Source organism: Anguilla anguilla, chromosome 16, assembly GCF_013347855.1.
Source record: "Anguilla anguilla isolate fAngAng1 chromosome 16, fAngAng1.pri, whole genome shotgun sequence".
NCBI lineage: Eukaryota > Metazoa > Chordata > Actinopteri > Anguilliformes > Anguillidae > Anguilla > Anguilla anguilla.
The window spans coordinates 8,014,645-8,260,303 of NC_049216.1; the positions used below are offsets into that span (position 1 = coordinate 8,014,645).

The 245,659-nt window shown below is 44.5% G+C and overlaps 4 protein-coding genes across 7 annotated transcripts; 1 reads left to right on the top strand and 3 right to left on the bottom strand.

The window, feature by feature from the left end:
* Positions 1-17,468: 17,468 nt before the first annotated feature.
* On the bottom strand, positions 17,469-190,216 carry LOC118215240 (synaptotagmin-7-like). Of its 2 annotated transcripts, none has more exons than XM_035395808.1 (9): positions 189,921-190,216; positions 119,328-119,431; positions 90,538-90,617; positions 30,807-30,915; positions 25,680-25,947; positions 24,327-24,496; positions 23,904-24,018; positions 21,358-21,557; positions 17,469-18,872 (listed from the first exon to the last, which is right to left on the bottom strand). In XM_035395808.1, the coding sequence occupies exons 1-9, from the start codon at positions 189,952-189,954 to the stop codon at positions 18,768-18,770; spliced, it is 1,185 nt and encodes a 394-aa protein (XP_035251699.1). In that variant the 5' UTR covers positions 189,955-190,216; the 3' UTR covers positions 17,469-18,767. The 2 variants fall into 2 exon arrangements, with proteins under 2 accessions (XP_035251699.1, XP_035251700.1); XM_035395809.1 differs by lacking the exons at positions 90,538-90,617; positions 119,328-119,431; positions 189,921-190,216 and adding exons at positions 66,821-66,937; positions 78,248-78,550; positions 83,764-86,712.
* Positions 190,217-197,930: 7,714 nt separating this feature from the next.
* plgrkt (plasminogen receptor, C-terminal lysine transmembrane protein) lies at positions 197,931-208,026 on the bottom strand. Its single transcript, XM_035396782.1, has 5 exons — positions 207,840-208,026; positions 206,086-206,170; positions 205,311-205,441; positions 203,693-203,802; positions 197,931-199,211 (listed from the first exon to the last, which is right to left on the bottom strand). Exons 2-5 carry the CDS (start codon positions 206,164-206,166, stop codon positions 199,090-199,092), a joined length of 444 nt encoding a protein of 147 aa, XP_035252673.1. The 5' UTR covers positions 206,167-206,170; positions 207,840-208,026; the 3' UTR covers positions 197,931-199,089.
* An 8,013-nt stretch (positions 208,027-216,039) lies between these two features.
* Positions 216,040-228,457, bottom strand: LOC118215203 (acyl-CoA (8-3)-desaturase-like). Of its 2 annotated transcripts, none has more exons than XM_035395709.1 (13): positions 227,859-228,457; positions 226,960-227,264; positions 226,472-226,582; positions 225,390-225,587; positions 224,718-224,819; positions 224,120-224,248; positions 222,618-222,678; positions 222,329-222,405; positions 220,623-220,720; positions 219,595-219,691; positions 218,605-218,684; positions 217,855-217,980; positions 216,040-217,584 (listed from the first exon to the last, which is right to left on the bottom strand). In XM_035395709.1, exons 2-13 carry the CDS (start codon positions 227,140-227,142, stop codon positions 217,533-217,535), a joined length of 1,314 nt encoding a protein of 437 aa, XP_035251600.1. In that variant the 5' UTR covers positions 227,143-227,264; positions 227,859-228,457; the 3' UTR covers positions 216,040-217,532. The 2 variants fall into 2 exon arrangements, with proteins under 2 accessions (XP_035251600.1, XP_035251599.1); XM_035395708.1 differs by having other exon boundaries at positions 226,960-227,182; positions 227,859-228,456.
* Positions 228,458-228,629: 172 nt separating this feature from the next.
* fads2 (fatty acid desaturase 2) lies at positions 228,630-240,231 on the top strand. 2 transcript variants are annotated; one of them, XM_035395707.1, is made up of 13 exons: positions 228,630-228,772; positions 229,762-230,024; positions 232,048-232,158; positions 232,369-232,566; positions 233,568-233,669; positions 234,212-234,337; positions 235,182-235,242; positions 235,461-235,537; positions 235,993-236,090; positions 236,505-236,601; positions 237,540-237,619; positions 238,711-238,836; positions 239,099-240,231. In XM_035395707.1, the coding sequence occupies exons 2-13, from the start codon at positions 229,818-229,820 to the stop codon at positions 239,148-239,150; spliced, it is 1,335 nt and encodes a 444-aa protein (XP_035251598.1). In that variant the 5' UTR covers positions 228,630-228,772; positions 229,762-229,817; the 3' UTR covers positions 239,151-240,231. The 2 variants fall into 2 exon arrangements, with proteins under 2 accessions (XP_035251598.1, XP_035251597.1); XM_035395706.1 differs by having other exon boundaries at positions 228,640-228,794.
* Positions 240,232-245,659: the final 5,428 nt, after the last annotated feature.

Consider the following 245,659-nt stretch of genomic DNA (forward strand, 5'->3'; position numbering starts at 1 on the left):
GTGAATCTTCCGACAGTTAACATTATTATTGATCTACCTTGATGTTTTGCTCACAAAATGGAAAGTAAACAAACTGATCCTTAGAGTTAAGCATATAATTTTGTGCAACTTGTTAATATATACCATCAATGCAAATGTACTTTTGGCATTTGTGTATTTATACACATGGAAACTGTGCAAACTAGACATTCAAAGTTCCAACAATGAGCACCCGTTATCAAAATGTAGATTAACATACACTGAACTATCTATTATCTAACCCGCTTATTCCTGGTCGGGGTCGCAGTGGGGCTGGAGCCTATCCCAGCATGCATTGGGCGAAAGCATCACAGGACACACACACTACTCCCTTACATGCTCATACCAATGGGCAATTTAGCCTCTCAACACAGTAAAATGTCCAGTGCTAATTCAGCACTAACACAGTACATACAGTTTGAGTTTAATTAGGGCCATATGCGCTCTGTAACAGTTAATTTAGCTCTGCATATTTTACTGTGCAATTAATTAATTAATGAATTAGGCTAAACTGCATGTCTTTGGACTGCGGGAGGAAGCCTGAGTACCTGGAGGAAACCTACGCGGACATGAAGAAAGCATGTAAAGTCCACACAGAAAGGTCCCGACTGGGGTCACGGTGCCACCCCAATCAAATCAGCATTTAAATAAATGTTAGAACAGCTGTGCTGTACACTGTAATCAGTGCAGTGCACGTTCCAGGTGCTGCGTTTCATTTGACTGGTGTGAACGCCAATGGGAAATGTATCGTACACAGCGAGATTAATCTGCCACATCATAACTCTCCTCAGACCCTCCCACTAACACCTCTCTGAGTGTTACAATGGTGTATGTCACTGTGTGTGTGTGTGTGTGTGTGCGTGTGTCTGTGTGCATATGTGTGTGTGTATGTGCGTGTGTGTGCACACGCGTGCGTTTATGTGTGTCTGTGTGCGTGTGAGTGTGAGTGTGCATGCATGTGTGTGTGTATTTGTGTGTGCGTGCGTGTGTGTATTCGTGCACGTGTGTGTGTGTTTGTGTGTGTCTGCATGTGTGTGTGTGTGTGTGTGTGTGCGTGGGTGGGTGTATGCCTGCATGTGTGTGTGTTTGGACCTTCTTGAACGTGCCCTCACTTTCCCCAAAGGGAGCTGTGTACGGTCGATGAGGTTCGCCGCTCTGTGCCAGCTTGTGCCAAACTGTACTTCCCTTTTACAAACGAGGCTTTGCGTACCTCTGAACCTCCGGAGCCTTCCGCCTAGGCCCCGGTTCTGCTGTGCCCGACGCAGAGGCTTACTGACGCACTCAGAGGCCCCCTCCCCTGCCTTCGCTCCCTCCTTCTTCTGGGCCTGCCCGTGTCAATCCTCAAACCGCCTGCCACACTTCACCCTCCCCACTGTCACTCGCCCTGAGGAGCTGTGAGCCCTCGCAGGCTGTCTCTCTCTAGCGGGCCCTGACTCACACTCAGCTCTTCCATCCCTCTCTTCCTCCCTGACATATTGTATACATATATGCAGCTACGTGGATGCTCTTTTTCCCTCCAAAAAAAACAACCCAATGGAAATGGCTTTGGGCAGAAAGATGCACTAATGAGGACAGAGATGGCTTCCCCCTTATTAAAAAGATAAACAGGATGTTGTTTAACGAACACGAGCTTTACCACGGGCCTTGCCCTCCTGTGTGTGCGCATCTTTTTGTTTGTGTGTCTTATTGTGCATCTTGCAAATTAGTGAAACCCAGTCAAAAACTGCAGCCAGTTTCAAATTCTCTAAAATGCTAATGGTTTGACTTCGGCCGTAGTACCAGAGCACAGGGAATTAAAATGGCCAGCTAAATGTACACAAGTACATAGAAAATATTAATATTTTTAAAATGTGCATATAGAAATACATTTACATTTTTAAATTAAGAAATGGCATCACCAGCTAAAGAATGGCAGAAATGATCAACAGTCTTAGGGCTAAACTGCACCCCAACAAAAACCGAAATGTAGACCAAATAATCACTAAATAAGACAACTACCCCAGAGAAAATCATGCATTCCCCTCATCTCTCTCTCTCTCATTTGCACACACACACATAGACACACAGTAGCCCAGTTTGCAGCTGGCATCAGTGGGAAGAGAGGAGAAGTTAGAAGTGTGGTGGCTTTCTTTCAGTAGCTGCATTGCTGTGACTGACTGTGAAATCTGTCACAGACAATTCTTTTAATAGCTATGTGAGATGAGACGTGCACCCTGCTGCACAATCTACACAGAGCTGGTATTGTCAGTGAAGGACAGTGTCCTGGTCTATACTGAGGTCAGTGAAGGACAGTGTCCTTGTCTATACTGAGGTCAGTGAAGGACAGTGTCCTGGTCTATACTGAGGTCAGTGAAGGACAGTGTCCTGGTCTATACTAAGGTCAGTGAAGGACAGTGCTCCGGTCTATACTGAGGTCAGTGAAGGACAGTGCCCCGGTCTATACTGAGGTCAGTGAAGGACAGTGCCCTGGTCTATACTGAGGTCAGTGAAGGACACTGCGCTGGTCTATACTGAGGTTAGTGAAGGACAGTGTCCTGGTCTATACTGAGGTCAGTGAAGGACAGTGTCCTGGTCTATACTGAGGTCAGTGAAGGACAGTGTCCTGGTCTATACTGAGGTCAGTGAAGGACAGTGTCCTGGTCTATACTGAGGTCAGTGAAGGACAGTGCCCCGGTCTATACTGAGGTCAGTGAAGGACAGTGCCCTGGTCTATACTGAGGTCAGTGAAGGACACTGCGCTGGTCTATACCGAGGTCAGTGAAGGACAGTGCCCTGGTCTATACTGAGGTTAGTGAAGGACAGTGCCCCAGCCCAAATTAGAATCCAGCTGTCCTCCTTTCGCCCCACTGTCCACCCCGGGCCCCAGGCAATACAGCTAGCGCGGGGCAGTCGACAGGTGCAGAGTTTAATTTGACAGAAATGAATACCCTCCATGAACCGGATTGTATCTCCTCAACCCCTCGTCACCCCGTGGCACTGCAAGGCCCCAGCCCCAGCTCTGCGGAACGGTCGTGTTCTCCTCCTTCATGGACGCCCAGTGTTCCCACTCCTCCCTTTCCCACCTTCCTTTAAAGCAGACAGAGGGGAGCTCTTTCCTCCGCTCTTAAAACGGCATCTTTTCTTCTTCTGTGTGAACCCTCAATCCGACCCGGCGTGCCACAAGGGCTCAGGGCTAATCGATTTCGGAAAGGAGCAGTTAGGAGCTACAAGGGGGAATTATTTGCGACAGATTCCTCGTTCGGCCACGCCGCCGAGATGCCTTTCCGAGAGCAAAGAGGGAGGGAGGAGGAAATGAAAGGAGGGAAAGGGAGAACAAGGACAAATCAATGAAGAATGCAGTTTGAGAAGAAGAGGACACGGGCGAGGTGAGATAAAATGGCTGACAGTAATAGCCGAGGGTGTTGCGTTCAGGTTGCCAGACGTCTGAGCTCCCGTCTGATCGCCAAGGCGACTGACGAACGTCAACACAGCAACAGAACTTCCTTTCCCAAAACAAAGGTTTTCTTCAATAAGAATAACGCACCACCTGTAACTAGTGAAAGAGAGGGAAAGTGCGTGTGTGTGTGTGTATGTGTGTGTGCGCACACAAGAGTGAGTGAGTGTGAGTGCCTGTGTGTTATTTTTTGTGTTTTTATGTATTTGTTCCATGTGGTTTCTTATGGGAACACACACCTGTAAAATACAGGATGCACGGATTGTTGCAATGAAGAAATTCAGCCATGTTGTAATATAATAATTCTTATTTTGATGTGCATTCAACCACCATGAAAAACCATAAATAAAAACAGTCAGGAAATGTATTGTATTTCAACAAAATGCCATGTACTTAACACTTTTTGGATTATTTGATTTTTATTTTCTTTCTGCTTCATGCCTCCAAAATGAAGTGGAAAATCTAATTCGCTTTCACCTAACAATCCCCCCCCAAAAAATGCAGCCTTCAAACCTGCGATTTTCTCATTATGATTTCATGCTTACAGATTTTTACAATCATAACTTGCTGAAGGTGGTTGAAAATATCCTTTGGTGGAATAACTGTGAAAATGACTTTTCAAAATTCTCAGATGTAAAAAAGGCTACAGGGTCAGTGGGCTTCAGCGATGAAGCGCTGAGCAATCATCTTAAAATAAATATTCTCTGTGATACAGAACCCATCTGACGTCTGTGTATTTCAACACATTATTCTACATGTGTCCATGTAAAATCTTAATGTAAAGACAAATGATTTGTTATAGGTTTATGATTCATAATTTGTCTGATCGCAAGTTTGGCTTTTAACAATGTCATTGTAGTCTATAAAACTGGTTTACACAACTTCTGGTTTAAGTGCCACATCCGCTTATGTTTTATATCTGACCACAAATACAAACACCCCCTCTGACATCAATCCACTCTTGAATCAACAAGTTGGGAAAAAAGGGAGCGAAATACTCTCTTGATTTTGCAGCAGATACACACAGACTAATAAAAAAAAAAACTGCAGACAGTGTACACAGGTGTGTACACTCATGCATCGTCCACACAGGTGTCCCAAAGTTAACTGAGTGGATGTGAATGCTTGAGAAATGCATGGTTTTCTCACTAGGCTGAAAAAGCAAACTGTGACTATTATTCTGTCGCCCCTGTGTTTAAAGATGCCAGATCCCTGATCTGACTCATCTACTCGTCTGACGCACGCCTTTTGATGAGAGAAAATAGGGAGAGGAGACTGGGATGGGATCGAAAACACACTAAAATGTCTTTCGTTTCAAAATGAAAAATGCCTCTCCGAAATATATATATTTGCAATAAAAGCAAGATAGATCCAAAATGGTGGAGGTGCAGGCTGCTTTGCTGGTGGTAATGGGATGCACACCAGACAATAAAGAAGGGAGCAACTGATATCACATGAAAAATGCAAGGCTCTGCATGGGCAGGGCCTACCACTAGTGATAGTGGAGTTTGAGGATCTGTGGGAGGAATGTGAAGCACGTGAATCAGTAGGAGGAGCCTACTCATCTTTGACCTGCATGGACCAAGATGAGTAGCTCATTGAAAGAGTTTGGGCTGGCTTTACAAATACACACAAAGCGAGGACTGCTTCAGCCATAGCATGTCCACATCCCTGGTCTTTCAATCAGCCAGAAAAACAAATTACCATAACCGAGAGGATGAATGGATAACTGATAGAGCGAATGGATAGCACAAGGTGCTTTTGAGTTACTTGAAGTGTATTTTTTTTTAATTATTTCTGTTTATTTTTTCATTGGATCACAAAGCCCTCATACCAGCCATTGTAAATCTGGGAGGTCATCAGAAACTTCGAAGAAAGTTCTGGCAATATCCTATCCAATCTAGAACACACACTAATACCAAAAAAAAAAATTTTAAAAATCCAGAGAGTGAACTATGCCTCGAAAGAAAAAACTTCTGGAAGCACGTAAGCGCATGTTTTAAATAGAGACGGCTGCCACAGTAACCGGCCTACGCAGGTGGGCCCCGGGGCCGAGTTTAAAGGGCCCCGTCATACCGCACGTTACCGGCGCACAGCTGGCGTGAGGGAGAGGGAGAGGCAGTGTGTGGGAGGAGAGGAAAAAACGTACGGGAGAGACGGAACGAGCGATGAAAGGACGCGCTGAGAGGCGGAAAAGCAGAAGGAGAGTTCACCTGATGAGTCTCCGTCTCCTGTGCCTTACGCACTCAGCCAGGGTCCTCGTTTAACCGCAGATCGTTTTCTAGAAAAATCTATCGCCGGGTGGAAGAAGCGGGGCAAGGGGGAAAGGAGACACACAAAGGCGGAGGACGCGTTTCCCACCCACCTGTTTTGTGAGTCACGCGCCGAGCGCCAATAACAGCTCAAAAGAGCGGCAGAAGCGGCTCACGCGCGAAAACCGGTCGGTCGAGCGAGGGAGGGAGGGAGGGAGGGAGGGAGGGATGGATGGATGGATGGATGGAAGGAAGGAAGGAAGGAAGGAAGGAAGGACGGACGGACGGACAGACGGACGGACGGACAAACAGACACCACATTGCACCAGGCTCCTGTGTTCCGGTTCAGAACTGTTCTGCATCTCTCAGAGACAACAGAAACGAGAGAAGAAAAACTAAAAGGACAAAAAGCAGAACAAACAAAAAGAGAGAGAAATGATTGATAAATTGATATAGAGAGATAATATTGTTGTTGCTGTTATTATTATTATTATAGTGTTGTGCATCATGCTTGCTGAATGTTGTACATGTGGGTTCAATGTTTCTGTTTATTACAATATATGTGTTGCTTTGGCAACCTGACTGTAGTCGTCCTGCCAAAAATCCAACTTGAAATTGAAATTGAGAATCAAAGAGAGAATGAGAGGGAGAGAGAAAGAGAGAAAATTTTAAACCACCTGAAATGCTTCTTCAGGTCTGGTTTTGGTCAACGCCCCCCCCCCCCCCCCCACGCCCCCCGCCCCCCGCCCCCGCCCCCGCCCCCGCCCCCGCCCCCAACTCCCCCCACTTTGAGTCCGTCATAAAGACATATTCCTCTTAAACGTGGTATAATGATGCAGTCTAAGCCCAAAATTAGTGCTTTTACTAAATATTAACTTGAATATTTCTTAAAGGAATACATTTAGGGGGGATGTACTACATTTAACAATATATTATATTTATATTTCTTTTTTGGTATGGTTAAGCTAGTCAGATGAATGTACACTACTGTTTATCTACGTGCTCAATCTGATTCCACATGGCTTCACAGATGTCTCGTGGAATCTGATTTAATACAGATGCAAACAGTCAGTTGATTTTCTGGTGCAAATAATTAACCTTTGCCTCCTATTTGACAGATTGTATATTGCCAAGATCTGCCACTTGAAGTGAAGCAACCTTTCATTAATAAGGATAATGAATTAAAGCGAGCAGAGATCGTGATGCTGGGTACGGAATACTGAGGGTTCATACCGCCAATAATGAAAAGTCCCTTTTACATGGAGGTCACTGAGCAGCAGTGCTAATGCTAACAGCCTCGCTGAGTCACCATGTAATGCAATCTGCAGTCACTTCAGCGGGAATATACACCATATGACCAGAAGTATCTGAACAGAGCTAGGCTCCTTAGTTCCAGTGAAGGCAAATTTCAATGCTACAGCATGCAATCACATTCTAGATGATTCCGCCGTTCCCCAACAGTTTGGGGAAGGCCCTTTTGTGTTTCAGCATGACAATGCCCCTTGGCACATAGGGAGGTCCATATAGAACTGGTTTTGTCAAGAACGGTCTGGCAGAACTTGACTGGTCCGCACAGAGCCGTGACCTCAACCCCATCCAACACCTTTGGGGTCAATTGGAAAGCCAACTGCGAGCCATTACCCAATCAGTGCCCGACCTCAGTGCTGTTCTTCTGGCTGAATGGAAGCAAATCCCTGCATCAAAGTTTCAAACTCTAGTATAAAACTGTCTCAGAAGAGTGCAGATTGTTTATAGCAGCAAAGGGTGGACCAGCCTCATATTAATGTTCATAATTTTGGATGAGATTTTGGATGTTAGGTGTCCACATACTTTTGGCCATGTAGTATATTTCCATAAATAGGAAAATATACTGTATATGGACACCTTCCAAATATATTTTAAAATATATTTTCACACACACACACACACACTCATCACACAGCACACGCACTAAAGGGCATCTTTTATATATTTTTTCACCAAGAAATAACTTTTTATAAATAGTCCCCACATTTCAGGGCATCATAATACTTGAGATGAATGGTTTCACATGCGTTACCAGGGCCAGCCCGTGGCATAAACGGTCTATGCGGTTGTTTAGGGCCACAACCGCTGGGGGGGGGCACACGACTAGGAGGGGGGGCCACACGATCAAATTTTTATCTAAGGTAAATAACCTTATTTTCGCGATTACGTTATTCATCCCCTATCGCGGAACTAGCGGTATTAATTTTAAATGGAATGGCAGCCAAACATTTCATAACCATGTAATGTAAGAAGAATTTTACCAAGCGAACCACCCCCCTGCTCGACGAAATCCAATAACACTCCCCTACCCCCCGGAACCAAAATCCTAGGGCCAGCCCTGTGCGTTACTGAATAGTCAGGTGAGTTTATTTTCTTCTTCTCAGCGTAGAACCTACCATGCACTTCATCACGCCAGTCTTGATTAGCATTGGTCAGTCTAGCAGCAAGGGCTGTAGTACACAGGCAAACACTGAGAAGACTGAGCAGAGATGGATTGAGTCACTGACCCCTGTCCTTTCATATTTAACAGTCCCAAGCATGGTGGCTACTATGAATACACAATACCTCACACAGCAATCCGCTTGCCTACTTTGCCACCTTCAATTTACTCAGACTTGGCCTGAAGGAACTGCACACGGAAAGACTGACTGCACCTTGACAAAATTGTGATTGGAAAAAATAACACCCAAGCTCAATCTTCAAAACAGAAGGAATCCCAACTGATATTCAGTCGGGCCATGTGTTCCAGGGTTTATTTTATAAGTTAATAACGCTGGTTCATGCATGGGCGCCTATGCATTTTATGAATTTTAATGCTTGAACTCCAGCAAAAGTCAAGCTCGATTCTCAAACAGAATTACAAACGACAAAACTTTACTGAATTACTGACGCTGTGTCCAGCTCACGGACGGCTTTGCACATATCTGATTATCCCACGGGCTAGCTGCTTTTAGTTTTGCTTTGCGTGGCTATACATTTTAATTTCAATTTCATTTTTTAATTCTCCGAGATAAAAAGCTTTTTTTTGACTTTGAGGAACAGCCTTTCTCTTTACGGTCTCACAATAATGGTGGAATTTTAAAAACCTTGTGAAAGATTTCAGTGTAAAATGAGCTTCTTTCAACCACAGGAGCTTGGTTCCAGCTAATTCACAGGAACGTAGGTTAATACCATTTAAGGATGTAATTTACACCCTCAGAAATAAAGGTACAATGGAGGTACGTCTTTGTTCTTTAAAGAACAAATTTCCCAAAATGTACCATGAAAGTACAATAATGTTCTATTTGGGTACTAAGAAGTGCCTTTTACAAGCAAAAAAAGGTACAAACCAAATGTGTATCACTGGCTAGGGGTACGATTATATGTACCTATAAGGTACCACCACAGTGACAAGCGTTTGTACCTTTTTAGGCAATCTTTTGAGGAAAGGTAAGGTAGAGGGCATCGTCCAGGTGGCCGCGTGTGAAAATGTTGCTCCTCGGGCGACTTGGCTAGGTGTCCGGTGTGTGGATGGCGCCCGGCCCCGCTCGGGTTCGACTGCTGTGAGAGCAGAAGGCCGCGGTCGGCCGGGATCCCTGCCAGATACGCCCTCTCAGAGCATATGGAGAACTGGGAGGAGCCGCGGCGCATGCAGGCAAAAGCAAGAGGCGCCGCGGTGTAGCCAGTGCTGGGTCCCTTCAGCACGGCTGCTTTCGCTGTCACACTGAACCAGTGAGCTCACACTGCTCTAACATTAAACTGGTCAGGCCCACAGTACTGTAAGGTTAACCTGGTCATGCTTATAGTACTGCAACATTAAACTGGTCAGGCCCACAGTACTGTAAGGTTAACCTGGTCATGCTTATAGTACTGCAACATTAACCTGGTCAGACTCATAGTACTGTAAGGTTAACCTGGTCAGGCTCATAGTACTGTAAGGATAACCTGTTCACTCATAGTACTGTAAGGTTAAGGTCAGGCCCACAGTACTGTAAGGTTAAGCTGGTCAGGCTCATAGTACTGCAACATTAACCTGGTCAGACTCATAGTACTGTAAGGTTAACCTGGTCAGGCTCATAGTACTGTAAGGATAACCTGTTCACTCATAGTACTGTAGGGTTAAGCTGGTCAGACTCATAGTACTGCAACATTAACCTGGTCAGACCCATAGTACTGTAAGGGTAACCTGGTCAGACTCATAGTACTGTAAGGGTAACCTGGTCAGACTCACAGTACTGTAAGGTTATTAGTGTTACAGGGGTGGCTGATAAAGGGTCTAACCTGGAGAATTTCCCACCCCACAGCCAGAAGCTCTCAGCTCTCAGCTTCTCAGTGGCCCATAGCTTATTAGCACAACCGTGTCAAAAGCCGCTTTTCCACCACATGGTACCGGCTCAACTCGACTCAACTCTACTCTACTCGCTTTTGGTACCAGGTACTTTGTTTTCCACTGCAGATAGTACCCCCGTAAATGTAACTGGTCGTCATAGCGACGCCACATGAAACTGCCGTGACGTCATCTTCAACGCGACACAGACAGGAACAATGGAGGATATCGAAGAGATGGTGTTCTTGATTCTCGGTATGTGGCTATTTGTCACAGCAAGGAGACAAATTTTGTTTCAGAAGAGGGTGAAGGCAGCAAGACAAAAGATTGCTGAAAAAAACAGGAGAGTTTGGGAAATCCTACATCAGAGCTCAGACGACGAGACGACTCTGATTCTATTTACGATTCTCTCTGACCAACCAGTGGTCTGCAGTGTTTTCACGTCACCTTTTGGTATCGCCTCAGCTCGCTTGGAACCTTGACGGAGGTGATACCAAAAAAAAAAGTACCAGGTACCAGGTACTATCCACAACTTTTGCCCAATGGAAAACCAAAAAAGTTGAGTAGAGTCGAGTCGAGTTGAGCCGGTACCATGCGGTGGAAAAACGACTAATGTCATTTGAGCTAGCACTTTCAGTGCTTAACATCTTTCATACATTATGGGTGCCTTTGGTTCTTCTGACCTCCCTGCTCATCATCAGGCCAGTTGGGGTAAGGGATATACAAGTCCAGGAACCAAAGGTCCTCTCTCTACCGAAGGATCTCCCAGGGGCGTAGGGATTGGGAAAGGGCGAACAGAAAAAGGAAATGGCGAAACAAAAATCAATCAGTCAGTCAGATATCTGAGAAAAGGCTTCAGTTTATTGTGTCAGTTAAGGGCCAGACCCTTTGCGTGGGATGGTATCGGAGTCCTCTCAGCCAGCATGCCGTGGGCACTTGCGCCCAGAGATCGGGACTGAGTGCCCAGCCCTCAGAGACAGGTTATGGCAGGGGAGACCAGGAGACAACCCCACCCACTCAACCCTGCAGCACTGGAGCCCCGCCTACGTAACCGGAGCCAGCGCCACCCGTTGCCGGGCGATCCCGTAGAATTCCGTACGGGTTTATCTCTATTTAGCGCTAATGCTGTCTCATAGTTACTGATTTGTTAATCCCATCTGTTGGTTTCTCAAAGATGCCATGTTGTTTGTACAGGGTCAAAGTTCAATCTAAGTTAGCTCCGCCTTGAATTTCATTATAGTTGGACCCACCCCTTACAGAAATAGGACATACTGCAATACATTGTACAATAATAAACTATATGGTGGCAATATGCAGACCTTTTGCAAAATATCATGACAAATATATATCCACAGCAATGTATTGTATATCTGTATTCAAATATATAAAGGCAGATATATTTTGTATACTTGCCCATATATTGTGAAATTTTGCAATATGTTTTCTAATCTAATATATTTCATTTAAAATATATATTGCAGTATCTTCTGTTTCTGTGTGGGACAGTGCTGAACGAGTGGGTGCAGGCAAATCCCCGCTTCTCCCAAAACTGTCCCCTCTTCCAAACTCCCGTACCATCACCAACAAAAATACATTTAACAAAGACCCTCTTTCAGGTAGGGCACGTTACCATGGGCACCACCAGCGTCCTCAGCATCCTTGTTATTGTCTTTGTCATTTAAAGCGACAAATCAAAACTCAGTATGTACAATAAATATTAATTCCCCAACCCCCCTCCCACACCCCCCAATAATATGTACAGAATAAAGTTTCAGTTGGAACAGAACAAGGTCCATCTGTGCTGCAGAGAAACAAACACCAAGCACACACATTCACATAAACCAACATTCACATGTAAACTTAAAATTATTATTACTCTTATACTCTAATAATAATGCAATTATCATTATTATTATTATTATTATTATTATTATTATTATTATTATTATTATTATACAATAAATAAATCTTTCTTGAACCCCAATTGGGAGGAGTCAGGTTAGTTAGACACAAAGCGTTTGAAACAAGGAAAGGGTCAATTTAGGGGAGGCAGAATCTAGTTGGGTGGGTGGGTCCACACTCCCACATGAACACACACACACACACACACGCACACACACCACACCCACACACATCATACAAACACATGCACACATGCACACACACACATACCACACACTCGCACACACGTACACATCACACACACAGACCCACACAGACACATGCACACATACACATCGCACACTCGCACACAAACACACACACATCACGCACAAACACATATCACGTGCACACACCACACACACAGACACAGACACACACACACACGGTCTCTCTCTCACGTTTTCTCTCACCCTCTCGTTCCCCTCTCTCTCACCAGACTCCTGAGTGTTGTTTTACAATGGATTAATCCAAAACTAGGCCTATACCCTAACCCTAAACCCATATACCCTAGCTCCAAACCCTAAACACAAGCACTAATCCGACCCTAAGCTTACGGCCTAAATTCTGAAAGGTAAAGCTCTGAGCAAGAAAAGGACGGCAACAATTTCCCCAAACGTCGCGCCTACACCTCGCGCTTCCTGAAACTGACAGGCGGCCTCTGGAATACAGGGAAAGAGACAGATGGGGAAAAAGAAAGAGTGATGCTAAAAGAGGAAGAGAGAGAGTGATGTGGGATGGAAAGCGTCAGACTAAGAAGGGTGGAGGAAAAGGCATGGAGCAGCAAAGCAGATGGGGTGGGCAGTGTTCAGTATTATGACACATTTGAAATATGTATTTGCAGGATATGTATCTCATGTGTACAATGGGTTGCTTGCCCTTTTTTGTTTGGTTTTACCAAGTCCACAAGCACAGACTAAAGACAGATAAAAGACGAAAGATTCTGAATGGAGCAAAGGTCAAAGATTGCCCCCAGTATATTCACAAATCTCATGAAACGCAATGGAAGATGACTCAGTAGGGTGCTCCTTGTGATGAAAGGGCACACAAGGTACTGACAACAGGAAAAACATTCCTATTTTCACAGGAGAAAAAAAAATCACTTTTTAAACATGCACTGTACCAATGTAAACAGTGAATTGCTACATTTAATGAAATGGCAGCTCATTTTACAAAATGAGAAAGAAACAGAGGGAAAAAAAAACAGAGGAGGGACAAAATAAAAATGGAGACGAGAGCAAGGTCTATTCTGGGGAACGTTTTTTTTTAAAAGCGACGTGCCCTTTTCGTAATAAAGAAGCTTTTTAGTCACGGGTAACGACGGCGTGACTGCGTGACGACAGGACCGCAGAAAAACCCGCGAGCAGAATTTGGCTCGTAGTGGGCGGTGAGCATGTACCCACAGCGACACCTTCACAGAGATTTCACAGCGACGTCATTAGCCACCGCGTGACTCTGCTGGGTGCGCGAAGCTGAAAAATAACTCACAGCGCACTGAAGCCGAGTAGCAATGTTCCATTGACCTCTCTTTAAAAAAATACACATATTCTGGATTAAAATGCCTGCGTTACAATGGCATTGTGGATGCAACTCAACACTCAATTCGTTAAAAGCTTCATCCGGGCTTATACTTGATACATCGTACATAAAGTTAAATACAATACTTCTCTAAATGAAAAGGTTTTCAGAATAACCTGAGATATGGGGGTCACGAATGAGAAGAAAGAAATCAACAAGCCCCAAAGGCATAGACTGCAGAATAGGCCATCTTGGGCAGGAAGCAGTTTACAGCCATTTTTATGTAAATCCTAGAAACTGGAGCACCACCAGATGATGAAAAAATGTAGAAGTACTATATCAATACACAAGAAAGTTGGTCAAACTAATACAGGACACTGCAAGTCTCTTAGCTAATCTTTCATTTTGATGGATCATTTTGGAATCTGTCATTAGAAACAGGGTTTTTGCAGAGGGGATCTTGCCTGACAAATGATCCGTCTCCAGAACTTTGCTGAAGGCGTCATGAGATTTATGGTATATATCACATTTATGGTATATATTTTCTTTTTAAGAATTCTGCTGAACAGAAATAGTAGTAATAAAAGGGATCATATCTTAGCAGAGTGGTCTCAGAGGTGTCCCCCAGGGATTAATGCTAGGACCTCTTCTCTTTCTTATCTTCATATATGACCTTGAGAAAAATATTCACAGAAAAATATTTAAATTTGTCAAGTAAACAAAATACCCTTCATCAAGGCTGTGTAACACCTTGGAGGAAAGGCGATAAGATTTAAATGTAAATCTGACTTAGCCCACAGAAAATAACATTTAATGCAGTTAAATGTAATCTAGAATATGCTTAGTTTTAAAAAGGACACCAGCCTAAATCTAAATCTACATAGTGTACTAAAGTAGATATACAGCTGATACTTAATGAATATATTATGCAATACAGTACAATGCCATTGTCAGACCACAATTAGAGTGCTGCATCTAGTTCTCAGCAGCAAACTATTAGACAGATACAGAAGCTCTTGAAAAAGTAACCGAAGGGCAACAAGACATGCTATCTACGGGCTACGGGAGGGATCAGCTAGTCATGGACTCGCGTTTCATCGCTCACTAGCAGCCCCTGCTGGTTAAACGGGCACCTGTGCCCTGCATGCCAAAGCCGCATATGGAAGGTCTTCGTCGGACTCCACTCTGTGTGAGCTTAGCTGTGGTCTGTGGTGTGGAAAGTGAGGAGAACGACGGGTGTCTTCCCTCTCTCGATGGGGCAGTAGGGATGCCTGAATGACTCTGGTTGCAAATGGCGAACTGGACATCCCAAATTAGGACTGGAACCAGACATGTACAACCCCATGTTGGGCACCTATATTAAAAGAAGAGCTACATAACTCCTTTATAAGCAGAACATGGCACTTTCAAAGTACTTCATAGGAATTACTACGGGCTGCAGTGTAGTATAATGGGTAAGGAAAAGCGCTTGTAATCTAAAGGTTGCTGGTTCGATTCCTGGATAGGACACTGCCATTGTATCCTTGAACAAGGTACTTAACCCGCATTGCTTCAGTATCTATCCGCTGTATAAATGAATGCAATGTAAATGCTATGTGTTAATGTTGAGTAAGTCGCTCTGGATAAGAGCATCTTCTAAATGCCTGTAATGAAATGTGTAATAATGTAATGCAATATGAAGATGTTGTACTTATGAAGGTGATATATAGCTCTTATGAAGGACTATTCGTAGAAAAGTATTACTAAAAATAGTATAACAGCAGACTGAAGTAACAAATGTCAGTCTGGTACAATAACACCCTTTTCTAGCATAAACAGCCGACAACTTTTTCACCGCAGTTAACCTGATCAACACACTTGATATACTGTTGGTAAATATTCAGGTAACATCATCACAACGCAATCAAGTAACCTGAATGAGGGAAACAATAAAAACATTGATCATAAGTCATTAATGCTTTGGCCAGTCCAGATGGCGTCAACTTCCAGAATAAATTAGGGACAAACAACTCCAGGCTCAGTCAGTACGGGTGCATCACCCTGATTACTTGTCGAGTTCGGAGTCCCCCTCTGCAGCAGCCAAGAGCCTTGTGGCTGTCTCCCTTTCTATATTCAGCGAGAGCTGCTTCCCCCAAAATGACATATTTTGGGTACGATAAGAGCGCTCTGACGGTTTAATGGGATGGCGGCACGCGGCGGCGCCACAAGGTCCCTCACAAATTCCCCAGTCACGCTACCCTCATCAACTGCGGGCGGTACAGTCATAACGGCCCTTCGACACAGCGCAATTACACATCCTAACCGCGATTCCCACTATTAATGCAATGTTGCGCAGCCAAGATTTCCCCTGTTGCATCCGCGGTGATGGAGCAGTAATTGCGCTCAGCAGTTCCACGGTATCCGGACAGCAGCAGTCGAACGGCACGGATGCAAATCCATCTCGACAGCTGCACATTGGAGATGCCACCATTACGGCAGCACAGCTCACAGGGCTCTGCGGATAAGGACACCTCCAGCCATTACTGTCATCCTTCTGGAACATCTGCACTGCAGATTCCAGTGTCCTCATTATGACATCACCGTTACACGTGCGCCTGATGGGCTTTCTGTTGACCTTCAGCGCAGGCATGCTGGCCACTGTGGGGGAGGACAGAAACAGTGCAGCCTGCACAAAAGAGTCAGACTACACCCCCCAAGACCACGCCATCTCATCCAGATCCCGCCCCCTGCCAGACCACGCCATCTCATCCAGATCCCGCCCCCTGCCAGACCACACCTTCTCATCCAGATCCCGCCCCCTGCCAGACCACACCTTCTCATCCAGATCCCGCCCCCTGCCAGACCACACCTTCTCATCCAGATCCCGCCCCCTGCCAGACCACCCCATCTCATCTAGATCCCACCTCTAGACTCCTCCTTTGAAAATCTGCCATGAATTTCCTAAAAACTGTTTCTTTCTGTTTTTCTCTCATCAGAACAGACAGATCAGGAGAGAACTGCAGATTGGTGGTGTGCCGAGTTAGTTTGCCTGAGTCCGAGGTGAGATTTGAACCCAGGCCTCTCACTCATCCTGAAGATTTCATAGGCAAACGCGGTACCAGTCAGCAAAAGGTGAACTCGCCCCCAGCCAAGTGCAACGTTGTTATTTTTTTATTAATTTGAGGGTTGCGTCGCCAGACTACGAAACCATCACTTTACAGGACCTTTACTGTGCTTCACTAGTTAACTAGCCAAGCTATACCCACTACAGTGACAAGAGGAGTCCATCAGGTCTATACACGTGAGCATGAATACACACACATATACACACGCACCCACTTGCACTCATTCACACACACATTCACTCAAACAATCACACACACCCACACACATACACACTCACTCACTCGCTCATGCACTCACACACACGGACACACGACCATGCACGCACGCATGCACATACACGCACACAAAATACACACACATACTTGCGCACACAAGCACACATACTATGCACAAATATGCTATAACCACACACACATGTATGCACATACACAGTACACACACATGCATATACACACACACACACACTCTCTCTCTCTTTCTCTTACACACACACACATACAGACACACATATTTACTATACATACACATGCACACACACACACACATTCTGTACACACGCACATGCACACACACACATACTATACACATATACAAGCATTCACTCACGCAAACACACACACACCCATGACATCACTCAGAAAACAGGCATTTTTTCACTTATATGGAAGAACTTTTTGATTGGTTTCTTCAGTTTCTTTTCAAATAAGAAAGAAATGACATCAATTAATCTTTTCCCATTTATCACTCTTTTTCCCACTTTTCCTCCATCGCAGAGCCTTCATTTCCATCGCTGGTGAGGAGCCGTCCATCTAAGACAAAGTCTGTCCTTTCCTTGTGTTCCAGATCCTTCCATTTGGTTGCTTTTTTGTTTTTTCTTATTTTTTCTTTTTAAAACACTACTTGGTTGGAGTTACAGCACAGCACCCACAGAACACACACAAACAACAAGAGAGGGATACTGACCAGGGGGAGAATTCACTACTGTTGTGCCAGACACAGAGGGACAACCAAAAAAAGAGGGGTGAAAGCGTCAGATCTTAGTCCAGAAAATGAGTCCCAGTTTACGATTGTTTTCATCTCCAGGTCGGTCACCACTGGCGCTGGGCGTTTCCAGAACATTCTGTCTGAATGTGGAGCCAGAGAGAAAGAGAGCGCAGGGTGGAGAGGGAGAAAAGCCATGAGGTGGGCCTAGCAGGCAGGGGGACTCCAAAAATAAAGGAGGGGAGGAGGAGAGATGATGTCGGGTGGGGGGAGGGGGTTCAGGGAAGAAACCCCAGATTGAGACACAACACACCTGACCAGGGCGCGCATAAACACACCCGAAGCTGAGGGTAACCAAGGCCTTAGCACTCGTACCCCCTTTAAAAAAGCATCCTATGGGACATGCCTGTTTATTTTAAGATTAAGTAGGACTAGGTCAATGTGCTGTGGGGTTCTCTCTGGCCTGACGGGATGTCTGGGTGAGGGAAGGGAGTGACTGTCAATACTGCATGGCCCGTGGCAGAACCGACTGTGGCAGGGCCCCCCAGGACCAGGGGAAGGCTGCGAGGGAGAACATGGCAGGTCCCAACAATGAGAGGCCATGGCAGGTCCCCACTAGGAGAGACTGTGGCAGGTCTGCACAAGGAGAGACCGTGGAAGGTCCCAACAAGGAGAGGACATGGCAGGTCCCCACTAGGAGAGACCGTGGCAGGTCCCCACAAGGAGAGACTGTGGCAGGTCCCCACAAGGAGAGGCCATGTCAGGTCCCCACAAGGAGAGGCCATGTCAGGTCCCCACAAGGAGAGACTGTGGCAGGTCCCCAGAAGGAGAAAACATGGCCGGTTCCCACAGGGTGAGACTGTGGCAGGTCCCCAGAAGGAGAAAACATGGCAGGCAGGAGCAGGCAGACAAGAACAGGGGAAGTGGTGGTGACCCAGAAAGCAGAAGCAGACAGAAAGAGGGGCAAAATAAGGAAGGAGGACTGAGAGACAGAGAACCCTGTGAATGGCTAATTGTACCCGTGTTTCACAGCCTGGCAGCAGGGCAGTCTTGTGCATAAGGGGGGTGCCGGGAGGTGGGGGGGGGGGTGGATCAGTGTCGAGGGGATGGGGAGTGCCAGGAGGTGGGGGAGAGGCGGTGTAGAGGGATGGGGGGAGGGGCCGTTGGGGGCAGGTTGGTGGGGCTATTAGGCTTTCAGGGCGTGCCACTGGGCCACTGCGGTGCGAGGGCGGCCTATCATATCCTTCCAGTGCTTCACTTCTGCTGGACCACTCTTCCAGGAAAGATATATCTGAGAGAGAAAGAGAGAGAGAGACAGAGAAGGAGAGAGAGGGAGTGGGGGAGAGAGAGAAGGAGAGACAGAGAATGGGAGAGAGGGAGAGAAGGAGGAAATGTTACCTTCACATAGCTATCTGTGGACAGGCATACAACAGTAGCCATGACAATAACACATGATAAGAGATATAAATACTAACCACCCCTGCAAAAAAATATAAGTCCAAATTACAAATTGCAAATACAAATTAATAAATGGCTTGCACTGAATTAGTGAAATACACACAGGGAGAGAGATGATGATATTGTGCTGGCTGCTGTATACTTACAGATGCAGATGACAAAAAATGTATATGAGCATTTTTGGGAGAAATATGGTGTGGATGTCTCTCTACTGCTTTGAAGTCCTCAGAAAAGGGAGATCCCTCAATCACAACAATTAAGCGCAGTCTTAAGGTAACACATAATGACAAGGGAGTAATGGCAGTGGACAGCAAAAACAGTGGCAAATACTAATCAATGACAACTATTCCAAATTTACCACCCAACATTCAGGTAGCTGCAATTAACAAGCTGGTCCACAAGAAGGCACCAGTGTGCATTGAAGGTAACTTGAGGTCAACCCAAAAACAGACTTTTGAAGAACGTGCACATGACGAGTGCATCATGTTTTTAAACTGGTCCAAATGGTGTCCACCATGTTATCCTCCTTCTTGGCAAGTGTGTTTTCACCACAACTATAAGCCCTGAATTGTAACAACCTGTTAATTGTTCATAATTAGACACCTAATGTACATTGAGGAATTAAAACAATTAAAAGCAATGCAAAAACGAAATTGTGTAAGTAAGGAAAAATACGGAAGAACGTTTAGTCATCCTGAATTGATCCAGCAATGGGCTGCAACAAAAACTAATGTACACAGGAGGGCCCCAAAACCACCTTTGGGAACCGCAGAGTTAAGAGATGAAAAAAAACTGAACACCAACGGTGTTGGCAGATTTGTTCATATTTGGTGCACTGTTGGTTTATCAAGGAAGAAAACCAGCTAAATGTTGACACAGACAGAATAAGACAGGCTTTCACCGATGTGAAAACCTATCACAAAGCAGTGAGTTTCCTCTATCTCCTTGTGGCTTTTGATAAATTTAAATTAAATAAAAAATTCCACCAGGATACCATTTATCTTGTAAAGCAAATTTTTCCAAACATTTCAAAGTTAGTACAAGTCAAGTCAGATTGTGAATCAGGCTCTCTTAGACAGAAATAGAGCAAACCGCAGTCTATTGTAAGAAATATAGTAACAACATCAGTAGAAAAATAGCATAACACTTCATATTTACACAACATATTTGCAAATACATCAATGACTGCTGCTTCCAGATATTTCCATTTATTTTTGTCAGAATGTCAGTCAGAGAAACCAGATGATCGTTCATAGCCGCAGCCAGGGATGCTGGGTATTTCCTGGCATCATTGGGCCAGAGTTAATTTAGCTATCAACTGCCTCGCCCCCTTTTCTTGGTGTCGTGTTTCTCTCTTTCTTCTTGCTTTTCACTAATTATCAGATGGCTGTATTGTGCAGCCAAATAAATAATATTGTAGTTTTAATCACTGTTTTCCTTTTTTTCTGCTTTGACTCTCACAGATTTTGCTTTGGCCCATGCCAAAGATTCAAATAAATAAGATGCAGTAAAAAACCTTAGAGAGATTATCAATCTGCTGTAGTTGCTGTCGGAGAGAGGTGGTTAGTCTCTGATAGTTGCAGTTAGAGTCAGGTGATCAGTCTGTCATAGCTGCAGTCAGAGTCAGGTGATCAGTCAGTCATAGTTGCAGTCAGAGTCAGGTGATCAGTCTGTCATAGTTGCAGTCAGAGTCAGGTGATCAGTCAGTCATAGTTGCAGTCAGAGTCAGGCGATCAGTCTGTCATAGTTGCACTCAGAGTCAGGCGATCAGTCTGTCATAGCTGCACTCAGAGTCAGGTGATCAGTCAGTCATAGTTGCAGTCAGAGTCAGGTGATCAGTCAGTCATAGTTGCAGTCAGAGTCAGGTGGTCAGTCTGTCATAGCTGCACTCAGAGTCAGGTGATCAGTCTGTCATAGCTGCACTCAGAGTCAGGCGATCAGTCTGTCATAGCTGCAGTCAGAGTCAGGTGATCAGTCTGTCATAGTTGCAGCCAGAGACATGTGACCAGTCTGTCATAGTCACAGCCAGAGACATGTGACCAGTCTGTCATAGCTGCAACCAGAGTCAGGTGATCAGTCAGTCATAGTTGCAGTCAGAGTCAGGTGATCAGTCTGTCATAGTTGCACTCAGAGTCAGGTGATCAGTCAGTCATAGTTGCAGTCAGAGTCAGGTGATCAGTCTGTCATAGTTGCACTCAGAGTCAGGTGATCAGTCTGTCATAGTTGCTCTCATAGTCAGGTGATCAGTCTGTCATAGCTGCAGTCAGTGTCAGTCAACAGTTTCCAGCCCGGCTGGGGGGCGGGCCGGTGGGCGGTACCTTGCCGATGACGTCGTTGCGGCTCAGCCTGTCCTTGTCCATGACGGTGATGATGATGGTGGTCTCCCGCAGCACGTGGGCGGGGACGTCGAAGGGGAAGGACTCGTTGAAGACGGGGTTGAGGCAGCGCTTCATCGTCACCGTCTTCTTCTTCTCTATCCGCTTGTCTTTGTGCATCAGCCACAGCTTCACGTACGGGTCTGAGGGAGAGGGGAGAGACGCTCAGCCCGCCTGCAGGGGGCAGTGTGGCACCGGGCAGGGTCATCACAGTGGTGTAGCGGGCAACCCGAGAGCAAAGCCTTGGAGAGCTGCAGGATCTGCTGTTTGTTGTTTGGATTTTTTTTTTTTTTACTTTCAACTCTAAAATTTGTGACCGGACCAGAGAAACCAGGTGAGGTGAGAAAGCTGTATTCAAAAGATATAATTGACCCTGCAGCTCTCTAAGACTAGGGTAAAGGAATGAAATCCAGCAGGTGCACAACTGATAATATGATTTTTCTGATTTCAGTTCTTTAACAATTATATGGACCAGTCGTGGGTCACTTGTGAGAAAGGAATTTAGTTTGGCCAGTTTAGAAAAGTGTATGGAATGTTATAATTACTGTACCTTCTTTTTTTCACTGGTGCTGCAAATTGGGCTACTGTGTGTGTGTGTGTGTGTGTGTGTGTGTTTGTTTGTGTGTTCATGTGTCTATGTGTATGTGTGCATGTGTCTGTGGTGTAGGTGTGTGTATATTAGGGGTGGAGGGAGGTGGCACCATTTGTACTTGTATTTGGTCAACCAACACAATAATTTGTATTAGTATTTGTATTCGGATAAAAACTGAAAGTGGGTGAGATTTCACTCGGAAGCTTTATTTAACAAACAATGACCTGTATGTTATATAGCCACAACAGGCTTGCTGAGGTAAACAAACAGTCAAATCAAGTTCCAAACAGAAGCTAAATGTTTTCATAAATCAAAACATAGTCTCTTATTCTTATTCTGAAGTGCATAGAATGAACTGCATGAACCTCACCACCACCCCTACCTGAGGGACACAGATGTCAATTATAAACGGAAAAAAATGCTTTTATAATTCAAAAGCCAGTTCCTCAGCTTCATTGTGAACTACTGTGTGCTATGAACTCCTAATGAAATTTTTTTTAAACTGCAGATTGTAGGGCTAAAGTGTTTTGTTGTTCTTCGTTTCTTAATACTTTTTCTCCCCTCTTTGTTGAAGCCCCACTTTGCCTGTACGCTTGATTTGCATAAGCTTGTATAAATGAAAGAAAAAATATAAAATCTTCCCAGGATGGAATACATCTTCAGCCATTATGCTCTTACTCAAACTTCCCCAAGTTGTATTTTGTAAAAACAAGCTCCTGCAGATGAGCTGGGAACAGTCTACAGCGATGGGGAGACACAACATCCCCTGCTATCCGGAAAAGTTGCTTGGAGTAAACACATGTTGGGTTACGAGAACCATATATTGCGAACCTATTTTCATGAAATAAAGGATGCAACTGAATCAACTGCAGCGTTTGTATTTCTAAATTATAGTGGTTCTGTTATATAGGTTAAGGGAAAGATGGTGGACCTCAGTCGATTTCTGGGTCAGTCAAAGACCGAAGAGACAAGAATGGATAAAATAAGCGATTGGATAGAACCCTTTGTAGCACACGCAAAACAAGTAACATGACAAATCATCGGTTACGGTATTTGTTTTGTACCAATCGTTAAATTTGTTATTATTTTTCTGTGTGCCAATAGGTTTTGCATGTGCTGAAGGTCATGTGTGTGTGGACAGGAGACACGCAAGCAGACCTGAAGACAGAACATGGTCTTTGGCAAAGACTTGGCAGGGCACAGAGCTCGTAAACTTCCATTGCTGCTTCCATGTGCAGTCCACTGCTGAACGTGCAGTCCATTTTGTGAACATGCAGTCCACTAGTGAACATACAGTCTACTGTGAACATACAGTCCACTGGTGAACATGCAGTCCACAAGTGAACATACAGTCTACTGTGAACATACAGTCCACTGGTGAACATGCAGTCCACAAGTGAACATACAGTCTACTGTGAACATACAGTCCACTGGTGAATGTGCAGTCCACTGGTGAACATACAGTCCACTGGTGAACATGCAGTCCACAAGTGATCATACAGTCTACTGTGAACATACAGTCCACTGGTGAATGTGCAGTCCACTGGTGAACATGCAGTCTACAGCTGAACATACAGTCCACTGGTGAACATACAGTCCATTGGTGAACACACAGTCTACTGGTGAACGTGCAGTCCATTGGTGAACACACAGTCTACTGGTGAACGTGCAGTCCATTGGTGAACACACAGTCTACTGGTGAACGTGCAGTCCATTGGTGAACACACAGTCTACTGGTGAACGTGCAGTCCATTGGTGAACACACAGTCTACTGGTGAACGTGCAGTCCATTGGTGAACACACAGTCTACTGGTGAACGTGCAGTCCATTGGTGAACATGCAGTCCGTTGAATGGGCGAAGGACCCTTAGAACATGGCAGATCAGCAGACACAGTACCTGACGTTCCGCCGATGTCCATGGCTTTAAGGTTGCGTGCTTTGATGATGTTCACAGTGATGGTGTTGGCTGAAGGGTTGTAGCAGAGGGACACCAGCAGGTCCCCACGCCGCCCCTGTGGTGAAAATAGGAAAGACCCTCAGCGTGCGCACCTTCCCCGCCCACCCCTGCCTGGCCCCGCCTTTCTGCCGAAGAGCCCAGCCCAGTCTAACTCTGCCCCTTTACATTACACTTATTTGGCAGACGCTTTTATCTGAAGCGACGTACAATAAGTGCATACTGAAGGTCACTGGAACAACTACAAAACACAGGTCCGATGAGGTACAATACTAACTTTGTAACAGTTATTCATAGCCATGGCCACGCCACCCCCCCCCCCCGCCCAGGCCCCGCCCAGGCCCCGCCCGGCCCCGCCCTCCTTACACTGCCATCGCTGCAGGGCTTGAGATCCTTCCAGAAGGGCTGCATGTGCGCCAGGTCCACCTTATTGAGCGGGATGGAGACCTCCCCGATGGGGTCGTTACGGCTGAAGCGGTCGTAATCCAGAACCTGCAGGTACAGCGTGCGCTGAACCACCTTCTCATATGGGAATCCTGCCAGAGAGAGAGAGAGACATAGAGAGAGAGAGAGAGAGAGAGAGAGAGAGAGAGAGAGAGAGAGAGAGAGAGAGAGAGAGAGAGAGAGAGAGAGAGAGAGAGAGAGAGAGAGAGAGAGAGAGAGAGAGAGAGAGAGAGAGAAGCAGAGGGACAGAGAGACACACAGATACACAAACAGACAGCCTTTTAAGTAACACACAAATATGCACCAAATATAGTTTCCCAAATACATTTGTTCGTTAAAATTGAACAAAACAAGTTCCTGAAAAAGTGAAACTGCAGGAAGAGCGAGAGGCAAAAAGAAAGAGTGAGAGGGACAGATGGCAGGGACGCGAATGTCAGTACCGGACCACGAACGTGGTCACCTCGCAGAAACCATCTGTGAATTTAAAACAGGACGTCGTGGCCACCCTGTCCATTGTGCACGCACTGGCAGACTACAGTGCAATGTGGCGCACATTTCTATCAGCAGGTGTGGAAATAAGATGAATTCACGCAGGCTGCTGTATCTGCCAGGAAGGAAAAGAGGAACAAAAAAAAAATAGAAGAAGAGACAGAAGAAAAAAAAGTGGAAAACAGAAATACAGTTTAACAGAGCTAAAATTCAATTTTGGGCTCCATCTGCAACATCCATCAAAATCAATGGCAGCCTAAAAAGGCCGGATAAGCGTAATGTTTTATAAATGAGGAGTCCATTCCCTGTGACTCCCCTTCAGAACTGGCAACAACAGGCTTACACAACACAAAGTATACACAGCACAGAGCTTACACTGCATACAGCTTACATTGCACAGAATTTACACTGCACAGAGTTTACACTGCACAGAATTTATACTGCACAGAGCTTACACAGCACAGAGCTTACATTGTACAGAGCTTACACTTTATAAAGTTTACACTGCACAGAGCTTACACTGCACAGTTTACACAGCACCGAGCTTACACTACACAGAGCTTATACTGCACAGAAATAAAATAATTATTGGTATGTTAGCCTATCCATGTTTGTATTTGCATAAATATGTCACATATACACATTAAATATTAATACTTCACATGCTTTGTGTATCCTTCTTAGAATACTGCTCTGCTTGTACACTTGACCATCCCCAATGATTTGAAGAGAGAGAAAGAGAGGAAGAGGAGAGGGAGAGGAAGCTGATGTCATCAACACACTGACCTTCGAACAGGAACGTCTCGTTCCAGTGCGGGTTGAGGTTCTTCCTCTTTACTTTAGTCTCCAACTTGTGCTTCTTGTCTGGCAGCAGGTAGATCTTGACAAAGGGGTCGGAGGTTCCAGAGAAGTCTTTGGCGGGGAGGTCCTGGCCCTTCAGGATCTTCACGGTGAGGGTGGACTCATGGAAGTTGTAGCCCACGCTAAACTGGATGCGGCCCAACTTCTCACTGATGGGGCCTTCCTGGTCGTCGTCATCAGAGCCTGGAGACAGCTGAGGTGTGAGATGATGAGGCATTAGGTCGAACTCAAATGCTATTGGCTGCACAGACGCTGAGATAGTGACACTGGCTGCAGCAGAGAGTGGGAGACCAGGATGAGAGATGCAAGCTCTAGGACTTTCCGTCCATGTCACCTACAGGATGTGTGTGCTGTTGAATATTTAAGAAGAAGGTTTAACAGTTGTTTGGCGTGTTTCCTCGTAGGATTAAAAAAACTTCACCAGTTTGTTCACGCTGTCACAGTTTCTTACACAACTGGCAAATAAACTTAGGCAGCTCGATTGGCTGTTTGCTTTTGAGCTAGCTCTCAAGATAATTTCACTTAATGCCTTTGCTGTGCTTGAATACTCATGTAAATATTCATATATCAAGACTGTTTAGTCTCAACGCACATCCATTAATTTCCTTCTCACACTCCACTCTGGGAAATACGACACTGTTTTCCATTCACTGCCGTTGTAATGGGCATCTTGTTATTTTCTCCATCATCTTTGGCCGCATTGACGCTGTACTGCATTACAATGAAGGGCTACATCTCTCCTGTGCTGGGACTAAGTTCCTGTGCTCTCAAGGCCATCATAAAGAACACTCAGAAAGCTTTGATCTGAAACCTTCTGGACAAAGTGTCAGTGTTAGTCATCAAATGGTAAATATGAATGCTTTTTTGAAATAAAAGGTTGTCATTGTCACTAAATTTTAAACTTTTTACAACTATTGATCAGGCCAATTATTTTGGCCTGATCAAAGTATATAATATATATACTTTTTTAAAACTATTATGTGCATGGAGCAGTAAATGTATCCTCAGCAAACATGGTCATTATGTAAAAACCAGCCAGATGAATATGAGTTCCTTGTGGATCTCCAATTATTCTGTTCTCCATGAGTCAGAGGCACCTGAAAGCATAGAAGTTGTAACACTGGGATGAAAATCTCGTAAGAACCAGTTTCAGAGGAGTACAGAAATTCAGCATAATGCTGAAGGATAATAACTTTGCTCTACTGCCACCAGGATCTACATCTGTTGGACTGACGCAAAGGACTACAACACAAATGCAGGCTGTAGAGAACAGCCCTGATTTGGCAAATGTGAGGGAGGAGAGAGGAGAAACTAAATTAACTAAGCGTGGAGGAGTTTAAGTGCAGATGCTATAAACAAACCAAGATACTCCACAGTCTTAGCGTTGGAAGTTCCGTCTCCCCAAGGTTGAGGGTGAAACATTCCAGTTCAGTGCCTCTTCTGAGCAACACAAAAGCACCAGAAACTCGTGATTAACCAGAACCTCCTGTAGCTAAACAGGAGCTGACCATCTGGTTTGTGTATACTAATCTCCGTGGTTCAGTCAGTCCACTGCATTGGACCATGGCTGGGAGCTCTGGACACTACTATATTGAAAGCCATATATTTTTATAAGTAAATATCCATAGACCAGTAGGCCTATTTCACTTCAGTCCTGAAGTGTTCGACATTAGTATTCCCTTTAAAGAAGGAGCATATTCGTGTTCATGGCACCATTTTTGCAAGTAAAGTCATCTCAGACCAGAAGAGCTGATATACAGCATTTGTTTACTTCCGTTCTGAGAACGTTCAACGTGAAATAGGCCCATTAGCTGGGGAAAACATACAAACTTCCCTCATAAAATGAGGCAGTGATAGATATGAATTTGCATAAAACCTATGGACGCGAACATCAGAAACAGGAAGTATATACAGAGCACGATGGTAAGCACATTCCTTTGCAATGCAGAGGAGCTATCTGAGCCAGGAGCCATCTTGAATGGCGAAATCTAGGCCAGTTTGAACACTGACAACCAGACACATTAGATTTCTCTTCTGGGGCCAATTAGAATGCCCGTATCACCTACCCTGTTACGGGGTCATTATGCAATATCTGGGCTCAAATCCTTACCAGCATGATCCTTTCACATACCCAGAAGCTTTTTTTAAACTTCGGATTCTGCTGAGTGAAGGGGAAGGGGAGGGGGGTGGCAGACAGGAATTTCACAATGTTTTTATCGAAAGTGGAGCAGTTTAATTATCAGGCTAATTCTTTAAAAGGCACAAGATCACAGATAAAGTGCATCTCCTTTGCCTCCCAGCAGCTTTATCACTGCCTAACCGTACAGAGAGAGAGAGAGAGAGGGAGGGAGAGAAGGAGAAAGAGAAAGAGAGAGAGAGAGGAAGACAGAGCCTCAAGTACCTCTTCATCAGAGATTTTTTTTTTACAAATTCCTCAGATTCGCCGCACAAATTAATCAGCTTCAAAACTTTTCAGAATGTAAAAATTCTTCGAGGCGAGTAGGCTTCCTAAACAGAGGTGGCGGCTCAAAACGCCTCTGCCTGCCAGAATAGAAGACATGGTGTGGGCTGAGCAATGCGTTATGATGCCTGATATCCGTCATTTTTACATGGGTTCTGTGAGTGTGTGTGTGTGTGTATTGAAATTGAGAGAGTGAGGGAGAGACCGAGAGAGCGGCATAGAGATGGAGTGAGCGAGAGACAGAGAGAGCGACAGAGATGGAGAGAGGGAACGGCAGAGAAAGGGAAAGAGAGAGGGCATGGCCCAAGGTTGGCTCCCTAGACCTTTGGTGCTTATTATCCCCGACCTGTGTTGTCCGCGTAGACCCTCTCCCTCTCTCTCATCCTCTTTCAGGCCTGATTGGGTTAGAAGGGGGCTGGGAAGGAGGGATGGGGGATGAAAATAAGAGTTCCGCACACACCAGCAGCTCTTTCTGGCCCACATCTTCCTCCAGGCCTCAACCTAATGAGGGGATCTTATCTACCGTCTCTAATGGAGAGGGACACACACCCTCACGTGTGAGTGTGTATGAGAGTGGGTGTGCATGTGTGCGTGCGTGTGTGCATGTGTGTGTGTTTTATCATTTCACAAAAGATGAAACATTTGAGCAGAGATTTTTGAGATGTGATTGCTTTCTCCAGCTATTTTTGGAGTGCTTGACATAGAAATCCCTAACGCAAACCATGAGCGGTTGCCGCAGTCGTCCTCCTTGCCCCAGCCTCGTTTGGGTTTTGTATCAAACCTTTTGTGTTGGTGCACAGCATTGTGGCCGACCTATAGGTGGGCAGGCCACAGGAGCCAAAGATTTAAGGGGCAAGGGGTGGAGCAAGATCCTGTATTTGTATCTGTATTTGTATTACGATATAACCTAAAGTGGGTGTGGCATAAACCAGAAGTGGGTGGAGTTTCACAAGGAAGCTGTATAAAATGCTGCAAAAAATCAATAGAGCTCAGAAAAGTTTTTTGAATCCAAAACAAAAATGTATTTGACCCAGGTCTGATATCCAATTCATATTTCTTAGCCAATCCCTTATAACAGAAATATACAGTATATCAAGATCAGGATAAGACATTGCAACACTTCACATTATATGGGAAAATACAAATGTTTCAGCGTATTTTGTTTCTGTAAGGAATGGTTTGTGGTGGACTGCATTCAGACTGAAGTTAATTTTGGCCTACACTGGACAATGTTTTTGCAGTTCTAGAAGATGTTTGGCTCTGTTGGCTAAATCCACGCGTATGTTTAAGTGAATCTACCAGGAAGAAAATTACCTTCTCAAACTTAGCAACAATTAAAAGAGTTAATTGTAGGCTGGCTAATTACTGCTTGCTTACACTTGGCTACACAGCTTCTTGTCAGTATTATTTATGTCACGGTGTAATTATGCTAATGATTGGGTTTTGGAGAGAGAGCTGTTCGTGAACTTAAAAGACCTTTCGGACACTTTGGCATAGTTTCTTGGAGCATCAGCAGACAATAAAAAAATGTGTTTTCTTAACTGTCATTTAAAATTAAGTAAAAACAGCCTACAGCTTCAGCTTAAAATGCAATTAGGCAGGTTCATGCTAACACTCACTGAGCTAGAGTAATAAGGAAAACTTGCTTTCTTTCATTTGTTTGTTAAAGTTAGGGATGACTTTTGATTGAATCCAAGCCCTGTTTATGTGGTTTCTGTCAAGGGTTATTTGAAATACTGGAACCCTTTAAAATCAGAAAAGAAAATCAGTTTTCAGCAGAGTGCTAGAATTTTTCACATTTTACCACCATCTGAAGAGTTACAGGATTTTGAATAAGAATTTGACCCTGGTCAGATAACTTGATACCTGACAGGTCAGAAATATGGATCAACAGATACAAGAATAACTGACAGGGAGAGTGGATAACTGACAAGAAAAATGTGAATGAAGTGATACAAAGAGGATGAATGGATAACAGACCGCGAGAATTGAAAACGGGGGATGAATAACTGACAGGGGAATTGATAACTGACACAGGGATGGATAACTCACAGGTGGAACTGATTACTGACAGGGGGAATTGAAACTGACAGGGGAATTAATAACTGACAGGGGAATGATAACTCACAGGTGGAATTGATAACTGACAGGGGAATGAATAACTGACAGGGGAATGATAACTCACCGGTGGAATTGATAACTGACAGGTGGACAATAACCCACAGGTGGAATTGATAACTGACAGGTGGACAATAACCCACAGGTGGAATTGATAACTGACAGGTGGGTGAATAACTGACAGGGGAATTGATAACTGACACGGGGATGATAACTGACAGGTGGAACTGATAACTGACAGGGGGAATTGAAAACTGACAGGGGGATGAATAGGATGGATAACTAACAGAGGATGGATAACTGAGGGGATGAATAGATGGTAACTGAGATGATGAATGATGATGAATGATAACTGAGAGGATAGATGGATGGATAACTGAGATGATGAATGGATAGCTGAGATGATGAATGGATAACTGAGATGATGAATGGATACCTGATGGGTAAATTAATTGACGAGCAGGAATGCTTACCATAACCATCTCACTGGTGAGCGAGTTCGCCAGGTCGGATACGGAGGAGTGCCCGTCAGCATCAGGCGGATGGCCCTTGGGACTGTTCCCCGGTTTATTACCCCCGGCCCTGCGAGGACAGAGCACAGGGTCACTCAGCGCAGCCAACCGGCCGAAAGGAGACGGTGCGACTCGACCTCAGCCAATGGGGTTACAGGGGCGGGGCAGAGAACGCCAGGCTTCTCCCGCCCTGTGAGCTTGAGACCCTGTAGAATGCAGGCAAGGTGCACCTGGACCCGCCCAGGTATCGTGCCTGAGACCAGCACACAGGCACTCAACCTGAAAACCTGGGCTTGGGCTTTTGACCTGAAAACCACGAACGGGAACTGAAAGACAACACCTGGAATCCGGGAGATTCATTTTTTACGCCAGCTCTGACTCATTGCGCGTCCAGTTCCGAAGAAGGATCTTTCCACAAAGTTTGGAGTGGGAGAAATCCTTCCCCGCTCGCACACAGAACCGCAATCCACTCAGACCACTGAATACATTCTGAACAGGATGCATGATGGGAATTACTAGTGTATTTCGGCCACACCGACAGTATTTTGATTGGCTGCCTTGACTGAGCACTGACGCTAAGAACGTGCTGTCATCAAGAGGCTGTCAATCAGAAACCCCGTGAGAAGATGCTGGGAAAAAGCATAATTTCAGCCTCATGGATCCGTGTATGTTAGCTTTCAGCACGGTGATACAGTGTCAGTTTATGGGCAACAGAGGCGCTGAACTTAAAATGGCATCTTCTGAAATAAAATCCTGCTCAGAAAAAAAAAAAACTGCTCTGAAACAGAACACTGCTCACCCGTTCAGAAATGGACGACTGTTCCGAAAAGCTGCAGCGTTGCCAGATTGACTGAAAACAAGGAAGACTAAACTAAAGGAGGAGGGGAGTTATGCATACATCCATCCGTTATCTATACCCGCTCATCCTGGTCAGGGTCGCGGGGGGTGCTGGAGCCTATCCCAGCATACATTGGGCGAGAAGCAAGAATACGCCCTGGACAGGGCACCAATCTATTGCAGGTCACACGCACCATTCACTCACACACATACCTATGGGCAATTCAGAGTCCCCAGTTAGCCTACCTGCATGTTTTGGACTGTGGGAGGAAACTGGAGTACCCAGAGGAAACCCACGTGGACATGGGGAGCACACACAGAAAGGCCCAGGCAGGGGATCGAACCCAGGACCCTCTTGCTGTGAGGCGACAGTGCTACCCACTGCATTTTTTCTTCATTTTCACTACCACCATTTAAATTTATGCAGCTAGCGACCTCAGAATAGCTCAGCAATAGTAATAAGTGTACCAGCAGCAACTGACGTTTTTTCTGGAACTTAGCTCGCTGCTACAGTACATACATGCGGAAATGTTTTATAACATCTCCTCCAGCTAAGGCTTCCTGGTAATCTTTCGGCTGGGTGAGTATTGTGTAATCTGGCAACGCAGAGCCGAACTCTCCAAAAAGCCAGCGCTCTGAGCAACCGATATTCCATTTCTATTTCTGAACAGGATTCTTTTTTTGGGTAGTGTTTGCTATTCAGAGTCCGTGTGTGTAAGCTCGTACGTTTCCAAAGCGCGTCCACAGTAGCAGACAACCGCCCACTATCTGATAACAACGCACTTTAGATCAGCGCCTGGCTGTGCAGCTCCCCTGATAATCTAATCACGCACTTAGTCATTTCTCAACTGCACTTCTGTGTTTAATGCCCGGCTGCAGCAAAGGAGTCAAATTAGGCAATACAGTCGTACACAATTTAGGCAATACACTCGACAATAATCAAGCAAATGGTTTGAAGATTTTCATTTTCTCTGCTAATACACCAGTGCACACACACACACACAAGCGCGCACACATACACACACACACACACGCACATACACACACATACAGACACCACCGTACTGGTTCTGCAGTGAATCTATGATTAGCATTATGCTTCTAGGTTTGCATATTAGCATACATTTAGCACTTTACTCATGGTGCACATACTCTCTGGTCAGGGGGAGTTGTTGCACTTACATTAACTCAAAGACCCTCAGGGTAAGAGCCTTTGTTAATGAATGTAATATAGCTAGCCAACATTACTGAAGCGGTCAAGGGGCTCCACCGTATAGGAGAGGTCGGTGACCCTGATTCTAGTGCGCCAGAGACGTTTCTGGTATTTAATCCATGCTGAACCCCTAACTGCGTTTAATCAAAGTAATTGTGGGGACTCAGTGTTTCACCCATCAGGCTCTCAGTGAGCTTAGCCGTCCTGATGGCACAGCGGCATTAGGCCGGCATAGGCGCTCCGTCGCCCCCCGCCTGTGGGAGGTCGACATTGCGCTCAGGCAGTTCGCCCACTGAGAAGATGTCGCGGCTACGTGGCTAAGATTTGTGTCAAAACGATCAAAGAAAACATCATGCTTTTCATACAGGTTTGTGTCCAAATTGTCAAGCAAAAAAAAATTCTGATTGAGAGCAAAGAAATACATATAGCAAATAACAATATTGATTTCAAGTGAAAAACGTAAGACCTTATGTGCAAACTACTATCTGTTTTGTTTGATACTTGATACAATGTTTCATTTGGTACTCTCGACATAAGTCTGATTCTATAGCAGAGCAGAGGTAACCAACTTAACCATGTCATCTTTCCAATGGGCAAACTACCTACCCACTACGCCGCGACTGCCTCCCACAGATGGAAAATGACAGAGTGCCTGGGTTGGCCCAATGTGTGCTGCCTCGGTGGGGTTAAAACTTTTACACCAGCGAACTGCATTACAACTGAAACAGCTAATACATATTTTGCCGTTTTGGATAGCAGTTCCAGTTGCAATGCGGCTCTGAGATCTATAGGGTTAAACTTGAGGTTTGAACTCCAGCTAAACAAGTTACAATTGCAAGTGCCCTGGAATGTCCAGATTGCTGATAATCAAGAAACCTGCACAAGCCTGCTCGGATGGAATGAAAACCAGAAACGGCTCTGACTGAATCGGGACTGCCCTCCCACAGGTCTGGAGGAGTCTTTGAGATTGTCTTGAAAAGGGGGATGCAATGGTGGGGGCAATGATGACAGGATAGCAGAAAACAGGGAAGCTGAGCATGTGTGTATGTGTGAAAGAGTTCATGTGCAGGGCCATATCTTAGGGCAGCCTATGCATGTATGTGTGAAAGAGAGTGTGTGGGGGGCTCTAGTTTAGGACAGCCTATGTGCGAAAGAGTTTATGTTCAGGGCCCTAGTTTAGGGCAGCTTTCTCCAGTGGAAAGGATGACTGTTGAACGCACCAGGAATAGCTACAGACCTATTGGTAGGGGTAGATTCTCATAGGGATGGATATTAGTTGGTTAACGTAAACATAAAGTGGTAAAGCTAAAATAAATAAAAAATAAGTCAATGACATTTTGTTTGTAATGTGGCACATTGCAGCAAGAGCAACAACAAAAACAACATCAATAACACACTGTGAACAGAAAGAACCAGAGGGTCAAAACTGTGAGAAAGAGAGAAAGACAAAGGCCTCGACTTAATCAACATTTGCCCTTAGCTTTAACTGACAATACAAGCACAGTTTGGCAAGTAGAAAAAACGCTAAAATGAACTTGGCAAACTAAGTTGGTCATGACACAATGCATGCGTGTAATTGTATGTCAAAGTCACAGACATTTCATTGAATACAGGCTGAAGTGCGTCAATGAGAGAAAGAGAGAGAGAGAGAGAGAGAGAGAGAGAGAGAGAGAGAGAGAGAGAGAGCAGAGCCCTCCCCAGCAGATGGGTACATTTTAATGGTTTCAACAATAATGCATATTACACTCCATTGTCAATACAACAGTCAGGGCACACTGAAAGGCGAGACACTAATGAGACATTAGGGCAGAGACACAGCAATAAAAGAGAGAACGGGCAAAATATGCAGGCACACAATGAAGGAGGCACAGAGAGAGAATGAAAGAAAGAGAGTGAGAGAGAGAGAGAGAGCGAGAGAGAGATTTATCTGCGTTAAGAGGAAAGTCAGTTGATTATTAGCACAGACAAAGTGAGGCCGCACAGTTTAACAAAAATGGACGACAAGTACGACATGGACGGACACCAGAGAGTAAAACGTTTTTAAAACCGAGCTGCAAGAAAGAAGGAGAAAGGAGGTAAAGAGAAGCCTGGAAACGCAAGAAAGACTTTCAGAAAAAAAACATTCTGTCCAAAAAATACAATCAAAAAAACAGAGGCAAAAAAAAAAGAAAAATAAGACCGGCAAAGATGCGTACACAGAGGCTGTTGGAGGAGCAGCGGAGAGAATGGGAAGAGTCTCGACGTTTACTCAAGCGAGGAGCCAGACGAACGAAGACACTATATATAAAAGACGCTGGAGAAGAATCACGACAAAAACAGACACACATTTATAAATCAGACGCAAAGACCGTCAGACGCAAAGACAAGGACGTCACAGCTAAAATCGGGGGCAAGGGAGAGACAACAAGACAACAGATTAAAAATGTGAAGAAAACAGTGAGTTAGGAGTTATGTAGTATGGACACAAACGACGATGTCGGAGATCACAGACCATGCGGGACTATAGGGGGTTCGCTGCAGCACCATAAACTAAGGAAACACAAGACCATTGCATTCTACATCCTTCAATTTTCCATACCTTAAAACACCAAAAAGAAGTTCACATAAATATAATAGGGAGAGATATACACTTTTTCCAAAGAAGGATTTTAGAAACCTGGCGTTGTAGATTCACAATCCGTAATGGAAATGGATTGTCATGCCAATAAAGACTGTGATGCCAATAAAGACATTAAACTTGTATTCCGAAAGGCAGAGCAACTGCAGATTTGGCAGTTAGGTCCTATGCCTCCTCACCAGGGGAGGTGAGCCGCTTTCATTGGACAGGCAAAAGCTGGACTCCAACTCGACTATGGACATGTGGTCGAATCCCAAGGGGGCCGCAATGTCTGCAGGTTTTTCATGGCGTCCTTTCAATCGGCTGCCGATGAAGGCCCTGAGAACAAGGTTCTCAGGGCCTTCAGAGAGAGAGTGAGAGAGGATCCCTTAGCCAATCGATGACTTGAATGAAACACATGTGCCGAGAACGTCCCGAAAACCAGCAGGCACTGCGGCCCTCCAGGTCTGGAGTTTGACTCCTGTGGTTTAAGCACACGAATCCTGGGACTGTGGCGCAGAGCACCCTTGTGTTCAGGGTGCAGTGTTTAAGGACATGAATGTTGGGACTGTGGGGTAGAGTATCCTTCTGTGAAGGGTAGACTGTTTAAAGACATGAATGTTGGCACTATGTGGGACAGAGCACCCTTGTATGAGGGGCTGTGTACATTTGAGCACTTTTTAGGAACAGACTTCAGGAGGAAAAAGCAGAACTTTTCTTTGCGGCAATGGTGAAAGCTGGGCCTTGGACAGACAGTTGTCAAGGACATGACAGTTTGTCTAGTATCCTGTTTGTGGGTGTGTCGTTCTGTCTGCCAGACGCTTTTTAGATTTCATAGGTGGAGGTGAGTTGGGGCGTACAGAGATGTGAAGTCAATACTGTCGGCACAGAGAAAATCCACACAACCGAATGAGCAACAAACAAACAATGGGCCTTGACTTGCAGGGAAAATGCAGACAAACACAGAGACAGACAAACATCTAAAAGCAAGCGTGGTAAGACATCAACTAAGGCACACAGACAGTCAGATATATAGACAGACAGACAGACAGACACTCCAATAAGTTCATCTTACAGCAAGAGGGGGAAATGACACAAATACAGAAGACTCATCTGTCAGTTGTTTGGCTGTTATCATGATAATGATTGCAGGATTAAAGCAAAGGAAACAGCCAAAGAACGAGTCCAAACTGAAACAAACAAGAAAAGATATGAAAGACATCCTCAGAGAATGATATTTTTTAAGTGGGAGGAGGTGATGATTTTTGTGGGGGGGGGGCTAAATGCAAAGGGGAGGTAGGGGCTGCCACTGAGGTTGGAGGTGTTAAATATGAAGCAGTAGGGGACTGAGGATGAGGCAGGAGGGACTATATATGAAGTGGGGAAGGACGGGGAAGGGGCAAATGGAAAGCCAGGGGCAACAAGGGCAGGTTGCTGGCAGGAATCTGAAGGCAGACGGCATACGCTATCAAAGGAGAGGGGGAGAATTCTGCTCATTTTAACCCACCCCCCAAATAATTTAAATCTCATCAGGCCCTGTTGAAGAGATCTAGTCCCCGCCCCAATGAATAGCACAGCGCCCAATGGCTGGCCTTCACTTCCTGCTTCCTGCTGCGACAGGATGCCACTCGCGGGCGGCGTGTCGGGACAGAACCTGAAGGAGGACCCGCACGCACAGGAGCAACGCCGGGAACCGACCGACAAAGATCCCCACAGACCTCCCCCACCCTATTAAAAACAGGCCAGCACCGGGACTCGCCCTGTTTAAAATTGCACACTGTCCTGCACCGCCCTCTCTCATGACTGTTATCGAGCGTAACGAGGAACACCAGTTTATCTCGGGAAGTTCTCTCGCCTGCAATCTGGCCATCCCTCGGCAAGGGGCTTTTTGTCAGTAAATGATCACGTAGTCCCTGTAATTTACGTAGATTGCGACTGCTTCGGCTGAAATGATGATAGACAGCCATTTTCGCACGCTGCCACAGGCTGCTTTCAGTTCAGAGAGCCTCAGATATGCGTCAGACACGTTGGCCGACGAGTCGTTTGTTTTTCTTCCGAAGCGATCGAAACTAGACATAAAAATTCAATTACGTTTCTGACGCAAAACTGGTTAAATAAGCAGTGGTGCAGGCTTATAAAAATGAAAGGCTAAAATATATGAACTCAGATTAAATACAAAACGCAAGATTTAAACTTTGCAATTAAATTTGGTCAGTTGTTTAACAGTTCTATGGGAGTGTTTAGGGTAAACTTGTTCATAGAAGTGACGTATCTTTTTGCATCAACAGAGTTGGTTGGATTGGACGTATCGTAATACCGTCTGGGCAATATTTGAAAGGACATTTTCACCTCTGTTCCACAACTAACTGGAGTGCTAGTGCAGTGCCTTGTCCGTGTGGCAATAATTTAGTAACCAATTAGTCCAGAAGTACAGTAGGTTACTCGTCAAATCCTCAGGTCCAGCGGCAGTGTTGTCTAGTTTTGGTCAAGCCTGAAAACCTTGCTCTATCGCTCTCTTTAGAAGCACGACGTAGCGCAAATTTCTGCTTGGACGGTGCTTGAACATCATTTTGACTGCCCCAACGAATCTGTTGACTTTCGGGACTTTTTGCGAGCCAAAATGCCACACACAGGTGTCACAATGTGAGATTTACATCTGAAATGAGACACCTTTATCATTGAGCCTCTGAAGGTTTCATGGTATGCTTTCATCGTGTAACTTGCATTTTCTGAGACAAATGCAGCTACTTTTTAAAAATCAACCCAAAAATTCAATAGCCACTTTTTAATACCACCCGCGACTAAGCTGTAACTTTGTCAAGTACACAGTGTCAGCAAGAACAACTTTTAAATAAATGTACTAACTGATTTTCCTTGCACAATAAATGCATTGTGTAAAATGTAATTGTCTGTGCCATCTGTTGTCTTGTCTGTGCCTATCTGTTCTTTACGTGAGCCAGCAGCCTCCAATACTTACTGATAAATGCAAAAGTATTGGGACAGTGACACACACACACATTGGATTTGAAATGAGAACGATGAACATGAGGTTAAAGTGCAGACTGTCATATTTAATGTGAGGGCATTTACATTACACATCACATACACATTAGGAGATCCATGTAGGAATTACAGCCCTTTTCATACGTCGCCATCCTATTTCAGGAGAGCAAAGGTAATCGGACAATCGGCTGCTCAGCTGTTTCTTGGCCAGCCGTGTGTCTTTGCATCATTTGCTCATGCACAAGAAAGCTGACAAGAGTGTCGAGAGGTGATTCTAGGAGTGGAGTTTGCATTTGGAGTCTGTTGTCTGTTGCTGTTGCCTCTCAGCCAAACCATTTGTGTGTGAAAATCAACTGTCTGGTACATTGTTAAGAAGCAGGAACACACCGGTGAGTTCAGCAATAACAAACAACCTGGTAGGCAACGGAAGGCCACTGTAGTGGATGACTGAATATATTCAATTTGTGAAGAAGAGCCCCTTTTGAATTGTCAAACAGATCAAGAACGTTCTCAAGGATGTAGGTATAAAATAAAGAGAAGACTACATCAGCATAACCTCAGAGGTTTCACCGCAAGATGCAAACCACAGGTAAGCCTCAAGATCATAAGCTAGCAGGATCGTAGGCACAGACATATCTGATCTCTCCCAGCTGTATCAGATACGAGCCATAAGGAAGGCCCAGTCCATTCTGAGGGATTCCCAGCATCCCCTGTTTAATCAAATTGTATTACTTCCTTCAGTCCGCAGATATAGACTCCTTATATTAAAAACAAACAGGACTAAACACTCTTTAATCCAAACTGTCATTGGCTTTCATTTATTATTATCATTATTCATTTATTTACTTATTTATTATGTTTATCTGTCGTTGTGGGTATTTATTTATTGTTCTTTATTGTAATTTACTGCATACTATGCTGCAGAACAAATTACCCCATGGGGGTAAACACGACTCAACAGACTAAATATGAAAAAAAAAAAAAAAAAAAACAGAATGACCAGGTTAGGGTTTGCTGAAAAGTACATTAAAAAACTGTAGAGTTCTGGAACAAAGTCTTATGGACAGGTGAGATTCAGTGGGCAAGAAGATTATGTTAATTTATCCAGTTCGTTTTGGACCCCTAAAATGGATGCACTGTATAAAAAGGACTCTAATTCTCCCTGCCAGTTTTTTGTTCTTATATGTACAGCTTTGTTCAGTGATTAGGTCAAGTAAAATTGCTATATGTGCTAAGATTGTACTTTGTGTCATTATCTTGATGTTGTAGCTTGTCATGCCTCCTAGTTTGACTTAGCATAGGTTGGGTCCTAGAGTAATGTTTACTGTGTGGCCTGGACTTACTGTGTTCATGGCTATGAATAACTGTTACAAAATGAGTGTTGCACCTTATCGGACCAGCGTTTTGTAGTTGTTCCAATGACCCTCGGTATGCACTCGCTGTACGTCGCTTTGGATAAAAGTGTCTGCCAAATAAATGTAACATAATGTGAGATACTGGAACATCCAATAATTGAATGGCTCTGACCCGCTAGGCCTGGTGTTGTCCTCATACATCAGATTCAATGTGTTCTTCTCGAACTGCTCGGTCCCTGACCATTTGCCACCGTGGTCTGAGGACGCATCTTTTCAGACTCTACCTGGATTAACTCTTATCACTACTCTACGGGGTACACCCAATCTAGTAGTGCTCTTATCACATGAATCCTTCCATCTTGACCTTCTAGTGCTTTCACGTACAGTAACACTTGTATCTTCACCCAGAACTCACTATATCGCACTTGTATTGTTATCTTGATTTTGTGGGTCTATCATATCTTGTTTCTAGTTTGACTTGACATAACTTTCTGCCCTAGCCGCTTACTGTGTGAACTGGACTTTATGTTCAGTGCTACATAATGAGTATTGTAACTTATCGGACCTCTGTCTCGTAGCTGTCCAATGACCTTCGGTGTGCACTTATTGTACGTCGCTTTGGATAAAAGCGCCTTCCAAATAAATGTAATGTAATGCAGGAATCAAACCGTGACCACTATATGGCACAAATAACCTTCAATTTCATGAAGAGTACGACTGGAGAAGGGTTTGGGATAACGCTTCCTTTTCTTCTAGAAATACGGCACATAACTTGATTCACTTTATACTGATACACAAAATGGACTGCTAATTAAGAATCACATGCATAGATTGCCTGACCCCTTGCGTGTGCAGTGTAGGGAAGACGTAGGCACTACAGCAAGTTTCACATGTTTTTGGGAGCGTGCTAAAAAATGCAGTGCTTATGGAATGAGGTGGCAAGGACATTTTTCAACATCACAAGCATGAAAAATGAAATTGTCACCTTCTCTTCTTCTCTTTAATGATGACAGTAACCTGTCGTTGTCTGTATTCGGCCATAAATTTATGTTAGCCAGCCTTACTGCAAAGAGACACCCTCCTATACTCAGGGTACGCTTGCAAGTGCTTGGTTATCTCCATACACACTCTATTATTTGTTGTACTATATTCTTAGAGGCTGTAAGAGATAAAAATGTATTACTTATTTTGTGCGTATTCTTCTTTTTACAACCTGTTCGATGCTATCGTGTGAAGTTTACAATATGGAATGTTGCATAGTTTATTGTAGAAGTCCAATAAACAATAGTTCACAAAAAAGGGCTGTGTTCCTACAAGGATCAGCTAATAAGGATGCAAAATACCCTCCAATTAAAGCTGACGGTCTGCACTTTGACCTCATATTCATTGTTTAATTTCAAATCCAATATGTCGGATTACAGAGCCAAAACAACAAAAAGTGTCCCAATACTTTTGCATTTAAATGTAGTTCAAAGCATTTCGTCAAATCGTGGCTGACATCGGTGCACAGCTCAATAGTTTTTTTTTTTCCCACTGACATGGGACGAAACCTAATACTGTGACTGTAAACACCATTCTATTGTTTTTGAGGCTATGTGGATTAATCGAAAATTGTGCAATGAATTGACTCCAGTGGTGTGTCGTGTACCAGGAAGGTACTGTTGTCCCCGGCTGCTTTTTTTCGTTTAATATTCCGTCCATGTTACGCTCCTTTCTCACATCTGGTGTGGCCTATTACTTCAACAGATTGGTTTTTATGACGGTTGCAATTGATCGTTAATTGAATAATGAGTCAGGTGATAGTGACAATCTAATGCAAACAGTGATCCCATAAGGATTTAGATGGTAATGCAAGTGAAAAAAAAAAACATTTTGGGTCAAGTGCTCTAGACTAAGAGGTGTCCAATTTTATCCCGAAGCGGCTGATGTAGGGACAAGATTTTTGCTTTAGCCCAGCCCTACAACACCTAATTCAACTAATTACCTAATCTGATTGAAGACCATCAATCAAGACCTTGATAAGTGGAATCAGGTGTCTCGGAGCTGGGCTAAAGCAAAAAACCTGCACCCACATTGGCCCTTTTTGGATAAGATCGGACACCCCTGCACTAGATAAACTGGTGTCCTCGTGCATGATCTTAAAAAAAAACTTCAATCAGAAAATCAACCCAGTAAGCAGGTGCCCGTCACCCTCCCAAAAATTACATCTGACAGCCAACCAGTCCTTTGCAAAACTGGCAGTACAATGGTCTTCAAGTATCATTCATAAAAGTTTTTACTGATAGTTCACATTCTGAGGTTCTTGAAATATTATTTCAGTTTAAAGTGCATTGTAAACCTGGTCAGCAACATATCACAGTGAAATTTATTTGACAGCGCAGTGACAATGTATGACTATACATTGTAACACCTGTGTAACTGCCAAACAAACAGGTAGAGATAGGAGTGGTATAAGATTCTACAGTCTCACCAGATGACCGGCTCCAAACTCTTAACATTGGAAGCTCTGTCTCCCTACCATAAAGCCAAAGCATTTAAATTTGATTCGTCTTTTGGAAATTCTTTAATTGGCGTGACCGTGTACGATGTATTGATGGACGTAACTGAGCAGTAATGCAGCATCATAAGCTCAGTTTAGGAGCGTGACCCTGCTGTAGTAAAGAAGCAGAGAAGACAGAGGGAGTAGAGCATCTGGTGAACCTTTAGAATCTGCCTTCAGAACAGGGGTGTCAAACTGAATCCCAAGAAGGGGTCACAGTGTCCGCGGGTTTTTGTGGTTTCCCTTCAACCAGCTGCCAATTAAGGCCTTGAGAACACGGTGTGTGGATTCCTTAGCCAATCAATGACATAAATAAACACTTGCGTCGGGAACACCCCAAAGACCAGCGGACGCCGCGGCCCTCCCGGGACTGGAGTTTGATGCCTGTGCTTCAGTGGTGGTATATGATACCATTACGGATGGGAGTGGGGAATGAACTATGACGTCTAAGGCCTGAATGTCAGCCCGCAGTGCTGGGCAGCAACCAGCAGGGGGCAGCGGAGAAATGGTGCTCGCATGAAGGCCTTCCCAGGAAAGGGCCGGAGGAAGGCGGGGAGCGGGCGGCGGGCGGGGCGTTCAGCAGGCAGGCACACAGAGAGCGAGGCAGAGCAGGATACATGACAGGTACAGGTGAGAGCCGCGAGCTAAGGTGGGCGGGGCCACCCCCCGGGGTTCACCGTCACCTATGATACTATCCTGTGTGCGTATTACCTGACCGAGGGCGGGGCACTCGCTGTAGGGGAGGGGGAAAGGGGGGCGCGTACTCCACTTCCGGGCTGGAGAGAAATGTGAGAAAGAGAGAGGCCCATCTCCCCAAAAACCCACCAGCCACCATACAAACTATACCCACCCGTTTACGCATCTGAACATACGCACCCACATACACACCTGTACATACAAACCCACATACACACCTGTACGTACATACCCACATACACACCTGTACATACACACCCACATACGCACACACATACACACCTGTACATACACACCCACATACGCACCTGTGCATACACACTCACATACACGCCTGTACATACACACCCACATACACACACACATACACACCTGTACATACACACCCACATACGCACACACACACCTGTACATACACACCCACATATGCACCCGCATACACACCTGTAGATACACACACACGTACACACCTGTACATGCACACCCACATACGCACACATACATACACACCCATAAACACACACGTACATGCATACCCACATACACACGTATATATACCCACATACAGACCTATACATACATACAAACATACCACCATACACACATATACAAATATACCCACATACACATGTATAAATATATATACCCACATACATGAAAATACATACAAAACCATAAACACGCCTATACATATACTCACATATATGCACCTACATATACATATACACCCATTTATACACCTATACATATATATACCCATATGCACACACCCATATATGCACTTATACATATACAACCATGCACAGTGCCATGAAGAAGTATTTTCCACCTTCCTGATTTCCCCTATTATTGCATATTTGTCACACTGAATGGTTTCAGAATGATTATCACTTCATTCATTTAATAAAATGTCACCCATGTGAAAAAATGTCCCCTTAATTACTCAATCAACCAATTAACCAAAGTTAATTGATAATTAGATTCAGCTGATTGAACACAGCTCGCCTTGATTGCAAACAGCCCTGTTGAATCTAAACCTCACTCATATTGAACCTTACCATCAGAGTGAAGTAGTCACCACAAAGTTTCCATAAATACAACATTCTACAATCAAAGGAAATTCCAGCAGAGATGAGAAAAAAATGTATTGAAATATACCAATCTAGAAAGGCCTACAAAACCAATTCTAAGGCTCTGGGACTCACAAATCACAAAGATAGCCATTATCTCCAAATGGAAAACACTTGCAACAGGAGTGAATCTTCCCAGGAGTGGCCAGCCTGCCAAAAATTCTCCAAGGGTACAGTGACAATTCATCCAGGAATTCACAAAAGATCCCAGAAGAGCATCCAAAGAACTGCAGGCCTCAGCTAAGGTCAGTGTTCATGACTCCACATTAAGACAAATGGGATTCATGGGAGAGTAGCAAGGAAGAAACCACTGCTAACCAAGAGAAACATCAACGTTCATCATCTCACATTTGCAAAAGAAAAAGTACCTGGATGATGCCCATGCTTTTGATAACCTTATTCAGTAAATAATAATAATAATAATAATAATAAGTGTTTTGTGTTAACTCAGGTTCCCTTTGTTTAATATTAAATTTTTTCTAAAGATCTCGAAACCATTCAGTGTGACAAATAGCCAATCACAGAGTAAATTAGGGGAAAACACTCTTTCACAGCACTGTGCATACATACATAGTACGTACACACACATACATACATACATACATTAACAACAACTAGTTCAGAAATACCAGTACGTACACAGTAGTAATCATACAGGATAACAGACGTGGGCACACAAACTCACACTCACGCACACACACACACACACACACACACACACACGCTCACACACACACACACACGCACACACGCACAGCAGTCTGAAGTCGCATACGCCGTACAGTATTGCCTGTCACACATGAAACAGCAGGTGGTACATGGCACCAGGCCTCCAGCGGGCCCAGGAGCATGCAGAAACCGCATTGGGCAGGACGCGACAGGATCTCTCCGTAGCTGGCTGCGCTTCTCTGCACTAGTGCAGCAGGTCGCGCAGCAGACTGGGAGACAACTTTCCGACGGCGTCGCAGCGACTGTCTCCTAGACGCATTTAACAAGCCGAGAGGCAGACTGAGCCGTACTGGGAAGCCACCGCAAAACTGGGAGCAGTACATTTCATTCCTAGAGCTTTACCGCATGTTAAAGAAAACAAAAAAAAAACACTCATTCTCCTACATAACAATATGCTAATCATACAACCCATTTCCCTATAAGCCTTCAAAGTAGTATCACCCAGACAAACTCATCTATCACCAAAACTCAGTAAAGTCCTGCTAAAATTAAAATCACATGGCCGTTGATGTGCAAAATAAAGCAAAAAGCTAACAGCGTTAGCTCATGAGTCACGACAAGAAAGTCCTACATGGAGCACTACCCACATTTTAAATACCCTCAAGTCTGTGAAAGATATTCCAATATCTCATTATTATGTTTCATATTTCACCGTTTCAGGTCATAAGGGAATACTCTATCTAAATGAAAAAAAAAAAAAAAAACTTATTTACAGTGAAATCCTGTAAGATTTCCTGAAGCTCATTATTTCTAAGACTGTTTTTTGAATTTTACCTCCAAAGAGGGTCCAGAGGCGCACTCAGATGGAGGGGTCTTATGAAGGGCAATGCAGGCGGAGAACGTGTTCTCCTGGGTTCTTATCACCAAGCTTTGTGTATGAGTTTTAGCACTTCATAACTATTGGGAAGTGCACTTTCAGCTTTTCAGAGTCATAACGAGCTTGTGCAGCATGGAATCAGACAGCACTAGTTGTCTGCTCAATATGAAGTATTATACTTCTTTATTGCAACATTCTAGAGAGCAGAACATGATTCTGCAACAGTGTTTTACAAAAATTGTAACATGGTTAACAGCAACATTCTACCTACATTTTTACATTTCTGTTTAAATGTATTTAAAAGCCAGTGTTCCCCACTGTATGTGTACAAGGGCATTTAACCCTATCCACTGTGGCCCCCTAGTGTTGGGTTGTTGATGTCCAATTTTTTTCATTGCAGCGGTACTCAACTCCTGGTCCTGGTGTCTAAAGTATTTGCTCCAACCATACACTACACCACCTGATTTGACTGATTATTTTACAACCACGGTACAGGAGGCAGTAACAATTTGGGAAAACTTCCCCTGAAACGGATTATTAAACCGATTATTTCAATCATTTCCCTTGATCAACAATACAACGATAAATTCACAAAATACTCAATACCATCAAATATAGCCAGCTCCCCTGAATTAGCTATTAGGTGAGTAATAAAACTGTATTTACTTGCATCGCAAAATTGTGCAAATTTTATAGACGTTCATTAAAATGGTGGATTGTAATTCTACCATTATCGGCTGTCAAGGAGGAGGACTGTTCTCCAACACCACCACCGGGAGCACAGTACCACGTCCTCTGTGGTGGAACCAGCAATGTACCATCTGTGGGATGGCTAGTCTGATAGTTAGTATGGCTGCATTTTTAGCATGACGTTCCAGTATGAACTTGAACTATGATTAAGTGTTTGGAAATAGCCAAAGTTTAATTACAGCAGGTACAATAAGCACCTGTAGTAATTATCTTATTGTTGGACTGAAACGATATTCTAATAAGCTAGTCGTTCGCTGTCTTGCTCTCAATCTCACGGTAAGTAAGACCTAGCCTGCTATAGATAAAGTTCTATTGACTTGCTATTCTCAAGCTGTGATTACAGTAGCCCTGTAGTTAGTGTGTAAAACAAATTTAGCTAGTGACATTTTTTTATTTCATAACGTAGAGATGATTAAGTTAACCTTTAAAAGCAATGGGTGATTTTTTTAATTTTAGCTAGGCTGACTAGACATTCTTTTTCCCAGATATTTCTCATTTTTTGGGACTGTAAAACATCAGTCCAGGCGAGATTTCTAAATTCCTAAACATTTCTGGATGGATTTGCTCATTCTATAGACTGTGTTTATACAAACAAATAGCCAGTTAGGCTATTATTTTCATATCGCAGCTGTCACACAAGCATATGGCATGGTACATCTTCGGAATGCAGGACATTTCAAAATATGCATTTTACACCAATTCACTTGTGTTCTGAAAAACTATCTTTGCCACAATATTCCAACTCACAATAATAGCACAATTAATGTATATCATTCATAGTTTCATTATTACTCTTGTAACAGAAGCAGGATGAAATAGCAGGATGAAATAATGAGGTTAGTGTGATGAAATAACTACAAATAATGTCTCACCATTCTATAAAAACACACGCACACAGGTGTACTCGAAGGTTGATGATAACATTTGCGCCATAGTGGAAGCGGAGCTGGAGGTATGGGGTGGAGTGTCAGTGCTGGTACTGCTGATGCCACTTCATATGGCTGTGAAGGCCAATGCAAGAGCCACACACTCTGCTGCAGGTCGGGGGAACTGAGCTGTGGACGGGTGGATTCCTGTGGCACTTCAGTGTCATTCGGTGCATCTCCCATCTCTCAGCTCCATTTCAGCAAATGGTGTTAGCAGGCCTTCCCTAGAGGTCAGGGCCTGCCAGGTGGGCCTGTCGAAGGCTCCACACTCAAGTTCAGAGGGCTCGAGTTCACACCTCTTCAGCTGACTCTTACTGCAGTACTTGCTGTCTCCGAGTCCATGCAGGACTCTGCGTGGCAGCCGACGGTCTGACATCCTGCTTACATGACCAAGCCAGTGCAGACGCTTCCTGGCGAGGAGAGCGTTGGAGCAGTGCTTTGGTGGTAAGTGAGGATTTCATTATGGGAAACACAGTTCTCCCATGCCAATCCCAGGATGCGCTGTAGGCATCGGATATTGAAGATGGAAGGCTTCCAGGATCTGGATCTGGTGCCAGTATGGAGTCCATGTTTCAGAGTTGCATAGGAGTGTGGAGATGCTGACTGCAATGTAAAATGTTGACTGCAAATGGCTGAATATACAGCGGGTAAGGAGGTATCCACCTTGTTTAACTACGGTGGGAATTTCATCAGGCCCAGTGCTTTCGCTGTTGTTTAGCCCTTTGATTGCCTGGAGAACCTCTGAGAACTTGTGTTGCGAGTCAAGAAGGAGAGCAGGAGGAAGCTCAGGGGATGCGTCAAAAAGATTTGGGGTGGAAATGTTCTGCCCATCTGTCAAGGATTTTGTGCTGATCCTTGATGAGGAAGGTACCACCTGCAGATTTTCAGTGGGCCGAGGACGGTTTTGACAGCTTCACAGAACCTCTGCGAGTTTCCACAGTCAGCAAGGCTCTGTATTTCATGAGCCTGTTGGACCCACCAGCTGTCCTCCATGGTTTTCAGGGCCCGATAGGTCTCAGCTCTGGTCTGGGACAAGCGGACTTTTAGGGTGGGTGAGTTTGGGTTGTCCAGGAAGGTTTTATGGGCTGTGTGCTTTTCCTATAAAAGAGTGTGAATACTGGGAGGGCAGTCATCCAACCAGTCCAGATGCTGTTTACGTAAGAAGCCAACTGTCTCCCAGACTACATCACATCTGACTAGGTAAAGATTGGATCAGGGTCCTGGGGGACTATAGAGAGGTTTGAAGTAAGGGGACATCAGAAGCTTTTTATGATGTCAGCATATGTGAAGGTGCTGAGGTTGGGTTTTTATTTCTGGAAGGGACTGCTCTGTTGTGGTGAAGGGGGATTTCAATGCGGAGTTGGGTTCTAGTCATTCTACAGTCAGTTTTATAGTCAGCTCCACAAATGGTTCTGGTGACAAGGACTTGATGTTTGCCATGGGGGTCCTGTACCTTCTGTTGAAAGAGGGTGTTTGTTACAATGTTCTGAGCAGTGTGAACATAGGCAAAGCCCATTGTGGTTCAGCTTACCTACACCATGCCTGCCCAGTACCTGGATCCAGAGAAGATGCTCTGAACCAGCCCTTGCATTGAAGTCTCCCATGAGAAGGATGAGCTTGTCTGTTGTGGGTGTGTTGTGGATGAGCAGATCCAAGGGTCTTTAGAAGGACTCCTTGCTCTCGTTAGCTGACTCCAGGGTGGGGGCATATGCACTGAGGGTTGCAGAGCACCTCTCACCAAGCGGGATGCACCAGGTCATCACCTTCTCATTGATGCTAATGTGGCATTCTGGGATGCGACTGAGTAGTGAGGTTTTGACAGCAACCCTACCCTTCTTGTATGACGACCACAAGGGGGACTCTCCAACAGACTGGCCAGAAAGGGTAAAACAGGCAATGTTTAGACCACCTTTTCTAGGTCTTTCCTCATCTGGATCGAGCAGTGTGGGTTACTTAGAAAGCTGACAGGTCGACACACTGTTCCAATACTGTGTCTCAATGACCACCACTCTATCGCCTCCTATGTGCAGGGTCTGGCTAGGAGCTTTTAGTCACTGCATTGACCTGCATCCACTGCCATTCTCCATCGCTGATGGACTTTTTGTTTTGGGGGGTGCAGGTGCCTATGCAAAGAGGGGATTAAGGTGAGGGTACGAACATGCAAACCTTACACCCCCCATCTTCACCAGGGGTAATTTATTTCCAGACTCGCTTATGGCTTTCAATAGCCGGGTTTGGAGGAGAATGCTGAGAATTCGGTCTTTTGAATGTCAGCAATGAATCAAGAGTTTACTCCCCTAGCCTTTTTTTCCCTCCCGGAGATGACCCACAAGCCAGTGGGGTGGCGGTTGGCGTGATTGATGAGACCCCTGGGGACTACTGCAGCTCAGAGATCTCCCACTGATTTAGCCCGGCTTCTGAAGAAAGGAGTTACCGTGGGCTGCCAACATGGCGGCACAGCAGGAGTCTAGGTGACAGAGAGGCTCTGTACTGGCATGGAAGACTTACACAGTCGGCTTCCAGTCTCCCCCAGACTAGGCCAGCCGGAGGCAGCGTGGGAGCAAAAAGCAAGAGGAGCTAAGCAGCGAACAAGCAAGAAAGGAGTTAGTAAGCAAGCAGGCGTGCAGGCAGTTACTGATGCATTTGGTGAAGGATTAGCCGCACTAGACACTTCGTGACACACTGTGGCTTCACAAACCATCAGCGTCACACACACGTTCTCCCTCACACACACACACACACACACAAACACACACACAAAGACAAAACTCGTTTTTTTTATTTACAGGGAAGAGTCCGTGGAGATTTAAGGGCTGACCAAAGAGTTATTGCCGTATAAACTTTTGGCCAATTACCTATTTCATCATTCACTATCTAGCAAGTGCAAGAAAGTCAGGAACATTCACTCTAGTTTAATGAGGTGCTGACCAGCAGGGCATACAAAGTCAAACACTAGTCTGCTCTATACTGCACTTTATATTTTGCAGATGATTACATCATGCTCAGTATGAACAGCCAACACGAACACACCAGCGCACACAGCGATTGTATAACATCATAAGATTTGGCACATGGCACAAATACAAATGAAACAATCACATATTGTGTGTTTGTGTGAGACACACACAATCATTTGCGATCATTTGTTTAAATTTACCTGTTTTTACTGACACATGGAATAAATATGTTATGTGGCCTGTTAAACAGCACGTACTAGGTGAATTAAAAGACCAGGACAAACTGATTCAGAAGAACACAAATCACATTAATTTCAAAAGATTGGCACAAACTTCAAAATCTAAGAATCTTGTGCTGTTCTGTACTTTACTAAAGACTTATATTATGGCATGAAAAATTAAATATTGAATATTAAAAGAAATAAGACTGCTAACATTCATCCATTATCTATACCCACTTATCATGGGTAGGGTCACAGGGGGTGCTGGAGCCTATCCCAGCATGCATTGGGCAAGAGGCAGGAATACACCCTGGACAGTCTGCCAATTTATCGCAGGGCACACACACCATTCACTCACACAGTCATACCTATGGGCAATTTAGAGTCTTCAATTAACCTAGCCTGCATGTCTTTGGACAGTGGGAGGAAACCCACACACAGAACTCCACAGAGTGGCACAAGCCCAGTTTCGAACCCACAGCCTTTTTTGCTGTGAGGCGACAGTGCTACCAACTGCACAGCATTCAAATGTCCAATTCTTTTCCTGGAGCCCAGAGATGAAACGTACAGACAGATCATGAGAAGCATCTCGGCGCTTTTTTGTGATTTTAGAGATAGTCCTTCAGAGGTCTTATCCTTTCTCTTTCATTGGACGAATCCAGTACATCCTTGCACTCAAGTTACAGACACCTTCTCCCTCTCACACACTTTCTCCCTCAGATAAACACTTTCTCCCTCTCACACACACACGCTTTCTCCCTCTCTCACTCACACACACACACACACACACACTTTCTCCCTTTCCCACACACATTTTCTCCCTCTCTCACACTTTCTCCGTCTCACACAAACTTTCAACCTCTCACACACTCGCACACACACTTTCTCCCTCTCAAACACATTCTCACACACGCTTTCTCCCTTGTGCACACACAAATGTGCACGTACACGCACAGACACACACATACAAACACACACACACACATGAAAACACACACTCAACACACGTGTGCGCATGTACAGTTCAGTTCAATTGTATTTGCCTAGTGCATTCTACAGAAATACTGTGATACAGTAAATATACTGTTCATAAACAAAAAATATGGAAGAAAGCTATATTATTCTCCTCTCTACCTGGTGACCTCTGGGGCTGTCTTTAATGGTATCAATAGCTTTTTGTGCACAACCTAGCTTAGTTTCAGCTTTTAGTCTGGCCTTTTACTGACAAAATACAGTGAACCCAGCTTACTAAATATTCTTAAAATGTTGCGCAGGTACAATTCCAGCAGATTGCAAATATATCCTTAAAACCTTTTCCAGAGGAAATAAAGCCAAAGTGTAATTTATAGGAGGGAACTTCTGGTTTGTGGCTGCAGTGAAAGTAATGCTATAGAATTGTTATTAGCTGCAATCAAAATTTGTCGCAAAATTTTGCAATGATATTTTCTGCGAGCTTGGAACAAATAGCAGGTCAAACCATAACACAGACACCTTTGAATGTGTGCTGCATTTTCCCTCCTTTCCCCCATCCCTCCTTCAATGGTGCTGCACTTCCAGCCCTCTTCCTCCTCTCCCCATCTCTCCATTTCTCCTTAAATTTACATTTTAGGTATTTGGGAGATGCTCTAACCCAGAGCAACACAGCCTACATTCTTTACATGCAATTCGTTTGTACAGATGGATATTTTACTGATGTACCTCGAGCACCTCGCTCCAGGGTACAATGGCAGTGCCCCGCTAAGGAACTGAACCTGCAGCCCCGAGCCTGGTTCCCGATCCGCTACGCCACACCACACTGCCGTGCACTTCGATCACGTCCTCACGGACGCCCGACCTGGACGTGATCGAAAGCAGGAAAAGGCATCGCGCTGCTGCATCGCCGATCTTTACTCGGCCCCGCCAGCCCAGCAGTCATTCTCCGTCTGGGGGTGTATTATTACTGGGGGGCAGCGTAGTGTAATGGGTAAGGAGCTGGCCTTGTAACCTAAAGGTCACAGGTTCGATTCCCGGGTAGGACACTGCCGTTGTACCCCTGAGCAAGATACAATGCCTACATTGCTCCAGGATATATCCAGCTGTATAAATGGATGCAATGTAAATGCTGTGTAAAGGTTGTGTAAGTTGTGTAAGTTGCTCTTGCTAAGAGGCTAAATGCCTGTGATGTCATTCGGGCAGACATGAAGCTTGCCGAGGAGGTACAGTGCGTGTACCATAGAAGAAAAAAAAAGGCTCCGGCTGGACTTCCTCTAGCTTGCCGCGTGTCACGCTGCCATGGCAACCCCCGCAACCCCCTTCCCTACGGAAGAGCCAATTACGGGGTTTCGCCAATTTGCCGATGCCCCCGGGGAAGGCGCGCTGGCCCGAGGGGACGCCTGGAAGATAAAGGGAGGGGAACGAGCCGCTGTTCTGCACTGAGGGGAAAACGCGAAAAAAACAGGAGAGTACACAACAGGAGAGGAGGGCAGGCCATTCAGCCCATTTAGGCCTCTCGTTTTGTCTAGAGACCAGAGAGAATCCAGTACCGCACGAAGCCTGGGTTTCGACATCCCGAGGGCTTCTGCCCGCGCGAAACTGCAAGCCGGGGAGCGATTCCACGCCTTCACAACCCTCCGTCTAAAAATAAAAACACTTTCCTAATTTACTGCCGAATTTGTAATGAAAGATGAAAAAAAGGAAAAGAAACTCTCGCACACTGCATAACCTCGCAGAAGAAATATATCAATTTTTTAAAAGGCTGAGCTTTCAGTACTTCTGAGCTTAGTCAGGGTATTTCTGTTTTTTTTTCCCCGTCATGACATTTGTTACTTTTCGCCACTGCGACAAAATATCGGGGTGTGGGTCGGCTTCACCGTGATTAGTGCGGACGTCTAACTCGAACGCCTCTCCCCTTTATGTGACCCTTTGTTCCGCTGTTCTGAACTCAACCTGAAATGGCTTTCGCGGTTCGTTTTCGTTCATCCCTAAAACACATCGCCCTGATGAACTGCATGCCCGAGCGGGAACACTCAAATTAATACACCCGTGTACCTGTGCAGATTTATGAAATTTGATACATTAGTCGAGCAATACTAAAATAGTTCTGCGAAACGGTACATTTCTGGCAACAGAATAAAAGGCAGTAAGCTACTCTTTATTTCACTTATAGCACCAAATAAATGACTATTATACTTTTATATATTCTATTTTTTCTTGAATTTGGTACACACTCTCCTGCTATGTCTCCAACTGTATTTTTCCACCTTCTACATCAAATACCCAATTCGTACAGTACATGCATGTATTTTATGATGGTACATGCACAACACAGTGTGTCCACAGGGAAATTTAACACTGACGTTGAAAAACGTTGCGGGTCAGACTTATGGAGCTTGACTCGTCACGCCTGTCAATCACCAGCTGTCTGCGCCGGGCTGGCTCAGGAGGGTGACAGGGGGAGTGCTTTGTAATTCGACTGATCTGGATGTTTCTGCCACGATCCAGTGGTCCAGCACATGGGAGCGTCGGGACTGCAAAGCTCCTGTCAGCCACAGCCAAGCATCCTAGACTCTTCAGACATGTACCTTCAGACATGCAGCTTTACATTTTCAGCACTGACAGCCCAAATATCCTACAGACTCTCCAGATATGCAGCTCTATATGTTTAGCTTTGACAGCCCAAAGATCCTACAGACTCTCCAGATATGCAGCTCTATATGTTTAGCTTTGACAGCCCAAAGATCCTATAGACTCTCCAGATATGCAGCTCTATATGTTTAGCTTTGACAGCCCAAAGATTCTACAGACACTCCAGATATGCAGCTCTATATGTTTAGCTTTGACAGCCCAAAGATCCTACAGACCCTCCAGATATGCAACTCTACATGTTTAGCTTTGACAGCCCAAAGATTTTACAGACTCTCCAGATATGCAGCTCCACATTTGCAGCATTGATAGCCAAAAGATCCTACAGACTCTCCAGATATGCATCTCTATATATTTAGCTTTGACAGCCGAAAGATCCTACATATTCTCCAGATATGCAACTCTACATTTTCAGCATTGATAGCCAAAAGATTCTGTAGACTCTCCAGATATGCAGCTCTACATTTTCAGCATTGGCAGCCCAAAGATCCTAAAGACTCTCCAGATATGCAGCTCTACATGTTTAGCTTTGACAGCCCAAAGATTCCAGCCAGATGAATGGCACCATCCGTAGGAAAGCCTGTAGCATCTGAGCACTGAGAACCTTTTTTTCCACCTGCACCTTTAACAGTGGTAGGAAGGGCAAGACCAGGCATACTTTGGCCCACTCTGGGTTCCATTTTGAAAGGGTCAAGCCTTGTAAAAAAGTATGATGGGAAATGGCTGTTTTAGTAGGTGTCGTGTCAGGCCTCATTTCTCAGCTTTTTGTTGGATTCTTGAAAATGAGTCGTTTTGAGGAATTGACTCCTTACGGAATTGAACTTGATTTTATGAATTTCTAAAGACACACAGTAACCCTGTTTTTTTATTATTTACCTAATGCAATTTGAGCATGCTCTGTTACAGGCATAAAGTATGCTCTTTCCGTGATGGACAAAAGCAATTAAATGCACCAGCCGATCAATGCATTTACTCATATTTTTTTTAGTAGTGGCAACTATCCACTGATTTCTAGAAATTTCCATACACTTGCTACCATTGCTACAATTGTACATTCTATTTAAATAGACTGTTGTGCATGAGCTCTATCGGCTAATTAAATAAATTAGTTTTTTTTAAAACACTCCATGATTTCTGCCTCTTTTTTCAGTTTTCCGTGATTTTTAACAGCTTTGCCATGACCGCTCTGTGACTTTAGCGAATATTTTCCCAGCCTTAATTGCATGGCTGCTTAATCTGCACCCTTTGATGATTTCTCTCTTGGGAAGTTGAAATAGTGTGATACTTGATTCTTCTCTCAGTGCACCTTCAATGTCTATACCTGCATCTCTGTCTTGCTCGTGCCTTGATTTATGCCCCCTCTTTAAAGGCAGGCTATTAATTCATGCAAAAATCGACCCTCATTAATTGCTTGAACTTTAGTAAATTCAAAGGAATACATAATCAGCCACACTTGTAAAATCTCTGGCTGTTATTTGCATGATCCTCTCTTAAATGCATATGCATTAAGGAGAGAAGCACACCTTGCGATGACTCACGTAGATGACACATGTACTGCACTTCCAGGCCCGTGAAAACAGTCTTCAGAAATTATTGCGGGTAAACGGTTTCATTTGCTCCTACTCAGATGAATTCTACACTGTGTACTTTTACCAAGACATTTACTGTCATTAAGAAAGAAACTGAAGTTCAGCACCTTTGTTAAAAAACTCTGCAGAAACCTACGAGGGAAGTGAACCAGCAATCATCTGGTCACCTTCAATTTACTTCCTCTAAAGACCCACTGCCATTTCCTCACTTCCTTTTACTTCATAACACAAGGCATGGCCGAAACAACCATGCAGCTCCCTGAAGCATTCAGATTTTTCGTTTAGATTTTTATTTTCTTCTAAAGTTCTCACTAAACCTTTGTTTGTTTCCCCCCAATTTGTAATTGTTTTTCCAATAGCCAATCGTTGAATAGCTATGTTCATTTGTTAAGCCTTGCTAGTTTCCCAATAAGTATTCAATGCAGGCATTTAAAGTCTATCTACTCTATTGAGCCTCTATTGTTGTACTTTTTGCCAGTGGTAAATCCAGCTAGTTAATTGTTCGGCATAAAGAGGACGAGCTCTGAAATATGTACTTGAAATTATTTCAAGTCTAAAATGTACTTAATTACAGTATCCAATTGCATTTCATGAGTTAAACTGTAGCGCAAGTAATTAAATAAAATAATTGCTTGAAATTACACTAACATCAAATAATTAAAATACAGAAAGTGGTTCAAGTGTGTTTGCTAATACAGATTAAGAAAATAGTAATACCAGCATTTCCAGAATTTTAACAAAAGCTGTTATCAAGGCAGAAAACCAACTCTAAATCTAGTTAGTTTACCAGATACACATACCAGACAGGTCGCAGTTTAATCTTGAGTTTTATGCATTTCCAAGACTGCTGAAAATGAATAATGCACAAGACTGCTGAGAGATTGGAACTGAGAAGGCAGAAGTCTCTTTTCTGTGATGAAAAGAAATGGTAAACAAAAGATGAAAAATGCCAACCGCCATGTTATTCAAAATTTAAAAGGCTACTTCACATGAAATACATACCTACTGACTGAAAGATAAAATATTATTTTCAAAGATAAAATACTGTGCCCGTACATTTCAGGACACACTGCCTATTTAAAAACAGAGTTCTTTCATATTCACTTGTTAAAACAGCTAATGCAAAAAAAGGGGGGAATTTAAAATATTCAAATATGCTGAAGATGAACTCAAAATAAATCTCTGCTGTTGAAATCCTTTAGTTTGGGCTAAAATAACTGCTTTCGTATATTTCTATACATTTCTACTGAGTTACTTTTCTACCAAAATTAGGCTATTTATACTTGTGAATCCATGATATATATTGTAATTATTAATATCCTTCTGTGACCTGGCAATTCATTCATTCATGTCTGTGGTCTTCATCTTAAGAACCATATATTCTACGATGCTGAAACCTACACTACAAGGAACATTCAACAAAAATATAATAAATAACAATTTTGAAAGTATTTTCACAGCAACATGAAATGATTGATGAATGATTTTTTCATCTAAGAGTAATATTATGTTTAAAAAAAAAAAAGTAATACTATTTTCTTCCACGTCACATTTTAAACTGTTTTTTTTTTCATCTCTAGTCTGGAATGTCTTATTAAACCTTCCCAGTTTACAAATGACAAATTCTATTTAACTTCAGCTATTTACCTTCATTTCAAAGTAAAAAAAAAACATAAATGCCACCTTTACTTTTTAAACATCATTGAAAAAAATCTCTGTTCTGCTTTTGCAAAAATAAAAACCTAGTCAGAGAACTGAATAATAGTTGGATTGCACTGCATTTTGAAGTGACACAAGCACATAAAACAACATTCGTGTCAAAGTTTTAATTTTTATCCATTTTATTTAGGGTGGATGGATTTAGGAAAAACCTGGGTATGCTAATGATTGGCTAGTCATCAAACTGTGAACTTTTTTACTCAAATTCACACATTTTGATTGGATCAATTTTTGCCTGTTTCTGGCATTTGTGGCCACCTGTGCTTTAAATAATTTAATTAAGCCCAATAAGTTACTTATTGACAATTTAGCTGTCAGTCATGACAATAAATTTATTGACATTTCTTGTCATGACTGACAGTTGAGGACAGCTTTTGTGTCCCCATAGGAAATGTTTTACTGTGGCTAAATCCACAAGTGAACCAGCATTGGTACAAGCTGTGCCATGGCTGGTAACTGGTGCAAACATGTCGGTTTTTGAGTCGTGGAATAGCTCAGACCGGTTGGGCACTGTCCTCGTTGGACACCCAAAGACTGAGGGGAAAATAATCAATAGTACGGAGACACTCACAGGCGCAGGAACTTAACTTAGATGTGGTAGGTGTGACTTAAAAGGTAGATTCTGTTTATTCCCTGGAATACAAAAACATCTCTGTGTGTGTAGAAAAGACAAAAAATCCTTTTTTTTTTTTTAAATAACAGTTAAAACTGTAAATAACACTTAAACTGTTAAAACTCGATTCTGTCATTATTTCTGGAGGAAATTTCAAGTCCAAGTACTGACAGGCTGGCCAAGGAAAAAAAACTTTTGTTTGACCAATCTAAGCACTACGGAGTTCTTGCTGTGTTTCGAATATTTCGATTCAAAACGCAACCGCTCTTCGCCTTGTCTGGAGAACCTTGGCTCTCGAAGGCGTTCTCGCGAAACGCAGCCGCTTGCCCGTGGAGTTTCCGCGTGCGGCTGGCATCGCCTTTATTCAGAACACTCACACAACAGGTGCCACTTTAATTTTTATCCCTCAAGAATAGCATTCGGCCTGGTCTTGGTTCCATCTGTGAAGGTCATTTTTCAACTTCTGCGGGAGTGTTTGAGACGGAATTGTCTGTGCGGGGCTCTGTAATTAAAATGGATATCCTCCCACGCACGTAGATTTTATGTCCTCTATTATACTGCTCTCAAAGGCTTTAAGTGAAATTAATGCGGTTTGTCGCAAGTTTACAGGGAGCGGAAAGTAATAGGGGATTAATTTACGCACGGTGGGATTCTAGTATAATGGGTAAGAAACTGGTCTTGGAACCTGAAGGTCACAGGTTCGATTCCTGGGTAGGACACTGCCGTTGTACCCTTGAGCAAGGTACTTAACCTGCATTGCTTCAGTACATATCCAGCTGTATAAATGGATGCAATATAAATGCTATGCAAAATGTTGTGTAATCCGCTCTGGATAAGAGCCTCTGCTAAATGCCTGTAATGTTATGTAATGTAATGTAACGAAAGAAGGTGATGGGGGGAGGGGCTGGTGATGGCAGAGGAGGGGTTTGGTGATTGAGCCCCTAGCCCCTCCCTCAGCCCCTCCCCCATCACCAAGCCCCCTTGGTGATGGGAGAGGGGCTGAGGGAGGGGCTAGATGATATGGGGGTGGCCATAGAGGTTCCTGGGTTTGTGAGTAAATATGAGACATCTGGACAATGTATCATTTATATTTATATTTACATTTATATATCAGTAAAACACCCCTTTCTGTACAATATATTTTGTGTGATAAGGAAGACCCACTGCCATTTCCTCACTTCCTTTTACTTCATAACACAAGGCATGGCCTGGATTGGGATGCGATTTGGTCTTTTTTTTCATCACGGGTTTGTTACACATGATTCAATGACCTGTCAGGCAAAATTATACCCTGAGACTACCAGGGGCTGTTAGAACTTAATAATATTTGACACAGCACCTGTGAAAGGAATTATATGATCTAGCAACAGAGGTCATTTGTTGGCAGAATCTATTATTTGAGGAACTACCCGCGCCCCCCTGAAACAGTCAGATACAGCCTCTCAAGATTCAGGGCCGTACAGCGCTGGACTAGCCTGCAAGGCCGTGAAATATCCTGTCCCTATTGGGATGGGGGGGGGGAACGAGGGGCGGGGGCGCGAAGGGGGGTAAGAGACAGAAGAGGTTTGATCATTGCCCCAACCCCTCCTCCTCCTCCTCCTCCGTTTCGGCTGCGATACGAGCCCCTTCTCCTGCCTCCCCTGGCACGCCCCTCTTATGTAACCGTGACGCGCGGGATCATCAAAAAAGAAAAAAAAAGAAAAGCAGCCGTGGCCTACTTACTGGAAAAGAGAGAACGATAACAGAGGCAGGGAATCAATCCACCGTACCGGCTTCTTCTCAACTGTTCAAAAAACCTGTCAGGTTGTGACGCCCCTCCCACCCCCCAACCCCACCCCCCCCCCCCCCCCCCCCCCCCCCCCCCAACAAATCACCCTCCCCCACCTTGGAAATTAATGAAACGGGGAAGAAGCAACCCTGAGAAAGAGAGCAGCTCAGCCAGGCAAAGGCCTAAATCACATAATCTTGTTTTGCTTCTAAGAATATACTTTTTTCTTTTCTTTTTTTTTTTTTAAATAGCTAAGCGGTTATTTTTAGCGCATTCTATGCAGTTATAATCCTTTGGGCAGGATTTACCACAATACTAAACAGAAAGAATACCTGGCAACCACACAGAGGCTGTGTCAGGCAAAAAAAAAAAAGCCTGCGGCCCTTTTGTTCTCCGACGCTAATATTCATCTAACATTACGCTGGGAATTCAATTACGTTGGCCGAGTGTTCGGCCCCTTCGCTGCGGCCGTCCTAAATTAGTTCAGGTGTGGAGGATTACCATTAGTCACACAATTAGTTTAACGGCCTCTGTCTGCGTGCGCTGATAGCGGTCCGCCTGATTTCTGAAGAAGCGGAGGAAATCAAATTCGCCGGGCGCTGCGAGGTCCCTCCGTCAGGTAAGTGAAATCTGAGCAAATATTCAACCATGAAGACTAAGGGCCTGAGCTGAAGACTGTATCAAATGAATAGCCCCCCTTGAGTTCAGTCAATCAGTACCCTGCTGAAAATCCCTGCTTAAAACCAAGCTGGGAGTCTATGCTGGGATTCTCTGCTGGGATTCTATGGGATTTTATGCTGGGATTCTAGAGCATCTATGGGATTCTATGCTGGGATTCTATGCTGGGATTCTAGGGCATCTATGGGATTCTATGCTGGGATTCGATGCTAGGATTTTATGGGAATCTATAGGATGCTATGCTGGGATTCTATGGGATTCTATGCTGGGATTCTATGGGATTCTATGCTGGGATTCGATGCTAGGATTTTATGGGATTCTAGGCTGGGATTCTATGGGATACTATAGTATGCTATGCTGGGATTCTATGAGATTCTATGCTGGAATTCGATGGGATGCTATGCTGGGATTCTATGAGATTCTATGCTGGAATTCGATGGGATGCTATGCTCGGATTCTATGAGATTCTATGCTGGGATTCTAAAGGATGCTATGTTGGGATTCTAAGGGATGCTATGCTGGGATTCTAAGGGATGCTATGCTGGGATTCTAAGGGATGCTATGTTGGGATTCTATGGGATTCTGTGCTGGTTTAGGATGGCTTAAACTGTGCCTTTGACATTTCTAGCTGGTCATAGCTTGTTTTTCTGCAGGCAAACAAAGATGGTCAAAGCTGGTTAAGCTGGTAGAATAAGCTGGTAGTCATCCTGGTAGGACTAGCCGACTACATAGGCCGGTCAGCCCATGAACAGATGATCGACAAGCCAAAAGTGTCAAACGCAGCTGAAACCGGTTTGACCAGCTCGGGCCGGTTTAAGCTGGAATTTTCAGCAGGGTAGGAAATAGGGAAGGCACGTCGTACCACCCGGACACCGCTCAGATCAGACTGCCTGAGCCTCGCAGGAAAAGCACCGCGAGGTCGACTGCGACCGGGCATCACCGAGTTCAGCGCCTGTGATGGGGAAACCAGACCCACGAGCCCACAGCGTCCCAAAAACCGGCCCGACGTTCCCGCGCCTTCGGACCAATCTGGGTCATCCTGAGATAAGAACCTCACTCGGATGCTTTCCTGCAAAACCCATATGGGATTTGTGAAGGGAGTTAGAAACTTGCCACCATCTCACAAACTGCGGCAATACATTAACTTTAAATATGCGCTTCGAATGGAGATTTAAACTTCATCCAATCAACCCTGTTCACAAACAAACACAAAAAGGCTTCAACAAAATTATTACCAAGCCATCTTCCCTATTTTAAATATGAATGAATCACAATGTCCAAAATGAAAATTAATTACACACATGGCGCTCTAACCGTTCAACTATTCACTTGAGCGGTTAGTATTGTGCTTGCCTGGACGTTCCTTTTAAATGCATATCAGTCTATCAGCTCAAACCAGCGAAGGCTAAATCTGTTGTTCCCCCCACTATTTGGGGAGGGTTAGTCCGCCCCTGTCATTTTCATTTTTCTGGCATGCCGTTAAAAAGGCCGGGGGGGGGGGGGCGAACCAGAGCGGCTGAAACCGCCGGTTTCCTTTTTTCGGCTGTCGTTGTTACCCTGGCGGCGGGAAAGGTCACCGCTGTTCGCCGAAGGGTGAAGCTGGAGCGAGCCGACTCGCGCGGCCCACCCGAATCCCCTCCGATTACACCTCAGACTTATGACGGATGTCTCGGGGCGAGAGGGAGAGAGAGACGACGGGGCGTCATTTTATTGTCTTAATAAAACAATGAGCGGTTTAAGGCAGAATGAGCAGCATCACAACGACTGCCCAACACAGAGCCGCAGTGAGCAGCAGCCATCTGTCCGTGGCGCAGCTTGCCAGGACTACTGCAGAATGAAATTTAAAAATGATAATGATACTAATAATTAATAATAATAAATAATAAAGCAAAGCAGTTTTATCTCCTGCATTTCAGTCATCCCTCAGCAAGGGGGCAGTAGAGCTTTCTTTATTTGCATGTGACAGACATTTGTGACATCACACCTTTCCAATAATCAATTGGCCCTTAACAATAATTAACAGTAACGTTTCTTATATGTTGCATTCATTGTGGGAATTAGAACCACAGATGTGGCAGCAGCATATTCTATAATGTTGTACTACTGTTCATCCACCCATCCATTATCTACACTCGCTTATCCAGGGCAGGGTCACAGGGGGTGCCGGAGCCTATCCCAGCATGCATTGGGCGAGAGTCATGATTACACCCTGGACAGGCCGCCAATCTATCGCCAAGCACACACACCATTCACTCGCACACCCATACCTATGGGCAATTTAGAGTCTCTGAAGTACTTCTTGCTGTGAGGCGACAGTGCTACCCACAGCACCACCATGCCATTGTGCTATTGTTATTTTTAAATTTGTGGGAATTAGGCCACATACATAAAAGTGCAGTTATATCACTGGCACAGAAAATAAAGATAAAAATGAAAAGAGGCATCGTTCTGCATGGACAAAGGAAAGGACAACTATTGTTCTTCTTTCTGCAGCAAATTTGGAAAGATTTTCTTGCCTCTGTCCCAGAACTTCTTGGTGCCATTGCAATGCTGTTTTCATAAGTAAATAATCAGTCATAGATGTGTACAGAAGAACAGCTGAAAATCCTAGAATTGAGTCCAGAGGGAGTTTAGTCACATCAGGTGTGTAGACTTGGGGTCAAAAACCCAAAAAACCTGAGGCTGTCGCCTCACAGCAAGGAGGTCCTGGGTTCGAATTCCTGGGCCTTTCTGGAGTCTGCATGTCCTGCCTGTGTCTGTGTGGGCTTCCTCTGGGTACTCCGGTATCCTCCCACAGTCCAAAGACATGCAGGTTAGGCTAATTGGAGACTCTAAATTGCCAATGAGTGTGCCCTGTGATAGATTGGAATCCAGGGTGTGTTCCTGCCTCTCACCCAATGCACGCTGGGATAGACTCCAGCACCCCCCGCGACCCCACCCAGGATAAGTTGGTATAGATAATGAATGGATAATCTGTGTCCCCGAACCCTGGTCATACAGCAACTGCCCGAGCTGTGCCAGCACAGTACTGGGTCAGATGTTCATCTCCAGGTCCATTCTGGAACAATCTTTGACAAAGGTACAATGAAGCAGAATAGGCTACCATCCGCCCCATCTCGTTTTTCGAGGTTCAAGCACCGTGCAGTGCAACTTTCTGTTCATACGATACTGAAACTTTGTTTCTCTCATGTTTTATTACGAGAAGCACCATTTTCATTTGACTATATGAAAAGTGCTATATAAATAAAGTTTGATTGATTGATGGAAAACCTCCACAACTTTAGGAAGATTGCTCAGCCTAAATGGCATTCGCCAGCGCCACAGTGTGACGAGTGCTAATTTTTAGAACATTCGTGCCGCATCATTTTGAGTATGCCATCTGCCATACCCACGGTTCATGGCCTAATTTAGGAACCCCGTTTCACGCTTCCATTTGAGTCCATTACTTTAATAGCACAACGACAATAGGCCAAAAAGTAATATTCAGTTCACTTGCATCATGGCGTATTCCACATCCAGTATCTTTTTAAAAAGTGTTTCCAAGTGTCCTGATTGTATGCTGCAAGACCTTGCTAGTTTTCTAACAGACAGCTACCCATGTATAAGTGGCACAAGCTAAAAATATGGCTAACTACAGGACACAGTTCTATCACACCTTACAGTTATAACAAGATAACAAACTGAAGGCAGCGTGATTGCTAGCCAGGTCGCTAACTTACTCTTGTATAGGTGTTGCTTGAATCAGACGCAAGAATAGCAAAATGATGCTCCAGCATTCACCTGGTATGAGTGCTTGTTTCATTTATAGGATTGCCGAAGTTTGGTTAAAACCAGAAAATTCTATAGTTATGAAAATATTATTATACTGTTGTAATTACGAAAACTATAATTCAGGTCGACAAATAACATTGCTGCTGTTGTAATCACTGCTGTTACTGAAATAGGCATGATTTTCATAAATGCCATAGTCCACCGCAAAATCGATTTCCCCTCTTTTATTAAACTTTGCCATGCCAGATTTTGCTGAAATTACAATTCTGTTTGCATCGCTGACTAATACTGAATAATGAAGGCACTGGAATATGTTTTGGTGTAAGACAGGGCTCCCTCCGAACTAGACAGTCAGAGAGACACAGAGGAAAGAGAAAAAGGGAGAAAAAAAGAAAAAGTTCCAAAAAAAAAGACCTGAAAATAATTTATTATATAAATAATACAAATAAATAAAATAATTTATATTATTTCTCCTGTGATTTTAGTACAAACCCCTCTGTTCCTTGTGATTCAGGTACAAGCCCCTCTATTTCCTGTGATTCAGGTACAAGCCCCTCTATTTCCTGTGATTCAGGTACAAGCCCCTCTATTTCCTGTGATTCAGGTACAAGCCCCTCTGTTTCCTGTGATTCAAGTACAAGCCCCTCTGTTTCCTGTGATTCAGGTACAAGCCCCTCTGTTTCCTGTGATTCAGGTACAAGCCCCTCTGTTTCCTGTGATTCAGGTACAAGCCCCTCTGTTTCCTGTGGTTCAGGTACAAGCCCCTTTACTTCCTGTAACACAGGTACAAGCCCCTCTACTTCCTGTGTTTCAAGTATAAGCCCCTCAATGTCCTGTGACTCTGGTACAAGCCCCTCTGTTTCCTGTGGTTCAGGTACAAGCCCCTCTATTTCCTGTGATTCAGGTACAAGCCCCTCTGTTTCCTGTGATTCAGGTACAAGCCCCTCTATTTCCTGTGATTCAGGTACAAGCCCATCTGTGTCCTCTGATTCAGGAGCCTGACAAAGAGTGAACAGCCAGTCTCCACGCGGTATGGAGAATCCACTGCCGGCAATCCCATTAAAATGATTTAACAGTTCATTTATATATTAAACAACTCACAGCGAGTTCTAAATCCCATTACCGCTCAGCCTCGGCTCTCCACAGAAGAGGGCAGCAAAACAGCCAATCAGATCTGCAACTTACGAGCCTCTTCCAATGGGCTTTCAGTTAAGGCCCTGACATCCTTCGAAATGAAAAAACCATAACCCCGCCCCCATAGTATGCTGACTTAATTCTGCTATATGTGTGTGTTCTGCAACATGAAGTTGTCCATGTTGGTTTTCTCCCTTCTGCCTTGTCTGTAAAAGGCACTTTCACTGTAGTACTCCAAATCTAGGCTGCAATGGAGACTTCAGAAACAGCCACTTGGACCAAACTGAGTCATTTCCACACAGAGTATAAACAGATCTTAAATTATCACACATCTCTTGATAGAACGTCCCTATTGGCTCCCAGGGTTAGTCACTGCTGTCCATAACACACTTCTCAAAAAACCAGTCTTGCATTTCACATCTTATCAAAACCAACTTAAACAGCTTACATTGTCAGCGTCTTTTCCAATTAAACAGCTGGATAAATCAGGTTCCTCAAAGGTACAACTGAAGTGCCCTACCTGGACATTTAACCTGAAACCTCTGAGTTCTTATTAGCATTACACTGAACTGCATCGCAGATTTACAGACCATATTCCCACAAACATTACACTGAACTGCAGGCCTGAGTTACAGACCATGTCCCCATAAACATTACACTGAACTGCAGCCCTGAGTTACAGACCATGTCCCCATAAACATTACACTGAACTGCAGGCCTGAGTTACAGACCCTGTTCCCACAAACATTACACTGAACTGCAGCCCTGAGTTACAGACCCTGTTCCCATAAACATTACACTGAACTGCAGGCCTGAGTTACAGACCCTGTCCCCATAAACATTACACTGAACTGCAGCTCTGAGATACAGACCCTGTTCCCATAAACATTACACTGAACTGCAGGCCTGAGTTACAGACCCTGTCCCCATAAACATTACACTGAACTGCAGCTCTGAGATACAGACCCTGTTCCCATAAACATTACACTTAACTGCAGCTCTGAGATACAGACCCTGTTCCCATAAACATTACACTGAACTGCAGCCCTGAACTGCAGTTACAGACCCTGCTCTGAAAAACATTATACTCTTCCTGTTGGCTGAAAGAGATGATTATGGGCTCCATGCTGGGGGGGGGGGGGGGGAACTCATTTTTACAAAGAGCTCTCTCACACCCCTGATGGCCAGTCTAACTACCCGTCTGCCACATCACATTCACTCTCTCTCTCTCTCTCTCTCTCTCTCTCTCCAGTCTCTCTCTCTCTCTCACTCTCTACTCTCTGTCATACACACTCTGCTCTCGTGGATAGTACCTGTTATCAGGGGAGGTGTCTTGGCTCTCTGGCACCTCCTGCAGGTCGGGGAGGTCAGCGAAGTCGTCCTGCTCAGCCAGCCCGATCGCCAGAGACAGGACCACCATCTTCCCCTCGCTGCGGACCGGAGAGAGAGGGAGGGGGAAAGAGGGAGAGAGAGAGAGAGAGGGAGAGAGGGAGAGAAGGGGGGAGAGAGAAGAGAGGAAAAAGAGAGGGGGGGGGAGGGGGAGAGAGAGAGAGGGGGAGAGAGAAAAGGAGGGAGAGAAAGGGAGGGAGGGAGAGAGTGATGAAAGGAGGAAAGCGGAAAAAAGATAAGGGAGGATGGGGAGGGAGGGCGGCGATGGGAGAAATAAGGGAAGCAATGGAATGAAATAAATGTAAAAAGGAAAGAAAGGGGAACAGAAGGGGTCACAAAAGACAGGGAAAAAAGAAGACTATAGTGAGAAGATGGAAGCGGAGATCCTCTCCACACAAACATTGGGCCTCTCTGCTGAAAGGGAGCGACGCGTAAGGGGTGGTTGAAAGGGGAAAGCGTATGAAGGCTTTCATAATGAACTCCGCTGCCGGGTGCCGAGAGTTTGGGTTGCCATATCTCCGGCGGATCTCCATTCTAATGAAAAACAGTAACGGCTCAGGAAATGAAGCCTAGGCGCTCCTGACGAGCTTCGCGGGTTTACGCGTTCGCAAACGCTTCTCTTATTCTGTCTCAGTAAACACACACAAAGCTCAGTCAAGCACGCAGGCGCTCGCACACAGACATGCGCACGGGCACGGGGCGCACACACACACACACACAAAGCTCAGTCAAGCACGCACGCACTCGCACACAGACACACACACACACACACAATCTGCACTGACTGTATTTAAAATATGTTTTGTATTACCTTACGTGCCGTGTGTCTACGCTTCATTTCATTCATTCGTATCATTGTAAAAATCACTTGTGCCTGTTGTGAAGCACTTTCAGCCGCTGTGTGTATGAAAGGTGCTAAGTAAAGTTAATTATTATCATTATTATAATATTCCTTTCTCTCTTTGTAACGCACACACATGCACACAAACACACATGAACATGCACAGCCTTGAAATAAACTGAGAAGGTCCAGGTGAAAGCTATGATCCCTTCACCTGTTAAATCCGCTTCAATCAATGTAGAAAAAGGGAGGGGGGGGGAGACAGGTTAAAGGAGGAGTTTTTAGGCCTGAGCCGAGAGAAACCTGGGTTGTGTACAGTGCCTTGAAAAAGTATTTGCCCCCTTCCTGATTTCCTCTATTATTGGACTATTTGTCACACTGAATGGATTCAGATCGTTAAACAAAATGAAATATTCGCCGAAAGGGAAAGTAAATAAACCCCTAACGCATTTTTTCAATCATTATTTCATTTGTTTTTTTCAATTGTTATTTCGTTAAATGAAAAAGTTATCACACAGCCATATCGCCTTTGAGAAAAAAAATAACTCAGTGTGACAAGCGTGCGATAATAGAGTGAGTACTGTACGTGAGGAACGGGCAAGGAAAGAGATTTAAGTGCCTCCGAACGACGCATGACAGTAGGTGCCAGTCGCGCTGGTCTGAGCGTGTCAAGAACTGCAGCGCGGCTCGGGTTTTAAAGCACCGCAATGCCCCCCGTGCACCTGGAACGGTCCCCCCCCCCCCCCCCCACCCCACCCCACCCACATCCAGCCAATGGGAGGCCAGGGGTTTGAAAACCTGCCCGTCGACGAGCGAAGGTGAAAGGAGTCCGACGCCGGTCGCGCGGAGGCGGTGCCAGAAGATCCATTAGAGAGAGCGCGAAGCCGGCGGACTCCGACACGAAAAGAGGAAGTGCTGACGATGAGTTTACAGACGAGACCGCTTCATTCGGCGAAAGAGACAACCCCCGCGATCGTTTTTGCGGCGAAAAGGCCTCGAGACGCCGTCTAGGCTAAATATGTGAACATCACAGCCAATCACGTGCATCCCTTCATGGCAGCAACGTACGCATCTGCAGGTGGACTTTTTTCAGCAGTGTCATGCTCCTTGCCACAAGGCTGAGATTGTCCAGGAGTGTTTTCAGGAAGATGACTATGAACTGAGCTCAACGCATTGGCCTGCCCAGTCACCTGACCTCAATCTGACTGGACATCTGAGACAGGAGATGGGAGGAGCTATTCGGAGTGGAGATCCACAGCCAGCTAACTGAACATAGCTCAGAGCCACACAGGAGTCAGTGTGGCCCAGTGTCCCTGTGAAACACTTTAAACACCGCGCCCCGACGAACTGGGACTGTTATGAGGGCACAAGCAGGGGCAATGCAATATCAGAAAGGTGTCCCTAATGTTTCACTCAGTGAACATATGCGCACACACACAAACACGCACATGCACCTGCACACGCACATGAACACACACACACACACGCACCCGCACATGAACACACACATGCCCACACACACACACACAAACACACACGCACCCGTACATTAACACACACACACACATGCACCCGCCCATGTGCGCACACACACACACAAACACACACACACCCTAAATTCCTCATTATCATTTCAACGCACCTTTATACCCTCCCCCCAAGATCACCCTCCCCACGCACTCCCTCCCCACCCCAGTATTAAGATTTGTTTTAGCCTAATTAAAAGTATCTGGACTAATTGTTTCTATTTGAGAGCTGTGCAGTGCTTTCTGGGCCACCTCCCTCTCCTCTCCTTTGAAAATCTAAATTTACACATTCTCTCTCTCTCTCTCTTTCTCTCTCACTCTCAAGACTTTTGTCTTTTCTACACAGTTTTCTTTCCATCTTCTCATCTCTTAAATCACTCATATTTCTATTCCCATCCCTCTCTCTCCAGCTCAACTCTTGCAATATCGCTCCACTTAATCCTTTCTCCCTCCCCCCTCTCTCTCTCTCCTATTCAAAGTGCTTTATTGGCAAGGCAGATGTAGACTCTTGCATTGCCAAAGCGAGAGCTATAATAAAACTATGCACAATATGGATCATAATTGTAATTAAAAAAACATTGCCAAGTTCTGCCACACTAAAGAAAAATGAACAAAGGGAATCTATAATAAATCTCAAAAATAACAATGTGATGTTAGGTTTGTGTGTGTGTGTGCTTTGTACTTGTGTGTGCATGTGCATTACATGGATGCGTGCGTGACCCACTGTTTTTCAGAATATGGCAAGCGAGTTGCGCAGCCAGGATACAGCGATCTTGATTTCCCCAACTAAAAAGGCTAGATTATCACAATCAGAATTTACCAATTAGCATTTTGGTTGAATTTAGGGCGTTCAATCGGGACGTGTTTGTCGCAGTTTTATTTTGCGGTTACACCGTTCGCGCAATATTTTTTTCATCCAGCGGCCATAACTCCTCAGTGAGCGCCAGCTCTACGGCTAGGCAGCGCTGCCTGAGTCTCCACCTCATCAAGGGGCTTCTCAGCTTCACATCGGTCACTGTGGTCAGGCGGTTTGCTGTAGTGCGCCGTCTTTTTAAAGCCCAATAGCACCATTTTACTTTGTGATTTTGTTCGAGAGTTCCTGCGGGCGATGTCATTTCGTTTCCTTGTTCCCATCTCGATAGGCTTGTAATTTTGTTCTGGTCCTGAGCCAGTCAGGTGTAAGTCGGCGGTTTCCAAACTGACCCCATTTGGCAATAGACATTTTTAACCCCTCCCGTCCCCCAAACCTTCCCCCCCCTCCTCACACACACACACACACACACACACACATTCTGTGATGTCCCTTTTTCCTTCAGGCAATGCTACTGTGGCACCGAAAAGACCCTTTAAAAACCCCCTGGTTTATGATCAGGATAGCAGTCTTCTGCAGGTCCTACTTTAGCCTTTGTCCTGTCCACTTCCACATACAACACCTGCGTTCATGCATACGTATTTTGTGATTTTGTTTTGTTTCGTCTTGTGTCAATCATTTGATAATAAACATTGTTTGGATTACATTTTCTGCGCCTGGTTTCAGTCCTAGGCATACGGGTTTCATTGGTCACGTCCAAACAGTTGTCCCCCAGGTCAATATAACCCAGGTGGTTTTGTGGGACATCGGAAACAGGTTACAGATGAGAGAGGCGCGGAAACGTACTCCGGAGAGCCACCTGGTCTCAAAACCGAGGAACATCTGGTCAGGCGACCCGCTGCAGGCTGGCCGAGCAGTGATTAATCTCCGAGGGAAGAGCGGGCCGGGACCGTTGTTAACCGCGTAGAGACCGGGGGCCGGGACCGCAGTTAACCGCGTAGAGACCGGGGGCCGGGACCGCAGTTAACCGCGTAGAGACCGGGGGCCGGGACCGCAGTTAACCGCATAGAGACCGGGGGCCAGGACCGCAGATAACCGCATAGAGACCGAGCTCCAGGACTGCTGTTAACCGCATAGAGACCGGGGGCCAGGACCGCAGTTAACCGCGTAGAGACCGGGGGCCAGGACCACTGTTAACCGCGTAGAGACCGAGCTCCAGGACCGCTGTTAACCGCATAGAGACCGAGCTCCAGGACCGCTGTTAACCGCGTAGAGACCGAGCTCCAGGACCGCTGTTAACCGCATAGAGACCGGGGGCCAGGACCGCTGTTAACCGCATAGAGACCGGGGGCCAGGACCGCAGTTAACCGCATAGAGACCGGGGGCCAGGACCGCTGATAACCGCGTAGAGACCGGGGGCCAGGACCGCAGTTAACCGCGTAGAGACCGGGGGCCAGGACCGCAGTTAACCGCGTAGAGACCGGGGGCCAGGACCGCAGTTAACCGCATAGAGACCGAGCGCCAGGACCGCAGTTAACCGCGTAGAGACCGGGGGTCAGGACCGCAGTTAACCGCATAGAGACCGAGCTCCAGGACCACTGATAACCGCATAGAGACCGAGCTCCAGGACCACTGTTAACCGCATAGAGACCGAGCTCCAGGACCACTGTTAACCGCATAGAGACCGAGCTCCAGGACCACTGTTAACCGCGTAGAGACCGAGCTCCAGGACCACTGTTAACCGCATAGAGACCAAGCGCCAGGACCGCTGTTAACCGCGTAGAGACCAGGGCCAGGACCGCTATTAACCACGTAGAGACCGGGGGCCAGGACCGCTGTTAACCGCGTAGAGACCGGGGGCCAGGACCGCTGATAACCGCGTAGAGACCGGGGGCCAGGACCGCAGTTAACCGCGTAGAGACCGGGGGCCAGGACCGCAGTTAACCGCGTAGAGACCGGGGGCCAGGACCGCAGTTAACCGCATAGAGACCGAGCGCCAGGACCGCAGTTAACCGCGTAGAGACCGGGGGTCAGGACCGCAGTTAACCGCATAGAGACCGAGCTCCAGGACCACTGATAACCGCATAGAGACCGAGCTCCAGGACCACTGTTAACCGCATAGAGACCGAGCTCCAGGACCACTGTTAACCGCATAGAGACCGAGCTCCAGGACCACTGTTAACCGCGTAGAGACCGAGCTCCAGGACCACTGTTAACCGCATAGAGACCAAGCGCCAGGACCGCTGTTAACCGCGTAGAGACCAGGGCCAGGACCGCTGTTAACCGCGTAGAGACCGGGGGCCAGGACCGCTGTTAACCGCGTAGAGACCGGGGGCCAGGACCGCTGTTAACCGCGTAGAGACCGGGGGCCAGGACCGCTGTTAACCGCATAGAGACCGGGGGCCAGGACCGCAGTTAACCGCATAGAGACCGGGGGCCAGGACCGCAGTTAACCGCATAGAGACCGGGGGTCAGGACCGCTGTTAACCGCGTAGAGACTGAGCTCCAGGACCACTGTTAACCGCATAGAGACCGGGGGCCAGGACCACAGTTAACCGCATAGAGACCGGGGGCCAGGACCGCTGTTAACCGCGTAGAGACCGGGGGCCAGGACCGCAGTTAACCGCATAGAGACCGGGGGCCAGGACCGCAGTTAACCGCACAGAGACCAGGGTCAGGACCGCTGTTAACCGCACAGAGACCGGGGACCAGGACCGCTGTTAACCGCATAGAGACCGGGGGCCAGGACCGCTGTTAACCGCATAGAGACCGGGGGCCAGGACCGCTGTTAACCGCGTAGAGACCGGGGGCCAGGACCGCTGTTAACCGCGTAGAGACCGGGGGCCAGGACCGCTGTTAACCGCGTAGAGACCGGGGGCCGGGACCGCAGTTAACCGCGTAGAGACCGAGGGCCAGGACCACTGTTAACCGCATAGAGACCAAGCGCCAGGACCGCTGATAACCGCATAGAGACCAAGCGCCAGGACCACTTAACCGCATAGAGACCAAGCGCCAGGACCGCTGATAACCACATAGAGACCAAGCGCCAGGACCACTGTTAACCACATAGAGACCGGGGGCCAGGACCACTGTTAACCACATAGAGACCAAGCTCCAGGACCGCTGATAACCACATAGAGACCGGGGGCCAGGACCACTGTTAACCGCATAGAGACCGGGGGCCAGGACCACTGTTAACCACATAGAGACCGGGGGCCAGGACCGCAGTTAACCGCGTAGAGACCGGGGGCCAGGACCGCAGTTAACCGCGTAGAGACTGAGGGCCAGGACCGCAGTTAACCGCGTAGAGACCGGGGGCCAGGACCGCAGTTAACCGCATAGAGACCGGGGTCAGGACCGCTGTTAACCGCATAGAGACCGGGGGCCAGGACCACTGTTAACCACATAGAGACCGGGGCCAGGTTTACTGAGGAGACATTCGCAGCCCCAAACATTCGCTACGTAGCGGTTCTGCTGCGGTCGCAGGTACCGACACATTGGCGACCGAGACCGCTTCTACAGTATGTACGCCATGAAATATAGTTAATTCAATGCCCTCGTTCACAATTTTGTGGTAGGAGTCACCCATAAAGAGTCAGGAACGATACGGTACGCTCACACATCCAGATTGCAAGGCGCTAACAGATGGATATGGAACAACCAGGTGACAAGTAGCGAAGGAGCCACAACAAAAACAGAACTTGAATTTACAGATCAGGAAATACAGGTAACGTTCAACGAGGTGCAGCTTCACCAAGCCGTATTACAACGCAGGAATACAACACCAAAAGAGAGGATAAAAATTTTGAGTGACATCACACGCAAAACGAATTCATCAGGTACGATAAAAACGAACAGTACAGGACGTGAGGAAAGGACGGCACGACGTTAGGTGGTGGTGTACAAAAAGGCAAAACTTCACGAGGGGAAAAAGACACAGATGGTGGTCCAACTAAGGAAAGAATATCAACACACAGAACAGCAGGTGGAAAATCCCGGGAAAATACGCAAGTTGTGTGTTTAAAGGAACAGACACTTCTGATGGGAGAAGTGCGAAGATAAAACCGTATTCTCAATTCAATATATACTCTACTGAACGCAGACGCAGAACAACCATTTAAATCGTTTAAATGCAGAACTATGTTTTTATACTAACTGCCAGCTCATGAATTCAACAGACGCATTGCGTCCTTCCGGTAAAAAAACGTATAATTCCATACTATATCTGAAAATAAACTAAACGTGTGAGCCATGTTTTAAATCCCGCCTCCGTCCCGGAGTGTTATGCATTATGCATCCGTTCATACCCACCCCACGCATCCCACAAGGGAAACTCATTTGACTGTTGAGGATGAGCGTACAGCCCAACGCCCTTCTCCGGTATATCCTGTGTGCGACCTGTGGGCTATATCACTGGAAATAATCACCTGCTTTCAGAAGTTCTAAAAAATTCTCACATGAAAAGGGTTCGCAAATGCATGCTTCCTTAAACTAGATGCTTAATTGGCCTAATTTACATTCTCTCTACCGTGTTTCGCGCGTTCGCTCCTGGCATACATACGCACGAACGCGTTTGACTATTCGTCAAAAGGAAGTCGCGGAACGATGCGATCCCCGCAAAAATGCACCCGAATAGCGCAGCCTCATTTTGACCCATTGTGACCATTCTGGAAATACAAAGTAGATATATGCAACCTTACAGCAACTGCTTCTGCACTGGAAAAGCAGCCACAATGCTTTAGTAAATCTAGCCCTGGGTTTCCTGGATCACATCGAAGACCCAGCATGACTCCAATCTATCCACTTCCATCGCATTTGTAAGAACGCTTGATTTACGCAACATTCGGTGTTTCATTTGTAAGGACGTTTGATTTGATTTGATTTGATTTACGCAAATGGCACATTTCCATTTTTATTTTTCTCTAAAATACGTTCTGAGTCACCTTCGTGACTAATGCTGAGTTTGAGTCTTAAATGAAATATCACAAAGAAGAAAGATTTCAATGCATCATTTGAATTTCAGGTAAATGTGAGAATCGGTCAGGGGCCTGAATGATTTTCAAAGTTCTGTATCTATGCACTCGCCACCGTTCAAATCCATTTTAATCTTCTCTTCTCTTGACCTTTCCCCATGTCTCCCTCCCTCCCTCCCTCCCTCGCTCCCTCCCTTTCTCCTCCTGCCCCGCAGTGACACTCCATCAGAGGCGCAGTGTTCCTTTGGACAGGGGATCAATGCCGCACTGAGTGTGGGGTTAAGTGGGATTCGCAGAACGCAGCCAAAGCCTTGTTTTTACGCTGATGCGCACTGACACTCTCTTACACACACACGCACGTGCGCGCGCACAGGCAAGCATGCTCGCACACACAGACACACACACATAAACACACACATTCACACACACACACACACACGCGCACACACACACACAGACACACACGCACACACACACACACGCACATCACACACACACGCGCGCACACACACACAGACACACACGCACATCACACACACGCACAGACACACACACATACACATTCACAAACACACGCACACAGAGACACACATACACACAAACACAGACACACACACACACACACACACACACACAGACACACACACACAGTAGTCCTATTCACATTGGCACACAGAGAGGCTCAGTCAGTGATATATGTGCTGAATGGCACAGTGGATGATCTTCACTGCAGGCGGATGGCTCTGCATTCAGTTTAAACAGAGCAAGCACTGCCAAAGGCTCAGTCCCACACTGAACCACATCTCACCACACTCAATCCCACACTGAACCACACTTAACCACATCTCACCACACTTAACCAAGTCTCACCACACTCAATCCCACGCTTAACCACACTTAACCACAACTCACCACACTCAATCCCACGCTTAACCAAGTCTCACCACACTCAATCCCACACTTAACCAAGTCTCACCATACTCAATCCCACGCTTAACCAAGTCTCACCACACTCAATCCCACACTTAACCAAGTCTCACCACACTCAATCCCACACTTAACCAAGTCTCACCACACTCAATCCCACGCTTAACCAAGTCTCACCACACTCAATCCCACACTGAACCACATCTCACCATACTCAATCCCACGCTTAACCAAGTCTCACCACACTCAATCCCACACTTAACCAAGTCTCACCACACTCAATCCCACGCTTAACCAAGTCTCACCATACTCAATCCCACGCTTAACCAAGTCTCACCACACTCAATCCCACGCTTAACCAAATCTCACCACACTCAATCCCACGCTTAACCAAGTCTCACTACACTCAATCCCACGCTTAACCAAGTCTCACCACACTCAATCCCACGCTTAACCAAGTCTCACCACACTCAATCCCACGCTTAACCAAGTCTCACCATACTCAATCCCACGCTTAACCAAGTTTCACCATACTCAATTCTTCACTGAAACAAATCTCACCATCTCACAGAAGATCACTTTCACACAGAGGATCTCTTTCACACAGAGGATCTCTTTCACACAGAGGATCACTTTCACACAGAGGATCTCTTTTACAGAGGGAGAATAAGAGAGATAAAAGCATCTCCAGACACAGAGAAGCCATCTGAAATCATGATCGAAGCAGAAGCCTTCAAACCAAATACACATTCGTGGACTCTCACTTATGCAAGAGTATCATTGCTTGATGATTGATCATGGGACAAACTATAGGGAGGACTATATAAAGAGTTTGATATGAAGAACAGATATGTTTGAAACATGAGTCAACTGCGATCAATAAAGTTGTTCAGCTTGCAAGATACGCCGTGCTACAAGGTTTCATTTCCTCGTTCGCATTAGTGTTTCTCTGACACCTGTGGTCCACACTATTAAGTGTGCAAACAGTTTTTTTTCCCCCTTAACATATTCAAACATGCATTTGACATACTTAAAAACCACACATGCCCTGCCAGTTCCCGAGTATTTGTAAGTACTATAAATGACGGATGGCCTGATACCCGGTTTGAAAGCGGCGGAGTGATAAGAGAAGCTAAAAAGCGAGTGATGAGCGAGTGAAGGATGGTTAAAGGTGGAGGACAGGAGAGGAGGATGAAGTATAGTCGAGGCCCGCCGAACGAGAGAACGCCAAAGAGCCGCATTCCTTCCCGCCGTTTAATTCCGCGTAGGGCGCGGTATTGAGGACGATGTGAGGGGCGAAGTGGACTGGGGGTTTGGGCCGGATTTGCCGGGTTCAAATGAAAGAGAGCATAAATGAGATGGACTGAAATGTCAGGTTGAAGTGGTGGTAAATGCTGGAGAAGCAGTCAGAAGATACTTCGATAAGTAACGATAGTCAGCGGTGGCTCAGATGTACAAAGCAGGCAGTACAAGTTAAGGCAAACCCATATTACATATAAAATACACGCATGAAAATAATATGCGTTCAAAATACCAACAGAAGTAAATACCACCCAGCCCTGTAAACAGTATATGTGAGTCCAACACAAACAGCAGAGAGTCACAGTCCCAGAAGACAAAGTCAAAGACTCAAAGAGTCAGGACAGTAGAGACTCACAGAGGACAGAGTCAGAGACTCAGGACAGAAGGGACTCACAGAGGACAGAGTCAGAGACTCAGAACAGAGGACAGAGTCAGAGACTCAGAACAGAGGACAGAGTCAGAGATTCAGGACAGAGGGGGACTCACAGAGGACAGAGTCAGAGACTCACAGAGGACAGAGTCAGAGACTCAGGACAGAGGACAAAGTCAGAGACTCACAGAGGACAGAGTCAGAGATTCAAGACAGAGGACAGAGTCAGAGACTCAGAACAGAGGACAGAGTCAGAGACTCAAGACAGAGGACAGAGTCAGAGACTCAGGACAGAGTCAGAGACTCAGAACAGAGGACAGAGTCAGAGACTCAGAACAGAGGACAGAGTCAGAGACTCAGAACAACGGGGACTCACAGAGGACAGAGTCAGAGACTCACAGAGGACAGAGTCAGAGACTCAGGACAGAGGACAGAGTCAGAGACTCAGGACAGAGGACAGAGTCAGAGACAGAGGACAGAGTCAGAGACTCAGGACAGAGTCAGAGACTCAGAACAGAGGACAGAGTCAGAGACTCAGGACAGAGGGGAATCACAGGGGGAAGCTCAGACTCAAAGGAAAGGAACAGCCAGATAGACTCACAGGAAGGATTTGACGTCGAGGCCACGGTTTCGGATCTGACCCATCATGTGGTCCCAGCTGCCAGGGTCTGTGTGCAAGTGTCCACCTCTGGCGCCCCGGCCGGCCCCCCGCACCCCCCTGGGGGCTCCCCTGGAGGCGGGGCCCTGGTGCAGCTGGCCCAGGCTCTGGGAGGTGGGGGGTGGCGTCGTGTGGGAGAGGGGCTGCTGCAGGCTCTGCTGCCGGAGCAGGGTTCGAGGCCTGGGGGGCCCAGAGGAGGGGAGGTGCTCCGAGGTGGAGGCGGAGGACAGGGAGGGGTCCCCAAAACTGGACGGACACAGGAGCAGGGAAAGGAGGGAGGAGCGGGAGAGGGGGCGGTGGCGGTGGCGGTGGTAGTGGCAGGGGTGGGGGCGAGGCAGGAGGCGGAGGAAGGGAGGAGCCAGGAGGAAAGGGTGGGGTGAGGGGGCGGGGCCAGGGGTGGAGGAGGCGGAGGAGGAGGAGGGATGAGGAAAGGGGGAGGGAGGGCAGGAGGAATTGAGAGGACAGTGGGAGGAGCCAGAAGGACAATGGGAGGGGCCAAATGAGTAGTGGGAGGGGTCAGGGTAAATGAAAGACAGGGGGATGTGAGAAGACAGAGAGGAAAGAGAGAAAAGATGGACAGAGGGAGGGAGGGAGGGGCAGACGAGGTTGAGGAAGGGGGGAGGGCAGGAGGAAGGGAGGGCGGGAGGCGCGGGGGGCGGGGTGAGGGAGAGAGGGGTGGGCGGAGAGGGGGAGGAGTGGGGAGGAGGGGAGAGGAGAAGCAGGAGGGAGAGAGAGAGCAGAGTCAGGCAGCAGCAGTAGCAGCAGTAGCAGAAGTAGCAGTAGAGCCCGCAGCTGGTCTGCGGGGCGTGAGAGTGCGACGCGCGAGCCGCGTGTGTGTGCACAGGCGTGTGTGTGTGCGTGTGCGCGACCGGGTGCGTGTGCACGGGCGTGTGGGCGGGCGGGCGCGGCCGCCCGGCGCCCGTCTGCGCGGCTCGCGTCAGCGTGGGCGGGGCCTGTCCGAGCCCCGCGTGCGTCGCCTGCGCCGTTCGGCCGAGCGACGGCCGTCGCCGCGGCGCCCCCGCCAGAGCGGCCCGGGCCTGCGCGACGCGGGCGTGGCGGCCCGCGTGATGGGCGGAGCCGTGCCGGGCGCCTGCCGTCCGCCGGTGCGCCGGGTGCGAGATCCTCATGGTTCCCCCCCTCTCTCTCTCTGTCGTTTCTCTCTCGGTCCCCCCCTTGTTCCCGGTCGCTCTTTTCCGGCTTCGCCGTCTCTCTCTCGCTCCGCTCTCCGGTCCGAGCGCGTGCGCGTGCCCCTCTCCTTCCTCGCTTTTAAACGCTCGCTCGGCCCCCCTAGAGGAGCGTCAGCCAACCGGCTTCCACCGCTCGCTCTCCGACCCCCCTGTTAACGCGCCCCCCCCCCCCACCCCTCCCTTTCTCCTTCTGTCTCTTCCTGTTCGTCTTTCCCAGCCCTTGTCAATCATCCCTTTTTTCTCCTCGGTCATTAACGCTTTGAGCACTTCAGCGCAGGGTCCGTTTCAGCCAACCGAACCTGGAACGCGTCACTTTATCCGTCGCGCTTTTACGCTGAAGTGGATTTATCCGTCGCCATTTCGCCAGAGTAGAACATCCAGTGGATTTTTAAGTGGGTGATTGCAGTGCTTCGAGTGCCATAATGCTCCGCAGATTATGGAATTTGTGGAACTAATTACGGCTTGTGATAACTCTCTCTGCAACCATGCGCAGCTGCCTGCCTCCCTCCCTCCCTCGCTCGCTCGCACACACCGCCCCGCAGTCAGCCCCGCACGACTCCCCTGTCCCATAATTCCCGGCGTGAGAAGCGCCACAACTGGGTTACGTGCTGGATTTTCACACCGTGAGATGAGGTGCTGTTTCCCAGCAACGTGGACCTCTCCCTCAGTTAAAATAAAAAAATGTAACGAAATAAAAACATCTGACAACTCTCAGGACAATCAGAACAGCTGCTAGAGGGCATTTAGCACAAAGGAGAATTTTATCTGTCCTGTTCTCGTCTTTCTTTTCCCTTCATTTGTTCAAGCTGCCTCACTCTGAATGACACCATTTTGGCCTCCATCTCTGGTACAATGTCTGCTTAAAGGCTAACCTGCATCCCAGTAGCAAAGCAAGAAGTTTTGGGAATTGGTGAATGAATGATAATGGAGGACCAGGGTAGAAAAATATAAAATATAAGAATACAAAGGAACAGCTGGGAGTGATAATGGTTCTGAGAAAGAAAGAATGAAAGAGAGAAACAGATGGGTGTGAGATGTGTACGCACATACACACACACACACTCGCACATTCACACACACACACACCCACACTCGCGCACACACACACACACATTTTCACACATGCTCGCACACACACATGCACATGCAAACACGCACACAGACACATGCGCACACACACACACATTTTCATACATGCTCGCACACACACATGCACATGCAAACACGCACACACACACATGCACACAAACACACACATGCACACACACACACATTTTCACACATGCTCTCACACACACATGCACATGCAAACCCACACACACTCAAACACACACACACACACACACACACACCTGCACAAGAAAACGTCACTACTTTTCGAAGCCTGAAAATAGAATCCAATTACAGACAAGACGGCGGGAAGAGAGAGAGAGAGCGAGAGAGGGAGAGAGAGAGAGAGAGGAGAGGTGAAGGAGTGAAGAAGCGAAAGACAGTTGGGAAAGGGGGAAGATGTCAGGAGAGCGCGGCGGGAATGAGGTGCGAGGGGAAGGTGCGAAATGGAGAAAGAGAGGATCCGCAGAGCAGAAACCCGTCGAAGCCGCCGCCGCCGCCGCTCACGAAAGGGCCTCGAGAAAACGCGCTTCATCAAAACGCCGCTTGCTGACTCCGCCCCTTTTCCGGCCGACGAACCAGAACGCACCGTGACGTCACCGCGACGGACGGACTGCAAGCACAGGATCCAGTGATCCTGTGCTTTCCGGCGGCCGCCTTACAGTAAGTCTACGACCCACAGACATCACCTGACGCTGGGTATCTACCCTGGTGATGCTCTGCCAGGCCTGCACTGGAGCCATCTTTAGTTCCTGCCTGTTTTGTGGGATTTTCACCTTTCGTCTTCTCTTCAGCAAGTGAGATGCCTGTTCAGTTGGTTCAGGTCAAGTGATTTGGTGACTTGGCTAGTCAAGAACGCTCCACTTTTTGGTCCTGACAAACACCTTGGTTGCGCTTTAGCAGTGTTTTTAGGGTCAGTATCCTGGTGCAAGGTGAATCTCTGTCCAATGATGGCTTCTTGAATGAGGTCACTGATCTCTGTTGATGATGTAGTGGATGATGGCAGCAGCAGGATGAATTCGGAAGTGTACAGATAGATTTTGTCTCGCTAAGAAATTTTTCTTAACGAACTCTATGCAACCAAAACATTAATCAGTGGGAAAAAGTGGGAAAGTTTTGGACTGGCCAAGTCAGACTCTCGAGTTAAAACCAATTGAGCGTGCATTTCATTCGCTGAAGAGGAGACTGAAGACAAAAACCCTCTGAGAACAAAGATGAACTGAAAGTAGCTGCAGGCAAGGCCCGGAAAGGCATTTCCAAAGAAGACACAAAAACATTTGGTGACGTCACTGACTCATAGACTGCTCATAGATGCAGTTATTGCAATTAAGAGCCATGCAACCAAATATACGAATGTGTTACTTTGATTTACTTTTAAGTTATCGGTTAACTAAATTTTGCCCAGCTGAAAATAGGGGGACTCAACACAAAAACATTTGCAAATACCATGAAATTCTGATCAATAAAACAAATAAAAATAACAAATTTGACTCTACCCATTCTACACACACTGTATGTATACATTGTATCTCTGTGTGTGCATGTGCACAAATAAAGTAGCAATGTCGTAATAGCTCGCATCACATATACTGTATAATTGACCTTGATAATTGATGTTTTTATATATATTTTTACTCCTCATATTTTCAGATTCATGTTAACCACGAGCGCCTTTTTTCACATGGCCGGTCGGAGCAGCGTATGAGTCAGCGGCTTCGTGCGGCGCTGGAGCTCTTCCTGTGCGGGCCCTCTGGGGGATGTGGAGACGGCCCCCGGAGCGGACGTGCGGGTCTGTGAGTCACACAGAACCCCCCCTCCCCCCCCGCGCGCGCGTTCCGCTCGCTCGTTATCCTGCGCTCACCTGACGGGCGCTTCCCGAGCACCCCGCGGGCCTCCGAGCTCCGTCTACCCCCTCGGCCCGCCACCCCGATTGGCGGCAGCTGCACGGCTATTATTAGCCCGTTATTATCAGCCCAATCTTCGCTCCGGAAAGTGCTGGGGCGGGATTTCGCTCTGGCCCAACACTAATGAGCCCGATTCCACCAATCAGCTAATTGTGGTCTTCGATCCAGACTCGGACTTGCGACAAGTGCTTTCTTGGTAAGAACGAAAGCCAGCAGTGGCCGATCGTAATGGACTGGAGTGCACTTGGAGTACCCCTGCATGCTGTTTTAACATGTGATATAAACCCCCCTGCATTATCCTCTCCCTCCTAAGATGAGAGCACATACTCACTCCAGCATTCCTTCAGTCCTTTGGGTCCCTGAGGTACAGGTGACCGTGGTAATGGCAGTTGCTGTTGTCATGTTACCGAATGCCCATCACCACAACGCTGTCTGTAAGTGCTACCCCTTCATGAATTTTCATAAGAACATCAAATCTGATGTTTTGGCTTCAGAGTAATCTGGTGGATCGAAGATCCGTGTCTATGCATCCACTCCCTCGCTGGAACCACTTATACTGTACCCCAACAACATTTCCTCAACATTTCTCCAACATGGTCCCAACATTCTTCCAACTTTCCTCCAACATTCCCTCAGCATTCTTTCAATGCTCCCCGATGTTTACCCAACATTCCCCCACCATTCCCTCAATGTTCCACTAATGTTTCCCCGACATTCCCCCACCATTCCCTCAATGTTCCACCAATGTTTCCCCAACATTCCCTCACCATTCCCTCAATGTTTCACCCATGTATCCCCAATGTTTCCCCAACATTCCCCCACCATTCCCTCAATGTTCCACCCATGTATCCCCAATGTTTCCCCAACATTCCCCCACCATTCCCTGCAATGTTCCACCAATGTTTCCCCAACATTCCCCCACCATTCCCTCAATGTTCCACCCATGTATCCCCAATGTTTCCCCAACATTCCCCCACCATTCCCTCAATGTTCCACCCATGTATCCCCAATGTTTCCCCAACATTCCCCCACCATTCCCCGCAATGTTCCACCAATGTTTCCCCAACATTCCCCCACCATTCCCTCAATGTTCCACCCATGTATCCCCAATGTTTCCCCAACATTCCCCCACCATTCCCTCAATGTTCCACCCATGTATTCCCAATGTTTCCCCAACATTCCCCCACCATTCCCCTCAATGTTTACTCAACATTCCCCAATGTCCCCCCAATGTTCCCCATTCCCCTTCCATACTCACTTGCTGTGCTTCAGGCTTCCGGACTGCACGTGGCTCTGGACCGTTTGCCATCTTCCCGCCCTGCTGCTCCCCGTTACTACGTTGGTCGCGCCGTCGCTTTGATAGGGCCCTACCCCGCCCTCGGCTCCGCCCTCGGCCCCGCCCCCTGCCCCACCCCCATCCCCAGCCGACGCCCCATTTTGAGCAGACACTGCCCCACTGAGGAGAGACAGAGGGAGGAGGGGAAATGGAGAGAAAGGTGGAGAGTGACAGGGCAATCAGCCAATCAGCATGGTAGAACAGCCCTGTTGTAAGCCACACAGCCAGGCAGAGAGGGGAGGGGCAGGTGCTGATTGAGCTGCAGTTTTCCAGTTCAGAGGAAGGTGGAGCCAGAGGATATCAGGTAGGCAGGCTGGCCTGTGGTGTGGGGTTAGCTGGGAGAGGAAGGTGGAGTCTGGTTACATACTAGAGTGCACTGGCAACTTATGGTATATATTGAAGATTGGAATGCATACCATAGGGGCCAGCACAGTGTTCTCATCTGCTTTGAGCATTACATGTTTCCTTAATAGTCCTGGAAGCAACATATATAGTAAGCATTGGATGATGTCCTACCTTACGTAAAATAGGGCCCAGGTAATAACAAAGCAGTTCAGCCGAACTGCATGGCATTGGGGGCTTTGAATCCTGATGGATGTTTGCTGTCTTGACTGTCAGAGGCCTGTGTCGGTAACTAGGGGAACTAGAACAGAATGCGCTCGCCACACCAGTGCACCGGACCTTCCTCGATTGTGCAAGGGCATGCGAGCACAGAGACGGCCAATGCCGCGGAGACCGGAATGCGGCCACTAGGGGGCAGCACTGCGGCTTGTGCTCATTAGCTCTACAGCGTAATGATCTAGCATCTAGGCCATCTACAGCATGGTTTCCAGCCCGGGAGGGAATATGTGCAAAAATGGCGGCGGGAGTGGCGATCAAAGTGAAGAACAGTGGTGCCCCCTGGTGGTAACAATGTAGGACTTGCATCCTTTGTGAGTCTCACAATTGTAAGAACCTGTCAATCAGTATGAAGTATGAGAATTCATGACTTTCCAAAGTCTACAAGGTCTCATTTATGAGTTTGGAGTCTGTTTTTTTTTTGTTAGGGGAAATTGGTCCTCAGTGCAGTTGCCATGTCCACACAGGTTAATATCCTGCTCCCAAGTAACCCAGAACAATCAACCAGCCTCAAATAAAATATGAGGTTATGACAACAACCACATGTATGAAATGTGTCATACCTTTCACTGAAAGAACAGAAACTGGGACTCTTAAGATGGCAAGCTGAGGGATCCAGTAAAATCCAGCCAATGGTCACCTTTTCCAAGGAGCGGTTGCAGTGACCTCAAGGATAACGGGCATGGAGCTGTTTACATGGCGGCCGTTAGTGGGACTGGGTTAGTTTCATCCTTGCGGTCAATGAAACCTCCATGTGACAAATTGTACCGTCTTGAGAATTTGCAGCAGACCTTTCTAAAGTACATCAAACCCATCTTCACGCTAGTCATTCAGAGTTCACAAATTACATAATTTATGAAGAAGCTGTAGCTCACTTTTTTTTTTCTTCTACTTCCATTCATAAACCAGATGAAAGTGTAAGTGAGAATCTGATAGGGATCTAATGCTTCTCACTTAATGTGGGTAGGGCCTATTTAATATTGACATTTTTTTTACCCGGAGGCCTTGAATGACATTGCCTTGAGGTGAGGATTTTGTGAGGATCCGATGCTGCCATCTTAAATAAGCTCTCTCGAGCCGTGGTCGAGGAAACGCATCCTTCCTATAAATAATCCAACAGTTTTCCCATTTCCACAGTCACACTTCTAAAGACACAGGGCCCACATTCGTTCATGACCCCGTCTACACTTTTGTTTATCATGCGACGCGTATCCAATTTCTTGACAAATCTGACACTCGTAGCATTTGATGATTGTGGTCGGAACGCAGGATACTAGATTGTTGATTGGAACGGGCCAAATCTAAATCACATGATGAGATTGTCTGGGCCGGATTCCACTGGAACAGGATCTGGAGGTAAACGCTTCCACATTACATCTTCTATTACCGACTTTCTACTGACACGTAGCATCCCATAATAAGAGTCGAGACGCACCCTGACGCAGAGCCGGTCATCAGGCTGGATAGAATACTGAGCGCCACAACTAGGAAAACAGCAATTTCGGCAGAAGATAACGTGTTACGCGTGAACAGACGACCACGTATATCAGATACACAGAGGTCAGATTTTTCAACGGAAACTGGATACGATCGTAAACAAAGCCCAGCTGCACCATGGGACATGAGCGATGTCGTCGCTGTGGTGGGTGCCGAGGCCAGGTCAGGTGGGTCGCTAAGCCCCGGACGCTCCAGAGTTAGCGTTCAGTGGAAGCCTCCGTCGCTGAACGCCCTCCACCACGCAACTTCGACTGCGCCCCCACCCCCACCACAGCGCACGATATGGGCCGTCCTTCGTCTTTAGACAGCAGAGCGTCAAGGCAAAAACTCTTTGGATTAAGAAGGCGAGCAGGCGGGTCGAGGAAGGTTAATTCGGAGGGCGGTTAATAGGAAGAGCCAGTCAGCTTGGGAGAGAAGCCGGGGGGATGCAGAGGGAGAGGGGGAGGCAAAGAAAAGAAAAAAAAGCGAGAATGATAGAATGCAGGGATTCACTGATCGACACGCAGCCAAAACAGGGAAGCCACACCATGCCCAAGTCCAACGGTCAACCCTCCGAAGAAAACTGACAGGAACTTTCAGTACAGAGGGATGGGAGAAGGGAGGTGCTTCACCTTTGACGCCACAAAGGGACTGGTGGTAAGGTAGGTGTGTGTATGTGTGTGCGTGTCTATGTGTGTATGTCAGGTGCATGTGTGCGTGTATCTATGTGTGTATGTCAGGTGCATGTGTGCTTGTGTGTGCGCGTGTGCTTGTGTGTGCGCGTGTGCTTGTGTATGCGTGTGTGTGTGTGCGTGCGTGCATGTGTGCGTGTGTATTAGTGTTTGTGTATGCGCGTACTCGTATGTGTTTATGCACGTGTGTGTGCGTGTGTGTATGCGTGTATGTTTTTGCATTTTTGTTGGACATGAGGGTTGTCCGTCTCCATGGTCATACCCCATGGGTTAAAGGTGAGAAAGTAAACATTTGGTGTTAGTGAGATCAGCAGGGGTGTGGGGACCTAGGGGGCCCGCAGGGGGGGGGTGTCTGAGGTACGATAATGTGTGCTTTAGTTTCAGCGGGAACCCACAGGGGGGTCTCTGAGGTACGAGTGCTGTTTCTCAGAAAGTTGAGGAGCAGGAAGCAAAAGAGCTGGCCTGGGGAACAGAGAGAGGATAACAGCTTCGGTTCGGCAATCTTCAGCGTCCCAACTAATGAATGTACGTGCATGTAGCCTTGAGAATTATCTGTTTAATATGGCCACGCAACATTGTTTGTGCCTGTCAGTGAGTACGAACAATGACATTTCCACTAATTAGACGAAGATGCCTTTGTGGGGCTGAATTAACGGACTGTGTGTTACATCTAACTGATGGCTTTTTTAATAATGTCATTTAAATCTGCTGTTGACTTAATCTAAGATGAGCCAAGATCATATGTCAATTATATTACATGATTATATATTATATGCAACATTCCTACCAAAACATTGATATTGTCAATACTGATACATATGTGAGTGTAAGAGCGCTGTACCACTGATTCCAATAATCTTGCATTGTTAATGATGTATGGTGAATGTTTGAGGGCACTGTATTTGAGGGCATTGTATACCATCTTAGACACATGTTTTACCAATATACCCCAATTAGGGCTGTATATCTATTGTGTGACACGAGCTAACAAGGTTTGGTTGTTTGGGTGCCTGCATTAGCCTAGAAGCTCCATTAATCTTGAATGAACAAAGCCTAATCAAAACTCACAGACCCGTTGCGGTCATCCTGTGATCCTCAAAAAAAAAAACCCAGATTGCGTATGTGTGTGTTCAACTGTCTGTGTGTGTTTATCCTAAAAATTAGGCTTATGCTAATATTCATATCTCTTGGAGTGTTAGTGTGAGCGGGCAAAAGCAGAGATGGGAGGGGCCTCATCCAGCCCAGCTGTGAAGGGAGAAGTCTCTTACCGTGCGTGACTGCGACTCACTTGAGTGACAGGCGATGGTCTCCAATAGGAGCATAGGGGGAAATGCTAAGTGCGAGCTCCTTGGGCGGATAGGAGCTCCATTTCTGCAGCACTGTGCTCATTGTTACTCCGAAATTCTAGATCTCTGTGGCCAGAGAGAGAGACAGGTCAGAGCAAGGCAACCAATCGCAAATGTCGGAGCGGGAGGCGGCCAGAAATCTCAGAGAATGCAGTGCAAAGGGCTCGTATTCAGAGATGACCCTTGTGTGATGGGGCCGTAGCTGCAGTGAAAGGTTACAGGGGTAAAAAGGGACGCGCTCTGAAACAGGCGTCCCCAGAATGGCGAAAGGGATGCGTTTTAATTAATAAATAAGGGGAGGGGCCAAAGGAAATGGGCATGGCTATCTAAAAAATGTCCCTCCCATATCGCCATGCAAACAAAAGAAAGACAGAGAGAGACAGAGAGACAGAGAGAGAGAGAGAGAGAGAGAGAGAGACAGAGAGAGAGAAATACAGAGAGCATTACAATAAGAGAGGAAGAAATCAGAGGGGAAATAAGTCACATGACCACATTCTCCAGCACCTGTGTTTTCTCAGGAGCTTAAAAAGCTGGAAGGAGGGATGAAGCAAAAGGAGAGAGAGAGAGAGAGAGAGAAGGAAAGGAACCTTACAAATGCACAGCTGTTAATTATTTCTTTTAGTGAGCGGTTAAACCGAACATCGGCACACAGACAAACAAACAAAAATCCAGATTTTAAAAGGGAGATCCAGGAACTGCTTTCAACCCAGGAAGGAAGTACAGTTACTCAGATAACAACCAGAGCAAATGACACCTTTTTTTCAGCTCAGGAAGAGGAGGAGGAAAGAGAAGGAGGGGTTAAAGTGAGCGGACAGAGCGGCGTTCCGCGCTGCGCAGCGCGCGCCACGCCGCGGCTCCCAGCGGACAGGAAGTGGGACAGAGAATCCGCCGTGCCGCCAGCCCACCGGCGCCAAAGTCGCGGAAAAGGCCGGCGGCGACACAGAGCGAGGGAGGGAGGGAGGGAGGAAGCAAAGTTAAAAAAATGTTTGTGTGAGCAGCCTGAACACAACCGACAGCGCGGAATCACCCGGAAAAACAGCAGGACGAGAAGCCCCTTCCGCCACAGGCGGGACCGACAGTTCTGCATGGGACAGTTTCTCAGGGTCCTGTGGTAGAGGTAGAGCAGACCCTCCAGGTGCTCAACCCCAGGTGTGGTGCAGCGCTAGGTACACAGTAAAGTGTCCAAGTGTTAATTCAACTCTCAACAGTGATAATTCAACTCTTAACGGATAACAATTGGTCCCACTCTGGAATGTTGAATTAACGGTGTTAGAGTTGAATTAACACTGGACACTTTACTGTGTACTCTCTGGTCTGTAAGTGACGAGCCTTCGAGGGACATAATAGCTTATTCCCGTTGCTAAGTATTCTTTTGCTAATATGTTTTGCTTTGATATATCGTGAGGCTTTACTGTTTTACCTTGGTACAGTCATTTGTTGGCGCTGGTATAGGTGCAAAGGTTGTTTAATGTGATATACAACACTTTTGCACTGTGATATTCCTTATCGTCCACAGCGGTACTGACCTGCCAAAATAAAGTTTTGGATTGAAACAGCTACAGAGCTGTCTTAGAGTGCGATGCTGGGGGCATTTGTGTAATTTTCTGGTTTTCATTGAGATGATTTTAATTTACACGCATCCTTAATTTATCTGTGCGGACGTTATCCTCGTCAGAAAGACACACTTGCTCAAGCTTACTTTTTGTCACATGCATGCATGAATATTATGGTATGTCAGAATTCTAATTGCCATATTTGTCACAACATCATTTAATTTGTTATTATTTTGCTATATTGTTTATGCATGCTTATGAAAAGGGTTATGTCAGTATTTAGGATGGACAAAGACATTATGAAGACCCACTTCAAATAATGTGTTACCCTAATATCTATTATCCTCGAACACGCATGGAAGTTCATTTCAGTTCATAGCTTACGCATATTAGCAACGCCGCATCACCTGTGCTTATTAACTCTAACTTCGGAAAGGCAAATAAAATTCCGCATAAAAAAGGCAACAGCAATTTACAGCCACAGGCTGCAAAGTGTTCCCATGTCCTCGAATGATTTAAGCTCAGTTTCACCGTTTCCAATACATTGCTATAAATAAACAAGAAACTACAAACCAGGAAATAGAGTTTTCTTTTAGGGTTGGCGAGAAAATTTATAAATTAAAGTTGCACTCAAGAGTCTTTGTATTCCGTTCACCTTCCATATACTTAACTTTATCACTCAACTGGGCAAATGACTGATGAGTTTGGCCTGTTTTATAAGGGTCCTGTGTAGTCTGAAAGCTCGTTCGGACAGCAGAGAGGGTTTAATTTGGCCCGGTAACTGAAGCTGAAAGAACATTCCGGCAAGCCCTGCTGGAACGTTACGCTAGCATCGCATTATGGTCCCGCGGTCAGGGACTGGGTGTGGTTTGGACTGGATACACAGATCCCTTATGGGCAATCACGACCCACCCCTCCTGCCCACGGCCCCGCCCACTTCCCCCATAACCCAACACTAGCCACGCCCCCCAGCCCAACCCCCCCTCCCCCCCCCAGTACCCAGACACCTACTTGATGGCTTTCTTCTCGCCCCGGCCCCGTGCCAGGTCTGGAGTGCTTGCCGTCTCCACCCCAGGCTTATTCCGCTTCCCCTGGAGAGAGGGAAGGAGGAAGAGAGATGGATGGAGGGAGGAGAAGAAGGACAGAGAGGGAGGGAGGAAGTGAAAAAGGGGGGGAGGGCAGAGAACAGACGGGAGGGCGGGAGGAAGGTAGGAACAGAAGGAGAGAGGGAGGGAGGCGAGGAGAAGGGAGTGGAAAAGAACGAGCGAAGGAAAAAGGAGGGATAGAGGCAGGGAAGGAGGGAGAGAAGGAAATAAAAGGGCATGATAATGTTAGAATAACACTACACTGTGAAAAAAAGAAAAACAACATGTTGCAATTTTTCAGTCAATTTCATTTGAAAGGTACAGAAAGACCCAGACGGCAATATCCAATCTCGTTTTGTCCTTACTGGGGGAGTCTACTACATCCATCATCCTGAAAACCACAGAACAGGAACTGTGAAGGGTTAATGATATCACATCAATGGGTCACAAATGCAACAAACAGGGTACTTTGTATTTGTTCACTATGAAGGCACTGGTGCGTACGGCTTGACGAACATAACCATGGTGTTCTTCTGCTTAATTTGCAGATCAGAGCTAAGAGAGAGCCGGCGGAATGTGCGTGCCCGAAAACTGAACTACGGCAGTGTCCGGAACAGGAAACCAGAAGCTTCCGTGGCATCAACCTTTTTACTGTGACCGATAAACATGACAAACACAAGGATGAAGGGGTGCCTGCAAGTGCGATCTGTCCAGTTTGATTCAGTAAAACAAACACAAAAAAAGAATCGAGACATTTTATGACCTTTCAAGGTGGAGGCCCGTCTGACCTTCAAAACCCAACGTTGTCTGAGGGACTGGGACCAAAGCACTTCTGCCCAGCCTGCTTATATTTCCTTAAGACCTGGCTCACTGAAAGGTCGTGAAGCCAAAAAACCGAAAACTCTCTGCGATTTGTGAACCAAAAAAACAGACCCGCGGGGGTCGACGGCAACGTTTCTTTGTTTCAAAGAGATCCGCGAGCAAACGATCGGTTTAGAGACAGGAAGCGTAACATTTATCTGGACCTTCCATGACCCTTGACCTTTCGTTTCGTTACACGGACATCCGTTGGGCCCGCGACTTCAAACAATAAGTGTCTCTGTAGGGTCACTAAGGCCAGAGGACTTCACTTTTGCCTGAACTGGGTTTTGGGATTGTCAATCAACAAGAAAAAAAAAAGTCAAAATAAGTTCAGGGACAGAGATGATCTCATTACTTTATTTCTCTCGTCCTCACTTCAGGAGCAGATGTATCACGTGAAAAAGCGCCATCATGTAGGCCTACTGCGTACACTAAGGCAGTGCAACGGTACAGCCCAAGAGTGACAGACAAAACCAGGCAGACGCTCAAAAATCGCTACATTTTATTCATGTGCATAGGTCAAACTTAAACGCAGCGAGTCATTCGCTGTGATTATCCAATCAGGATATTTGCAGTCTTACGCAACTGAAAGCTGTAAAGCAGTGGAAATCTAACTTTGAGTAAACAACCTCCAGATACTTATTTTTTCGTTAAGTTATCCATCGAAACTCCTCAGGGACCATACATTTAAACATTGCATTATTTCGCTTTGACGGTGAGTGGTAGGTTGCACAGATCAGTAATATTTTTCCGTTTAAGCAGAATATTGGGTTTCATGGAAAAATGATATTGAAACTGTGTAAGGCTCTGTGTATGTCTGCAAGCCACTTTCATTTTTTACTTAAAAAAAAAAATGCTTGTTCTTCTGTTTTTGTTTGCACCTTACAATCAGCAACCAATTCAGACTCCAGAAACCAGGTGAGGTGAGTTAACTGTGTAATCAACTCTTTTAATAGATCAATTAAGTGCTGAGCAACAATGAAAACCAGCAGGCCCTGTGGCTCTCTAGGGCCACGGCTGCAGACCCCTGATTTTTGATTATACCTCCAGAGGACAGCTCATCAGTGCTTTTGATAAATTGCCTAGTGGTTAATGTTCTCGTTTCATCGAAGCATGTAAACATTTGCCATCTTCCATATTCCATAACCCTTTAAGGTGTAAGATCACAAGCATGAGATTAGAATGTTCTTCATTGAACGCTCCAATGCTGATGTAACAATCACTAATAGTAATTGAAAGCAATGGAGTTCTAGAACACTGACGCTTTGAAAAAAAAAAACATTCCAAACAACCTACCCTCCAAAAGTGTTCACTGGCAAATTCTTGCAGGGATGGTAGGTTTCTTGCATTCGCCTGTCGGTTGGGTTCTCTGCCTTTATTCTCAGGCCCGCACAGAAGGAAAGGCCTGGCGGGGGGCAGAACCCCAAGACTGGCACAGCGTGTGTGTGTTTTAGTTTTCACAATCGTAATTTTCCCTGTTCACACTGCTTAAGACCCCAGGGATGACAGCCACAGGGGGCGGGGCTCACATAAAGTTTTGCTAAGGCCCCCATAAGATCAGGGGTGGCCCTGTCTGCTCCATGGTCATGTTGCCATGTAATGTAAATGGAAAGTCCTGATGGTTTACATTAAATTACACTATATTACTGCCAATTCACAGATGCCCTTATCCGAAGTTACTTGAGACACTGGGTGCGTCCAAATACTTTTCGCTCCTCACCTCCTTTCCTCCCCTCATCCGCTACCACTCATCTCCTTCCCAGAAGTACACGGAGGAGAAGAGAGGAGACAAGTGGAGGAAAGGAGAGAACGAGGGAGCGTGAAGAAAACTGGGACTGTTTCTCTGCTTCTTCGTCATCAAAGTCAACGTTGGCTGTTGATGAAATAGCGATATCGTTAGCGTAAGTCTTTCGGCACGCCCACAGCCCCATAGCCAGTTACAGATCTTGCACATGGACAGCCCATCTAAAACTGCAAAATAGCTTTAAGTTTAAAGTAGCCTACTAGTAGTAGTATGTAGCTACAGTAGCCACTACAAACACATAATTTACTTTGTAGTTTGCGTCGAGACATTAATATGTAATCAGAAACATTAGATCAACGCAACATATGCATACATAACAATTATATGCACACATCAATTTACTGTAATTCTAGAACGCCAATGTGTCCGATGTCTGAACACATCACTAATTCACAATTCACTAATTCAGAAACATTTCTGTAGAAATAGTTACTTCATATTATCTGAGAGATTGCTTCCCAGTGTTCAGTGTTCGCATTGAAAAACGCTTTTTTCCCCCCTCATCTGAAATCAAATTTGTTGGTAATAAATATGTTCTTTGGAAATAGCTTGTTGAATAAATTAATTCATGCATATTCACATACTGAAATAATAGCAGATGCCATGCTTATTTATGAGTCATTCAAGCAGCATTCGTGTGCAAGCAAATAAAAAAATTCCTCATCCTTCCTCATCTTAAATTATTGAATGTGTCTGTATGACATGAGCCACAAAAATGAACAGACATTTTGGTATCCATTGTAGGCAATCTTAGCCTTTGGGTAGGATAATAATAACCAACTGAACCACGCACAATTTTGGCTTAAATATCTTGCATGACTGAGGAAATTCAAGTTCTGCACCACCTCCGCTTTCTAAAGTTCGGATCGTGTCAAATTCTCTGAGACGGCCCTTAAATCTCGGTGAGCACGATGACGCCACCCTAAAATGTGAAAAGGCTCCCGTGGCAGCGTGCGTCGACGCGTCCTTCGCCGGGAGGAAGGCCGTTATAAAATTGTGTTTGGAATTTGTGTGTGGTCACATTCGCCTCCAAATCATTCCGATAGCCCAAAGGTTTGTCTGTGACTCGGACCACTGCAGCAAAAATGGTTTTAGTCCATGGGTTGCTTTTTCATTCTGTTAATTCTGTGTCGCCGGTACAACGTGACGCAAAAAGTGTCGAACGAATTTAATTTTTCAAGTAAAAATTTTAAAAATTATTATTAATTAATAACCCCTTAATAGTTACAACACAATTTAATAAAGAGTACCAACAAAAGGTGAATTTTTTGGTGCGACCCCCCCAATTCTCAACCTGTGGGAAACACTGCTCTCTCCCTCTCTCAGCAGCCATCAAAAAGTTGTGTGTTAACTTGCCTGCTCCAGATGTTTGTTCTTCATATGCGTGCATTGATTAGAGTACCAAAATAGCACAGTGCACCAGTGTTACGTATGAGTTCGTTAAAACACACACATTTTTAGACACCAAGCTTTCAGAGGTGAAAAAATACTCCATTTTGTGCCAGAGGAGATGAGCAGTTTCCAGGTGTGGTTGCACTACCACAGACACCAAGACAGCCAAACTGTTTTTATCCACTCGGGGCCAAGTGTATTAAAGTTAATAGTGCTCTATCGCTATGGGCTTTACACTGAACATTTAGCTATGTGGTGTTTCAAATTCCCCAAAATGATGGCTGTTCACCCCAGTTCAAGGCTCCAAACACCCCATTGTTTCACATTTCTTCTAACCACAAGCAAGTTATATCTTCGTGTCTCTTTTTTGATCGACTTCAGCTGGGAGGCAATTTAATTTTGATTAAACTGCTTTACAACATATTTAATTGCTTTACAAGAGGTATTAAATCAGAGACAAAGACAAACTATAAAGTAAAGCACATATTTAATGTGTGGGATTTTAAATTCTGTCTTTGTTGGTATTAGTTAGGCTATCCCAAAGGGAAATTACACAGAAAGAAACTGAAAAGGGAAATTACAAATAAGAATAGAAAATGGCTCTAAAAATTTTCGTAATTTGAACAGCTGGTTAAGTTGTGAACTTCATTAATTACTTGTTAAAATTTTAAGATTGCTGTGGCATATGCTTGAAATCATTTAACCAGCTCATACAGTTAATAGCATTTTGTCTGTTTATGAAAGTTCATTTTCAAGCAATAAAAGTCATTGGGCACCCGTGAAAATAATTACATTATGAGGTGATACCATTTCATACAAAACCTAAATGTTGCATGCACGCGGCGAATGCCTTTTAAGATTGTAAACAACTGTAAATGTTACAGCTTTTCAGAAACTAAAGACATGGAAAGCTCACATAGACACTCTGGAATAAGTAATCACATACGTAGCCAAGACCGTTATCTTTTTCAAGTTCTATTTTAAACTGAACAAATCCACAAACCATAACCATAACCATAAAACACCACTCCACATCAGGAAAGTTATCCCTAACCATCAAACTACACCACCCCACTTCAGCAAAAATTATTCTTTATGCTTTCAAAACTGGGTGGATTTATTTTATTTATTGTATTTTTTTGTGCCTTTCATGATCCAAGGTTGTTTTATTTGCTTTTTTTTAGCTTGTAGAGCCGAGCGCATCGCACAAACCAACACAACCTCAAGTCAGTCGGCATATTTCAGCTCACACCAGCAGCACATTTTCATTTTGAGTCTATTGATAAAAACTCTCGCGAGGAAAGGATCAGGAGAAACAGATTACACCCGCGTGGATTATGAATTCTCTACGCACAATATTTCCTCTCAGGCATACGACCCAACTGATTGGCATTCGCACCGCAGTCGCAACTGTAAGGAGAAGGGTAAAGGGAAAATCACAGATCAAGAGCTGTAGCCGTCGGGCGCACAAAGCACAACCCAGCCAATGGGCAAGCCAAGCCAGCACAGTGTCGCTCGTCATTCAGTGACGCTCGACGTTCGCTCGTCAAAGGGCTCTGACACTATGAACCATCGCGAAAGATTTGAAGGTTAAATACAGAAATGATCTGGAAATTTCCTCTCGATCAAACAGTCGCACATTCGCCCGCCGAGGTAAATGTCCCATCTCGTCCCTCCTGATACCCACATCAAAGAAATGTGACGTTACGGGCCTGTGTTGCAGCATCCGGACGTTATCGGAGTACCGGGTGCGGCGTAACGGTTTCCAACTCATGAATAGTTATTTGCCATAAAAACAATCCCACAAGCCCTTGTGAGCAAGACGGGCCTAGTTAGCATACAAATGATACAGTCAGATGCTGTTAACCAATGGCACGTTGGCTCGGAGGTGTACAAAATCAGCTTTAACGCGATTTGTGTCCAAATGGCTTCCAGGGCTGCCAGAGATCAACAGGAGAAAAAAAATGTTCACGATTTGATCATTTGCATAAACTTTCACACGTCAAACAGAAGCTGGAGGTAATCGAAATAGCGCCTTTTGCCTTCGGCCCGTTTGCTACGCCTCCCCTCCTAAAAGCGATAAGGCGCAATGAAAAGACAATTCCTCTCTGCTCTGATTATTTATGGGAGGCAGGCATTCCTCATTCCCATGTCATAAATCATTCCTGCTGTCTGCCACCCGGGTTAGGCTCCGGTGAGCCTCGCACAGGAAGTGGATCCCGCGGAACCCAGCCCGGGGAAGGCCGAGGCGCACGCGCTCCTTGTTCGTAGAGCGTCTCCGAGCAGTAGCGCCGGTCTAGGATCAGTCTGCATTCGGGCACATGGCAAGCGGCCAAAACCAGGCTGCGTTTTTAAAGCTCACTTCCTTGTCTTGTTGAGAGGCGTTGCTCACCAGCGCCAGCGCGGTTGGCTCCAGTATAGGCGTTTCAGCCACCGTTTCAATCCAAGTCAAAGGCAGCAATACGGTCAAAATACAAAGTTAATCATTTTTTTCCACAAGAAAAAGTAGTCGCAATGGGTGGTTTTAATTCGTCTAATGTTTCCCAATATGCCTATTTGTTAAATTATTGTGCTATTTGGACGAATCAGGGACAGTCACTACCAAGTCACTATCTCATGCGTTTAGCATGAGACTGCACTTCAAGTCCCTACTGAGCAGTCTCTGCCTCCAATTTGTACAACATGGCGGCGTCCGTGAACTACACTTCCCAGGCTTCAAAACCTTGGAGAGTCAATGGGTGACATCACAGTGACTTTGTGCATATTCTTCTACAGTCTATGGCTCACAGTGGATAATGTGAGAATACGGACTGGAGAAAGCTGATACCGGATCAGCAGTCCTACTCCAAGCGCCAGGGCTCACGAAAAGGATTAGGACCCCGGCGCTGAGATTAACATGGAGGCAGAGGTCGGTAAAATAACAAGCCTTTACAGAAGTCTTCAAACAGCAAAAACAAAGACGGCACCAGGGCAACGGGCAGAAAGATACCAGTGGGACGAGACACAGGGGACTAGTGGCAAGGACGACCACGCAAGAGAACACAAAGACCAAGCACTGAACCGCAAAAAAAAACAGGAACTTAAATACACAGTGAGACACATGCAGACAATCACTGAATGTGACCGCACACGTGCGGAATGTGAAAAATCCATTATCCAATTACGACAAACAATTGCTAAATGTCTCATAAAGCTGAATTGGTGGCGTATTGATTTCCGGTTCAAGATCTCTGTTATAATTGTTGCCGACAGAATGGTTGTGTATGGTGTGACACAGGTTATTAAACACAGTATCTCACACATTAATTAAGGTCAAACCGTAGCAAAACTGTAACGCCCATCAAATGTGAGCAAACAAATTGTAAAAATGGGAGCAAACATACTGTAAAAAAATGGTCACAAAGTTTTATGGACTATTTGAGAGCGGGGTTCTGCAACTGTGGTCCTGGGGAGCTTCATGTTGTGTTCAGTACTTAATTGATCAGTTAATGCAGTAAATTAACTCAATGGAACTGATTATGTAGCTAGTTTACTGGACCTCGCTTTACTGGGTTTCGCTTCAGGAAAGTTGCAATGCGGAAACACAGTTCTGTGAAAAGCTACCTCCCGCTCATTTTGGACCGTTTGCACGTAGAAGTCGTGATAGCAACCCGCAAATCGCGTTCATGTTGCCGATCGGTAAATCGACAATCTTTCCCATCCCCCTGCCTCGTTTTGGTTTTGTAGTGAGTGTATGTGTTGTGTGTTTGTCTGTAATAACAGTGAGATTTACATTATTAGCTAGTTGGGCTATAACGTTAAACGGTTAACGTTATTTAAACTAGCATTACTGTCAAGCGCCAAGCGTGACACCCCTTGGAAGAGAGATGCGGCAGTACCGGGGAACACAGTTGTCTGTCGCATGCAGAGACAACTACCCACACAAGTCCACGCAAACATGAAATAAAATAAACGGACCACTTCACCCTTTCCCCCATGGGTTCCGGGCAAAAACTATAAACTAAAATAACAAGCTAAAATAACAAAGACAAAAGAAAATAAAACAGAGTGACAACTATCTCAGTTCGCCACTCTGTAGCTGACCCGCCTTCCCGGCCAGGTCCAGCTCCTCCAGCATCCCAGCTGAGGATTCTTTACTTTTGACTTTAGTGCTCAAACAAAAATGAAACAAAAATCATAACTGCACTCTCGGTGTTAGCTCCTGGTCTCAGCCCCGAACTGTGGAGAGCAGCACACCTTTAAGCACCTGGGCTGATTAGCTAACGCAGTCCAGGTGCGTGTGCTCTCTCCACCAGCCGGTGCAGCCGAGACCAATCCGCCTCTCTGGAAGATCGAATGCCACAATTACGTTAAAAAAAAAAAATTGTCTAATGTTAACGTTTAACTAAATTACACAGCTACCTAAGCTAACAGCTAACACTAATGCAAATGCATGCCATCAATGAACAATACTTTAGCTAGCCAACTAACGATGACCAACAGCTAACACTAACGTTGCCTAACATTACGTTTGAAAACAAAAAAATCATGAAGTGGTGGAGTATTACATAATTAGAACAAAATGGCCAATATATATTTCATATATTTTTATTATATACATATATTGTTAATTAGAAATATTGCTAACTAGCTGCATACATCTGGCTTTTTCCAATAGTTCCCAATGTAGAACTGCATTGCAAATTAACCACAGAGGAACTAGATTTGAACATCCATGAATCACGTGGCAGTTCTTAGTTCCAGGTACACCATTGACGCAACTCTATCTACGGCTCTGGTTGTGTTATGCCAATTAAGAGAGTATTTTTTTGGAGTGAGGAAAAGGAAGGCAATCTAATTACAGAAACTTAAACAGCAGCAGTATTTTTAGCAGAATGCTAGCCATCTGTATTTACCTATGAAAATGCTGTCTCCCATCTGTATGCCACATTCCTTTGCTGAGAAAGCCATGCATAGCCACAGAAAATCCCAAGCATGTCAAAACACAAACACACACGCACACACTCACACAGACACACACACTCACACACACATGGACAGACAGACACACACACACCACACTCATATACACAAACCCACACACAAACATGAAGCACACAGATGCACAAACACATAAACCCACACACACAAACACACACACAAACAGAGATAATTAAACACACACACATACAGATACACACACATGCCACACAGATACACAGGGGCGACATAGCTCAGGAGGTAAGACCGATTGTCTGGCAGTCGGAGGGTTGCTGGTTCAAACCCCGCCCTGGGCGTGTCGAAGTGTCCTTGAGCAAGACACCTAACCCCTAACTGCTCTGGCGAATGAGAGGCATCAATTGTAAAGCGCTTTGGATAAAAGCGCTATATAAATGCAATCCATTTACCATTTACAAACTCACAAACCCACACACAGATAATCATACACACAGCACACACAGATACACAAACCCGCACACAAACATGCTACACATACACACACACACAGATACCCAAACACACAAGCCCACACACAAACACGCCACACACGCACGCAAGCACACACACACACACACACACACAGGGACCTGCAGAAGCACAAAGCAATCTTTATTTCTGACAGGCAAGAAAAAGCTATCAAATGCTTCTCATTTATCATTTAAAACCATTATACAAATTTTTGGAAGATGGGGAGAGAGGGAAGGAGAGAGAGACAGCAAGTGGAAAAGGAAGGAAGGTATTTTGCAGGGAGCAGGGGATTAAAATAGAATCCAAATAAAGAGAAAGACAGCAGTGCGGGAGAGAGAACGAGGGGAGCAAAGATGGGAGAAGAGAGAAAGAGAGCGATTGGGAGGTGGGCAGTGGAAAGGACAATCCAGCCACACTGGGGGAGAGAGTAGCAGAGCAGCTGACAGAAGGAGGCAGACGTCTGGATCAGAGAGCCAGTCGGGAGTCCAAAAACCCAGAGGCTTCAGAATGGCCTTCCTCTAACTGTCCCAGCTGCACAGCGTCAGTCTCTAACTGTCCCAGCTGCACAGCTTCAGTCTCTAACTGTCCCAGCTGCACAGCTTCAGTCTCTAACTGTCCCAGCTGCACAGCGTCAGTCTCTAACTGTCCCAGCTGCACAGCTTCAGTCTCTAACTGTCCCAGCTGCACAGCTTCAGTCTCTAACTGTCCCAGCTGCACAGCGTCAGTCTCTAACTGTCCTAGACGCACAGCTTCAGTCTCTAACTGTCCCAGACGCACAGCTTCGGTCTCTAACTGTCCCAGCTGCACAGCTTCAGTCTCTAACTGTCCCAGCCGCACAGCTTCAGTCTCTAACTGTCCCAGCTGCACAGCTTCAGTCTCTAACTGTCCCAGCCACACAGCTTCAGTCTCTAACTGTCCCAGCTGCACAGCTTCAGTCTCTAACTGTCCCAGCCGCACAGCTTCAGTCTCTAACTGTCCCAGCTGCACAGCTTCAGTCTCTAACTGTCCCAGCTGCACAGCGTCAGTCTCTAACTGTCCCAGCCGCACAGCTTCAGTCTCTAATTGTCCCAGCTGCACAGCTTCAGTCTCTAACTGTCCCAGCTGCACAGCTTCAGTCTCTAACTGTCCCAGCTGCACAGCTTCAGTCTCTAACTGTCCCAGCTGCACAGCGTCAGTCTCTAACTGTCCCAGCTGCACAGCTTCAGTCTCTAACTGTTTTTTACTTAAGTTCCAACTCTTACAACGTGGTCTAGGGTCAGACGATAGCAGGGTGAATGATAAAGCAATGGGTTAGGGAAACTGCAAACCGATCAGTAACTCCGGTCCCTAGCTGCCTATCCAAATCTAAGTGAACACTGGCTAGTACTGGACATGAGGCGGCTTTGAACGCTGAGCTTCGGTCAATTAGTCTGTACTCTGAGACCAAAAGTCTGAATAGCTTACCCCCAATGGAGGGTTAAAACTCCACCCAGAGTACCCTCAAAAAAAAATAACAAAATTGTGTCCCAATGGAAGGATTTGCAGTCCAGCTGGGAACACAGTAACTAACCAGAGCACTATACAGCAAAGAGAGGGCAAAACAAGAGTCAAGGTTAAAAACGAGCAAATGGTCAAACAAAATCCAATCAGCAAACAAAGGAAAGGGGCCTTGCGAGAATCAGAATTGAATACGAGAGCGGATGGTCAGAGGCACAAAATCATGGGGCAAACAAACTAGAAGGGCTAAGGCAAGAATCGGCATTGAAGGGAACAAGTCAGTGGTCATACACAAGATCTAGTCAGCAAACAAACCAGATGGGCTAGATGCGAATCGGAATGAAACAAATTTAGGGTCGAATATGGAAAGTCAGTCTCCACTGGGTAGTGGAAAAGAGTGGCTTTTTCAAGCTCAGTAACCGGAGACGGAAACGGCCAATCAGATGACGAACCAGAAAGATGAAAAACATAAGCAAGAGACAAATGCAAACAAACTTAGGACCAACACCAACTGGGTAACAAATTTGTGAACCTTTACCTGTATTTGTTATTTTAAAATGTGTTCGGGAGGTTTATGGGCGGGGCATTCTTTTCTGTGTGGGGAAGAGTGGGTGGGGCTACAAAGCCTGCGGTTTGGGATCAGATTCCAGCGAAGCGTTTGTTGCTAGTTAGCTGCTGCAACGGCAGATGCTAAAAAACCTAAATACAGCGAAGCAAAAAGACAAGCTGACAGGGCTTCTTCAAAAACTAGAGTCAACTTCGGAATTGCTTTTGCTCAGTAGCGTCACCAAGGGGATGAAAGGCGACACAGAGTTGGCCTGTTTTCAGTTGGACCTGAAAATAACATTACTTTTAGCTAGGTACGTTAGGTAGCTAGATGCCAGAGGTTCAGTGGGTTTTGTATCGAATTCTGTTCTCCCATCAATATGTCCTCCCCCTATGGGAACTGCTGTTTCTGTTTATAGTTGCAGCTTAGCTAGCTTGGTAATTTACCTGCATTTATTTAAATCATGGAACTGAATTTGACACAGCATGCATGCTATCAAGCTACGTGTAGCCAACTTCACTATCAAAGCTAACAAAGATTCTAATCAATGGCATAGTAAACATTCTATTCATAAGTGGTAGTCCTTTCTTTGAATTATTGAAATTGATGCTAAATGAATATTTGCAAAACTTTCAACATAATATTTCTATCTCTATACCTCAGAAATATAACAATGTAATATTAGATGAAGGTCATTGGAACAACTACAGAACACAGGTCAGAATGTAGCTACATTTCACATTAAGTACCAGTTATCCATAACCATGAATATATGCATTTGAGAAAATAAATATTTTGGTAGGCTATGGATAAATTCATGAAAAATTGTATTAGCTAGCTATGATAGACCTATGGCCTGCTAATGTTACTCATTCCACATAGGATTCCACGTCTACATCCTAATTTTAACTATATGTCCGGAATAAGTCAGTAGTATGTCCTGTAAATTCACACTGACTACAGACTCTTCCATTTGCACTGCTGGGTGTGCCTTACTCAAGGATACAATGGCAGCACCCAAACTGGGATTTCAGCCCTTAGCTATTGAGTTACAAATGCAGGTCTCATTACATCACAATATCACCCAGAGACCTGAACCCAGACCTAGAAAAAGTAACTTTGCCATTTTGTTTTTCTGTCAATTTTTCTTTTTTTTTGTTTGATAATCTAATCCAAATGGACAGCACTACGTGCACTGTATATTATTAGAAACCAATATTGATTTTTTTTTATTTTTTACACCCACCGTTAATATTGTGGATTTGAAGAAAGGATTGGATGGCTTATGTTAAAGGGAGTCTGAAAGAAGCACCTCTCAGAGGCTGTGAACGAAGGTAAAATCAACATCTGTGCCACGACTGCAAAGAATCTGCACATACAGGAAAGCGCTGGTTGCTAAGGAAGTGAGAAATGTTGACTTTGTGGTGTTTGTGTTGGGGCCCGTGTGATGCGAATGGAAAAATTAAACCCAGATCAACTGCCAAATGGCTCTATTGACTAATGGAGCTTTCTCACCTAATAGTCCGATTGCTTATCACTGCAAAAAAAAAAAATACATTTTTGTCAGTGAGGCCTATTCTTTTCAATTCTAGTTGGACAGACATATTATATTATATTAAGTTAAAGGGGAATTCCAAAGCAAATTTAACTTTTACTTGTAGAAGAGTAACCGTCCTCCGGATTAAAATGAGCTCTCAGTCTCTCTCTACCTGCAGCGAGTGCAGAGGTATAGCCCTGAACTACTGTGCATGCTCCAGGTACCTGCTTTACTAAGGACTACAATCGGCAGGTGCTTACAGTCCATGGGTGGGTGTCAGAAAAACCAGTCACTGGTTGCCACTCCTACTGAATACTAACATAGGGGCTGGGTGTTATTACTTGGCCTGCAGAGAGGGAAACGTTACTCGCTAGCAACCTAGCCACTAAAGAAAGAAAATCTATGTTTATGTATTCTGTTTACTTTTCTGCTTACGTTCTATGAAAAAGAAAATGGCGCTTCAGTACACTGTAAAAAAACGTCAAGGTGCTCTGCATAAAAAAATGAAAATCCTGAGTTAGGCATACAACGGATCTTAAATTCTACGTACTTCTTCTGAATGAACTGTTTGAAGATTCGTTGTTTGCCTAACTCAAGATTTTAAGGCAACCAGGTTACTTGTTATTTTAAGTAGAGCACCTTGAATTTTTAGTAAGGCTTTAAATGTAACTACAAAAATAACCGATTCATGCAGCTGAATCATAGCAAGCTATTTCAGACAGTCACGACTACTTATGCAATATTTGGTTGTCATATTGTATTTGGCAAGAACATATGACATTCTCTCATATGAGAGCTGATAGGAATATTTACCACAACTACGCATGTCGGTAAATTACCAGACAAAAATATAATCTCTGGTCTTTCTATCGCATCAACCGCGAAACACTTGTCATTTTATTGGAATAAAGACAGAAGTAGCCTACGCGGGCCTGAGAAATCCATTTGCAGTGTTACCAGTTCTACTGGCAGTTAAATGCAAAATGTTTTCAATGCAGGGTTTTTAGCCATTTCACGTGTAGGTACTCTACACTGTTCACAAGGTTTTGGTCAGCTACCTCCATTTGCATTGTCATTCTACCAGAAGCATGACTTTAAATGTTCTCAGTTAACAGTTTGTCAAGTCTCTGTGTTGTTCTTGAGTAGCCATCACACCAACGCCTATAGCTGGGTGTGATCGTACACACGGGTGGTTAAAAATATACATTTAATTTGCTGAAATTTCTGTACCATGCTGTCTTTTACAGTACTACATTTTTAGTACATGTACTGTATGCTTATAGTCTCTGGGTGAGTTTCTGAAGTACTTATCAAATGTAAATAATAATTGTACATGACTTCAACAAGATTTGTGCAGTTAACCCACTGCAAAAGACACAAACATGCATGCAATGGCATGCTATTGTCAGGTCGTTGCCCACTGCATACTGCAGCAGTAGGAAAACAAAACTAGAGAGTAAGGCTAATGTTAGCCAACTTGAGCCTGTTTGACTAAAACGTGGGATGAAGCTTGCTAGCTAGCTATATAATTTACAATAATATGCCTAAACTTTAATTTTATTTATTTTTTTAAAGTAGTATCGATGTGGGAAGTGTTACATTTGGCTGACATTTTTCGGAGATCAGTGATTTCACCGCACACAGTATCTGAACTACCCTGCTAACATGCTTTGGTATCCATGGATGGATGGAATGGATATCCCCAGATCACACAAGGACAGTGGATCCTCATCAGAAAAGGCCACTACGCTAGCTAGCTCGCAAGCTAATACCGTTTACAGTGGGACAGCAGCTAGCCCGAATCTCTCTTTATCATGAGTTTGGTCAATTCCCCCTTCGCCGTCATCAGCGATATCTCCAAATTGAAATCCCCCCCCCCCCCTCACTGTAGTTCTTAATAAATCAGGGGGGGTAGAGGTGAACATCATTATGATGTATACCCAGGGGCGTTGTAGTGGGGGGAAAAGTGGGACTGACTACCCAGGGCCCGAATGGGGGGAGGGCCCTCGAAAATCCTGGAATGATGCGTGAGGGACATGGATCAAGAGAGGAAGGGGGCCCACAGAGACTGCTTATGCATAGGGCCCAGAATTTTGTGCTAAACCCCTGTTTACACCCCTACCAAATGTGCACCTTTCGTAGCTAATATCTCGCTTGCTAGAGATCGCTTTGGCCAGACACACAGAGAGAAGTAACCAGTTAAATTCACTAAATCTTAAAGTGAGCTAAATGTTGTTCTGTTCTTGAATTCCCCTTTAAGAGGATTTAAAATTTTAAGTTTACACAACTTACATTACTGAAAGCTGGCACGAGTACCACAACTTGAACTTGCCAAGCTGTTTGCAGTCTGACAGGCCCTGGCCATTAAAATGGCTACACAATTGAACTGTACTGAATTTCATTGTGAAAAGAGGATTACATGCTAATAAAGCATTTTGACTTTCACTGTCAGACTGTTATTACATACTAATAAAGCTTACTGAATTTCACTGAGAAAAGAATGTTATCAGTATATGAGTGGACCAGGGAAATGATTGCCACACATAATAACAATAGATGGGGAAAGAAGGATAGCATCGAAAAGGTAAACGCCTAAAAGATAACATATAAACACATTATGTAAACAATTTGTCAGAGAAGGGGGGGATAACACCATACCTAGCTGGGACAATAATTCTTCAAGCAGACGAAGAGACGCCCCCCCCCCCCCAACATCAGTTCGCCACTGATTAGACTTTTTAAGCTTATTGAATTACACTGAGAAATGAGTATTATTACATGGTAAAAGGATAATGCTTTTCATTGTGAGAGGAGTGTTATTACATGCTAATAAAGCTCATTGAATTTCATTCTGAAGGCTATCATTACATGTTGTATTTCGCTGTGAAAAGAGCGTGATTACATGCTAATACAGTGTATTGCTTTTCACTTTGAAAAGACCATTATTTCATGGTAATAAAGATAATGGCATTTCGCTGTGAAAAGAGTGTTATTACATGCTAATAACGCATGTTGAATTGCACTGTGAAAGGCAGTGAGCGGCGAGATATAGAAGATAAATGAGCGGTAACAGAGACAGAAAAGGGCAATGCAGTAGAACGACAGAGAGAGAGAGGGGATAAGAGCAGGAGAGAGAGATGGGGAGAGAGTGGGAGAGAGGGAGGGGTACAGACTGAGAGGAAAATGAGAGACAACGGAGTGGGGGGGGGGGGGGGGGCGGGGGACGTCTCTCTACCCAGCTGTGTTTGCTTGAATTAGCGAGCTTTAAGTCTGTTCATCCATCTAGCACCCCCCGCCCCCCTCTCCCACCCCCTCTCCCGCCCCCGCCCCCGCTGGCTGATTAGCTAAGTGCACTTCATTAAAATTATCAAACGGCTTCATTCTCAGCATCGCACAGGTGCCTGAACTGGGAAACTGTGGGAGTTTTGGTTTGGAGAGAAAGAATTAATGAATTAATTTCTGCGATTACACTGCATCCATGCTCATTTAGGCACACGCGATGATTAAATGTATCGACGTGGAGTTCAATCAAGCCTGTTTCAAATTGGCTAGAGCGTATCCCGACAGAGACCCGGCTTCAACAGGAGGCCACACATTCACCGTGCTCTCGAACACAGTTTGGCTTCTGCACTTTAATCTGAGCCAAAATAAGTCTGACATCCAAAAATACTTATTTCTCAGTTTCAAATTGACTCCAGCTGAAATGTTATGAGCCTACCTGAAGTCACAAGTACTGCATTAGTGTTAAAATGACTGAATCAGGGCTGGTTTTACAGTAAATAATTGACTGTGCAGCTTGCATTTATTTATCGTTTGCATGCTATTCTGTTTAAAGGCAATTTCTGGCATAAATAAGCTCATTAGCTACAACATGTTGATAACTACATCCCACTTATTAAACAGCAAGAACAGGAAGGCATAAAGCTCGTTTAATCACATTATCAGTCGTTCCAGTTATTTTCAATGAGCATATCAATCCAGCAGCTCAGAGGAAGACAGCAACAGGGTGTGTATGGAGGTTTTAAGAGAGAAGGGAAGATTCAGACCACAAGTGTATTGGAGTCAATGATGCGAGGGGGGGGGGGGCTTTCAATGGGTGATCAGGAGGAACGTCTTGGATATTTAGCAATGTTTGGAATGTTTTATGGGAATAACCTCTCCTGTGTCAAGCAATGATCGATATTATAGTAGACAGTAAGAGGCAGCCAGTTGGCTACCTCATACAGTACGGAGTTAAGTGTAAGCCGTTCCTTTACTAAGGTATTGTAAATGTGTTGATTCTGGCTTAAGTAACTCTCGCTAGTATTTTAACCCTGATCCTGGAGAACTGAAAGATGCCCATGTCCTTCTTACTTAGTGCTTAACTGATTAAATAAATCAGTTGGTTAAACAAGTGTCAGCTGATTATAAGGTGAAAACCAAAACCACTGGCGCATGCACTGTAACAAAACCAACTGTTGAAATGTTGGGATCGCTAAAATACTGAAGTTGCATGAACATTTTTCTACGGGCTTATTTATGTTTTGTGTTGGTCAAGTCCTTCTATAAAAAGGTTGAATAAAGTCTCAAATTCATATGAACTTAACAACACCAGATGTTGACTGGGCCGACAGATCTTAACTCAGTCAAGGCTTTCAGGGTCCCGTGAACGTTTAATCCGCTCGATACCGTCTCTCCTCTCGCGCAACGAGTCACATGACCCGAGTCGGAGATGAAGCATATCACATGCGGTGCCAAACCTCGATAGAGTCCCTCAAAGGAGAATGTTACAGGAAAATGAAACTGATCAGCAACACGTTGGACAGACTAGTTAAAGTCCGCATATCCACAATTTGTAGTGCCCAGTAAAGTTATTTTTGCAAAGCAGAATGTGAAGAATTTCTGGTATGGTAGCTAGATAACATCGGCAAAGTTGCAAGCTAGCTAACTAGCAAAGTTGCTAGCTTGCTAGGTGAGTCAAGAAGATGATACAATTCAGTTTTATTCATTGAATTCAGTGTATCGGTACATTTTAGTACACCATATCCAATTTAAAATTTCATGTTAATGGAAACTTTTAGTAACTCATTCTTTTCTAGTTAAGATGCCCAAAGAATAATTTCTAGTTGAATGGGCATGTGACACATGGATCTAACACATTAATTTTATTTGACTGAATAATTGCATTAGTTAAGCAAACATACCATTTTAAATTGGAGCCAAGTGTGGATGAACTAAAATATTTAAATTCAGAAAACAATTTGAACAGAAAAGTTGAGTTAACTCAAAAAAAGCTGTGCAATTAGTTACTAAAAATAAATGGTTGAAACACCTAGAGATTTTTTTACAGCGTGGAATTTTTTGCAGAATTCACAAAATTCCAAACCATACTATATTTAGTACTCCAGAAAAGGCCTATACATCAACTTTCTTCAACTGGCTTGGCAAGGGATTGTCTGTCAATGTTGGACTGGCTTGCACTGGAACCAAGAAAAGTATTAAAAAAACACATGGCACAGACAACATCTGTCAATAAAAGCTGGTAATTCATAAAATACACTACATTTGCTCCTACTATGGTTCTTTACGGTTTTTGGTGTGTAACATACTGTATGTGTGCTACATTATGTATTGACAACTCATTTCTGTTGTGATGCTGATAACCTTGCATCGTGCCTGCCCTTGGAGACATTATTACATACTAATAAAGAAATAAAGACAATCAAGAAAATATATGTCTTTGTTCCAAACATTATGGAGCTCACTGCGCTTCCTAAAACGCACCCTGCACCATGCACAGCCTTGAGTTAGAACATTTCCTGTTTAAATTTCCCGGTCATCTTAAGGTTGACAAGTTCCAACAAGCACCTGCCCTTAAACAGCAGCATTACCATGCAGCACAACTGCTGCATAATACTCCGCATGCAAAGCCTGTGCATAACACAAACATGCGTGCACCAGTGCGCAGCGGGACAGAATTCAGCTCAGGATCACGCTTGCAGGATGCCAGGCTGCAACGGGTCTGCCAGCATGCGGTGGTTGCTACGGTGACCAGATCCAATATTTTTCACAGGGTCAGATGGTCTGAGTAACATAACACTTATTCATTTAATATTACTTAATGCTGTGTTATTTATCATAATAATTGCATTTTCAATGCACGGTACCCACATAGCACGCCAGATCTGGCATGTAATTTAAAAAAGCGCAATATACGTAATAGAGGGCGTCCTGGCGGTTCGTTCTGCGATGAAATACATGACGTCCTTAACTGAAACGGGACAGTGGGCAGCCCTAGTTTGCATTGCGGGGAGGTTTAGAACAAGTTTGAAGTAGGTGTAGAATGTGTGGCCGGAATTGCGTGTTGTATACAGTGTATTCATTACAGTGCATGTATACTGTAGGGTGGTTTTACAGAAGTCTGCCCCCTTATCAGACTCCCAAAGGAACACAGACTGTGTTGACTGAGGTGACCGGGAGTCAGCAGGGTTTGATGAAGAGTGCAATGGCCGTTGGTAAACATTCCACTGGATCAACATTACATAAACCTGAAGTCTGTGTCTTTGATGGCGTACGGTGGATGCGGACTAAAGATCTTAGGACACCATTCAGAAGTGAACAGGTGCACACCCGTTTGTACTACAAAGGGTAACCCGCTTTGACAGGCTTACAGAGATTGGATAAGCAGTATCAATACTGTTACTGTTCCCATTTATCATGCATTTGGCCTTTGCAAACTGTAAAATGTTTGCGTAAAAGAACACTTGATTCACATCAATCCGGCACTTGGATTCAAGCAGACTAAAATGAGCAACAATCATAAAAACATTCGGTATCACCTTCTACGGATGGTGCTTCATTAGAGTTATATAACTCCTCCATAAGTATTAAATATAATGTGCTATTTATACATGTTTCTGTCAATAACTGCATATAGCCATAGAGTTTGTGTCACTTGTTGCATCAAAAGTGACATGACATAAACCGTATGCCTGTTTGCGGTAATGGGCATGAGCATTCATGAGTGCTTATGTAGCATTTATGAAGGTGCTATGTAGTGCTGGTGAAAGAGGTTCATGGCTCTCATGAACAAAACCATTCATAGTATGTTACCAAACCATTTAATTTTTTATCTATTTATGTTTATATATTCTCAAAGTTTCCTAATGTATGCCATCTGTGCACATTTTATAAAACAGCATATTTCATTTTCATTTGTTCTGCCAGTTCAAGGAGAGACACAACCTTTCACATTTGAACATCTAACGTTAACATAATGAATGCCTTATAAAGTCAGACACGAATCATTTAAAGGTGATGCACGTTAAGTAAGATGCTTTCAGTGAAACTAATGCTCCACGAGCTAAGGATAGAAAGATGGTGTTTTGGACTCCTTAATTGGTGACAGTTGCCGCTAATTTAAGGGACTTGAAAGGTTGAGTTAAAGTAGCCTTTAAAACATTTTTCTCAGAGTTCAGAAAAGGATGTATGATAAATCATGTCACCATCTGCATATTCATGAGCGATGAATGAATATTCATTCAAATGCTTCAGTGGGTGCTTTGAAATGAGCAAATTACCCCAGCGCACAATTTCATTAAAACACTGATGAGTTTTCTCCTGAACTAGTGGGACTGTGATTTTCAAGCTTATTTAATGAATTGCAACTGAATTTCTGAGAGTGTACCTGTCAATGACGCCCTCCTCACGCAAAGCTTTGAAAACAATGATCTTGGGCGTGAACAAGCGTGATCATGAGACTCTGAAGCAACTCCAAAGAGGAGGTGCATGTGGATATTGGTACTGGCTGTGCAAGAAAAATACATGCAGTGAGAGAGCAATCGCTTGCAACGGCCCGTTTCTTATGTACGGAAAAATAAAAAAAGGAGTTTACAGCAGAACTGGTGAACCCTATGCCTGGAGGGTTAAACCTGTTTCTGGATTTGATGACAGGCTCCATCCAACCGTGCACATTGACATTTAGCAACAATTATTGATACGCTCACGAGTTGCAGCTGAAGGTTCTTCTTGTGCCCCTATATGAAACACAGTCGAATCTAAAAGTGAACAAGCATTAGCGGATAGGGCTAACTGGCCATATGAAGCAGGGTATCGGTAAATACAACAGAAACAGATATGGCCTTCCATACCCCACCCCTGGTAATTCAGGATAGCATGCAAATTGTCATCTCCTCAAACTGTAAACTATATGCAAATTATGTTGAATTGTGTAAGAACTGGAAAAAATGTCCTTGTTGTTACTGTTTTCCACTCAACGTTATACTGTCCAACATTAACATGATGTCTAAAATCAGCATAATGTATGTGTGGGGGGGTGGCGTGGTTGTGGTGCCGGCTGCAGGCGGAGAGATTGGGGAGTGGTTTAGCCGGCTGGCAGTCGCACCCGTGGGCAGTTACGTGATCAGTCCTAACCTTTGTCTGCGCTGCCTGCAGTGAGACCGGCGAGTTCATGACAGATACACACGCTCGCGAACAGCTACAGCAACTTCAACGATGGTGACAGTCACAGTATTGTGGTCCGGTAAATCTTACGGTGTGCACCTTACAGCTCCGTGCCTGTGTGGTTTTGTGGGACTTGTTACAGTATGTCTTACAGAGTTGTGTTCTATTCATTAAACGGTGATGCACGTTAAATAAGAAGCTTCCGATGAATCCAACGCTAACCATTGAATGATGCTGTTTTAGACTCCTTAACTGGCGACAGCTCGGTTGCCACTATTTAAATGGATTTGCAAAGCTGAATTAGAAGACCTTTAAAAACGCTATTCTCAGAGTTTGGGAAAAGATGTACGATAAATAATTTCATAATCTGCATATTCAGTTACCAAGTATATGTTGAATTGTGTAAGAACTTTAAATAAAATTCCCTGCTGCTGCTGTTTTCCACTCTACTGACTAACATCTGGTATGTAACAACTAATAACGTAATTGCTGACAGATAATGCAGTTACTGACTGATACATGTAATAAAATGTTGCTCTGAGTGGCGACAAAAATGTAATGAAGTTCAATAATGTCATAAATTGACTAATAATGTAACGCAGTGGCAAATGATTACATTACTGGTCATTTATTACATTATCTGGTTGGTAAAAAATAAAACCAATAATGTAATAAATATTGACCAATAATGTAATATTCACTATTCAGGAAAGTAGAGCCCCTTGTTTCTTATCAGCGTGGCAGATGTCAAAAGGTTAACCTCATTCAACATAGGAATGAGGTGTTGAGGGGTTTTTACTAAGGGAATGACTGATTGCAAGAGACGCTTGTATTAGTGCCTGATCCCTCAATAGAAATTGAATTACAAAAAATGTATATTTTAATAATGTGCATACTTAAATAATGCATTCGCATGTAATTTTAAACAAGGAGAGTGTGGAAAGAGGCATTATGAATTTCTTAAAAATGAAGAGGTTGTGCTTGTGGGTGTAAGAATAAAAAATTAACTGGCCTTAGTAATACCTTATGGCTGTGACATGAGAGTATCACAAGCACCTTGGTGGGTGGAGCCACGACGAGCTGTCAATCCCTGACTTGCCTAAGCCAATCAAAAGGTTCCATTGCCAAGACCACCACTGCTTCAAATCACTCACATTGTTTCAAGTAACTTGGCCCTTGGTCAACAGATAGACTGTAGCTGCAGAATTTTTGAAAGACTATTTCTTCTTCACTCGTTTTTGTTTCACGAAATCTCATTCTCCCATCCCATCACAACTGCACAAACATTTGTAACTGATGTGCATGTGTGTGTGCATGCATGTGTGTGTGCATGTCTTTTTTTGTATATGTCTGTGCATCTGCTGAAGTGTTTGAGGTGTTTATAGTGCAATGGATATACGACAGTCAAGGTTGTGTATAATTATCAATGCATGTAAGGTGATCTAATTATACTCATGAACTCTAACTCTTTAATAGTGGTTCCCAACCCTGTTCCTGGAGATCAACCATTCACAGGTTTTCACTCCAACCCCAAGAAAGCATATCACATTCAACAGCTAAAGAATTCATTGAGCTGCTAATTGGTAGAGTCAGGTGTGCCATATTAGGGTTGAAATGAAAGCCTAAAGGAATGCAGATCTACAGGAACAGGGTTGGAAACCACTGCTTTAATGATTTATTGAGAAAGTAGTGTTGCCATGGAGAATATGAGAGAGAGAAAAAGAAAAGAGGAGGAATGACAGACGAGCACACAAATCTGTGAAGCGCACTTTAAAAGAGATGGGATATTTTCAGCACAGATCCACTGTCACTGTGCTGTACCTGATTGTGTTGAATGTCACCGTGCTGTATCTCACTGTGCTGTACCTGACTGTGCTGTATTTACTGTGCTGAATCTCACTGTGCTGTATTTACTGTGCTGTACCTGACTGTGCTAAATCTCACTGTTGTGTACATCACAGTGCTGTATCTCACTGTGCTGTATTTACTGTGCTGTACCTGACTGTGCTGAATTTCACTGTGCTGTATTTACTGTGCTGTACCTGACTGTGCTGAATCTCTGTGTTTTATCTCACTATGCTGAATCTCACTGTGCTGTATCTATGTAACTGTGCTGCATCTCACTGTGCTGTACCTGACTGTGCTGAATCTCACCGTGTTGTATCTCACTATGCTGAATCTCACTGTGCTGTACCTGATTGTGTTGAAGCTCACTGTGCTGTACCTGACTGTGCTGTATCTCACTGTGCTGAATCTCACCGTGCTGTACCTGATTGTGTTGAATCTCACTGTGCTGTACCTGACTGTGCTGTATCTCATTGTGCTGTATCTATTCAGAGACACACATATTCATTATTTTCTGTGCAGAGCAGAATGAGCATTAGTACTGTGCATCACTTTACAGGTTTAACAGGGTTCAAGGCTTTCACACAAACCTGTCACACTGGAAATAATGTGTGATTAACGGCACCATTCACTGACCAGCATTAAGAGATGCATAAATCTTTCAAACAAAGCAAACACTGGAAGAGAGTCATGCCCCCATGCCCCATTCCGGCAATTGCCCACAACCCCCTCCCCTATTTCTGGCAAGCACGTGTGACTCAAATCACTTTCAAATTCGAAACTTTCGGCGAATTGCAATCCATTAAGCACGTTTCAACCGGCAGACAGCGCAGCCAGGGGCCCACGGCCTAGAACTCGGGAGCTGTTTCAGCGCGACACTTCAAAACGGCCTCACTGGGACGTGCACCGGTAAAGACTCAGGCAGCAGTGCATTGTGGGTACATGCAGTGGCAGAGTGCTGTACCATGTCCTTGTCACCATGCAGCATGTACTGTGGCGGCGGGTGGGGTGGGGGTGGGGGTGTGGGGCGGGGGTTTCAGAAACAGGCTGCACCTCAGAACAGGAAGTACTCTGCCGCAGTCCCGCCCCCGTGGACCCGCCTCTCCTGCAACATTCCAAACACACAGTCAGGGCAGGAAGCGGGCGTGTCCGTCGCCGTGGCCGACGCCGTCCGCCACCACCCTCCCCCCGTCCCTCTCTCCAGTGCCGTCTTCTTCATCACTCTCCTCATCTTCGCACAGCCTGAGCTCGTTACTGTGCTAATTTGTAAGGCTACCCACACAAAACTCAAACGCAAATAAAATATATCTCTAAATGTATTACTCAGATTTTAAAAAATATACAGAAAATAAATAAGTGTTAAATGCCCGTAATTATATTGAATTCTGTATTTTATTGTATGTTTTTCATGCTGTTACATGTATGCATGATATATATACTTTCAGTAACATACAAAAGATCTGCTTCTGGCAATAGATTTTATGAAAATAAATATATTGCATTGTAAATGTGCTTTTTTTGCATGGGTGCGTGGGGACATGTTTTTGCCAGCCTGGTGTTTGCCGATGGGTTGTTGTGGGTGTTGTCCATCCACCCATGATGGCCAGTATTCTTGTGTGCATTAAAGTTCAGGCATTAGTGTGCCAACATTTCAGCATCTGGGCTTCACATATCAGAGCACTGTCAAGCCAGTTAAATATCTAAATCAGCATTCGGGTTTAAATGCATGCTGTTGCCAGGTGCATCAGAAAACATCAGCCTCAGCATTTAAGCTTCTGTGTTTCACCACAGGTTTTATTTTTTGTTACGACTGGTGCACAGTTATTGTGCAAAGCATCAGCATGCTTCAGTGTGATAGTTATACTGAAGCAGTAAACGTCCCTTATCTACTCAGTTAGTAATACTGTAGCTCCTACCCCCTCAAACAGTAATACTGAAGCGGTAATCTCCATTATCCACTCAGTTAGTAATAGTGAAGCTGTAATATCCATTATCCACTCAGTAATACTGTAGCTGTAATATCCACTATCCACTCAGTAATACTGGAACTGTAATATCCATTATCCACTCAGTAATACTGTAGCTGTAATATCCACGGTCCACTCAGGTAGTAATACTGAAGCTGCAATATCCATTATCCACCCAGTTAGTAATACTGAAGCTGTAATATCCACTATCCACTCAGTAATACTGGAACTGTAATATCCATTATCCACTCAGGTAGTAATACTGAAGCTGCAATATCCATTATCCACTCAGTTAGTAATAGTGAAGCTGATATGTCCACTATCCACTCAGTAATACTGAAGCTGTAATATCCATTATCCACAGAAACAGTAATACTGAAACTGTAATGTCCACTATCCACTCAGTAATACTGAAGCTGTAATATCCACTGTCCACTCAGGTAGTAATACTGAAACTGCAATATCCATTATCCACCCAGTTAGTAATACTGAAGCTGTAATATCCACTATCCACTCAGTAATACTGGAACTGTAATATCCATTATCCACTCAGGTAGTAATACTGAAGCTGCAATATCCATTATCCACTCAGTTAGTAATACTGAAGCTGTAATGTCCACTATCCACTCAGTAATACTGAAAATGTAATTTCCATTATCCACTCAGTAATACTGAACCTGCAATATCCATTATCCACTCAGGTAATAATACTGAAGCTGAAATATCCATTATCCACTCAGTAATACTGAAGCTGCAATATCCATTGTCCACTCAGGTAATATTACTGAAGCTGTAATATCCATTATCCACAGAAACAATAATACTGAAACTGTAATGTGCACTATCCACTCAGTAATACTGAAAATGTAATTTCCATTATCCACTCAGTAATACTGAACCTGCAATATCCATTGTCCACTCAGGTAGTAATACTGAAGTTGTAATATCCATTATCCACTGAAACAGTAACACTGAAACTGTAATATCCATTATCCACTCAGTTAGTCATACGGAAGCTCTGATATACCTTATCCATTCCAACAGTAATACTGAAACTGTAATATACATTATCCACTCAGTTAGTAATACTGAAGCTGTAATATCCATTATCCACTCAGTTAGTCATACTGAAGCTCTGATATGCCTTATCCATTCAAGCGGTAATACTGAAACTGTAATATTCATTATTCACTCTGTTAGTAATACTGAAGCCGTAATATCCGTTGTCCACTCAGGTAGTATTAGTGAAGCTGTAATATCCATTATCCACTCAGTAATACTGAAACTGTAATATCCATTATCCACTCTGTTAGTAATACTGAAGCTGTATTATCCATTGTCCACTCAGGTAGTAATACTGAAACTGTAATATCCTTTATCCACTCTGTTAGTAATACTGAAGCTGTATTATCCATTGTCCACTCAGGTAGTAATACTGAAGCTGTAATTTACTTTATCCACTCAGTTAGTAATACTGAAGGTGTAATATCCATTGTCCACTCAGGTAGTAATACTGAAGCTGTAATATCCATTATCCACTCAGTAATACTGAAGTTGTTATATACATTATCCACAGAGTAATACTGAAGCCGACACCCCTTATCCCCAGTACAGTACTCTGTGTACAGTGTGTGGCATGTGCATCTATGCTTGACCCTCCCTGTGGAGCAGTTTATCAAGCAGGCGGGTACAGCCTTAGGCCAACAGTTAATTAGGACTGCTGAATTACAACAGCAGAAAACACATAGTGTGCGTGTGTGTATGGGTGTGTACAAGTGTGTGTGTGTGTGTGTGCACATACACATGCGTGTTTACAATTGCATGTGTGTATGTACATGTGAGTGTGCATGCAGATGTGTGTGCTTCCGTTTTGTTTTTGTGTGTACTTGAGTTAGTTTTTACTTCGACACCGCTTGTCAGCATTAACCAGTAAGAATAGCACATTTTGAAACTTTTTACTTTTTTACAAACAAAAACGTGTAAGCTGAGACAAAAATAAACCGGCCAGATGATGATAGGTGGACAGAATTCTTAATTTCAGGTGGTTTTTCTTGAGCTATGATAATAAAGCATGTCAATAACCTTGAGGGGGATTGTGGGTAATGTAGTCATTTTCAATGGCCTTCCAGTAACTCCCGCCCTAATGCAAGTCATACATTATCACTTCAAAGCTCTGTCTCCTAACCTGCCAGCCCACCACAGCCCTCCATCTATTTCAAGACTGGAGTTGGCACCAGATAAATGAACTGAAAATATTCACCGGTGATCCCGACTATTTTAGAGGCCCACAGTATTCGGCTCTCAAAAATCAAAGACGTGACACTCAAGGAAGCCGCGAAGTCAAGGGGCCAATTTCCTATTCAGCTCTGCTTAATGAACGCCCATGTCCTTTTAACCAATCGCATTTCATGCTGCATTATAAGTCCGGACACAAAGGAAGAGGTCAGATAGTCCATTTGTCACTGCCTTTGAGTGGAGCTTTCCCACAGCCCAAAGTCCATTCCACTGTTTGGGCTGCAGATTAGACAGTAATATTTATGTTAATCGTTTCCATTTCAGTACACCACAAAGTGAATAGAGTTGGCCCTTTATCTGACATTGACTTGTATGAAGAGGTGTTGATTGGCCATTCAGAGAGAAGATTTTAAGTGGGTTTTTTTTAATCCAGTGAGAAGTGTCATTGAAGTTAATACAAGCAGACACCAATCAAGAATATATTCCCCCAGTTTGATTCCATATTAATTCACTGTGACATGTAAATATATGTTCAGTGTTAAAACATAAAACATATGTATTCATACACTGTGCATGGTGTATGCCTTCTACATATAACTGAATGCCTGGGAACATACCTAAGTAAGCTGAATCCTTTGTGTGTGTGTGTGTGTGTGTGTGTGTCTGGATGAGCTATTGGGCGGTAAGATATACTCTGTGTATGAGCTGTGCGATTGGTCGGTAAGCTACATTCTGTTTGAGTATGAGCTTTGCTGTTGGTCGGTAAACTATATTCTGTTTGTGGAGGAGCTGTGCTATTGGTCGGTAAGCTATGTGCTGTTTGTGGAGGAGCTGTGCTATTGGTCGGTAAGCTATTTCCTGTTCGTGGATGAGCTGTTCTATTGGTCGGTAAGGTATTTCCTGTTCGTGGATGAGCTGTGCTATTGGTCGGTAAGCTATATCCTGTTTGTGGATGAGCTGTGCTATTAGTCGGTAAGCTATTTCCTGTTTGTGGATGAGCTGTGCTATTAGTCGGTAAGCTATATCCTGTTTGTGGATGAGCTGTGCTATTAGTCGGTAAGCTATTTCCTGCTTGTGCAGGAGCTGTGCTATTGGTCGGTAAGCTATATCCTGTTTGTGCAGGAGCTGTGCTATTGGTCGGTAAGAGGTGCGAGTCACTCACCAGTTTCCTCTGGCACCAGCCACAGACCCCGCACAGGGTGACCAGCCACACGGTGCACACAGTCACTGCCAGGGACACGAGGAACACACTGAGAGAGACTGAGCCTGCGGAGAGAGAGAGGGGGGGGAGTGGGGGTTTCTGTGAAAGTTAACTTAACATGGCAACATGGTTCTATTAACGAGCACTAACCAAAGGTTAGCATCCAATCAACATATGCTCATAGACATGACGAAAAATTAAAGGCCAGCTATAGTTTGGTGAGTTCAGCTATCGCAGAAACAAACTTACCAGAGTTAGGGGCACATGCTGGTTGAATAGAGGCCTGAACATTAGTCCTTAGTTAACATGAGCAAGTTAGCCGTGAGCGTGTAGCAGAGACAGAGGCAGAGGCTGGGTCATTTAAATAGGCTTGACCCTTAGAGCTCCACAGCCCCGGTCCTGGAGAGCCGTAGAGTCTGCTGGTTTTCATCGTTGAGAATTAAATAAAAACCAGCAGACCATGCGGGACCACGGCCTGGTAGCCCCACAGTAGACTGTAGGTGAACAATGAACCTAGATGGTCTGACAACACTTCCTTTTACAGTTCTCTAAGTACTAGGTATTTACCAGGGAAATATGTGGTAAGAATAGCGCATAATTGAGTCTTTTCCACTGGTACAAAAAATAGGTAAATACTTAAACTGAAATACTCAGAAGGACCTGTTCCATTACTTATCAATTCAGAAGGGCCTGTTCCATTACTTATCAATTAAATATTTTAGTTATCAAAGGTTTATGTTGGTTATTAACTGAGTGTAATTGTGTACTTCTTAGGAAATTATACAATACTTACTTTCCAATTAAGTAATATCTGATTCTCTAGGAAGTACACAATTAAACTCAAGCTATAACTAACCTAAACTTTTGACAACAAGGTAGTCACTTCCGTTGATGGGTTATAGAGGTGTTTCTAAGCGTTTCAGTTTTAGTTTCTTTGTATTTACTTTTTTTTTTACCAGTGGTAATTAGCCAATAAATAGATATTTTTGACGGATATTTACCTGATAAACACCAAGTGCATAGGCAACTTTAAAAGTAAGTGTTACTAATGGGTTTAATGGCCTTTTCTCATCATTCTATATTTTAATATTCTAATACAGCTTAATTAATGAATGTTCACTAAGCCATCGGCAAGTTCATCAACGGATGTTTTGCATGATCTTTGAACTTATTTACAGTACGTACGCAATGCTAGGAAATGGAACTGCACCGTAAAATGTTACCAATAGCTGTTTCCCCCGTAGGGGACATTTGCAGTCACAAGGCAGCCTCAGATATAAAAATACGCAGAAGGTTTGAGAGATATGGTACACAATCACGACGTGCCCCAAAACACAGATATTTGATCGAGTCTTTACGCATGTTTCAATATCCGGTGACACAACAAGATGAGAAAAAAGATATAAACAAAGAGATAGCCGTTGATTAAAAAATGTGAATTTTATTGTTAGGTTGAAAAGGTATTGTGATTATGATGGGAAAATGATACAATCGTTTCCATTAAATAACAATTCTTTATTAAAATTGGTGGTAACAGAGTTGCCACAAATTTTTGGATTTGAATGCAGTTCAGTGTGCGAATTTGTCAGTTGGTTGAAAGACTGCTTTGGGGCTTTGTAATGTAATCGTGTTCTGTCACAGCTGGATATATATTAAAATGTGTTATGATTTGATTATTCATGAGGGATGAATATTTTTAAAAGTTATTAATTGAATTCATAAATTTCTGGCTGTACTTTCATCAATCTAATAATATTCTAAAATAGTGTTTTGGAACAAACACCCTAGCTGCACTGTTTATCACTCTTGAAGTTTTTGGTGATTTATGAGACGGTAAGCGTGTGTCTTCCATTGCGCGGTTAATGAAGAGCTCCTGACCCCCCTAATTAAGACTTGGACCCCCCCAAAAGAGGTAAAAACAACAGGTCGGCGGGGTCGAAACATTTATATATATCCTTCTTACCTTCTAGATCCTTCTAGACACCAACCCTAGTGACGCCACTGATGGGAAATATATTGTAATATTTACGATTACAGGTAAGAAGGATATATAAATGTTTCAGCCTCCCCGACCTGTTGTTTTTACCTCTTTTGGGGGGGGTCCAAGTCTTAATTAGGGGGGTCAGACCCCCCCAATCCCCCCCATAATTTGAACCCTGGCGCCACACACATTGGTAACTATACAGCAATACGCTGAAAAATTCAGCTGAACACATACATATAAAGACTTCCGGTTCATGTCAATACCTTCTAATGTTTGTTTTAGCATTACGCCGCGATGCAATACAATTTGCAGTGCGCTGCGCGTTACAATAATTTCACGTGGGGTACAGTCTACTGGTTTTCGTAATGACTAAACTCTTTATTTACGACTGTACAGGTAACTCACCTCACCTGGTTGCCTGGCTCTAAATCAGCGGCTGATTTTTAAAATGAAAAGAGGAGGCCGCGGTTGGGGACCGGCGCTACGGGACATAATTCATTTCGGATGAGCGGTTCGCAGTTACGGAGATCGCGGCTTTGATCTTGGCGGCTTTTCGCCGTTTATTTTTATAGCGGGTCTGGCTGAGCAGGGAAGAGCAGCCTGCGGGGGTACTGTTGGGTTCGGAGTACTCCCATAAAACATCGAAATAAACAGTTCCAAAAATACGCAAACGCCTCTGTCAAATGCACACAAATCACTGGCAGAGAGTCACTGCTACTTGTTTACTGTTTGAATGGACGGGGAGAAATAGAGAAAGTGAGAGAGAGAGAGACAGAGAGAGAGAGAGAGAGAGAGATGAAGGGAGGGAGGAAAGAGATGGTGGATACAGGGGGATAGAGGGGTAGAGAGAGAGAGAAAGAGAGAGAGAGAGAGAGAGAGAAAGAGAGAGAGAGAGAGAGAGAGAAAGAGAGAGAGACAAGAGGTGCCAGGGGTTGAGAGGGAGTGATTTATGGATATATCTGGAGAGAGAATGGGGAGGATGGAGGGAGCGAGAAAATGAGTGGTAATGCATTTCTCAGCCAGTGTCTATTCATCACAGAAAACAGAGAAAGAGTGACCTATCAGCGAGAGGGGGCCCTCCAGATATGGAGAAAAATGCATTTGTGCTTCGGCACTTATACAAGACATTTTCTCTGGGATTATACAAACTGCGGACAATTAAGTAATTACATCGAAATCAATCACGCCGCTCAATGGCATGCACATAATGTTGCCTAATTGTTTCCATCCGTCTTGCCTTGTTGGTGACGGTGGTCTGTCTGTACTGTACCGACCTCCGTGCAGACAGGGGGGGGCGGAGGTGAAAGAGCCTCCCTGGATATTAGGAAAGGAAGTAAACCAGCATTTTTCCATTCGTGATTTTCCCACGATGCCCCCTCTCTCCTGCCGTCTCGCTAAATCTAATTTAGTGAGCATTGCCACAAACAATATTTTAACTCTTTCTTTACCGATTCTCTCTCTCTCTCTCTCTCTATCCTTCTATCCTTCACCCGCTCTTTTGTCCCTACTTCCCTTTCTCTCTCTCTCTACTACAATCACATTGCCAAAGCAACACATATAATACACAGAAACCACATGTACAGCATGCAGCAAGCATGACCCACAACACCATAATAATAATAATAATAATAATATAATGCTTTAAAAATTCACATTAATTAAGGTGAGAAGAACATAACAAAAATGATAATACATGTATCGTAATAAAAACAAATATGCATAGTGTAGGTTGTTAAAAAATGAATTATGGTGGGGTAAGTTACCTATTTAAAAAAAGGTCAACAAATAACAATTGTAAAATATAAATATTTCTAATATAAATATCTGAAGCAAATTGCATATTTAAATTTATATTTGAATTCTCTCAAATTCAAATAAGCTTTATTGGCATTGAAAGGGTAGACTCACCTTGCCAAAGCATACAATGATATAACAGTCAGATAACAGATAAGGCGACAACAAACACACAGAGCAAGGAAAGAAAGCAAATTCTACATCTAAAAGACAAACACATGAAATTGGCCATGGACCATGAAAGGTCTTTGTTTTGTTTTATGTAATAACGTTACTCACTGTTTGTGACAAGTGGCAATGTACTGCCAAAGCCACACATTCCCTCCTCTCTCCCAAGAGGAATGGCAGCCCTTCTACCTCTGAGAGAGTTTGAAATTCAGGGCAGATTTATTTTATTGCGCAGAAGTGTCTATTTCATAGTGTTCTCGTCTCACTGTATTTTTCACATTTTGTGCGGAAATGAAGCCGCTGTCACCCGCTCTTCGGTATTACTGAGCGAGCACAACCTGTCTGTGCTCTCCGGGCAGCGGCCAGGTCTGCCGGTGTCTACCGGCCTCGATGGCCAGGTTGTGCTCACTATAGTCTATATAAAAGTCAATATTTTGTCAATATTGCCCTTGTTTTTATTGCTCTCTCTATGGTCAGGTAGTCTGCCACAGAGTAGTCTCTTTTTAGCGCCCTATAGCGCTCTAATTTGCTTTGTGTGTCCCCCAATAGGTGATGTAATTTTGTTTATGTTTTGCTAGGGTGTAATTTGGTTGACTCTAATTATTTGTGTAGTGCTGTCATGAGGCTGCTTTGTGTTTGGGGGGGGGGGGGGCAGGACTTGCTGGCTGAGGCCGCTCTTCTCTGGGCTCATCTCTTGGTATTCCAAGGCTACGTAATGACACGAGTGGGGGTCACTGTTTTTTTAGGTGAATCCAAAATTTAACTGCCTTTTTTTTAATGTTGATCAATGGTGGATATTAGTCTAATTCTGTCCTTCATGTATTGTTTGCTACTTCTCTCTGGACATGGATGCATGCAGGGTTTCTACGGGGTGTTTGTCCCATTTTGCAAAGTCTTCTTCTGTGAACGGACCACACACCTCACTGCCAAATAATGCAATTGGCTGAATGACTGATTGGAATGTTTTAAGCCAAATTTTGATAGGCAGTGTAATTGGGGTATTTTTCTCTCTCTCTCTCTCTGTGAAAATGAGAATCTGGTTAAAGTGCCTAAATAGGAATAAGGACATTGGGGGCTCAAATGGTGAGTGGATTGGTAATAGGAATTTGGGTGGGCCGGGCGGGTAGTTGGGGGGGGGGGGGGGCGGTGGTCTGACGGGGGCTTTGGGTGAGGGACCTGAATTTGTGTTTTGAGGTGGTTTGAAAATCTGTCTGGGTGATGTTGTACTGCCAGCAGTTTCTACGGACTGTTTATTTTTTTGTTTGTTTGTGTGTTTATTTATTGAGTTTTCCTTTGTAGCTTTCCTTTTTTACTTTTCTTCTGTTGTTAGTGTTTGATCTTGTCAGATTTTAAGGTTTATTTTTTCTTATTTTGTTTATGAAGGGAAGTTAGAAGCTCATCCCCATAAACCTCCCTTTCTCTCTCTTTCAATCTGTTCCTCTCTCCTCCTCTCTGCATCCTAACCTCCCTTTCTATCTTTCAATCGCTCCCTCTCTTTTTCACTCAATCTCTCTCGCTCTCTCTCTCTCCCAGCATGCTAAGAACTGTTCCTCCATCTGTAACAGCGCAGTAAATCATCTTTAAGGGCGGAGAGTCAGCCCTGGACCGGCAGCTGTAGCGTGTCGCTACGGTGACCCTTCAGGACCCCCCCTCCCCCTTCCCCTCCCCCTTCCCCGGCTGGTTGAGGTCGTCCTGGGGATGGGTTGCCGGAGCGTTTCCGCTCGCGGAATCCGAAGCGGAGTATGGCGGCGGCGGCGGCGGCGGCGGCGACGATGACACGCGACCGGGACCGGATGGGAAATGGTCTAATTCGCACCCCTCTCCTCTCGCCTCGCACCTCTCTGCTTTTGTGCTTCGCTCCTCTCACACCCTTCGGATGGCGTCATATTGGAGACCCTGCGCTAGCCTCTCCCAGCAGCCTCAGCGACAGCTCCTTCCTCTCTCTGAATAATCAGCAGAGCTCACATCTGCACACACATTAAAATATGAGCACATTTATACAAAAATATCACTCATTAATTACTCATGTATAAATACTTTTAAACTTCTGCCGCAATAGTAGTAATGCAACTGCTATTAGCAGTATTAATACCTGAGTTAGTGCTATTACATTATGAGCATATATACATAAATATTACTCATTAATTACTCATAAAAACATTTAAACTTCTATTGCAAAAGTACTAGTGTGACTGCTGTTGGTATTATTAGTAGCTGAATTACCATTAGTACTATTAAAATATTATTTGATTATATAAATAAAAAATTTTCATCAATTAGACTAATACAAATATTTTTACAAGTATGTTACAATAGTACTAATGCAACTGCTATCAATATTGTTAGTAGTTGAACTAGTACTACAAAAATTGAACACATACACATATAATATTATTATAATATTTATTATTAGTTACTCATATATAAATACTTCTATTGCAATAGTCCTAATACATCTACTAATAATACTAATAGCACTAATGCTGACGATGGAAATACAAATTGGGGAAGAACATTCAGGTGACCATGCAGTACATCATCATTACTCCGCTTCCCCCAGACAGAGGAGAGGACGGGGGGCAAGAGGGCAGTTCACAGGGGAGCAGAGGAGCAACCCGGGGGTAAATGAAGGGGGGGCGGGAGGAGCGTGGGGGAACACAGCAGCCCAAACACCCTCCTGCCTCACCTCTCGTATCCCTTAACGAGAAGCACAGGGGGTGCTGCTGAACATCCCGCTCACTGTAAGGATACAGCTCTGTCTTTGAACACATCGAGCTTGGGAAACGTGTGAAACAAAGGTATTGTTGTTGTCATTGTTAGTAGTAGTAGTAGTAGTAGTAGTAGTATTAATGTGGTTGTGTTTGAATGGTGTGTGTGCCCTGCGATAGTTTGGCGACCTGTCCGAGGTGCATTCCTTGCCTCTCGACCAATGCACGCTGGGATAGGCTCCAGCCCCCCTGCTCAGGGTAAGCGGGTACAGATAATGAATGAATGGATGGTTGTTCTTGTTGCTGCCGCAGTTGTGTCGTAGTTTCCCATTTAAAAACATCCAGCTAAGGTGGTTTTACCTTTAAAACTCTCAAGTCTGCACTGAGGTTGCTTGCCTTGGCTTGCTTTTAATTGGTACCATTAGTTTAATGAGCTCAGAGGGAGGTATAGGAACAGTGTTTGGTTGAGGACAAATAAGACTGCCACTAGCATGGCTGCCAACTGCGCAGCATTGGCCACTTCACTTCACATATAGCACTGGTGAAGAGCAAATTGACCCCATCTGTACCGTTCACCACTTAATTTGCCCAGTAACCAGTGCAAGATGGTGTTAAATTAAGTACACTTTGCATCTCCCCGCTCCCTCAACACTGATTGGTTACCTCAGCGTACCCCATATTTGGAAAGAGAGTGTTGGCAGTCTGAGTCACAGCCGGGCGTGATTAAGCTGTTGGTCCTGCTGTATGCAGCCACACGGCCAGTATTGATAAGAGGCGGGGGGGTGTGGGGGTGCTTGGGAAGGCTTGATTTCCCAGGTGGCCCTGGGACGACTCAGGGGTCCTGATTATTCCGCATTCAGCTGTCACCTTAAACACACCTCCTGCACGGGAGAGGGCATTAAAGAGGGGGGGGGGGGGGGGGGGGGGGGGGGGGGGCAGCGGCTTGGGGGAGCTTCCTTCGTTCCGGAAAATGTCAAACGCGCGACCTCATTAAAAAAAAAAAAAAACTGACGGAAAGGTCCAGAACTTCCCTGTCTTTAGGGGGGGGGGGGGGGGCGTGTCCTACGGCGGCCTTTTCCAGCCCCCAGTCCTCGCCGTGTGCTTCTGGTAGTTAAACGAACCCAATGAATCGGACACAACTTTAGACCGCCGCGTTCCGGCTGGGTTTTCCAAAAGGGACGGCGCCCGGGCAGGCTACAACGTCCCTGGCGGGTGCTGCCTCGGTGATGAACGCAGAAGCCGAGGGCGGCGGGAGAGGTTTTATGTGCGCAGGTGTTACCAGCTTCGCGCTCTCCCGGATGGGGGGGGGGGGGAGGGAGGGAGGGAGAGAGAGAGAGAGAGAGAGAGAGAGAGAGAGGTTTTCGGGGTGACCTGATAATCAGAGGAGCACTGCTGACCCAGCGGCCGCAGTCAGCACACCTGGGCCGATCTGTGCAGTCACAATCGATGAGGTAACCGTCCTACACCTGGACTTCTGTAGCGCGCACCTGCGCGAGGATTTATATTCAGAGCGAGAGAAACCGCCACGAACGGTCGAGGAGCAGGAGCCGAGAGGATACACACTCACTGGCTGTTTTATTAGAGACACCGATTTAGCACTAGGTAGGGCCACCTTCTGCATCCAGATCAGCCTGAATTCTTCACGGTTTGCATTCAACAAGGTGCTGGAAGTATTCCTTGGGGATTTCTGTCCGTGCTGACTTGTTAGTAACATGCTGATTTTTTTCGGCCACACCTTCATTCTGTGAACCTCCCGTTCCTCATCCCAAAAGTACTTCTCTTGGTTTCAGATCTGGGGACTGTGCAGGCCATTGGAGTAAAGTAAAGAAGTTATTGTCATGTTCGTGGAATCAGCTGGAGACGATGGGCACTTTGTCACATGACACATTATCCTGCTTAGGTATGCTGTGGCATTCAAATGATACACCATTGGTATTAACGGGCCCAATGTGTGCCAAGAAAACATTCCCCACACCATTACACCACCACCACCAGCCTGCACCATTAACACAATGCAGGATGGGTCCACAGATTCATGCCGAATTCTGACCTTAGCATCTGCATGTCACAGAAGAAATTGAGATTTGTTAGATCAGACAATGTTTTCCGATCTTCAGTCATCCAGTTTTGGTGATCATGTGCCCACTGTAGCCTCATGTGATTAATCTTATTCATTAATGAATCAGGTTAACCTTACAGTACTATGAGCCTGACCAGCTTAACCTTATAGTACTATGAGCCTGACCAGGTAAAACTTACAGTATAATGAGCCTGACCAGGTTAATCTTACAGTACTACAAGTCTGACCAGGTTAACCTTACAGTACTATGAGTCTGACCAGGTTAACCTTACAGTACTATGAGCCTGACCAGGTTATCATCATCATACTATGAGTGAGACCAGGTTAACATTAAGGTACAGACCCTTGACTCATGCGCAGCTACAAACTTACTTGTCCAAGAGATTACACATTCTACCATACATTTTTGGTTCCCTGGCAACCGATCTAATCATTAAAAACAAATCTTAAATCAATCAGTTACTCAATTAATCACTCATGCTGTGAATCACAAAAAAACCAGCAGGCTGCAGCTCTCTAGAACTAAAGTCATGCACACCGACCCAAACTCAAACAATTACATGTCTCTTCTCTCTCCAGCTGTGAGTGCTATTGGCTTAAAATATTATCCTGTCCAGAAAGTTTCCAAATTTACCTTTGATTTATTCATTCTTAATTTTGCAAGGTTGTCTCCTGACCAAAGCAGCGGCGTAGTCATTATGCGGTTTTAGAAAATGCTCCTCGTAAACAGAGGGCACGAACAAGTTCACACCACGAACGGCTGTCCACATTTAAAACAGCCACGGCCGCTGTGACGACGCAGTTTATAACGGCCATTAAAACCGCTCAGGAACGAAGGACTCCACTTTGACCGACTTTGCACCTCACTTCAATGCTGCCTTTGAAAGACGAGGGCGAATGTAGTTCACAGCAGTGTATTTTCAAAATACATAAACTGTACAGCTTGGTGCAGTATCGGTAAACAACAGCAATTTGCATGTCTGCCCACGCGTCCCAGACGCCGTCACGCACTGCGATATCTCCACGAGGTATCTTGCTTCGATAGGTCGCGGTATACTCTAGTTCTGTAAGGGCGAGCATCGCATTACATCCTTTTAGCAGACGTATTATCCGGAGTGAATAACAATGGGAGCGCGTTCCCCTGATTTATGAGCAGGCCAGTGAGAACTGACGAACAGCATCCCCGAAGCGGCGGGTGTATCAGCAACGTTTCTGCAGCGCTAACGCAAGCTAACCAAGCTAACGCAGGACCAAAATTTGTAACGAACATAGATCACATCTGTAACGAGGAGCTGGGTTTTAGGATCAGATTAAATCAAAACTGAGCTTTTCGGGCCCTGCACACCAGCAAGCTTTGCACTGGAAGTACTGTGCTTATGTTGAAAATTATGTCAAATATGAATTGAAATGGTGGTGGCAAGTGCAAATATATTTTTGGCTGAAAACTTGCAAATACAGCCACTTCTGGGCTTTCCAGAACATTCTGTCCGTCTCTGTTTGACATGAGTGTAAAGGACAAGATCTTTGCTTGTGAAACTCATGTCCTTTTGACCTCTCTGCGCTCAACACTGGCTCCGCCCTCAGCTTCTTCCTCATTGGTCAGTGTACCTGTCAGTTTATCAGCTACAGCCATTGTGAAGCTTCACTGACCTGACAGCGTCCCTTGACCCACCTTCTCCAAAGCCTTGGCAGTGCATGCTCAGTACAGACCTGGATCAAAACTAGAAGGCTTGACTGTTATGAAGAGTCATTTTTTTTTATTTTAAATACTTACTTTAGATGCTGATAATGTTTGAAAACACCCCCTGCAGATCCATGAAAATTTTGTTATTGCCGTATGAAGTAAAGGCTGTGTTCTGACTAATGGTGAAAATAGTTCAATTTCTATTTTAAACTAGTCAGCAGGAATTTTACTGTTTTTATTGTTGTCTAAAGGCCCAGCCTCCACTCCATCGATCTGTCCTCACCCCTGCCTCCCATTCCTCCTGCCTGCACTGTTACCCATTTCTCTTCCCTCCACTCTTCCCCCTCCTGTCCTTATCCCTCCATCTCCGTCTTCCTCATCCCACTCAATTACGAACCATGAGACTGCTTTTATTCTCTCTCATCTATTGATTACACTTTTAAATAGAAACAATTAGATTTCTCACACGGAACAATAGCTACAATCTCTCCCTCCCACTCCCCCCCCCCCCCCCCCCTTAAATATCTGCATCTCTTTCAGAAGCAGGAGACTGAGTTGGGGAGCTATCTTTGCTATTGAAGGAACTTGAGGCGAAACATTTAAAGACAAAAGAACCCAATCATACCAAACAGTTATTCATCTGTGAACCGAGTTTGCAGGTCTCTATGCGCACCACCCACTTTGTGAGTGAATATATCTCCTGTGACTCACCTCTTCTTACAGTTATAGTTCACTTCTGGGAGTTTTTAAAATATTATTTCAGATTTAGTGCGTGTTTTCAATTGGCTCTAGGAATTTTTGACTGCTGGTACAGGGACATTCGGGGCCACGTGGTCTAAGACAGGAAAACACTTCAAGTAACTCCAAAAAGCAGGTGTCCAGAAACATTATGTTTCCAGAGCTTGTACATATACAGGATATATTTGGTTTTAAGATATTAATATGCTAGCAGTTCTTTCCTTCTCAAATGCGTGTACCATAGATAATAGTACAAAACCGAATATGAGATTAAATGTTACTTTATGAAGAATAATTGGTTGAATATACCCAAGAACCAGTTCTGTTGGGAGCGGTGTCCAGCTGTTAGACCAGGGCGCACGTCCACACACTGAAACGGTGCTTCAACAGCATCAGCCTCCGAGCTGCCTCCACTAAACTTTATTTAAACACAAAGGCAATTAGCATTGTCTTCAAACCTTATACATAGCACACTTGTTTATTGTATACGCTTGTAACAATGCAAAATTGAACTTGTCCCTTGCAAATATTATCTTCCAAAGAAAATTAAGAGTGGGATGGGCCCTCTCATTTTTGTCCGCGTTACCGGGTGTGTCCTTCAGCACGTTCCGGTGACACTCGTATCCAAACAGGCGCACCTTCCACGCCGCACCAAAAGAGGCCCTTTTTTTTTTTTTTTTCTACCAGCGCCACTCCGGTGTAAAAAAGGAGCCTGTTTCTACCCCCCGCTGGCACGGATCCGGCTTTTTTTGCCGGGACCAGCCCGTAACGCTACCTCACGGGCTGTTTATCTCCGTCGACAGGCCGGCGATTAAAGCCCGACCTTGGAGAGTCTCCAGAGTCCGTCGGCGCTAATATTAAAACCCGAGCGCCACAAATACCAGATGGCTTTTTCCAAAACTCTGAGAGCCCAGAAAAAAAGAGAGCTCTCTCGCAGTCGGCTCTCTCTCTCTCTCTCCGTGAGCAATATGTCCGGTTTCTGCGCGCTGATATTACATCTGCCCATTAGACGCTGGCCTATTTCCTCCATTACATTAGCGTCTATTGAGCTATTCTTTCCCGTATTGCACCACTTTCCAGGGGGCTGTGCGCGATTGCTTTTTAAGGGGTCGGGGAATCGCTTTCTGGTTTTTTTTCCCAAATGGGGTTTTTTTCAGTTGTTTTTTTTTTTTTTTTTTTGGCTTTTTGTTCTTTTTCTGGAAAATGTCAGTTGGGAAGCACCGTGCAACAAACTTTGGAAATGGAGTTATACAAAAATGAACAGTGATTGATCAGCTGGGCGTTAAGGGCCCGATCTTGGCTTGAGAATTTTCAGCGAAAATGTATCTCTTTTTTCTACTGTGTGCATCCCGGCGTCCCGTCAGTATGACAGCTGTACATTGGGGGCGGAGCCTCACAATAATAATAATCACAGCTTCACTGCTGCTGGGTAGTTCATTTGGTTGAGGTGCCAGACTGTGGGATAGGGGCATGCTCTGCTGCCTCAGATGGAATCCGGACTGTGCTAGTTCCAACCGTGGTCTGTAGTCTATAATGTGACTACAACTCCCACGACTAGTTTAGCTGTAGTCTGTAATGTGACTACGACTCCTCCGACTAGTTTAGTTGTAGTCTTTAATGTGACTACAACTCCTCCGACTCACAAGTTTAGCTGTAGTCTGTAATATGACTACAACTCCTCCGACTCACAAGTTTAGTTGTAGTCTGTAATGTGACTACAACTCCTCCGACTACGCAAATTTAGTTGTAGCCTATAAATTGATTACGACACGTCCAACTACGCAAGTTTAGCTGTAGTCTGCAATGTGAAAAAGAAGCAGCTGGTGACACCACATGTTTCGGAGAACATTAGGTACCAAATTTATATATTTTAATCCCTTGATCTGCATATGGAATTACAGCTAAATGGATTGGACAACAATGGTTTTAAATGCAATACTGACCAAATTTATTCCGTCAATGCTATTGCGTTATTGAAATTTGGTAGCCCAACCCCCATACGACGGACACCAGTTTATTGAGGGCAGTCCTCACCTGTAATTCGGTCATCCCTCAGCAAGAGGGCAGCAGAGCCTTCTTTTCAGTCAGTTATCACATAGGCCATCCCCAGTAAGTAATCTACATCAATTCTCATTAATTAAACGCAGACAATGATTGACAGCAATGTTCCCACGCTGTCAAATGCTGCTTTCAGTGCATTTAAGCCCAAAACATGCAGCATACATTTTTGGCTGGACCGCAACAGCGGGGCCAGCCCTACAAACGCGAATGTCTGTGACTGAGTGATGAAGTTACACCATTGGTCGGCCGGTCCAGCCATATACTAGGTTTTGACCTGGTCTTGTTATAGTGTTGGGTAGTAAGGTTTCTTTCATAAGTAATGGGAAGTAATTCAGTCACGGGGCAGCACAGTGGTGGAGTGGTTAGCACTGTGTACACAGCAGTACTGTGTGGAGTTTGTATGTCCCTGTGAGGGCTTTCTCCAGGTACTTCATTTTCCTCCCACAATCCAAAGACATGCAGGTTAGGGTACTTGGGGGGGGGGTTAGGGTTAGGGGGGGGGGGGGGGCATGAACAGGGCATCGCTGTAAAAGAGCATGTGTGCTCAGTCAACTTGCCCTGTATAAATAAAGGTTAATAATAAGTAGATATAATAAGTAGATAATAAGTAGCAAAAAAATGCAATTACATTCACTTCACAAAAATGGCTAAAAGACTAATCATAACAAATTATAGAGTCTGCAGCCTGTAGGCTTAAAAATGAAAGGCTCAAACGCATGAACTCAAATAGAAGGTGTAAACATCGTGATGAAATATGATCACGGTCAGCTGTCTGACAGTCTCCTCTGTCATTCTCTGGTAGAGTGTAAACCTGTCCATAGGAAGAAAGGCATCTTTCTATATCAGCGGAGTACTCATCAAATCCTGGAATCCAGCAGCAGTGTTTTCTAGTATTACGCTCATGACTGACCATTGCTCTGTTGCTGCTCTTAAAAGCACTTAGACCAGCTTTCAGCTTGGGCAATGCTTGAATATTTTTTTGACGACTCCAACAACTACTACAGTTACTTGGCCACATTTGGGAAATTGATTGCCCGAATGCCACTTACTATGGTCCATCCCCATCCATCAATCCGTTATCTATACCCACTTATTCCTGGTCAGGGTTGCGGGGGGGTGGAGGAGCCTATCCAAGCATGCGTTGGGTAAGAGGCAGGAATACACCCTGGACAGGCAACAAATCTATCACAGGGTACACACACCATTCACTCACACACTTGTGCCTATGGGCAATTTAGAGTCTCCAATTAGCCAGACCTGCATGTCTTTAAACTGTCGGAGTACCCGGAGGGAACCCACGTGGACACGGGGAGAACATGCAAGCTCCACATTCCACTACATACCACATACCATTGGCACATTGCCACATACAACTGTGGCAATGTGCCAATTATTACATTAAGCAGACGCTCTTATCCACAACTTTTACATAGCATTTACAATGCATCCATTTATACAGCTGGATATATACTGAAGCAATGCAGGTTAAGTACCTTGCTCAAGGGTACAACGGCAGTGTCCTTACCGGGGAATCGAACCTGTGACCTTTAGGTTACAAGGCCAGCTCCTTACAAATTACACTACACCGCCGCCCAATTTCAATACATTACAACTACATGTCAAATGAACTGCGATCGGCCTCCATCCTCGGAGCATTTCATCGAATGCCTTCAGCAGGGTAACTGGCTTTAGCCGAGGCTAATGCTGTGACACTTCTTTAAATCAGCCTCAAAATTCAATAGCCATTGTTGGATGTGATCTGCGACTGAGCTGCAACTTACGGCACCAATTTACACCTTGGCAGAAAAAGTAACTTTTCATTTGAATGTAATTCATGTTGTGGGACCACCTTTATGCGAGTCAGTGGCCAGTGATGCCCACTTATTGCTTCGGGGAAAAATCGCCACTATTGCTTGCACGGCTTTTTAAAAAACGCATGTAATTTAGGATTTTCAACGTTTTAAACTGGAATGCCTTCTCTACAAACTGAAGCTGTCAAGTATGAGATTATCTGCATACGGCTCAATTAAGTTTTCTTGTTTTTTTCAACAGACAGAGTATTCCCCCTTGATGTTTATTTCAGACCACAATGTTTTTTTGTTGTTGTTGTTTGTTTTGTTTTGTTTTTGTGTCTGAATGGATTCGTTGTAAATTGTGAAAAAATATATCGACTCTGTTGACATGCCGCGGACGAGGAGGGTATTATGACCTAGTTACCCCAGACTTTTTTTCTATTTGACATTCCATCCCTGTAAAATTCCTTCCGCTACCCGAATGTATCGCATCAATGAACTGCCAATAAGAGGGCCATGATTGATCACTACTTGTATAATTAGTCAGCTGACTGCTACAATCCAATGCCTACAGTTCTCTATGGGGATTTAGACAGTAATGCAAGTTTAGATCATTTGAGTCACGCGCTCTAGATAAACTGCAGTCCCCACAGATCCCTACTAATTAATTGTACATATGGTATGCCTTTATCATTATACGTGCAATCCCATCAGCACGTTCCCAGATTGTTTTAATGTGCATGGCTACCCTTTATGTAAGCCGTCCCCAAAAGAGACTTTCAGCTCTACATTGGCTTTAACCTTGTCCCCCTCTTTGTCACCATTATATAGCTTATGACAGAATTAACCAAGCTCTACACTGTCACACGGATGCAGGCCTACAGTAGCAACTGAGCAGTACTATTCTTTCGGTCATATAAACAAATTTCACCTGACATGAGCACTAGCACTGCCTTGTCTCACACATCTTTTGCTACCCTATGCTACAGAACATATGGTAAATGTTTTCAAATTTTTCAATTAGTCAACAGACAATAAATTGCAAACGTTTATGGCGATGACGATATATTTACTACGACGCGAGACGAACGCGAAACAAAAAGGTGTTAATGCGCGGACGTACACGTTTCCTACAGCGCCGGGAACAGCACGCCGTCTCTTCTCTAGGCGTCATCGGTCTCTAGTGCAAAAGGGGACCAGAGGTTACGGACACTTTTCCGCTGACAAATTGCTGACGCTCTTAGTGTCGTTTCGATGTGAAAGGGGTCAGGGTTCACTCCTGTGCATTACCGACGCGCGACGTGCATGCAGAAGCATGGCTCAAGGTCGCAGCTGCAGCGTCGCATCCGCGGTTTCGACGTACGACCTCATCGGAAACAGAGGCAGATGCAGAACAAAACCGCTCCTCATGCCTTCCACAGAAAAAAATGAAATAAATGTGCATTATACAATGAATTATTGTTCCTGTAGCGGTTACACCGAGATCACCAAGAAGACCATTCTTCTTGCTGTTAACATTAAACTTTGTTAAGTTCTGCTTATAACTTTGTGGCTTCACTCGTCACTTGTGTTTTCTCCAATTTACAGTTCTCGTTAGGCTCATAAGGTAAAACAATGAGTTTGACCAGGTTAATCTTACAGCACTATGAGTCTGACCAGGTAAACCTTACAGTACTATGAGTCTGACCAGGTTAACCTTACAGTACTATGAGCCTGACCAGGTTAACTGTACAGTACTATGAGCCTGACCAGGTTAATCTTACAGTACTATGAGTCTGACCAGGTTAACCTTACAGTACTATGAGCCTGACCAGGTTAACCTTACAGTACTATGAGTCTGACCAGGTTAACCTTACAGTACTATGAGCCTGACCAGGTTAACCTTACAGTACTATGAATTTCCTGAATTTACCTGAATTTCCCTAAGGGAACTTCCCTACGGGATCAATAAAGTTTCTATCTATCTATCTATCTATCTATGAGCCTGACCAGGTCAAGCCCTCTTTGGCCTCCCCTTGCCACCTCTGGCAGCAGCAGGTCTGGAAGATGGTAGAAAATAACATTAGCTAAGTAGTTTACTAATCTATTGATTGAGGTCCATTGATTTATGTTTTTTTCAAATACTCCACCCTTATGTGATACATGTCCCACAATTTCACACGCCACATTTATTATTAAAACCCTGGCCTACTCCTAATTTATAAGTGTACTGAATAATAAATATATTTCGTGAATGTATTTAGATGCTCACTGATATAAACTGGGATCAAGTCCTTCATTGGCACATGTCCTGTGCTATGGAGTCAAAGACCTCCAAATTATGAGTCTTGTTCTGCCTTAGGTATTGCAAAATAAATGTTGTTGTAAAACAATGCTTTCAGGTATAAAGCCTCAAAAACTTTTTTTTGCCAGAGCGTAACATTTTCAGCATGAGTACTCAAAAACTTATGGTATGTTTATGCAGGAGAAACAATGTGTCCTTTCATACAAGCCTAACAAACTATACACAGTTAGAAACGTAATTCCATTGGCTAAAATGCTTTTCAGTTGCCGGCATATATATCTCGCCACTGGCTGGCTCTGTACTGGGCAGAACTGATACGGTCTGGCTCGAGTTGCTGGTGCATGGTTATACTGAGGGACTGCTTGCCCAGTTCTCATCAGAGAAGCTTGTAGGTGGACTCATCTTGTTTCAGCGAGTCTATCTGAACTGGAGATAATAACAATCATGAACACAATACATTTGGTGTGTTTACAACGGGGAAACAGACAGCAATGATAGTTCCTCAGGAGAATTTCTAAGTAAACAATGGACATTTTCCTAGTTAGCATATTTTTTGGACTAAACATTTCTGTGGATTTTGTTTGCTGGATCCTTACCTTGATAAAAACACAGACTCATGTCGTCTGTGGATTTCCAAAATGCAAGGTGAGGACCACAAGCTTTTTTTTTTTTTTAACAAAATAAGGAACCATTGCCGCTATAATACCGGCACTGTACAATAATTAATAGATATAGAACCATGAGTTTTAACACTTTCAAACAGTACATCGCATGACCGGACTGACTTAAAATTTCACCATAAAAAAACCGAATGAATACAAATAAACCCACCCTGGCTCAAATACGGTCCAGTGCAACTTAAGGGGTTAAACGTACAGTACTATGAGCCTGACCAGGTTAACATTGCAGTACAACGAACCTGACCAGGTTGAAACGAATATGAGATTCGTTCCACTCCGAGACTGTACTTCTGTAATATACCACTGGTCAGTTCCTTCTTCCATCAAACCATGAAAATGTTTCTCAAGTGGGCTCCAAATTCCAGGCAGAGATCAAAGCAATCTGAACTATAACATCATTCTCGCTAAAACCTGCAAAAACCACTCAGGCAGGAAACAAACCTCTAGTCTAAAGTTATGAATTCCCTTTCCAGAAACTTTTGAGAGGATGTGGGGGGAAACAGATATCAGTTTGATGGGCAGACGTGTTTGTCAGTGCAATAACAAAGTGGCACGCTGGCAGATTATCAACGTCAATGCATGTGACACAATTCCTGCAATGAAGACAGCTTCAGATATCTCTCCGAACAGAGGTCAGGTTTGTAGACAATTCATATAAAATGATAAGCGTCCGTAAAAGAAAGAGAGACCCAAAGTAAGGAAGAACGGAAGTTTGGGCTGCCAGAAACTAGTTTATTACAGTACTATGATTTCAGCCCCCCCACCCCCACCCCACCCCACCATTCTGTCATTGTTGTTAATGTTGTTTGACGTGTAATTTAGCTTTTTTCATCTTTTGAATTTGTGTAAACATGAGAACAGCCATCTTTGTACCACACTTGAGTGGTTTCCCATTTACATCAGTCAGCACTGTTCCTCAGATAGATACTGGTGGGTCCTTCATACTGTATCCTGACACGGCTGTGGTCAGGCGAGAGGTGGTTTCAATAGCCATAGATCTGCAGTGCACGAGCACATTTATAATAACCAATAAACTAATAATTTCACCATTTATATCTACAAGCATTTAGCAGATGCACTTATCCAGAGTGACTTGCAATGACTAAAATGGCTGAAATGCAAAATTGTTTATGGAATGTTTATGATTGATAATTCTTTTTCAGTTTGATGTCTATGGGGGGCATATTTGGTATCGCATGAACATTGGGATACATAATGACAAGAGCAGGCTTGCTATTTGCATCCAGGACTGCATCAAGCCTGGACATGCGTATCCCAAGGGACTCTGCCTCTATTGCAATATGACCAAGCAATCTCTGCTTTTATTGCAATGGCCAAGCGATCTCTGCTTCTATTGCAATATGACCAATCAATCTCTACTTATATTGTAATATGACCAAGCAACTTCTGCTTCTATTGCAATATGACCAATCAATCTCTGCTTATATTGTAATATGACCAAGCAACTTCTGCTTCTATTGCAATATGACCAAGCAAGCTGTACTGCAAAAAATCTGAATAGTTGTGGCTACTCCCTGTGTAAAAAATAAACAAAATACTTCCTTATATCTAAACTAATTTCCTCCTGTGTCCCCTTTTCTCCTTACAGAACTCAGCTGAAAAAATATTTTTGTTCATTTCGTTAATCCATGATGAAATCCTCCTTGTGTCTCCAGTGCTTACAAGTAAACATAGTGAGCTCCATAATGTTTGGGACAAAGACATGTTTTAGAGCCAAATCAAGGTTTGATCTGCCACAATTATAGATTTGTAATTGAACAATTCACCTGTGGTTAAAGTGCACATTTTCAGTTATTTAAGGGTATTTTATACACCTTTTCACTATGTAACAAATACAGCACTTTTTATATATAGCCATTTCAGGGCATCATAATGTTTGGGACAAATGGCTTCACAGGTATTTTTGATTAGTCAGGTGTGTTCAATTACTTCCTTATTGCAGGTATAAGAGAGCTTTTAATATCTAGTCTTGAGTCTAGGCCTTTGATTGCCTTTGGAGTCTATTGTTAGCATTTCTCAACACGAGGAACAGAATTGCACCAAATTTGTCTCATCTGTCTCGTGGACAGATGAGACAAAGATTCCCTTGTTTCAGAGTGAAGGCAAGAGCAAAGTGTGGAGGCTAATGGAACTGCCCAAGAAACTCCCCCCCCCTTCACCTGTGAAACATGGATGTGGGGGTGTTATTGTTTAGACATGTATGGCTGCCACAACCAAAGTTCAACCAAATGCCTCCAAACTCATTGGACAGCACTTCATCCTACAGCAAGACAATGATCCCAAACATACTGCTAAAGCAACAAAGGAGTTTTATAAAGCCATAAACTGTAAAATTCTTATCCATAATGAGACAGCTTCCATTTCTATAGTATCCATTTATACAGCTGGATATTTACTGAAGAAATTCAGGTTAAGTACCTTGCTCAATGGCACAACGGCAGTGACACATCTGGGAAGAGAACCTGCAACCTATGGAGTTATAAGCCCAGTTCACCTCACCATTATAGTACACAGCCAACAAAACATTCATTATTTCCAAGGAATTGTTTCTGACTTACTTTTTTACTTACTTTACTTTGTCCTCAAAAACCAAGAGGTTGACAGAGAACTTTCTGAAGCCACTTGGTGCAATGAATGTATTGCAGTTGGTGAATCATCTCAATGAATCATTCGTTTACACTTACTGTGGTAAGTGTCCAACCTTGGCCATGGTCCAGTTCACTCAATGTTCTGCCCTTGCAAAATTTTACTCAGGAGGGTGAGACACAGCCCCAAAGAACACACTCGCTCATTGAGGGAGGAGAATGGGAGGCGGTGTAATGATGGAGTATAAGAGGAGGGTGTCAGTGTGGTGTGTAGTAGAAGTGTATCAGTGTGGAGTGTAAGAGGTGAGTGTCAGTGTGGAGTGTAAGATGTGAGTGTCAGTGTGGAGTGTAAGAGGAGAGTGTCAGTGTGGAGTGTAAGAGGTGAGTGTCAGTGTGGAGTGTAAGATGTGAGTGTCAGTGTGGAGTGTAAGAGGTGAGTGTTAGTGTGGAGTGTAAGAGGTGAGTGTTTTATATGTAATTTCTGTGGTGGAGTGTAATTTCTAAAACTACTTGAAATCTCTCTATACATGTGCAGATTCACCTTTTCTCTGGCTTCTTGTTTGGAACTATCCATATCTTAGTTCCTTATTATTTAATTAGCCAAATCATTTATTTGATCTGACGTTTTTATAAGTTAATGAGCTACAGCTGTAGACTGCACATTAAGCCAGACTAATGGTTTGGAATAAACTGGAGTTGTACAAGGCTAAATGATCTCTCCTCAGAGCAAGGCACTGGTGTATTAGCAGCTGTAGTATTTCTTCCAGCTGCCAGGACACTGTAGTGGCAGATACTTTCAAGATGCTCCAGTCCAGACTGCATGCACGGCTGGGTAATCTATAACCCTGAGGTGTCCGGTAATTATTTATTTATTTATTTATTTATTTATGCTTTTTTATGGTGTGTTTCAGTGCATAACTGCTTGATGTCCCCCTCATTGGCTAAAGAGTGCCCACGCCATTTCCAAAGCCCTACAGTCCTTGAGTTGGACACCAAGTTCAGTGGTTCTTAAACCCTATCCTGGGAACCCCTGTGCATGCTGGTTTCGTTCAAATCACAACTGCACTCCCAGAATATTAATAAGCTGTTGGCTTTTCGTAATTAGATGCTTTTCGTGTCTTGAGGGATTATTTACCCTCTTAAGACACTTTGCATCAAAAGTAGCTACGCATGCCATGGAGAATAAAATTCCCTCATCTACACTGTGCTGATTGCAAACTATCACATAAAAATAAATAAAGCATTTTTGATCTAACAAAAGACTGAGGTGAATCAATAAGCTCCAATCGGGTGAAAGGATAGACACATGACCTTGAAAACTAACCATGTGATAGATGATGAAGAATTCAAAGACAATGCCAATAACAGTGAGCAAAGCCTAAATTTCGTCAAAAAGATTAAAGAACAATTTATGAAAGAATTTAAACTCATGCTTTCAACAACCTTAACTGACCAAGAAATTGGCTGTAACAAAAAACAGCATACACAGGGGTCCCCCGGGACAAAGTCTGAGAAACACTGCTCTAGTCTGTAGGTAACCTACCTGGGTCAAATACGTATTTGTTTTGGATTCAAATACTTTTCTGTGCTTTTGCTTTTTTCTGTTGATCTTGCCTGGTGCAATTGAGCTTGCCAATATCACCAGAAGGCGGGCTTTGCACTTCTGAGAGTATTTTAATGGTTCCAATACACCAGACAAGATCAGTAAGGCATAGAAAAATCCAAAACAAATACGTATTTGACGCAGATCTGGTCGGTCAATGATGGGTCTAGCCAGGCTGAATGGTCTGTTCTCATTATTGCTGCAAATTTGCATGTTCGATGTTCTAAAGCAGCATCTGGATCGTTTAGTCCAATGAGCTCGACGGCAGACTGAACGCAGGCCTTCCTTTGCACTTATCCACTCAAGTGTCCGGTACGGTGAGGTTTTACAGCCGATTCGGAGACGGGTTTATTTCCTCGAGATTTGCATAGCCGTCTGAAACGCAACGCGGTCTGATTATTTATGCGCATAATGAGTAATGCTCTCCGCTTCCCAGGTGGAAACGGACGCATTTTCGATTAAGCTTTCTTTCCGTCGCACAAATATACTTTCGGCACCATTCAAAGGCATTGAAAATTGTTCAGTGCACTTTGGAAACTTCGGAGTTTTGTTGAAAGCATTTCATACTCAAAAAGCTATGTTTTTTTCTGTGTAGTGTTCACTAAATGCCTACAGAATAAAGGTTTTCCAAGTAATTAACAATATTCAGTGTAGTTTTAATGGTATAACTGTAGTTTTAGTGCAGTTTTAATGTTATAAATGTAGTTTTAGTGTCGTTTTAATGGTATAAATGTAGTTTTAGTGTAGTTTTAATGTTATAAATGTAGTTTTAATGTTATGAATGTAGTTTTAATGTTATAAATGTAGTTTTAATGTTATGAATGTAGTTTTAATGTTATGAATGTAGTTTTAATGGTATGAAGACAAATGGTTTGAAGCCCGGCTCATTTCATCACTAAATGCTGAGAGGATAAAGATGTGCTGCACAGTCTTTTGATGGGACAGATTAAATTCACCAAATGTTGTATCCTGGTGCAGAGAGTCATTTCTTCCCCTGTCACTCATTTCACCTGGACCCCAGGTGAGATTATCATCGAGGGCAGAAAGATCAATCACGTCATGGTGCCTGTCACATTTTCATAGCATAATCACATCCTGAGAGAAGAATAGCCAGTGTTGGGAGAGTGAGGTTCCAATAACCCTGCAAAAGGGCAGATGTGACAAACCCTCCATCATTGGCTTTCAACCAATCAAAAGGCTTCGGAATCACAGAGTCAGTGAGAAGCTCCGCCCATTATTTGGTTTCCCGGAGCCTCGTTCTTCCAGAACTAAGAGCAGATTCGGCAGACGGGAAGATCCCAGACAGATTCGCATCAGGTTCCGGAAATCTGATAAGACGCTTTATGAAGTCCACAAAGCCACAGATAAGTCTGCTGGCTCCCATTCCCCCGGCACCGTCGGAGAGAAACGAAATCCCACAGCATCTCATTATCTGCTCGCTCAGGAGATGTCCGAGCCGTAAGCCACTTGCGCTGCTATCTACTATCCCTTAAAAAAAAGAAAAAAAACACACCTCTGGTTCTATAGCCGGCGGTTCACTTGGCAATTGGGGTTAAGAGCCTCATTCCAGGGCGCCCAAAAGGCCTTCACCCCGCCTAAGGCTGCCCACCAGGTATTCAAGGCTGCAACCCCCTCATCCGAAGTGCTTTTCTTCTACCAGTGGAAGACGCTCATTTCCCTCCAGACCGCATCTACAGATATCTGGGGGACACCCTTGTATTACATCAAATTTAAGCATGAAAGATTATCAATAGCAACTTCGCAATGTACATGCAGCGTATATGTACAGTAATATCCACTTATATACAGTTCTATAGCATTCAGACTATTCAAGGACCTTGCTCAGAATCTGTGTCTCGTGTCAGAATCAAACCTGCACACTTTGAGATTCAATCCCACTTTCCTAACATTATTTCATCAAACTACACTTTTCAGCATGAACACTTCTTATGCCTGAACAATTTCACTTTGCAAATTGGCCTTTCATGTGAAAGTACAATTGCATTTTACAGGGAATGCTGCTTTTTTAATGGCTGTGCTACCATTGTGTTGACCAAGATTAAGTGTGTGTGTGTGTGTGTGTCAGTGTGTGCGTGTGTGTGTCAGTATATGTGTGTGTGTGTGTTAGTATGTGTGTGTGTGTGTGTGCGTGTGTCAGTGTGTGCATGTGTGCATGTGTGCGTATGTGTGTGCCTGCATTTGTGTGCATGCATATGTGTGTGTGTGTGTGTGTGTGTGTGTGTGTGTTAGTGTGCATGTGTATGTTTGTTCGGTCCACTCTTGGCTCCAGTCAATATGTTTGCATATTCAAGCTCTTCATTCAGTGCTTTTGTTAAAGTATTAGCTCCGTGTTCAATGTGTATGCTAAAATATTAGCATATTATCCCTGTATGTAGTGTGCATGTTAGCATACTATCCCTGTAATTAGTGAGCATGTTAGCATATTATCCATGTATTTAGTGTGCACGTTAGCATATTATCCCTGTATTTAGTGTGCACGTTAGCATATTATCCCTGTATTTAGTGTGCATGTTAGCATATTATCCCAGTATTTAGTGTGCATGTTAGCATATTATCCCTGTATGTAGTGAGCATGTTAGCATATTATCCCTGTATGTAGTGTGCATGTTAGCATATTATCCCAGTATTTAGTGTGCACGTTAGCATATTATCCAGTGGAAGCTCAATGTCATGTTTCTTTCACCAATTCTCCATCTGCCATTTCAAAGAGTCACTTTTGCAAATCTGCAAATTACCATAATACATTAAGCTGAACCCCTTTGCTCTCTTTCTCTCTAACCATTATCTTCCTCCCTCCCTTAACACATTCAGCTTTTCTCACTTTGTCTTAGCACCTTCTTTCAAACCTTATTTAGCTCATTCTTCTCCTCCTTGTACAGAGCCATTACAATAGGACGTTTTCTTTACCACACAAACACAGTTAAAATTTAGTTTTCACTTAACAATTTATCTCCCTGTTTCACTCCTGGTTCGTGCAGGTAGTTTCAATAGACAACCAAAAATCACTCTCTTCGCTTCTCTCTCTCCCCATCTCTCTCTGCATGTGGGGTACTCCACTGTAGCAGATACACACACGTGTGGGAGTATCGCACTGTAGCAGATACACACATGTGTGGGAGTATCGCACTGTAGCAGATACACATGCGTGTGGAGGTACAGCACTGTAGCAGATACACATGCAAGTGGAGGTACAGCACTGTAGCAGATACACATGCATGTGGAGGTACAGTACTGTAGCAGATACACACACGTGTGGGGGTACAGTACTGTAGCAGATACACACACGTGTGTGGGGGTACTCCACTGTAGCAGATACACACACGTGTGGGAGTACTCCACTGTAGCAGATACACACACGTGTGTGGAGGTACTCCACTGTAGCAGATACACACGCGTGTGGAGGCACCGCACTGCAGACTCTCGGAGGTGAGCGGAAGACGGAAAGGGGAGATAAGAGAGAGGGAGAGGCGAAAGAGCACGTGTGCCAGCTTCTAAACCAGCGCGCGTCACGCACCACACGTCACACGGGACACGTCACACGGATATTCTTAATCCCTCATAACGGGGGGGGCGTCAGGCAAAAGTCCCGGCGGCTGCTGCAGTGTGAGAGGTGCCAGACCGCAGAGCCGAAACAGGATTAATCACGCGCACAGGTACGGCCGTTCGAACACGCTCCCTCCGCCAAGACAGGAGAACCTCTCACCGAAGGGCTAATCAAGCTCTCGCTGGCGCACGTGAGTGTTAACAGAACGGTGAGCCTGAAAGAAAACCAGAGGAGTAGACTGCAGAGCTTTACGCGCAATCCCACCTTATCCCACAACGCAAACCCTGTCCTCCAAATATATTCATGTAATTTCCTGAAATATTCATACTGTCTCATAATAAGAATATTATATTCTTATGATTAATGTTCATGATGTATGATTTTGATTTATTTATATGAGCAATATATATTTTAAAATACATTTTCTTTCATCTGTACTTCTGTGTGATCGTAGGACCGCGCAGGGAACCTGAACACAGACACGCACTGCGCACGGAATTTCCTTGCTGTTCGAAACCTCCGCCGAGATTTTCCAATTCACTGAAAAGAGCGTCGTCTGAAAGCTTTTTTACATTTCATATCCTCTAAAGCAAAGATTTCACGCTCTGACCCGGCGACCCGCCGTGCGAGCTGGCTTCCATTACAGTCACAATCACGCTGTAAAAAATACCAAGCTGGCTCTACTTAAAATAACGTGTAACCAGGCTGCCTTAAAATCTTCAGTTAGGCAAACATTGGATCCTAATGGACGCCAGCAGTACTAAGAACTGAAGATTTGCTGTTCGCCCCAACTCATCCGTTAACTGACCTTAAGGCACCCGGGTTACTCGTTAAAAGGTAATACCAGCTGACCACCCAACCACGCTTGATAATATTATGCACTTTATGTTTTTACAAACATGTATTCTATGTTTTTACTGTATTCTATGTTTTTGTACTGCATTTTATGTTTTTACTTGTATTCTACGTGTTTTACTTTTTATTATATGTTGTATTTAATTGCCTTGGTACTGTTTTCACTGCTGCACAACCAATTGCCCCTCTGGGGACAAATAAAGGTCTACTTGACTTGACTTGACTTAATTTAAGCAGAGCCACCTTGACATTGCTTACAGTGCATTTCCTCTGAACTGTAACCACCTAATAATTGTTCTTGATTAATGTCCATTGAATCATTCACATCTTATGTAAGAAACAGCCCTGCATGCCATGAAGAACAAATGTCCATGTTCACATCCTGGAACCAGTTATCATTTAGTTCTGCTAATTCTTCCATAATGTGCTTATATGGCATCAAAGAGGCTACATTCCATTTATAATGCATTTTTAATGTATTAAATTAGACTGACTGACACCACTGGTTTACTATTTGTTTGAACGTCTGATCACTGGAACTAAACCATAAAAAATAAAAAAAACCTGCAAAGCCAAACTCCTTCCAGTGGTTTCTATTCTCGGTCCTGTCCTGTCCCCTCCCCCACACCCCCCAACCATAATACTAATTCTAAAAACAGTGCCACCTGTCGTTAGTTGTTTTTAATTCTATTCCTTTAATATCTAATGAGGGATGATTAGCCCACGTTTTATGTCAGAAAAAGATATTCATGCTACATATTCCGTATTAATTTGAAGGCTTTTAATCAAATGAGTTCTCGGAGGACCGACGCTTCTTTCATCTTACGAGGTGCGATGCGGCAGATTATTCCTTTCGAAAGAGTTCACGTCCCGAAACGATTAACGGATGGGCCTACCGCCAAAATCAGCAAATGCCTAAGCGCTGATTGTGCTGCACACCTGGCCACCGAAACCAAAATCATTTCTGGAAGCGTTTCACACACAGCGAGTTGGAGCACACGAGATTGCTAAGTTTGCCAATGTCGGGAAGTTGCATTAGCTAGCCAACACACAACTGGCAGCGCTAGGCAACACACAAGAATCACGTTAACTTCGCTCAATGACAAGGGATGGGAGATTGCTACAGCTTGTCTGGTCATCATATGTGAAAGTTGCGGCGTTTCCTTATTTCTTTATCGGTAGCACGTCGAAGGGAAATCATGAGCGTCATTTAGAGTGAGAATCCCGCTCTGCGGTCAGGTGAGATGCCATTACATAATATTACATTACAGGCATTAGCAAACACTCTTATCCAGAGCGACTTACACAACTCTTTACACAGCGTTTACACCGCATTCATTTATACAGCTGGATATATACTGAAGCAATGCAGGTTAAGTACCTTGCTCAAGGGCACAACGGCAGTGTCCTACCCGGGAATCGAACTTGTGATCTTCAGGTGGCAAGCCCAACTTCTTACCCATTATGATTCGGGAAAGCCGGGAAAAGTACAGTAAAATTTGATAATTAAAAAAATTGTTATTTAGCAGTTAGTCTAGATAACTGGGGTGGCAAGACTTTATTTTAGGGTGCCACCCTATGCCACGCCAATGGCTGAGGGGCTGAAAAAGCCCTTTTTGTTCATCAGCATCACCGCTTCTTGTCCTCTGTAGAGCACACAGGACAGCCAAGAGCTTTGTTCCTTTATTCTGTGTGCTATACACAGGACAGTCGCCATGTCCCTCTCCGCTGATAACAGTAAACCCATGTTATTATCTCTGTGACAGACAGGAATACCTGGCAGCCCCTGAACACCTCCCCCTCCCACCACGCACACACTCTCACACACACGTACTCACAGACACTCACACACACACACACACACACACACACACACACGCACAGACACACGCACGCACTCACAGACCCTCACACACACACACACACACACACACAAATAAACACGCACGCACAGACACTCACACACACGAATAAACACGCACACACACACACACTCTCACAGACACTCACACACACACACACACACACACACACACAGCCTCTCACAGATGATAAGGTGATTTGCTGGCCCCCCTTCAGAAACCTGTGCTTGAGGACCAGGAGTGCAAATAAAAATCTACCTGCGTCACGGAATATAGGTGTCACTGTACGTCAGACATTTTTTTTTAAATTAGGATCTATTTATATTCTTTCCTAGTGCCCGCATTACGTGTACCGGAACTTTATGAAAATATTATGTCAAAAATCAGACTGCTAGTGTATGGGCTCACACTCAAGGTCAAGGAAGAGGAGGGAAACTAACTTTTACTCACCCCCCGCCATTCATATTCACTGAGGGAGAGGCGGGGTTTGTTTTCTGTTTATTTCAGGGTCTGCAACCCTGGTGCTTCAGGGTCAGTTGGGTTTCTATTGCTAGTTACCACTTAATAGACCCGTTCAAGCAGCTAAACATAAAATATAATAGAATATCATATTTTATTTGTTAATTTTACAGAGAAACTGTCTCAAAACATTACATTGGGAATACAACAGACAGGCCTATAATTTAACAGGCCTGAACAGGTAGAATAGCTTTATTTTTCCAAGGGCACACTTCACATGAAGTAGCCATCATACAAGAAATTAAATAAACAATTTACATAAAATACATAAATGACAAGAAATAAAATGACTGAAATTACACTTAAAGATCCCTAAACCAATATTATTATTTTTAGAAATCAGAGAAATGAGAATTATTTTAATGAAATTCATAGAACATATTTAAATTATACATAAATTATTCAGTTAACTCACAGCTGGTTTCTTGGGTTGAAAATGGTGGCTGTTTTCAAGATGGAAACAAAATCCATCAGACCAGGTGGCCTTCCAGAAACAGCTGGTACATCACAATATAAGTGGGGTAGGAAATTCCATTCCTAAAATAATTGCTCATTTCAGTTAGCGTTACTTAATTAGCTATGAACACCAACATCAGTTCATTCACAGATGCCCCCAACCAGGCAACAATTCTTGTGTTTAACATTTTATCTGTTTATATTGCTGGATTAGCAATTACCTTTCAAAACGACTGAGCTCTTCTACCGAGGGTCAGCACTGTTGTTCATTTATTCAAATCATTCATTTTGCATCTCGAAACAGGCAAATTCTCCCTGTTAACTCCAGTAAAGCGTATCTGAGTCCAAGGAGGATTAAATCAGCCTAAAGTGTACCCTTTCAGCGGGAGAAATCCACAAGGAATTCAATGCTCCTGCGCCCATTAAATTGTCACGAGTGCCAGAAAATAATTACACGCGATTCACGAAGCACCTGCGGCGAGTGAGGCGTGCGCACGGCCGCGGAAACCGCGCCGCGGCGAGCCGCCCCGGGTCGCGCACGTTAAAATTGCGATTTCGACATGAGTTCCGGCGTCGAAACGAGTCTTTTATGCAAATGGAGCCCTAGCGCCGAATTCGCAAAGAGAACCGGCAAATTAGTAAAGCACGGATCTTTCGGGAACGAGCCGAAAACCTGGCGGGGACGGGACGGGGCGCGGCCCACCAGAGAACCGCGCGGTGCGCGAGCGCGTCGAAGGCCTCGGCCGCCGCCGCCGCCGTCATAGCTACGGGAGGTCGACGTCGCCGAAGCGTCAGGCGCGCGATGCTGGACTCGTTCGACGACAGAGGTGACTCTGAAGGCGCCCCTGTGTCGTTTCTTTTCCGCTGTAATTTAAGAGGGCCGTTTCTCTGTGCGGAAGCAAATGTTCTGACAATTCCGGCAGCCGTGTTACTTTAATAAAAATCATTCATTCAAAATGGTCCATTTCTAGCCAGTAAAAAAGCTCCCTGAGTGGCTCTGAAAGGCAACGTGTGGTGTGTTGATTGGGCACAGAACCTGCCCCCCCCCCCCCCCCGGGGGAATGATGAGGACAGATACTCCTCTGAAATATGTGCGTTTTTGTGCGTATATTGTGAGGTTTCGCATGTGTTGATTTAGTGTATTTCAGTATATTGCGCGGATGTTCCGTCTCTCTCCCGGTTCCCGCCTCGTCCTGCCGCCACAGACGAGGCCGTCTTCGCAGGCTGCCCGCCGGTAAAGCATTCGCCCGTCGTCAAGCGCGTCCGCCTAACGACGAAGGCGAGCGTGCCAGAACGAGCGCTTCAGTACAGGAGATGACATCCGTTAAGAGTTGTGTAAGTCGCTCTGGATAACAGCGTCTGCCACATGCCAGTAAAATGAAGTTAGACTCCAGGTGAGCTAACCCTAACCGTGACCCCCTAACCCCGAATACACGCCGGCCCTCCGGGACCGGAACTGCCCACCCCCCTCCCCCCTGCTCTAAGGGGGTCTACTACGCACACGGCCTCCACAGCTGAGGTGTCGGTTGGTGCAGCCAGGGCTGGCACCCACAGTCCCGGTAAAAAGTGAAATTATGTAAATGTCCTTTCCCGTGGAAACAGAGCGGGCTGCTGGCACGTGCGTTGTGCAGTCATTTACATTCAGAGTAACAACTGTCCCCGGGCCGCACAGCTCGGGTTCAAATGGTGGGCGTGGTCTATGCCGGGGCACTTCGGGGCCACAGAAACATCCTCGTTTAGGGCCATCGAAACCAGCGATTTCCATCGGCCCCTCAAAGAAACGCCGTTATAACAGCAGCAGGCTACCGAGGTTCTGATTCCCCATATTTTATCAAAGCGACAATAAACACAGCACTGAATGAACTGCGGATCAGCTATAAATTACATACGCCATCCAGTTTTTAGCTGTGAGCTGAAAGCTCTGAGTTTGATCAATAAACCTTTTTTTCGTCTGAGCCCCCCGGTCCTGCGGATTTAATTGTAATTGTGGACCGAGGCTGTTTTTTCCATTAAACTTCTATTTTATCCCTTTCTCGTAACAGATTGCACGGTTGGTAAAAAACCGGTCCAGTTTATAGAATTACATTTGGTGCAAATGCCCCAAAGCGAAGCATCAATAATTGCACCAAAAAAATCCTGACACCAAAATTTTTTTTAAAAACTGCAATTAAAAAATGATTAAAATTTCTACAAAAAAAAAAGAGGTTTTTGCTTTCGGTCTGTTTTAGTTCACTGTGAAACCTTTTCTCTTTGACAGTTGAAATAGCCATCTCACGGGGGGCGGGATTTAGAAGAGGGCATATCTGACATCACATTGTCTGACATCATTCTATTGGCCGGTCAGTGACAGCTTGTGTTGGGCATACTTGCATCTGCCTTCCAGTCCCCATGATTCTGCTTCCGTGAGGCAGCCTGCAGGAGGACAGTGGAGGGGAGCATGGATGCCCCCATGGGTGAGGTGAAGATGCTTTTTCCAATGCCACTTCAAAGCACTGTGTCCCTCTCAAAAACCCCAGCTTCCATTGTCCTCAGTCCTGAGAGAGACAGTTTGTGCATGTTCCCATGGCCTGTCATTTATTGGAACAGTTTCTGCCGCTTCCTGTATCATTTTGGCATCCTCTATTTGGTATTATTGGTCTTGCTGCAGGCGGAACATAGGGCGTCCATTTTAGAAGCGGCGTAAAGCAAAGACATCAAAGCTTCCCTTAATCTGAGCTGGTATTATAGTCAATCACGTTCATTGTACACCAGCATGGTACAGATCCTGCTTGAGTCAGACAGACATGAGTCAGTTTGGGACATGGGAGAGATGGGATTTATCTATTTAGTTCTTTATTTTATTTTATTTTTATTTTGGGCAGAAGCACACGCCTCTCCCCGCCTCCTCCCCCCGTCCTACGTCTGGGAGGGTACCGGGCGTCCGTAAAAGAGCACGCCCTCCAATTCACCGAGGAGTCAAACATTCAATTAACTGCAGCGGTAGCTTAGTTAATAACTCAATTACCACTTCATCAGAGCCACCGGAAGAATGACAGCCTGTTTATGACACTCATCGTCCCTCAGGCTACGAGGGAAATGTGCACTGCGGCGATAAATTAAAATGGCTTCCAAGAACGCTGATTACGAGTGGCACGGCAGCGCCGGGAGCTGGGGATCGAACCGACAACCTCCGACGCGCAAGCCCGGTTCCCTGACCGCTTTACCACACCGATACACCGCACGGCATGCACTACACCGTACGTTCCAACGCACTGGCGGTTCGCTGCTCTGTCTGTGCTGTGAATCTGTTTAAAAACGCATCAGTCAACTGAACAAGCACACTGCTGATTTCACAGATTCTGCCTTCCTCAAACAGCACCGTGTGAGGTCGGTCATGTGAGAGAGATGGTAATGGGAGAGACATTTCTTCCAGCAGACTTACACAGTTTACCGAGCACCCTTAATGCATCGGTGTTGGGCGTAAACAGCCGTCTCAATCTCCACTGGCACTGAATAAAGCCAGATGTGTTTTTCACGGTACTCCGTGCCAGAATATCCCATTCCCATTCTGGCATTCCGTGGCTCGGAAGACGGTCTCATCGGCTGGGGACAGCGTTCCCGCGCTAACGTGTTTCTCGGGACACCCTTTACGCCCCTTTGAGCTTCTGGCTTGAAAGATTTCTACCATGTCTCTTGCACACTCGTTCAACAAAAATGTATGAAAGTATTCCTGTTTTTCAAGAGGAATACTTTCACTTTCCAATGCCTCGGTTAAACCCAACCAACCATCACCCCCCCCCATCCATCACCCATGTCTATTTCAGACTGGGTTTTTTTTTTTGGGGACTTTAAGTGCAGAGATGGGATCCCAGAATGCATCATGGCGGTTAATGAAGTCCTCAGGCTGCACAGGTTTGGGGGGTTGCGATGTTTGTACCTGGGTAGAAATTCACCAGCCCTACGGACTGCGCCACACAGTCTTCCGCGCCTGTCTTTTCTAGTATTTGCTCTGCGGCCTCAAGACGAGTCGCGAACTCATGCAAAACAAATTAAATCTGTCGGTATTGGACGCGCCCGTTGCGCCCGTTTTACTTTGTCGCCGACGGAAACAACTTTGCGCGCGCCTCACTTCCTCCGCACGTGCCAGGGGCAGCGTGGTTTTATTGCTTCGCGCTGACGAAGGGCCTGGTAATGAGTACCTAATGGCACAATTAGTCAAGCGTCCACGCTTATTACGAAACGATTGCTCTGCTCTGGGCGCCTGCCGGGACACCTGGAGGAGGACTTCCGAAATGCAGCTCGCAGAAGGGGAAGGCGTCGGGATCGCTCGTCTTGCTGGGCCGCGGGTCGAAACGGGAGCGGCAGCGGACGGGGACGTGAATTCGGCGGCGGGCGTGGGCGCGCCTGCTCTCGGCCGAATCGGCGACGAGGATCCTGCGGCCAGGGGTACCACAATTTTCAGTTGTGCCCGTTTCCAGATTTGTGTCCGCCCCCCCCCCCCCCAAAATGCACCTTCTCATGCAGTGTTTGTTCTAATATTTTTCCTGTGAGTCTGGTCCCTTGGAATCTTCTTACTAACTGAACCACCACCACACACTCCACCCCCCACCCCCCACCCCCCACCCCAACCCTTCCCTTATGGAACCCCCGTCTGTGGCTTTTGACAAATGTAACTGTGCATTCCGAAACTGAGAGAAAAGAATGGACCCAATTTATAAAAGGAGCACCGAGGAGGCAGAGAGGGGGTCCAGCCGAGCAGTCAGCGGTAACGCGGACGTAAATAGCACAGAGCGGTAACACCCCCCCCCCCCACACCCCACAGCAGGACATAGTCATAACGCTGCTGTGTGAGGGCGTCGCCTTCGCCTCGGCCCCGTGACGCGGTGTGACGTGCCGTCGGGCGCGGCGGCAGAATGAGCGATACCCCCCAAAACGAGCGACGAGGCCACCCAGGGGTGCAGCCGAGCCGGCACAGGACATTCCGTCCCCACGGTCGATTTGTTTTTCGGTTCCGCGTGTTCGCTCTGGCGTTCCGTGTAGACTGGCAGCCCGTCCAGGGTGTATTCCTGCCTCTCCCCCCCCTGCCCACACCTCTCTCCCCCCCCACCCCCCCTTACCACCGTTTCCATCACAATTAGATACTCATCTACACCAGTGCCGGTTCAGCCATTGATCAGACCGGCGCACGTTTCACGCTGGGACACGAGAGCGGTTTTTAAGGTCCCATTTGCGAGCTCGTCAATAAAACGCTGCTGTCACATAAACAAGTGAGCTAACCAACCAGAGGCTGGCGTGAAATCCTGAAATCCACAGGCGGGTACGACCCTTATCCACCTCCGCTCAAACAACCTCACCTGGCGTCATAGAGTTACTCACAATTAAAAGACAGTTTTCTGACTGTTTTGCCTTTGAAAGTTGCAAATGTGGGTGAATACAATTCAGCCCTTAATCACACATGCTGAACCCCATTTTCATGCCATAGATCTCTTGTAGCGGTTTTTTTAGTGCAAATATTGCCGTTCTGGGGCATCACAGGTGCACAAAATTACAGAGGAACTGTGGCAAGTTCTCCAAAATGCTTGGAACAACCTACCAGCCGATTTTCTTATAAAACTGCCGGACAGTGTACCTAAGAGAATTGATGTAGTTTTAAAGGCGAAGGGTGGTCACACCAAACATAGATTTTATTTAGTTTTTAACTATTTACTGCTCTTTTTATTATTTTTTCGATATTTATAACCTTTCATTTCATTATTTTTGAAAGCATCTTAGCTGTACAGCATTTTTTTTTTTTTTACAGGTGCCTAAGACTTTTGCACAGTACTGTATATATATATATATATATATATATATATATATATATAGTGTATACTCTACATATTAATTTTCTTACATGAAAATGAACAGAGAAGTCACTGTATGACAATGAAAACGTAAAATGAAACCAGAGTGAAATGAATACACATTCAAGGAAACATCAAAGTGAGGAATTCATAAACACTGGCAATGCACTGCACTGCCTCACACAGGAGTGTGTGACTGCCACTGGGCTGGCCCCGTGTTAGGCACCCCGGCAAAATGAGCAAAACCCCAAATGACGAGGCCACTCAGGGGTGTAATGGAGCTGGAAAAGGACATTCTGTCCCTCCGGTGAATTTATTTTTGTGCAGCGAAATGTTTTTTGGGTTTTTTTTTGGCTCAGTTCTCCTTTGCTGCTCAACTTTTTCCGCACAAAGCGAGTCAAAGTATCGACAGTAACAGTAACCCCGTGGTCACACGGGGCGACACAGGAGGGAGACAAGCGACCGGCGACCGTTCATTTTCATTTTCAATGAGAGTTGGCGATTTACAGCGACAAGAGACAAGTGGCCGTTGCAAAGCAAAGTAGGCGGGGCGAAAATAGACTAGAGGTCTATTTTATGCAAATACTGAGCGATGCGACACGGCGACTACCAATGGGAGTGAAGGCAGCGTGACAGACGTTGCTGAAACAAATGTGCAATCCTGACTAGCCTACTTGTTTAGTTCTGTAACCTGGTAATCACAAGCCAGGAACGCCCATAAGCAACAAGCAACAAGGGTTTATCTCCCTCTGTCGCCCTGTGTGACCGTAGGGTCAGTCATCGCCCATCTTCCACCATAGTGTGACGCACCTCTTCAGACTGTACCTGGACTATCACTACTCTGCAGGGCACTCCCAATATAGGATCGCTCTTATCACTTGTATCCTTCTACTTTGTTCCTGTAGCACTTCCTTGTTACACATGCACCCCCCATTCAGCACTTATATCGCACATGTATACTTATCTTGATGTTGCAGCTTGTTCTCACGCCTCCTAGATTGACTTAACATTACCCTCTGGCCTTGCCTATGCCTACTGTTTTAACTGGACTTAGGCCTAACATGTTCATGGCTATGGATAACTGTTACATAATGAGTATCGTGCCTGTGTTTTGTAGTTGTTACAATGACCTTCAGTATACACTCATTGTCACTTTGGATATAAGCGTCTGCCAAATAAATGTAATGTAATGCAACAACACTAACACTTGCAGGTGCAGATGATTCACTTCCACTGGCCGGCTAATCTCACGCTGTGCGCACCTGGTACCAGAGCGCACTCCGCTAGTTTGTAAATTCCCAGTGCAGTCCAAAATCTGATATCTTTCACTACCGTGTATTCAGAGCTCATGAATAAGAGCTGACCATGGTCTGCCTCTTCCCTCAGTAATGCTGTGCTCTGGTCTAATCTACAAGTGAACCGGCGTTGCTGTGTGCGGCTAATAAGCTAACTGAGCCAGGGGTAACTGGTGAGCGCATAAACACGCGCACACGCCGACCCTCCTGGACTGGAACGCCCCCCCCCCCCCCAGAGCTGGATCTAGTGTTTTGGCTGTCCTAAACAAGAATGTTGTTGTGGCCCCAAAATGCTCCAAAAATTATTTATATGTTAATTGAATTGTGTGGCCCAGGTAAGGTCGTGACCATAAACAACTTCATAGATTGTTTATGGCAGAGGCCGGCTCCACCCCCTCCTGTAAGCCCAAACACTAGCAGTTCAAGGTTCAGGCGCAGGTCATTCGATGATTATGGCTGGAAGTCCACAGTGTTGGAAGACACAGTCGACTCCATTCTACTAACGTGGGTATCAGTTACCCAGGAGTCCTCGGGTTGATGATGCATTAGCGCCTCCTAGTTCCACTGGGGATATTTCCCAGGGTCCGGCATCAAGTCCGTACACAGACATCAGCCGTCTGGTAAAACCTCAGACAAAATGTCCGGTGTCGACTGGTACGTATCCAGATATGTAAAAACAATCAAATCCATCAATTTGAAAATGAATGAAAAATGAAGGGTCTGCCATGAAGGATGAGAGTGCCAACACCTGCCACAGTGAGCTCCATATCATTTGGAACAAAGACATTTTTTTTTCTTGATTTGGCTCTGTACTCCACCATTTTCGATTTATAATCAAACAAACCGCATGTGGCTAAAGTGCACATTATCAGCTTTTAATGTGCACTTCAGGTTTTTTTTTTTTTTTTTGGATTCACCATGTAGAAATTACAGCACTTTTTGTACATAGCCCCCCCTCCCCCATTTCAGGACTGTATCTCCATTTCACCCCCTATAGCGCAGGCCTAAGCAGACAGACCACCCGCAGCCGCCAACGACAAGCACGCCCCTCCTGATGCTCGCACTCCCGTCGTACTGGAGGCTCCAAGTCTGATAATATCCAATATTCATATTTCTCATTTTTTCCCTTCCATTGATCCATTTCACCTGATTTCTCCATTTTCTCCAGGAACACGATCACGCAGCTTCCACAGGTTACCGCGTCGCGTAATCGCTCGGAAGCTGCGCGGCCTAGCCGCCGCCCGGCCGTCGTTCGAACACCCAATAGATAAACGCGGTGATTTTTTAAAAATTGTTTATTTCACGTGACCTCTGATGTTCTTGAGGTCGACCGCTGCGTCAGGCGTGATTAAACGCACGAGGACAAAAGGGGAAGACGACGCGCTGCGCCGACGGCCACCGCGCTCAAAAACGCTCGATAGCCATCGCCGCGGGTTTTTCGCCCAGCCCTGCCTTGTAAAAGCACAGAGAGCGCGCGCCGTGCGCTCGCTCGTTCTCCAGCCGAGCTCTCCGCCGCCCCGAGCAGCACAATGACGACAAGCCCGAAGGGGGCCTCAGATTCGTATGCGCGCCTGACCTTTGAGCTCCTTTGAATTTAAAGCTACCGTGGGGGGAAACGGCGCCGCGCGAACAAAGGCCGCAATTACACCCGCGCGCCGCGCGCCTCATTCGCATTCAGCGGAGTCCGCGGGACCTCGCCGCCGGAAACGGAGCGCGTGCGGCACTCACGGGTGACGTCACGCAAGCAGTTAATACGGGAGCACGGCTTCACTTGGCCAGCGGTCAGACCGGCTGAAATGGCGGTTTCACGCCGGGCGGGGGGGGGAGAAGCCGAACGCGGTCAAAACGTCAGTCGCGCGCGGCTACACCCAGGGTTCTCTCCGAACTTAATGGGGTGAGGAAGCTCAGGAACTGATTTATGTGTTGCAGTTGCATTTTTTACTTTTTTTATACACGTGTACCCACACCTGGTTCAGACTTTGAGGAGGGAGGAAAGCAAGAATTCCGAGGGTTAGCAAGCTAGGAAAAGGGTCCGTGCTTCACAATCAGTAACAAGGATAACCTTAGAGTAGTGTTACACAGAGTACACCTAGCTGCACATAATTGTTTCAAATGTGGAGGAGTGATATAAGGTATATTAGTCATGTCTCACTTGCCAGTCTCATAACCTGCAACCTGGTACTATGAACTCACGTCCATAACCTGGCCAGGCTCACTGCACACTGTTAACCAGGTCAGCCGACCCTCAGGGTACGATGACTTGTACAGGTTAACCTTAAATACTTTGAGCCTGACCAGGTTAACCTTACAGTACTATGAGCCTGACCAGGTTAACATTACAGTACTATGAGACCAGGTTATTCTTACAGCACTATGAGCCTGACCAGGTTAACCTTACAGTACTATGAGTCTGACCACCTAACATTAGTATGAGCTTCACCAGATAACCTTATGCTATTAATAGCCTAACTCTCAGTATGTGCAGTTATCATAACTGAATATTTTGTGTAGGCAGGACATTGAAGATGGTGATTCCAGCCAACTCAATCACTGAACTATAACGTAACTCCGACTAAGACTGAACCAATCAGATTGCAGCAAACCAGCCTCAGAGACTGAAACTCCCATTTCGTGACAGGCATTTAGCAGACGTTCTTATCCAGCACGACTCACACAACATTTTACGTAGCATTTACATTGCATCCATTTATACAGCTGGATATATATACTGAAGCAATGCAGGTTAAGTACCTCGCTCAAGGGTACAACGGCACTGTCCTACCCAGAAATTGAACCTAGATCTTTCGGTTACAAACCCAGTTCCTTACCCACTATGCTACGCTGCCACCCTCTAGAGAGAAAGAGCAGTTGAGGTCAAGACTACCCTTTCCCCAATTTATATCATGCATAATTTTCTTCATCTGTGCGTGCATGATAAACTGGAAATCACAGCCACACTTGAACTGTGCAGGATGTGCAAATTACAGTAAATTACCTTTTTAAAACCATTTTAAAACACCGCCGCATTTTTGCAATTAAATTTCAATGGGTAAATGTAGGATAAATGTGAAACATTATTCTCAGTTAATTTACAGGTTACACACACCTGCCTCGATGACTCATACTTAATTTAGAGATTCAAGCTTCTATTTGAAACTGTGACTACAAGCCTGAGACGCATACGTATTTGAAAACTTTAAACCCTTCTGCAGACCTCTAAGAATCATCACATTGCTATCCAGTTGCACAATCAAATGAAAGAAGGAATTTTGCTCTGATTATCACTGGAAATAAATGCTTCTTAAATTGCCAGTATGCTGTAGGAAACATTATTAGCGTCTAAAGACATTACATGTTTTGAGTAATTATTTCACCCTGGTATCATTACCACTTTGTGAACCACTCTGTTTGGGATTTACATCAGCTCAGTGATTCACAAAACTGGTGGCTACGCACTCTCTTTGACACATTTCGACAATTCAAACACGTACATCATTTCTGTCCTCGATTGCATAGATACGGCCGTGGTAATTCCGGTTTCATTTATTTCTTAGGCCGTGTTTTGACAGCACACAGCTCTGCACTGCCAATTAAGCCTCTCAAGATAATGTATCTGAACTGAATCAGACTCCTTCAAACTTGAGAACTGTGAGCCCCAACTAATGGTCTGATTCACTCAGTATTGTTAGACAGTGAGCAGTTACGTTCCAAAACGTCACTTTCACCAAAGAAAACAAAAGAATAAACCGTTAAAATCAGAGTGCATACAGGGAATTGTTGGTTTGGGCAGCAAAGGCTCATGCTGTCCATGTATAATGATTTTCAAACAAGCCTTGAATGTACAGCAATAAAACCCTACAGTGCAATACAATACGAAATTAAATGCTTATTTAGCACTATTCATGTGAACATCCCACAATTTTCACATATTTACATTACAGATAAAATCAATAAGAAACGGAAGCCAAAGTCCAAAATAAAGAATACACACACTGAGACTGATAAGTAGTAGCAGTTATTATTATTATTATTATTATTATTATTGTTATTATTATTATTATATACAGACTGCTGGTAGAAAATGTAAAAACCATCAAATCTAAAAAGGATAAACTATCTACTAAATAAGTATAGCAGTATATTATGTCAAACTGACAAATGTACATACATATATACCTAGATTCAGAATGGGTGGATGACTTGGCCAGTCAAGAATTTTCAAGTTATTGTCTTTGAAAAACTTGTTTGGTTGGGATCACTGCCTTGCTGTAGGATGAAGCGCCGCCCAATGACCAATTTGGAGGCATTTGCTGGAGCTTGAGCAAATAACATTAATCTGTACGCTTCAGAATTTATTATGCTTCTGCTATCAGCTGTTACATCATCTAACATTGTCAACATACTCGCCTGCTTACTTGACGTCTGACTGGAAGTTTAAAAGGTACACCCACCAGGGGGCAGATCATGGCTTCCCTTCAAATGATCCCACCCATCCTGCCTGGCTTCCTGCCGCCAGTCACATCACCAGGCATAAAATAAATACTGCCCCCGTGGTTTACGTGGGTATTGCACCTTTCAGACGCGTAGCGTTCATTTTTGAGGATGTGCACAAAGGACACCGCAGGAATTACCGCAGGATACTAATGGCAGCCATTTTGTGTGTACATTTGCATAATTTAAATCAAGTACGTTTCCAGCCTAAAGGTGAATTTATCTTCAGGGCAGTGCTTAGCACAGCTGCCTCTCTCTCGAGCCTCGCCAGATCCCTGCTGTTTCAATTTAGAAAATACTAGAAAGTTGGCTGCGTAGCTCTGTGTCCTTGTGTGGGAAGAGAAGTTAGATGGATATAATGGCAACAGTAGATCACCCTGACAAAATTTTTTCATCAGAACAACACTATAATGCAGTCATATAATCATCTCGATTATAAAACAGTGAACAAAGGAATCATAGCCAGTATCATATCGTAGGCCTACATAATACTACATAGGCTACTACCTGCTTCAAGTAACGTGTTACCAAGATTCTCTTACTTAGCCAAAACCAAGTTTTGATATAATGATTGACAGGTGAAAGCACCTATTGCATTGTTCCACTCCTGACACTTCTATTCCGCAAGGAGGATCTTTCATTTCCACTCGCCTACATTTTAATAATTGGCGGAACATTCCTGCTAAAATACATTAGCGCTAAATGAGCGACAGAGACCGCGTTAAGCGGACTGCGGAGCGCACGGCGAATAATCGATTCGCACGGCTTGCCGGGGACGGCCCCGTAATTTCATTCGCTAATTTCCTGCGGTTCACGGACGCAGCCTTATAATCTTTCATCTCCGCAGGAGTAAACGGGCACGCGGCCCCTGCCTTGGATTCCCAGGCGCGGTACGTCGAGGGGTCTTTTAAACGCATCAGAGGTAGAAGCAGTTACGGAGGCCCGGAGCGTAACTGCACGTAGCGTAATCAGAAAAACACGCGGTATTGAAGTGCCGGAGGGCGAGGATTATGCTAACGTGGTTATGAATGCAAATGTGCTCTATAAACAAGTGCTCACCACCGAGGTCCTTTTGAGCTTTTTACCCTTTATATGTGTGGCTCATATTTCTGAGAACAGAACATTTTGGAAGCAAACGGCTGTTAGCTACTACTGGAACAGTGCCTGTCCTCATACTGGTGTGTTCAGACCATCACAAACGGACCACGGGGTTGTGTTTTCAGTTGAACAGGTTTGCTTCCATTCAACCTAAGAGCATGTTTTTTATGTTTATATTTTTATTATTATTATTATTATTATTATTATTTATTATATTTCATTTTGCATTATATTTAATATCTTACCATACCATATATTTCCAACCATTTTGGACATGAAACAATTTTTTTAAATTTTCACATTTTTTGTTTTCTAAATATAGGCTAATGTTTATGTACCTTCTAATGTTTATTAAATATGATTTCTCTATTTGTTTTATGTGAGTTAAAAGAGAGAGGGAGAGAGTGAGGGAGTGAGAGACAGAGTATATGTATGTGTGGGTGCAGCCATGTGTTCATGTCATGATTGTTCCCCTTGGGCACGCGCATGTGTGTTTGCACTAGAGTGGTGTGTGTGTATGTGTGCGTGTCTGTGTGTTTGTAAGTGTGTGTGTGTGTGTGTGTGTATGTGTGTGAGGGGGTTAAATATTGCCTGTGGCTGAATGTAGTCACTGGCCTGCTCCACCCATAGATGGCGGGTGACTCACTAAGTTGTTCTGGAGTGTCTCTGCGTGGGCTGGGGGAAAGAGGGGATGATGAAGGGAGAGGAAAGGAAGAAGAAGGGATGTGAGGAGATGAATGGAAATGAAAGTGACAGTGGTGGGCGGCAAGGAGACAGACATCAATGTCCTCCCCCTCCAAACCTTCAGCTGTCAGCCAATCACTTACCTAACAATGACAAAGGAGCCAGAGACACTCAAGTCCAAGTCCAAGTCCAAGTCCAAGTCCAAGTCCAAGTCCAAGTCCAAGCCAAGCCCAAGACAAGTCCAAGACAAGATCAAGACTTAGTCCAAGTCCAAGTCCAAGACCAAGTCCAAGCCCAAGACAAGTCCAAGACAAGATCAAGACTTAGTCCAAGTCCAAGTCCAAGTGCAAACCAAGTCCAAGTCCAGGTTTGACACGCAGCTAAATTACTCTGGAATAACGAACCGTAAAACGCCCTGCGGTGTACGCTGGCTTTTCACTGCATTCCAGCAAGAAAATGCTGCTTTTAAGTCATTGGTCAACAAACATCCAATCCCAAGCCCTAAATCTGCTTGCTGATTGAAAAGGAGCAACTAAATCTGTAGACAGTGTCTACTAGACACTGCGACCTTCTCTGCCCTGGACCATAGGCAAATGGCAATTATTTCTAACCTTTCACATTTATGTTCGTTCAAGCGGTAACCCTGTAGGCAAGTTAAAGCGAGTCTTCATAATGCCTTCTACATCCCAAAATAATGAGATCATTTGTGTCATAAACATTATGACAAAACTGTGACAACTCAAATACGGTCACAAAACACAGTAATGAGAATTATGACACCAATGACACAACAGCTTGCATCAGGTCATATGAAAGCCATTTATAAGCTAGAGCTAGTTATATATAGTTATAGTTATATATAACTATATATATAGTTATATAGTTATAATATATAATATTCATGCATGATTGTGATTTATGATACATTATGTAGCACTTATTAAGGTTTTAAGAATGCTATTGAAGATCCACCTACAGTAACATATTATTTGAATTGTAATTGCAATACTGTACCTGAATTTGAGCTTTGCGCATTTATTTCAAAAATAATTTCAGTTGTATAATGCAAGCCATGTGGATAGATTTCACTTTACAGGCAATAATAGCTTCGTTAACACCAATAGTAAAGGTTTCCAACATAATGGCAAATCTCTGAGCCTTCAGTTACGGTTCCAAAACAATTCTTATTCAGAATCATATTTCAAGAGAAGAATTACTTGAAACTACGCATACATTTTTAGTCAACAGTGTAAACAGCGTTTCCAGCTTCTCTTACAAAACAGCACGTTCAATCTACTCTGACAGAAACAGGAGTTACACAGATCTGATATTCGCTAGGTTTTCAGAATTTAGGATGGGAAAATGGAGAAGACATATCAAGCCAGGCTGGGGGGGGGCACTCTGTGCGTACAACTGAGGTGTTTTTAGAAGGGTTTAAAAACTCGCTCTCCACAGAGTATTTAAGCCTCTTGATGCAATGTATGGAAGCCCGGCATTTTCCTCTCCAGCTGGGTAAATTTCCAGCTTTGATCCTGGGCCCCTTTGAACAGGGAAATATGACAGAGCGAGAGTGTCTTTCAGAATAGAGAGCGCTCAGGGAGCTAGACAGCGAAACAGCCAGGGAAACAGTCAGTACCCCCCACATCTTGAGGGTAAAATCTGTATTTGTGGAGCAAATAAAGGGCCCAGATACAAAATGGAGGGCTCGCTTAGCGGCAAACAGCGAGCATCTGCCATCCCGGAGCCCGCCATACAAAAAATCCGCTTTCAAAGAGAACTGGTGATCTGCGTCTGAGGACTTTATACTGCATTGCAACCGATAATATCGCCGTATAAATTGTTTTAATTCACAAACAGGTAAAAGGTGGCATTTTCGCTTCCTAAGAGATCGTTGGTTTCATTTCTTTTTGCAGAATGTCCCAGGTATCGCATATCGTTCGGTGTTCTAGATGGGTGGGTGGCAAGGTTGGGGTTGTTTTTTTTTTTTTTTTGTTTGTTTGTTTTTTTTTTTTAAACGGTTTTAGTTTTTTGGGTTAAATATAAAAAAGGAAAGAGTGTGACCAAATCAATTTCATATTTGGTCAGGCAAAGCTAGCCATTTACCAGACCCAAAAATGCAGGGCTTTTGAGATTATCTTGTCCCGGGCACGAGCAAGACACACAGCGGGCCTGCACACACATACACATAAACACACATATACACAGACACACACATACACACACACATATACACAGACACACACACACACACACGGGTGACGGGTGGATGAGGTAGAAACATGCAAAATAAACGACGTTATTTCACATCAAATTAAAATCTCTCTCTCTCTCTCTCTTCCTCTCAGCTTCCTGTTGCCCTGCAGTGGTTATTATTCCTCTCCTGGTACAATTCCTGGGTGTTTTACTGGCCTGGTCTTCGGCACCAGAGTGGTCTCACATCTCAGAGCACATTTCCTGATGCAGGTCTGGTAGTGATCATGTAATAAGCATGTAATAAGTATGTAATAAGCGTGAAATGGACGACATGTGGTAGAGGGGAGAGAAGCGCACCAGAAAGTAGGCCGGGTCAGGGGAATAACTCAGCTCTAAGTGGACTTGCATGGTGGCCAGATTGGGGGAATAGCTCAGTTCTAATTGGACTTGCATGGTGGCCAGATTGGGGAATAACTCAGCTCTAAGTGGACTTACATGGTGGCCAGATTGGGGAATCACTCAGCTCTAATTGGACTTGCATGTAGGTGAGATTGGGGAAACTTAGCAGTTTTTTGTGGATTTGCATGGTGTCCATGTTGGGAGAAAATGTATCCTCACCCCATGTAACTACTGGAGTCATTCATCAACCAAGGCGTGAGGAATTCCTCAGTTTGTTATTTCCATACTAACAAACACCATGAAATTATTATTCTGTGGTGATCGAGCCACAGAATGTAATGATAACATTCCCCTAGACTCCCTCTCTCTTTCTGTATCTCTCTCTCTCTCTTTCTCTCACTCTCTCTCAATTCAATTTAGAGTTTTTCTAATTAAACGCTTACCTTCCGGGACATATTTTGCAGTACATATTGTAATAAGGTTGTACAGTCGTCACACCATCATACCGTTCAGCAGCACAGACCCTCATCCGTCGGCCTCCATCTGCACGTGTGTGACCAGCTCAAGCACTTCTCTGAATTATTAACCGCATTTGTTTATAAATAACCACAGCCTGCTAACTGCTTACCCACAATCCCATGTTTCCACTTTCTCCATCCATCACTGTCCATGTTCACTCGCTGTCTCTTTCACTCACACACACGCACACTCACTCACATACATGCATGTGCAAATACACATGCACACACAAATACACACACACAAACACATGCACACAAGCACATTCACACACACATGCACACGTGCACAAACACACACACGCATGTGCACACACACAAATATACGAGCGCGTGCACACACAGAGTCACACACACAAACTGTCACACATATGTAAATACTACCTCTTACATACAATCTCTTGTGCACCCTCTCACAAAAGTACAAAATCTGCACAGGAAAATAATCAAATGCAATTGAATATGTAACACACATACATGCACATGCATCCTTATTATCCTTTCTCTTTCATCACTTCCTGTCACTCGGGTCGTTGCAGGCGCTAGCATGCTACGCAGCAAAGGCCGCGTACTCCCTCCTCTCTCCCAGGAGGAACAGCAGCCTGTCTGCCTCTGAGAGGCTCGTTCACAAGCGCCTTGCAACTGCCAAAACTGCCACAACACGCCTCCGCTACGTTCACATGTGCCTTGCAACTGCCAAAACTGCCACAACACACCTCCACTACGTTCACGAGCACCTTGCAACTGCCAAAACTGCCACAACATGCCTCCGCTACATTCACAAGTGCCTTGCAACTGCCAAAACTGCCACAACACACCTCCACTACGTTCACGAGCACCTTGCAACTGCCAAAACTGCCACAACATGCCTCCGCTACGTTCACAAGTGCCTTGCAACTGCCAAAACTGCCACAACACACCTCCACTACGTTCACAAGCACCTTGCAACTGCCAAAACTGCCACAACATACCTCCACTACGTTCACAATCGCCTTGCAACTGCCAAAACTGCCACAGTACGCCTCTGCTACGTTCACAAGTGCCTTGCAACTGCCAAAACTGCCACAGTACGCCTCCGCTACATTCACAAGTGCCTTGCAACTGCCTTAAAACTGCCACATCACACCTCCACTACGTTCACAAGCGCCTTGCAACTGCCTTAAAACTGCCACAACACACCTCCACTACATTCACAAGCGCCTTGCAACTGCTCAAACTGCCACAACACGCCTGCACTATGTTCACAAGTGCCTTGCAACTGCTCAAACTGCCACAACACGCCTGCACTACGTTCACAAGTGCCTTGCAACTGCTCAAACTGCCACAACACACCTCCACTACGTTCACAAGCGCCTTGCAACTGCCAAAACTGCCACAGTACGCCTCCGCTATGTTCACAAGCGCCTTGCAACTGCCAAAACTGCCACAACACGCCTCCGCTGCCTTCACAAGCGCCTGGCTCATTGTTGGGATTGAAGTTGCCTCCACTCATGAATATAGGGGTTATTAGACCCAGGCTCCAGATGCCAGGGAAGCAGCCCACACTAGATTAAATAGTCGCGGTCGTGCCTGTTGCAGTTCATGGCTACTATATTTAAGCATAGCAATGTTTTATATATTTAAGCATCTCATTTGCAATCAGGTCAACATGCTCTCTCCCTCTCTCTCTCTCTCACTCTCTCTCTCCCCCTCCTCCCTCTCTCTCTCAGAACAGAACAGCCTAAGGTTATACAAAAGATCTACAGAACCGCACATGAATGACGCAACCATGACACAATACTTGACACACAAACATGCCAGTATCGCTCTGCCATCTTTCCTTCTTCGATAATCCTCCGCTCTCTCACTTCCGCCCCCTCTCTCCCAGGCCCTACGCCCATCCCCACACCCCTCCATCTTGTTCCCCTCCTCCGTCCTGCCTTCGAAGCCCCGTCGTGATAATCGAGCATTTGGACGACCAGCGAACTGAGAGCGAGATAGCAGAGGGGAGCGTGTGGCACTCAGGGAACGAGAGAGAGAGAGAGAAGGAGGGAGGGAGAGAGAGAAAGGGAGGGTGGGAGAGGGAGAGACAGCACAGGGGAGCGTGTGGGACTCGGGGAACGAGAGGGAGGGAGAGAGACAGAGGGAGAAAGAGAGAGGGACAGAGGGAGGGAGAAAGAGAGAGATACAGAGAAATAGAGAAAGGGAGGGAGGAAGAGAGAAGGAGAAAGAGGGATGGAGGGAGAGAAAGAAGGAGAGAGAGGGACGGAGGGAGGGAGAGAGGGAGAGAGAGCGAGATCAGCTGGGGGGTGTCACGTTAGCTAGGCTACCCGCGTGCAAATCCGCATCTCCCAAGGACGCAGTGGAAACAGAGCGTTTCGCCTACGCAGCCAGATCGCTGATAAAACGAAGGCTAATTTCTCTCATTAGCATATTGGGGCTGAGAGAGGGGGTTTCTCAGGCGGCGGTACACTACCGTGGCGATACGGTCGCGGTCGTTGCGGGCCCCGGTCGATTCGCCTACAGGTCAGGCGCGGGTCCCAAAGAGTCGCTCCGACGCGCCCTGGGACCGTGCGCCAGCTCCCTACCCAACATGCACCTCTGCGCAGCCCCGGGTTGCCTCACCCATAACTGCGGGGTTGACCGAATGTGTCAGTCTTCATCAGCGCTGAAGCATTCGTATCATAGCCTCTTCTGAGTGGCTTGGTCAGACAAGGCAGAGCCCGCCAGCGCTGGGTAGAGCGGGGAAGGAGCGCAGCGACCGCTGTGGCATTTCATTCATTTATGCTCTCAGGGCCTCGCGCGAAACTAATAACGCAACCAACGATTGGTGCAAAACAAACACCGTGACCAATCATTGGCCATGTTACTGGTTTTGTGATAAAATCAGACCCTCGGTCGTTTAACTTGCCAGCTCGTTTCCCTGATCTGAAATTTCACGTAAATGCATTCGTAAGCTCTTGAGTGACAGCTGATGTCTGTTCTTACGTCCCCATTTGAAGTGTTTTATTCTGGCGGAGTCCTGTGAGCCACTGTTTGGCAAATGGAATGAATCAGGAAAATAAGCCAGTTTCCCATCCATGGTCTCCAGCCTAGACATCAGAGGTCCAAGCCCAGGTGATGTCACAGCATTGGGCCACAGTTCACTCCATTCTTCCAGAGTGGGTCAGCCAGGATTCATAGGGCATTATGCATTAGTGCCTCCCTATTTCACTGATGCTACTTCCACTGGCCCCCCAACCCCCGTCCAAACCCAAATGGAACATTCCATTCTATCGTCGCAAGCAACATATATTTTTTTGGCTGGAATGTTTATCATACATACACAAACACACACACGAACACACATGCACACACACACACACACACACACACATAACACATACGTACACACACAACACACACACACACACATGCACACACATGAACACACATGCACACACACACACACACACACAAACACACACACACACATAACACACACACACACACACACACACATACATGTACACACACACGTACACACACACACACACACATGCAGTTCCACCGGTGCTAGCCCACACTCCAGCCTACCCGTTGCCAGACCCTTGCTCCCTGCTCCAAACATTTCAGGATCAAAGCCCGTGACCGGGGTCAGGCTGCTCGCGGGCTCTTTGATCAAGATGCCCGTGGGGCTGGGACGCCGTTAGCTCTGCTCTGCCAGCGGAGCAGAGTTTAAGGGTTTAAGGTGGCCCGTTGCTCGGGTGAGAGACGCATCACTTCCTCCCCGCCGAACCCCAGTCACCCGCAGGTGACCGGCCGTGAGCAACAGACAAGCCCCCCCCCCACTCCCCCCCCCCCCCCCCCAGTCAGCGGCAGAGGCCGTCCGGACAGCAGGTGGGAAGATGAGATGAGTACATCGCAGGATATTTCAGTTCCTCAAAATAATGGATGGGTCGTAATGTAATGTACGCTCTGGATAAGAACGTCTGCTAAATGCCTGTAATGTACACGTGAAGCGTATACACACGGCGTGCAGCGTGGTAGATGCACTTCTTAGCGCTGACGAGTTCTGAAAAGAGGCGGTCCAGACCTTTATAAATGAGTCAGAGTCTAAATCGGATCAGCCTCAGGCAAACCAGATAAGAAGCAAACCAGACCTCACCTTCCAATTAAGACAAGCCGGAGGTTCCAGACCAGACGGGATCAAATTGGCCTCAGCCTTAAGCTGTTCAAGATAATGTTAGAAAACTGTATTTAGAATGCGTTTTGCTGGGTATGAATCAGGAGCCTCGCATTAAGGACGATTTGAATCGCAGACTCTTAAGTGCTTCTGGCTCTGCGCCCAGTCCCATAGGACACCCCGCTGATTGACTGATAGTCCCACAGGACACTGTGCTGATTGGCTGATTGTTCCCACAGGGAACTGTGCTGATTGGCTGATTATACCACAAGGCACTGTGCCGACTGGCTGATAGTCCCACATGGCACTGTGGTGATTGGCTGATTGTCCCACATGGCACTGTGGCGATTGGCTGATTGTCCCCAAGGCCACTGTGCTCCTTGGCTGATGGCACTGTGCCAATTGGCTGATAGTTCCACAGGACACTGTGCTGATTGGCTGACTGCCCTACGGGGCACTGCGCTGATTGGCTGATTGTCCCCACAGGGCACCGCGCTGATTGGCAGATTGTCCCCCCACAGGGCAACAGCAAAGGCTTCTGCATCACCCAGGGGCGCGAGGGATCGGTTCAGAAGGGGATTGCCTCTGCGTTACCAATCAGCACTGTTGGGGCCCCCGGAGAGCCGCAGAACCACCTTACGCCCAGGAAGCCCAGCGAGGGGCATTAGCTGCGTAGCGAACCACATTCAAACAGATCGTTTTAAGCGTGTGCCCGCGGTTCTCTGGGACCAGGGCCGGCGGCCTCTGTTCCATCGCACGCACGCACAGCCCCGGTTCTGATTCAGAGTCCCCCCCCCTCCGGACGGAGAGCCAACCTCGGGCAAATGGCCTGAAGCGGAGAGACGCGAACGCTGACGGGAACAAAGGGAGGCCCCCTCCGGCTCCGCTCCTCCTGGGGAGGGAGGAGGAGAAGAGAAGAGACAGAGAGAGAGAGAGAGAGGGAGAGAGAGAGAGACTCGAGCCTGCCAGTCCAGCGCAGGCTTTTATCTCTCAGTGTTTGAAAGCATGACAGATACAGCTACACCAGCATCCCATCCCGCTGGGGCTGGAGGGCTCTCTGATGGGGGGGGGGGGGGTGGCTTGGAGAGGGGGGAGAGAGGGGGGGGGAAGAGAGGGAGAGCGAGGAAGAGTGAGTCCATTCCTTTTGTCGCGTGTGTGTGTGTTAACACAAAATCTTTAAAAACACAAACTGGAAATAAAAGTCAAATGCAGACAGATAATAAGAACGCATTGAACTCTTATTGTATTGATAAAACTTCCAGTACTTTCTGTTGCTGTTTAACTGTTGCATATGACTCAGCTCCTAAAAATAATGTAATTCCTCAGTATGAAAGTGTGCATGAATATAAGTGTATAAGTCTGTGTGCGCGTGCGTGCGTGTTTGAGTGTGTATGTGTGTGTGTGTGTGTGCGTGTGCGTGTATGTGTGAGTTTGTGTGTGTGTGTGTGCGTGCACGCATGTGCATAAGAGAACAGCCATTTGCGTTGGAGCTTGTGTATGTTTGTGCGTGTGCTTCTGTGTTTGTATGTGTTTGCATGTGTGCTTATGTGTGTGTTTGATATTGGCTTCCCTCTAAGTAGGGAGAAGGTCTGTTTTCCCATCTGTTTCTGTGTACTGTGTGTTAAAGTACACTGTGTGTGTGTGTGTGCCCACACACTGAGTTTCCTATTCTGCCAGAAAGTACTGGAAGTTTTATCAATAAAATAAGAGTTCAATGCGTTCTTATTATCTGTCTGCATTTGACTTTTATTTCCAGTTTGTGTTTTCAGCCGGTTGCCTGTGTGCCTTCGTCTGTCTATCTGCGTGTGGCCTCTAATAGCAAGCGCTTTCAGTAAAAAAGCACGTTCAAACACTAGCCACTTATATCACCAGAAAATGAAGGACAAACACCTCGATATTGAAAGCAGATTGTTGCTATCGCTTTGTAGCACCGCTCTTACATTTTAAAGTTCCTGATGAGGTATTTGGTCATTTCTTTTGTCGCTGAGTGCAGTCGAGTCCACGAGCTCCAAACAAAAAGGCTTCTCAATAATGCAGTTTCTTCTGAAGACTGAGGCTAACCTCTGCTTTCCTTCGCGCGTCGATATTTACACACATCTGTCAGCGTCAGTCTGTCTGTGTCTGTGCGCGTGTATATGATTCAGTGCCTGCAGACGTAGTGTTGCGTGTCTGTTACTACATTTAGCCATCTGTCTTGGTGTCTGTTTGCGTCTGCCTGTCTGTCTGTCTGTTTGTTCGGTCTATCAGTGGATTTACACACACCTGTCTTTGTAAACCTAGCGTCTGTCTGTCTGTACCTTCCTTAATACCCCCCCCCCACCCCCCCCGAGTCTTGGAAAACTCTCCATCTGTGCTGCTGATCCTTCTCTCCCTCCCTCTTTCTCTCTCTCCTTCTCTCCCTCTCCCAGGAGTGCTGTTGGGTCCCAGAGGCAGCTGGAAGGAGGAATGGTAGAGATGAAGTTCTTCCCCTCCAGCTAATCTCCCCTCCGTCACCTCCTGTCTCTCCACTGCTCCAATTCAGTAACGCATCACGGCTAACACCCTATAGCCCCGCCCCTAACTCCTCCCACCCTCTCTCCACTCTTCCAGTGCAATAACAAATAACAGCTAACACCCTATAACCCCACCCCTAACCCCTTCCACCCGCTCTCTATTCCTTCAATTCAGTAACACTTCACAGCTAACACCCTATAGCCCCGCCCCTAACTCCTCCCACCCTCTCTCCACTCCTCCAGTGCAGTAACACATCACAGCTAACACCCTATAGCCCCGCCCCTAACTCCTCCCACCCTCTCTCCACTCCTCCAGTGCAGTAACACATCACAGCTAACCCTTTTCCAGTCACCTGGTGTTCACATGTTCCATCCTGTTATTGAAGGTCACCATGATCATGGCTCGAGATGCCTGGTCACTGCAAAGCTATCCCGTCCAGCTCTCTGTGTGTACATGCGTGTGTGTATGTGTGTGTGTGAGTGCATTTGCGTGTGTGTGCATGCGTGTGTGTGTGTGTGTGTGTGTGTGTGTGTGTGGATTCTTCCTGGGTCTCTCTCAGATGCAGAGTGTTCTTTAGCTGCGTGAAACCCTTCAGAGCCTCCCCTGCAGACTGAGTCATTCTGCTCCTTCAGATCTGGCCTGCTGCCCTCCTCAGAGTACAGACCAACAGAGTAAAGATCTACAGCGTTCAGCTCCACAGCGTTCAGCTCCACAGAGTTCAGCTCTACAGAGTACAGCTCCACAGAGTTCAGCTCCACAGCGTTCAGCTCCACAGAGTTCAGCTCTACAGAGTACAGCTCCACAGAGTTCAGCTCCACAGAGTACAGCTCCACAGAGTTCAGCTCCACAGAGTACAGATCTACAGAGTACAGATCTACAGCGTTCAGCTCTATAGAGTTAATCTCTACAGCGTTCAGCTCCACAGAGTACAGCTCTACAGAGTTCAGCTCCACAGAGTTAATCTCTACAGCGTTCAGCTCCACAGAGTACAGCTCTACAGCGTTCAGCTCCACAGAGTTCAGCTCCACAGAGTTCAGCTCCACAGAGTTCAGCTCCACAGCGTTCAGCTCCACAGAGTTCAGCTCCACAGAGTTCAGCTCCACAGAGTTCAGCTCTGTACTGAACGGTTCTGTTCAGACTCGCTCACCTGTTTCTCTCTCATGTTGTCCTCTGCTTTCAGAACCATCAGACCCCATAATTCCAGTACTTTGCAGTCACTATGGCATTTAGCAGCAGCTCTAATCCAGAGACACTTACACATCTTATATTTTTACACGCTTTCTTTGCACACTGCAGGATTAGAACGGGATGACAAACCATGACGACGAAAGCTGTCTAATTTTTTTAAAGAGCAGTAAGCCTACCCGGCACAACGCAGAACAGCTTTTATTTTTTTTCCCTTATAACCGATGACACGGTGAACCTCCAAACTTCAGAGGCAGCGCAAAACGACTCTAGGAAATCACCTACAGGGGGTTGATACGACAGCCAATCAGCAGGGAGGCCAGTGATCATGTGATGAATCTGCGTCGACCGCACGGAATCCGCACGCCCGTGCTTCTGATTTGCCGTCCTATCAGCATTGAATAACGCTTGGACTTGTGTCACCGCGTGATGGGAACCTCCACTAGGGGGCGATAGGTCCAGCATGAAGCAGAGGGTCAGTACTGACAAACAGACCTGCCTCCTGAGGACGATCTACCCAGTAGCTCAAATTGTCAAATTGACTAGTCTTAAAATAGTGCTAGCAATTCAGATAGTATTACTTTGGCTCCAAGAGCCCGGTATGGCTTTGCTGTATCTTTACGGCTGACACAAGATCACAAAAACAACGTCCTGATATGTAGTTCAATATAAATTAGCTTTTGAAGCTTATTTTAACACGTGTAATTTATTTATTATAATTTTTATGAAAGACGGTCACCTTACCCCAATCTCACCTTTTCAGAATAACTTTCTTAATTGACTATTTGTTCATCAATATAAATGTAATTTGTTTGATTTTCATTTCTTTTTTTATTTTAAAGAAATAGCACCACTTTTCCCCAATATTACCTTGCAACAGCAAATGTGCAGTAAAATGCAACTGGCACACTGATTAGTAATTACATCACATTGCAGGCATTTAGCAGACACTCTTATCCACAGCAACTTACACAACTTTTACGTAGCATTTCTATTGCATCCATTTATACAGCTGGATATATACTGAAGCAATACAGGTGAAGCACCTTGCTCAACGACAGAGTCCTACCAGGGAAGCTGCAGCCTTTAGGTTACAAGACCAATTCCTTATCCACTATACTACACTGCTGCTCCCAATTTGATTGACAGGTGGGATCCTTATCAGATGTTACAATGCAAGAAAGTGTTAACATCTCACAAAAATAAATAAATAAATAAATTCGAATTTGAAGCTGTTAAATGGACCAACTGGTCTATTTCACACTCAGTCATGGCACTGGTTTGTGTACAAAGTAGGTCACTGTGATAAATCACAGTTTTATTTAAAAAATGAGCTTGGGATTATTCATCCTCAAAAAGCTCCACATATATATATGATATGATATTTTGGGTTCTAAAAATATTATAAATTTCAAAAGTCTTATTCATTATAATAAATATTATTATAATAGCATATTTCAGAACATTGTAATGCAAAGCCATGATACTACATGCTTCAAGAATGACTTCAACTTAAATATCAGGAGAACCCACAGATTTTCACCTTTCACAGGTTATCAGGCAGTTTCATGTTTTATAAAATGTTTTGAGGCACATCCATCCATTATCTATACCCGCTTATCCTGGGCAGGGTCGCGGGGGGTGCTGGAGCCTATTCCAGCGTGCATTGGGCGAGAGACAGGATTACACCCTGGACAGTCCGCCAATCTGTCGCAGGGCACACTCACCATTCACTCACCATTCACTCACACACTCACACCTAGGGGCAATTTAGAGTCTCCCATTAGCCTACCTGCATGTCATAGCCTACCCACGCGGACACAGGGAGAACATGCAAACTCCACACAGAAAGGCCCAGGCCAGATTCGAACCCGGGACCTTCTTGCCGTGAGGCGACAGCGCACCACCGGTTTCGAGGCACAGTAGCATTAGAATTATGGGCGGGACAGACTGTGATTGACAGGGATGTGAGAAGCTTTAAAGAGCATGCCGGCGCATGCACGGTGCGCATAAGTAGGTCATCCTGATGGGTAGCTCTATTTCTCAGAACGGCGGCCACCCATAGCGATGCCAATATTTGCGCTAAGGGAACTGAAACACGAGATGAATTCCCAAATCGCCTTTTATAAAAGGATGACTTCACAGATATCAGAAAGCTTGGACAACGGCCATTCAAACAGAAAATGTAATGACTGACACACACGCGCACACACACACAAACATGGACACGCAGGCATACACACACACACACGCACACACACACAAACATGGACACGCAGGCGCACACACACACACACACACAGGTACACACACACACACGCACACACACACGCACATACATGGACACGCAGGCGCACACACACGCACGCAGGCACACACACACACACGCACACACACAAACATGGACACGCAGGCGCACACACACACACACACACACGCGCACACGCACACACACACACACACACACACACACGCAGGCACGCACACACACACGCACACACACACACACACACACGCACACACACGCACACACACGCACACACACGCGCACACGCACACAAACACATTTGCTGTCATTTTTAAGTTAACAGCGATTTTGAACAGCAAAATCTTTACCGCAGTCGCCTGCTCGTAATGTTTCTACACCTAGGACACTCGTGGTGGCGGGAACTGCGACGGCGCTAAAAAACCAGAACATTCCGTTTAGTCGTGCCGTATCGCAGAAATCGGCGCCGTGGGAAGAGCGGCCGACCGGCGGAGGACCGGGCCACAGATAAGCGCCCGCTCTCGTTTCCCTCGCGGGGCCGGCACTTCTCCCCCAAACGAGCGCTGATTACAGGAATGTTTTCCTCCGCCGTTCTGACACTCTCTTCAAAAAAGCACCGCGCTGCTCAGGGACGCCAGATCTAGACGTGCATCCTTTTAACACACACACCCCCCTTTTCTCTCTCTCTCTCTCTCTCGCTCTTTCTCCCTCTCTCTCTCCTCTCTTTCCTCTGAAGCTCGGCGACAGCTGAGAGGCAGGCTCCGCCAGCGTCTTTCTCCAGACCTGCATATTCGACGCCCTTGAATTCTTCCCCCCCCCATCGATCCCTCTTCGCCGTCTTCATCGACATTCCCGGCCGAATAAGGGACAGGTGGGAACGCCGATGAAGACGGCGAGGGAAGGATGAGGGGAAAAGAACGGAGAGATGAGTGAACGACGGAAAAGAGCGGCGGATTGGCAAGGATGGAAAGAGGAGATGAAGTGAAAAGAACAGTAAGTGGTAGTCGAAAGTATATGCAAGCGCACGTGCACGCTGATATATACACATTAAACAAAACACATGCACATGCACATTTGAACGCACACACACACACGCGTACATACACATGAATGCACACACACGAACACATGCACACACACATACATATGAACACATGCATATATGAAGACATACACACACACACACACATACACAAATGCGTGCACACACATACACACCCATGCGCACAAACATGCATGCACACGCACCACACACTGCCGCACCCCACCCCCCCCAAAAAAAAATCATGCTCAAACGAATTAGTTCATGTCAGTTGTAATAATCTGAGTTTCTTTGACAATTGCAGATATCAGGCCTATCCCTGTGTCAACTCATGCAAAACTCACATACTCAAACGTTTTCTCTCTCTCTCTCTCTCACACACACACACACACACTTCTCACTGTGACCTTAACATTCTGGCAACAAGGACTTTAGCTGTCTCTGATTCCCTCTTTCCTCCTCCTCTCTTCCTTTCTCTTCCTTATCTCCTCCCTCTCTTTCTCTTTCTCCCTCTTTTCTGTGTCCAGGTTGCCTCCCTCTGCCCCCCCACCTTCCTCTGCTGAGGAGGGGGCTGTCACTGTAGGGGCATGGATAACAGGTACACAGGTACACACACACGCACACGCACTCTCTCTCTCTCTCTCTCTCTCTCTCTCTCTCTCTCTCATACACACACACACACACTCTCTCTCTCTCTCTCTCTCTCACACACACACACACACACTCTCTCTCACTGTCTCTCTCACACACACACACACACACAAACACACACACACTCTCTCTCTCTCTCACACACACACACACTCTCTCTCTCACAACACACACACACACTCACTCTCTCTCTCTCTCTCTCACACACACACACACACACACACTCTCTCTCTCTCTCTCACACACACACACACACAATCCATACACTTCATCTCCTTCACTTCCACTGACTGGAGTTTCACAACAAACGGCGTACGACATCATGGCTTCTGCTCCTAACCGAGCCAATCAGCACGTTAGTAAAGTGGATCAATTCCCCGGCTACAGGAAGGCTGCAGACTGAGGCCTTGAGAGAAACTGGCTATACTCCACTACCGATGGCACCACAGCCTGTTTCCCTGCACCCACGGTGGCGTTCGCTGGCTTCGCACACCAGATGTGAGGAATTTTTAAATGGATATGCCTGATCCCCGACGCATATGGAACGGCAAGCAGGCCGAGGGACAGAGAAATATTTTGCGGGAAACAAAGCTTAATGAGACCAGCTCGGATTCATATAAAAAACACGAGGTGTACAGCCAGCGATGTAACCAGGAGCAAAAAGCAAGAGTGTTAGGCTGGGGTGAGGTGAGATGGGTGTGGGGAGTCAGGCTTGGGTTGGGTTGGGGGGGGGGTTGAGGGTGGGGGTGGGGAGTTAGGCTGGGGTGGGGTGGGGAGTTAGGGTAGGGTAGGGTGTGGTGGGGGTGGGGAGTTAGACTTGGGTGGGGTGGGGTGGGGTGGGGAGTTAGGGTAGGGTAGGGTGGGGTGGGGTGGGGGTGGAGAGTTAGGCTTGGGTGGGGTGGGGTGGGGTGGGGTGGGGGTGGAGAGTTAGGCTTGGGTGGGGTGGGGTGGGGTGGGGTGGGGGTGGAGAGTTAGGCTTGGGTGGGGTGGGGTGGGGTGGGGGTGGAGAGTTAGGCTTGGGTGGGGTGGGGTGGGGTGTGCTCTTTTTTTTCACTTACTTTTTAAAGGAAGCATTTTACAGCGCAAATGCTGACGCCTGCAGATCAGGCTTACATTTGAGAAAATGGACATGGAAACAAATACAGAGGACATGACCTTGGTGTCCTCATTGGTACTTATGGCCCTGGGTATAACTGCATTTCAGATGTAAACTGCATCAAGTCAGAGAGTTTACCCATCAATACTGCACAGGTGATTCAGAGTTTACCTGATCAATACTGCACAGGTGATTCTGCTTCACAGTATTACCTGATCAATACTGCACAGGAGATTCAGAGTTTTAGTTTCCCTAATCAATACTGCACAGCTGGTTCAGAGATCGCTCAATACTAGTCATGCTGAAGCAGCCCAAATGTATATTTTGTAGATTAGTCACACTGTCTGAAATGACAAAAGACTTTCAGCATAAAATGTGTATTCAGACTGATATGAAGGTGCAGCAGTTATACTGTGTGTCTGTTCATAGACCAATTATGTTTATAACCCAGTTATACATCTTTTCATAACCCAGTAATACATTGGTTCATAGGCCAGTTATACATGTTTATAACCCAGTTATACATCTGTTCATAGACCTGTTATACATGCTCATAACCCAGTTATACTTCCGTTCATAAACCAGTTATACATGTTTATAACCCAGTTATATGTCTGTTCATAGACCTGTTACATATCTGTTCTTAACCCAGTAACACATCTGTGCAAAGACCAGTTGTACATTTGTTCATTACTCAGTTACAGCGCTATTGTTCTTTACAGAGCTTTAATTCATTACATTACATTACAGGCATTTGGCAGACGCTCTTATCCAGAGCGATGTACAACAAAGTGTATAACCATAACCAGGAACAAGTATGTTGAAAACCCTAGAGAGAAGTACCGTTCCAAGTGCAGGGAACAACCGCATAGTTCAACTTGGACCCTGAAGGTTAAACTGATTAACACTTACACAAACGAGAACAGCAACAACGCAGTCTATGCAAAAATTCACTCGTTATTAAATTCAAACGGGCGGCACCATACCAATGCGTGACCAACACTAACCGCTAAAAAATTGGCGGGAAACTACTCAAAGCAGTGACGGCTACAGCACAGCAGCCGCTAATGTGCTCTTTTAGTATGAGAAGATGCCACGCAGTGGCTATCTCTGTCTGTCTGCAGCAGTTCTCTGTGCAAATGACCTCCACAGAGAGGAAGATTCGTAGAGCAGGATGTCTCTCACGCTTGTTAGGCGGGCGTCCCGGAGTGTAATTACATCATCGAGCAGCGCTGAGAAGGCACAGTCCTTCCTTTTAAAGTTTTCCCAGGGATTTGTGTAAAACACTGGGTGGGGGGGAGGGGGGGGTTTAACCAGGGCTGGTACTTCCCTCTCAGCCCTCCACACAATGGAAATCGGGAGACGTACTCCATCGGACAATCACACACAAGTAAGCTGAGGGTGTGTGCGTGTGTGTTTACATGTGTGTGGTGTGTCTGTGTGTGTCTGAGTGCTTATGTGTTTGTGTGTCTGTGTAAACAAGCTCCAAATGGTCAGGGGCCAAATAAAATACTGCCAAAAGACAAAAATGTGCTTACCATATGGTTACTGTGCAGGGCAAATGTAATCACCTTCACCGGTGCACCCACCCGTCCCGAGACCACCCCAACCCCCGCCCTGCTCGCTCGCTCGCTCGCTCGCGTGCGCTGCGTCCCGCATTCGAGCCGGCAACCCCAGACGCACCTCCTGCTCGCGGCTGTGCCCGTCCCCGCTCCTCGACAAATAAAAATCAATGCTTCCCCATTTCAGATACATAAAAATAGACCAAGTCAGGGACAAGAAAATCCAAAGTACGATCTCCAAGGTCAGAGCACAGCCTCTGGAGTTACAGCCGCGACCGCTGCATCCGCGCAGCCTCGTCACCGCAGCGAATGGCGCGCGCCGGCCGACGGGCCAATCGGGAGCCGAGCATCCCGGAGAATTTGCATATCGTTCCCCAGTGAGGTCATCCTCCTGCTGTAGTTACAGTAGCACAGCCATCAAGCGCCACATTTATCACGGTCTCATTCCGCTTACCCCTTATCTGACTGCGCTACATTCCTATGAAGCCGCGGTAAAACGTCTAGTCAGGAGCAATGTTTCCGTTAAGCCATTTTATGCGCGTGCAAACAAGAAAAGGCCGCATGGAAATGCCAAATTTAAAATAAATTTTAAAATCCTTGAATATCGCCAAAGCGTTTTTACAGTCACCCAAGGTGGATTTTGATGTTATTTGATAAACAGCAGTGGAACAGAATTTGTTAATAAATGATAACGTAGGGAATGAACTCATGAGCTTCCCCTGTCAACGATGGTCCCGATCATGCTGCACAGGAGGTCAAACGTCATTTTGGACATCCTAATGTTTTGCACCCAGAGATTATCTGTAAAATTCCTGAGCACCACGGCCTCCCAGAACTGCTTGCGGCGTTAAAATATTGGCTACTACATTTCCCAGTCATCCCTGCCACCGGGGACAGCTTGCAGGAAAGAGTTATTACTTCCCAGATGGCAAACAGGTTTTGAAAATCCATCTCCATTTTGGACGTTTTTGAGAACTAATTTTGTCTCGCCCAACACAGATTGTTTATGCACTGAAAATGAGTGTATACACTTAAACCTCCGGCAATATGCTACCCCACCAAGGGGAGCCAATGTTCCTGCCCCGACATTCCCAGGAAACATCTCTTGGTGACCCCTGACCCCGAGCCTTATTGAGTCATGGGTAGTGTAGTACGCATGCCTTTGCTGGGGTTCAGTGTTCCCTTCCCAAGAGTGTTCTTTCCTCCCCTCACAGTGTTGCTGATCACACTGTCTCCAGACAGAATTTGTTTTAAGCGACAAAAGTAGGATTTCACATACAAACAGGAAGTGTGATAATGTGCTTCCACTTTTTACCGCCGGCAAAAAGAGTGCTAGGCGATAATCAGAGGTGGCGATAAAGTGGTGGTAAAAAAAATGTAACTACAGTGCATCAGTCATATCATAATTAAACATTAATGTACTGTAATGCTCTTCTCATCATTTTTTTCTCCAACAAATGCTCCCGGGAGGCTTCACCGCCAGACTGAACAGAGTTTGAGTACAAGCACTTCTCTCCAGTTCACCAGCCAGTTGCCAAGTTTACAGGACTTTTCTTTTAAACACTTCATACTAACTGAAAAATCTTCTACATCGAATGATAGAGAAGCGCATAAAAAAAGGCTGCCTCCCAACCAGAATTCTTTGGGAGAAACTCCTGATCAGGACCATGAACATTAAGCCTCTTCTGTCTCACAACTGGAATTTACTGTCAACAAGTTTTGCCGATGTTGTGTGCAACAACGCATACTTATTTCTTTTCTGTCAACATTAGGTGTGTGAATCACCTTTTTCCTTTGCTTTTTTCATTTATTTATTTATTTGTTTGTTTATTTGCTGCCCGTACAACAAGGATTTAAATAAGGAATTATCATCAGCACATCATAAATTAAAATTCATAAATTCATAAATTATCATTTCATCAGCTCAGGGGACTGGCAGCTGGTGGACAACAGGGGGCAATATAGTGCAAAAATGCAATCGCTTCCTACAGGAAAACTTGTACATGAGTAATAGCTGGTGGTAGGCACTATAAGGGGAACCAATATACTGAGGGAACACTGTAGTACTTTCTCACAACATTCACGTCTGTAATAACAAGCCAGTTACTTAGTTTCAGTAACAAGAAAAAGCAGTGTAGAGTATGAAATGGCTGTAACTAGAATAACTACCTTATTGTGCCCTCAGATTTTCAGAAATACATTGTCAAAATACAGCAAACAAAAGTGAAACTCTATTGGAAAGTCCTTGCTTCACTTCAAATGTGTACGTACTGTGCCTTTAAATTTTCAGCTCACTTCACAAGAGGTCAGTTGAGTCCAGCTCAGACTAGTCATTCCTTCAGCAATTGAGGCGCAGATGTCATATCTGTCATCAAACAAGCACCGCATTAGCAGGGGATCTTTAAAAAGTCCCTTGCAATTATCCCCGGAGACATGGGAGTGAATTTCACGCCTACTACGTTTTATGAAATTGTGCCTTGATCCCTTGTAAATCCAGCCGTCAGCGGCGCGCTAAGCTAAGTTCAACGCAGTCGGCTCTTCAGGAGCCAAAGGCTGGAATTAATCTTGCCTGCAGTGCATGACTAACAAAATAACAAACAAATGATTCGCTTTCGCCTTTCGGCGCGCAACCGGCTCAGGAAACCAGGTGAAGTGAGTTAACTGCGCGATCGAGTGCTTTAATTGGTCAATTAAGTGCCGAGTAACGACAAAAACCAGCAGACCCTGCTTCTCTCCAGGGCAGGACTGCATAACGCCGGTTTTAGAAGGTAGCTGTCTTTACCCCATAAAAAAACAAAAGACTCCGTTATTCTGGCTAGTCCATGGGGATACATTTTTATTTGGATTCATAAAAATAAATTCTAAAAAAAGAATAAAATGACTCTTTTTTTTTTTCTGAGCAGGCCAGTCATCTCCGGTCTACATTTCGGGACATGGGGGTTGATAGCTGCACTATCCTCTAAAATGTGTTCACAAACCATCAATTTTACTTGCAGTACGTTCATACGGTATCTAGCCACAAACATTATCCATTATCCATTGTCAAGGAAAACTGTACTGTGAAATCAATGTAAAGACTACACACTCTATAAATTCCGATATTTGTGAATCGCATAACACAAATAAGGAACCTCTGCCTAATAAGTAATAATAATTTTACATTTTAGTTAGTTAGTTAGTTAGTTAGTGTTTTAAAATGCTTGGTTCGGCTTGCTCAATGTGCATGTTTTCCATACTCAGTTCACTGAAGAAACACATCAACTGAATGACTCACACGGACTGTAAACTTACAGAGCTCTCGATCAGGAACCCAGACCCAGTGTCTCAGCCACTGACACAGGATCCGGCTCACAGGCAAGGAGCAGATTTATTCAGGATTGCGTGTCTTACCCATGACCAGCCAGTCAGTAGCCAGCCTCACCCACATAATCACACACACACACACACACACACACACAGTGTGGCCAGCCAATCCCTCACATGACCCACCCCGCCCCCCATTATGACCAGCCAATCCCTCATCTGCCCTGCCCTGCCCCCCACTGTGAACAGCCAATCCCTCACCTGCCCAGCCCCGCCCTCCACTGCAACCAGCCAATCCCTCACCTAGCCTGCCCCAAACTGATTGCCATATTTATGTCTGCAATTACTCACAAGCTCATCACCAGTCAATAAATGACACAATCATTTGATTACTCGGTTTATTTCACCATGCTAAAGACTACAGCCTGAGTTGAGCATCAAATTGTACAAACATCCTGCCTACTAAAGAACCCCGACACAGTTAATTTGGGCACAAAGTAATGGGCATATAAAATGCTGTTATATTCTAGAAAATAACATCGCACAAAATGTACCACAGCCCTGTGGCATCATCATTGATATCACACAGCCAAATGGCCTATGCATCAAAGCAGACCTGAATTTCACATTCACAGAATGATCTGCACAACTCTTTTAAGTCGTGCAAATACGCGTGCTGGGCAAAGTAGTTGTGAATTATTGGCTCTGTTCTGTCAGAGTAATGTGTTCTAAAATGGACTCAGTGAACAGGTGCAGTGTTTTTGAATAACTATGGAGACTATCCTGTTTGGAAAAGAGAGTTCCGTCAGAACTAACCTTCCTTCATAGAGGCTTACAAATTCACAGTACTATGAGTCTGACTGGGTTAACCTTACAGTGCTATGAGCCTGACCAGGTTAACCTTACAGTGCTATGAGCCTGACCAGGTTAACCTTACAGTACTATGAGCCCGACCAGGTTAACCTTACAGTACTATGAGCCTGACCAGGTTAACCTTGCAGTACTATGAGCCTGACCAGGTTAACATTACAGTACTATGAGCCTGACCAGGTTAAACTTACAGTACTATGAGTCTGACCAGGTTAACCTTACAGTACTATGAGCCTGACCAGGTTAACCTTATAGTACTATGAGTTCGACTAGGTAGATGTGAGATGACCCTACTCCTGAAATTGTAGTTTGCTAATAAATCAATTGTCAGTTACCTCATCCAATTAATCATGTGCTTAACCATGTAGGTGGAACTCCTAAAGGTAGCGATGATTTAAGCCAACTCAATCACTGACCTATAACATAATGATGGCAAAAACGTGCAAGAACCAATTGATTAGAGTCACAAAAGAGGTTCTCTTTCCAGACCTCGTAAAAGTAGAGATCAACTGAAATCCCACTGCACCCGCTGATCATGGAGTGTTTCTGTGCTTAAGTGCTTCGTTTAGCCTGAGATTAGCAAGAGCGTCCACGAGCTTTGTGTCCACAGCTTAAATCAGCTGCCGATTGAAAGGAAACCAAAGAGACGCTGCGACTCTCCAGCGCCTCGAGCCCGAGGTTCCTGATCTAATGACTGAGCCCCTGGAGTCCAGGCTGCTTTAGGACAATGAAAGGCTGCACATTAAAGTGGCTGCCTGGAGTGCCGGTAATTCTGAACCTGAAGCTAAACGCGCAAATGCGCTAAAAGCGCATTGTTCTCAGCCACTGCAACTCTGCTACAAAAGTCACTTTATCCTTCCAAGACCCACCAATTCATTGTTGTCCCCTGCAGGGGACATGAGTCGCCCGTCTTTTACCTCAAGAACCACGCATTCTTCCGTGCTGAAACCTAGACTACAAAATCATTTTCAAAAATATACCTTTTTGAAAATATTTTCACTGCAACATGTTCTTGTCTTCCAAAATACGTGTTTTATGACAAAAAATAATAATAATGCCAAAAAAAAAAAATCTTCCAGGACTTCCAGGAGGATATCTGTTCAATTAAAATTTGAACCACAAATATTAGTCGGATGTATTTTATGCTAATTTCAGAGGTCTTAAATGCCCTGCAGCTTACTCCTGAACACTGACTCAGACCAGCCCAGCACTGGTCAGGCATAAACTGAAAGAATCCCACATAACCTTTTGATGTCCTCTGCGGCCAGATGAACCCAAAAACGTACACTGGAATATCTCTGCTAAAAGAAAACACACACATACACACACACACACACACACACTATATATATATACCACAGGTGTGGTGGTGATCATTGAAATATACAGGAACTGTAGACAGCTTCCGCTTGCTGGTACCATAGATTCCTATGGGAGCTGCTCAACGGTGTATGACCCCAATTCGTGGAGGCTGCCATGTTTGATCATGGGGCTTTCGGCACCAGAGCGTGCAAACTGGGTGCCTAAACGTAAAGGATCGTGGTAAACCGGTAAACGCAGCGCAATGACGTGAACCCGCGGCATTCGACCGCAACAAACAGTAATGAGTAGTTATAGCCAGCCGGCAAGCCACAACTTCTGAAGCATCTTCATTTTCATTTTTTTTCATCACGATTCATCACCATGAACAATGAACAGAAGAACATTATGGCAGGTAACATTATTACCAGTAATATTAACATAAATAACATCAAAACAACAATACAATCTGTAAGGGAAAAATGAGAAATTACTGTTTACATATTTACTCGCTTCTATATAAGATTAAGAAATCATTTTAAATATCATTTCTGTCTAACTGAGAATTATTGGGAATGCATAGCCCCTCCCGTGTGTGTTCCTATTTTCCCCAGAAAACTGTCTCTGTATTTCTCCATTGTTTTTAGTCACTGTGACATGATAGCCTTGAAGAAGTCAGAACGTCTAAACAAGTCTGTATCTCAAAAATCCAATGTTTTTAACCAGAGACAAGCTGCAAAACAGTTTGAGACAGACAGGTTTTGGGAAGCCGCCTTTCACCTACTTTTAACTGTATAAAATGAATGGCTTTTCACCTGTTCTGAGAGCTTTCATACAGACGTGTTGTGGTGCTGTGTGGATTCTCCTGTTTGGCCAAATAAATATATCTGAACTGAATATTGTGTGCAAGTCTGTTGGACTCTTCTCACCAACCGGGGGAAATTAAGGGAATTTCCACCACAAATCAAAACCGTAATGATGGTGGCTTCAGGTAATCCTAGGTCAATGTTCAATACTCAACGTATTCTGATACATCGGTTTTGTGCAGGCAACTCTCTCGGTTCAAGTCAATCGATGAGTCAATCACAGCCTAGTACTCGTTCATGCACGGACGTGCCCGTGTAAGCAGGTGCGCACTGTGACGTAAAACCATGCGGACCAAATTGGAATTAAATAAATCGTCTTCTGGTAGGCTCAGATAATAAATCGGTGCATGGTGAATATTCTTTTCGCTGTGAAGAAATTGTAGTTTTGATTGGACTTCAATGGAGGAAATCACTTTTCGGCACCAAAGGCTTACTAAACTGCAATGCCTCAAGTGACCACTGGAGTTGGTCAGCTTCGCGGAGAATTGCAATCCCTCGGCCTCTGGTAGAGATCGCATTGTTCTTTGCTCGAGCAACTCCTGCTGGCCGTCCGGGCATCAGTAGCTTGCTGTCCAGTCACGCGTATGAATAGGTATCCAGTTCTGCGAGTGCGCGGCTTGCGCCGCGTTCTGAAAATACTATAAGCATCTGACAGGCGCGTGTTTCGGAGGCTTCTAGGCGCTCTCCCGAGGCAGCAAGGGCCATATATGAGCATGCTTATTGTACATAGTTCGCGGCATAATTGGGCATTCCAAATGTTGTTCTTATTGGAGATGCAAATTTGTATTTGTATTTTTTTAAGTCAACCATTAACTCTTTCAGTTAAATAATAGGTTAAGTTGAATGAAATAGTGCTCTGAGATTAAAATATTCGTTCATGTTCATTTTGATTAGCAGTAGCACTGTTGGGTTTTTCATAGGGAAATTTGAGTTTATACCAATAACCAAAAGCATTTGTTTCGTTTTGGTTTGAGCTGTTTACTACTGTGGTTGAGTGGTTCACTCAAGGAGAGAAGAACAGCCCTTCACCAGCTGTTTGAAGCTACAACCTCTGCATTACTTGTCAGTTAATGAGACGGACATAAGGGGTTCCAAAATCCAAGGCCATATGTTGTCGTTCTCTTTTTACCATTTTTTGGACAAAAAGCAAGTTGAATCCTAGATCGTGCACTGAGAACCTCATCATTTATTGAAAACCCTCATCCTGAACATGATACAATGAATCGATGATGTATTGATTAACTGAGACTACTGTAGTAGCCGAAGTTTCTCTTCCCATGTAGAATCCGATAATCCCTTTTTTTTAACGGAAACGGATTTGGGGTGTTTCTGAAACCTTTAGCAAAATATTGGGGCGTTAAAAAACATGTCTCATAACATTGAATGCATGGCCCTTGCTTGTCTGTTTTATTACAAAGCAAATGAAGCTTTGGCTTTCACAAGTGTTCGGGATGCTTGATGTGGATTGCTTTTTCACAGACTTCGCTGCTTCAACCTTTTAAAATGTTCCAGAAAAGTAGAAAAATAGAATAACACAGAATATTAACGAAGAAATATTCCGATTTTGTGATGGCTTTGCAGAGACAACAGAGGTAGCGGGTTGTCCTTTTGTGTTCATTTGCCGGCGAGAGACATCGATCCTGCAGGCGTTATAAAAATGACTCCCGGTGATTTTTATTGTCCATTGATTCTCATCTACAGTGACACGGTGTCAAAAGGGGGGATTGCTTTCTTCTGCGAGTCTTACCGGCAAACTAACAAAGAAGCCGTTAACACCAACTCCCGCTTCAACACACTAACCATCTGATGTGTTTGAGGGCTGTCGCAGCACTCCCTCAACACCACAGAGTATTTACTGAAAAGATAGTTGACTTATGGAGAAAGAGAAGGGGGAGAGGGTAACCGGCTTAATGCTTAACGGGCTACCTCGCACAAGAGCCAAGCATAGGAGAACGCACAACGATATCAAAAACCAAGCGGTTTCACCTTATCCATCCCAATTTCCCGGTCATGCTGCTGCAAAAATGTCTGAAGGTCAGGGGACAATTACACCGCTCGCTGAGGCAAACTGGGAAATGTAATATATGTTTAGTGAATATGTATGATATCGAGATAGAAAGTATACGAATTTTAGCATCATCCTCGAATAATGCATGCATATAGGCTGGTCGGCGTCAGGTAGCTGTAACCGTAATTACCAAAGGTCCACAATAAATACGTCTAGCAGAACTCTCTTTGCACTCACTCATACAGACACCGCCACGAGCGCGCGCACAATCACACGCGCGCGCGCGCACACACACACATACACACGCATGCAACACACACACCATCTTCTTAACTCCACCTTGAGACGTGCAGGGAATTAAAAAAGAGCACTACGGTGTGGGAAACCACCCGCAGGAAAGGAAGGGAACGATCCCCTGGTCTCGTGCCACTCCATGTCACCCCCCCTCCCGCAACCATTACCAAGTAGACAAACGATCAGCCAATCAGGGCAGTCTCAAGCCTAGTGGCATGCGCTTACGCATCCATACACTAGCTCAACAACTAGCTATAAGATACGATCGGGAAAACTTCAGGATATTTGCACGAGTTGTATCAACGTCTGTTCACTTGCCTGACGATGATTCTTGTCTGTCGCCAGCCGAGTATATTCCGACGTGCGATTGCTTTTATGGAATATTTCAGCAATCCAGTTCAGTGTTTACATATCTGTTGTTAACGGCAGTGTTGGGTCGATTGGGAAATACGTTACCAAAGTAGCTATAATTCTGAATCAGTGGAGGACAGTTTTGCTCAGTGGCAGGGCTATGGTTTTCTCAGTGCCACACGTCCATCCTTAATATTCCCAGCTGTACTGTGACATTGTTCACACACCGTAATTCACAACGAAGTCTCATTATTCCGTCACCGACACTACACAGATCTCATTACCTAACATCAAAAAGAACAGAACAAAACAATCCGCGCCCCTTTTCTTCCGCCCGCTCCACAGCAGCAGGTGTTAATCTTGTGTACCGAGTGTTTCGTCGATAATTGGAATCGTGCTCCCTTGTCCCACAGCGAAATGACGCCAGGAATATACTGCTGTAATTGGAAAGGAAGCAGATTGGCGGAGGAAATTCTTCTGAACATCACATTATTGGGGAACCACGCAAAAAACGTGTGGGAGAAACAATACAAACGGATGCCCCCGTTTTCACGCTTGAAGTCTACCCCTAACAATTCCTTCAGGCATCCACTACGAGAAGACGAGCAAGGAGCGCACCCGGACGGAGGTGGCGGGAGACCCGCACGGATGCACTCATACACACATACTTGTGGCCGTGAATGTGAATGCTATGACCTTGTATTGTGTTCTCCTGTCAAGTGCCAACGACGTGAATATTGCACAACATTGCAAACAACTGAGGGATGTAGGTGGGCAAATGACCGACGAATGTTACAATTTTGAAGTTCCATATCGCAGATGCTGTTAGTTAAGTGCTATCGCGTTTTTTTCTTCATAGGACACTGTAATGGACACTTCCTGCTGGGAATGCACAAATGATGAGAGATCAATGGCAGTGCACGACATGCACAAAACTAGAAATACCAACGTATGTGTCTAAGTAATAACGCTGACAACGGGCAATATAAATGATGTTCATATATTCAGTGCCACTGGCCCCGACTCCTAAAATAACATGTTGCCTACGCACAATTATAGCAGTAAGAATATTCGTGAATACGCGAAATCATAAAACCATACGCAAAATCAAATTCTGCTTTTTACAAACATAAACAGTACATACAGGGGGGAAAGTACAATTACGCGATGACTTTCATTGTTACCTTTGCTGTTCTCCGCTTCCCTGTTCAGATACATCGTTTCCGACTTTCTTCAAAATTAGATAGTTTGGGTTATTTCAATGTCTGTTAATCCCGTGGAAAAACTCTGCCAGTCCCGTCCACTAGCTCGTGTTTATTGTCTTGTTGGTCAGTTTGTGTGCTTGTGGGCGCGCGTGCTAGTAGATTGCCCGTATTTCGATTGAGCAGGTAGTCAGTCTGTCGCTTCTTTCTCCTCCTATCTTTCCACCCTCCCTCTTTTTTTCTCTCCTCCTCTCTCCTTTCCCACTCCCTCTAGATTGTGCCGCTCACAGAGCTGGCCGCGGGAGAGCGTGCAGGGAGAAACGGGGCGATGGAGCTGCAGTTCAAAGCGTCTCCCCAGCGTTCATTGTGCACAGGTCCTCCGTGGCCCAACGATAAACCATTTCGTGTACTTATGTGTTAATGTGACTTCTCTCGTGTGCTATCACACATTCATCACATTTCTGTATAGCCTATAGGCTACCTCGTTTGTGTCCGGTTGTCAATTGGTCTAGCTAGTCATCATAAAATAAAATTTATTTATAACAAAATAAAAATTATCGAAATCATCAGTCACCATCTTTATCGTCATTGCTCTTTTCTTTTATCCTCGGTGTTTGGTGTAATAAACACGTTACCAGGTTTCTGTGAAGAGCTGGTCGTAGATATAATATCGATTCCAAATTTAAATGACCCATGGTTTGTTTGCACTAATACGGTCATATATCATATCAATTGTCTGTAGACACAACTGTCAAATGTGTCTTTGGTTTGCATTTAGACTGGTTTCAACTCTGTCTTGACATTAAATAGGCAGGTAAGGGAATTGGTGGCAGGTGCCATAAACCGGTGACGAAACAGTAGAGGGAGAACAGGTGACACCACCTTCCCCTGTGCACGGCCGTCTGTCTTTCCCCGCCCCCTTTCCCGTGCCTCTCAGCAACTACACACGTTGGAAACGAAAAGGTAAATACGCCTGCGGATCCTTTCTGTATATCCCCCATACACGCGTAATAAATTCACATACACTCAATCGCACAGGCGCACATACGTAAGCACGGGCTGATCATGCGGGGCGGGGCGAAATTTGTGGCTGACTAGCGACATCCAGGGGCGTTTCGGCGGAACAGCATTCACAAGCTGGGGTTTGTGCGCTTCTCTGTTCGGCTAACCAGAAAGAGCGTTTCCAGAAGGAATATAAATAATTAAACCTGGATGAAATTGTCTAAATTACCCAAACAACGTAGGTGCTATAAATTACTAATTTGGGTTTTGCATCCTAATCTGCCCCCATCCAATTGCCAATCACGCGACGGGGATTAACAATAGCTGACTCCTTCAGGAGCGAGAGTCAAAGGAGAGCATAGTCAGGGAGGGCATCAGCCCTGAGGGTATTCTCTCATCACTGGCTAAACAGGCTCCTGCGATCGGCCTTCACCAGCTGCACAGACTCCCAACTGTCTACGAAATACGGCAGTGTACAGCTCATCTTACCTGCAAAGTAAAAGTCAAGGAAGCAGCGCTGACGTTGGACCAGAAGAGGTATGGATCCGGCCCGGAGTCGCTTGCTATCTGGGTTTGCTGGCCGCGCACATTCGAAGGACCCGCCTGCCCAAAGTTAAGGAAGACGTCACAGTTATGACGATGAGACAAGACGGAACTCAGTGAAGGTCAAAAATATAAAGGATTAGAATTTTTTTTAAGTGCGTATTGTCCAGCACTGTTACATGTTTATTCTTTCAAAGAAACATTGTCGGGCTATATGAACGTTTCGATATTTCTTCAATCTTCACAAAATCCCGAATTAAATGAGTGCATTTACACGCACCTATCCGTCAGGTATCCCCTCCCCCTCGCTGAAGTTGTATTTGTGCCTGATCCGTAATTAAACTTTGCTTAATTTCCTTGTCTTAAAATAGCCTACTTGCTTTCTCATTCCAAATTAAGCGATACATAATCGTTGATTAAAAAACATATTAAGTAGTCTGAATGACGTGGGCCGATATAGAATTATGTAACGTCGTTTGTTATCCAACGATTCGAACGGAAGGAGGGCAACACCAACCAACGTCTTTACTTGGGCCCCTGTCGTCTACCTGCACTTGGAGCCTATCAACAAAGGACTGCCCAGCTCAGCCGGGTGGACAGCAGAGTGAACAACAGCTAAAGGAAAATGCTATTGGGAGGACGGCGCCCGCCTGCCCGCCACTCTGCCAAACTGAAAAGGACGTTGCGGGGATTTACTGTAATACTAACCGTAGGCTATGGCATTCCACTCCGTGACACCGAACCGGAAATACAGGCCAAATAAGGAAGGGAACTGGTTCAAAAATAAAAATGAAAAAAGGCCATACTGCAAGATAAAGTATCGAGCTGAACAACGACAACACATTTTTAAAAAGTATCTTGTTCTTGTTCTGCATCCATAAAAGATGAAAATGGCTCAGTGGAAAGGAAGTGCATGTAGGCAGTAGAGCGCGCGCTTTGCTCAGCAGTACATGGTCTTAAGATGGACCGTACACTGTTAATGCCAAGCTATGCATGCGCAGCTATACATGGTCTTACCATAGATCATATATCAATCTGACGCATTTTCAAACCCAAAAAAGTGGTATCTACCGACCTGCCACTAATTTAGGGAACTTGAATCTCCAAGTTAAATTTGACAAAAAAACCTTACTTTAAAAGTTTAGGCTACTTAGAAACACACTGTATGTTGCCCGGTTTGAACAAGCTGTGCAGAAAAGAACAATATAATATATTATACAGACATAAATATGCATATTCATATTCTTAGTATGCTTATTCATGAGAGATTAATATTTTCTGTGGTGATTAATTTAGATAATGTTACATTAGCATGTTACCCAGCATGCAATTTTGTTAAAAGTAGGGATGAGGTTTTCTCTGTACCTCTAGAGACATGATCCTAACACTTAATTACCATTCTGCAGCATAATTACAGGGAGGCGAATCCAAACAATGCAAACTTTGAAACCGTCAATGACAACATCAGAGAAGAAATGGAGCAACAGTAAACATGAAGATGGTTCATTTCATAATCAGGTAAAAAAAAAAAACAGAACAGGGTTGTGTGTGCACATGCTTGATCTGATTGTATAGAATTATTTCATTTTCATCCATCCATTATCTATAACCACTTATCCTGAGCACAGCCCCACAGCATGTCTTTGGGAGGAAACCAGAGTACCCGGAGGAAACCCACACAGACAAGGGGAAAACATGCAAACTCCACACAGAAAGGCCTCAAGCTGAGATTCGAACCCACAACCTTCTTGCTGTTAGGCAACAGTGCTACCCACTGCACCACCGTGCCACCATTATTTAATTTTACACTACATTTACCAAGGCTATAATCCGCACTCAGAGAATAGCATCCTCGCTCGGTTTAACCTCACTGGTGATATTGCAATCAGAAAAATCAGCAATGACCATAACAGTTTCATCATCTAGGATTTTGAACCAACTCTGCTCACCCTCACAAGTATAAGTTATGAAGCATTCACAGAAAACAGCTTGACGATAACTTTTTAATGCATGTTTATTTTTTTATTTAATTTTTTTTTTTTGTCATGGCATTCTTCTAATTAACACCCAGGGGGAGTGTTAATTTTCCCATTACATGCACATGATGTACGTATGGTGTGTTAAGTGAATGGTCTCCAACGCCGTAGGGGGGAGTCGTGACAGTCGCACTCACCTTTTCCGTGGCGACTCGATTTGACACCATCCTAGAGGAGCTTTTTTGAATAATAAACTTTGACTGCTGGGGCTTATTTAGTGTTACCATGGCTACATGTTACTGTAGGAGCTGCCTACCTTTAAGGATTGCTTCTTGTTAAAGTGACTAATGAAATTACCATATCGCAGTAATAAGTAAATAAATGCATACACACTCTGTGACTGGAGGAAGGTGGAGATTTTCCCAGTTACATGTGAAAATGTATATATTCATGTTGCCTGATTTATATGTAGTTAAATAAGCATGCATTTGAATACCACATTACTATGGAATATGTGAGCAGAGCGGTTTTTTGTTTTTTTTCGTGGTGAGCCTTCCTGGTGAGCCATTATGACATTGTACACTCACACTACCATCTGTAATTATGTTGTCAGGGGATACATGTTTAAAAATAGAGGCGCAAAATAATTTCTAAATGATTCAAGCAAGTTTTGTCCATTCTGCGGCGAATTTCAGCTTTCCTTGACCTTCCTTCCTTTCCCATAACGCATTTCACCAGTCAGTGCAAACCCAGGCACCTCTTTAGCAGAGAAACTATCTTCTGATGGCTTTGTCAGGCAAAAGTCCAGTATACCAGCAGCTATTGTGTTTTATGTTGCTACCAGTAGATTTAAGTACAGTAAAGCATAAGCTAGCAACAATTACGACCACCATTACAGTAATCACCCTACACTCGCACAGATTTTTGGGCAAAAGAGATGTAACCACAGACAATTTATTAATCGGCAAATGCGTGTTTAAACAGTGAGTCGGAATGGTCCTCAGGGAAGGTCTGGTGGCAAAATTTGAATTTGAAATAAAAATGGTTATCAAAGTATCAGACGCAGTATGGCTTTTGTGAAAGGGCATGAGCAGTGTGCAGGTATATATTTTACATAAATTCAGTAAATCCAATTTACACATTATCCCTCCAGCATGTGAGAGATATATGACATTTATGGAAATGGGAGGTGGAACGGGAAAGTGAATTGTATTCCCTATGCATAAATATTGGTACAGATTATTTTGTACGATGTCCTGTCTTAGCGGGTATTGGTTCTTGTTGCTGTGTGTTAGAGTAAATGTTGTTGTTTTTTTTTGTTTTTTTGTGCTTCTCATGTTTGTGTTGACCCTGGCACCTCTTTTTGGCGTTCGCTAACCTCTGTGTCTTGATCGCAAATCACATAGGCTCCAACACATACACACAATTTACACATTATCCCTCCAGCATGTGAGAGATATATGACATTTATGGAAATGGGAGGTGGAACGGGAAAGTGAATTGTATTCCCTATGCATAAATATTGGTACAGATTATTTTGTACGATGTCCTGTCTTAGCGGGTATTGGTTCTTGTTGCTGTGTGTTAGAGTAAATGTTGTTGTTTTTTTTTGTTTTTTTGTGCTTCTCATGTTTGTGTTGACCCTGGCACCTCTTTTTGGCGTTCGCTAACCTCTGTGTCTTGATCGCAAATCACATAGGCTCCAACACATAGGCTGTCCCCCCCCCCCCCCCCCCCCCCCACCCCCCCACCCCCCCACCCTTCGTCTTTACTTCCACATGTGAACAGGTCCTTTCTATCATTTGCTCGAAGGGTGGAGGCATGTTTTCCAGATCTGGCGGGTCCCGTGTCTCATGTGTCCACCCTGGATCCGGGAGCACTGCTCTCCCTGCTTTCCCATCGAGCGTTACTCGCTTCTGCTGCTTTTACGTCTTTCTTCATCACTCCCCCTTATTTCTGGGCAGTTAGTCACAACGGTCACTTTCTGCCCCTGAGCCGGGTTTATTATTTCCACTCCATGTTTTCTTCTGGCTCCGTAAAAACCCGTTGCAGTCGGCGTGAAAGCAAACGAGTAATATGCTACGAGGGCCTCTTCCTCTTCCTCTGCATTCTTCAGAACGGCGGTTTCCCGTTTCAGTTCCCGCCGTCGTCTCCGCGGCGAGCGGCTCGTTTGTACCTCTGCTCGTCAGTCGCCTCGCAGTCTCAACCGCGCCTGCGAGGCTTCTCAGATCTGCCGATTCGCTCTCCTCGGACCACCCGAACGCCTCATTTCCCTGCAAGGCGGCGTACGACGGTTTCGCTAACTGTCGGCAAGCTGGTGCATGAGCTCAGGCGTAATTAAAAAGTCCTAAAATAGACTGTAGCTCCCACTTTGTGGCCGATGTGCTTCCGATGTGCTCCAACCTCTGTTTATACCGCTCTACTAGTCCCCTGGTCTCCGCGATGCCGAATCAACAGGGAACACACAATCAGATGACAGAACGAAAAGATGAAACGCATGCGGAACAGACAAATGTAAACAAAACTTATGACAGGGATCATAACACTGCCCTTGCTAAAATAGGGCCTCAGACTGCACATGCTAAAAAAAGGGCCCCAGGCTGCCCATGATAATATAGGGCCCCAACCTGCCCATGCTCAATACAGGGTCCTCGGCTGAGATTAGATTGAACTCAAAACAATGGTCAATTCTTGCCAATTTCTTTAAGCAGAAATGAACTGTCATAAACATTTTAATTGTTCTTTTTATACCTGGAGCTGTGTGACTCTCACGTTCTATATGTTTGTCCATCCACTCCTTAAGACTGATGAATGATGTCTCCATCTTAATGGTACTGGATGCTGGTTTCCATGGTGATGGCAAAGGCCAACTCACAAAGATAGCAGATGGCAGAGGTGACACCACAAAAACTATCACAACATTCATATATGATATTATGTTGAATGATTAAATAATATATAAATAGAAACGTACAGTACCTCCAGGCACATTGTTGGCTTGAATCAGTTTGGAACTGCAAATCGGATATTTTTGGGCAACTGTCCACACAATAATTTTACAAGTGGCCAGACAGGATTTGTATGTTTAGACTAATTACACGTTTCGTCATGAAGTGGTGACACAAAGCAGCACTATGTCACCTGACAAGTGAAGAAAAACACCAGATGTGACCAGTCAATACGCAAGTCATAGCCAGGCAGATCCATCCATCCATCATCTATACCCGCTTATTCCTGGCCAGGGACGCGGGAGATGCTGGAGCCTATCCCAGCATGCATTGGGTGAGAGGCAGGAATACACCCTGGACAGTCCGCCAGTCCGTTGCAGGGCACACACACCATTCACTCACACACTCATACCTAGGGGCGATTGAGACTCTCCAGTTAGCCTACCTGCATGATTTTGGACGGTGGGAGGAAGTCATGCACGGGGAGAACATGCAAACTCCACACAGAAAGGCCCAGGTCGAGATTCGAACCCGGGACCTTCTTGCTGTGAGGTGCTACCCATGGCACCACCGTGCCACCCCAGGTACTGCATATGTAAGACATCAGGATGAAATAGGTGATTTTTGGGACAAGAGAAACAGAAATGTGTACACTTGCTTTAAATATTAAAATACAGGAAAACTGGCTTATAAAATATTTTGTTTATTTCATATTCACGTTTATGGCAGACTGCTCAATTCGCAGAGGAGTAACCGAGCATGCACAGATGATTCTAAATAGTCAAAGTGGCAGCAAATGGCAAAGGGGATGAACAGTGATGTTCCTCCACATATGGTGCACTGTACGTAATATCATTTCTAAATTCCTGCACATTACTGGCTATTTAAAAAAATATTTGAAAAGCAATATCCGTTTCTAAATATCTATAATATTAATTCAAATTATTTTTTGTAGTATTAACGTGCTTTCCTGAAAATTTCCAGGAATTGCACATAAGTTTTTTTTTTTTTCTTCCGAATCTAAAGAGAAAGTAATTTAAGTGCTTGACATATGTCTCGTAGAGACATGTATAACAAAGTGTGCAATTTTCTTTCATTTTATTTAAGTACGCTGGCTGAGTCGGCACTTTCCAAGTCAACTTTAGTTTGTGCTCCCAACTTATTTACATTAGTGCATAAAGGTGCCTCAATTTTTCATGTTCACGCAAGATCACTTTCCTGTGAGAGATTACAGAACAGGGAGGGGAAAAAAAAAAGTTCTACGGCAGCTACAACACCGTTCTGTGCAACTCTGCCATCATTTAATCAAAGTCTAACTTGGGTACACTGAATCACATGACAGCACATCACCTGTATCCATAAACAAACATACTCAAACCGCTTGTTCCTGGAAACCCACAGGGTTTGCTGGTTTCTGCCATTACTCAGCACTTAGGTGAAGCAGTTGGCTTCGCAGTGAACTCGCCTGTTTTCTTGGGTCTGAAATTTTAGGGGGGGGGGGGGGGGGGGGGGGGGGGTGGGGGGGGGGGGGAAAAACCAGAAACCAACCTGCGGCTCTCCAGGACTAGGGTTTCAGACCCCTTCCCTCAAAGTCTCATCCTTACACCCCTGGGTCTCGCCCAGTCCCAGGCAAAAAACCAGCGGTTTCTGGGTTCACGACCCAGACACAGATAGAGTTACAGTCTGCAGGCGTGGGTTTGTATGCAGGGACGCGGTTTTTCCTGACCATGCGAAGAAATGCTGCTTTCCAGACCCTGAGTGCGTTGACCAGACAGAGGATTTGAGCGAGTCGTAAGCACACACACCTCGAGCTTCTCCGCACTCCTTGCTAGCTCAAAGTGGGACAGAACGTCAAACAGTAAAACCGAACCGTACCAGCCCGGCACTGTCCAGGATCCGAAAGTCACCATTTCCCGATCGATCGATCGATCAGGGGAAAGCAACATCCCTGGAACTTCACACGTCAACACAGATGGACAAAAACTAAATAAATACTAGTGCAACCAGCTTAGTATCAAGCAAAAAAAATGCTACAGTGCTTCATGGGTCTATGACCAACTTGCCAAGTGACTATTTCAGTTTCTCTGCTTAATACTTCCCTCCCCAACCCACCCCACCAACAACAAGAAATATGACAAAAACATAGATATTGATTTTTGACATAAATACCCAATACCAATTTAAATTCTTTGGATGCAAGTTTGAGGAAAAAAAGTGGCACTCATTTTTATTCCTCAATTCCCTCACGTCGGTAATTCACGAGGGAAGGAATTTGAGCTCCATATTCATAAAGGATCTCAGGTTAGGAGCGCTGAACTAGGATCAGTTTAGCATTTTAGCTCATGATGGATAAGGTTTGGATAAGGACAGGGAAACCTGATCCGAGATCAGCTCTCCTACTGAGACGCATCTTGATGGTTTCTTCCCGACCCTCTTCGCCCCCTAGTGTTCAATCTCGGTAACTGCACAATCCCCTGCCCATCCCCCAGGCACAAAGCTGATTTGATTTGTGTGTGTGTGTGTGCCTCTGTGTGTGCGTGAGTGTGTGTGTTGAATACTTTGAGTAGCTGTCATAGCCAGATATTGCCATATCATAAGCGTTAATAATCAGGTGTTTGCATCTGTGTGTGAGTTGTAGATGATTCCCCTTTGGGCAGTGGGAGAGTGGAGACTTGTGGAGGGTCACTTCTCGAAGAAAAGGTGCGCTTGGGTTCGCCGGGCCTTCTCGATGCTCTCGAACGTGGGCGCCCCGTGAGGTAGATCCAAGCGCTCGTGTTCCGATACCATGATGGCCTCTGCCTCCCCTGGAACAGCACATACGCGGGTTCAACATTTATCATAAACCACAGCTTCAACATTATCCCCCAAATTTAACATTAGCGTGAACATGTCAATGTTCATGTAGAATGAACACCAAATTCAACATTTAGCATGAATCTAATGTTCAGTATTAAGCATCATCAGAAAACTGAACATTTAGCATGGGTTCGACATTTGGAATGAACCCCAAGTTCAGGATTTCACATTCAATAAGCATAAACCGCAACTCAAAATTACTCTACTGAAAAATAAGGATAACCTCCAGGATAATCTCCAGGTTCAATATTTGAATTCCCAATTCGGTATTTAGAAGGAACCTTAACTCAACATTTAGGATGAACACCAAGTTCAACATTTAGCTTAAACCCTGAAGCAAAAACTCCAGCTGCACCTGAAGTTGAGACTTTGTTTTACTTTCCCTTTTCACGAGAACATGATAAATCTAACTTTTATAATTTTTATATTTCAGTAAAAAATGAGGAATATGTCCACAAAAAGCTCAAACTGAAATATTTATATTTCATTATAGCAGAAAATTAAACTTTTTAAATTATTAATCGTTCATTGAAAACATCCAATTTTGTCTCCGCCTTTCGAAGCAGCAGGGCAAGGAGGCCAGACCGGGGCTTACCAGTTATCCATCAAAACCTCACATTCCCCGAACGAATAAAAACAGCAGCGGGAGCAGATGCACTCGATGTGTGAGTCATTTGTGACCCAAGGAAATCTCATTCTGATCTAGGCCAAACGGTCGTGATTAAGAGGTGACGAGAAACGCGACGCGTGACAGCTTTCGCTTTCGGCAGTGCCGCGAGTCCTCCATTTTGGATCTGAGGAGCCAGGAGCCGAGCCGTTTTCCACTGACCCGGCTCGCAGATCAGCTACACCGCGCGCGGTGAACAAATCACACTCCCGCAGGTTAACGAGACGTGGCGGGATGGCTGTGTGTCTTTGTGGCCCCGCCCAAGGAGACGAGACTCGGAAAGTTCTAGGCCGGAGGGCTTCAAAGGCCTCATCGGGATGAGGCTCTTATCGGTTACCAAGGTTACGGCATGGGAAAGAGAGGAACAGCTTGTTACTGGCTGATGCAGGTCATTTGTATGTAGTCGTTGTTATGTGACACTCTTCAAAGTCAAAGTCAAAGTGTTTTTATTTGTCAAGTGCACAGTATAACACAAGGTCATACTGAGCAAATAAATTCTTATGACATGGCAGGCAGCAACTACATAGAAGCAAGAGCAAAAATATCAAAAAATATCTCAAATATACATAATATTAAACATAATATTAAACATTAGCAGCAGAAACCAGCCTGTACAGATGGGGGATATGGACAGCGAGAATAGGAGTATTAAATATTTAAATATCAAACATATAAAGTGCAGGAGTGCTGATGAATATGTGCATAAGATTGTGATAATGTACATTGAACGTATATAGGAAGTGAAGGAGCATACATAGGAGGTCATGTGATCAATGTGATCCCTGAGATTAATGTTGCTGGTTGAGAAGCCTGATGGCCTGGGGGGAAAAAACTGTTTGTGAGTCTGGTCTACTCTTACAAAGTAGCTTGCTCTGGTTGACCTGACGGTAAGGCTGTTGTCGGTTTCTTTCTCCTTCTCCTTCCCCCCCCCCCCCCCCCAAAGAAAAACACAAGAATTAAAAAGTTGCTCCCTTATCTATGCACAAATCTAAGGTGTTCTTGTTGTCTCCTCTCCTGGAAGGTTTTATTACCTCTCTGAAGAACCACCGGGGTTCAAAGCTATTCAGAGCACCAGGGGTCCAGCACTGCCACATCACAGCACAGGATCAGTACCGGCTTTGAATTTAAAGCTTTAATGCCCAACCCGTGACGTTCATTTTGGTTCTGAAAGTCATATTCAAATTGAAAATCTGAATTACCTCCTAATTGGGTCTTGATTGGTCTTGATTAAAAGCAACCAGCATTTTGATATTATGCTGGTTCGCTTAGCTCCGCTTCAAATATAAGTTCACTTTAACTAACAGTAATTGTCAGGTTTTAAGTGAGCTAGTCCTCGCCATAAATGACCCACCCCCCATCATCACCCAATCAAGATCAACCTCCCCAGTCCCGACAGGGTGAGGTGCCTATGACTGCTGAGGGCTGGTCACATCTTTATATTGGCGTTTTGTGCAGAATCGATATCTGGGCCCCAGTTTGCCTTATTCTCTGGCTGTATATGCTGGTGCGTTGTGGGATAGCTTGGGACAGACATGCAGTAGTTTGAAGATCTCTCTTTGATATAGATCTTTTGTCATTTTAGCTTGTTTAATTTGTCTTTAGATTGCTATTAATGAATTTGGCAAATGATAATTGTCATCCTAGATAATAATTACTAAATTAAATCAAATAAAATATACTTTTTAATGAAGGATCAGTTGTTTTAGCATGCAATACCACTTGTGTTCAGTACTGACAGTATGAACATTACCCAACGGCACTGATCGTTTCTGGATTCCGGAAAAGACATATTTCATAAGACTCTGCTGATTAATGCCTATTAATGCCAGATTTATTTATTTTTTAAAATATGGTTTTTGGATTCCACGTCATAAACTAAATCAATATTCCTAGTAGTGTTTGATTGCTCAGTCTCAATAAAACCATCTCACAACTGGCCTAACAGCGAGGTGGCAGCGCACCAAAGGTATGCTGTTTGGGTGCCATCCAAAACAAAAGCAACACTCAATTACCTCGCTGGTAAGAGGGCACGTTTTCGGACTGTAAAACACGCAGAGCATAACAGGCAACAGAAACTGATGCTCATTACGTTGTCCTGTCTGACTTGCTGCCAAGCCCTACACTTTAATTCAGCGAAAATCTTCTGGCGGCGCAAGAGTAATGACGCTCGACCCCTAATCGCTAATTTAGGGCACGGCATTGCGCTTATTCAAATATCGGGAATGGTCATTTAAGTAGATTTCCGTAAATCAATTGCTGTAGGCCGATGTGTCGCGAATCAATCTTTCGACGCGCGGCTGCGTCCCCCGATTCGGGTGTCGTTTAACGGAGTCTGAGTTCAGCGAGAGCAGACTCCGTCAATCAGTCCCGAGGACGGGATTCTGGAGGCGAGCACCGTGATCAAAAGTCGCTTCCTGGAAAATGCAACCGCAGCCTTAAAGCCTTATGCGCAAGCTGCATGTATGCAGTGTAGAGTCACCCGATGCAGTAGCTGCATGTATGCAGTGTAGATTCACCCGATGCAGTAGCTGCATGTATGCAGTGTAGATTCACCCGATACAGTAGCTGCATGTATGCAGTGTAGATTCACCCGATGCAGTAGCTGCATGTATGCAGTGTAGATTTACCTGATGCAGTAGCTGCATGTATGCAGTGTAGATTCACCTGATGCAGTAGCTGAATGTATGCAGTGTAGATTTACCCGATGCAGTAGCTGCATGTATGCAGTGTAGATCTACCTGATGCACTAGCTGCATGTATGCAGTGCAGATTTACCCGATGCAGTAGCTGCATGTATGCAGTGTAGATTCACCCGATGCAGTAGCTGCATGTATGCAGTGTAGATTCACCCGATGCAGTAGCTGCATGTATGCAGTGTAGATTCACCCGATGCAGTAGCTGCATGTATGCAGTGTAGATTCACCCGATGCAGTAGCTGCATGTATGCAGTGTAGATTCACCCGATGCAGTAGCTGCATGTATGCAGGGTAGATTCACCCGATGCAGAAGCTGCATGTATGCAGTGTAGATTCACCCGATGCAGTAGCTGCATGTATGCAGTGTAGATTCACCCGATGCAGTAGCTGCATGTATGCAGTGTAGATTTACCCGATGCAGTAGCTGCATGTATGCAGGGTAGATTCACCTGATGCAGAAGCTGCATGTATGCAGGGTAGATTCACCTGATGCAGAAGCTGCATCTATGCAGGGTAGATTTACCTCTCTATGCGCTAGCTGCATGTATGCAGGGTAGATTCACCTGATGCAGTAGCTGCAGGTATACAGGGTAGATGCACCTGATGCAGTAGCTGCATGTATGCAGGGTAGATCCACCTGATGCAGAAGCTGCATGTATGCAGAGTAGATTCACCTGATGCAGAAGCTGCATGTATGCAGAGTAGATTCACCTGATGCAGAAGCTGCATGTATGCAGGGTAGATTCACCTGATGCAGAAGCTGCATCTATGCAGGGTAGATTTACCTCTCTATGCGCTAGCTGCATGTATGCAGGGTAGATTCACCTGATGCAGTAGCTGCAGGTATACAGGGTAGATGCACCTGATGCAGTAGCTGCATGTATGCAGGGTAGATCCACCTGATGCAGAAGCTGCATGTATGCAGAGTAGATTCACCCGATGCAGTAGCCGCATGTATGCAGTGTAGATTCACCCAATGCAGCGTTGATCTACCTCTCATGCAGTAGCTGCATGTATGCAGTGTATATTTACCTCTGATGCGCTAGCTGCATGTATGCAGATTTACCTTTCATGCGCTGCATTAGCGTCCCGTACGCCAGGTCTATCTGGTAGGCCAGGATAAAGCTGAGGGGAACCACTGGAGCCAAGAGCCCTGGCCTCTTTCTCTTCAGAGCTCTGAGAATAAAACATGCATACCGTTTATATGTATGTGTCTGCACCAAAATAAATACAGTAAAATTACATAACTACTTTTTCAGAGAAGACTTAAAGTACAAATGAAATACAGAATCTTCATTATATAAAATTAATTAAATACATTTGCACACTACTGGATATATATTTGGGTTAAATGTTTTTGGAAATATCAAGAGTTATGATAATTACTAGCCTCACTTGTCAGGCTCATAATCTTACAGTGCTATGAGACTGACCGAGTTGCTCATAACCTTACAGTGCTATGAGCCTGACCAAGTTGCTTATAACCTTACAGTGCTATGAGCCTGATCAAGTTGCTCACAACCTTACAGTGCTATGAGCCTGACCGAGTTGCTTATAACCTAATAGTGGTATGAGCCTGACCAGGCAGACATTTAGATGTGTGATAAGTCCCATCACAAGTTCAGGGCATGTGCTTTGCAAAATAAACCAATGGTAAGTTACTTCAGACAAATCACAGACCTGCATAGGAAGAGTTTCAATTGGAGGCCATCTCAACCAATGACCTACACCAACAGATTGCAGGATAAATCTCAGCAGAATCAATCAGATTGCAGAAAACTGGAAATTCCCAAGCATCCAGAAAGGGAAGTAGCAGTTTAATCGGATTAGTTTCACACCAGAAATTCTGCAATCTGATTGGTTTGAGAAAGAAAGTTTTATCCAGCACAGAGTTGCATAGTATGTATCTGGTAGGGCTGGGCGATATACCCACAATGATACTGATCGAATGCAATAACAGTCTTTGCCACCGTATGGCACATTACGTTTCTTTTATACCTGATGCAGTAGCATACAACCACGTTTCAGAGACCGCATGAAATTCTTCCAGAAAAACAATTTAATGACTTATCTATTGGGTATTGATAAGACAGCCAATCAGCAGCAAGGTCATAGAGCTTCCACGTGATCATACAATATGTTTTTATCAATCATATGCATAGCTGCAAGGTCTTGCTGCTGATTGGGTGGCTTATGGACACCCAATACATAACAGTGTTGATGGTCTTTTTTCTGGAGGCGTTTCACACAGCCACTGAAACCTGGTTGTTTACAACCGCATCAGGCGTAATTAAAGAGGAAAAGGCGAAAAGAAAGGCAATACACCACATGGTGGCGACAACCGTAACTGCATTCGATAATTATTGTCGCTGTATATCGGCCAACCCTTGTACGTGGGTTTACTGACACATCTGCAGAGAATTTTTGGTCTTGACTGAAGCCTCACCAACACAGAAATATGATTCCTCAGGAGTAACTGGCCGTTTGTTTACCAGTAAAGCAAATCTCTAGAAGGTTAATTATTTTACAACGGAGTCAATATGGTCAGGCTCACAGTACCATACGTTTGACCTGCTCATTGTAACAGAACCATGTGGGGTCTGACAACTCAGGCCTGTGTCTAGATCGACTCTACCCTGCAGTGAGCCCCAGGGTTGCCAGACTGAATGATGCACCATTCCTACCCAGCAGTGAGTCCCAGGGTTGCCAGACTGAAGAATGCACCGTAGTAGTTGAGGAACTCCCTGGACCATGCGATCTGCATAGCCATCTGCCGCTCCCTCATCTGGTTCTGCATCTGAATCTGGCGCTCCAACTGAGTACCCAACAGAGTGAATGACTTCAAAATGCAGGACAACGGAAAGAGGATCCACACAAGTGCAAACTAATAACTGCTGGGTTTTGTAGTTTTCCTCCGAGCAAGCAGCAAACTTAAGCACTGGAAACCAAGTGTGCGGACTCTGTAGCCAATTAGCAACTTATATTAATTACTTCAGTGCTGAACCTGAAAAATCACATCAAAAACTGTAGCTTTCCAGGACTGAAGTTTCAGAAGTGCTATAGCATGCTTCACGTCCTTTACGCTCATCTCTGTATTGTTGATCTTTGCTGTTATTTTATTGTATGTTCTGGTGAACAGAGGACAGTCACAGTCAGATAAAGAGTTCTGTTTCAGTCATAAACTATTAAGCTTCAAACAGGACTGGCTCAGAAAACAGAATTAAGGAAAGCAGCATACAGCATGCGGACCACAGTAATTACAGTTCCGCGCTAATTAGCTTGCATGTCTGTGGCAACCCCTTTGAGTTAAGTAGCCGTATGATCCATGACATAAGAGCACTTTTCTCTGATGAAGGCAATATGCTGGAATATGAGTCTTTCAGTTGGCTGTTGATGATCTTTCACAAAGGTTTAAACACTTTTTCTGAAAATTCCCGACAAAAAAGAGACAAATCTAACCTGGAGTCGTGAGTTGAGGACCATGAATTCCTGTTGCTTCTTCAGGCTCTGATCCATGGACTTAGACATAAGGAACCCCATTGTGCTGAAGGTAAATTTAAAACACAAACACATCAGTATATGAATATCAGTGTGGCTTATTAATTACAAAACCACAGTAATATGCAATTTGTTATGACAAGTATGATGTAATACACAGCATAATAATCTTATAAACAGTATATGAAGGAACTGGGCCACACGCAGGACAGAACAGTGCCTCAGGACAACAGTACCCTTCGTTTTCAAAGGGTGCAGATCTCTTGTGTCCAGGCAATGCGGCTCTAAATGGATCACAGTGCTTTACTGTCTATGTAGTATTCTATAACCGAGAAATTATTCTCCGTAAAATGGATTTCATACTGTGCGCCTATTAAAGCGTCACGGCGATATGTACAGTACAACACTTCGAAAGGTGGTCTCCTGTCAATTGCAGCTGGTTTGCTTTTTGAGTACAGAGTTAAGCATTCCATCACAGAGAAAAGTATGTATACAGTCTGCAGAACTACGGAAATTTCAAGGTCGTGAGAAGAACACAAACAAAATGCGGTTTGCCTCAAAAGTTCCTTTACCGATTAAAAAGATGATTATGATGATTAACCTGTCTCGGTGATTAACTATCAGCAGACATATACATACACACAGAAGACAGACGAAGCAATCTCACAACGTAGAACCTCTAGATAATCAGGAAGATCAAGTTACAGACAATAACTCAATGGGAATTCGGAAATTTGAATACATATATTCTGAGTTTTCAAAAAACAAAATGTTGAGGAACACGGGTCAACAGCAGCTGGTATAAAAACTGTGTAGTTTTAAAAGTATGTAGTATTAAAATCAGTGAGCCCTCCAAAACTACGCAGTGACTAGTCTACTGTTCATACTTGTACGGAATTTTCGTGAGGGTGTTTTTAGCATCGGATTACGAAATGGCTGGGGGGGGGGGCTGTTATATACAAGACTATGTTTTAGATTTACATTAAATCTGGGTATTGCGACCTCTTTCACGCAGTCTGTAAAGATGCCAATATCTACTATTTCAAAATCATACTATTATTAGGCAGCTGTCCTTGTCTGTAACTCACTGCTGCCATTGTTTAGAATAACGTACACGATGTTTTATTAAAATCACTCCGGTGTGTCTGGTCTTCTTGTTAAATGTAGGTGTCGGGTCGTGTGTACAAGTCTGTGGCCACCAGAGACTGTAAAAAATAGTGGCCACACACACGACCGTATTGTATTGACGTAGTTCACTCAACCTCAGACCAGACTGGCAGCTGTGGCACTGTTGCATTACATTTCATGTTGTTAGTATGCAAACAAACCAATGCTAAATGGCGCAAGCCTCGGTTTAGCTTGGTACTTTAAAATGATATATTACTCTGTAAATGACTGGTCTGAGCAAGCTGGCTATTAAATGGTCATGCAAACTCGTTCTCCAGTTTATAAGGTAGCTTGTTAACCAGTTAGCTATGATGTTGCCTTGGTATAATATGGCTACAATGAAACGTGCAAACTTGCGGGTACATCCAGTAAACGGGTTAGTACGATTGCGATTCGTCAAAGAACCAGTTAGCATTAGCAAACATGTAAGTTATTGTGCGATAACGTTTTATAGACCCTTAACAAGGGGTAGCTAGCTAGCTAACTTATTTCAAACGGTAGAACGAAGTGGAAAGGCTAGCCAGCTAGATGCGCTAGTGCAATCCTACCTTTTGATTTCTGAAGCTATCTCAACGGAATTGATTACCAAGGAATAAAGTGAAGAAAAATCTATAGAGTGAGATCATAGAGTGAAACGAGACGCTGTCAAGTTCAGCAGGTCAAGCGGTGAAAAGCATGCCAGCGCTTGTACTCCATGCCACCCAATGAACTACAGTTCGGTGGTGCCGCCCAAGTGACGCTTCCGTCTCCGCCTGTCATTGGTCCGCGACAGAGTTTTGGAAACGTCACCGCAAAGGCCAATAATTTCAGTCTGGCCGTAAGTAAAATAATTTAAAGTAATTTCAAAGAATATTTAAAGCCGTTTATTTCGAAGCCGTTTTAATGTTAAGCGATTTTTTTTTTTTTTTTTTTTTTTTTTCGAGAGAGCTTCTTATTAACTGCATGAAGCTTCAGTAACAGAACTAGGACCCTGTGTAGTTCAACGCAGGTCAAACGGGCAGACTAGCCTATCTAGAGCAGGCAAGCGTAGATGTCTTCTCAAAGTTTAGAAAGTGAAACTAATGTACTAGGGAAATTAAAGGGCCAGGACCGGGTAATATACCAGCTATAATCGGACTGATACAGTGTCAAAATCATACATAACCAGTCAAATATTATGCAAACAACAATTCACAAGACATTCTTTTGCTACTTTTTTTTACGGCAGTAGGCCTATGCTTAGATTTTAGGCGTTTGGCCCATTTTTTCAGAAAAATTCAGGGAACATTTTTAGTGATATTTTTTGCTGTTATTTTTGCTATTCTCAGTAGTAGCCATTATTGTCGAATTTGTTTGTTTGTTTGTTCAATAGTTGCTGCTCACATTTATGCTGGAACATCATGAATCAAACTGAATATGTTCTGAGGGAACTGAAGCCTGGCAACAGGAAGAATGTATGAAAAAAATGAGCGCCCATCCATTTTAGAGAAAAGCTTTAAGCCTAAAATTTAGTTTTAAAAAAAGAGAAATTGTTACATGGTTGTTCAAGACAGGACGTGTACATACCATTATTTAATGAGGGATAATATTTTGCTACATACCAAAACTGGTGTTTCATACAGCATTGTAAAAGGATGACTGATAGTTCATTACTCCTGGGACTCAAACTATGGGATTGTGCTTAAAGAGTCCCCAATTTGGCCATTAAAAACACATTTTCACACACAAAAAGTTTACTGACCTACAGTTCTTTAAACATTAATAAAAGCCAAGTTCCAGCTGCTGAGTTATGTTACTGCCGGTCTGCTGTATCGTCTTTTAAAATACTTTTCCGGGTGAGTCTGCGTATGTCTTCACTTAAGTTTGCGAAGAATAGATTTTGAGAAAAGCCTAATCATTTAGCAGTTAGTCCACCAGTTAATCCACCAGCATGCCCCTTGTCGGTACCTGTACATAAAAGGCCTTTATCTGTGCATGCCTGTGTATGAAAAAAAAGGCCCAAAAATCTAAGAAATGTCCAGAGACACTAGCTACAGCAATGTATCCCTATGAGTCTGCAAGTCAGCGTACCCTTTCCTGTAGCTTCATCTTTCAGTATAATGAGCCTGACCAAGTTAACCTTACAGCACTATGAGCCTGACCAGGTTAACCTTACAGTACTGTGAGTCCAGGTTGACACTGATGTGAGATCTGTCCACTCAGTTGTACTTTGCCAATATGCCAGTGGTGAATTACGTCTGCCAAATCATTACATCATTTGGTGAGGCTCCAGTTTGAAATGGCACAGCAAGTGAGGTCATCCATTGATCTTTAACAGAATTCTATCAGAAACTTGTTAGAACCAGATTAATCAAAAGTGAAAAAGAAAGCGCACAGGTAAGCGAGGTACAGACCAGAAGGACATGCAAGTAAAACTCTAAAAGAAAGAAGGGTCGCACACTCTGTTAACTCCAATGCAGATTTTTATCTCCAACGTTTCGGCAGCAAAAGCCCTGACGAAGGCAGCTTTCTGCCGAAACGTTGGAGATAAAAGTCTGCATTGGAGTAAACAGAGTGTGCAACCATTCTTTCTTTTTAAGAACCAATCAGATTGCCAGAAACCAATCTTACAAGCTTCTTTTTCCGGATGCTGTCTGGAGAGATCATCTGAGGTCAAGACGACCTTGTGTGGAGAGAGAAATATTCCCAAATGTATCAGCAGATGGCGTTGTCTACCACATACACACTATAGTTTTAACGCTACATTTTGGCTAAACTGGAAATCAAATAATATAATCATTCATGAAACAACTATATATTATTATAATTATTATTGTTGTTGTTGTCGCTGTTTTGCTGTTGTTGTTGAAAATTAAATAATAATAATAATAATAATAATAATAATAATTAATCTTTTCGGATGATGGTGAGGCAACTGCTTGTTCAGTGAATCAAAAAGCACTGAAGCTAACAGTGACAACAGCTAAAAAACACGAAGAACAGAAAGTTTTGAGTTCCTTCCATCAATGAGACACCAAGAACAGACTCCGAAGCCAATCAAAAGTCTAGAATCAAGACTAGACACCAAAACCTCTCTTTTGCCTGCACCATGGAAGCAATTTAACACACCTGACTCATCAGAAACTCCTGTGAATCCATTTGTCCCAAACATTATAGCGCCCTTGCTCTTAATTGGGGGACTATGCATAAATAATGTACTATAATTTCTTAATGGTAATGTACAATAATATCCCTTAATTAGAGGTGTAAATCTGCACTTTGACCACATGTGAATTGTTTGATTACAATTTTAAACTTGTGGAGTACAGAGTCAAATCAATTAAAAATATGTCTTTGTCCAAAACAAAGACATACTTATGGAGCTCACTATATTGTTTTTTCCTCTGGTTTATTCACAGGTGATGTGCTGGAAGGGGCGTGGCCTGTGATTGGAAGCACCTGTCCTGGCGGTCCGGGGTACGTGGTGCCATAACCAATCAGATTAAAGATCCAAAGTGTATACGGTCTCCGATTTAAATTTTTTCCCCATTCAGTTAAGGAGGAGTTGATAATTATTGCTGTGTGGGGATTTCCAAAATATACGAGCGATATAAATTTAACGAATACTGGTTTAAAAATAGAAAAAAGGCCCACAAGCAATTGATTGTGGGAGTGGGGAGCGATGCCCTGCGACATATCGCAGGATGTGTGCCTTTACCAATTGTTTATTGGTCCTTATTTTTTTTCCATTTGTTACTGTAAACCTTTTTGCTTATATTGTTAATAAATTGCTATTCCTTTTATATGATATGTTGTAGCTGTGACCGACCTGCCGTGACAATATTTAGCGATTTAACATTTAACAGAAATGTTTAATAAATTATGTATATTGCAATATATCTGAACGCAGTTATAATTAGCTCATTTTCTCATGTAATGTTATTAATATCATGTGTCAAAATATCTAAAATAAAGACATGCAGGTAGGCTAATTGGAGACTCTAAATTTCCCATAGGAATGAGTGTGTGAGTGAATGGTGAGTGAATGGTGTGTGTGAACTGCGATAGATTGGCGGCCTGTCCAGGCTGTATTCCTGCCTCTCGCCCAATGCATGCGGGGATAGGCTCCAGCACCCGTGACCCTGCCCAGGATAAGTGGGTATAGATAATGGATAGATTTTGTATTCATATATTGCATTATTTTCCATTTCAGTAAGGGTATAGCTGCAATGCAGAGTTTGTGTAAATGCACATATAAACATATATGATATATAAACATATGAACATACAAATATAGCTAGTTTTTATTAATTTATGCATTTGTTTGTTTCATTTTGTTCCATTTTCTTTGCCTACAGTTACAAGCTCTGTGTAAGGAAAAAGTTTAATATTTCCCCAAAGTTGGGGGTGGTGGGGGTCGGGGTGGGAGTGGTTTGACTTCTCTGTGGATCGTTCATTGGCTGGCCATGACATTCTCGGATGAGTCGTGCAGAAGCGCACATCACCTCATTGTTCAAAGAGCTGATTGGGCACGTGTAATGAGGACATATATGACCCGCTATCAAGCCAGGTGAAATTCAATGGAGAAAGCAAATAAACAGCCTTATCAAAAGACATGTCATTGATTTCTTATTAGAGATTAGACAAAGTCCATATAACAATTGTAACAATTGCCACGTGTTCGAAAGTAAAGGCCACTGATTTTATTATCGCTTTTTTATATCTAGCTTTAGTGGTGCTTTTCTAGCCATCTTCAAAGAAACTTCTGCAAGATGTTTCAACTAAATAATATACAGACGGGTGACAAATTAAAGGAAAAACCAAAAAAAAAGTGTCTTTGCAAGGTGTTGGGCCACCGCAGGCTGCCACAACAGCTTCAATGCGACTTGACACAGATTCTACAAATCTCTACTGGACGGATGGAACACCATTCTTCCAAAAGATATTCCCTCATTTTGTACTTTGATGATGGTAGCGGAGAGCGCTGTCTAACATGTCGGTCCAGATCTCCCATAGATGTTCAATTGGGTTGAGCTCTGGTGACTGCAAAGGCTATAGTATGTGATTCACATGATTTTCATACTCATGAAACCATTCCATCACCCCTCATGCCCTGTGGATGGTCATCCTAGAAGAGATCACTCCTATCACGATATAAATGTTTCATCATAGGATAAAAGTGATCACTCAGCATAACTTTGTATTGATTTTCAGTGAACTTTCCCTCTAAGGGGACATGTGGACCCAAACCATGCCAGGAAAATGCCCTCCACAGCATAACAGAGCCATCAGACCCGCTCACTGCAGAGGTCAAGCATTCAGGCCTGTACTGTTCTCTTGGTGTATGCCACACATCTATCAAAATAAATGACAAAATACTGCTTCTGAAACATTATTTTGTATTTAGAAAATATAAAAATATGTGTATAGTTGTGAAGGCCATAGCACTAGACCATTTTTTCATATTTTAATTTCATTTCCATTTGAACTTTTTTCTTGTTAACTTCCAGTTAGTTTTCCATATAAATATTTGTCAATCCAGGTGAAATGAAAGAGTCTTTTTGCTAAAAACGGAAAAGCAAGTGCACCAAAAAGGGGATCCTGCCATATGTAGGCTACTACATGTTGAACATCACAACAACCCAACTTAATAAAGTAAATTTATGAACATTCGTTTTGGGGTCCCATCAGAAAAAAGTTTAGGAACCCCTGCTCTATACTCCTCATCTCTGGCCTCCCCTACATGACCCCTACATGACCTCTCTCTCACCCAGGGCGACACAACCATGGAACCTCAGAGTGACGCGCTGATGTACTGTGATTTCAGACAGCTACAGAGCTGTGAGGTCGTACCACGACTGCAGACGGCTGCGCAGCTGTGAGGTCGTACCACGACTGCAGACGGCTGCACAGCTGTGAGGTCGTACCACGACTGCAGACGGCTTTGTAGCTGTGAGGTTGTACCACGGCTGCAGACGGCTGCGCAGCTGTGAGGTCGTACCACGACTGCAGACGGCTTTGTAGCTGTGAGGTCCTACCACGGCTGCAGACGGCTGCGCAGCTGTGAGGTCGTACCACGGCTGCAGACGGCTTTGTAGCTGTGAGGTTGTACCACGGCTGCAGACGGCTGCGCAGCTGTATGGTCGTACCACGACTGCAGACGGCTTTGTAGCTGCGAGGTTGTACCATGGCTGCAGACGGCTGCGCAGCTGTGAGGTCGTACCACGGCTGCAGATGGCTGCGCAACTGTGAGGTCGTACCACGGCTGCAGACGACTGCGCAGCTGTGAGGTCGTACCACGGCTGCAGACGACTGCGCAGCTGTGAGGTCGTACCACGGCTGCAGACGGCTGCGCAGCTGTGAGGTCGTACCACGGCTGCGTGGCACCTGGTAAACTCAGGAATCCTGTTTCTGTCGGCCTCCGGGCAGCGCATTTTCCAGAACACCCTGGGATCTTCATTCTTCACATTCACTGGCAGTGTAGTATAGCAGTTTGGGAGCTGGGTTCTTAACCCACAGGCTACAGGTGTGCTTCCCAGTTAGAGCAGTGTGCCTGTGCTCTTTAGAACCCAAATTTCTTCAGCCAAAATACAGCTGCATACAATGGGTGGAGTCCCTCTGTATCTCCTAAATGCAAAATACTGTGTGCATACCCTTTTACATAAAATGGGATAGATTACCCAGATATCCTCCTAAGACCCGACAATTAATTTTTGTCCCCAGTAGGAGGACCATATATTCTATGCTGAAACCTGCACTACAAAGGATACTCCTAAACTAAATTATATTTTTGAAACTTCAACACATTTTATTTCATCCAAGGCACTCGTATTTTGTCAACAATGCTGAAACACTTCTGCCAGTAGGATATAAAAACCTGGGCTGATTCCAACCAGAAGCAACAGTGCCACGTTACTTTTTGAAAGCTCACTGCATGTGCACTGGAATTTGAGAAACTGAAACAGAGTTTGTACCGATCTGCTGCAGATCATGCTGACCGCGCTGCGCGCTCCTTAAATCACCTCTGGGTTAATGATAAAACGCAACGTATTTACTTTTTTATAAGGGCAATCTGTCCGTTGCCATAACAACCAGTTCAGCACTCTGGCACCTGCAAGTCTTTAATGTCTTGCATGGTGAGTCACAGAGAGATTAACTTCAGTGCCTCGCAGGCAACAAAAAAAAAAGACGTTGCCCTTCTGAAATGAAAAGGTACTTAAAATAATAATAGATGTGCGCATGGAGGATTTGGCCAGATCAACCGTGAGGGGGCTCCAGAAAAACAAGTATGGGCTGGTTGTCCTTTCACGCGCGAACTTCCTGCCTCCTCACGATCAAAGGGCTCTCTTTCCCACGCCAGGATGTGAGCGTTTATCCCCCGGCTCAGGTTTTACATTATCGTATTCTGCCGGAGTGAAGTCAGACCACAGCTCCTGTAAACCCACCACATTTTCAGTCCTGTATTCTTAACAGTGAAAGTATGGCGAGTGATCGTCTTGCTGTGCGTGTTCATGTGCTCGTGTTTGAATAGTGCTGATCCTTAACTGCCGATATGCACAGTTGACCACCAATTCGTTTAAATATTTAACATCCAGAATGCAGAAATATGAGAGACTAAGACTGTTTCTGCTATGCCTCTCCCCCTCTGTTTATTCGCCTTGAGCAAGATACTTAACTCAAACTGCTTCTGTAAATATATCCAGCTGTACAAACGGGCTGAATGTAAAAATGTGATCTGTGTAAGTCACCCTGAATAAGAGTATCTGCTAAACGCTGAAATGCCACATCCTATTCACAGATTTTATTTTTTCTGACAAACTTCCTCTTCATAGTGAAAACTTTTAATTAAAAACATAAATAGGATGAAGAAGGAATGGAGAGAGGGGCAGCAGGAGAGGAATAGAGAAGAAAGGGGGAGGAGGTTTTGCTTGTAGGGCAGAAGAACATAAAGCTGTCCGGTATGTGCGAATGCAGGCCAGTGAGTTTCACACAACTGTAGATCATTTCGCAGAAATCTGCCTCTTATCAGACCCCAAAATAACAACAGACTTCACTGTGCTGACAGGGAGTCAGCAGCTGCGATAAAGAGACAGGGCTCAGTTGCAAAAAATCTAACTGGATCAGCATTATGTGAACCTTGGGTTCTCCGTAATACAATGTAATCGTGCTTTGTATCGTTGGAAAGCCGATGTGACCTGGTGTTTTGCTTTGATCTTTGAGTATACAAGGGGAGTGGTTCCAGGAAGGTCATCAACACGGTCTCCCAGGCATCATACGTGTACAGCCATCTCACCACAAACACATTTTGCACCATTGTCTATTGCCATTATTAACATACTGTACAATAAACTGCATTCAATTTAACCTGGAATTCCTCTTTGATTCTTACCACTGCACACCTAACTCAGGATATCTGCAACCAGTAGTCACTCGCCTATACACTAGTGTCGTAGCAGGATACACAATTGCATTTATGCAGGCTACACGAGCCAAAGACACGTCCGCATCTACCAGGATAGATAGCTATCTGCACAGAGCCACACTACGAGGCGGAAAGCGGTCTCCTGCTTCTGTGCATAACTGTTAGCACAGAGAAATGGTAAGAACATTATTTTTGGAGTCAGATAATGGAGATAACATTAAATGCATCCTCCTCCAGTAGCGCTGGGCAAGATTACACATGTTCCTTGGCCACTCATATACGTCCGCTGTTTGGTGGATCTGAGAGGTTTCTTAATGTTGGTGACCTCAATGCTGTTTGGTGTATCTGAGAGGTTTCTTACACAACGCTCATTGTATTCAGTGCTTTATTGAATTCAATGAATATTTTCACAATCAAACTTTTTGCATATAATATGCTGAAGGACTTTATAATTTTTAAATTGGCTGAATTAATATCATACTACTATTATTTCATCCCTCCAAACAAAACCAAAACATCCTGATTACCATGTTTTTCTCACACACTTTTAAACAGACCTAAGAATATTATGTCATTACTCCGTAGAGCCAATATGTGCTCTGGCAGCTCTTGGAGATGGGATTTAAAAAAATTACATCTTGTTAAAAAAATACAAAGTACAGTACCTCCCAAGTAAATGTATATGTGAACTGCAATCAAACTGGAGATGTAGATCATACGCATGACTACAAGCCTAACCAGGTTAACCTTACAGTGCTATTCGCATGACCAGGTTAACCTTATAGTACTAAAATAATGAGCTTAGACATACTATGCAGGATTTTTTAGCCTTTTTCTGTGGTACCATATTTGCAAAAGAGGTCTCCTCCCCACTATCCTTCAACCCCTCCCACTCACCCTAAGTACCCACCTTCAGCCATCTGGCTACCTAATGTGGCTAGCTGGATAGGTAGAGGTAACTTTACTTACAGGTCTGACAGAAAACACGCCAACTCCATTAAAACATTCATCCCCTTTGTGAACTTCAGCTGTCACCATCGAGGAAAAGCAATTCCACCAGATTCAGCAAATGTGTGCAAAGACAGAAACTGCCAGTACATCATAGATATGAGTGAACATGGTTACTGTACAGTATCTTGTAATATTTTCAAGCTAAAAATCCTGCATAGTATACCTTTAAAGGTGCAGTATGTAAGCTTAGTTGTCGCATCAGCTGCTTTCGCAGCTACAAGCTAATGTATTGGGTTTTGCCTGATTTCACTCTAAAAAATGTCTTTTATTTCATTATCTTAATGTGAAATTCAGAGTAAAAATATAGTTTAAAAGGCTTTAAATGTAAGATGACATGGTAGCACCAGAGTTTTTGCATGGTTTGGAGGTCTAGCTTCAGCACCATCTCTGCAGTATCCCTGCTCTGCTCTTATCAGTGTAGCCCCGCTCTTCCTGCTCTCGCAGTGCCGTGAACGTGCAACAGGGTTGACAAGCAGGTTCAGAAGCCTCTTTGCAGAGAGCTGTCCTGATTGGTTGATAAGATTCAAGAGCTGCAAAATTTAGGGTGGTCGATTTCAGAGCCTGGGGCAGTCAGAGAGACCAGATTTTTTTCTTAAAGGTTTTAATTTATTGACATCTTTTGGGATGTGAAGGAAATTTAACCAAGTATGAACAAAAGTGTTGTAAAAACAAACTTAGGCACTGCACCTTTAACAGTACTAAGAGAGCATCTGGGGTGGAGAACAGGATGTGGGAGTTTGGGTTAGAGGCTTTGTGGTTTTTCTTTTCATTCTTGTCATTTCGAGAGGCAGTGTCAGTTACTTCTGTTTTTCTTTTCTTCTTATTTGTTAGAGAGATGTCATGTGATCTCTCATTTGTGCAAGTAAGCATCCATCCAAATCTCGCCAGAGGATTTAAGTGACCTGAGAGAGAGAGAGAGAGATAGAGAGGGGAGAGAGAGAGAGAGAGAGGGGGGTCACACACACTTCAGGTTTCTAAACCTGTGTTTAATTGAAAAGACTCTCTCTCTCACACACACACACACACACAGACACAGATACACCCACACACGCACACACACACACACAAATGCGCACACACACGCACGCGCACAAACAGACGTGCACACACACACGCACACACACACACACGCACACGCACGCACGTGCACACACACACGCAGTAATACTAACCGGACGATGTCAGCGAAGGCGGTGTAGAGGCTCTTGTTCTGGTAGGACAGGCCATGTTTCTTACAGAAAGACCGCACAAGAGGTGCCACAGCGTGGTAGTTGTGCCTTGGCATGGTGGGGAATAAACTGTTACATGGAGAAAGAGAGAGGAGAGTTCAGTATTTCATTTGTTCCCTCATGTTTGGATGAGCTCATATACTAACTGACTGATTGACTGACTGACTGACCAACCAATAAACTGACTGAAACAAAAATTACTGATCCATCTGACTGATAAAACTAACTGATAGGACTGGTATGTTGACAACAAGATGGTGTAAGTTAATCAATCCATAAGAAAATTAAGTTTCAGAGTAGACTTTTTTTAGATGACCAAAATTTACCATTATGGAATATTATTATCTTTATTTTAAAGAATCACAGTGTAATCATTACAGCGTTTCAGAAAAGCAAAACAATACTGCATTGTGCTGGTTCTGCTCTTTCTGGTCTGTCAGTGTAATTAAATTCAAATCAAATGCACAGAGCCGCACTATGCTGCAAGTGCATTCAGAAATATCGTTACGATTGTTCTCCAACCAAAACAATGTGTTGGCTCTCGGAAGCACAGACAGAACCCTGTAGTGCAATGAAGAAAATGTCAGAAGGTTTCAAATTTGTGGATGGGCTATTATTGTGGACGGAAGGCACGGGCCAGTCCATCCTCATGGTTTACAGCTCAATGAAACAGACGTTGCCTGGGAGACTCACTGGTGTTCAATCTGGAAGTTCAGGTGCCCAGTGAACCAATCGTTGAAGAGGGATTGCTCCACATTGCAGGTGGCCTCAAGCTGACAGACAGCAGTAAGAACCAATCACATCTCTCAAAAAAGGACTTTTTCTGCAGTTCAGTCTGAGTGCCAACAATGTCATGCTTTGTCACCCAATTTGCACTACCACAGCAAGGGCAAAATAAATATTTAAGTCTCACAGGCATTTTTATTTACTTTTACAAATACAAGCATTCAACTACCTACTTCCTAAACTAAAAACAATAAAATTCGATATAGTACAAAAAGTATTACTCATATTGCTTATATACTGTGAGCTCCATAATACTTGGGACAAAGACGTATTTTTTATGGATTTCAGTGCACTCCACAATTGTATACTGCTAATCAAACAATGCACACATGGTTGAAGTGCAGATTCTTAGATTTTATTAAAGGACATTTTTTAATACTTTTTGGTTACGTTGTTACGCACTGGCATAGGGTCAGACTGCAATAGGATGAAAGATAAAGGAAATTGGGGGCTTGTCTATTAAAATGTCTAAATTAAGTTTGTTATTTTTCCCAATGCCAATGTGCAAAATCTGACTATCGGCATAAGAATGATCTGCTTCTTATAGCAGACTTCTTTAGCATGTTGGTAAACGGGAAAATGGGAAATCTAGTTGGTGCTGTATGAGGAATTGGTGGTGCAGAAGATCCTACCTGACGATCCTACCTAAATGTGGACTTTAGCCACACATGAACTGCTTGATTACAAATAGAAAATTTTGAAGTACAGAGCCAAATAAAGAATATGTCTTTGTCCCATACGTTATGGAGCTGTTAGATAAAGCATATCTGCTGTTGATGGTGCTGATGATCCAAATGTAAAGGGTTTATGTTATGATAGCATGACTGACAGGAGCAGAGAGGGAGACTGACTGACAGGTAAGTAAATGATTGACAGATGCGTGAGCCAGTGAGGTACCTGCATGGTCACCCAGTCTTTGTTTTGGTCTCGGTCAATGTGCATTGGGATATGGTTCATCTGAGTGACCCACACAAACCAGTGACTCTCCAGAACCCTGTAACGCAAACAAACACATGCACACACACACACACACACACAAACACAAACACATGCACATAAATAAGCATGCAAGGACACACACATGCATGCAGGCACACACACACAAGAAAGCATATGAAGTACAATTTTATAATATGTTCATGAAGGTGTTTGTTCTGGAAAAATGTAAAAAACATTTAAATATTCAATGTTCCTGTACAGCACAATATTACTGCATGATAACCACTGTTAACCTTGTATGGCCCTATGTCATTATGCTGATGTACTGCACAGTCTCTATGCTGTACACACTGTATTTGTGCTTAATCACTCTGTCCTTCTGCGGTATCAAACTGTCTCTGTGCTGTATCACACTGTCTGTGTTCCATATCAGACTATATGCTGTATTACACTGACTCTGTGCTATATCAAACTGTCTCTGTGCAGTTTCACACTGTCTCTGTGCTGTTTCACACTGTCTCTGTGTTGTATCACACTCTCGCTGTGCTATGTCACACTGTGCTGTATCACACTCTCTATATGTTGTATCACACTGTGCTGTATCACACCCTCGATATGCTGTGTCACACTGTGCTGTATCACACTCTCTATATGTTGTATCACACTGTGCTGTATCACACCCTCGATATTCTGTATCACACTGTGCTGTATCACACGCTCTATATGCTGTGTCACACTGTGCTGTATCACACGCTCTATATGCTGTATCACACTGTCTCTGTGCACTCGCTCTGTGCTGTATCACACGCTCTATATGCTGTATCACACTGTGCTGTATCACACGCTCTATATGCTGTGTCACACTGTGCTGTATCACACGCTCTATATGCTGTGTCACACTGTGCTGTATCACACTCTCTATATGCTGTATCACACTGTCTCTGTGCACTCGCTCTGTGCTGTATCACACTGTCTCTGTACTCTACCTGACCAGGAAGAACAGGGCGATGAATGAAGGCAGGCCAAGAAGAGGCAAGTAGCACAGGGTGAACCGAATATAGAATGACATCATCCAGGCCAAGTCCTACAGAGAGAGAGAAACTGCGAATCAGCTTTCATTACAGTAGTCCGTATGTCACACTCACAGTCAGCTCCCAGACACACTGAAAAAGCAAAGGGATACATGCATATGTACATACTCACACACAGATAGACATGTAGATGCACATATACTGCCCACTAAAATATATGGAACACATTTTTAGCCAAATATCTTGCATCGTTATTTATTGAATGAAAGTTTAATAGTTTAACTAATTTATCAACCCATTTTCTATGGATCCTTTTCTTGGTGTGCCAGTTAACGGGTTAGCAGAATGACTTTTTCCTTGATCTCACCACCATGCATTGACAGCTGCCTCCAGTTGCTAGGATACCTAACATGCACGTGATTGGCTAGAGCGTCACCAGGTGAGGGAACGTTTTATTCGGCAGGGCGTTCCCGCCTCTTTCTGCAATGGCGCCTCCTCTGGTGAAAGGCACGCCCTGCAGTCTGCCTGCGCAGATGCGTCAGTAGAGGTCAGTCAGTAGAGCAGAGAGGCACCTGCAGCCGGCTGCGTACGTTTGTGCCCTCTCCAGTTGATGGATGGTATTGCAAAGGAATCAGAACTGCACTGAGCACTCTAATATATATCCATCCATGATCTATACCCGCTCGTTTCTGGTCAGAGTCCCGGGATGTGCTGGAGCCTATCCCAGTGTGCACTGGGCGAGAAGCGTGAATACATCCCGGACGGGCTGCTGATCTATCACAGGGCAGACACAGCATTCAGTCACTATTCACTCACGCACTCACACCTGTGGGAAATTTAGAGTCACCAATTAGCCTACCTGCGTGTCTTCAGACTGTGGGAGGAAACCGGAGGAAACTCATGCGGACACGGGTAGAACATGGAAACTCCACACATAAAGGCCATTTATATACCTATATGACTTTTTTAATGCGCTAACAATGCAAACGACACACCGCTGAGCAAGAAACAGCTTAGCAGTCAATTGTCTGATTACTTTTGGTCCTCTCTAACTGGGACTGTGTATAAAAAGGGATACCCACAACGTAAAGCTGACCATCAGTACTTCAAGCTTCATGTCAAATTAAATGTGCTGGAGTACAGAGCCAAAACAGCAAAAATTGTGTCATTGTCCAAATACTTACGGACAGTGCTGTATATTCTTTCATGCTGTACTTAGCATCAGTGACCGGTGTGGCACAAAGCAGACAGACAGACAGTTGTGAGCGCATATAGACAGATAATTGTGAGCACAGACAGACAGACAGACAGTTGTGAGCACACAGAGACAGACAGACAGACAGACAGTTGTGAGCACACACAGACAGACAGACAGACAGTTGTGAGCACACAGAGACAGACAGACAGTTGTGAGCACACACAGACAGACAGACAGACAGTTGTGAGCACACATAGACAGACAGACAGACACACACACACACACACAGTTGTGAGCACACATAGACCGACAGACAGTTGTGAGCACAGACAGACCGACAGACAGTTGTGAGAACAGACAGACAGACAGACAGACAGTAGTGAGCACACATTGACATACAGACAGTTGTGAGCACAGATAGACAGACCGTTGTGAGCACACATAGACTGACAGACAGACATACCTGCCACTGGCGACGCTTTGTTACAAAGTAGAAGATGTACCACTGGAAGTACACGGGGATGAGAGCTGGAGGCCCCACTGCACAGGGAGAAATAGGGGGGAGGACGGGGGGGTTGGGGGGAGGGGTGGGCTGGTTAGGGCTAACAGACTGAACATTCAGAATCAAGCCAAGAGAGGGCTTTCAGGACTCTGCAATTCAGAGAGCAACTAAGGGGGAAAAGAACCAGGGAAGGGATGGAGCAATAGAGGTGAAGAAGAGAGTGAGATGAAAGAGACAGAAAAATACTCACAGAGGAAGAAATACTTGTGCTGATGCTGGTAAGGCATGTATTTTTTCTTCTGTGTTCCCAACTGAGCACAAAAAGATATGCACTCGTAAAAAAATAGTATCCACCATAACATTGATATATCTGTGTAATGTTGACTAAATGATCTACCCCATCTGACAAATAAAGCAAGTGAGCGCTTGTAGAAGAGCTACATCCCAAGACAGTGCCATGAAAAAGTATTTCCCTCCTACCTGATTTACTTTATTATTGCATATTTGTCAGACTGAATGGCTTCAGATCTTTAGACAAAAGATCTGGCAATTCGTCCAGGTCCCGAGGCAGCAAGGCATCCCCACACCATCAGATTACCATCACCATCTTTTGATGTTCTTACTATGAAATGCTGTATTCGCTTTATGCCAGACATAATGGGACCTGTGTCATCCAAAAAGATCCACTTTTGACTCATATAACATCATTCCAAAAGGCTTGAGAATCATCCCAATGATTTTTTTTTGCCAATGTTAGCCATGATGTTTCTCTAGGTTAGCAGTGGTTTCTGCCTTGCTACTCTCCCATGAATCCTAGTTTTGTCTTGTTTTATTGTGGAGTCATGAACACTGAGGCTGAGGCTAGAGAGGCATGCAGTTGTTTGGATGTTCATCTGAGGTCTTTTCTGACTTCCTGGATGAGTTGTTGCTGCGCCCTTGGAGAAATTTTGGCATGCCGGCCATTCTTGGGAAGATTCACCACTGTTCCAAGTGTTCTCCATTTGGTTCTCACTGTAGTTCAGTGAAGTCCCAGAGCCTTAGACATGGTTTTGTAACTGCTTCCAGACCAATATACTACAACAACTTTCTTCTGGAATTTACTTTGGTTGTGGCTTAGTGTGCTTGCAGAAATTTTGTGGTGATTACTTCACTCTGATGGTAAGGTTCAATATGAATGAGGTTTAGATTCAACAGGGCTGGCTGCAATCAAGCCTGGCTGTGTTCAATCAACTGAATCTAATTATTAATTAAATTTGGTTAATTGGTTTATTGAGTAAGTAAGGAACAATCACCTTTTCACATAGGTGATAGGGGTATTTGCTAACTTCTTTCATTAAAATAAATGAAATAATAGTGTAGAAAATGTTCACTTTGGTTCCCTTCGTCTAATATTACATGTTCTCTAATGCTGTGAAAACATTCAGTGTGACAAATATGCAATAACAGAGGAAATCAGGAAGGGTGCAAATACTTTATCACGGCACTGTAAAGGTCTAACATTTCCCTATCTTATTCCTTGAAAATATTGTTGGACCGCTATATTGGGGCTATTAAAATGTCAAATCTAAAGTAACCATCATAGCAACACAAATAAAATGTACAAAATGTAAATCAGAAATACAAAACTTTTGTATAACCAAATATTATAAAAAAAGGATTGAAAGCGGTAAGACAAAGCAGGCAGAAACCATGTATTATCTCTTGCATTTTGCCCTCTGTTCTAATGTGAAAGAGTGTGGGGGGTCTACTGACCTCAAAGGATAGTGTAGCTCCCAGAGTGAACAGCAGAGGGTGCAGGTTAACGTCAGGGTCCTTGCGATAGCAGTTGGGTTTGGCGTGGTGCTGGAAATGCAGATGGTTCCACCAGCTAGCAGGGGCCCCCTGCAGGTAATACAGCCAGGGGAAGTTCTACCTTGTTTTTATACTGGTATCTATTGCATTACCCATAATCCCTCACTGCAACAGACTGATCATCATGCCACCGTGAAATATGGCAACAGCGATCAGTGTACCGGGCAACCTGCTTGCCTGTAGAAAATGTTTTTTTTGCATATTTAGCAGATATGTCATGCATATGGATGAAATATGGGAACCAAATTATGTTTGTGGATACTTTCATATTCTGCTATATGCTGCTTGGAAGCTAGTAAAGCAAAGCAAAGCAGTAAGGAAAGCAATCTGTTTGCTAAACTATTGTTTGCTGTATAGCTAGCAAGCAGCTATCTTAGCTGAAGATAGTTAGCACGCTAGCAGGAGTCAATTTCTTTTTCGGTGTACTGTATCTATATGGCTGAGAATGCTTTTAAATACAGGCAGTTGAATTACATAATGGCTACCGAGCCCAGCCCACCTTGAGGTGTCCAATCACAAAACGGTGTGCCAGGTGGTTCCAGCGGGACGTCCCAAACACTGAAAGATGTCCGAAATCATGTTGAAGCCAGCCAGCCTGAGCCTGCGGGGACAGGAGCATTCAGTTAATTTGCACAACAGTGGGTCTGGAGCAGCAGTGTAGTATAATAGTAAGGAGCTGGTCTTGCAACCTGAAGGTCGCAGGTTTGATTCCCGGGTTGTGGAAGTCGCTCTGGATATGAACGTCTGTTAAATGCCCGTAATATAATGGTTGGAAGGTGGGCCAGTGGGGTGCTTCCAAAGGGAAGCTAGTCAGCATTACTGCTATCCTGTAATCAGATTTGGTTCCGCACTGCTTGAATGTATTAATGAAGGCAGAGCTATAGCTTCACTTTAGAGATGCCGAACTTTGTTTTTTGATTTGAAAATGCAAAGGGTTACAAAAATGTAAAAAGTAATAAATAAATTTATATATAGAAGAGCAGTTAGGCGGCAGGGCTCACTTGTACAGCGGCCAATAGGAAAGCAATAGGGGGCAGGGCTCACCTGTACAGTGGCCAATAGGAGAGCAGTAGGGCATGGCTCACGTGCAAAGTGGCCAATAGGAGAGCAGTATGGGGCAGGGCTCACCTGTACAGTGGCCAATGGGAGAGCAGTATCAGGCGAGGCTCACCTGTACAGTGCCCAACAGGATAGCAGTGACAATGAAGGGCACCCAGCTGGGGCCCCACAGCCACAGTATGAGCCAGGCAGCCACATCCAGAGCCAGGATGTGCAGCAGCATGCCAGCGAAGAACAGCGGCCTTGGTCCCAGCAGCCCCAAGCCCTCCACTACCTCCCGCAGCCGTCGAAAGTCCTCCACCAGCGACCGCTACAAGCAAGGACACGGGCTCGGTTAGCAACCCACGGTTACAAACTACCACTACCACCCAAACAAAATCCTGTTTAAAGTCCTGGCTAAATTCCCAGCCTGGCTCTCTCAACCTGCCTCCTAATCATCGCCTCATTTAATTAGCAAAAAATTTGTTCTCTCACTGCCTACCTCAGCTGATGTGTGAGGAGTGTTCTGCCACAAAATGGCTGCTGTGCATCACCCAAATGGGTGCTACACATTGGCGGTGGCTGAGGTGAGTTCCCCTTCATCACTGTAAAGTACTTTGAGCATCAGGAAAAGTGCTATATAAATACAATGTTTCATTCATTCATTCTATTATCATCATAACCATAATAACCCTCAGAATTTCCATCTTAGTGATGCAGAGTACAAATAGTGCCCTATTTGAAGATAACATAGTATGGGACTGTTATTCCAACAGTATACTGTACAATTGCTTACATTTTTGCTGTCATGTTTGCCATTACATTGCTCTGACAGGTAACAAAACTGAAACAGGGTGAGTATATGGACCCCAGACCCGTTGAGACCCTGCACAGCTGGAATGGGAAATGTTCTGCCAATAAAAATGACTCAGAATGTGCACAGCTCCCCAGACCTGCTCCTGCAAAACCCTGTCCACCACAGCACAGCACCAAAACCCAGCTCTCTGCCTCAAACTGTTACATTTAAGCTAAGAATGTATCAGCCCCTACTACAACAAACCTGCAAGCTCTGTGTCACAAGCCCTGTTTGTATACAATGTAGTCGACTCTAGAGACAGAATTAGAGACATTTTCTAGCAATTCAGACACAGTGCAAGAGAACAAAATGAAGAAAGAGAATGTTTTAAGAACTGGGGTTTCGGTTCGGGAACACACGTCCTTGCTGGGTTCCTGGCTGGGCTCTTGGGGGCCCAGTTCTCCGATAAGCAGAGGCCTCAGGTAGCGCCTCACGAGCTGGCTGTCAATGTGGAAGGCTTTGAACGCATCCTGAATGGCAGAGAGAACAGCAGAGAGAGGATATTAGCACAATACACTGTGCTTTTGCATTTACCTAATATTTCAGCTTGGAGCAAATTCCATTTAAATTCAGTCCGACCATGAAAGGAATTCAAATCTAAGAAATATTGAAAACAGGCAAAAAAACTGGTATATTTGGCATGTAATGTTCTGAGGAATATTCAATTTGTAAATGAAATTTCAGTTAGCTTTTCGTGTACTGACTGAACTGAAAAACCTATCGCCTTACTTATAATAATTACGGCAAGATGAGATGAAAAAAATAATTCATCATTTTCTTTTAGGATACACTCAAACTGGAACACGAACAAGCAATACTGGGCATTTCTGGAGACAACGTCACTAACCGTTGCATCCTGGCCAGCGTAGTGTCCGATGAGTCTGGATCCTCCTGGGTGACGCCATCGGAAATGGGTGATGTCATACACAAGCCTGTCAATCACAAGCCATCTTTCCTCGGACCTACCGCCCTTCTCTTGGATCTCGCGCCAAGTGAGCTGGAGTAGCGGCGGCTTCTCTGCTGCGCTCATGTCTTCGGATCAGTCAGGGCCAATGGCAAATGTTCTGTTTCTGCGAAGGTGTGCCCAGTTACCACGCAGAAGTGTCTTCGATACTTCAACAGGGCAAAACTAGCACTTTCGCACCTGTAATACTTCAGAGAATGGTGTGCTACTGGTTTCTGCTGAGCATGTCAGTATGAGACAGACTTATCTCTACTGGTTGTAGTGCAGCTTCTGACAACTCGTTAAATCTCTCATCTTATCTGCGTTCCCAAATACGTTCAGCACCAAATAACCATGGACGGCACAAGTGATCCACACCCCGCCTATCCCTATGGATAACTCTGTTTATTGGTCCACGTGCACGCCACTCATCTCGCAGGCTCTCAGTCGATTCATTCATTTTGCCCAGACAGTCATACTGCGTAATACTATTACAAGCGCCCGATATTACCCCCCCCCCCCCCCCTTCGGAGCTACCAAACTGGATTTAAAGACGAAGGTGCAATCGTAACGGCGATGAACTGCCAGCATTTATATAAGTTATTTCATTAAAACAAGGCTTCCCATAAAATAAAAAATCACCATACTCAATTTTGGGATGACAAGACATGAAACCTATGCACTTGTTGTACGTCGCTCTGGATAAGAGCGTCTGCTAAATGCCTATAATGTAATGTAATGTAATGTAATGTAATGTAACAAGACAATCATGCGGTTCACAGTGTGATATTAATAATACTTACTTTTGAAATGGTAGCAAATAGAGACCAGCGATGAAAAAAAACGTCTGCACTATGGTTCACCTTAGGAAATAAAATTTGTAATTATGAAATAAAAATTGTATTTATGATCAGCCTATGGTTGCTCTTCCAATAAAACAACGATACTGCAAGGGGGAAACGCTCAGTTATATTCTGTCCTTATTCCGGCTCGTACAGGATTCCATCCCGTCCAGTCCTACGAAGAATCTCTGGCTGTCAGAATCTCCGGGTACAATGGCCAAAGAATAATATTATTATGACTAAACAAACTTAGGCTCGGACGCGGATAAAAACCAGGACAGCGTAGTGCAATGGTCCGTTTTTACATGTGACATTTCCTGTGCAAATCCTGCAGAGGGGCGGCGTCGAGTTTTAACGTAAAACGGATACAAATGCAGTTTAATGGTTTTATTAAATTGTTGCAGCAGTAAACGCGTAAAACTTGGCGGGTTCGTGGTAGATTACACTGTAAAGTTGAAAAGGACAGATCTGATTATGAATGATATGCTGTTCCAGGAATAATATGACACGATACCTCTTTTTTGAAGGGGGTGTAGGTTTATAATCTATACTTTATCAAACGACTTAATCCTCTCTCTCTCTCTCTCTCTCTCTCCCTCTCTCTCTCTCTCTCTCTCTCTCTCCCTCCCTCCCTCCCTCACTCATTTTCGAAAGAGCTGTTCTGCACCAATTGAAAATATGCCAACCGCGTCCAAGATGTCGCGGATTGGACCAGACGCCCTCGAATGATCAGCTTGGAATGAAAGTGCGCACTGAATGAGAGAGAGAGGGAGAGAGAGATGATTATGATGACGTATCAGGATCATGATGATAGGCTATTGACATAGGAGCTGTGTTGTCTGAGAATGGGACCGTGAGAAAAGAAAAAAGAAGGGGTGAGTTACGGAGTCCCGGCAGGTAGGGATATAATAAATACTACGAATCAGGTTTTGGGGAAGCGGTCCTTTAATTTAATAATAATTATTACTATTGTTAGAGTTGGCTAATATTAAAGTAGTCTGTTGTAGATTTAATTGTGGTAAAACAGAAAGATGAAACAATTTTTTTAAACATTTGACACGAGTTTAAGTTACACAAGCAAACAAATTCATACAAAGTAGTCTTCATTCTACGTAAAACGTTTTTAAAACAACTCAACGCAGTTTCAAAACAGTGCAGCACAGTACCTGTATCAAATAGCGGATCTCTTGGTGTGGGCGAGCTGTTTGACTATTACATTATCTTAAGCTAAATAGGTAGCGATATAATTGTTCACAGGGGCAATAGTATTCAAAAACATAAGAGCACAGTCAAGGATTCAAAACCGTGAGACTAAACGAAACATTCGCATGAATTAAACATCAAAAATGCGCACTCCGTGACGTTACTGGCGTGCTGGGTTGTATTACAAGCTTGCCTCGTTTTATTGTCTACTGTTTAATTATTCATCCCTTTATTTTGTTTGAAAACTGATATGTAGCCTATCCATAGATATTATATTCCCTGAATTTAATAGCCTACATGGAGCATGTGACTTGAAACCATGTGCAACAGGTTTTTAACGAAAAATAAGTGGTCTCCATCTTGGCATCTGCTTGTATCGCTGTTTAGTAGTTTCCTCATTATCAGTCCTCGCTACAGGGGTACGTTTGAACTTGAATAAAACGCTCGTTGCGCCGTGTCCCTCGGCTGCTCTCCAAATCGAGACGCTTCGCTTCACCCGGTGCGCTGGCTTAAAAGGGAATTTATCGCGTGCTATTGTCTGCAGGGATTCTAAAAAGCAGGTCTGCTGTGACTGAAAAGAACTCAATGGCAGAGGCTGGGCACGAAGCAACCATTCCAACCGGCAGGTATGACGCGTATTTTCCTTTCTTTTCTCATGTAGTTCACAAGACCGCAGAAGCCACAGGGAGGGAGAATAACGGGGAGAGCAGAAGAGCGATGGGAGGCGGAGGGAAACAGACGCAGCAGGAATCGAGCTGTGGGCGAGGAGGCGGCGTTTTCACCTGGGAAGAGGTGCAGCGGCATTCCCACAAGGGGGACCAGTGGTTGGTAATCGACAGAAAGGTGTACAACATCACCGACTGGGTGAAAAGACATCCAGGCGGCGTCCGGGTCATCAGCCACTATGCCGGGGAGGACGCCACGGTAAACAGGCAACCTTTAATTCTTTTGGTTCTACTGTCGTTGAAGAAGCAACGGTCCAAACCGAGGAAACCGAGGTCATGCCAACTGGTCACAGAATATTTGTACGACATATACTGTATATAATGTCCAGTATAGTCATAGTAAAAAATATAAATAGGGTATACCCCAAAAATATACAATACCATATATATTTATAATTTATTTCTAATTTGTACACACTATATGACCAAAAGTATCTGGACACTCCTTGGTCTGGGGCTGTTTTTTATGGTTTTGGCTAGGCCCAGTGAAGCCAAAAATCTTAAGGTAATGGCATTCTAATTAATTCTGTGCTTCCAACATTGTGCCAATTAATTGGGGAAGGCCGTTTCCTGTTTCAGTGTGATAATGTCCCATAGCAAGGCACATAGCGAGGTCCATATAGAAATGGTTTTGTCGAGAATGGTGTAGAAGAACTTGACTGGCCTGCACCGAACCCTGCCCGAAACCCCATCCAACACCTTTAGGATCAATTGCAAAGCCAACTGCGAGCCAGGCCTACTTGCCCAATCAGTGCCTGACCTCACTAATGCTCTTCTGGTTGAATGGAAGCAAATGCCTGCAGCGATGCTCCAATATGTAGTATAAAGCTTTCCTAGAAGAGTGGAGGTTGTTAAACCAGCGAAGGGTGGACCGACTCCATATTAATGCCCATAATTTTGGATTAGATGTTGGATGTTGGATATATAAGAACAACAGCACTGAGAGTAATAAGGCTGAATATTGTAATATGTGTGCTAAGGTTAAAAAAGAACTACAGGAAGCCAAGAAGCTCTTTGAAAGGCAAATTGCCCATGATGCGAAACGTAATCCTAAATGTTTTTTAAATACTGTAGCAGGAAAAGGAAAGTGAAGGAAAATATCAGGTGCAGCATGAATGAAGGAGTATTGCTTTATAAGAATAAAGATATTTATGATGCCTTAAAGTAATAATCTCGAAGATTTTCATTCAAATAAATGTCTTTTAAGTCACTATCTATCGCTGCATTGGGTAACACAATGGTGATTGAGCCTATTTTTATATTAATTTATACTATTATTATTATCATAATTCATGATTTAAAAACTTGGTGTCTGTGGCGACATTCCCGGGAAAAAATCACAAGAGGATATATGAACAAATATCCCAATGAGATATGTACCATAGAGATGTTTGTTAACTGAGCCTAACCTGAAATTTTATACCTTCACAGTGAAATGTTAATTGTTAATTTAACACTGAACGTTTTACTGTGTATGTGTGGTGTTTATGTGAGAATGTTATGACGAGGCAGTCCCATTCCAAAAGTCTGAGGGGTACACAGCTCCCCCAACATGATGGTTCCCATAATACGCTTACTTCTCAGCAAGCCCTGACTCCAGGCCTTGGGCCATGTCCGCATCAGCGTACTTGCCTACTATTTAGTAAATAAGTTATGTAACTGTTCTTTACCTGGCACAGACGTGGTTGCACGATTGTCCTTATTATGTTCGCGTTCAGGTACTGTGTCCCTGCACTGCTCTACATGCACCAGCTACGAGAGGGAGGGGGAGGGGTGGCTCGCGCAGCGAAATTACAGTCGGCTGAATGTCACTTTGACATTTAAAAGAAAAAATAATGGATACAAAAGTATAGTGAGTTGCTTGTAGAAATAGAAATAATAACCAAAAAACAAAAAATAATTTGGGGGCGGGGGGCGCCAAAATAAATTCATTACATGGGAAACACTGTATATTGTATATTATGCTATATTTCTTATCAACCTTTTGGACCCCGGAATCACTGCTTTGCAGCTATATTCATAATTAGTGTTGTGTTAATCTGCAAGATCAATAGTGTGTACTGAGAATGACGGGGAGGGGATAGATGAGGATATACTGCAGTCGATAGTATATACTGATGTGCACTGAAGATGATATAGCACACTGAGGATGATAGTTTACACTGCTGAAGTCAGGGTGCACTGAGTGTGATGGAGTGCATCCTTTCTGGCCTGTTTTTCAGGATGCTTTTGCTGCATTCCATCCAGAGCCTGACTTTGTGCGCAAGTTTCTGAAGCCACTGCTGATTGGTGAGCTTGCGACCTCTGAGCCCAACCAGGACCGGGACAAAAATGTAAGCTCCGACCAGCCTCACCACAATCAATTTCTCTGTCTTCAGTCAAACGTCAAAACTGTTCATTGGTAGAACTTATATAAATGTGTCACATGGAAATCTTGAATGGGGGGAATAAATAGCAATTAATTTATTATTATTATTATTATTATTATTATCTACATAAAGGTTTAAATAAATCTTTCTCTCTCCTCTCTGCTCTGCCCCCAGTCTGTGTTGACACAGGCTTTCCGCGAACTGCGCGAGGAGGTAGAGAGGGAGGGCCTCTTCAGGACTCAGCCGCTGTTCTTTTGCCTCCACCTGGGGCATATTCTTCTCCTGGAGGCCCTGGCTTACTTGCTGATTTGGGTGTATGGAACAGGCTGGCTCCAGACCCTGCTGTGTGCAGTAATAATGGCCACCTCACAGGTACTCGTGCCCATCACCCCACTGGTACTCATACCCATCACCCCACAGGTACTTATACCCATCACCCCACAGGTACTCATGCCCATCACCCCACGGGTACTCATACACATCACCTAAGAGTTACGCTCTTACCCATCACCCCACAGGTACTCATACCCATCACCCCACAGGTACTTATACCCATCACCCCACAGGTACTCATGCCCATCACCCCACAGGTACTCATACACATCACCTAAGAGTTACGCTCTTACCCATCACCCCACAGGTACTCATACACATCACCTAAGAGTTACGCTCTTACCCATCACCCCACAGGTACTCATACACATCACCTAAGAGTTACGCTCTTACCCATCACCCCACAGGTACTTATACCCATCACCTCACAGGTACTCATACCCATCACCTCACAGATACTTATACCCATCACCCTACAGGTACTCATACCCATCACCTCACAGGTACTCATACCCATCACCTCACAGATACTCATACCCATCACCCCACAGGTACTTATACCCATCACCCCACAGGTACTCATGCCCATCACCCCACAGATACTTATACCCATCACCCTACAGATACTCATACACATCACCTCACAGATACTCATACCCATCACCTCACAGATACTCATACCCATCACCCTACAGATACTCATACCCATCACCTCACAGATACTTATACCCATCACCCTACAGATACTCATACACATCACCTCACAGATACTCATACCCATCACCTCACAGATACTCATACCCATCACCTCACAGATACTCATACACATCACACACCTGAAAGGTATGCCCATGTCCATCACTGCAGTTGTGCTAATCCCATCACCTCACCGGCACACTCATGTACCTGTATGAGAACAGGGAGGGGCAGGAAGTGTTCCCTCAGATTACCTGAAGAGTATGCAAGTCTGTGAGTAATTCTGCCTCTGTAAGTGGTATCCAGATGTTTTTAGTTCCCTGTTTTACACACTGTTCTGTCAGGCTCAGGCCGGATGGCTCCAGCATGACTTCGGCCACCTTTCCGTCTTCAAAAAGTCCCGCTGGAACCACCTGCTGCACAAGTTTGTCATCGGACACCTTAAGGTAGAGCCAATCAAAGGAAGGAAGGACATTTGTGTATTTGTGCTGTTGTCCAATTCTTTCTTACATACACCCAGAACTTAGTACATTCTGGGCTTGCCGGTTGGCTCACCCTGTTGTGGAACTTCTCTAGCACATGGATGGGCCTCCAGGGTCTGGTATCAAATCTCCAATGTGCCAGTGCACTGTGCTTCTGTGACTGTCAGCCTTGCAGAGCAACATACGACCAGCTCTAGCAACTCCCATAGAAGGGAGGGTTTCAGCTGGCAGACAGTGTCTCATTACGCATTAGCGACCCCTGCTGGTCAATCGGGCACCAGCGGTCCACCTGTAGAGCCACATATGAAGTGTCTTTCTTCTACTAGTGTCTGTTGCAGCCCAACTCGTAGGCTACGGTGTGATAGAGGAAGCAGCAACTGGTGTTGCGTGGGGAGCACATGCTTGTTTGTGCAATAGCAGAGGTTGCAGCAGTGAGGTGAACATGATCAGGCATTCCATACTGGAAGACAAAGGGGGGAAAAATCTGTCTGTCTGTCTGTCTCCAGGGTGCTTCGGCTAACTGGTGGAACCATCGGCATTTCCAGCACCATGCAAAACCCAACATCTTCAGCAAAGACCCTGATGTCAACATGCTCCACACCTTTGTGTTGGGAAAGACCCAGCCAGTGGAGGTCCGAATCACAGATACACCACAGCGATATGAGCCAATCGAATCACAGATACACCACAGCGATACGAGCCAATCGAATCACAGATACACCATAGTGATATGGGCAAACCAAATCACAGATACACCATAGCGATATGGTCCAACAGAATCACAGCTACACCACAGTTATATGAGCGAATCAAATCACAGATACACCACAGCGATATGGGCCAACTACATCACAGGACCAATACTCTGACATTCAAGATGTTTTTTTTATTTTTATTTTTTTATCTTCTGTTCAGTTCAGTGGTGTTTTATTAACAGGACAGGCAGAGCTATAATTGCAAAAGCAATACAAAAGATTATATTTTAAAAATTATATTAAATGAATAACTATGACGATACTCTTTAGACATGTATTCACTGACTCAGATACACTGACACGCGAGCCAGATACAGCGCAAACAATTGCACTGGAATTCAATCTACAGAGACAAATCCTCTTTCACCATTTATTTTCAGCTAACGAACAGAAAGGCTTGCGGAAAAAAAATGTGTGATCATTCACTCTGCCAGTTGGCTGAAACTAGCCGGTGAAAGAGAATGTGTCTCTTTGTGTCTAAATTCCACAGTGTGCTGTTCTCAATGCACTTTTTTGTTTTTTTATTTTTGACTCTGGCGCCCCATCCTACGCCCTACCTATAATGAATTCATTCAAGGCAATGCATTTTTGTATTTTCTGACGCACAGGCTGACATTATGATTAGGAAATAGACTGAAATTATCAGATTATGACCAAGGTACTGATGTACTGATTACTGATGTTTCAATTGGTCTATGTTTCTCTGTCCTTCACCTATCAGTATGGAATAAAGAAGATCAAGTACATGCCTTACAACCACCAGCACCAGTACTTCTTCCTCAGTGAGTCTCAAATTCAAACACAAGTCCAAATGCAAATTCAAGTTGAATTGCAAGAAATACATTTGTAGATATTGGCAGAGGATAGAGAAATCAATTAAAATATGAAAACAGATGAACAATGAAAAACAGATCATGATGAAGAATACAATCACAGTGATGACATCACCATCTCTCTCCTCTCTCCCCATCTCTCCTCTCCCCGTCTCTCGCTCTCTCAGTTGGACCTCCTATGCTTATCCCAGTGTATTTCCACATCCAGATCATGCAAACCATGTTCTTTCGACGTGATTGGGTGGTGAGTGTGAACTACTGAAGCCCCAGCAGTGTCTGTAAGAATCAGCCCCAGCAGTGTCTGTAAGAATCAGCCCCAGCAGTGACTGTAAGAATCAGAGCGCCAGCAGTGACTGTAAGAATTAGCCCCTGCAGTGACTGTAAGAATCAGAGCCCCTGCAGTGACTGTAAGAATCAGAGCCCCAGCAGTGACTGTAAGAATCAGAGCCCCTGCAGTGACTGTAAGAATCAGAGCCCCTGCAGTGACTGTAAGAATCAGAGCCCCTGCAGTGACTGTAAGAATCAGCCCCTGCAGTGACTGTAAGAATCAGAGCCCCTGCAGTGACTGTAAGAATCAGAGCCCCTGCAGTGACTGTAAGAATCAGAGCCCCAGCAGTAACTGTAAGAATCAGCCGCAGCAGTGACTGTAAGTGTCAGTGCAGCTCCTCTCAAGTTTCCACCATCTGTGTCCCTGTCCAGGACCTCGTCTGGTCAATGAGCTACTACTTGCGCTACTTCACCTGCTACACGCCCTTTTATGGAGCCTTTGGGGCAGTGGCGCTCATCAGCTTCGTTAGGTAAAGCAGTGCTCACACGTTGGTCCGCTTTCAGGGTCACACGCTCACATAGTAAATGTACATTACTGACGATGCATGAATGGTCCTTCATAAGCAGTGTATAGCATCGTTATAAGCGCTACATAAACATTCATTGCTCAGAGGGAAACAGACCAGTCGCACTGCCACGTGAAGCACACCATATTTCAAGTTGAAATAAGCATTTTTATATTTACCCTGACGCAATACACTGCAAAATGTTCAGTGTTAGTCCAACACTAACAGAGTTCATTTGCAAATGGGTTGAAATGCACTCTTACCACAGTGAAATGAACAATCAGGTTTGATTTAATGCTTTTAACGCATGTTCATTTCTGAGACAGAGTGAGTGTGATTGTGCCCCCTTGTGTGAAATGCATTTTCCTGTGGGCTAAGGTTTCTGGAGAGCCACTGGTTTGTGTGGGTGACCCAAATGAACCACATTCCCATGGAAATTGACCACGAGAAGCACGAGGATTGGCTGACCATGCAGGTACCGCACTTTAACTCCCACTCCTTCTTGAGGGGGCCACCCTATTGGCTGATTCAGGCAATCTGGGAAGACATAATAATAACGTATGTGTCTGTACGTGTATGTACCAGATAAATGGGCTAAAGAAGTGCCCTCCCAAACACACTGATTCAGTAAATATTGGTGGCTGCCCCAAAGAGATGCACCACAATTCGATTTAAGTGGTGCCATATCTGAACAGTTGAGGGTCCCACATTTTCACAACACCTCCATACCACAGGAACACAATGTCTGGGGGGGGGGGGGGTGGGCGGCAGCAGAGCATAAAGTGATATATTCACCTGCACTGGCTATGGGTAGGAATAGTCTGTAAAGTGTACAGCAGTTGGACCCTAGCAACATTTTTTATAATTCTTATTTGATATCTGTGACATCATATCAATGTGGTGAAGGGTTGTACATTCTCAAAATACCTCCATACCATAGGGAGGCAGGAGAGTATGACATAAGTCATGCATTCACTTGTACTCACATAACATTCTAATGAGTCCCAGGTTTCCAAAATACCTTTATACCATTTTGATGCTTCATACAAGAGACCATCATATTTTGGATGTATTTATCAAACATTAGGGACTTAATTGACCTAATTTACCTTCTATGCCTATCCAAAATTGGCAACCATTTGTGATGCTAAATGTCTAGTATGTAAACTATAGAGCAATAACGCTCTGGTTCCACTTTACCTTGTATTTAGCCTGTGATCTACTGCAGACTTAGCAACTGGCATGACATAAATAATTGAGCTAAATAAAAAATTTACCTTGGATAGATTATCCGATTAAATCAGCACATTTGTATTGGAAACGCCAAAGGGTCTTCCAGTAGACAGCACCCGTGTAACTGCAACAGCTGGAACTCCACCAATCAGAGCATCTCTGTGCTTTCCTCTCTTTCAGCTGAAGGCCACCTGCAACATTGAGCAGTCACTCTTCAACGACTGGTTCAGCGGACACCTCAACTTCCAGATCGAACACCAGTAAGTCAGATAGATCAATCAATCAAACATTTAAAACTGTATAATATTATAGAGGACAGTTTGTATACCTTAAAGTGTAACTTTCAGATTATTGTCGAAGGGATTTAAAATTCAGAATTCAGAATTTTTTTTAAAGATCATCCTGGCTGCAGTCTTATTAAGCCACACCCCTTCAAACTAGCATCGGCTAGTTTTTAAACTATAAAAACTGTAAATTTACCATGCTCTAGGCTGAGATTATTCCCTGTCAGAATATTTCGCTAGAGTTAAAAACCAAAAACAAAGGCACACATTAACAATGTACAGACTCGGTGACCACAGCCTTGCCATCGAAATTGGTCGCCACAAAAAGACCTGGCTGGCAAAAGAGAACAGGCTGTGTGCTCGTTGTAATCTGGCAGAGGTGGAGACAGAGGCCCACTTTCTACTTTCCACTTTCCTGTCCCAAGTACCTCGCAATCCAAAATCAATATTTTCCCAAATTCACTGCGCAGATTAATCGATTCAAATACCTATCAGAACCAAATAAAATGAAAATTCTTCTGGGGGAAGAGGATATCGCAATAGACGTGGCAGTTCCGTATGACTCTGCCTGCCACAAATTAAGAGAGGTTGTGGACTAAATGCTGTTACTCTTCACAATATCATCTGTGTTCATTACTAATACAGAAAGGTTCAAAAATAGTTATATTACAAACTAAATGTTTTAACCTGGGTGTGTGTGCGTGTGTGTGTGTGTATCTATACTTGCATATGTGTATGCAAGGTTGTTACTCTTTTTTAATCTATTTCCCCTCTTCTGGTTGTAGGAGTCTTTTTGTCATTTTGTATTTCCCATTGCTTTTGCAATGCAAATTTACTTGCCATGCAAATAAAGCACATTTAAATTTGAATTTGATTTGTGTGTGAGGGAGAGATAGCGAGAGAGAGAAAGAGAGAGAGAGAGAGAGAGAGAAATTTGTTGTGTGTGTGTGACAGCGAGAGAGAGAGAGAGAGAGAGAGAGAAATTTGTTGTGTGTGTGTGAGAGAGAGAGAGAGAGAGAGAGAGGGAGAGATTTGGTGTGACGCACGTTCTGTCTCCTCTCCCCCAGTCTGTTTCCCACAATGCCCCGGCACAACTACTGCCGCGTGGCGCCTCTGGTGCGCAAGGTGTGTGAGAAGCATGGCGTCACCTACCAGGAGAAGTCCCTGTGGAGCGGCTTCAGAGACGTGGTCAGGTGAGAAAAGCATTTCCGCAGAAAGGCAATTCTGTGGGGTCAGCGCTCTCTACGGATAGATGTGACTCTCTGCAAGCTCAAAATGAAACACAGAAACAGCAGCATATTACCAAATGTCTAACTTTAATTCATTTTCAAATTAATTCCAGTATAAGTACACGGCTAATTTTCAGCAAGCTCAGCACATAGAACACTCGTGATAAACATTGCTGCCCTCCTCTTTACGGTAAATGGTAACGTGTGTCTCTCTCGTTACACCTAGCTCTCTACGGGAGTCTGGAGATCTGTGGCTGGATGCTTACCTGCACAAGTAGCCTCAAGCCTGCCTCCTGGTGGCCATGTGTGCACCTCTCTTCTTCTATGACAATTTTAAGATTCAGCTCTATCCAATCATCACCTGCTCCTTCCCGTTTCCTCCAATCGCATTGAAGCATTCATGTGACAGCTAAAAACAGCTAAATTAAATGTGTCGTGTCAGATGTGCAACACAAGTCGCCCGGTTTGGCCTATGGCAAAGCTAGACATTCTAGAAGTGGGTCTTATAGAGACCACCTTGATAGAAGCAGTTTACACATTTTATACCAGGGCTACCTTAAAACACCCACCGTCTTTTAAAAATCATTGTCGAGTAAAAATGATCACACTAATGTTAGCACATCTGCTAAATTACGCAATTCATAGAATTGGTCTGCCTATATGTGTGAAAACAGCAGCATAGCTATGAAAATTAGCCGTCGATGAAAACCGCAGAATTTCAAGAATACCTTTTTAAAGTTTTACCTGTTCGAAACACTTGGTGATTTTAAAACACTGCGCTAGTTATATGGTCTGCAGACTAGCCAGTCAATTCTCTTTTCTCAGTTTGCATCTGTTGTTTTATGTAAAGCAGCGAAATCATACTATAATTCCCATCTGTCACAGAGTTTAAGAGTAAACCAGTGAGGTAATCTGAGTTATATTTGATCCAGATTTACAAGCTAGGCAAGCAGATTGATTCCATAGAGTGAGAAACACCCGGCATCAAAGAAGATAAAACTGATTTCTCTGTTCTACAATTTTACCGCATGCTCGTATTAAGGCTGCCTCCTGCTCAAAGCAGCTGGCTCTCAGATCTGATAAAAGAGAGTATCTGTTAAATAAATAGCATTTAACAATATCTGCAAAACATTTTTAAAAATTGTTTAAGATTTGTGCTCACAGTAACGGAATAGACAATCAAGTTTTTACAGACTATAATTGTTTATAGCCTACCTCTACTCTATTAATGCACTTGTCATTACAACTGAATTTTGTGTGTGTTTCTGGGCATTGATTTTTGAAATTTTGGAGTGTAACAAGGCTATTTTCCTGGATGTTTTTTTTTCCCAACGGTGTGCATAATAAATAACATTTTGGTTTTCAACAATCAGAATCGGTGTGGTATTTCTGTCTGTAGCGTGTATGCTTTTGGGTTAACAGAAACTTAAGTGCAACCGGTGAGTCGGGAATTCAACTGCCTGGTTTCCGAGCCTCGCCAGAATCAGGCGACGGTCACGGCGCATTGACAATGTTACCATTTGCAGCACATTTATTTAAAGACATTCTTATCCAGAGCAACGTGCAATGTAGGAGAAACTGTCTGGTTGGGCTGTTCTGATGAACAATAGTAGAATTACTGATACAAAGAGAGGAGGAGCTACAGAGTTCCAGGGAAGCCGAAATGAACTACCGCAAATGAGAAAAAAGTTTGTGTGTTTATGCAGTGAGGTCATCCTGGGAGAGAGAGGGGGAGGGGGAGAGGAGAAGGTCAGTTGTCGACTGCTATTAAAGCCCAGAGTCTGGCCACGTTTGTTCAGGCTATTCAGTGAACCACAAACAGAAAAGCTTAAATTTGTAATTACTCCTGATAAGCACTGCTACTGAGAATGGGCCCATGTGTTCTAGAACCGTTACCATAGCAACAGTTCACCCATCTGGTGAAGAATCTTGGAAGATCTGTGCGTGGAGCTGGCTTGTTTATGTGGACATTGAGGTAGTCAGGTCCTGAAAGACCAGCAGGTCGAATGCCGGAAGGGGAAGACAGCTCCACCAAGGGCACAGCGGAACTGGTAAAATAATAACGTAAGGTTAAAAGCAAGTTAAAAGCGTTGCTGTAAGCACCACAAGCACCGCTAAGGACAGACATTTAATTTGTGTTGTGTGGAAGACCACAGAGTCTTAGGAAGACCTTCACAGGAAAAATGTAATAAAATTTTTAAATGGTTTCACCACTTTAGCATGTTTTAGCACTTGTGATTTATTTACAGCGAGCACTCAATCCCCAAACAAGCAATCCAACCCAAAAAAGTGTAAAAATAGTGCAAGGGAAATAAGTGCAAAAAGAAAAAAATATTCACAGTACAAAAAATAAAAATGCAAGAATGCTAAGTTCACACAGCTACCTTCTGTACCTCACACAATCAATTCTCACTCTTCCCCAGCATTATTATTATTATTATTATTTATTCATTTATTTATTTTATGGTGGCTAGCGAACAATTTAAAGGTGCATTTACCGCCACCCAGTGGTCTGGAGAAGAATCTACTGTCTAACACCCTCATTTAAAACATTGAAATTCTGCCTATCGAGCCTGTTGAATTTAGATACTCTAACAGAAATGTTATGCATTTGCCTCCTGCTGGTGGAGTCAACAGTCAATTTAGTTCCGTCCCCACTTCATTCTGATTGGCTCTAAATCTCACCCGCTGTCTGGCATATTTTATGCAGCTGCATATCACATTAGTTACTGTTTCTTGTCCCCCCACAATGAGAGCATCTTTCATCTACTTGTTTATTTCTCAAGAAAAGAGTACTGTTCAGACCTGTGTGTCCTAACCTTAATCGGGTGATTGCATTGTCCTCCTTCCTGACTCTACCTCCAGATCTTGTATTTCCAACCAAACGACTGATCATAACCAAATGACGACCCTTACTGTCCTGAGCCATCGTTTTCGCCATCTATTTTTTAATTCTAATTACCCGTTTAACTTTTGCTTTACCGATTTTTGCATCAGTCTGAATATGTTCTGTCTTTAATGCCTTTTTAGCCGTGTCATCTACTTCCTCAGTCACCAGAACTCCAACATGAGCAGGTATCCATGCAACCCTAACAACTAGTCCTAATCTTTGGATTCGAAACAAGGGAACTTAAGGATCTCGAATAATATATCCTGTGCACTATTGGAATTAAAAGTCTCTAAACTCATTAATGCCGTATACAAGTCAGAACTGACGACCACCCTCTCAAGTCGAAACTTTTTTCCCATTTTAAAGCGATCCCCATAACCACCAATTTACTTGTAAATATAGACAAGTCATTTGATAATCGTATAGCTTCCTTAGTCTATAACTCCGGAATAACAAAAGCAGCCAAACCTCTTCCTGAGGTTCCTAGGGTCTTTACATCTAATAGTATGTACTTGTGAGAAACCACAAAATATATCGATAATGTATTTATTAACAAAAATGTCATATATCGCCTCTCTGTTCGTCTCTTACTTGCGTGTGCAGCTCGAAATTTACAATTGGTTGTGGCAATGAGGTATAGCTGGAAGCACCACCGTGCTATGTAACGATTGATCAGGCATCATCAGTACAAGATGGAGACAACACGAGTATGAGACATAACACTTCTCTGACAAACATCCCACATTACCAAACATGAGGCGTGATGTGTAATACAAATGGAGTGACCGGGGTCAAACACGTATTTGTTTCGGATTCAAATGCTTTTCTATGCTTTACTGATCTTGTCTGGTGTATTGGAACCAATGAAATACTCTCAGTGCAGACCCTGCCTTCAGGTCATATTGCCAGGCTCCATTACACCAGGCAAGATCAACAGAGCACAGAAAATTATTTGAATCCAAAACAAATGCGTATCTAACCAAGGTCTGATGAGGACAATGAGGTCGGTAAACAGGTGTTGTACTGGCAAAAAGCTGCCTGGGTGCGTGGTGAAGAGGAAAAGTGTGTGTCCCTGTAGAGTGGCAAGCAGTCCTCTAATAGACTCAGGTCAGGTGTTGGCTATCTAATCAAGCTGAGCACTGCCGCTGACGCACCTATGAACGGAAAAAAAAACATCCCAGCCAGCAGGGAAACACAGGAGCACAGAGAACCATTAATCCATTATAATCAGAGTCTCTCCCACTCCCCGCACAGTATTACGAGCATTGAAATCCCCACACAAAATAACCCTTCTTTCGTCAAGCCCTGCAGTTTTCTCCAAAGCATCTAGCTCCAGTCTTTCACAGGGATCGTAAGAGTTCACAATAATTACACATTTCCGTTCTTTAACCAAACCTCAACAACCACATATTCCATATCATTCCCTTTGGCTACCCTTCTGTATGGAATTCCCTTCCTCACAAATGTGGCCCACCCTCCCCCACAAGGACTTTCCCTATCCCTCCGTAAACAAACCTATCCTTGTCTAATGAAATCCAATGAAAGCCTCAGTTTCATCGATGCATAATACATAATCAGGCTTAACATTTAGTTGATTAAAGTAGCATTTAAATTTTTGTCCATTTGCCATTAATCCAACATTCCACTGAAGGATTAATACAATTACAATAATTCCTGTCAACATAATTCTTCATTCCACTGCTCTTACCTTTCAAACTCTCCCAGAACCATTTCCCCAGACATCACGTTTATCTCGCTATTATTTCAATTTTTTTCTGTTCCCCCTTTTGCTTGAAATGTGCAGTTAATCACTTCAGCCATAAAGAACACAGATCTTCCTAGCTTGCTAAGAGAATATTCCTATTGCCCCTACTACTACTATGCACTGCGCTTTGTTCCGATGTCTACCATTTCTGTATCCTTTCCCCTTCTTATCTTCTCTCTAGTTTCTCTTCCTGAACCTCCTTAACTGCTTCTGCATATGGACTCTAACCTGCTGCACTTCCACTGTCTTCCTTCCAGCAACACAACCTCCATGTACCACACTCCCCATACTCCTGCCCTCCTCCACACCTGCCACAGCTCTGTCTTCCTCTACACGCAGAAGCAATACGTCCATATTTTTGCCATTTGTAACACTTTAATGGAGGTGGTACTTATGCTCTGACATCAAACCTTATGAATCCCACTGTTAAAGCTCCTTTGTTAAAAGCGCTATAAAAATAAATGGATTGATTGAAATTAGGTATTCCAATAGCTTTTTGAACAAATTACAGATGACAAATTATTTCAAGTTCAATAGCTCCCAGCCAAACGGACATTCCGTTCGCAGGGAACACTCCGTTCACAGGGTGCAGGCCTCCTTGTTATTCCTAGAATAGCTAAAAGTACCATAGGTGGTAGAGCCTTCTCCTGTCGTGCTCCCCTCTTGTGGAACAAGTTGCCTGCCCATATTCGGGGCACAGACACTATCACCTCATTTAAAGCTAGGCTCAAAACATATCATTGTAGTCTCTCCTATATTTGAGGGGCAGGAGTGGGTGGCGGGCATAGCTATAGAGTCTCTGGTGGACTGAGCAGTTAGTGCTGTCACAAGATCATCATTGGTAGTGCTGTGTTAAGTTGAACCGGTCATGGTCTGGCGACCTATTAAGTTAAATTTAAATATTGTTTTTACTAAAGACCCAGATTTTAGATATAAGCGAAATATTTACTTTGGAACCCAAGATATAAATAAATGGACCTTAGATATAAATAAATATAAAATGTTTGCTAAATATTTAACTTTTAATAACATATTTGTTGTAAATAGTTATATATTGATTAAATCTTAAATCTTGATTTTGGGAAAACTAAGATATTTTTCAGATATTATTGAAATAAAGCTTTAGGATATAAATTAAATATCTAGACTTTATCTAAATATATCTGCTTCTGAAATAGCGATATAAGATATAAGTTAAGTGAAATCTGAAAACATGAACAAAAAGGTTCATTTAGCATGTCTGTTAAATATTAGAAAAAAAGACTCATGTTGCCATAAATCGTTATGGGAGACGGCCATATTTAGGCTAAATCTGAGAAAAAAAACTGGAATATCATGATGTGTTTTACTCTACATTCGGCACCCCATATTCCAGAAAGAAATTGTGCACTCTTCAAGGAACAGTCTCCGAGATTCATGAGGGTTTCCCCTTTATAATCCCGTAAACAATGAAGAAACAAAACTTCACATTGAGCAAGTTGTGTTCTAAGAGGTCTAAATCTTCAGATCTTAAAGGCGAACTCCAAAAATAATCAGTTTTGCAGCATTTCTGAAAAACAATCTCTTACTCACTTTTAATGTGTCACATATAAATTTGCCCACAACAATGAACATTTACAGAACACCATCTTACCAGACCTGGGTCAAACACATATTTATTTTCGATTCAAGTACTTTCTACGCTTTAATGAGCTAGTATAGTGTAATGGAAGCTATGAAATACTCTCAAAAATTGCATTACCCCACCTTCTGGTCCTATTGGCAGGTTAAATTCCACCAAGACAAGATCAATAAAGCTTGAAACGTTTTTGAATCCAAAACAAATATTCGACCCAGGTCTGCACCTTACACAATGATGCCACATAGGTAACTCCTTTCTCCCAGTGCACCCCTTTCTCCCCTAGCCTTTTGGGGGTCCAAAATGAAACTTCATTTGGGCCCTTCCGAAAGGGGGTGGGGTGGGGTGGGGGGGGGGGGGGGGATGATGGGGGAGGCCAGAGTGAGTGGGGTTGGGCGACTGTGATTGTGGTCCCTGTAAACAGTAATAATAGTGAAAATCAACTGTCGAATTCAGTAGACACCTCTGTTCACTTATATAATAAGAAGAAGGGGAGTTATTTTCAATGACATCA

What these genes read in the sequence shown, in the direction of transcription:
- fads2 (XM_035395707.1), top strand. Translation starts at nt 229,818, where the DNA reads ATGGGAGGCGGAGGGAAACAGACGCAGCAGGAATCGAGCTGTGGGCGA. An exon ending in TAATAATGGCCACCTCACAG is followed by an intron (nt 232,567 to 233,567) that starts GTACTCGTGCCC and finishes CTGTTCTGTCAG; the next exon opens with GCTCAGGCCGGATGGCTCCA. An exon ending in TCTTTCGACGTGATTGGGTG is followed by an intron (nt 235,538 to 235,992) that starts GTGAGTGTGAAC and finishes GTCCCTGTCCAG; the next exon opens with GACCTCGTCTGGTCAATGAG.
- LOC118215240 (XM_035395808.1), bottom strand. Translation starts at nt 189,954, where the DNA reads ATGTATCTGAACAGGGAAGCGGAGAACAGCAAAG. An exon ending in TCACCAGTGAGATGGTTATG is followed by an intron (nt 25,948 to 30,806) that starts GTAAGCATTCCT and finishes CTCACACCTCAG; the next exon opens with CTGTCTCCAGGCTCTGATGA. An exon ending in GGACATCGGCGGAACGTCAG is followed by an intron (nt 21,558 to 23,903) that starts GTACTGTGTCTG and finishes CCTCTCCCTCAG; the next exon opens with ACCCGTACGTGAAGCTGTGG.
- LOC118215203 (XM_035395709.1), bottom strand. Translation starts at nt 227,142, where the DNA reads ATGAGCGCAGCAGAGAAGCCGCCGCTACTCCAGCTCACTTGGCGCGAG. An exon ending in GCCCTGTTCTTCCTGGTCAG is followed by an intron (nt 219,692 to 220,622) that starts GTAGAGTACAGA and finishes TTTGCGTTACAG; the next exon opens with GGTTCTGGAGAGTCACTGGT. An exon ending in GCCTTCGCTGACATCGTCCG is followed by an intron (nt 217,585 to 217,854) that starts GTTAGTATTACT and finishes TCTCTCTCTCAG; the next exon opens with GTCACTTAAATCCTCTGGCG.
- plgrkt (XM_035396782.1), bottom strand. Translation starts at nt 206,166, where the DNA reads ATGGGGTTCCTTATGTCTAAGTCCATGGATCAGAGCCTGAAGAAGCAA. An exon ending in ACCCTGGGACTCACTGCTGG is followed by an intron (nt 203,803 to 205,310) that starts GTAGGAATGGTG and finishes TTTTATTCTCAG; the next exon opens with AGCTCTGAAGAGAAAGAGGC. An exon ending in GCTAATGCAGCGCATGAAAG is followed by an intron (nt 199,212 to 203,692) that starts GTAAATCTGCAT and finishes GTGCTGTTCCAG; the next exon opens with GGGAGGCAGAGGCCATCATG.